The 204,493-nt window shown below is 51.9% G+C and overlaps 1 protein-coding gene, 1 long non-coding RNA gene, 1 other non-coding gene and 1 pseudogene across 5 annotated transcripts; 2 read left to right on the forward strand and 2 right to left on the reverse strand.

Moving 5' to 3' along the window:
• Window positions 1-22,915: 22,915 nt before the first annotated feature.
• FGD3 (FYVE, RhoGEF and PH domain containing 3) lies at window positions 22,916-185,368 on the reverse strand. Of its 3 annotated transcripts, none has more exons than XM_058301466.2 (19): window positions 185,059-185,368; window positions 75,537-75,665; window positions 60,998-61,181; window positions 57,690-58,242; window positions 50,929-51,018; window positions 50,060-50,196; window positions 47,419-47,575; window positions 42,862-43,000; window positions 42,380-42,438; window positions 40,972-41,118; window positions 39,413-39,505; window positions 37,660-37,739; window positions 36,677-36,707; window positions 35,452-35,559; window positions 34,941-35,003; window positions 27,819-27,941; window positions 25,979-26,119; window positions 25,440-25,580; window positions 22,916-23,771 (listed from the first exon to the last, which is right to left on the reverse strand). In XM_058301466.2, exons 1-19 carry the CDS (start codon window positions 185,069-185,071, stop codon window positions 23,529-23,531), a joined length of 2,631 nt encoding a protein of 876 aa, XP_058157449.1. In that variant the 5' UTR covers window positions 185,072-185,368; the 3' UTR covers window positions 22,916-23,528. The 3 variants fall into 3 exon arrangements, with proteins under 3 accessions (XP_058157449.1, XP_058157451.1, XP_058157452.1); XM_058301468.2 differs by lacking the exon at window positions 185,059-185,368 and adding an exon at window positions 126,754-126,970; XM_058301469.2 differs by lacking the exons at window positions 75,537-75,665; window positions 185,059-185,368 and adding an exon at window positions 62,179-62,317.
• LOC139439424 (FYVE, RhoGEF and PH domain-containing protein 6-like) lies at window positions 98,072-163,822 on the forward strand (annotated as a pseudogene).
• Window positions 112,955-113,027, reverse strand: TRNAK-CUU (transfer RNA lysine (anticodon CUU)). Its single transcript has one exon. It is a non-coding gene; the product is annotated as a tRNA-Lys (tRNA).
• A 143-nt stretch (window positions 185,369-185,511) lies between the features above and the next one.
• LOC105745545 (uncharacterized) lies at window positions 185,512-200,960 on the forward strand. Its single transcript, XR_001118235.4, has 5 exons — window positions 185,512-186,925; window positions 191,697-191,825; window positions 192,822-193,014; window positions 193,768-198,219; window positions 200,270-200,960. It is a non-coding gene; the product is annotated as an uncharacterized lncRNA (long non-coding RNA).
• Window positions 200,961-204,493: the final 3,533 nt, after the last annotated feature.

Genomic DNA, 204,493 nt, shown 5'->3' on the forward strand with positions numbered 1-204,493 from the left:
GGGACCAGCCTGAGGCTGACTCGGCTTCTGACCCACAGGTTAGGCCTGCTGCTTCCCCTGGGAGCCGGCAAAGGACTGGAGAAAGCCGACCCTCTCCATCTTCCTCTTCTCTAGCTGGGACTGACTGCTGAGGACTTCCCAGGAAAGGGGAGAGAGGGGCACAGCCTAAGGCTGACTCAGCTTTTGACTCACAAACCTGGTCTGTGTCCCAGGAGCCCATCAAGGCCGGGTAGGGCTGTGCCATTGTTTGTCTTGGGAGCCAAAAGGGACTAAAGATATACCACCCTCCCAATCTCCTCCTCTCCTAACAGGGACTGATTGCTGAGGACTCAGAGGGGAGTAGAACTATTTCCAACCTGGGAAAAAGGAGGGGGCTGCCAGAGAAGGCTGGAGAACCGTCTCAGAGAAAGCGTGAATTACAAGGCTCCTAGCCTCCAGGAAGGAAGCTCTGTCACATTGATCTGGTCTGTGTTGCCACAAATATACTCCAGCCAAGCATTAAACTGAGAGCTGCCAGAGAGCACCCTCTGCTGGCAGACCAAGGAAGTGCAGGAAAGAAAATTAAACGTAAGTAGGGAAAGGCTTTTTCCAGTCTCTATAGCCTCCCTCCCCAATTCATTGCCAGTTGCCTCTCCGTTTGAGTTATTGGCTAGGTTGGTCACTGAGCCCTAAAACAATAAAAGTATCTACTACATCTCTGGCTGTGCTCCTGAAGTGGATGGAGGGCATAATGGAGCTTCAGGCTCCTGCAGCAGCCGGCGATGGCTCGATATGGTCAGATGTGCAGTGGCCATCGCTGCCAGACTGACTCTGTTTCATAGTCCTGAAGGGCGCTATGCATCGGGTCAGTGAAATACCGGAGCCTGCCTTCCTAGCTTCTAACTAGGTCAGTGGTGCTGCAGCATGCTGGCTGTGCGAAGGGCATGCATACCAAGTGGAGCAACAATTACTAGAGTTAGGTAAGTAGAACTTGAACACAGCTGGCTCTGTGGCCTGCCCCCATGGACAGAGAACATGTATGGTATTGCAAACCTGGAGCTTAGGTCTATTCATTGCAGCTCAAAGAGGAACTCGTGCATTGATTAGCATTAAGTACTGTACCTACACGCCTGATGATTATGATATCTTCTCTAGTCTAGATCATATGCAGAGGGATACTGAACATGTTAGAAGCCCTGGTAAACCTAATTCATTTTCTAAGTAGTTAATGAACATGAGCATAAGAAAAAGGAATGGCCGTCTTAAGTAGTCTTTATTTTGCTGCCATATGCCTGTCTTGTTATTGCTGTACCGTCTTTGTGAGTTTATGTGCAGAGCAGTGCTTCTCTTCATACCTGTCCTAGCTGTCCTAAGCATAACCACTGCGTGGGAACTAGGGGGCGCAGTTTATACCCAAACCCACTAGGCCTACCGCAGTCTCTCCCTAGAATTAATGCACAGCATAAAAGAACTCCAGGAAGAATGCGTTCTCCTCAACTTTGGGAGGAAGCAGCTCTGAAGGCAACTGGCCTTTCTCACTCTTGTGGTCTAGTGTGTCACAGCTGGCCCCCTCCTTGGGCCCACTTACCACCATTTTTCCTTTCAGGGGGGCCATGTATCTTCAAAATTCTAATTAAGGGAAGCGGATGTGCCTCAAGTGACAAGGCCTCCGCCTACCATGTGGGAGGACCCTGGTTTGATCCCCGGGGCCTCCTGGTGAAAAAGAAGAAGAGAAAGTGTGCCCTCATGATGAGCCAAGCGTCCACGTGAGTGCCCGCATGGCGAGCCAGTGCCCATGCAAGTGAGTCACACAGCAAAGATGATGACACAACAAAAGAGAGACGAAGGGGAGGGTCAAAGTAGAGCACAGCAGAGACCAGGAACTGAGGTGGTGCAATGGACAGGGAACCTCTCTCCCCATCAGAGGTCCCCAGAATTGAATCCCTCTGAATCCCAGAGGAGAAAGATGAGAAGACAAAAAGAAAAAGAAAAAGAAAAAGAAAAGAAAAGAAAAGAGAGAAATAGAGAAGATCACACAGCAAATGGACATAGACAACAAAAACAGCAGGGCTGGGGGAAAAATAAATCTTAAAAAAAAAAATTCTAATTAAGTTTATTTCTTCCAGAATCAATGCCTTCCAGAACAAGATAGGAGTCACAAGGGGATTTCAGGCAGTTCCAACCACAGGGTCACACCCATCTTTCCTCGACCTCAGTAGGAGAGCCAGAGAGCTTCACGGGCTGTCAGGCAGGGCCTCCTGCCCTAACCAGCGGGAGGCACCTCCAGAAGAACGGCCCTCGCCCCTCGCACCCCCTTAGGAATAAGGGACGAGCTCTCCAAGGGGAGTCGAGGCAGCTCAGGCTGGGAAATGAGGAGAAGACGAGCCACAACGTCGCCGACAGACAACGAGGCTGCCAGACCCCTCTGAGACCCCGCGTTTAACCTTGGGGTCTGCGTTTCTCTTTCCAGGACCCCGTCTTGGCCCCAGATATTCCAAACAGGCCTCACCATTGGCCCCCACCTTTGGTGGAGTAGCCAATAACATCTGGGGGCCTCCCCTTAGCATCAGCAAGGGGGAGGAATAATTGATAGTTTAAAAGGTAAACCACACGAGGCACGGCTCACTCTCTCTGCCTGGAGGAGCCCACACCAAACCTTGGTGTGTTTTTCCATCTTTCTCTCCCATTTCTCCGCAAGCTCTGTTCTTATCCTCCATTTCCCAATCAATTCTTTTTTACTGGTGTGCTCTTAAATTCTTTTATGCAACATAGCCAGGAACCTAGAGGAATCCAGCACTTGCCTGGCTGCGGGGGTTGGGAAGCCATTTGGTAGCTAGATGGGCAGATACCTGTCCAGCGACACTGGGTGGGAGAGCGAGTGGGAGCGTGGGAGGGGGGCGCTTCCAGCAGGAGGGCACTGCCTCCCAGCGCTTGGTGCAATACTGAGGGACTCTCCCCGCTCCCAGGTCAGAGTCGGCTTACTCTTACGGTATCGTGCGGCAACGTCAGACTTGCATACCACACGCTGCTGGGTTTTTCAGTTGCCCTGAAAGGAAATCACCCAGGTGCGTCCCGGTGTGGAAGGCCAGGCCGGGCTTTGATTTGGATGTGGCAAGGTGAGTCCCTCGGCCCACGGGGCTGGGCCCACTGGCCCCTGCTTCCTTCCACACCACACTCCGGGACCCCAGAAGTCGCCGCCTCCCCACCTGCGCCACTGGGCCCGAGTTGTAGGCTGGACCAGCTGGGTAGGGAGGCCTGGAAGCCCCTTGAGTGGAGCTGTTGGGAGGGGAGCGCGGGCCGCTGGGGCTGCCCCCATCCCCCAACTACCACGCCCTGGCACAGGCCGCCAGAGCCCCCCAAGATGCTCATTTTGAGCCTGGCCGTGGGGGGTCTTCTCAAGGACACTAGCACGTCTTGCCCCGCTGACTGTCGCTGAGTGTCGCGTGTGGAGTGCTCAGGTGTGCGGAGGCTGGCAAGCTCCGGGCTTCTGTCGGGAGGGCTAGGGGCGGCCCAGGACTTCTGTCACCTTCTGCAGAGCCATCTTCCAAAGCAGATAGTCCCACCCCCATCTGGACTGTCCCTATCTTCCCAAGGCCATTCGCCACCTTTTCGGGGACTTCTTGGAATGGCAAATGGCTGGAAAGCCCTAGCGACTCTGACCGCTTGCAGGGTGGCCCGTGCAGCAGGAGGTGCTTGGCCACGCAGGGACGACAGAATGCCTGGCCTCCCGCGCGCTGTGCCACCGACCACCCCTCCACGTGGGCACTGAAGCCCCCTGATACCCTCCATCACCCAAGCAGGGCTGGGTGCCCATTGCACCCAGCCTCTCAGAAACGGAGACCATCAGCTGCCCTCCCAAGGCAGGGTCTCCTCTTCCTTTAGGGCTAGGCCGAGGTGCTGCCTCCCCCAGGAAGCCCTCCTCACTGACTCCCATGACCTGGGAGGGGACAGTTGGGACAGGTGGATAAGCCTCGGGGACTGTGTGTGCCTGACTTGGTGTGTTTCCCTCAAATTGGATAATAATTGTAGAAACATAATCTTCTTGTTTTTCTTTTAAAATATTCCTGATTTTATCTTCCTCTCAATAGAAAAGTGAGATTTTTCATGATATAAACCTTTCCTAGTGGGCAAAACTCCAGGAAGTTCCATCGAGAAATGAAGAGGGTCAGGGAAGCACGGGCGCCTCGCAGACTTTGTCTCTTTTTGATTACCTTTATAATTAAGGGCGATTTTCACAATTTGCTTGCACTTCCAATGAGCTGGATGTTTGGGGGAAAAGAATTTTCCCAAGATTGTGCTCTTTCTTAGGTGTCTATTTTTATTTTATTTTTTTAATTTAAAAAATTTTTATTTTAGGTGTCTGCTGTATAAGCCTGATGGGCTAGAGGTACAATGTAGAGGATCTGGCTCTGCCGGGTGACGGAGCTGACATTGCTCCTGCTGATCGCGTGCGTACCTGGAGGGTGAGGCCCTAGTACCCTCTTCCGCTGCAGAACAGCCCTGCCCGGGACCCCCAAGGGACCCCCACCCACCCCACAGCACACTGTCCCGCCCCGCGGAGTGAGCAAGCTGCCCCCCACCGGGCTGAGAGTTCAAGGGCGGTGGCCCCTGACGGCGCCGCGGCTGCCAGGCTGCCCGGCCCTCCGCCCACCCACCTAGGCTGGTCCTCCCAGCCGGGCGCTCGGCCCCCTTGGCAGGCGAGCGCGGGCGGCGCACAGCCCGCACACTGCGCGTGCCTTTGGCTTTCAGGAGAGACGAGGCTGAGAGCTGCAAGGGTTAACCCAGGTGGCATCGAGCTACTTCCCCTGCCCCCAAAGGTCCAACAATGATGACTTGGAAACGTTGGGACCTGATGAAGCCACGTGCTTCCCTGGAGGGTGACACAGGACGACAGATTGACGGGACACCACCATGTGCCTGCCGCGTGCCAGGCGTCCAGGGGCTGGGGATGCAGCGTGCCGCGGAGGGACAGGTCCGGCTGGGGACTGGAGACCTGCTCCACCGCCCCCAGCCTGCCTCCCTCCTCCTCACCGAGGCCTTCACCTGCTCAGCTCGCGTGGTGACCGCTCGCCGGCCTCTTGACGCTTCTGTACCATCTGAAGTTTTTACAGTGAGCCTGTATCTATTGTATCATCAGAAAACCAGTAAAAGAGCTTTAAATGCCACAGGCGTGGAAGTGATTGCAAACATCCGCGAGACAGTTCTGACAAGTGGACCCAGCCCTTATCTTACAGATGGGGAAACTGAGGCACAGAGAAGGAGAAATTCCTGGCCCAAGGTCACTGGGCTGTTAGAATTACGCCTCACTGTGCTGCTCTAAGGAGTTAGTGTCTAATCGTGGGGCCCCACGCGGCACCCCTCCCCTGTGGGTGATGGGCTGCTCTTGCTTTGGCCTGCAGCGGCTCCCAGGGCGGCCAGGAGGTAAGAAGATACGCAGGTGGGTCAAGGGCAATTTAGAGGCTTAGTGCGCATGAACTTAAGCTGCTTTGCTGCATGGCACCTGCCAGGTGAGCAGGGAGGGAGCCCCGAGGCTTCGAGACTTGCCCCGCCCCCCCTCCACTCCCGTCCCTGCCCTCCTTGTCCCCCCAGCCTCCCATCCCCTCCCCCGGGCTCAGCAGAGACCCGGGGGGCCCCTTGGATCTCTCCAGCCCCCAGGCTCAGGTTTCCATAGCCCCCGCCTCTTCACGCCGCCCGGGCCTCGCCTCGTCCACCTGCTGGATGACCTTAGGTAAGCCCCACCCCTCGCTGGGCCCCGTTCTTTCCCCCCATCTCCCCAGAAAGGGGTTGAATCGGAAAGTCCCGTCCACCTGGGATGGCAGAGGGCAGCCGGGCCCGCTGAGGCCCACACGTCCTGTCCAGGAGGCGGCTCGGAGGCCCAGGCCGGGCCTGGCTGCCGCCTCCGGGGGGCGTCCTGGGGCTCGCCGGGCCAGTAGCATCGGGCACAGCCCGCAGGTGGCCCCCCTCGCCGGCCTGCAAGGCGGGCCAAGGGCAGGGGTCAGAGGGCCTCAGACCGACCAGTGCCCTGGGAGGCCGCCCGTTTCTCAGAGGGGGAAACCGAGGCCCGGGCAGGCCCTGCCTCCCCAGAGCCACACAGCTCAGTCCAGACCTTCTCCCTGCAGCGTGGGTCTGGGGGCCCCCGGGCAGGCAACCACATGCCCATTTGCTTCCCTTTGCCCATTTGCAAAACACACATGACGGTGCTCCTGGAGTCGAGCCAAGGGAGGAGAAAAGGACAGTCCTGGGACAACCGAAAACACTGGAATGCAGCCTGGACCCTTTAGAAACGTGAAGTTCCTTGAACTCGATAGGTGTCCTTGAGGTAGTTCCGTAAGGGAATATCCTTGTTCTCAGGAAGTGTGCGTGGCAGGGTTCGGCGTTCAAGGAGCAGGATGTGCACAACCTACTTGCAAATGTTTAGAAAATACAAATGGATCGACTGATAGGTAGATGGAGTTAGGAGATAGATGACGACAGATGGCAGGTAGATAGATAATAGATCAAATGACAGAGCAAATTGGGGCAAAACGTGGAAAGCTGGTACATCTGGGTACCTGGTAGGGAGTGTGCTGCAGTTCTCTGCATTGTTTTTGTATTGTTTTTGCAAGTTTGAAATTATTTCAAAATGAAAAGTTTCAAAACCACAACCAAAGCAGCGTGCTGAGCGCCCCTCCCGGGCCGGCTGGGGTGAGACGAGAGCTGCTTCAAGCCTCCCAAGCGGCCAGGCCAGGGCAGAGCTCAGCCGGCGGGAGCCTGGGGCGTCCCTGGAGGAGCTGGCAGGGAGGTGGACGTGGCAAGGGCCTGCTCCGAGCCCCTGCCCCGCTCCAGGCCAGCGCTCGTTGCCTTCACTCGCCGCTGACGGCTTCGCTTCTCTAATAATGCTCTCGCTACCACCGACCAGCCCTTTGTTGTTCCCATTTCATGGATGAGACGAGGAGGCTCAGGCCCGTGACTCCCACCTCTGGGGAGTGGTGGCCTCCAGGTAAAAACAGCTTGAGGAGAAGAAACCCAGGCAGCCCTTCTGACAGAGGTGTCTGCAGGGGTCTGTCCATCTCTTGGGGTTGTGGAAACACCCACCGCACCCCACGCCAAGGAAGAAGGCAGGAGACAGCTTGGGGCTCTGAGAAGGTCCTCGCAGTCACGGGACCAGGGAAGGGAGCGCCTCTGCCCCACCATCCTCACACCTCATCTCAGATGTTCTGGTTTGTCTTTTGTGGACCCCAGACAGTTTTATCCTTAAGCTACCCCACTCCTGTGCTGCACACATTGTGTAGATGGGGCCTTTTGATTAGCTTCAGTGAAGGCACCTTTTTTTTTTTTTGAAAGATTTATTTTTATTTATTTCTCTCCTTCCCCCCACCCCCGGTTGTCTGTTCTGTGTGTCTATTTGCTGTGTCTTCTTTGTCCGCTTCTGTTGTTGTCAGTGGCACAGGAATCTGTGTTTCTTTTGGTTGCATCATCTTGTTGTGTCAGCTCTCCGTGTGTGCGGTGCCATTCCTGGGCAGGCTGCACTTTCTTTCGCGCTGGGCGGCTCTCCTTACGGGGCGCACTCCTTGCACGTGGGGCTCCCCTACGCGGGGGACACCCCTGCGTGGCAGGGCACTCCTTGCGCGCATCAGCACTGCACATGGGCCAGCTCCACACGGGTCAAGGAGGCCCGGGGTTTGAACCGCGGACCTCCCATGTGGTAGACGGACACCCTAACCACTGGACCAAGTCCGCTTCCCTGAAGGCACCTTTATTTTAAAACTTTTAAATTTTTAAAAAGATACTTAAATTATACAAATGTCATATAAAAATATGGGGGATTCCCATATGCCCCATTCCCCACACCTCCCACATCTCCCCACATTAACAACATCCTTCATTAGTGTGGTACATTCATTGCAATTCATGAACACATTTTCTGAGCATTGCCACTAAGCATGGATTATAGTTTACATTGTAGTTGACACTCTCTCCTGCACGTTTTTGTAGGTTATGGCAAGATTCATAATGGCCTGTATCTGTCATTACAATGTCATTCAGGACAATTCCCAAGTCCTCAAAACACTCCCATATTACACCTGTTTTTCCCTTTCCCTGCCCTCAGAACCTCCAGTGGCCGCTGCCTCCATGTCAATGATAAAAGTGCTTCTATTGCTAGACTCACAGTAAGTCTATAGTGGAACACAAGTAAGCCTACATTAGCCCACAGCTCACTCCCCAGTCCTGAGGGTTCTGGGATGGTGATGCCCACTCCACCTCTACTTGAGAGGGGGCCGTGATCCCACAGGGCTGATGGATGGGGCTCTCTTGCTTGCAGTTGTAGACGCTCTCGGTTCCTTGGTGTGGTGGTTGTCCATCCTCACCTCCTTGGTAGCTGTCCCGGGTGAGTCCAATGAAGTGGAGGGTAGGTGTGCCACTCCCTTGAGATTCAGGGCCCAACTGGCACATGGACAGCCCAAAGGTTTAAGTCTCTTGTCCAGCTGAAGGCACCTTTAATAGATCATTTGATTAGATCACTTTAGGGCCTTTGATTGGTCTATGCCAATGAGGCATGACCAGGTTAGGTCTCCACCCTCTTGCTGGTTCTTTTTTAAAATTAAAAAAAAAAAAATTAGAATACTTTTTTTTTTAATATACATTTTTACCTCTTGATTCCCCCCTGTTGCTGTTTGTGCTTGCTGCCTGCTCTGTGTCCATTTGCTGCGATTTCTTTCCACGTCTGCTTGTCTTTTCCTTCCCATCTTTCTCTTTAGGAGGCACCGGGCACCGATCCTGGGACCTCCAGCATAGGAGAGGCACTCAATTGCTCGTGCCATGTCAGCTCTGCTCTGCTGCGTCTTTCACTGTCTCTCCTCTGCGTCTCCCTTTATTGTGTTATCTTGCTGCACCAGCTCAGCTCTCCGTGGCACGGGCCAGCTCGCCTTCACCAGGAGGCCCCAGGAATCGAACCCATGGCCTCCTGTATGGTAGACGGGAGCCCAGTCGCTTGAGCCACATCCGCTTCCCTAATTTTTAATTTATTTTTAATTTTGTGTCTTGCTGGTTCTTATATAAACTGAGAACCGGAAGCAGAAACATAGAGGAAGACAGCTGTCATCTTGACCCTGCCGTGGGACAGAGAGGACTCCAAACCACCTACAACTGCAGGACGCCAGAGAGACCCCGAGACGGAGAGAACGGACGGGCCCTGTGCCCTGCCATGTGCTTGAGTGCCCTCCGCTGAGCTCCGGGGGAAAAACCCTTAGGTGACCCGCCAGGTCTCTGATCCCCTCTGCTGTGATTCAGTGAGCGAGCATCTCTGATGATGCCTTGGCTTGGACACTTCCATGGCCTTGGAACCGTACGCTTTCCCCCTAATAAGCCCCTGTATAAAAGCCAACCGGCTCCCCAGCTCTCCTTCCGGCATACCGCACTGGCAGCCTCCGGCAGCCTCGGACCTCAGGGAGGCGGCGACTGGCGCAGCGGGGAACGCGGCTCCTCCCTGGACCCCACGGAGGCCGGGCGGAGGGCAGAGGAGCTCGGGGGGCCAGTGTTCCGAGCCCCTGCTGCCCCACGGCAAGCGGCGGCGGGGGATGAGGGCAGCCATCGGCTCAGTGCCCGGACCTGCGGCTCAGCGGGGTCGGCGGCGGCGGCCCTCCGACGGATGGGCCAGCTCCTCGCCGCGGGCCTGTCCGCGGGGCTGCTTGGGCCTCCTTGCGGCGTGCAGGCTGGGTTCCCGGGGCAGGCGCGCCAGGAGCAGGGGCTGCCTTGGCCTGGAAACGGCGCTTCCGTCGTGTCCCACGGTCAAGCCTCGCCTCGCCACGGGAGGAGGGTGGGCAGAGGTGGGGGCCTTGTTTCAAAACTGCCGCGCCCGCCTGGGTCAGGTGCTCCCCGGGGGCAAAGCCTGCGCTTCCGACCCCAGCGCCGGGCCGCGCTGGTCCCAGTCCCTTCTCAGGGATCTGCCCAGCACCCGGGCAGCGGGAGCCGGCTCTGAGTTAGACAGCAGAAGTTGGGTTCAGACCCAAACTGTAAGTGGGATCCCATTGTTCTTTGTTAAAACCCAGACACACCGTCAGACATCTACCAACGCCAGGAAGAGCCGCAGGGACACTGAGGGCTGGGTGGGGATTACAGGTGGTGTTCGTAGTTTTCTTGCTTACCCACATTTTCTAAGCTGTTTAAAAGGGTAAGGGAGCAGGGTGAAGGTCCCTCGTATGAATTTGGAAAAGCCATCTCCTGGAAGGCCACAGCCCTGAGGGCAGAGCATGGGTGGGACCTCCATGTACTCGGCTCTTGGGCTCTTTGTGCAGTGCACAACCAATGCAACAGTCCATGGCAGTCCTGTAGGGAGTACGTCGCTACACACCTCAGAGGGCTGAGGGCTCGCAGCTCCCCTTTGCCTCCCCTCTCTTGAAGCCAGACTTGAGGGTGTGATTTACGCTGAAAAGCCCCTCCTCAGCTCTTTCTTGTAACCAAAGCTCCTTCCTTGGCTCCCAGCTTTATTTCAGCCTTTCGTCAAATCCCCATCAGGGCTGGACTCCCGGCTCTGCGTGGGCCAGGGCGGGAACAGGTTGGAGGGCTGCTGTGTCACAGGCAGACGCACCCCCCATCCGCCAGGAATTCCACAGCACCCAGGAATAGGGCCCTCAGGCCTCGGCAGAGGCGTCGAGGGCCCCGGGTTGTGGCTGCGCCCCACAGCCCTGTCTCCCGCGGCTCCCCCGCGGTGCTCCCCTGCACTCCTTTCCTGGCCCAGCCCAGCCGGCTGTGGCTCTGCCCCGAGCCGCCACATTGGGCTGGGGGCCACCTCCTTCAGGAAGGCCTCCCTGGGCTGGGTCGGGGTGGCGTGTGAAGCCGTGCCCTCGGGCCTTCTTCAGCCGACTGCTCATACCTCCGGGTGGGAGCCACAGGGCCCAGCTCTACGGCCCCAGAGCCCAGCACGGGGCTGGGTGCAGAGCGGGTGTCGTGAACCGTGTGTGGAACGAGTGAGTGAGAAAAGGTGCAGGTAAATGATTTGTATGACACGTCTGGAAAGCTCCGCTGTTCTTTTCCAACTTCTACACTCACCAAACCAGAGAGTAGCCAAGAATATGTGATCGGGCATGAGATGACAGAGATGAGCTGGAGCTCTGTGGACTCTGTAAGAAAATCGTGTCTTTAAGGCAAGTCCAGGCTGGTGGGTGAACCCGTTGTGAGCGGGTCCTTTGATTAGGTTACTGCAGGTAGGGCTGGGCCCAGGGTGGCTCTTAATCCTCTTAGATTTGTCCTTTATAAATGAGATGGATACAGAGAGAGAGACAGAGCCATGGGAGCCAGGAGCCAAAGCAAGGAAACCTAGAAGAGCAGGGGAGACCAGCAGACGCTGCCGTGTGCCATGCCTTGCGATGGAGGAGTCCATCCAGGACCGCCGGCAGCTGGTCTTAGGGGAGAAAGCATCTTCTGATGATGCCTTGATTTGGACCTTTTCATGGCCTCGGAGCTGTACGCGTGTAAGCTAAGAGATCCCCACTGTAAAAGTCAGCCCATTTCTGGTAGATTGCCTTCAGCAGCTGAGCAGACTAGAACAGATGACCTTGAGCTCAACTCCTGGCCCTGCGCTGTGACCTTGGGCAGCCCACCTGGAGCAGAGGCTCCCATGTCCACCACATCTCCTCATCTCGGTCCATCTGTGGGGTCCCTCAGCCAAGCCCCCATGGCCTGAGGTTTCCTCTGGGGTCCAAAGCCCCTCTGCCAGTGCAGAGCAGGTGGAACTGCTGGGGAGTAAGTGCTCCCAGGAGCAGTGACAATCGCTAGTGGGAGGATAAACACCTGCTGCCTTGGCCTTCAGGCAGCTCGGTCCTGGGGTGCTCAACCTCCCAGAAAACCAGGATCAGACAAGGTCACTCTGGAACCATGAGGAAACGAGTCAAGAGCAACAAGGGGGAGCGGGCGTGGCTCAGGTGGTTGAGCTCCTGCCTCCTACACGGGATGTCCCTGTTTGGTTTCCGGTGCCTCCTAAAAAACAAAAACAAAAACAACAAAGAACAAGCAAAACAAACGAGAGAAAAAAGCAACTCAGGGGAGCCCATGTGGCTCAGTGGTTGAGCGTCAGCTTCCTACATACGAGGTCCCGGTACCTCAAAAACAACAACGATAACAAAACACAAAATCAAGACCACATCACAATCTTGTCCAGGTCCAGAAAAATCCAGGTCACTGTGTGTGTCTCCTGAAAGTCAAAGGCACGGCCAGGCAGGACGCCAGCCCACCGCGCTACCACAACGCCCTTGCTCGCCTGGGAAGGGGAGCGAGGCGTGTGGCTGGGTGGTTTGGAGCTGTATGTAACCCAGAGAAACATGTTCTTAAACTTACTCCTTTCTGTGACTGTGACTAGAGTTGTAAGTAGGACCTTTTGATGAGGCTACTTCAGTTAAGGTGAGACCACCTCAATCCCAATGGGTCTTAGCCCTCTTCCTGGAGTCCTTTATAAGCAGAGTGCAATTCAGACAGACAGAGCGGAGGCCACCGGGGCCCGGCCAGAGGCTGACCATCAGGGAGCCTGGGAGAGAAGGGAGAGGTCAGGAGGGGCCGCCACGGGCACTGCCGAGTGACAGTGGAGCCCAGGACCGAGGTCCCTGGCAGCCAGCCCCAGAGCGCCCGTCTTCAGGAAGAAAGCAGAGCCTTACTGATGCCTGCCCAGCGGGCTTCTACCCTCAGCCCAGGAGGCGATAAAACCCCGTTGTTCAAGCCGCTCCACGGCGTGGTATTCGCTTGAGCCGACCAGGGGACTATTAATAAAACACTGCGCAAACGAGAAAAAGACCAAACTTTCCTCTCTCCCGGGTGATGTGAGTGGCTGCTGCCTCGTATCGATTACGGCTTTATCAATGTTTAATTCCTCCCACCTTCTAGAAAAATTTATTAAGATACCAAATCACAGAATTATTGTCCCCTGCGCTGCTTCCGATTAGCATCCAACCCAGCCCTGCCTTCTGACCCTCTTCCTGAGATGCCCCACGTCGCCCAGGCCGTGTGCTCTCCCTTGTCGCCACAAATCTATAAACCCCACTTTGTTTAACCACAGGGGAGTCGCTGGTCGTCTCCCCCACAAGCTGCCTCTGAAGCTGAGTTGCTTGATAAGCCGCCCTGTGTTGCTTTCTTCCCTTTTCCATCCTGTTTCTACCCCCCTATGCAATGCTTCCTGGAGCATCTCTCGAACTGCTTGCTTGTGTGTTAGTCAGCCAAAGGGGTGCCAAGGCAAAGTGCCAGAACTCTGTTGGCTTTTATAAAGGGTATTTATTTGGGGTAAAAGCTTACAGTCACAAGGCCCAAGAGTCCAACTCAAGGTTCCTTTCTTACCAAACTTGCTGCCACGTGTTGAGGCAAGATGGCGGGCGACGTCTGCGAGGGTTCAGCCTTCCACTTCCCTCGTTAGCTCCGTGGGTCCAACTTCTTCTGACCTCAGCTGGAGGCTGGCATAGGGCTTGTTTCTCTTCTTGGGGCTCATTTCTTTCTGAGCTCACTGCTCTGGCCTCTTCACAACATCAGCTGTAGACCATTAGGTAACTGGCTCATCTCTCTTCCTGGGCCTCTGCCGTGTCTATGGAGCTGGTGCTCCTCCTCTGTGTATCCTTTCTGTGTCTACTTCCGTGTTCTTGATTGAGCATCCGTTTACAGAGCCCACCAAGAGGGCAGGGACTCAACCCTGCATGCCCTAAAGATGTGGTCGAATCAAAGCCCCAATCTTGATTTAATAAAGTAGAAGCGAAACCTCTGAATTTAATACGATCAAAGGAGTATCACGACCAGAGGAACAGACCAGCTTACGAGCATAATCAAGATCTCTTTCTGGAATTCACAAATAATATCACGCTGCCACACCCTGAATCAGTACCTGCTCCCCGGGCCACCCAACCGGAGACAGCACTCCCTGCTCTGAGCAAACTGGGGCGAGAACCTTCTGCAGAGGTTCTGTGAGGCAGAGAGGGGAACCCCGAGGGCACGGGGCTGGGGGCCACGCATGGTTCAGGGACCCCTCTCTGGCTCTGGGAAACAGTGCTTTGAGACTAGACCCCAGTATTAGTTTTCCTAGAAGGGGGAAGAACTGTTGATTTGAAGGGCTCAGCAGTGTTCACCGCTGCCTCTTTGGGGGGCAGAGGGTGTTTTGGGGGGTAATTTACTTCTCCGAGTTTTGCTCATACAAAGGGAAAGTCCTGCACCCTTTCTGGGATGGAGAATTCAGGAGGAGGCAACGCAGTCTGCTTTCATAGAGGACAGAGCAGGTGCACTGAAGACGGTGCTTCCGGGGGCAGGCCTGACTCTGGCAGGAAAGGGGAACGGCTTTTCTGAGGCCCTCCCAGAAATACTGAGAACCTGGATTCCAGGTATGGCTGAGGCAATCCATTTTTTTTTCTTTTTAAAATTTCATTGAAGTATATCATTCATGCATGAACATACATAAACAATAAGTGTAGAGTATAAGTTGTAAACTTAGAGCAAACATGCATAACATCACCCAGGCGTCCCGAATTGTCAACCCACCAACAACACCTTGCATTGTTGTGAGACATTTGTTACAAATTAGGAAAGGGCGATCCATTTCTGAGGGACGTAGCCTGTCCCTGCAAAGTGGTGACTGCTCAGCAGGGTGGTTAGCGTGCTTTCAGGTGAAGGAGATCCACCTGACTCCAAGTGAATTCCAAGTTACTTCACTCACATAACTGCTCTAGATGAAGCCTGATCTAGTGGATCGAGGATATCATCAGAAATAAGGTTTCTTTCTGCCTCCACGTTCCGTACGGACTTCCTTTGGGCGCTGGTTCTTCCTCTGGGTTCCAAGATGGCTGCCAGAGCGTCCAGTGGAGATGGATCACTTGCCTGCTCTGAACCAATCTCTATGCCTATGAAATGGTGTCAGCTGATTGGCCCAGCCTATATCACGGGCTCCACCCCTGAAGCCCAGGGTAGAATTTGCTTTCCTGTAAACTTTTGACTTTGCAGAAATCCGAGGCTGCTGGGACTGGGGAAAGAGACAACCAATGCCGAGAAAAAAAATACTGAAATGCAGGGAAGCAGACTTGGCCCAATGGATAGGGCATCCGTCTACCACATGGGAGGTCCACGGTTCAAACCCCGGGCCTCCTTGACCTGTGTGGAGCTGGCCCACGCGCAGTGCTGATGCGTGCAAGGAGTGCCCTGCCATGCAGGGGTGTCCCCTGCATAGGGGAGCCCCACGTGCAAGGAGTGCGCCCCTTAAGGAGAGCCACCCAGTGCGAAAGAAAGTGCAGCCTGCCCAGGAATGGCCCCGCACACACGGCCAGTTGACACAACAAGATGACGCATCAAAAAGAAACACAGATTCTGGGTGCCACTGATAAGTATAGGAGCGGTCACAGAAGAACACACAATGAATAGTCACAGAGAGCAGACAACTGGGCGTGGGGAGAAATAAATAAAAAATAAATCTTAAAAAACAAGCAAACACCTGAAATGCATGCCTTGCAAAGGGAGGGGTGTGGCCTTGGGCTTGAGGGGCCCAGATGACCCACATCCAGCCTCCGTGCTGCCCCCTTGTGAGGGGCTTCTCCGCTGCGTCCTGCGTCCCAGTGGCACAGCTTAGGTTGGTCTGCTTGCACCTGTTCAGAGGGGCTGAGAGCAGCTTGGGGCAGCATGGGATGTCGGTCCGCGGAGGGTGGGACAGACGCTGGGAGGAGGCGCTGAGAGCAGGGACGTAGCATGGATGTGCACCTGCTCCCGGGGCCCCCAGGAAGGCGTGTGGCCAGGGGAGCAGCATCGGGGGCCAAGCGCACTGAGGGGTTTTAGGGAGATGGAACCCTGCAAGTGCGCAAAGTGGCATTTGAATGCCTCCTGGGTCACAGGGCTGTCGTCCTTATGGTGAAGATGCTGCCTCCCCGTTATGGGGACAATTGAAAAACTGGAATACAGAGCGTAAGCTTCATGTCAGGGGTAAAGTTCTTGAACCTGCTAACTGCAGGTTTAACTTCAGGAGGTTACACCAGTGTACAGCCTCGTCCTTAGGAACGGACATGGAAACACGAAGTGGCAAAGGAGTATGCAGTCCATGTTCAGTTGTTTAGAAAACAGATGATAGATATAAATGTAGGTAGATGACAGACGGTGGGTGGATAGAGAGATAAAATATGGACGGATAGATAAACACAAATGGATGATAGGTAGATGAGTGATGATACACAATGAGATAGCAAACAGCAGATGTGGCAAAATGTTAAAAGTTGGTAAATCTGGGCCTCTGGGTAGGGGCTATATCAAAGTTCTCTGCATTGTTTTTATATTATTTTTGCAACTTTCCTATACACCTGAAATTATTTCAAAATGAAAGGTTTAAAAATCAAAAAGACGCAGTCTCACCTGAAGCCTGCTGGGCGCCCCCTCTCCTCCGTCAGAGCTTTGCCCCCGATGAGCTGGGCCCCGAGCCCAGACTTCCCTCAGCTCAGGGGTCCTAGTGGGGTGGGGCCCCAGACCCAGATGGGGCCGGGGAGACACCCCCTTTCCGGGAAGGAATGTGCTGAATGTGGGGTGAGTGCCGGCCTGCTCCCCCAGGGCCCGCCTCCCAGGCCCCCCACCTCCAGGCACCCCACCTCTCCTGGCTGCCCCTGGCCCGGGCAACCCCAGACTCAGGGGAGGACGCGGTGTGCCCCTGCCGGCTCCCCGCCTTCCCTGGAAGCCTCAGTTTCCTCCCCTGCGAAATGGGGGCGGGACTCCCTCCCACCGGGGAGATGGCGGGTGTGAGAAGGGTTTTGGGGGCGGGGGGTGGCAGCACGCCGGGGGCCAATGTGGACCAAGCCCCCCCGAGAACCAGGCGCCGCCCGTGGGGGGTCCCGCTGGCCGAGGGCTTGGGACGCTTGGGGCGCTGCGCGGGGCGCGGGGCTTCTCCCCCATGCCAGGGCCGAGGAGACTGAGCCTGCAGGAGCTTGACGGCGGGAGCGGCGGCGCCTCCTGCTCGCTCTCCCCGCTGAGAGTCCCATGAAGGTGGGGGTCACAGGACAGGGGCCGGGGAGCCGGGGCTGGGGCGCCTGCCTGCACGCGCCGTCTGGAGGGAGCTTGCGCAGATGGCGCCCGCGGCTCGGCCTCCGCGTCGTCCCTGGGCCCCGGGCCACCGGGGCTGGCTGCTCCGAGGGCCCCCGCCGCGAGGAGGGGAGCCTGGAGACCCCCCGGGCGGCAGGGCGCGCGGCGCTCGGCGGTCCCCGCGGACGCCCCCGCGCGCGGTGCCACGTGGCAGCGGTGCCCGCCGCCGGGAGCCCGCCGCAAGCTGATCACCACCGCTGTTGGGGCCAACCCTCTCCCGGCTCCTGGAAGCTACAACAGGAAACAAGGCTGCCAGTGGGGGCGGCCCGGGCCTCCGGGGGGCGCCTCCCCAGCCCCAGCCCCAGCCAGCCGCCTCCCGCGCGCAGGACGCCAGGGCCGCGCGGTGCGTGGAACGGCCGCGCGCGGGGAGGAAGCGGCGCGGCCCTGCCCTTGCTCTCGGTGTGAACTGGGCAAGTGCGTTTCCCTCTCCGGGCCTCAGTTTCGCTTCCTCTGAGAAGGGCCTGTGAGCCCCGGCCTTCCCTCAGCGGGTGCAGGCAGAGCGCCCGGCTCCGGGGCCGAGGCCCCCTGGGAGGCTGCTCCTTCCCCAGCACTGCTCCAGGGGGGACACGTGTGCCCAGGTGGGGCTGCCGGCAGACGCCTGGCACCCAGGGCAGGACTGGGCTCTCATCGCCTTGCTGGGCCCTCTGCCACTCACTGCTCCCCAATGTTTGTTTTCCCTCCTCCCCACCGCCGGCTCTTTTGGCTCTCTGTGTCCATTTGCTGTGTGATCTTCTGTATCTACTTCTCGTTTTGGTCTTCTCTTCCTGTTTTCTCCTCTAGGATTCACTGGGACTCGATCCTGGGGACCGCTGAGGTGGAGAGAGGTTCCCTGTCGCTTGTGCCATCTCAGTTCGTGGTTTCTGTCGCGTCTCACCGTGACTCTCCCCTTTGTCTCTCTCTCGTTGCATCATCACCTTGCTGCGTGACTCACTCCCTCCGGCACTGGCTCACCACACGGGCACCCCTTTACCAGGAGGCCCAGGAATCGAACCTGGGTCCTCCCATATGGTAGATGGAAGCCTAATCCCTTGGGCCACATCTGCTTCCGTTTTCTCTTTTCTTGCTCCCCCCTTGCACACCCGGGGAAACCTTTGTGTCCAGGGGAGCTCCACTGCACCGAGCACAGGCCGCCGCGCCTGGCAGCTCCTGACAGCTGGTTCCAGGATCCCCCCACCCCCATCTGCCCTTGGAGGCGGAGGGCACAGAAGAGGCCCCGCCCAGACCCCTGACTATTGCGGGAAACAGGGACCTTCAGCCCCTGGCCTGCCCCATCTGATGTTCTTCTGGCCCCAGGGACCTCAGAAGCCCCCCGCCAGCCCCTCCAGGGGATGGCTTCCTGGCCTTGGAGGAGGAGGCCAAGAGCCAGCATGCACCTCCGGGCACCTGGCTTCAAGCCACAGGGCAGGGACAGCTCAGGTCCCACCAGGCGCCAGGTTGGGGGCTTGTGGAGGCAGGTCTTCTCCAGCCAGAGCAGCTGGGCTGGCGGATCCTGGAAGGGCAGCCACCCAGGGTGAGGCCAGTGGGCTCTGGGCTCAGGTGGCCCATGCCCTCTCCCTGAGCTGCACCTTACCACGGGTTGCAGGTTGGACCATTTCCCCTGGAAAAGACATGCCCAAGCTTTCGCCCACGTTCATGTGGGTGCAAACCCATGTGTGTCCAGGACCTATTTAGATGAGGCCAAATTGAGTGAGGGAAGGCCCAGGCCTTAATTCACACGGCTGGAGGCCTTGGTAAGAGAAGAAAGTCAGAGGCAGTCAGTGGAAGCCAGAAACCAGACGTCAGAGAGAGCCGTGCAAGGAGACCACGCACATCACCGCTGACACGACGACTGTCATCGCCAGAACACCACTGACTCCGGGAGAAAACATGGCCTGGCTGGCATCTAGATGTTAGACTTTCAGCCTTGGACCTGCGAAGGCAACCAGCATGTGGTGTTTGTCATAGCAGCCCTGGCGAGCTAAGACACCTTGCCTCCCCGAACTCTGTTTCTCACTCTGGAGAAGGAGAGGTGGCAGCCCGAGGATAGCTGGGCTCAGCTCTGAGCCACGGGGTGTTCCGTGGGCGCCCGGGGCCTGTGGGGTGCGCCCTGCCTGAGGCATGGTCATGCGTTGCCCCAGCAGCTCCACGGCCTTCCAGGATTGGTCCCTCGTGTTGACAAGTCAGGACATTTCACAGAAATGTCAGACTTTCTTTTACCTTTTGAAATTCAAAATGGGACACTCTGGCCACACAGATCCATACTGCAGGAGGCACAGCTGGCCCGAGGCGTGTTGGGGCTGCCCCTTCCGGGCCACAGGCCTCTGGCTCACCTCCCGGACCACTGCAGTGACCTGGGTGTGACTGCTGGGGACAAGGGATGTGTCACCTCCCTGCCCCTGTCCTTGTCCCCTACTGTCCCCATGCAGCTAGTGGGGTCTGTTAAAACCCAAGTCCAAAAGCAGGAGACATGTGCACACCCGTGTTCATAGCAGCGTTATTCACAATTGCCCAAAGACGTAAGCAAGCGATGAATGGGTAAACAAAATGTAGTATACTCATATGATGGAATATTATTCAGCCGTTAAAAAAGGAATGAGGTTCTGATACATGCAGCGACAGGGATGGACCTTGAAGACGTCATGTTGAGTGAAATAAGTCAGACAGAAAAGGATACCTCACTGAGAAGAAATAATTAGAATAGGCAAACTCATAGAACCAGAATCTAGAATAGAGGTAGGGGTAGGGAAGGGAGAGCTAATGCTTAAATTGTATAATTTATATTTGGATCGCTGGAAAAGTTTTGGTAATGCTTGTTGGTGATGGTAGCACATCCCTGTGAATGTAATCTACAGCCCCGAATTATGTATTTGAATGAGGTTAAAGGAGGAAATGTTAGGTTGTACATATGTTACTAGAATACATTTTTTAAAAATTCACAGGACTTTGCAAAATAAACCATGGACTATATACTTAATAATACACTTATAAAAATGTTCTTTCATGAGCTGTAACAAATGTACCGCACTCATGCAAGGTGTTAGTAATAGGGTGGTATACGGGAACTCCGTATTTTATGCATGATTTTTCTGTAAAGCTACTTCTCTAAAGAGAAAAAGGCGGGGGGGGACACCCAAAACCCAAGTCCGCTCGCGTCCCTCCCCTGCTCCCACCTCTCTCAGCACAAAGCTGAGAGCCTTCGGGGTGTGAGGGGCCTGGGGTGGCCTGCAGGCCCCCCCCCCCCGCTGCGCCACCCAGCTGCATCAGCCTCTCACTTCCGCCCCGCTCCCGGCCCCCACCATCGCCCCAGCCCTGCCTCCCACTGAGCGTCCCGCTCAGCTCCTGCTGTCACTGTCTTTAGGGCATCCTCCTTGGGACCCCCCGGTGACCCTCCTACCCACTAGCCTCACCCCACTCCCCTTCCCCTTTTTTCTCTCCAAAACCTGTTTCGCTTCCCCTAACTCCACACTTGCTTACTGAATGCCTCCTCGGCAAGGGTGCCAGGCCCATGAGGGGGGGTTTGTTTTGGTACCGCTGTGGGGCCCGGCACACTGTCTGAGGTACACAGTTGGCTCATAGTATATTTTTCTTGAACAGGTGGTGATTGGCTGGCTGGCTGGCTGGGGGGTGGATGGGGGGTGGATGGGTGGATGGATGGGTGGGTGGATAGGTGGGTGGATGGGTAGATAGGTGGGGGGTGGATGCCTAAATGGGTGGGTAGATGGACAGATGGATCAACAGATGGATGGCTGAATGGCTGGGTGAGTAGGTGGTTGGTGGATGGATGGGTAGATGGATGGACAGATGGACAGATGGTTGGAAGGATGGATAGCCAGATGGATAGTTGGCTGGCTGGCTGGCTTCCAGCTGCAACCATAGTTGTGGGTTTACATTTCCTGCCTCTGCCCCTTTGCCGCCTCTGGGCCCAGGTCCCTGGGACTGATAGGGACTTCGAGTGCAATGCCGCAGCTAACTCCTGAGAGGCTAAGTGGCACCATGCCCCACCTCACCGGCCCGTGGGCATCCTGAGGGAGGGAGGGACCCATCTGAGGTCAGAGTGGGGACTCTGGCCAGGAGGGCAAGCGGGTGGGGGAGGACAGAGAGCTCCGTAGGGGACATGGCCTGTGAGGACCCCTCACTCAGTCTCTTGCCTCTGAAGACCCCAGCCCCCTGCTGGTGGGACCATGCCCAGGGACAGCTCGGGCTGCCACCGGCTTTGGGGAGAGTCTGTCCCAGGGCAAGAAACCTCCTTACATGTCCCCCGCCGGCCTGCAGCCCCGCCTGGAGATGGCTGTGGGGCGGCAGGGGGCTGCCTAGTGACTCAGTTGCCCAGAGGGAGCCCCCTGGGGTGTGCTGAGATAACAGAAATGGCGCCCCCGGAGCAGGAAGAGGACAGAGCCCCAGCCCCCACAAAGGGCTGCTAGTGCCCGGCCCCTCCTTGGAGAACACTCTGGAGGCAGCGAACGGAGGAGACAGAAGAGCATCACAGCTGAGCGAGGGTGAGGGCAGGGCTGGCAGCAGGTGGCACAAGAGGCTTGGCTGCGTCTCCTCGAGAAGCAGGAGGAGGTGAGCAGGGGCGCTGGACTCTCGCCCTCCTCTCCACTGCGCAGGCGGGGTCCACCTGTGCCTGTTCCCCCCTGTGTGAATGGACCGAGAACGCCCACAGAGGTGAGCACTCGGGGGATCAGGTCACCCGGGCACGTTCCTGGTGCTCGACAGGGGGTGGCTGCCACGCCCGGGTGGGCACTCAAGGGAACAGGAGGGGTTCCTCGTGGGCTCACCTGAGCCTGGCCCACCTCACCTGTGACCAGGTGCTCATATTTGGTTCCTGAGCACCCAAGATGACTGTAGCAGTTTGATATAATTGATGAGTTCCAAAAAGAAATATTGGACTGTGCTTGTCATCTGATCTGTACGGGGCATGATTATCATTAGGCCGTTGCCTCCCCACCCAGTCCCCACCCCTTGGTGGATGGACTCGCAGATAAGAGGCATGGCGAAGGACATGGGGGTTTCTGATGTTGGGGTGGATGCTGAAGACTTAAGCTGGAGCCCTGGGAAGTCAGCACAGAGGAGAAGCCAGCCCCAGGGAGGAAGGAACTTTGAAGCCAGAGAGAAGCAAGCCCCAGGAATGGAGGAACCCAGGAAGCCTGGACCCTCGCAGACGTCAGCAGCCATCTTGCTCCAAACAGACTTTGGTGAGGGAAGTAACTTATGCTTTATGGCCTGGTATCTGTGAGCCCCTACCCCAAGTAAACACCCTTTATAACGCCAGCAGATTTCTGGCACTTCGCACCTGCGCCCCTTTGGCTGGCTATACAGTGACCAACCGCCAAGGTTGTCAGGACAGAGTGGGGCACCCTGTGTGTTGCTTTGCAGATGTTGGAGGGTGGGGGTCCCCCTTTCCAGCAGGACCCCACCTTCCCGGTGGACTGGACAGCCTTCTACTTCGGGTCCCTAAATCCCTCACTCTTCTTCCCAGAGGCCTTGGGGTTCATGTGCCAAACAAAAGCCCACACACCCCAAAACGTCAGCCCATCTTCCAACTGCCCCGGTTGGCAAGTGCCGAGCAGTGGGCCACCTCTGAGCCGAGCTCCTGCAGGGGACAGCGTCCCTGTGCCCCTCCACGACAGGACACGGATGCACAGCTGTCCCCCAGGACCCGAGCGTGGTCTCAGCCTTGCCATGTGCCTCCTGCACCCAGCCCCTCAAGCTGGAGTCCAGACACCCCTCCCCCCACTGCCAGCTGTGTGCTCTGGAGCAGATGACGGCCCTCTCTGAACCTCAGTTCTTGCATCTTTTGCGTAAGGATCAAATGGCTGGAGCCAGCCCCACACCACCCCGGGCCGGCACCCCTCCACCAGCCGACCCGTGGTGCCGGGAGGGGTCGCGCCGACTAGGTCCGACAAAGAGCTCTGAGACTGCGCAGCCCTCCTGCGAGGGTTGGCATTTATTGGTGCAGACAAGCGCAGAGCGCCAGCTCACGGGGCGACGGCCACACAGCCTGACACCTCCGCCCTGGCCCTCCCTGCGGGGGGTGGGCTGCAGGGTGGGCTGGAGGAGGGCCAGCCCCCCCGCGCGCCTCCTCCAGGAAGGACAGGGACGGGAAGTCCAGGGGCCTCGGCCTCCGCTGGCTTCGCGCAGCGTGGGTGGGGCTTGGGGTCCAGTGTTCCGGGCGGGGGGCGTCCTTGGTGCTTTTCCGCGGTGGCCTCCGTCACGCCGCCCCCGAGTCGGTTTGCAGTTGACCGCCAGCCCCTGCCTCCCGGGCCCTGCGGGGCGGCCCAGGGCCAGCGGCGCCGCCTCGGGGCGCGGCCCCCTGTCTCTGAAGTGCTGAGTGCGTCGAGCCCTGGGCAGCGAGCCCGGTCGGGGCTGAGCCGCCCCCCGGCGGCCCTTCGCCCCAGGTCCCACTCCGCGGTGGCAGCAGCGGTGCGGCCTGAGTGGCTGCAGGCGGAGCGGGGCGCGCGGCTGCACACCCAGGCCGGGGCCCGGGGTGGCGTCCAGGGGGTCACATCCGGGCCGGCGGGGGCTCACGGGGCGGCCTGTGCGCGGGGCTGGGGCGGCGGGCCGGGCCGGGCCGGGTCCCCGCGGGCGGCGGCGCCCAGGGCCTCCAGCCACTGGCGCTGCAGCTCGGCGGTCGGGGCGCTCAGGTAGAGGGGCTGCTCCAGGGGCTGCTGCAGGCGCAGCGCGTGCTTGGCCTCGGGCTTCTCCGCGGGCTCGGGCACGCTCACCGTGCAGCCCGGCAGCGCGATGGCGCGGGGCCGGGGGCCGCCCTGCAGCGAAGCGGGCGGGGCCTGAGCGCGGGGCCGCCTCCCCGGCGCCCGCCCCCACCCCCGGGGTGAAAAGCCTGCTGGGCCCTGGGCCCAGGGACCACCCTTTGGCTCTCCCCGAGGAGGGTGCAGGGGAGGGCAAGTGGGGACCCCTGGTCGGGAAGCCCACCTCCCAAACGGGGCCAAAAGGAACAGGGGTCCCAAGCCCGCCCCAGGACGGCCCCGCCCTGCAGGGACCCCCAGCAGCGAAGTCCTGTGGGACACGGGGCAGGCAGTGAGGGGCTGGAGAGGGGCGGGTCTGTTGCCTGGGAGGGAGCTGGGGGCTGCCCTCCCTCCCCTGCTGGGGCGCAGCTGGGGCCTGAGGACAATGCTGGGGGGACTCTGGGTCCTTGCCACCCCTGGCCAGACAGGCCCCCAAGCCCTGTTTAACAGGTTTTGTGGGGAGCGGATGTGGCTCAAGCAGTTGAGCGCCTGCTTCCCACACGGGAGGTCCCGGGTTCAGTCCCCGGTGCCTCCTAAAAACAAAAACAAAAAACACAACAAGCGAACAAATGAAAAAGCCAACTCAGGGGAACCAATGTGGCTCAGTGGTTGAGCACCAGCTTCCCACACACGGGAACCAGGGTTCAATCCCGGGCCCCAGCACCTCAAAAAAAAAAAAAAAATGTTCTGCAGCCCCCAGGGATGAGTGAATGAATGAAGGGTGAATGAATGAATGTATGTGGGGAGGAGAGGCCTTGCTCATCCCCCTTTCCCTGGGGGCGGGGAGCAGAGGAGGTGACTCTAGAGGGCGGGGGAGTTGGCCCTGGCCCTTCTCTCTGCCCCCCACGAGGCTGTGCTGAGGGCCTGGGGAGGGGCTGGGGGAGCCCCACGCTTGGGGTGGGCTGGGGGCGGGCAGGAGCCAGGCCCAGGCCAGCGCCCCGGAGCTTGCTCTGCCCTGGGGTGTCTACTTTCTCCGCTGCGCCGCTTTCAGGCACGCCCCCGGCCGGGCAGGGGGCTGCGAGTCCCTGAAACAGCGTCCCGCGTGGCGAGCCGCAGCGGGACCTGTCCAGGATGCATCCCGGGGGCTGCCCGAAGCCCGCTGACCACGGGGCTCTGGGGGCAAACGGATCCCCCCCCAGAGCCTCCCCTGGCTCCGCTCGCAGGCGGCTGCCCGGCGGCCTCCTGGGACAGGCGGTGTCTGTCCCTGGTTCGCCATGTCCAGGACAGGACAGGACTGGTGTTAGGGTTTCGGCTGGAAGCCTCCTTTCTAGAACATGCTCTGAGGCTCCTCCCTGGGGGAGGCATGTGTCTGACTAAGGGGAGGGCGCTGGGGACGCGCAGGGGACAGTCCTGGCCTGGGAGGCAGCGGGGACTTTGGGGTCTGGAGACGCTTCGCTCGGACCCTGGCTCTGTGAGCCTGTGGGTGACCCTGGCCAGGTCACGCTCCCGGACACTGGTGGGGACTCCTGAGGGGGTGCGGGGACCCCACTCTGCGGGCTTTGTTTGCAAACACTCAGCTCACTCAGTGAGGCCGGGGCTGCTGTCACCCCCTTGGGCAAGGCCCCCCTGAGCTCAGCCAGCACGCTGGGGCCACCCTCGCCCCTGCTCCCCGCCCCCTGCTGGCTCCCCAGGTCCCGCAGCTGCTCTGTGCCCCCCGGGGTGGGGAGGGGTGGTGGGAGGGCCGCGCACCTGGCCGCCTCCCTGCTCCTGCAGCACCAGCAGGGCTGCCCTGGGGATGGCGGCCCACACGGGGGTCCAGGCTGTGCCGCCGTCCCACAGCTGCAGGTGGCCGCAGAGCAGGCTCTGTCCGGGGTCCGCGGCGGGTGGCTTCTGGGGAACACAGACCGCGCGGGCTTAGGCGGGAGCTCCCTGCGAGGGTGGCGGGGGACAGCCGGGGCTGCTGCTCGGGAGCAGGCAGGGTGGGGGGTGCGCGCCCGCCCGGGGAAGAAGCCCCAGCCGGCCTGGCCCACGCCCAGGGGAGGGCCCCGGGGAACTCTGGGTGCCGAGGGCTCCCCACCACTGTGATGGTAAACAGCACCTTACTTTGCCATCAATTGTGGGGTGCTCCCGGAGGCTCCCCGCCTCCGCCGGCACCCCCCGCAGCTCTCGTGGCTCTGAGCCCGTGGCGGGGTGGCAGATGAGGCCACAGAGGGAACGAGGGGTGGGGGGCATGTCCTAGGGGCTCCCTAGCTGCCCACCCCACGGGGCCGGGGCCCGGGCGCAACCACCTCTGCGCCCTTCCTGGGCTCGACGGGCGTGTCGGAGCTGGGGCTCTGGGGACCCGCCGGCTGCGACAGAAAACACTCCCTGCAGACGCGGCTCTGCCGGCTGTTCTCCGCCTTGAACTCTGAGCACTTCCCACAGATGACCTGGGGGCAGACACAGAGGGCACCTGTGACCCCGCCCGTGGGGACAGAAGAGGCTAAATGTGGGGGTGGGGGGCGGAGGGGCAAGAACGAGAACAGAAATACATGTGTGGAGGGCCAGGGCTTCTCCGGGGGAGCGGGATCCGGGGGCCTTCTCCCGAGGGCGGAAGCCTGAGGCTGTGCCCTGGATGGGCGGGGGTCTGCAGTCTGCACAGAAAAGAGCCGGACAGGAAACCCAGGGAAATGAGCGGCGGGCACCCCCCTGTGGGGCCTCCTCAAGTGCCTGCTAGGCTGAGCAGGTTTTCCTGTCACGAAGGGGAGGGGGCGCAGGTGGGAAACAAACCGATAAAAACGAGAGGTGACCCTGGCAGGAGAGCCGGCCTGCCAGGGCAGGCGTGCTGTCACCTACAGCTGCCCCACGTAAAGGCCAAGGCGTAGGGAGATGTGCCCAAAGGCCTCTGTTTCTTTGGGTCAGGGCTCTGCTTGTGGTTGGGGTGGGGCGGGGTCCTGGGTAAGGAGTTCTGGAATAGTCACTGGGGGGGCATCCGCTGGTTTAATTTCCATCTATCCATCCATCCACACATCTAGCCATACAGACTTCCTCCCTCCCTCCCTTCCTTCCATCCACCCACCCATCCATCTACTCATTCATCCACACATCCATCCACCTATCCACCCATCCATCCATCCATCCCCCCACCTGAACACCTATCCATCCACCCATCCACACATCTAGCCATCCACCCTTCCTTCCTTCCCCCTCCCTTCCTTCCATCCACCCACCCATCCATCTACTCATTCTTCCACACATCCATCCATCCATCCAACCACCCATCCACCCATCCACCCATCTAGCCTTCCTTCCTTCCTTCCTTCCTTCCTTCCTCCCTTCTTTCCATCCACCCACTCACCCACCCATCTACTCATCCACCCATCCATCCATCCATCCATCCACCCACCTATCCATCCAACCATCCACACATCTACCCATCCACCCTTCCTTCCTTCCTTCCTCTCCCTCCCTTCTTTCCATCCACCCACCCATCTACCTACTCATTCATCCACCCACCCACCCATCCATCCACCCAAGTTCTCATCCATTTTCCCCTCCTGCCCCAGTGAGGTGAGATTTAATGAAAGGGTCTAACAAGGAACACCTTTCTAGACTCGGGCCTACCAGTGCCCTTTGGGGAGACAGCACCATCCTCACTTCAGGGTAGCTCTGTGCTGAGATCCACTCACTTGCACAGTATTGAATTAATAACTGCATCTAAAATATTTGACTCAGTCGCAGTCTCTTCCTCGGGGATAGCTTGCTTTCACTGTTGAGCACCGACTTGACAGCCCATGCTGAGGAGAAAGGCTTGGGGGCGGGGGAAACCTGGAGAGGCTGGGCCCCAGGGTCCTGCAGCCCCAGGGAGCCCTGGAGCAAGGCCATACCTCCTCTCCTGGCACGGCCAGGCACGGCTGCCCACCCCCCACTCAACGGGGCCCATGTGGTTCTCAACTGCAGGAAGGCCCTGAGCTTCTGCTTCGGAGGAAGCCACGTGCTTCTCCACGGGAGCCTTGGCCTTTCTCGGGCCTGCCCGGCAGGGCCGGCGTGGGGCCTCGGCAGGCCGGTGTCTGCAAAAGGCCCAGTGCGATGGCCTCCTCCCCTCCCCTGTGACGGCGCCCGTCCACCCCGCCCCGGCCCAGGACTCACCGCCCCGCACTGCTTGCAATGGTGCTTCCTCTTGGTTATGGAGTTGAAGGTCTCGCTGCAGCTCTTACAGCTCTGCTTCTCCTTGTCGCGTCGGCCCTTGGAGGATGACTTTCTGGAATCGACCTACGAAAGGAGGCAGAGAGCTTCAGCCAGCGCCTGACTGGTCTGTGCACTGGGCGCCACTGGGGAGCAGAGACAAGGAGTAGTAGCTTGGCTGGGGCACTAGCCAGGGTAGGGGCGGCCACCCAACCCCCCATCTTTCCGGCCTGTTGACCACTCATGTCAACAGTCAACAGACAAGTTGGTTGCTTTTTTTTTTCCTTAAAGATTTATTTATTTCTCCTCACCCCCTTGTTATTTGCACTTGCTGTGTCTATTCACCTTCCTTTCAGGAGGCATCAGGAACTGAACCCATGGCCTCCAATGTGGGAGGGGGGCGCCTAATCACCTGACCCGCCTCTGCTCTCTGCTTTGTTGTATCTCTCATTATGTTTTCCTCCCCATGTCTCTTCTTGCATCATCTTGTTGTGTCAGTTTACTATCTTGCTCATTTTCTCTAGGAGGCACCAGGAACTGAACCTGGGACCTCCCACGTGGTAGGTGGGAGCTCAATTGCTTGAGCCACATATGCTTTCCTCTTTTAATTGCTTGAGCCACATCCTCTTCCCTCTTTTAATTAGCTTCTTTTGATTAGAAAAGTAATGCTCAGTAATGATGAACGGGTAGAGTTTCTGTTTGGAGTGATGCTTCTTGGTAGTGGATGGTGACAATGTGGCATAAATTTGTGAACGTAATGAACAACATGGAGTTGTATATTTGAAGGTGGTTAAAATGGGAAATGTTATGTTGGATGTATGTTACCACGATTTTTTAAAAAAGTAATGAATTCAAGGTTAAAAAAAGAAGCCCAACAGTGCAGAAGAGGAAAAAGGAATAAGTAAAAATCTGCCAGGACCCCTTCCTGGCCCCCCTCCGAGGCCTTGTTCATCAGGCTGAGTCAGATGCTAAGTGGACCCAGATCTGTATTTTTGGCACAACTTGGCCCTATGCAGAAGCAATGACTTTATCTGACAAAAAGTGCTGGGAGCGGACGTGGAGGCAAACGGGTGGGCCTGTTAGGGGCTGTGTCCTCTGCAAGGTGACAGACTTTCCGAAGCCGGCTGTCAGCCCCATGGTTTCCGCCTGGCCTGCTGGCTTTGGGGTGCAGTCCTCAAGTGAGATTGCCGAGGCGTCCTTCTAAGAGAGTCGCGCACAATCCGCGCTGCTCCCCGTCTTAACGTCCTCATCCGGTAGGCCACCTTCCCGTTTCCTCCGCAGCACCACTGAGGAGGTGAGCCTCCTCCAGGTAGGGCTTCCTCATTTACTCAGTGACCTGCCTCACGGCCCGCCTTGTAATTGGCTGAAGTCTGTGGGACCAGCGAATGGGAGGGGAGGTCCACAGCAGGGGGTGTGGGGATGACTTTCCTCTATGAAAAGGGAGACACATATATAGGAAGCCCCTTTCCCTCCTGCTTAACCCAGGTCTGTTGAGAACTAGGTGCTTGGAGCTGCTGCAGCCACTTTGTGACTGTGAGGGGAAGAAAAAGAGATTTGGGAACACACTCCCTGGCCACCTAACACAGAACCAGTCCTGCAGCTGCCTTCCTGGGACTTCTCGGCAGTTGAACTTCTCAGCCTTAAATTCTATCTCTTGCAGCCAGATGCCTCTCAACGGACCCCACCGTTTTCCTAGTTGACGCTCAGATCTTTTCCAACCCTTACAAAGAAAGCTGCTGGGAACATCCGGGTCAAAGAGCTCGGTGCATTTCCAAGACAGTGGCACCTGTGGGACTGGATTCCCAGGAAGGGAAAAACGAGAGTGCCGCCTGAACAAAACCTCGTGACCAGGTAGAAGCCCCGGCGGGGAGAGGTGGCACTAGGAAGCGGGGTATCTGCTCGGGAACCCCACGTGCTGCGGGGGCCCCTCCCAGCTCGCACCTTCTTCCATCAGGCAAGGGAGCGCCGCGGCGGGTCTGCACCGGCTCGTCAGGAACCGGGGCACCAGGTGCACACGCACACGGCCCACGCTCCCACGTGTAAATGCTCGTGCCTCCACGCCCGTGTGCAGACAGCAGGCAGGATGTGCAAGGACAGGGAGGGGGCACGCTCTCCTGGGGCGTGGGCAGGCCTGGGCCCAGGGGCCGTCACGCTGCTCGTGATCGCCCTTATCTGCCTGAACCTCCAGCCGGGCGCGCGCGTGTGTGTTTCGGGCAGGACATTACATATGCTAAATATGAAATCGCTCAACGTAGTATGGACTTAGGCGTACGGGTGTTCAAAGAGCTTCAGGGCACATACGTCTAATGCGTTCCATCTTTAGCACAACAGGCGGACGTATTTAACACCACTGAACTCTGTGCTTCAGAGCGGTTCAAAGGGGAAATTTTATGTTGTGTAGATGCTACCACAATCAAAATAAAATGAAGAACAGCCCAGAGGACTGAACAACATAGAGAGTGAAACCGAATGTAAACTAGGGACTACAGTTCATATTTAGAATGCTGCTGGCTCATCAATTGTCACTAGACAATTAGTTACTAATGTATACTAATGTAAAATGTTAATAATAGGGAAAACTGGGGGAGGTATATGGGAACTCTGTACTTTCCGTATTTATTTTTTGTAAACTTACAGCTGCTCTAAAATATTTTAAAAATATTTTAAAACTCAAGTATTGATTCCTTTCATAGCTAAAAATTATTTTAAAAAATGTGTTTAAATAAAGCTGATACCGCCCATCCATAAAAAGCTGGTGTTCTAAAATCAGGCATGAGAGGCAGCCACTAAGATGACACTTTAGAAAACTACTTAAAGGGGTCAAGTAATATTGTTCAAAGGAGGAGAAAAGCAAATTACCAAGTCGCAGAAAAGTAGCATAGACTTTTGATGCCAAAATGAGTACTTATAAGCATGGGGGAGAAAAGACTGGAAGGAAATACACCACCATGTCCCTTGGGTTACTTTGGGGTAGAGGGATAATGCATTTTCTAAACTGTTCCCCAAGAACATTTTGTAAAAGAGCAAGAAAGCCAGCGAACCCCCAAAAGGCAGGCCTGCGGCACGGGGGTCCGCAGGGCCTCTCCCCCGGATGACAGTCACGGCTCGCTTCCAGGGACACCCCTACCCCCACGTTTGAGGACTCGTGATGTGAGCACGGGGCGGGAGGCGGCTCTCCAGTAAGCCTCTGGTCTGCACCTCGGGTTCCCTTCTGATCACGAGGCAGTGGCAACGCGTGGAACAGGCCCCAGCTGTGAGAGCCTGGGCGAGCCACGTCCCTCTCCAGCCTCAGTTTCTCTAACCTGGGCACAGACCACCTCTCCCTCCAGGAAATCCTGAGGGCTTCTGGCCAGTTGCTGACGAGTTACCCTTTCACGGTCCTGCCCGGCCTGCAGTGAAATCGCTTCCTGGGCTGTTGAAACTGCGCCCGGCCCCTCCCCTCCGGGGCTGGGGTCTCTGCGGCCGGGGGAAGCCCAGGACCCTCTCCTGCTCCTTGTTGTCACAGCGGTGAACACGGTCAGTTCACCACCAACTTCAGGAGCTCTGAAGCGATGCCAGAGGGGGCCTGCCGAGCGCCCCAGGATGCCGGGGCCGGAGAGGCCACGGAAAGAGTCCTCTCAACCTCTCGTGGGGCCAAGCAGGGAAACCGAGGCCCAGAGACACCATTTCCCTGCTTGAAAGGCAAACGCCTTAAATAAGCTTAGCGCTCCTACTGATGAGTGAAATAAAGCGAAGCCAGAGCTTCATTTTAAAATAACACAGCAAAATAAAAAGGGGGGGGCAGGCGGAGAACAAGAAGAGCTGCTGAGGCTGCTTGGGGCTGCTGGGGGGTGCAGGGGACTTGAACCGGCCTCTCTCCCTTTTGCCCGGGCTCCCTGGCTCCTCTCCTGGAGCACAGAGACGAGGGGGAGGGGAGCACTGGCCCGGGAACCTCCCAGGAAGAGCAGCTCCTGCTCAAACGAAGGCCGCGGGCGGCTGGGTGGGGGTGCCTCTTTCCCCATCTCCAGGAGGTTCCTGTGTGTGTCCACAGCTAGCCCGGGGCCCGGGGGGGGGCCTTTCGGAGGTTTTTGTGCTTCTGTTCAGAGCGAGTGGACTTTTGCAGAACGGGGAAGGCTTTGCATTTTGCAAGGCCCTCTTGCGAAACTTCCTGAGTTGGGTTCAGCTGCTCTTGGGACAGACGGGGACTTACAGAGACTGCAAGCCTGAAGTCAGGGCTCAGCGAGAGACACCAGGCCGGGGACGGGCTCTGCCTTCCTTCCCCAGTCGGCGGAGAAAGCGAGAAACACCGTATTCTTGCGGACAGCACGTTGTGGCAGGGGTCCTGCTCTCTGGTGTCAAAATTAAGACTCGGCTTTGAGCTTGGTGTTTCTCTAACAAATGTGTGGAGAGCTTTTCCCACTCACACCCCGTGGGGGTACAACTCAACAGATATGCAAGGGCCATCCTAGCCCAGACACACGCTCACCCTAAGCCCAGACACACGGACCATCCTAGCCCAGACACACGGACCACCCTAAGCCCAGACACACGAACCATCCTAGCCCAGACACACGGACCACCCTAAGCCCAGACACACGGACCATCCTACCCCAGACACATGGACCACCCTAAGCCCAGACACACAGACCATCCTAGATCCAACATCTCAGCGCAGATGGGTTTCTCCTGACAGTGGCAGAACAGACGAGTAAAACAGCCCAGGCCAAGACACACCAAGTCCAGGCCCCAGGAGCAGGAGGCCGTGGGGTTGTCTGCCTGGGGGCCCGAGACCCTGGCCTGGGGTGGGTCCGGGACCACCGCATGGGAAGAGAGACAAGGGGCTTGAGCTTGGACAGTAACCCTGCACCCAGCTGCGGGAGTCGGGGACTTCGTGGACAGGCGCTGGATCCCGGGGAAGCAGGCGCGGCCGAGGGCGCAGCCCCGTGACGAGAGCTGCTCTGAGCTCAGGCAACTGTCCCCCGAGGGCCAGGGGGACGGGGAGCCTCCGAGAGCCTCGCGCTGGCCACGGGGGAGCTGGACTGCGTCCTTCTCAGGCATAAGCCGCTTCTTACAAGATGACCTCTCAGGTCCCTCCCAGCTAGAACATTCTCTGAGTCGGGCATCAAGCTCCCCGTCAGCCTCTGCCACAGGACCCCCTCTTTACCCAGACCCGTCCTGTTAGAAGGAACCAGACTAACCCCCCATTTGTGCGGCCCAGGCGCCGGCACCTGCCGTTCCTACAAAGCAGGCCCTCTCTCCTCCTCTCCTCTGCTTTGCGTTTCCTCGGTGCTTCCCACCCTTACAAGTGCCTCTCTCACGCACACCACCTCCAGGGAGCCCTCCCTGACTGAGGCAGCCCAGGCCGATTAGCCGGAGGACAGCACCTATGCACAGCTGTGGTTTCACTACCTGAGTGGCAGAGTCTGTTAATCGAACACAATGCCATGCCTACGGAGCACCAGGTACGTACTCAGACACAGCTCACGCTCACGTGCGACAGCCCCGCACACCATGCACGCCCTGTGTGAGCTGCTTTTCACCAGGCTTCTAAAACTTTCAGAAAAAAAGGAAAACAAAGCTCTGTTTTGTCTGGGAGGATTATCAGCCCATCACATTCAAGGTTTGGCGCTTAAAAAATTGCGGATGGCCTGATTCACTTGGAAAACGTGCTGGTGGCCCTGGGGCAGCCCCACCCCCCGCCACGGGCCCCCCCCTTCGTGGCCGAGTTGGCTGCCCAGGCAGCTTCGAAGCAGAGCAGGGGGGGGCGAGGCAGTCTACGGATGGAGGGGGAGGCAGGTGCAAAGGCCCGGGGCATGGCGAGGGGGCAGGGACGGTGGGCACAGCCGCGCTCCTGGAAGCACCCGAGCCTTTTCAACCGGGCTGCTGGAGCCCCTCGCAGACTTCAGCGTCAACGCCGCTCGCGGCGCCGGGCGGCTCGGCAGCGCCACCGTGTGGACGGCGGCAACAGCGCGGACTGGAGGCGGGGTCCTCCCCTCTCCCCCCATATTTATTCTAAAATCTCCCCGGACACCGGGTCCAGTCATCTGACATTCTCCTCCGCCGACCGCGGGGCTTTTCAGCGCCCGGCCGGCCCGGCTGGGGCTGGGTCGAATCGGGGCCGACCAGCCCTTGTTCTTGCAGTGGTTGCCCCTCGCAGAGGCCAGTTTAGGGGGCCCTGGGGGGGGGCCCGTCTGGCCTGGAACCCCACCTGCCTCGGCTCCCCCCGCAGGGGACGCACACCCGGGCAGCACGGACCGTGCCCAGCCCGGGACTCACGTGTCCTAATTAAGAGTTTAAATCGCATACTGTGATAAATTTAAAAATAATAAAAACTCACATCCCAAAAGGGATGCCGGTCCACCGTGCTCGAGGAGACAGACAGAAATTCTGGGCGGGCTTACGGGGTGGCCCCGGCCCGCCCCCAAGGAGAGCTGTGCCCCCTGGCGGGGTGGGGCGGGGTGGGGCGGGGTGGGGGGGCAGAAGCCGGGGCTCCAGCCGGGCGCCCCCTGCCCAGCCACTGTGCGCGGGCCAAGTCACCTCCCTGCCCTGTGCCCCCGTTTGCTCTTCCTTAAGTGGGGCCGATCCTAACAAAAAGCCCCAGAACGGCTGTGTCCATCGCACGGGGCAAGGTTTACAGCCCGGAAAAGGGCTCCCACGTGTCAAGTCCAGCCCGACCCACTGGCGGCTCGGTGCCATGTTCACCTGGGCACCTGCTCAGAGCTCCGGGGACAGAAGGGACGAGAGCAGAGAGGCAGGGAGAGGAGGACAGAGAGAGGCAGGGCGGGGGAGGGGGGCACACGTCCAGGACCCCCGCAAGCCCCTGGCCCCCGGTGCCCTTCTCAGCATGCAGCCCAGGCCCCCCCCCCGCCCCGCCCCTCTTGCCGTGGCACTCCGGGAAGCCTTCCCTGGAAGCTCCCAGGCTTGGGACGCCCTGGCCGGGGGTCCGGGTTTGGCCCCCCTGTCCCTCTGCCTCACGTGCCCCTAACCATGGAGCCACCCCGCCCCACCTACTTGGGCACAGCCCCCCACGGGGCTCCCCCCAGCCCTCGGGACCTCAGACCCCCCCCCCACGTCCCACCTCTGTCGGCGCCTCCGTGGGTCACTCACCCCCGCGGCGGCCGCACCTCCGTCGGCCCCCCAGGAGGGCTCCACGGCGCCGGCACCCACCACCTGGAAGGAGACACCGACAGCGGCGTGAGCGGTCACGTGGGGCCACGTCCCGGGCTGCCAGGCGCCGCCTCCGAGAGCCCCCCGGGGTGACGTGGCGGGGTCCCGGGGGCAGCGCAGACTGCGGCTCGTGGGCTCCGCGCTGGGACTGCGGGGAGGCCCCGCCCTCAACGCGCCCCTCCACGCAGTTTCCGAAAGGGTGAAATAAAGGGCTCCGCGGAGGAAACGCACCCAGACGGGCACCTCCAGTCCCACTAGCCTCAGTTTCCCCACAGGACCTCGGCGGTCACGGAACATCCACGGCCCCCTGGGGCTGCAGCCATGGAGCAGGTGGCTCAGGGAAAGCCTCGGTGCCGCCCGCTCCCCGCAACCAGGCCTTGGTGCGGGAACAGCCACGAGCCCTCCACCTGCCCAGGTGGGGTGGGGGGCAGGCCCGTGGGCAGGCACCTACAGGCGAGTCTGGGGAGAGCGCGGGGTCCTCGTCCTGGCTGAAGGTGCCCCCGAAGGCTCTGAAGGTCTCGCTGTTCTGCTTGTGCTTCTCGATGGTGGCTCTGAGGACCTGCGGGCACGACACAGGCGTCAGTGCGCGCGGCCAGAGGACAGCAGGGCAGGACGGGGCGGGCAACGGGCACGCGGCCTCTCCCGGTCTACCGGTCACCTTCTCTCACCCCCGGCCGAGAGCTCTGGGCACATGTATTAGCGAGAGCTCCATGATGCAGACGAGGAAACTGAGTCAGGGGGACTCGGCTGTTAAGCGAGGGGCAGGATTTGAACTCGGGCCTGTGGGGTTCTGGTGCCATGCCGGCAGTGGCCAGCTGGATCTCCGCGCCCTGGTCACCCCTGACTCCCATGCTTTCTGGGGACATTCTGGTATAAGAGCAGGGCCGTCACATTTCCATGTCACCCCCGCCAGCACCTCTACCTCTTCCTCTTCCCTGAATGAATTCCCATTTTCGTCATTGCCTCCTGGCGATTTTCATTTTGTGAATCCTGGAAGCCAGACGTGCCCTAACGGGTAGCATTCGCCACTCAAAGCCAGCCCTGGCTGTGGCCGCGGCCGGGAGCTCCCCAGCCAAGCGGGTGCAGGGCGCCAGGTGGGCAGGGGTGGGGGACAGGAGCCCTGCGGCTGCTCTCTGTCCTCGCTGCTTGGCCCTGGTCGGGCCGGGTCCCCCTGCAAGGCCGGGCTTCAGTCTGACCCTGTTCCGTGCCCACTCTGGCTGGGCTCGGTCTTCCTGGAAAGACCCAGTCAAGTGTGTCCTCTGCTCTCTCCAGGACCCTGCTGCCTCCCTGCACGTCACCTCCCCGCCCTCTATGCTCTCCTCGTAGCTTACGCCCACAGCTGCTGTCGCAGAGAGGAGGCGGTGGCCAGGTCCTCCTTAGAAAGGCACTTCCAAAGGACCCCAAGCCCCGGGACAAAACCACCTAGCCTGCCTGCCTCCCAGTTCTCGTCATCTTTATTTTGGATGGAGATCCGTGGGAGCCTCGAACAGCTAATGGGTGGGTGGTGGAGGCCGCAGGTACTTAAGCAAGCAGATTGCTGCCCCTGCATCTCCTGTAGAGACAGGCAGGGTGACGGGAAGGCCACAGGGATGCCCGTTTGCCCCTGCTCCAAAGGGACAGGGCCACGGTGCTCAAGACCTGGTCAATGGCTTGCTTTAAAATGTTAGCAGCTTAACCTGAATCCATTCTTTCTTTTCTTCTTCTGTCCTGCAAAATAAAAAAAAAACACAACGGTTTATCAAGCCAGCCTTGGGGACGATGGAGTGACCGCAGGGACTGTCGAGCCCTGCAGCGCTCGCCTGAGCAGCGGGGTCTGCTGTGCCACGTGCTGTGTGTGAATGCAACTCAAGGGCTTGGAAGGTCGGCCTTGAGGGCTCTGAACTACTCATGGCCAGGTGAGGCCAGGTGGGGCCAGGCGGGGCCAGGTGTGGTGTGCCGAGCTCCCTGCACTGTAGCTGGGAGTGGATACAAATCCCAGTCTCCTTTTAAACCCCACGTGGGCTCTCTGGATTACCACGTGTCAATACAAAACCTCACACAGTTGGGGGCTGCGTGGCAGATTCTTCCGTGTAATGCGGCCTCTTAAAGGGCCCTGATGACAGCCAGCAGAACTTAAACCCCCATCCTGCTTCAGGAACCATCTTATGGATACGTAACAACACAAATGGCATGTTTGCCATGGCAAGACTCTGGACGAGCCCGGATGCCCGCCCAGGCTGGTCAACAATTAGAGTGATTTTTTGAATATAACATTAAAAAAATAAATACACGAAGAGAGTATAAAAAAAAATAAAGCTAAAAAATAATAGAGTGGAGAATTAAGCAGCTTTAGGAAATGGTACTCAGATAGGGGCTGCTTTCTGATAAATTAAGTGAGAAAAAGCAAGGTGTAGACTAGATTTGCAGGAGACCACATTTGTGCCCCTAAGAGATGGCTAAGAATGTCTGCCGGGGCAAGAAGAGGACTGGTGCAGAGGCTGAATTTTCATTGAAGTCTCCTTAGTGCTGTTCAATTTTAACCCACGAATAAATAAGTGAATAAAACAAACGAATAAATACATATTACAAGACTATCTTTAGCAAAAGAAACCACCTCTCAAAATATCAAATTCAAGACTTTCACGCGGTAGCAGAGGCGCAGAAACAGCCGCTGCCTTACCGAGTCTGCAGCTCCAAGGACCTTTTCCTCCCTGTTATTATAAATGTAGGTGCTGCGTTCGGCTTGACAATATCCTGCACCTGCAGAAACAATGGCAGAAACAACCAGTCGTGCAAAGCGGCCTCGCGACTGCAGCCTCATTCCTCTTCAACACAGAGCTTTTTTCCTGAGAAGGTGGAAGAGGAGCCTGGGATCCCAGGGGCCCACAGGTCTGCAAGGAAGTGGGTGCCGGCAGAATGCAGGGGTTCATCCCACCCAGCCGTCCTCGCACCACGTGACGATCAACTACGCCCCACCAGGAAGGAAGGGTGCTGCCCGGTAAGCCATGCACGACCTATCCTGCCTTTAGAGATTTCAAATATGAAACAGGACAGTTTGGACTTGAAATGCAGGCATTTCTTATAACCACATCCTCAAGAGCCCATCCTCTTGGGAAACGGACTTGGCCCAATGGATAGGGCATCCGCCTACCACATGGGAGGTCCGCGGTTCAAACCCCGGGCCTACCTTGACCCGTGTGGAGCTGGCCCACGCAGGGGTGTCCCCCACGTAGGGGAGCCCCACACGCAAGGAGTGCGCCCCGTAAGGAGAGCCACCCAGCGCGAAAGAAAGTGCAGCCTGCCCAGGAATGGCGCCCCACGCACGGAGAGCTGACACAGCAAGATGACACAACAAAAAAAAGAAACACAGTTTCCCGGTGCCGCTGATAAGGATAGAAGCGGTCACAGAAGAACACACAGCGAATGGACACAGAGAGTAGACAACTGGGGGGGGGAGGAGAGAAAAAAAAAAAGTCCATCCTCTTGTGTCACTTCACAAGGTCATAAAGCGAAACAGCTCCAGGGGTTCCCAGGGGCTCCCAGGCCTGGCCGCGTGTCAGAACCCCCCGGATACTTTAGGAAAACACTGGGCCTCGACAGGAGGGCCCCCTAGTGTGCGAGCCTGAGGACACCTGCATCCACCAGATGTGACTGACTTCCTGGAGGAACGCCGATGGTTTCCTCTAACCATGGGAAATGCTCTGTTTTTCTCTAGTTAGTTACTCATTTTACTGGTCTTTCTTAACCTGGATTCAGAGAATGTTAATGTAAGAAGGGATTTCTGGGTGTCCTTGGGACCAGCCTTGGCCTTCTTGAGATGCTTAAATAATCTTGTTCAGCGAATGTTAACAGTGGAGGACCCTTTAACTCCAAGCCCCTCCCCACGGGAGATGGGGACCACTCCCCACTTTACCCCCCAAGGTCCCCACCCCAGGGAGACACGGCTCAGGCTCACGGAAGAGAGGGACACCAAGAGAACGAGGTACTTCTGGACCGGGCTGCACAGGGCCTGGGACCCTGCCCACCACCCAGGAGACAGCTCACGGGTCTGGGGGCCGGCGGTCTGCCCCGTCCCACAGGCCTTGCCGCTGGCCGGGCCACCTTGGGCAAGTCCCTCAACCCCCCAGACCCGCCTCCAGATCTGCCGCTGGGGCCACGTGTCCCAATGCGGTGGGTGACAGCAGAGCTCATGGCACCCTCCAGGCACTGGGGCAAGGCGAGCTCCCCTCCCCTCTGCGGCCCCAGAAGGCTCCGTGCTTTGCTCTCCCACGGCCTCCGCCCTAGCACCACTGAGGCCGGCAGTGCCCTGGGCAGGTGGGCCCACTGGAGAGACGGAGACCCTTGATGAAGCCTGCCCAGCCCAGGCCCCAGCTTGGAGCCCGACTCGGCGCTCCTGCCCGGGAGAGCTGGCGGGGAGGGCAGGGCTCACCCACCTGCAGGTCCGAGATGTCCAGCTTCTCCCGGACACTGAACTTCTGGCCCATAAGCCTCAGTTTGGGCACACAGTAGAGGACCATGCTGTTGAACTGCAAGGATAGACGCGGGGTAAGGCAGGCAGGGAGGACGGCAGGCCGCCGATCCCCAGGGAGTGCTCACTGTGGGATTCTTTGAAAAAATTTTTTTAAAGCATCAGAAAGTAAAATATATTTTGTAAAAAAACAACAAGATGGGGAAGCGGATGTGGCTCAAGCAGTTGGGCGCCCACCTACCACATGGGAGGTCCCGGGTTTGGTTCCCGGTGCCTCTTAAAGAAGAAAAGCAAGGCAGTGAGCTAACACAATGGGCTGGCGTGGCAAGCTGATGCAACAAGATGACGCATCGAGAAGACACAATGAAGAGATACAACAAGGAAGCATAATGGGAGACCCAACAAGCAGGGAGCAGAGGTGACTCAAGCCATTGGGTGCCTCCCTCCCACATGGGAGGTCCTGGGTTCGGTTCCCAGTGCCTCCTAAAAAAGAAGCCGAGCACACAACAGACAGACACAGAGAACAAACAGCAAGTGCAAGCAATGGTGGTGGTGTGGTAAATAAATAAAATGAGTCTTTAAAAAAAAAACACAACGAGACGTGCACAGTAATTTTAACTATGGTTACCTCTTCGAGCGATGAGATTAATGATATTTTTGGGCTTATTTCTACTTTCCATTTGGTCAACCGTGATATGGGATCGTTGCATAATTAAAACAAAAACACTTGGAATGACCTATTGCCACATTGTGAACATGGCTCTCAAACGCGTTACGTCAAGAGTAAGAAGCCAGGCTCATTTCATGATATTTATATGTCATTCTGGAACAGGCCAGACTGGCATCCGAGACTGGGTCAGAGGCCTCCAGGCTCTGGGGTTGTGGGGATCACCTCACTGCAAAGGGGCGGCACAAGGGGATTTTTTTTGGGGGGGCAACTCAATTGTTCTATGTCTTGATTGTGGTTACACGACTGCGTTTTTCCCACAACTGGGAGAACTGCCCCGCAAAAGCGATTTTTCCTGACCGCAAATTTTAGAAACTTAAAAAAAAAACAAAACCCAAAGAAATCATTGTTTATTCAAGAGAAACTGGAGCTAGAGAAAAATGGAAAAGTAAAGAAGATTCGTGTATGTTCCCGCCGGCCCGGGGGGCCTGTGGTTATGCCGCGCGGCTCCGCTCCCGGGGCCTGGGCCCTGGGCACAGATGCGCGTCGTGGGGGCTGCCGTCGCGCTCCCTGCCACAAGCTGGGGGCTGCTCTAGACAGAGGAGGGGGGCGGGCGCAGGGGGACACGGGGCGCCAGGGATGAGAACGCGAGATGTGACGGCCAGGGGGCTGAGCCGCGCACCAAGGCTTGGAGCCTGACTGCGTGGGCAGGGGGGCACCGTGTGACCAGGGACGGGCACGGGGCCGGGGGGACTCAGCCCGGCCCTGTGGGCGCAGCGGGAGGGGGGCGGGCGGGGCGGCAGGGCCCAGCGGGGCCTGAGGGGTCCGGGGCAGGCCCTGCGGCGGGGGGCGCTCACCAGGAAGAGGTGGCGGTCCTGGGCGGTGCCGTTCTTGGCAGACAGCTTCTGGATGTGGCCCTCCTTGATGAGCTCGTCGGCCGGGTTGACGATGTCCTCCTCGCCGCCCAGCTGCTCGTACACCTCCAGGAGCTTGTGCATTTTCTCCTGCAGGACACAGAGACAGGTGTGCGGCCTGCTGGGGACTCAGAGTGGAGCCCTGCGCCTCGGTCGTGATCCAAAACCAGGAGAGGCCAATCTGAGAGGATGAGCCCGCTGGCAGCGGGGTCGGAGGGAACACACGGGGTGGAAGGGACATTCGAGTAGGGTTCTGAAGGATGAGGAGGAGCTCAGCATGCAGAGAGCACTACCACTAACACAACGGCCGTGGCTTGCCGTGCGCCAGGCCCTGTTAGACACACTAGAGTGGAGGAGCCCCTGAAGTTCTTACGCCAACCCTAGGAGGCAGATCCCACTCTCATCCGTTTATAGATAAGGAAACTTAATGAAGTGCCCTGCTGTAGGGGTTTCAGCCACTGCATCGGGACTGGGCCTCGCGTGAGCTGCAGAGGGGGCTCCCCAGGTCCGGGGACCCCCACCCCAATGTCAGCAGACAAGTGAGCATGACGCTGAGCCCCGGGGACACCAGAAGGGCTGACCCCAAACAAGGGTGCCATCTCCCACATCCTTGCTTCCGGAAGAGAATCAGGGTCAAAGGACTATTTCGCTTTCCTGTTCCTTCTAAGGAAACAACGGTGTACGCGGACGGGCAACATCCATCTCGGGGTGTCAGGTTGGAGACACAGAGGGGACCAGGGCTTCCAGAGTTTTCCAGAAAACACAGGAACCTGGGTGTTCCTGTGAAGTCCCCTGATCTTTCTATGGGTAAAGACACATGTACGAGAATTCACCACCTGGGCAGACGGCGCGCAGGGCACACAAAACCCCTGTGGGGACGGGGCCCCTGGGGCACCCTGCTCCCACTTGGGACCTGCAGCCCAGGATGCCTGGGACAGACCCCCCTGCGTCCCCGGGTCCTAGGCTGGCCGCGGGGCAGGCCCCAATGCGCGGTGCCGGTCAGCGCACCGCTAGCGCCCGCCCCGGCCTCGGCACCTGCCGGCCCACCGAGGACGCTTTGCTGAACGAATGAAAGACGACGACCAGGACAGCGAATACTTGCTGCGCCGTGTTCCCAGCACTTCACGGAGACCGAACCATTGAATCCTCACAAGAGCCCCGAGAGATGGGGTCAGTTAGCACCCCTGTTTTATAGATGGGGAAACTGAGGCACACAGCAATAGCTGACGCAGCCGAGACCACGCAGCTGGGGGGGGCGATAGGCCTGTCGGACTCGACGGAGGACGGGGAGCGAGTACGGGCAGGCGGAGGTGGCCGGCCACCCCGTCACGCCCACCCCCACCCTACTCACCATCTTGCGAATGGCCGCGTTGGAATGGTTGGCGGCGGTGGAGATGAGCTCCAGGGACTCTGCGGGGAAGAAGGTGGCAGAGATGGCTGGCCAGGGCCGGCGGGACGGGCAGCGAGCCCGTGGGGCCCCGGGGCCCCGGGGCCCCTGAGCCCAGCGCCCCCCAGCACAGGCTCTGCCCGCCGGGCTCGGGCCCCTTCTCCCGTGGGCGCCCGCCCCAGGCTGGGGTGGCCTGCGGCCTTGCGGACACACAGCCCGCGCTGTGGCGCCGCGGGGGGCCGCTCTCCCAGCCCCTGCCCAGCCCCCGCCCGGTGCTGCCCGGGCCCCGGGGCGGCCCCCTGCCCGCCCAGGCCCGGCTCCCGGCCCCTGCGCCTGCGCCCTCCCACGTGGCCTTAAGCGGGGGGCGTCTCCTCTGCCCTACACCCTGAGCCAGCTCTGCAGTCCGTGGACCCGCGCCCGCCCGCCCAGGAGACCCCCGGGCTCACTCTCCGCGTCCTTGCGGTCTGCGGCGTCCCCCGGGAGCCTCTTCAGATAGTCCTTGAGCAGCAGCTCGTAGCGGGGGACCCTCTGCACCGGCTCCAGCATGTGGTGCTGCAGCGTCAGGTTGCCGCAGACCTCCTGCTTCTGCGGGCGGAGGGGAGAGGGTGTGGGGAGCGGCCCCCCCCCCCCGTCCCCCAGCCACACACACACACACGCACACGCACACACGCGCACACACACACACGGCGCCCCCACCCCGCTCCCGCACACCGCAGCCTGGGGAGGCACCCCCACTGCTGCCGTGGACAACAGCTGGGGAAACTGAGGCACAGAGAGGCTAGAGGAGGGGGCTGGGGCTGGAACCCCGGCGGGCCACCCTGAACCCAACACTCGCCCGTTTCTACATGTCCTCATTTCAGAAAATAAATGCCTGCACCCAGGCTGACTCTGGCTCTAACGTGAATTTTCCCCGTGCGCCCTGACCGCCTCCTTCCCTCCCCAGCTCCTCCCGCGGAGAACCGGGCAGCGTGTCTCCTCACACCCCGAGTCCCGAGAGGCCTTCTGTGGGAGTCCACCTGCTGTAGACGTCGGGGGGCACGTTTTGGGGGGTGGGTGGGCCTGAGGTCACGCGCTCATGAGCAGAGACCCCCGCGGGCCCCTGCGCCACGCTCCCCGGGGCTGCTTCTGGCTCCCCTCGTCCCAGCGGGGCCAGCATCCTTCTGGCACGCAGCCCCCCACCTCCATGCTCTGCAGCCCCCCTTCAGGCTGCTGGTGCCGTCCCAGCCCCCGTTCCCGGCCTCTGAGCCCCCACTGCTCGGGCCCTCCTGCCCGGCCCCCCGGGGTGAACGCCCACCCACCGCCTGAGTTCTGGGGGAGAACCGGCCCGCAGTACCGCAAATGCCTGTGGGACCCCCGAGAACCTTCTGGCGCTGTCACAGGGCCACCCTGTCCGCCTGCACCTCACTTGGGAGCCCCCTGGGCCTCCGTCTCCGCGCCCCACTCGGGGCTGGAACGGGGCAGATGGGCTCTTTGGACACGACCGGGCCGGCTCGCCACGACCATCACAGCAATTGATTCAGGCAGGAACCGCCCAGGGCCAACGAGGAACAGGCTACGAACGTGGGCTCCAGGCACCTCCCGCCAGGACGCTTACGGACAGAGAAACCAAAGCAAGCCCCCAGCGGGGAAGCCTGGCAGCCACCGCGCCTGAGCCTGGGACGGATGGGACTCGTGTCCCAGCACGTAGAGGGCCTGCGACACTCCTACTGAAGATGCACGGCTTGAACCTAGCCGTGGAGAAACAGCCGCAGAGGCCACCGCGGCCGCCCGCTCCTCACAAGCGCCAAGGCCGCGAGGACAAACCGCGAGAGGGCGGCCGTGCTGGACAGGAGGAGGCAAACCCGAGAACTGAGCGTCGTGCGGGCGCCCGGGCTGGATTCCAGACCAGGAAAAACAGAAAGAAGAGAAAGAAGAGGCCGCTCCTGGGCCACGCGGGAAGGCGGCCCGTGGGTGGATAGCGCCGTGCTATCTGCATCGTGTCCCGGTTTTGACACTCGTGGTTAGGGGAGAGGACGCCCTGCCCTCGGCCAGTGACAAAGGGCTATGATGCCTCCAGCCTGGGCTCGCAGGCACAACAATCACAGTCATCCCGTGTGCGCAGGGAGGGAGAGGGTGACTGCAGGAACGAGACCCAGTGCTAACACTTCTTCATTCTTTTTTCCTGTAAAAGCTGGAGACGATTTGAAAATACAAGTTAGAAAAAAAAAAGGTCAGGGTGCTCTGGACTCAAACTCTACACAGGAAACCCCCCAAGGCCTGCAGGGCCTTGAGCGGCTGGGTGGCGCCCTGTTTTGTCTACTCCCGGGTCCCCCCACCTCGGCTCTGGTGACAGCGTGGGGGCAGAGGTTTGCGGAGGCTGTGGGGGTGGGTGCGCGGGCGCCAGCCTGCTGCTGGCCTGGTATCTGGGTAGCGAAGGCTGCTGCAGGCAGGGAACAGGGCACCTGCCCATCACCAGCCCCAGCTCCCCAGACCCGGGGCTGCGCGTGTGCATTTGGGGAGGGGGCTGTGTGGGCGTTTCAGCCTCCCTGTGTCTACACTGAGGAGGCAAGCCCCGTCCCCTTCCTCCTGCATTCCAAAGCCGAGAGATGAGTCCCTGCTGGACTGGCCACCTGGGGACAAAGGAATCCCCACGTTTGTGTTTTCTCTTCTCTTCTTCCTCAAAACGACCAAAGCAGATCCTGCTGGGCCAAAGCCAGAGTAGACAGATTTCAACTTCCCCAATTCCGAGAACTGAAAACAACACCGTGGCGGGGGGGCTAGCAAGTGTACCTGGCCACGGCACCGGGGAGGGGCTGGCGGCAAAATGGCTTCAGGGGCCGAGCGTGCTGGGACTCGCGTCCTGGGAAATGGGCTGCGGCCTCCCTTTTCCTCTCCAGGAAGGGAGAACCATCGCGCCTGCACCCCACGCCGCCCCCGCTCAGGCCGGGACCCTCGTGTCTGCCCATGAGGGAGGACAGCGGCGGGCAGGGCCCTCTGACTGCCGCCCGGGCGCCCCGTGACCCTGGCTGCCGCCTGCCGGGCTCGCCGGGGAGCTGGGTGCGCCGGTGCCAGGGCCTGCAGAGCACCCGTGTTGGCTGGGGTAAGCCCCGGGAGACGCAGCCCGGAGCCAGGGAGGCCGGTTGGGGTGGGGGTGGGGGGAGAGCCAGCTGGAAGGGCGGGGGGGGGGGGGGGGAGGGCATGGGGGAGGAGTAATTCCTGCTACAGAGCTAATAATCAGCAATATAAAAACTAACTCAACTTGCACGAATACACTGAAAGAAAACCATGGACCAATCCTACCTTATGATTGCAGATAAAAATGAAATAGAAACAAAGAGTATCCAACAGTGGCACTGGGATGCAATCGTGTTTAAAACTGAGAAGGATTCCCTGAATTCAGCATAAATAAGAGTCAAGAGGGGAAGATGGATAAGACCACCTCCCGAGAGGCTGAAAGAGCTCTATCTGCATTCCTGGGTTTTAAAACGGAATTAGGGAGCGGATGCAGCTCAAGTGGCTGAGCGCCTGCTCCCCATGAACGAGGTCCCGGGTTCAATCCCCGGTACCTCCTAAAAAAACCAGAAACCAAACAAAACCAAAAAACAGATTTAATGTCAGGAACACGTGACTTCTTCTTTAACAAGATTTAAATATATATATATATCTCAAGCCAAGAGCCAGACTCAGTGGTCAACATTAAAGTATTGAAGTGAGGAACAAAATCAGTGTGGTGGCGTGAGGCTGCTCCAGAAGTGCTTAGAGATGCAGATTCTGGAAGGAGGGGTCACTATCGTCATTTACTGACAAGGCAGGTATCCACTGAGGATATCCCAGAGACTCCAGCGGAAACGTTTATGCATAGATACATGTAAGTAATTCATTTTCTTAGGTACCAATGATATAATCATTTAGAAAACATAAATGGGAAACTGACCTAATTCATGACAGCAATAAAAGTCCTACAACACCAGGGAAAGCACTACAAGAAAGATGTGGTATAAGCATCCTGGGGAATTCAGGAAGGACCTTAGGATAAAGAGAGAGAGGACGAGCTCAGAGCTGGGGAGCTGCTGATACTGCTCCCACATTTACCTATGCAGTCAACCTAATGCCAACATTGCGTTCTTGTGGGGGGAGGGGAGGGAATGTGACAAAATTCAGAACTTGCCAGAAAATCTGTTAAGATAATTGGTGAATAACATCACTGTTTAACCCACAATCGCACAAGATTGGAGAGCGCAATAAAGTTGCAATATTCAGAAATCCTGATCTGAGTGCTTCATTGCTCAGGGAACTGGCATGTGTGTGTGCGTGTGCATGACGTCAATCGTGGTATTGGGACAAGTGGCCGGCTTTTCAGAGAAATAAAACTGGATACCGGCCTTCCACCTGGAAACTATTCTGGAATTGTGTTTTTAATTTTTAACCAATAACACAGAATTACAGACAAACAAGCTCAATGCCCCCAAAATCATGGTGACTCTTCAAAGCACAAGGAGTATCAATCATTTATAATAGCGCTGAACGGATCGGTCATAGATCTGGAAAATGCTCCTTATTTGATAAACCGAAAAAGCAGAAAATTCTGTTGTCTCAGACCAAGTGGTAAAGAGTCACAGAAAAGTGTTTTTATAACTAGATCAAACAATGAATGGTCCCTGAGGGCTGGGATATAGCAGATGAAAAGGAAATACCATGTACTTTGGAGTTAGAGACCTGCTTTTGAATCCACGTTCTCAGCGATAAAAATTTGGGACAATAAGTAGGCAACCTCTTTGGGCCTCAGTTTCCCCATCTGTAAATGAGGTTGATAAGTTTATGTCTCAGAGTTGTAAAGATTGAAGTCAAAATTCAGCAGCTGGGACGCACGGCATCATTTTACTTATTGTCCCTGGATTCTGAATTTTCAATCACATCATAGATAACATTTTGGGAGTGCGATAAAAAGTTATATTCCTGAAAACCTAGCAGCCCTGTACCCTGAGGATTTCAAAACCTCACGCCGGTGGGGAGCCCCATCCTACCTGGATGGTGTGGATGACGTCTTTAAATGGCAAGGACCGCTGGGTCCACACGCTCACCAGCTCCATGGCTCTGTCGAAGTTCTTGACGTACTCGCCGTACATCTTGAGGAAGGGGGCCAGCTTCTGCAGGATGTCCCCGAGCCGGGGGTTCGCGTCCCTGCGTGGAGGAGCAGACCGTCCGAGAAACGCCTTGAGACGAGGGGCCGGTACAGCGCGGGGCTGTCATAGTTAGGGGACACTGAACTTCCCCAGGGAACCGGGGCTGCAGCTCAGATCCCCACTGGACTCTGGGATGGTGGGCGTGGCAGTCTGACGCGGAACGGACTCCAGGAAACCGTATCCATAGAGCCACTCCACACCTGTGGGCGAGCACCTATTGCAGGGGGAGCTTTCAGTAGATCCCTTCAGTAGGGCGTGGCCCAGGGTGGGTCGTAATCCTCTTACTGGAGTCCTTTATAAACAGGCTCAATATGAAAAGAGATAAGGGAGCAGAGAGAGAAACCAGGAGAGCAAATCAACCAACCGGGAGAGAAGGGCGACAGCTCCGTGTGCCGGCTTTGGGGAGATAGCATCGCCCGACGATGCCTTGATCTGGACCCTTTCGTGGCCTCAGAACTGTACGCTTGCAACCTAATAACCCCCAACGGAAAAGCCAACCCATTTCTGATATATTGCTTTCCGCAGCTTTTAGCAAACTTAAACAGTGGGCAAAGTAGTTGGCCTCTCTCCCTCCCCCATGAAACACGGGCGAGAGAACAGTATGTGGCAGGGGATCAAATGAGAGAACGTATGTAAGACTCAACAGCGCCAATAAAAAGGAGGTGTTCATTACAGTAGAAGCCCTACAATGAAGGGTCACAAGTTATTAAAGAGAATCAATGAACTCCCATTTCATTCCTCGGAAACGGGCAAAGATTACAGGTCAGGGGAATACCTAATGCTGGCTAATCGATGGGAAAAGCAGTACTAGGTATCACTGACCATGAAAGTAAGGGTCGCTTTGGACAGTGACTTGGAAATAAGTGTCAAGAAGTAGAAAAATGGATTCATTTATCCTAAAGAAATAATCAAGAAGAAAAAGAACCAAATGCACAAAGCCACCCACTGTTGCCTTCCCATCTGATTGAACACGTGAGTGCAACTTCAAGGACCAGCAGCTGGGGGGGTGTTGGGGCCGCTGTGCCGGGGTCATAAAGGAATCGGGACGCGCGAGCAGCATTGTGCAAAAAATGCCTGCGATGCAGCACCCACACCTTGAGACCTGGGGACAATTTCAAGGCGTGAAGTCACATCTAGTGGCAGTGCCATGAGCACCTTTATTCTGAGGGCTGACAAAGAGATGCGGAGATCGTAATTTAGAGGGTGCCAGCCTCTGCCTGCCGCCCAGGCTGAAAATGAGGTGGGAGGTGAGCGCGTCCTCAGCTGTCAGCCTCCACTCAGGCGTCCCCGGCCCTGACACCCCATACCGGGGTCTACACGGCAATGCAGCTGAGTGTCCAGCAGGGGGCAGCATGAGGAGCCGCCATCCTGCAGGAAACCGGAAGCACTGGACCTTCTGGTGAGCAGTTAAAAGAGAGAGCCCAGAGAATTTCCACCACATTCATCTGCTACTAGGACTGCCAACGCCCCGGTCAGATGCTCCCTTGCTCTAAGGTCAGGATTTGAAAGGAAGCAGAAAGCTGGCTGGAGGGAGCAGCCAGCCTGCGGGAAAACTGGGAAAGTCTCCTGACAGTTGTGATGTTGCATAAGCTGCACCTGTTTTTTGTTTTTAAGTTAAAAAGAAGTGTTTGGGGAGTGGACTTTACTTGGAAATTGGGTCTTTGCAGATGTAATTTGTGAGGATGAGGCCAACCTGGTGTGGGGTGGGCACTAATCCAATATGATGGGTACCCTGACAAGAGGAAAACTGGACGCGAGACAGACAGACACAGAGGGAAGGAGGCCGTGGGAGGGTGGAGGCTGAGCAAGCCAAGGATTGCCGTGACCACCAGAAGCTAGAGAGGGGCAAGGAAGGGTTCTCCGCTAGAGCCTGTGGGGAGCAGCCCGGCCAGCACCTGGATTTCCGACGTCAGCCTCCTGGACTGCGAGAGAATAAACACCTGCTGTTGCCGCCACCCAGTCTACAGCAGTGTGACAACACAGGTGCCAGGCCTCAGAAAACCCCACAGAGCCCCCCGCTTGGCAGAGGAAGAAGCTGAGGCTTGGGGTCCCTGACCAGACAAGGTCACCTGGCCAGGAAGGGGTGGCCAACAGAACCTGCAGTCTGCCCCTCCCTTCGCCACCTCTCGGGAGCACGGGACAGCCCCCAGTGCCCGCTGGGCATCCAGCCACGGGAGCCTGGCAGGGGCTCAGCACGCTGCCGTGACGGAATCACCGGGACGCTCAGCCGCAGACGGTGCCAAGGCTCTGGACGGGCGGCTCCTGCTGAACGGGTGTAGCGTCTCTGCTGGGGCGAGGGGAGGTTTTGGAATGAACAGTGTAGAGGGCAGGACAACCCTGAACGGAATGAAAGCCACAGAGCTGCCTACTGGAAAGGAAGCGGGGAGATTGCTGGATACATGAGAGCGCAATGGAGAGAGAGGAAAAGACTTCCCAGAGGTGCCAGCAGCCCTGCCCCGAGGGACCGCGGAGCCCCGCTCACCACTCTGCCGTGATGCGCGTCTGCAGCTCCGGCAGGAGGAACTGCCCGTGGAAGCGGTAGATGGAGGAGATGTTGGAGAAAATGCCCGTGGTGACTTCCGGGGGGATCCCCGCCTCGGTCAGCTTGGTGCAAAAAACCTGGGGGCAGAGAGGTCCAGACCCACGGTCATCGAGCGTGGCCGCCACGCTCTGGACAGTCCAGGGTCCTCTGTGGGTTGTGAAATCTCAGGAGAGCTTCCTGGCGGCCTGACTGCTTTTCTTTATGAACCTCAGAGTTATCACCCTGTTTCATTAAGCTGGTCCAAACAACTGTAAGACCTAAAAGCAAGTTTATTTCCAGCTAACTGAGCGCCTAAGGACTGTGGAGAAGGTGGGGGAATTCTCCTGGGACTGGGCCTCCCTTGGCGGGGCAGGAGCTCTTCCTTCCATTTGCAATAGAAGTTCCAGATTTTCTTTCTCTGATTGATGAGATGCAAATTGGACACACGGTCAAAACTCTGGAATTTCATGGGAGTTTTCTGCTCTGTGTTAATAAGCCCAACATTGCCACATGGTGCCACCCACTGTTGCAACTATTTATGCAGAAAAATTCTGTCCAGAGGCCGTGCACATGCTCAGATATTGTGACTGCCAGGAAGGAAGGTCCCTCCACACAAAACCTCTGCCCCGGAGCTACTGAAAAGCCCTGAAAGCCAGAAATACAAGTTTCTAGGCCAGACTTCAGTTTGGCCGAGTTTTAGTCCTGAAGTCATTCACGGCTCCAACCAGAAGGGCCAGCAGACGGTCAGGGCAGAGGGGTGTGCCTCTGGGGCTGCACCCGTGTGAGCCTGGGAACAGTCGGAGGTGGCGCTGGGAGCCACGTGGGGCTACCTGGTCCAGCAGGTACAGCCGCTTCACGTACGCCTCCTCGGTGTGCAGGAGCTCACGGGCGATGTTGAGCAGCTTCTGGGGCTCAGGGTCCTGTGGAGAGAGGGGACACAGTTCACCTGGGAAGACAGGTCTCCGGGAAGGCACCGCCTACCAAAGGCGAGCCCTGTCAAGCAGACACCCTGCGGGGCCACGGAGGACAGCGTGAAGGTCCTCCGGGCTGGGACGTTTCCATCTTCATCCGTGGGATTTCACGGCAGGCTTCCTCTCAATCCCAGAAAAGCCTTTGCGACCCAACGAACCTCACCCCTCGTGGGGCTTTGTCTACAGAGCAGCCGCCGCAACTGCATCAAAACACACGGCAAGAAAAGACAGCCTTTCCCTGGCCAAAGCCACAGAACGAGGGAATGGAGAACGGGGTTGGGTGACCTGTTCTCTCCAGGGCAGGCACTGGGGCTCTCGTGCCTCCCTCTGAATTCTAGAATTCCCATCTCCTCGCCTACAAAACGGCAAGATACAAGGCAATGGGTCACCACCAAGACACAACCGAGAGCGACGCCGGCCGGCCCCGGCACTGCAGTCCCCGGGCCTTTTACTCCTCGCTCCCACCAAGGTCCCCAAGACTCTTCTGCGGCTGCCACCTCTTCAGGCTCTGCCCACCTCTGCCCACGGCCCCCCGTCCACACCATCTGTTAATTCCTGCACCCAGCAGCAACGTCCGTGCTCGACTGGGGCTTGGCAACCGAAGCGGAAAAGCAGAAATGGCCAGGGTGACCTCTGCAGCCCCTCGGGAGGGTCAGTGGGCTCAGCAGATGGCAGGGCTCGCTGGTGCTCAGACGCTGTGGTGGGGTGGGGTGGGCCCCCCATGGAACTCTTTGGAAAGATCCACCCAGCACCTCTTCTCCCCACCCCGTCCTGGCCCCGCTTCAGTGGTTTCAGGACTCAGACAGGGTTGGGAACCACTAGACTAGAGCAGGAACCAGCAAACTGTTTCTGTAAAGACTCAGAGAGGAACTTGTGCAGATGTGGGGGGCCACGTGGTCTGTGGAGCAACCTCTACACCTACGAAAGCAGCCACTGTCAAAATGCAAGTGAAGAGATGTGGCTGTGTCCCAATAAAACTTTATTTACAAAATCAGGGAGAGGGCCAGATTTGCTTCTCTGGCTGTACACCAGCATCCACTAGGAAAATTAGAATAAAACACACAAAATATACCAGAAGGCAGGTAGGGGGTCCCCCAGAGATTCCTGGCAGGGTTTTCTGGGTGGATTTGATAAACCAGATTTTTAAAGCTCCTGGGTGATTTTTTTTCTTTTTTCTTTTTTTCAGGAGGTAGCAGGAATTGAACCAAGGACCTTGTACATGGGAAGCAGGCACTCAACCAGTGAGCTACATCTGCTCTCCAATGAGAGTTGATTTTTTCATTTGTTTGTTTTTAGGAGGTACGGGGGATTGAACCCAGGACCTCATTCACGGGAAGCAGGCGCTCAACCACCGAGCTACATCCACTCCCCACCTGGGTGATTTTGATACCCAGCCAGGAGTGGAAACCGTTGGTCTTCACCCATGACAAGGCACACGATTTTTTTTTTTTTTGGTACCAGGGCCGGAGATTGAACACAGGACTTCAAATGTGGGAAGCCAAAAAAAAAAAAAACTTATGAAAAAAATCTCTATGGCTATGAGTCTCTAAAAAAGAGCCAGGAGGTTACCAGAAGGGTCACCCGTATGCACACCTGAGCAGAGTCTCAGAGACAGATAAAGTAGATACAACCCCAGGTATTGGTTCTGCTGAGGGCTACAGAGACCCACAGGTTCTATGGTCATGGCAGATGGGGTTCACTGCCATGTCAGTTGGCCCTTCTTTGGAGCTGGTGTTTCTGTGTGATGGAGCTGGACTCGGATGTGATCTCTTTTCACAAGCCTTTCCTGTTACTTTACCAGAATTGTAGTTGGTGCTGGGGTTTAAGATATATGCCCAGGGGATCTGAATCTCTGGACTGACAATATGATAGCCAGGCCCTGAGCCTCAACAGACTTCAGCTCCTATACTCTGATTTATTGGACTTACCCCACTCAGCTAACATGGAGGTGAAGAAGGTCAGCCACCACCCCATGGAGCCAAGAGTGCCTACAACTGAAAGCAGGAGGATTGTATCCAGTATCCATGTGGAATCTAAGCCCCCTCTTGATACAGAGGTGGAGTGGACATGACCATTCTAGGGTCCACAGGATGGAGGAATAGAGTATGGATTAGAGTGGACTTACTGATATTCTATTCATGAACTATTGTGGTTAGTAATTGAAGAAAATGTGGCATTGGTGTGGAGAAAGTGGCCATGGTGGCTGCTGGGTGTGGGGAATGGGAGGAAGAGATGAGATGTGGGGGCATTTTCGGGACTTGGAGTTGTCCTGGGTGGTGCTGCAGGGACAATTACCGGACATTGTGTGTCCTCCCATGGCCCACTGGATGAAAAGTGGGAGAGTGTGGGCTATGATGTGGACCATTGACCATGAGGTGCGGCAATGCTCAGAGATGTATTCACCAAATGCAATGAATGTGTCCTGATGATGGAGGTGAATGTTGCTATGGGGGGAGCAGTGGGGTGAGGGGGGTGGGGGGTACATGGGGACCTCATATTTTTTGAATGTAATATTAAAAAAAAATTAATTAAAAAAAAAATCTCAACTACTGAGCCACATCGGCTCCCAAGGCACACGATTCTGACCTGAGAGAATCTGGACCCTCTTAGCACCCCCCCGCCCCACCCCACCGGTGTCACCTACCACGTCACCAGTCTGGCCCTTGGTGGTCCTGAGTTTGAGACCCCCGTTCTACACATACACTTATTTTTGAGTCATTGCGATGATAGCACTGTTCTTACGTTTGTTTCCTGATATTTCTCTTCCACCCCATTAATACACTTTCTCTTCTTTTCTCCCTGATGAAGCTGAGCGCTGGAGCCAGGAGCCCTGAGATCCACCCCTGACGCCGACGCTCGCTTTACGTGGCCCGGGATGGGCCATCGACCCTCCTCAACCCCGTCTGCCGTTTCTGTTTAGTGGGGAAGCTGCCGCTGTGACACGGAGAAGGGGCCACTTGATTTCCAGGCCGGCAGCGGGGGTCAGGTGCGGGGCCTACACCAGCCCTGCGCGGCTAATCTGTGCTGTTGCCAAGGAAACAGGACCCTCTGCAGCCCAGACTGCCGCCCACCCCTCCCCAGAGCGCCCCTCTGCTTCAGGAACAAGCACGCCTGCTCCTTCCCCAAACCCTGGAGCCCAGCTTTCCTTAGACCCTCCCTGCGGCTGCCTCGCTGCAGCAAGGCAATGAGCCTGGCTCTGCCAAGTGGCGGGTGCTCCTGGTGGTCTCGGGCTCGTTGGGCAGACGCCTCGCAGCACCCAGGAACATCCCCCCCCCGTGCCCCCCGAACTCCTCCCTGACTCCTCCCCGAGGGACCCCCAGACCCCGGCTTGGCCTCCCGGAATCCGTGGGCAGCCGCTCAGCAAGCTGGCGGGGCCGAGACGCAGCGGCCCTGCCGGGGTCGACCACGCTGGCCTCCTGTCCCCAGCTCCCTGCAATCGCCAGCCCCAAAGCCACCTGTCAGAGTGAGCCCAGGGGCTTCCGTGCCCCCCGCCAGCGCCTGCCGCCTGGCATACCAAGCCGGCGTTGCTAGCCCTGGAGCGCCACCCTCCTCCGCCTCCAAGCCCTGTGCCTTTCCCGCGGGCACCTCCACCCCAGCACTCCTCGCCCTCCTCCCCCACTGCAGAGAACGGCACCTGCCTCGCCCGGCCCCACGGCAGGGCCTGCACGGGGCGCCCACCAGCCTGCCTGCCTGCCCCCCAGCCCCCCTAACTGGTCGATGGCTGACCCGGAGCCCGGGCAAGGCATCAGGTTCAGATAGTCCTGCCACGTGACGTGGCAACATCCCCCTCTGTGCCCGTTCCCTCAGCTCAGAAATGGGGGCCACCCGGCCCCCAAGGACAGGTGTTCCAGTGACACGGCCCCCACCTGGGACGCCCTCGGCCAACCCCCAGGTTTTCTTATGAACCTTTCAGCCCTCTAGGAAGCTCGAGCCCAAGCTCGAGGAGAAGGGAGAAGGGATGCAAAAGAAGCGGAGCTGCATGAGGCGCACCTCGGGGTGCGGGTGGGGGCGCGTCCTTGCCACCTTCTGGGATGCAATCCCTTCCTAGTTTTGGGGGCGCTTCTGAGAGCCCCCACCTGCCCCGTGCCTCTCCTGAGCTGCCCTCCTCGTCCAGGAGCCGATGGCGGGGCAGAAGCGGCCACGGCGGCGGCTCCACCCATGCCCACTGCCCCTGGGCCTCCCGGCGCGGGGCGCCCACGTCCAGAGAGAGCCTGGGGGGAGCGGGGGGGGGGGGGGGGGGGGCGCGAGCCGGGCTGCAGGTGCCCCCGCCGGCGCTAGATGGCAGCATCTCCCCAGGCGGGCTTCCCGCAGGCGCCCCACGGGGCTCGGTGCCCCCCTCGAGCGCGGGCACTCGGCACCAACCTGCTCAGGGCAGGACGCTGCCGCCCTGGGTCTCGGTTCCTCTGACCACCTGGGCTCCCCTCCCTCACCAGCTCCCTCGGCTGTGCAGGCTGGAGCCCGTCACACACACCTCCCAGGGTGGAGCCCGATGCCCAGCCCGGGCGGAAGCTCCTTCCTTCCAGGAGTCACCACTCGGGAGAAACCCGACCTGGCATCAGTGACCGGGAGGATGGCCCAGAACCTTCCACCGTGGCTGGGCCTACAGGATTCCTGGGGAGAGTGGGGGGGTGGGGGCGGCGGTCTGGGCAGAAGGGGGCGGTCCAAGCGGGGGCTCAGGGGGCCCCTGGGGGTGGGAGGAGGGTGGCGAGGCGTGTGCACCCACCTGGGGCCTCCAGGAGCGGGGAGGCAGGGAAGACGGGAGATGCCGTTTAGAAACTGCCTCTGGAAGCTGTGTGGAGGGGGTGGGGTGCACTGGGGACAGAGCACCTGGAGGCCAAGGTCACGCAGGTGGGGGGGAAGGGGCAGGGCCATGGGGTACGGCTAGTGAGGCCTTGAGGGGGCTCGACCGGGCAGAAGCCCTCAGTCGAGGGCCCGGGCGTGGAGAAGCCAAGGCAGGGTGAGGAAGTGCTCCCAGCTTCTGGGGGAGCAGGTGGGGGCGAATGAGGGGCGGGGGCACCTTCTCCAGGAAAGAACCTGGAGCAAAGCCACAAGTAAGATGAGGAGTTTTGGTGTAGACTGCCAAAATCGAGGCCACACCCAGCCCCTCTGGGCCTCAGTTTCTCTATTTGTAAAGGAGCCTGCTCCCAGGCTCACCCAGGCCGGACCTTAAAAAGACACACACGAATGAACAAAGCCTGCTGCGTTCGTTCACCCCACGGTCTACCAAGACTCCACGGTCTACCATGCCTGCCCTTTAAGTCTCGTTTAGTTCTCCACTTCCTTAACTTTAAAAGAAAACATCCCTTATTTAAAAAAAAAAATACACGGTAAGATGCAATGCAGACTGCCTAGGAAAGAGCTCTTGGGAGGTGGTTCAAACGGCCCGCGCGGCCCTCCTAGGCCCCTGTCTCCACGCAAGGCCCCCTAGCCCCTTGCCTTGGGGTCCCTGGAGATGTTGGGGACAAGTCTTGTGCCACCTGAAACCCGTCCTCGATTTCGTCTTCCCTTTCCTGCATGATCCACTTTCCACCCCCAGGCCTCACCATGCGGGGCCCACCAGCTAGCCACCCGCCTGTGTGTCCCCCTGCGTCACCACCCCCATCAGGAGCCCCCTGCTTGTCTCAGCTGGGGAGGGTGTCCGGGACGCGGTCAGGGCCCCAGGGCTCCTGACTTGGCGCCTCACCCCGAGGATGGACACTGTGAACCTCTTCCCACCAGGGCCCGTGATGGAGAAGATGTCCCACGCCCCCGTGAACTCCGCGCCTGCGTGGGCAGGGTGGGCCTGGGGGTCTGCATTTCTACCCCGCCGACTCTGAGATCTGGGCTCTGGCTTGGAGCACAGCTGGAGCAGCCACCGGTGGTGTGGCTGGCCCCGAGCCTGCCCTCTGTCACCCGGCTCGGGCTAGCCAAAGCCACCTGTCAAGCTGGACCCCGTGAGCCTGTCCCCACCCAGAAGCCACAGGTCTGACCCCAACTGATCACCATCTGTTCTGCTGGGACCCAGTCACCTGCTGGCTTATCCACTGATGTCCAGCCAGGGGTTTTGGTGACATGTCCCCATGTGTCCCTGCATGGCACCCACAGCTTAATGCCAGAGGCAGCCGAAACGAACTTCACCTCGAGACAGACCCATCCACACCCCGGGCAGCTCTGTTTACCCAGCGTGCCAGCCTGCTGTGTGCCCACACACCTGAGCAGGACAGTGGCCACGTGCCCAGGGGCCCTGGACAAGGCAGCCTGGGCTGCCCTGCATGACCCAGGGCAGGCACTAAACTCTCCGTGCCTCAGTTTCCTCATATAAAACACGAAGTTGGTCCTAATACTGCCTTCTTCCCGGATGGGGCTTTCGCAAGGTTTACATGGCCTCGTGCACTTGCAGATGGGGAAACTGAGGCTCAGGGAGGGGCAAGCTGGTTTGGCCCAAGGGTGTCACATGTCCTTCCGCAGTGTCTTCTTTGCAGGCTCCAGCGCAGGGTGCTCTCCATGTGTCATCGCCGAGGACAAGGCTGGGAGCTGGGTGCTGAAGCAGCGCTTGGGAGACGCCCCCCCAAAACCATGCCCCCTCCTCTCAGAGGAGAGCAGGGAAGCTTGCGGCTGGGAGGAAGGAGGGGGAGGCTTACCTTGGCCACGTCCACGTCCGCGTTGGCCCCCGGGGGGATGGGCGCCGGCTCGGGCTCCTCGCCGCTGCCCTCATCCACGTCGCTGTCGGCCTCCTCCTGGGGGGCGCCCCGCAGGGTGCTGCTGTCTGAGTCCGTCTGGGGGTGCAGCCCCAGGAGGGTGGGGCCCTTGCTGGCCTCGATGCCCTCCTCGCAGGGGAAGTTCATGCTGCAGGACGGGCTGTCGATCCCGCTGTCCCGGTTAGGGAGCTTCCCGCCGGCGCCCGGCTCACCCGTGGAGCCTGTCTCCAGGGCGCTGGTCCCCGCGGCCGCCGGCGCGCCCAGGCTGCCGCGGCCCCCGCGGTGGGGGTCCGCCCCGACGGGGAGCTCGCAGGGCTTCCCCGGCTCCAAGGGGTGGAGCTCCCTGGCCTCAGCCTTCTCCAGGGAGGGGCTGCCAGGCCCAGCGTCCAGCCCCCCGAGGGTGGCAACAGGACCAGAGGGGGCTGAGGAGCCCACGCCCGACTCCATCCTCCCAGCTGAGCTGGCCAAGGTCCGTGGGAGGCCGAGAGGGGGCTTCCTGTGGGGGGAGAAATGATGCTGGCTCAGCTCTGCCCAGCACAGGCTCACAGTGGGCACAGCCCTCTGGGGGCCCCTCACCATAGGGAACATAGGCCCCAAGGACACAGACTTGCAGCTGAGGTGCAAGCCCGGTCCTCTGACCCCCGGGACATCCCCTAGCCCATGGTGTGTCTCTGTGTGATATCTGAACACCCTGGGCAGGTGCAGTCAGGTCCCACCCAGAGGGGCTTTTGGATAACGGCAAGTGGAAAATTTTAAAATAAATTTTTCTTATGTAAGAAAGGAAATCCTGTAGTATAAAACTACTTGTCACCCAATACATTTAAAATGTATGTGCGAAATAATAATAACCAATATGAGTACAGTGGTTTCCATTTAAAGCACTTTCATGTCCACTGGGTTTAATGATGCTTACAACAATCTTGAGATAAGGCAGTTACTATGCTCATCACCACCACCACCATCACAATCACCACCACCATCATCACCATCACCACCACCATCACCACCACCACCATCATCACCACCACCACCATAATCACCACCACCATTACCACCACCATCACTATCACCATCACTACCACCACCACCATCACCACCACCACCATAATCACCACCACCATCATCACCATCACCACCACCATCACCACCACCACCATCATCACCACCACCACCATAATCACCACCACCATCATCACCATCACCACCATCATCACCACCACCACCATAATCACCACCACCATTACCACCACCATCACTATCACCATCACTACCACCACCACCATCACCACCACCACCATAATCACCACCACCATCATCACCATCACCATCACCATCACCACCACCACCACCATCACCATCACCACCACCATCACCACCACCACCACCATCACCACCATAATCACCACCACCACCATCACTATCACCATCACTACCACCACCACCACCACCATCACCACCACCACCACCATCACCACCATAATCACCACCACCACCATCACTATCACCATCACCACCACCACCACCATCACCATCACCATCACCACCACCATCACCACCACCACCATCACCACCATAATCACCACCACCACCATCACTATCACCATCACTACCACCACCACCATCACCACCATCCCAACTACTTCATCATCACCACCACCATCACCATCACCACCACCATCACCACCACCACCACCATCACCACCATAATCACCACCACCACCATCACTATCACCATCACTACCACCATCACCATCACCACCACCACCACCATCACCATCACCACCATAATCACCACCACCACCATCACTATCACCATCACTACCACCACCACCACCACCACCACCATCACCATCACCATCACCACCACCATCACCACCACCACCACCATCACCATCACCATCACCACCACCACCACCATCACCACCATAATCACCACCACCACCATCACTATCACCATCACTACCACCACCACCATCACCACCATCCCAACTACTTCATCATCACCACCACCATCACCATCACCACCACCATCACCACCACCATCACCATCACCACCACCATCATCACCATCACCACCACCATCACCACCACCATCACCACCACCACCACCACCACCACCATCACTATCACCATCACTACCACCACCACCATCACCACAATCCCAACTACTTCATCATCACCACCACCATCACACAATCACCACCACCATCACCACCATCACATCTACCTTCATCATCACCATAACCACCACCACCACCACCACCACCATCCCAACTATCTTCATCACCACCACCACCATCACCATAATCACCACCACCATTATCATCACCACTATCACTATCAGCAGCAGCAGCACTACCATCGCTATCTACCACTACCATCACCACCACCATCCTCACCACCACCATCCTCACCATCATCACCACCATCACCACTATCATCCTCATCACCATCCTCACCATCACCACCACCATCCTCACCATCACCACCACCATCACCACCATGACTACCATCATCCTCATCACCATCCTCACCATCAATGCCACCATCACCACCATCCTCATCTTCATCACCATCACCATCATCACCACCATCACCATCACTATCACCATCACCACCACTATCCTCACCACCATCCTCACCATCACCACCATCATCACCACCATCACTGCCATCATCCTCATCACCATCATCACCATCCTCACCATCAATGCCACCATCACCACCATCTTCATCACCATCACCATCATCACCACCATCACCATCACTTCATCATCATCACCACCACCACCACCACCACCACCACGGTTGTTATTCTCCTTTACAGGTGAGAAAAGAAGCTTCTAGAGACCTGGTGACTTGCCGGGGATCAGTGCGCGGCACCCTCCTCATCTCTCATTCCCCCCCGTTCACAGGGGAGGGATGAGCTGGGGCTTTCTTTGCTTGATGACATAAAGCCGGGACTTTTGCCTCCAAATCCCAGGTGCTTTCTCCTCTCTGGATAGACAGAAGCTACTGTACACTTTCACATCACCCCTCACCTGGCTTGGGGGGGAGGCAAACTAGAGTGTTAATGTGAAGTGTGCAGGAATTTCAGCTGAGGAGGCTGGAAAGGCTAGGATGAAGCAGAGGGAGACTAGCATTCACTGAACTGTTCCCTTGAACCCAAGGGAGAGCTGCGAGGAGAACAAGGAACAAATCTGCTAAACTGCTGCTGACAATGACTTCCCCTTAAGTGACATGTGGGTTACCTGATGCTTTCAAACTTCCCAATGAGTGCGCTGACAGACGAGGGGGTGGGTGCCTGGCTTCCTGCTGGCGGCAGGGTCCCCGGGGTGCCTGGGTTGGCCGGCAGAGGCCGCCGCGGGGCTGGAGGGATCTGCTGAAAATCTTTTTCTTGCCCCGCAGGTCTGAGGTAGAGTGGTTTAGGAGGCACTGGAAAAAAAAATTAAAGGAGGATGAAAACCCGCTTCTTCCAAGGGACATTTATGGCGTGTGGGGGGACGAGCCTCAGTTCTAGGGGGACAGAGTGGAAGAAACCAGCTCTGTAGCTCTGTCCCGCGGACCCCGAGGGTTCCCCGCCCGGGCAGGTCCGTTCTGGCCCGAGCGGTCCCGGAGGCCTCGGGGGTGGAAACAGCACGGCTGTGTCCTCGGCCGCCAGGCAGACATGTGTGGCTCTGGGAGGGGCAGGGCGGGCACCTGTGCCATGCCCGGTGGTGCGCGCAGCTTCTGGGGCTTAGCATGCAAGGTCCAGAGCCAGGGTGAAGCGAGTTTCTGGCCTCACAGTACCCTGCGGCCAGGGAGGCAGTTTCACCCAATGTGAGGGGGGATCAGCGAGCACCACCCATACCTCCCCAGCCCACTCCCCAAGACACGGCCACAAACACCCTCAGCCAGACACCCTCCCAAGGGCACACACCTTTCACAGTCACACCATAACTCACACTGCATCACAGGCACACCCACACACGGACACACACCCTGTCACACACGCACACTTTGACATCTACAGGCCTGCATTCATCCACATGTATTCTCATACACACTCACACTGACACACCAACTCACACGCACTCCCCACAACATTCCCACCCATTCACTCCTACTGACATACTGACTCACGGACACACAGGCACATACGCTGACACTCAGATACACTTACAGACTTTCTCCTACACTCATCACACAGTCTTACCCACACACTCACACTGACACACAACTCAGTCACATACACTGAGACTCAGACACACACACGTTTACACCTACACCCCTGCACTCAACCACACGCCTTCTCACCCACCCACAAATACCCACACACACTGACACACCAACTCACACTCATATTCTTCTGCCAGCAGCTTCTTTACATGGTCCCTTCCTCACTTGCTAAACAGAATAAAGAATGGCTGGTGAAGAAGCAGATGTCACATACACACAAATGGAAAAGCGGACTCAGTTGACCACAGTTGCTTTGCGCAGGCAGGAATGCTTCTGCGGAGCGTGCAGGGAGAAGCCCAGGCGTCAGCCACTTCTCCACGTACTGTTCTGAGAGTTGACGTGATTCCATGGGTGGCTGCACCTCCTCCCTACCCCCGCAAAAGTTTCATGAGCTCTCAGTTTTCTCACGTGGCAAAAACTATTCTTGAGTGGAACTTTCTTTACGAGAGACAATGAAATCAGTTCAAGATGGGCATTTCCCATTGGCTACTGCCACATTCTTAAAGAGAGCTTAATGGGGAGAAGAAATATTAAGATTTCTCAACAGAAAATACATGTTTTACTGCATTCATCCCATAGCCCAGGAGATAAACTCAAGTTTCCAGAACTCAGACATGACCCAGCAATAAAAATATGCCAAATGGAATGCAAACTGGGCTCTCAGCCTCAGTGTATCCAGAGGCAGGGTTGTCAGCTGTTTGGAACAAGACAGAGCCTGAATCGAATTCCACTTTGGGGGACTTACGCTTCTGGCCAAGATTTACAGAAACCAGATTTATTCTCCTACCCAAAACAACCAAAAAATGGACAAACCATATAAAACAACAGCTTGCAAGACAGAGTACCAGAAAGGAGAGAGCTGCCTAAGAGAAAGAATGTCAAAGAATTGCAGAGAAATGTTCAGCTGAGTACTGTTCCGCGCATGTGTGCGAGGAACTCCACAAGGCTTGGGAAAGAACCATCTGGAAGGACTAGTGGGAACATTACCTGGCACTCACTTGGGGCAGGGGATAGGGTCTGTCCCTGCCAGTCAGCATGGAAAACTGCAAGATTCACAGGGGACTGGCTTGTGTACTCAGAAGGGTCTTGTCTCGGTCGTAAGGAATAATTATTCCTATAGTGAACACTGCTCTGGTCCCAACCAACAGATCTTGAAAGCAAGACCTGAAAAGACGAAACTGTTTCCAAGAAACTTAATTACATTGGTGGTGACTGAATTATGCACCCCGATTTAGAAACAGTCTTTATCCTCAACCTCATTCCTGCAGACCTCTTAAAGGTGTTATTTTAGGTAAGGTGTGGCCAACTGAACGAGGGTGGGTCTTCGTCTGGATTACAGGAGGCCTTGGAAAAAGCCAGAAGTAGGAAGTCAGGGGGAACCCAGAAGAAAAAGGAGAAGACATCTCCATGTGATAGGAAAGCCAAGAAACCCCAAGGATTGCCAGCCAGCCAGCATCAGAACCCCAGTCGGGAAGCGGACTTGGCCCAGTGGTTAGGGCGTCCATCTACCACATGGGAGGTCTGCAGTTCAAACCCCGGGCCTCCTTGACCCGTGTGGAGCTGGCCCATGTGCAGTGTTGATGTGTGCAAGGAGTGCCCTGCCACGCAGGGGTGTCCCCCACGTAGGGGAGCCCCACGCGCAGGGAGTGCGCCCTGTAAGGAGAGCCGCCCAGCACAAAAGAAAGTACAGCCTGCCCAGGAATGGCGCCGCACACATGGAGAGCTGACACAAGATGATGCAACAAAAAGAAACACAGATTCCCGTGCCGCTGACAACAACAGAAGCGGACAAAGAAGAACACGCAGCAAATAGACACAGAGAACAGACAACTGGAGTGGGGGGGAAGGGAGATAAATAAATAAAATAAACAAATCTTAAAAAAAAAAAAAAAGAACCCCACAGTCTTCGGGGAGAAAGCATACCTTGATTTTGGACTTCTAGCTTCTGAAACCATGTCAATCCATTCCCATTGTTTAAGCCACCCCATAGTGTGGTGTTTGTGATAGTCACTCAGGCAAACTAATATGCCATCCCTGAATAAAGCTCAAGAATACCTATCAAAAACGTCCAGCACCCAACAAGGTAAAATTCACAATGTCTGGCATCCAATAAAAAATTACTAGACATGGGGTGATGTCATCAACATGGCAATGTAAGACGTCCCCTGGAAAAATTTCCCCTCAGGAAACAAATCCTACCGATCTGGAGGACAACAGATACTAGAGAAGGACTCTACGATCGTGCTGAATCAAAGAAAAAGAAAAATAATCTCTAAGATCAGGTAGGAAATTTCTGTCCCACACCCTCTCCCAGTCCCATATAGCTTAGGAGTCACAAAGAGGCAGCATGTCCTGGGTCCCTGATGCAGTGACTGCAGACTATAGAGCCACTCACAGGAGTGAGTTAGGGACCCAAGTCTGCAGAGACTAAAGTAGAACACAAACCACTAAGTTGGGGTGCATAAAAAGGGGCCCCTGGAGAGGGGCAGAGAAACTACAGCAGAACTGTTGGCAAGAGGTATGCACACTCCATCCAGTTTCTGTTGGCTGGACCACCTAGATACAAAAATGGACTTTTCTGGATTGACCCACCTTTATGGTCCGACCTTACCTGGCTCCCAGGGCCAGGATACCCTAATGCAGAAGAACATTGAGGCTGAAAAACCTCACAGGAAGAAAAATTATGGGGCAGGGGATGTAGGACAGGATGAGTCCCAGAAGTGAAATGTGTAAGGAAAACGGGGCACTGAGTGAGGGTGAGATTTTAGCAAATCTTAGGAGCTGGGGAGAAAATTCTGCACAAACACAAACAGAACAGATCAAGATTCCAGGAGAACGAACAGAAGAAAGAAAGTTTTCTCCTGGCAGTAAAACAAATGTGCCTCCCCCCATGCAATCTTAATAAACAAATTCAGGGAAACGGACTTTGGCCCAGTGGTTAGGGCGTCCATCTACCATATGGGAGGTCCGCGGTTCAAACCCCGGGCCTCCTTGACCCGTGTGGAGCTGCTGATGCCATGCGCAGTGCTGATGCGCGCAAGGAGTGCCGTGCCACGCAAGGGTGTCCCCCGTATGGGGGAGCCCCACGCGCAAGGAGTGTGCCCACGAAAGCCGCCCAGCGTGAAAAGAAAGAGCAGCCTGCCCAGGAATGGCGCCGCCCACACTTCCCGTGCCGCTGACGACAACAGAAGCGGACAAAGAAACAAGACGCAGCAAATAGACACCAAGAACAGACAACCAGGGGAGGGGGGGAAATTAAATAAATCAATCTTTAAAAAAAAAAAATAAATAAATAAACAAATTCAGCCAAGTGTTAGCATACAAGATCAACATGAAAAAAACTATAGTGCTTTTATACATTAGTAATGAACAATCTGAGGAGGAAACCAAGAAATAAAATTCCACTTACAATAGCAACTAAAAGAACTAAATACCTAGGAATAAATGTACCGAGTTTGTAAAGGACCTGTACACAAAAAAACTACAAAACTGTGCTAAAAGAAATTAAAGGAGATCTAAATAAGTGGAAGGACATTCTGTGTTCATAAAGAAGCATTAAGATGACAATTCTATCCAAAATGATTTACAGATTCAATGCAATCCCAATCAAAATCCCAACATCCTGCTTTTCAGAAATGGAAAAGCCAATCATTATATTTATTTGGAAGAGTTAAGGAGCCCCAAAAAGACAAAAATATATTGAAAACAAAGAATGAAGGTAGAGGACTAAAACTTTCTGACTTTAAAGCTTATTACAAAACTAAGCGATCAAAACAATATGGTACTGGCACAAAGATAGATATACAGAGCAATGGAATTTTGAGAGTTCAGAAATAGACCCTCATCTATAGCCAACTGATTTTTTACAAGACTGCCAAGTATGCTCAAATGAGAAAGAAGTCTCTTCAACAAACGTTGCTGAGAGAACTGGATATTCATATGCAAAAGAATGAAGAAGGACCCCTATCTCACACCATGCACAAAGATTAACTCAAATGTATCAAAGGCCTAAATGTAAAACAATGACTATAAAACTCCTAGAAGAAAATGTAGGGAAGTGTCTTTGGAATCTTGTGTTAGGCAAATGTTTCTTAGACATTATACCCAAAGCACAAGTAACAACAACAAAAAATAGATAAATGGGATCTCATTAAAATAAAAACCTTCTGTGCCTATTGATAACACACTTTGGATGGATTGTATGGTATGTAAATATATCTCAATAAAACAAAGTAAAAAAAAAGTTTGTGCATCAAAGGACTTTATCACAAAAGTGAAACGACGACCTATTCAATGGGAGCAAATATTTGGAAACTACCTATCCAGTAATGGTTTAATATCCAGAATATATAAAGAAATCCTACAATTCAATTATAAAAAGACAAAATCCCAATTTAAAAATGGGCGAAAGGCTTGAATAGACATTTCTCCAAAGAGGAAATAGAAATAGCTAAAAAGCATATGAAAAGATGCTCAACATTATTCGCAGTTAGAGAAGTCCAAATAAAAACCACAGTGAGGTCTCATGTCACACCCACATTAGAATGGCTTCTATTTTTAAAAAACAACAGATTACCAGTGTTAGAGAGGATGTGGAGAAATAGGAACACTCGTTCATTGCCGGTGGCAGTGTAAATAGTACAGCCACTGTGGAAGACAATTAGGCTCTTCCTCGGGGAGTGGAGTACAGAATTACTATACGACCCAGCATTCTACCTACTAGGTATATACCCAAAAGAAAATAGCGACTCAAACAGATATTTGCATACCAATGCTCATACTGGCATTGTTTGTAACTGCCAAAAGATGGATGCAGCCCAAGTGTCCATTGATGACTGGATAAACAAAATGTGGTCTATACGCAATGGAATACTATTCAGCCATAAGAAGGGGTGAAGTCCTGACACGTGAAATGACATGGATGAACTCTGAAGACATTATGCTGAGGGAAGTAAGCCGGTATGCTGGGTTTGGGGGACTTAATGCTTAATTTGTACAGAACTTCTGTTTAGGATGACTGTAAAGTTTTGAAAATAGATGTTGGTAATGGTAGCACATTATTGTGAGTGTAATTAACAGCACTTCTGAATTATATAAGTGAATGTGGTTAAAAGGGGGAATTTTAGGTCATAATTACGTTACTAGACCAGAAATTGAAAGATAAAACATAAGACTGTAAAACATAGTGAACACTTTTGTAAATGATGAACTATAATTAGAAATACAAGCATAAAAATGCAATTTCTTGAATTTTAACAGATATACCACACTAACACAAGGTGGTATAAATAGGGTGGTATGGGAAGCAGATTTGGCTCAATGGCTAGGGCGTCCGTCTACCACATGGGAGGTCCGCGGTTCAAACCCCGGGCCTCCTTGACCCGTGCGGAGCTGGCCCATGCGCAAGGCGTGCGCCCCGTAAGGAGACCCACCCAGCACGAAGGAAAGTGCAGCCTGCCCAAGAATGGTGCCGCACACACGGAGAGCTGACACATCAAGATGAGGCGATAAAAAGAAACACAGATTCCCAGTGCCACTAATAAGGACAGAAGTGGTTCTTCACGCAATGAATGTACACAGAAAGCAGACAACTGGGGGGGAAAGGGGAGAGAAAACAACAACAACAACAAAAACCTAAAAAAAAAAAAAATGGGTGGTATATGGAAAGACACCCTGATATAAACTATGGACTATAGTTAATGCTACAGTTTTAAAACCCTTTCATCAGTTTTAAACAATGGCACTATACTAATGCAAAGTGTCAGCAATAGGGGGTTATATGGGACCACTATATTTTTTACGTGATTTCTCTGTAAACTTACACTTTCTTTAACTAAAAGAAAAACTGTTTAATTACCAGACATGCAAAGAAGCAGGAATATGCAATCCATAATGAGGAGAGTAATCAGTAAATTGAAACTGACCCATAATTGACAAGATGTTAGAATTAGCAGAACATTAAAACAGTTACTATACCTTTATTTCACTATGTTCAAAAGTTAAGTAGAGGGAAACGGACTTGGCCCAGTGGTTAGGGCATCCGTCAACCACATGGGAGGTCCGCGGTTCAAACCCCGGGTCTCCTTGACCTGTGTGGAGCTGGTCCACGCACAGTGCTGATGCGCACAAGGAGTGCCATGCCACACAGGGGTGTCCCCCACGTAGGGGAATCCCACGCGCAAGGAGTGCGCCCCATAAGGAGAACCGCCCAGCGCGAAACAAAGTGCAGCCTGCCCAGGAATGGCGCCGCACACACGGAGAGCTGACTCAACAAAAAAAGAGACACAGATTCCCGTGCCACTGACAACAACAGAAGCGGACAAAGAAACAAGACGCAGCAAATAGACACAGAGAACAGACAATCAGGGTGGGGGGGGGGAGAGAAATAAATAAATCTTAAAAAAAAAAAAAGTTAAGTAGAGACATGGAAGATATAAAAAGACCCAGATGTAATATCTAAAGATAAAAACTATAAAGTCTGAGATAAGAAATACACTAGAAGGGATTAATGGCAGATTAGACATCATAAAAAAAGAGAATAGTGAACTTGAAGACTTTGCAATAGAAATAGAAAGAGAGAGAAAAGGGCATTAGTGAGATGTGTAGAAACTGCAGGCAGCATAACATGTTTGTATAACTGGAGTCCCCAGAAAGGGGTAAGTAGGGAAAATATCTGAGAAAATAATGGCCAAATTTTTTTCCCCAGATGTGAGGAAAATGATAAATCCACATATCTAAGAAGCTCAATGAACACTGAGGACAAGAAATGTTTGCAGTTAAAAATTTTTACTCCTAGAAAACTCCAGGTTTAGATGGTGTGGTAGTCAGTCAAAGAGGTGCTGATGCAAAGTACAAGAAATCTGCCAGCTTTTATAAAGGGTATTTATTTGGTGTAGAAGCTGACAGTTAAAAGACCCTAAGGAGTCCAATTCAGGTACTATAAGAGGTACTTCCTCACCCCAAGCCTGTTGCCTCGTGTTTGAAACGAGATGGCAGGGGATGTCTGCGAGGGTTCAGCCTTCCTCTCCCTCTTAAGGGTTCGCGTGGTCCCAGCTTTTTCCTATCTCAGCTATCGGCTGGTGTAGGGTTTGTCTCTCTTCCTCTGGGGCTCATTTTTTCCTGGGCTCAGCTGCTGGTTCCTTCACAAGGTCAGCTGTAAGCTATCAGGAAAATGACTCATCTCTCTCCAGGGCCCCTGCCATGTCTATGGAGCTGTTGCTCGTCCTCTGTGTATCTCCTCTGTGCATCTGCTCCTGTGTGTCTCCTTGACTGAGTGTCCCTTTATCTAGCCCACCAAGGGGGTGGGGACTCAACCCCTAGTCTTGATTTTATCAAGTAAACACAGAGCCTTAGAATTTAAATCAATCAGAGGGTATCATGCCCAGTGGAACAGACCAGTTTGCAAACATAATCAGTATCTCTTTTTGGAATGCATAAATAATACCAAACTGCCACAGATGGCTTCACTGCTGAATTTATAAAACATTTAAGAAATAATACCAATTCAATACAAACCATTCCAGAAAATCAGAAAGAGAGGAGTACTTCCCAAAAACACTGGATGAATTTAAAAATAATCCTGCCAAGTGAAAGAAGCCAGACCCTCCCCACCCCCCCAAAAAAAAAATTCTTGGGGAAGATGATATATGTTCACTATTTTGCTGGGGCCGTTTGAAATTATTTTATGAATTCCTAAAAGAGAAAGATTATGTTTGGGAGCTGCTTCACTCCTGGGGGTGTGAGACCTTTTTTCAATCAGACTACCTCAGTGAGGTGTGACTCAGGTAGAGTCTCTGCCCTCTTGCTGGGTCCGATAAAAGATGGGACACACCAGAAAAGAGAGCTCTGCCATGTGGCAGAAAGGAAAGGCTCCAGCAGCTGAGCCCCGGGAGAGATAAGCCACATGCCTGAGAGCTTGCAGCTGAAACAGGGAAGAAAGCGGGGCAGCCGAGCCTGAGAGAAGGGGCCTGGTGTGAGGTAAGCCCGACGCCGGGCTGCCCTCAGCTGAGCTCCGGGAGATGGTACAGCCTGGAGGGAAGGAGAGGCCAGGCAGAGCTGGCCCGCCATCTCGCTTCAACACGCAGCAGCTGGCGCAGGCGAGAAGGCAGCTCTTAGGGCGCCCAGAGCTGGACTTTTCATGGCTTGGATCTAGAAGCTTTGACCCACCCCACACCCCGCCAAAAAACACCCTTTGCGAAAGCCAACACATTCCTGGTATTTATGCACTGGCAGCCTTTTGGCAAACTAAAACACTTGATTATGGGGATGGTTGCCTGGTTGTACACATATATATAAAAATTAGCAAACTGCGTTAAATTTGTCCAGTTTATTGCAGGTCAATCCTGCCTCAGCCAGTTGTGAGAAGTTGGGAAGTTGCTTCCATTCCCCGAGCAGGACTTTCCTCCTTACAAAAGGGATCATGACCCCATGAGGAGAAGGTGGCGAGGTGCGTGGAAGGACCCACCGGTGAAGACACGGGGCCGCGCCCGTGCCCTGCGTGGGAGTCCTCGCGTGGAGGACACGCGTGTGGGGGGGTCTTGAGCTACTCCACCCCACCTTTGAAGGGCTTGTGTGCACGAGCTGGCCGGTGAGCCAAACGAAGGATGCTCCCCCGCTGGCTCTGCATTTGCAAATGCCGAGTCCCGTGACCCACGGCGGAACCCACCGAGCTCCCCAACCAGGTCCCCGAGGTGGGTGACGCATCCCCTGGCCCTGGCCTGGGAGCTGGAGGAGGAAAGGCAGAGAGGCTGCGCGGAGAGGGCTCTTCCGGACCCCAGATCTGGCACCAGTGCGCGGGCGGCCCAGGGCTGCTCGGGCAGCATCACGACGCGACCCGCTCTCCACTGGGCCACCCCCGGGCCACAGCCTGAAGGCAGAGCTGCAGAGTGCAGGGTTTGACACCAAAGACTCCTGCACAGAGGGAAGAAGGGTGGTGGGAGGTCCTGAGGCAGCTCAGGGCGCACTCGCCCCAGGACCCTGCAAGCTGGCCGCTGTAAGCAGGGCTCCTCTCGGCCCGCCTCCCTGTCCTCCATCTCCCTCTGCCTTTCTATGCCCGTCTGCCTTCCTCTGCTTTTCTTCTTTTGCCTCCCTCCCTCCCTCTCTTTCCTTCCCCACTCCCTCCCTTCCTTCCTTCCTCCCTCCTTTCCTTCCTCCCTTCCTGTTTTCCTTTCTTTTCCCTTCCTTCCATTTTTATTGAAGGAACACATACACAGTGTGATATTTCCCACGTTAAGCACTTTCAATTATACAACGCAGTGCTATTAATTACATTCACGATGTTGTGCTGCCATCACCGCCAGCCACAACCAAAATGTCTCCATCACCCTAAATGGAAACTGCGTTGTTTAAAAAAAAAAAAAAGGCTGAAACACAGCTGGGTTTCATCTGCCTAAGATGGAAAAACTAAACATCCCCTGAATCTGAGTTTCCACGTGCAGGAGAAGCGTCTGGCAGGAATACAGAGGAGGCTGCCTCAGGAGCAAGGCAAGAGGAGGCCTCTGGAAGGATGCTTCAAACTTCTACTCCCTGCCCTGTGCTCAAAAGACGGTGCAGTGCTTTAGGATAAAAGATTACCCAGCTGGACAGAGGAACGAAGTCCTGATACCTACGGCAACACAGGGGAAGCCGGAAGACATCATGTTGAGTGAAATAAGCCAGACGCAGAAGGACGAATATTGCAGGAACTCACCGATATGAAACAACTAGAATAAGGAAACTCAGAGGGTCGGAATTTAGACCGTGGGGTACCAGGGGATGGGGTGGGGGAGGGCAGGGGACGCCAAGGCTGAGAAGGCACGGAGCGCCTTCGTGGAACGAAGCGTGGGTTTTAATAATGGATGGAGGTGGTGGTAGCACAACCGTGTGAATGTAACCGCAGCACAGAAGGGTATCTCTGACGGTGGTTAAAAGGAGACATGCTAGGTTTTACGTATGATAAAAGAACAAAAATTTTTTAAAATCCATGGAATGATAGCACCCACACAGTGAACCCAAAGTTAAAGCACAGACCCTAGCTAAGAGGACACTTGTACAAAAGTGCTCTCATCAGTGGTCAAAGGATTCCCCTCCAGGGCAAGGCGATCACAATAGGGCGGTATGTGGGAATCTTGTTTTTTATGCAGGACTGTTCTGTAAACCCACAACTTCTCTAACAAAAAACAAACAAGTAGAAGCATTAATTTAAAAAGAAAATCGAAGAGAGAGGGTGAAGGAGCCGTGGGGGAGGCAGCAGCTTGGCAGGGCAGTTCTCCCTCCCGCCACAGGCCGCACCTGAGGCCGAGGGCCTGGGCGCGTGCAGCAGGCCGGCCTGAGTTTAATGCTTTCCCTAACTGTGTCATGCACACGTGCACACACTCAGCACGCACACTCGTATGCACACGTACATGCAGGGCACGTGCTGGCACACGTACACCCGTGCACACGTGGAAGGATGTGCCGGGGACTGTGCCACGGCCTTTGAGGTGTTCGAGTCTGTGGTTCTGCGGTTCACACGAGGATGCTGGGGCGCCGTGGGCCTGAGCCGCTGGCCCGGCTGGCCTGGTGGGATCGCAACACAGCAGCCAGGCCCCTCCCCAGACCCGCGCCCCTGGAATCCCTGGCCTCGGCTCCAGGTAATTCCGACTCGCCAGCAGGGCTGGGAACCCCTTGCCTGGCCCAGCAGGGCTCAGGTGAGCTGCACCTGCTGAGGGACACAGACACCCCAAATGGATCAGCATCAAAGGGTCCCAGCATGAGGAGGCGGGGGAGGTGGGAGGCTTCATTCCTGCTTTCAAGAGTCCTCTTGGATGTGGTGGGGGGGCAGCTTCAGGATTTGGAGTTGTCTGGGTGGTGCTGCAGGGATGGATGCTGGACGCTGTGTGTCCTGCCGTGGCCCACTGGGTGGACTGGGGGAGAGTGTGGACTGCAATGTGGACCACTGTAAACGTGCTGCAGCAGTGCTCCAGAAGGCATTCACCGGGTGCAGTGGATGTGCCACAATGATGGAAGTTTGCTGATGTGGGAGGGGTGGTGTGGGTGGGGTGGGGGGGATATGGGGACCTCATGTTTTTTTTTGAATGTGACATTTAAAATAAAATGAAGAAGAAGAAAAAAAGTCCCCTTGGTAGGAAGCAGATGGGGTCCAAGTGACTGGGCTCCCGTCTACCACATAGGGAGTCCAGGGTTAGATTCCTGGGGCCTCCTAGTGAAGGCAAGCTGGCCCGAGCAGAGAGCTGGTGCAGCAAGACAATGCAACAAAAAGAGACACAGAGGAGGGACAAGAAACACCGCAGACCAGAGAGCTGAGGTGGTGCAAGAGATTGAGCACCTCTCTCCCACTCCAGAAGGTCCCAGGATCGGTTCCTTGTGCCACTTCAAGAGAAGACAAGCAGACACAGAAGAACACATAGCAAAATGGACACAGAGAGCAGACAGCGAGCGCAAACAACGGGAGAGGGGATACATAAATAAATAAATCTTAAAAAAAAAAGTCCTCTTGGCTCCGACTTGATGGTTTCCTAAAGACATATACAGAGGTAAAATACTCCCCCAAGCCCCCATCAGGGCATCGTGCACTTAGCTCCAAGCAGCCAGGGGAGAGGGGCGCGGGGACACTGCTGCCTCTGCTCCTGGGACCTCCCCTCGGCCAGTGACGGAATGAGGCCAGCAGGGACAGGCAGTAGCAGGACCCCAGGCTGCCCTGGCCGCCCCAGCACCCTGCCCCAGCGGCACCCCCGGAACCAGCTGCATGAGGCCGGGGCCACCTCGGTCTCGCTCACCGAAGGGCCCCTGAGGCCCCGGACATGCTAGTAACAATCTGTGAGTGGAACAAGTGCATCTGCAGTGCTTTGAAAACACATTCCCATGCACGGTGCTTTTCGTTTTTGTATCATAAGGACCCATTTTAGTTTAACAGTTAAACTAGGTGGCCAGCGGTACTGTTCCTTGGGGCTTTGGCTGAGAAGAGCGCCAACTCGTGCAGGCCAGGGACTGGGAACATCTGTCTGTACAATCTCCATCCCCCACACTCCCCCTCCCTTCCCCTCTTTTATTTCTCTGCTTTACAAAGCAGGGGTTTTTATCTGTCTTGTTCACTGCTGTATCCCCAGTAGCTAGCATTGTACCAGCACAGAAAAGCACAATAAAAATGTGTCGTGAATGGAACACAAAACAGAACAAGAAAGGTATGTCAGGAAGTGGATGTGGCTCAAGTGACTGAACTCCCACCTACCACATGGGAGGTCCCAGGTTCAGTTCCCAGTGCCTCCCGGAGAAGACGAGCAAGACAGTGAGCTGGCACAACGGGCAGGTGCAACAAGATGATGGAACAAGGAGACACAAAGAGGAAAGACAATGAGAGACACAACAAAGCAGGAAGCGGAGGTGGCTCAAGCATTTGAGTGCCTCCTCAAGTGAAGACGAGCAGTCACAGAGAGCACATAGCGAATGGGCACAGCGAACGCAAATGAGGGGAGGGGGAATAAAGAAAAAGTCTTAAAAAAAAAAAAAGAAAGAAATGCCTATACTTATCCTTTGCCATGCCTCCTGTTAAGAGGGGACATCTAGGATCTCTCCCCTTAAATATGAACTGCCTTCGTGACTCACTTTGAATGACACAATGTGGTGGGAAGGAGGCTGTGTGGCTTCCGAGGCCGGCTCACGGGAGGTGGACGCTCCCACCTGGCGCACCCTCGGGCCACCTGGCCTGGGAATCCGGCCGCCACGTTGTTCAGGAAGCCTGGGCCACACGGAGAGGTCCCAGGAGACAGCCGGCAGCAGCTGCTGGACAAGAGCCTTGCTGTGCCAGGAAGCCTTTGAAATGAGTCCCAGCCGTGGTCTGGCTATAACCAAATGGGAAACCCTCAGTGTGAGCCCCCCAGCCGAGTCTAGTCAAGCCCAGAACCATGAGAGAGAAAAATAATGAATGGGGGTGGGCGTTTCATACCACTACGTTTGGGTGCTTGGTGACCCTGCAGCAGAAAATCCAGACACTATTCGAAGTGCCATGCGGCACTAAAAGAAACCGTGTTTGCTGCACCTGCCAGTGCGCAGGCTGCAGACTGGGAAAGAAGGCCGTCGGGGGCCCTGCATGGCCTTCCTGCAGCTTCACTTTGGTCCCTTTAGGCCAGAAAACCTCCCACCAAGCCCATATCAGAAGCCACACTGGCCCAGCCACCCTGCTGCGGTGGCCGGGCGAATTTAAAGCCACCCCACGGCAGAGTCTGGAAATGAGCCCTCTTCAAGAGGTCACTTCAGTTAAGGTGTGGCCCCGCTGAACCGAGCTGGGCGACAGCCCGGCTTCCTGGGGTCCTTGAAAGGCAGAGCGAAGGGCAGAGAGAGACGTCACGGGTCACAGCCAGAAGCTGGAAGTCCAGGGAATCCGGAAGAGAAGGGAGAAGGGGCCGCCGCGTGCATCGCTGGGCGGCTCAAAAGCCCAGGCGGGACGCCCCAGTCTTCTGGGAGAAAGCGCGGCCTTGCTGACGCCTTGGTTTTGGACTTCTCCTAGCCTCGAAACCGTGAGCCAGGGAATTCCCATTGCTGAAGTCAACCCATTGCGCGGCATTTTTTTAAGCGAGGAAAAACGTAAACACTTGCCTGGGGGTCTCCTCCGTCCTGTCGGCTGGGAACATGGCGGGCGGCTCAGGCTCCGGGGATGGCCACATGCCTTGGGACGGGGGTGGAGGTCAGTGGGACATCGGCGCAGGGCAGGGGCGTGAAGGCAAGCTGAGCGGAGAGAAGGAAAGGGAAGGATCAACACGGGCAACGTCCGTCTTCTTGGGCACACACTGTAGCCCATTCAAGGCAAACCAAACTCACACTACCATTTTTCAAAATCACTTTAGTTTTTTAATCATATCAGTAACAAGCCCTCTTTAGATAACTCAGAGATTCTAGAAAAACCCCAAGAGAGTAAAGGCTACCCATCATCCTAAGGCAGAGGTACTTGGGAATGCGGGGCAGGCTTGATGGCTTAGAGAGGTCGCCTAAAACGCCCCCTGGTGCTTCTTACAGGAACTACATTTGTTCAGCAGCAGTTTCCAAGATGAGTCCCCCGTGCCCTCAAGGATACACTTCAGCAAGATTCACCTCAGAATTTCTGTAAACTGGTCCCAAGATGATGATGTGGGAAATTCATCTTTTCGGTTTTTTTTTTCAAAAAAGAAAAAGTGTATTTGCAGTCCATACAAATCACATGAAATTTTCCATCTCAATCACTTTCCGTGTACAGTTCAGTGGCATTCACTGTATTTTTTATCAGGCTGTGCTACTGTCACCACCTTCCATGATCAAAACCTTTTCGTCACCCCAAACAAGAACTCGACACCCCTTAAGCCTAACACCCCACCCCAGGCCCGGCGCCTGGTGTCCTTGACTCTAGTCCAGTCCCCGTGAACTTGCTCCTTCTCGCGTCTTGACTCCTGTGGATAAAGCGAGTTGCAAACACCCCACTTCCCCGTCCTCCCCTCACACGCTGTCGCACGCAGCCTACAGCCTCCTGGTCTTTTTTTTGACGTGTAAATCCACCGCGAAACGCACTGTATCGCGGGGTCCCGAGGATGGGGGTTTGGGAACGAGGGCCAGGATGACATCCTACGCTGCTCCGCACAGGCCGCGGCGATCTGCGACCCTGCCAGCTCGGCCCCCTCGCCGCCTCCCGTCCTCCCTGCCCCCCACCCCTTCCCCTCCCGGAGGTGGAGCGCATGGACCGCAGGGTGGGCAGAGGCGGCTTTGAGCCTGGCTCCGGCCCTCCTGGCTGCGTGACCCTGGGCCCAGCCACCACCCTCTGTAAACGCGGCTGATGCCCCGACTTCAGGGACACCCGCGGGCGAGCCGGGAGGAGCCCGCTCCCCGCTGACGGAAGCGCCTTACTCACTTGTGGAATGGGCGCGTGAACGAGTTCGCGATCCAGTACATGCCCAGGGCCGTGGCCACCTCAGTGGGATGCACCTGGTGGGGGAAGGGGGCTCAAGCTCCCCAGCCTGTGCCCTGGGCTCACCCCGGAGGGTCGTCCTGGGCAGAACCTCAGCGAACGGGACGTTGCAGGCTGCCGGACTTGGCAACTCCAGCCACGGAGGGGGCCCCACCCGGACCGCCGGCCCTTGGCCCCAGGACTCGGTGGGATGAGGCGGCCCCCACGGCTCAAACAGCAGTGCTGCGGGCCCTGCCTGCGTCGCTCTTCTGGAAGGACACACGGCTCCCGTCGGCCACAGCTCGGCATCTGGTGTGGTCCCGTGTCCACCCATTACCTAGGCAACCGAGGACAAATTCAACTCCCCAAACCCCAGTCTCCTGTCCGTAAGACGGGTAAAAACGGTCGCGCAAAGGTCCCTGGAACTTGGCGCTGCACACAAGGGTGATGTCCCAAACTGGCTCTTTGGTGTGTTCTCCGCAGCCCAGGCAGACAACCTCAGCCATGATACCGACTCGTCTGTCCAACTACTCCGGCTGCCGGTGCCTAAGGGTCCCTGCCCCATCGTCCCCGCTCAGATGCCTTTACCCCAAGCAGAGGCCCTCAAGGCTCTACCGGGATGCTCCGTGAGATCATCGGGTGGGTACACTCACAGCGATTTTTGCCCAAAGCTGGATCAGAAGGGATTAATGGCGGCAAGTCCAAAGACCGTATCAGTCCAACAGAGAAGCTACGACAAGAAATTCCCTTACATCTACCAGGCCGTGCTTCTCTGGCTGATGTTTCATTACAGAAAACCATTTGCTAATGGAAATATATGGAGGAGTCTCCGACGTGCCTGATCATCAGCGAATTCCGAGCACCTTCACAAGTCTCTTGAAATAGGTGGTCCTGGCAGGCAGGTGCCACGAGAGAAGCGAGGAGCGTGTAGCTCCCCCGGTGTCACTCCTCAGCAGGCCTGTCCTGGCCGGGGGAGAGCTGAGACCCATGGCGAGAGTCAGAGCGAGTGCAGATTCCACCTCCAAGGGACGGGGCTGCCGGGCCACGCTTTCAAGGGGAGGGAATTGGCTGTCACAGGTGCATGCAGACTAGACGTCTTAGTCTGCCGGGGCTGCTGTCACAAATACTGCCCATGAGTTGGCTTTAATGACAGGAGTTGATTGCCTCGCTGTTTTGGAGGCGAGAAGTCCAGCCTCAAGGGGTCGGCAGGGCCACGCCTTCTCTGCAGCCTGGAGCTTTGGCACCGCCCTTAGTGCCTTCTCTGTCCCCGTCCCATGGCCATCTCTGTCCCCGTCTGTCCCTGTCCGTCTCCTATTCTTGGGTCTGAATTTCCTCTGCTCCAGTCATCCTGGATTAAGGCCCACCCTGTTCCCGTTCGGCTTTGTCCTAATGAAGAGCCTCTTCAAAGACCCCAACGACTAAAGGGTTCACACCCACAGGGCCGGGCGTAGGACCTGGCGAGGGTCTGGGGGGTCACACCCAGCCGTGCCAGGCGCTGGGTGGAGCTGCGCCGCTGAGCTGCTCCCACTGTCCCGTGGTCTCTTCCCGGGCCTGCCGCTGGCTGAGGGCACGACGGGGGGGGGGGGGGCGCGGGGGGGAGCGGACTGGGTCAAGTCAAGCCAAATCTCAGGATGGGAAGGGGAGGGGTCCCCGTCGGTGGTCTCGCTCGGGGCCGCCGCGCGTGGGAAGCATCACGTGGGTGTGCGGGCAGGCTGGACAGGGCGTCTGCTGTCAGAGTCTGCTGATAAAGCAGCGCTGGGGGGGACGTGGGGGCTGGGCCGTCTGGCACCGCCACGCTTCCTGCGGGAGTCTGAACAGTTACACGGGCGGAGGGTCTTCGCGACGGCTGCAGCTGCCCGGCACGGACATCTGTCACTCCCTCGTGGGGGAGTCTCACGACAGGTGCTAAACCAGCAAAGCGAGCGGCTGCTCCGCTGAGCCGACCCCTGCCAAAGGGAGGGCGGGGAGAGCCCTGTGCTCTTTTTTTTTTTTTTTTTTAAGATTTATTTTTATTTATTTAATGTCCCACCCCTCCCCTGGTTGTCTGTTCTCTGTGTCTATTTGCTACGTCTTGTTTCTTTGTCTGCTTCTGTTGTCGTCAGCGGCACGGGAAGTGTGGGTGGCGCCATTCCTGGGCAGGCTGCTCTTTCTTTTCACGCTGGATGGCTCTCCTCACGGGCGCATTCCTTGCGCGTGGGGCTCCCCCACGCGGGGGAAACCCTTGCGTGGCACGGCACTCCTTGCGCGCATCAGCATTGCGCATGGCCAGCTCCACACGAGTCAAGGAGGCCCGGGGTTTGAACCTCGGACCTCCCATATGGTAGATGGACGCCCTAACCACTGGGCCAAAATCCGTTTCCCGAGTCCTGCGCTCTTTACTTAAGCTGCGAGGTGGTACAGTGAAGGTACTTTAAGGAAAACAGTTCTTCTCTTTGAGAGATACAAATGGAAAGGTTTATGGATGAAATAATACGATGTTAGAGATTCGCATCAGATAACCAGGGCCTGGTGGTCACAGAGCACCAGCTAATGACAATGGAAAGCAGGCGATGGATGCCTGCGGTGGAGTTTGTTCTCTCCACTTCTGTCGGCTGGAAAGTTTCCAGGGTAAAATAATAACCAACTCAGTAAGTAAGTAACTGGATTGGGATTTGAAACATTAAGATCAGACCATATTTATTTAAAAAAAAAAAAAAAGCAGGGTTCTTATTAAAGAAACCTCCCCTGTGGGAAAAGTGCCCGACTGAGCTCAGCCTGCTCCAAGCTCTCGTCTGCCAGCCAGGGAGGAGTCCGGGCTGTGACCCCCTGTTTTCATGAGGAAATGGAGGAGACGTGCCCATATTCACCCCATCAGAAGGAAACAGGGAAAAGGAACAGCTGCCGGTTTCTGATATAAATCCCTGTCAACTCACGTCCCAGAACCCAGAGCTTCAGATCCACACCCTGTGCCACCCAGAGAGGCACGGAAACCTCCCTAACGCCACACAGCTTCTCGGGAGCAGGAGCTGGCTCAGACTTGTGCCCGGCTCTCAATCCCGGGCCCCCACAGCTGCGCGTCTTACTTCAGGCAGATTCCGGTGCCTCCTTCCTGCAGGGACCCTTCTGAACGGTCCGTGGTGAGGCAAGCAGGGACCGGGGAGCGCCCTGTAGGTTACCTTCTCCCACCCTCTCTGCAGTGTGCCGGGCGTCTGGTGGTCCTCGCCATTAGGGCTGCAAGGCTGGGGTTGCTCGCAGTGCCCCAAGTATAGCCGGGAAATGTACAACCTGCACTGTTGCAATATTTTTCCTTAAAACATTACTCTCATCTAGAAGAAATTCTACATGACAGCCACAAATGGAAAACCACTCTCCACTGCCACAGATAAAAAGCAACTGAAAAACCACAACTTTAAAAGACACATAATTCCCTGGAGACAGAGCTCAGTGACTGACAAAGCAAGCAGAAGCTCCCCGGGGCGGGGGCGTAGGGCCGTTGGCTGCAAAACTCTTTAAACTCTGCCGGGGGCCTCGGGAATTCTGTTCTTTGCCAGTGAGTTCAAACAGGACACCTGCGGCTCACTACATAATTCTCTCTACCTTGATTATGTTTTGAAATTTGCATTTGAAAAAGTAATGAAACTAAACAAACGTAAAAAAAAAAACCCTCTTCCAGTAATTTCCATTATACACTTAAATCCTTCCCAGGCTGTCCTGTCCCCTTGAATCGCCTCCCCTCACCAGCTTCCTGGCCTTCTGGGGCCTCCGCAGGGCCTTTGCACTGGCTGTTCCCGCCGGCCCAGTTGCGTGCACGGCTCTCCGCTCTCTGCTCAGGGGACAGACCTCCCCGCACCTGCCCGTGCTCTGCCCCTTTCGGCTCCAGCCCCTCCACGGTGCTCACTGCACACCACCATTCCACTTGCCTCCTCCTCCTTCCCTGCCCGCCTCCCTCACCAGGCTGAGTGACATGGGGGCAGGAACCTCCTTGCCTTGTCCACAAGGTGCCCTGGGGCTGGCGCAGCGGGAGACGGCACCGCGGGCCTGGAGAGGAACGAACGAACGGGTCTGGACAGCCCTACGTCCCCAGGAACGCTGGCTTCCATTTGGAAGGTGATGGGTGAAGGCTGGGACCCAGTCGGGGCAGAAAGAGAAGGCAACGCTAGCTGATCCTGCCTTAGGAGGCACTGGGGAAGGAGGAGAGACCAGCAACCCCGCTGGAGGGGCCAGCATCCCAGAGGAGGCAGCTGGCGCCAAGGCGGAGGACGTCGAGGCAGGCCGCCAGGGGCTCTCAGGGTGCGGCCGAGCTCAGAGAGGGAGCAGAGGCCAGTGGCCCACAGGTCCCCCCGCCTCCCTGCAGGGTCAGGCTGGATGTCACAGCAGTGGGAGCCACGGAGGCCGTGCAGGCAGGTGACATCCCATGAGGATGTTTAAAGGGTCCTGGGTTATGGGAAGCCCAGAGGCGGGGGACCAGCCAGGGGCTTCCTGCTGCCGCCGGGGCCAGAGGACCAGGCCGGGGCAGAGGGAAGATGCGGAGGCCGCATGGGCAGCCCAGCGTGAGCGTCGAGGGCAGGCCTCCATCTCTGGTCCAAAGTCACGACGTGGAGCAGGTGCGTGGGGAGGGGGCGGCACGCCCAGATGTCACCCGGGAGCTGCTGGCTTGTGTCCCGATGGCACGTGCAAGCCTCCCTCCGCGTGGTCTCCGCCAAAATACCTCCTCTCCTGCCACCTCCACCCTCTCCTGCCACCTCCACCCTCTCTGCCACCCCCACCCTCTGCATAGCACCCGGCCAGCACCTCCAGCCTCCCTGGATGGACGCTGGCCTGCCTGTCATCGCAGCCAGTCCTCGGGCCTCCCAGAACACTTGTGGAGGAAGGACTCAGTGCACAGAGGGATGGAAACCCCCAGAGCCTGAGTGCATCAGGGACAAACCTCTGCTCTCCTCGCGGCCGGCCCCACCCTGCCGGGCTGAAGGTCACCCCTGCCCAGGCACCAGGGGGGCGGCCGGGCGTGGGCCTGGCCACCTCCCTTATTCCTTCTTTTCACCATGCACTCACTAAAACTTCCTTGTGGTCACCTGAACTGTTCCACCTCATTAGTATTGTTTTTTAATCTTTAAAATTTTTATTTTAAATAACTACAAACTTACTGGAAAGTTGTAAAAATAGTACAAAAAATACATAAAATTTCAACTTCACCCCAAACCAGATATCTGGATTTATCAGCCTTTAGTATTTTGCCACATTTCTTAATTATCATTCTGTCTATCCATCCATCCATCTTCTATCCATCTGTCCATCCATCCATCTTCTATCCATCCATCCTCTATCCATCTGTCCATCCATCCACCCGTCCATCTTCTATCCATCCATCTACCCATCCATCTTCTATCCATCCATTCATCCATCCATCATCCATCCATTCATCCATCTTCTATCCACCTGTCCATCCATCTTCTATCCATTCATCCATCCATCCATCTTCTATCCATCCATCCATCTACCCATCCATCCATCCATCTTCTATCCATCCGTCCATCCATCCATCCATCTTCTATCTGTTCATCCATTCATCTATCCATCTATCCATCCATTCCTGTGTCTTTCTACCCACCTAGCCATCTATCTGTCTATCCTCTATCTAAATATCTATCCTCTAAACATTTGTGAGTTGGGTGTACTCATCACGCTCCTTGAACACCTAATACTTCCTGTACATTTCCTAAGAACAAGGATTTTCACTGAAGTCACTGTAGCAACTACAGCTATCAAGTTCAAGGAACTCAGCCTTGACTTAAGCCGACAGTCCATCGTGGTATTTTTTCTGCTGTTCCAACAACGTCCCTCTCTATGGCCTAAACTTCACTGGGCTTACATCTGCCCAAGGGCCTGTGCCACCCACACTGGCCCGGCAGCTGGGACCACGACTCAGGGCACCCCTCCCGAAGTCAGAGGTCGGCTCCAGGCCGGTGCCCTCGCCTTGCAGCCCCGTCTCCTCGTCTGCACCGCGGGGTCGTGCCAGGCCCACGCACGGGGTGGCGAGGCCGAGTAGGGCATGAGCGCAGGCCCCTGTGCCTGCCACTGCTCTGGGGCAGTGCCCGCCGCCCCCTGGACTCCCCGGCCTGGGGGGGCAGCCCGGCGGCAAACGTGCGCAGACCAGCTCGCCCACGGCCCCCCAGCCCTCCCTTGGCAGTATAGCCCCTCAGGACGGCGTCGTGAATGCTTCGGCGCCCGCAGAACAAAACGGCGCAGGCCTCCACGTGCGCCGAGGGAGGCCACGCTCCGGCCTGGCTTCGAAGGTCACTTGGCATCGGGTGATGTCTGTCTTTATGCAGAGACAGACGGTCTGGGGCCTCCTGTGACAGCCGGGGACAAACCACTTCCTCCCCTCGGCACCCCAAACGCGGGCCCCGCCCGGTTCCCGAGGCCACGGGGCAAGTGGCCGGACTCGGAAGACTTGGGTTTGGGCCCAGCTGGGCAGCGCTCGCGGGCTGTGGGGGCCTGGGAAGAGCCAGCGTGGCGCTCGGGGCCTTGGTTTCCCCTTCTGCCTGCACGGCCGAGCACTGTCCACCCTGGGCGCCGCCCTGAGGATGACCCCAGCGGTGGCCAGGCGGAGCAGCCCTGCCAGGGCTGGGCTGGTCGGGCCGCCGCTTCCGCCCCAAACGCCACTGCGAGCTGCCCTCTCCGTCCAACACGTCTCGTGTGCTCACTCCCTGCACTGTGCAGCCTCAGTGTCGGCCTCTGTACCCCGGGGTGGTGCCCAGCCCACCCGTGGGGGTGGTGAGGCCGTGGGTGGCAGCACCTACAGGTCAGCCTGTCCTTTGCCAGCTCTCCCCTCTCCAAGGATGTCCCAAGAGCCCCCAGGGCACAGCTTTCCACCCCCCATGGTATCCCACTGGCCGACCGCGACCCGGGGGCCCAAGCGACACAGCCATAGTGAGCCCAGCTCTGCAGAACCAGGGACGACCCCAGAGCCACCCCGCACCCCGGGCACCGCTGCACTGTATGGGTTCTCCCCGTCCCGCCCCCCCGGGCCGTGGAATGACCACACGGCTCGGCCCCAAGCTCTCCCAGGTCCCGGGCTGGATCCCTAGGAGAGTGACCCGAGCCAGGGCTGGTCACCTCCTCGGCCACCCAGGGCATGTCCTGGATCCAAAATGAGCCTTCGCTGGGGGGAGAGCCTGCCCCCCCTCCAGGGGCCACAGACGTCGTCCCAGGGCCGCAGAGCCGTGGACGGAGAACTGGAGCGTCCAGACAGACTGGAGCTGCCGGCTCGCCGAGACGTCAGGTGCAGGCTCCGAGGTGGACACTGGACCCCGAGTCCTGGGGCAGCCGAGGCACCCGCGGCCCTCCCCGGGGTTGGGGGTGGCGGGTGGCAGCAGGTGCTCCTTTCATCTTTGTTAGAGACAATGGGCCGAGAGTCTGCGTCCCCCCACCAAAAACAAAGACAAAAAAGACAATTGCCAGTACTGGCCGGGCCCTCGGCGGTTCACAAAGGATTCTCACATCTCCCGGCCGGTGCCCACAGTAACTGCGGCTCTTTACAGACCGCGCCAGAGGAACCCAGAGAGAGAGAAGAGGACAAAAACAAGACACCATTCGGCAGGCTGCAGGGCAGCTTCCTGCCTTGAGCACATCACCGCCGCCCTCAAATGGCTCCTGCGCCGAATATGCCCCCCGCGACCGCCCCCCACCCCCAAAGCCCTCCCTCGCCTCCCAGGCCCCCACCGTGTCTTGGCGCTCCTCAAAGGCTCCCGGGGCGAAATACCACTCACCGGCCTCCTCAATGCACGCCGTTCTCCTCTGGGCCCCAACTTCATGCGACAGCAAAACAGAACTTCCTTTTTTTTTCTAATTTTCGCAATATAGGTCACAAAATGACAGTGTATTTGCATTTCCGCATTATCGCGCGGAAAGGGCTGTGTGCTCGCAGGGGGGTGACGGTGACGGCAAAGAGAAGATCAAAACCAGCCTGAGCTCTGGGCTCCAGCCGCGCCAGCCGGGCGCGGCTAAAATAGCCTGGGGTGGCTTAAAGTTTAACAGCCACCTGCCTAGGGGACACCTCCAGAGCTGAAGGGTGTGTACCCAGACCCTGCAGCCGCCCTTACGCTCCTCTGGATGGATTTTTCCAAACAGACCTGTAGGCCCGTGGAGGGGAGGGGTCTAGAAGGCTCCGGAAGGGCAAGAGGGGGTCACCCCCCCTGCAGGACCAGAGGGGAGCAGCGCCCTGGGTGAGAGAGATGGTGCCCGAAGGCACAGGCAGAGGCTTCTCGGAGCTTCTCAGTGGAGACAGGGAGCATGGCCCCAGCTGAAAATGAACTATTTCAGGCGCCTCCGAGGGGTGGAGCCACCTGCTCTAGACCGGCTGGAGCACACACCTTCCCTGAGCAGAGCCCCCAGGGGCTTTCTTTCTTCCATGGTTGTAAGAAAGTACAGAAATAAAAACCCTGCTCCCTAAAAGGCATAGGTGACAAAACTCAGATCCAGTTTAAACCATGTTTGTTCTTAAAATCCAGCCTTAAACGCTGTTTGTTTTTAAAGCAGGGATGACGTCGCTGAGCCTTGGGGTCCCCCTTGAAGGTCGGATGGGACAGCCACGGAGCCCCTCCTGGGGCAGGAGGCGGGTTGAACGGGTGGCTGTGTAAGTGTGGACGAGTGAAACCAAAAGGAGGAACCACCGACGCGTCAATGTAACGCTTTCTCAAATCGCTAAGGACGCGTCAATGTAACGCTTTCTCAAATCGGTAAGAGCGTCCATTCCCGTTTTCCTGGGGCAGACGGTGGAGGGCGCTGCTTCCGTGAATTCCCAAAAGGCACGAGCACAGCTGGAAGCGGGAGCCTCACGCCCACCCGTATTCCTCGAAGAGCTCCCTGATTATTTGTGTGTGCTTCCGAGGGGGGGGCAAAATAACTGTTCGGCTGGGAGCTGCTACCCCCAGCCTTCCCAGGCATTCCACCTCTGAACTTAGGAAGATGTGAAGACTTTTACGGTGAACACCTGACGAAGACGGTCCACGCAGCAGACGCACACCGAGGCTGCCATGTGCTGGGCCCCAGGCAGGGAGAAAACCGCCTGCAGAGCCCAGCTCCTGGACACCCTCAGCGTCTGCCCCCCAGAACCTGAGGCCTGGGCTGATGGCTGAGCTCATTCTCCAGCTCCCATCTCTTGCTGGCTGCCACCACGCAGGTGACAGAGAATGGGATGGCCTGGTATCACTGAGGGTGTGGATTTGGGTTCATATCCTGCCTCCACTGGCTGTGTGACCTGTAGCAAGTCGCTGAGCCCCTCTGAGCCTTGACTTCTTCCTTCACATGGTAGAGAAAAAATACAGAATGTGGGGTTTGGAATTTCGAGAGCAGTGAGGGCTGGGCCCATGACAGGTGCTCAAGGGACACCAGCTGCTGACATCTGAGTAGCTGTTGCTGCAGCTGCTAAGTGCCCGGGGCCCCAGGCCCTCCCGAGGAGGCCCCGTGGGCTGGGGAGGTGAGGGGTGGCAGTGGACCACTCAGATGCTTCCAGTTCAGGTCAGGAAGGAGAGCCCCTGCCCCCATCACCTGCGAGAACCTCCCCTCCGCTGACATCCCAGGGCCAGGAGACAGGGAACGGAATCCCATCAGGACCTGGGGACCTGGCCCAGGTCCATCAGGAGCCTCTGGGGGGAAGCGGATGTAGCTCAACAGATAGAGCATCCGCCACCACGTGGGAAGTCCAGGGTTCAAACCCCAGGCCTCCTGACCCGTGTGGAGCTGGCCCATGCGCAGTGCTGATGCGCGCAAGGAGTGCTGTGCCACACAGGGGTGTCCCCCGCGTAGGGGAGCCCCACGTGCAAGGAGTGTGCCCGTAAGGAGAGCTGCCCAGCATGAAAGAAAGTGCAGCCTGCCCAGGAATGGCGCTGCACACATGGAGAGTTGATGCAGCAAGATGACGCAACAAAAAAGAGATGCAGTTTCCCAGTGCCGCTGACAAGAATGCAAGCAGACACAGAAGAACACACAGCGAATGGACACAGAGAGCAGACAACTAGGGGCAGGGGGGAGGTAGAGAAATAAATAAAAAGAAAAAAGAACCTCTGGGGGGAGCAATTGGACACCTGCCTCCCACAAGGGAGGTCCCGGGTCTGGTTCCCAGTGCCTCCTAAAGAAGACGAGCAGACAATGAGCAGATAGGCAAGAGAGACATCTCGGGCTGGGGGGCTTAAACATTTTAAAATAAAGTTTAAAAAAAGAGCCTCTGGAAACAGTGGAGCTTAGGAGTTTCCTGAAAGCCTGAGTTCTAGGAGGCTCTGGAAGATTCTGGAAGGACCTGGAAGGCTCTGTGGGTCCGCCCCAGCCCAGGAAACAGCCCCTCCTCCAGGGGACATGCAGGTGGCACCACAGACAGTGACGCCACCAGAGTGGAAGTAGGGGGCGAGAAAAGGCAAGAGCAAGCCGACAGAGGGGTCTAAGGAAGCCAAGACGGCTTCTGGGCAGCGCGGGGACAGCCAGGTGTGACGAGCTGGAAGGTGCGGGGCAGGGGGGTGACCAGGGATAGAGTGGGGGCAGGGGAGGTGCCCATGGCTTGAAAGTGGAACTGAGGTCGAGTCCTCTCTTCCCCGAGGGGAGGTGAGTGGGAGGAGGTGGTGTCCGACATGGAGGCGAAGCAGTCCAAGAAGAAATTATTTGTGGCAAAACTCCCAGTCGTCCCTGGCGCGCCTCGCCCCTGGCATTCACTCTGCGACCCCCTCCACTCTGAACAGGGCTGCCCCACGTAATGGAGCATTGCAGACAAGACGGAGGGCGACTTCCATGCGCGGTCACAGGAGGCACTGCCGCCACCCCCTCACGCAGTCCAGGGACGCCGGCCTCCATGCTGGAGGACCCTCGGGCAGCCCCGGGGAAAGAGACGCACGGGGAGGGCAGGGGCAGCCTCCGGAGGCCACAGTCCACTTTTCCGAGGTCCCACCGACGATCAGCGCCGACTTGCCAGCCCCGGGAGCGAGCCGCTTTGGAAGCAGATCCCCAGCCCCGGCCGAGCCTTCGACTGCAACCTCGTGAGAGAGACCTGAGGCCAGCGCCAAGCCGGACCCAAATCCCTGACCCGCCCAGAACAAGCAGGAGTTACTGAAGGCTTAGGGTTGTTGGAACCGTGACGTTCTGGATGACAGGTTATGCAGCAATAGCTAACTGCTACAACATTCTTCCATCAGGAGAAAGGACATGGGTGATGTGGAGGTGGGGGGCAGCCCACGGTGAGGGGCGTCCCCAGGGAGCCGACACCACACGTTCTGGTTTCACCACCCAATTATCTCACTCAAGAGTCCACACTGGATCCTCAGCTCAGCAGGGGTTCCCCGGGCAACGCACGGCTGCCTTTGACAACAGCGCGTGTCTGCTTGGTGTCCCCGAGTCGGAGACTCCGGATAAGGCCAGGCAGCTCCCAGGCGGCTCTCCTTCCCCACCGTCCGCGGTGCCCACGGCGGGTCCTTCCAGGGCTGCTCCCTCACGGGATGGACTGCCTACCCCTGCAGCAGCTTGGCATTCCTTAGATAGTGGATTATGCTATAGCCTGGTCTGCTCTTCTGGGCATATTCGCTTATATTGGATTCAGAGGTTTCGCTCTTACTTGATTAAATTATGATTAGGGATTTGATGGGGCCATGTCAGTAGAACGTTGAGTCCCCGCCCCCTTAGTGGATGGGGACATAGAGAAAACGACATGGCAGAAGAGAGTAAGGGTTTTAGTGCTGGAGCCCCGGGAAGTAAATACGCAGAGAAGCAGACAGGTGAGGAAGGAGAAGCCTTCATCACACAACAGAGGCCCTGGGAAGAGACGAGCCGTTCGCCTGAGCGTCTACAGCTGGCCTCGTGGAGAGAGCAGAGCAGCTGAGCCCGGAGAGAGACGAGCCTTATCCCAGCCTACAGCTGATTCTGGAAGAAGCTGGGGCCACGGAGCCTAAAGAGGAAGAGGAAGCCTGAACCCGGCAGGTGTCGGCAGCCGTCTTGCTCCAACACGTGGAACAGACTTTGGTGAGGGAAGTAACTTACGCTTTATGGCCCTGGGACTCTAAGCCTTTCCCCCAAATAAATACCCTTTATAAAAGCCAACAGATTCCTGGTATTTTGCACCAGCGCCCCTTTGGCTGACTAATACAGCCCCCAGCAGCTCACTGCACAGCAGGGCTGCTTTGGGGAAGGGGTGGCTCCTGTACACCCGGTGGTGTCCCCACCAGGACCCTTGCTCTGCCCCAGGAGCCCAGCCCCGCCTGCCAGAGCAGCCAGCAACGACCGGGGGAGCCGACGGGGCCGCGAGGCAGGACCAGCAGCGACCCGTATGGAGCCCAAAGGGGAGAACCGGGCTGCAGGTGAGCAGAAGCCTTTTAAGTACCAGGAGGGAAGTCGTGTCGTGACACCAGGACGTCGTCCCGAGAGAGGGTCCCAGGGCCAGCCAGGAGGAACCAGGTCCAGGGGGACGCTGAACACGCAGACCCCACACCTGGAAGCTGAGTGGGCCACCCCCCTGCCGGCAGGCGCTGGGGGGAGACTCCCTGCCCAGTGCTCGCTCGGCCCTCCCAGAGGGCAGTAGGCCACTTTTCCAGCCCGAGGCCAGCTCAGGAGAAAGGGAGAGCTCGTGAGCAACCCCCAGGCTGCTTCCCCAGGAAGCCTACGCAGAGGGCGAGGAAAGAAGGAAGGAGCCTCAGAAGGGAAAGGTAACGGTGAGTAGCCTGTCCAGAGAGCTTTCACTTGCTTCCCACCCAGCACTTGACACACTCCTCAACCACCCACTCAGCAGCGTGTGTTAGCACCCTCCGTGCGCCAAGCACTCGCACCCACCATGTGCCAAGCACTTGCACCCACCATGTGCCAAGCACTTGCTTCACCGTGCGCCAAGCACTCGCACCCACCATGTGCCAAGCACTTGCTTCACCGTGCGCCAAGCACTCGCACCATGTGCCAAGCACTTGCTTCACCATGCACCAAGCACTTGCTTCACCATGCACCAAGCACTTGCACCCACTATGTGCACCTACTGTGTGCCAAGCACTCGCACCCACCGTGTGCCAAGCACTTGCACCCACTATGTGCACCTACTGTGTGCCAAGCACTCACACTTACCAAATGCCAAGCACTTGTCCCCACCATTTTCCAAGCACTCACACCCACTATGCACCAAGCACTCGCACCCACCATGTGCCAAGCACTTGCTTCACCGTGCGTCAAACACTTGCTTCACCATGCACCAAGCACTTGCACCCACTATGTGCACCCTCCGTGCGCCAAGCACTCACACCCACCGTGTGCCAAGCACTTGCACCCACTATGTGCACCTACTGTGTGCCAAGCACTCACACTTACCAAATGCCAAGCACTTGTCCCCACCATTTTCCAAGCACTCACACCCACTATGCACCAAGCACTCGCACCCACTGTGTGCCAAGCACTTGCATCCACTATGCCCCAAGCACTATCAAAGTGCTCTACTAATGACAGGCATCATTTCCAAGTGGTTACTGTGCACCAAGCTTTGGGTACAGCTCTTTTCACACATCATCTTGTTTAGTCCTCACAAGAAACACATGAGTTTGCTATAAATATTATAGGAGCGGGGAATTTGAGTTGCCCAAAACGTCACAGCTGGTAAGTGGAAAAGCAAAAATTCAAAACCAGGTGGAGTCTCCACCAAGGTCTTAAGGTGTGACCTGTCGTGGCCTTACCCCCGGGTGCTCAGAGGCTGGTGAGGAGAGCAGACACAAGCAGGTAAGCCCAGTGAAGTGCAGGTGTGAGACCAAAGGTGGGTAAGGTTGTGTGTGTGCTACAGCGCACACACGGACACATGAGTGGTGTCACCACACACGAATCAGCTCAGAGGATGGACTACACGGTAAATACCAGGCAAGATGTGCCTGGACCCGCCTGTGCGGGCTGGCGCTGGGAGCCCTAGAAAACATGTTCTCTAATGGAACCCGTGCCTGGGGCTGTGAACCACTCGGGCAGGACCTTCGGATGCGGCTCTTCAGTGCCGCTGTGGCCCCGCCCGAGTGGGTGGGTCTTAGCCTCCTATGCAGCGCTTTATGGGAGAACCAGCTTCAGGCAGGGAGAAGCCCACGGAAACAGGAAGCTGAGTCCACAGGACCCGGAGGGTAGGGAGAGGCCAGGAAAGCCGCCTGGCGCCTCTCCATGGGACACACTGAGGACCCAAGGACCGTCGGCCGCCAGTCCCAGAACGCCTGGTCTTTGGGGAGAAAGCATCACCTCGTTGACACCTGGATTTGGAGTTTCTTTTTGCCTCAAAACCAGGAGTAAGTAAATGCCCATTGTTTGAAGCAGATGTGGCTCAACTGATAGGGTGTCTGCCTACCATATAGGAGGTCCAGGGTTCGAACAGAGCACCTCCTGGCCCGTGTGGTGAGCTGGCCCATGTGCAGCACTGCCATGCGCAAGGAGTGCCGTGCCACGCTGGGGTGTCCCCCGCGTAGGGAAGCCCCACACGCAAGGAGTGTGCCCCGCAAGGAGAGCCGCCCTGTATGAAGAAAGCACAGCCTGCCCAGGAGTAGTGCTGCACACATGTAGAGCTGACCCACCAAGATGACACAATAAAAAGAGACACAGATGTCTGGTGCCACCAAGAATGCAGGCGGACACAGAAGAACACACAGTGAATGGACACAAGAGAGCAGACAACGGGGTGCGGGGAGGGGGGGAAGGGGAAAGAAAATAAATCTTAAGAAAAAAAAATCCCATTGTTTAACCCGACCCACGTCGCGGTGTTTGCTTGAGCAGCCTAGGGGATTAAACACCTACCTCACACCACACGCAAAAATACATTCCACAGGAAGTAAACACCACAGATGGCAAGGGAGAAAACTTACATTCCACAGGAAGTAAACACCACAGATGGCAAGGGAGAAAACTTGAAAACTTTTAGAACGAAATTAATAAAAATGTCAGGGAGCAGGTGTGGCTCGAGTGGTTGAGCACCTCCTTCCCATACGGGAGGTCCCAGGTTCGGTCAGCAGTGCTCCTGGGGAAAAAAACAAACAAGCAAACAAATGAAAAAACCAACTCGGGAGCCAAAGTGGCTCAGTGGTTGAGAGCCGGCTTCCAACCTACGAGGTCCTGGGTTCAATCCCTGGCCTGTGTACCTTAAAAAAAAAAATTAAGATGTCTTTATGACTACTGGTAATGGGAGAATTTCTTAAGCACAAACCCTAAAGGAAAAGGACTGGTAAACCTGATGGGAACATTTCGAACGTCCCCACAAGGAAAGAAACCAGAAACAAAGAAAGGAGGCAAGGGGTGGCCTGGGAGGGCTCCCCACCGTGCTTCCGACAGAGGTGTCACCAGAAGGGGACGTGGGATGTGCGGGGCACTCTGGAAGCATCTGCTGGGGAGGGAGAGACATAGCTGTCCTGAGGTCCTCTGGAAAAGAGGCGGAGAGTTTCCGGCAGAGACACTGGCATAGGAGTCCGAGCCGTGCAAAGGCCCTGGGGTCTAAGAGCGCTGGCGGCTGATTTGGCTGGGAAGGTAAAGGAGGCCTGCAAAGAGGTTGGAGGGGCTGAGTTCCCGGGGCCCTGGACACATCTGATCCAAGGGGAGTCTGAATTCTGAGGGGATTTTGATTTTCACATCTGTATACATATTTTAAAGTGGGCAATGTTCCCTAAGGTAAGAAAATTCCAGGGGCTCCAAACGAGGCACGGTGGGAGGGGAGTCCCTCCTCCTGCCCTTTGCCCCCGCTGCCCTACAAGGAATGCTGGAGCCAGACCCCGCGCGCCCGGCTGGCACGGGGAGACCAGCGTCCAAACACGCCCACCGGGATCCCCGGCTGTTCCCCGCCAACACCGTGCCTTGGCGCTGCCGCGTCCTCAAGGGGCGCGTGATTTTCTGACGGGCGGCTGTCTAGTAAGTTCCTTAACCGGCCCCTGATTGGATTTCAAGGAAAGCAGCAATGACATTCTTGTAGGTAGCATATCAAATATTTATAAGCATGCCTTTTAGCGACAAATCACCTTGAAACCTAGTCCATGAAAGTGCAGAGTGATGGGTGCTGTAACAAAAGAGCGCGGGCAGCCGTGGGGACCCAGATCCGGGGAATCGCGGTGCAGCCGGAGTGGGGTTTGAAGGCTAAATAGGAGTTTTCCAGACAAGTGCCCGCCAGAAGGAGAAGCGTGAGTATGGAGTGTTAGGGGGTCCCTGAAGCTGAGGTGAGGCGTGAATGAAGGGGAGCAGGTGGCTGCGGAGGCAGGCAGGGGCCAGGTCTGCAGATCTTAAAGGCCTGCTGGACTGGGGGAGCCAGGGAAGAATTTTAATTGAAGGAGAAGCTCGACCAGTGGAAATTCAGACAAGCACGGACAGACCTGGAAACACCCACCTCTCATGGAGCCTGACGACCGACAAACCCCAAACCGACTTCCCCAGCTTCCCGTGAAAACCAGTTTTGAGTTTAGAAAGAACATAGGGCCATTTCTTGAGTGTTTTCTTACCCATATTTGCTTTCTGTTCATGAGTTAGCTTTCTGGTCCGTGCACGTGGAGGCCATCCGAGTCCCCGCCGAAAGCAGGGCTGTTTAAATTGCTGGAAAGTCCTGGGCCCTGAGCCCCGCCTCTGCTCTCACGCTCACTGTGCAGCGGAGATGCGACGCCGTCCGCTTCGCCGCTTACCGTGGGCACCGTGGCAACTGCCATCTGCACCAGGGTACAAGCCCGAGCGCACAGGCAGGGGCGGCCGTGTGCAGACAGAACGGCACCGTGGCAATGCCACATCCACTGCAGTCACGGCGGGCAGATTTCACAAACGAAATTATCGCCTGCCCAGTTAAACGTGAATTGCAGACCGACGACGTAGCTCTATTTTAGTATAAACATAGCCCATGCAACGCGCGGGTCCTACTCATCCTGAAGGATGGCTGTTTCGTTGATCTGAAATTCAAATCTAACGGGGTGCCCTGTCTTCTCTACGTGCACCTCTTTTCACGCCAGGTGCGGCGGCCCACGTGAGCCCGGCGGTCAGTTCCCCGCTGCACCTAATCAGACGCCACTGTTTCCTCCCACTGCCGGAAGGGACGTGATGGGCCACGTTGACATCTGTGTCCTCCCAGCCCCGCCCGCACCCCCTGGCCAGGTTTTTTGGCCACTGCAAACAATTCCATTCTCTTTTGGGCACCTCCCTGGGTTGGGGAGTGTGATGGTTTGAAGCTAAACAGACCCCAGAGAAGTACGTTCTTGAGTTCACCCGTTCCTGTGGTAAGCAGGAGCTTATGGCGAGGAGGATCTGAAGTTAAGGATCACCCAAGGTGCGTCCTAACCCTCTTGCCAGAGTCCTTTATAAGAGAATGAGATTCAGAAAAAAAGACAAAGCCACGGGAACAAGAAGCTGGAAGCAAGGAAACCCGCAAGAGAAGGGAGAGCCCAGCAGACGCCACCACGTGCCTTGCCAGGTGACGGAGGAGCCCAGGGTCCCCGGCGTTCCTCAGGGAGAAAGCGTCACCTAATGACGCCCTGATGTGGACCTTTCTCTCGGCCTCGAAACTGTAAGCTTGAGAGGCAGTACATTCCCGTTGTAAAAGCCGACCCACCTCCGGGACATCGCTTTCCACAGCCAGCAGACCAGAACAGGCAGGTGGCATTTTCTCTGCCCCACTCGCTAAAATCAAAGTGAGAATGGCAGCAGGCTCTCCGGCACACGCTGATCCGGTGCTGGAAAAACGTCTTGGGTGCTTTTGACGGTGCTGACAGCCCGGAGCCTGCCGACAGGGGTTTCGACCTCGAATAACGTCGCCGTCCTGAATGCTCTTTCGGAAAAGGCTCTCCTCCCACCTTGCATGGAGGTGCCATCTCATTAAATGCCCACAGCGCCCCAGTGTGTCCCAGACGGGGATGTGCCCCTGGGAGCCTGGCGCATGCTGCCAAGCTGCAGTGAGTGAGAACGGCACACGATGCGACCCACAGTGACCCTGTCACCACGGCTTTGCCCAGCAGAATGGGTTGACAGTCCAGAACACTGGCTAATATGAAACGGCATCCCCAGGCTGTTTTTTCTTGGCATTTCTTGGAGTTTGGAATGTGACTATTTCCACTGACTTTTTTTTTCCTCCACGATCTCTTTATTTTTTTTTTCATGTTACATTCAAAAAATAGAAGAGGTTCCCATACACTACTGTCTCTTGAAGACTGTTATCACATTTCAACAGATCTAAGATGCCACCCATTACAAATGCCCCATCGTTATCTGTACAACTAAGAAAGAAAAGCACCGCTAATTAGAGGGGCCAGATGCCATTCACTGTATGACAAATTCATGACTTCAGGGATACTGACACGCAAACAAATAAATAAGTAAATGTCACCCAGAACCAGGGAAGCGTCCTCTCAGCCTCATCGGTGCTTGCAGAGGCAGGGTTCTGTAGACTGCAGGGGTTAAATCACGACCACCGTAATCTACTCCGTCTCTCCTTGGGCTTCCCAGCATCTCCCCGTGGGTAGGTCGGGCCGTGTGCCCCGCCAGGCTGGCCCCTCAAAATCTCCCATGCTACCTGCAGGGCCCTGTGCACGGAAGACAGGGCCCAGGAGCCACAAACGGAAGGAACCTGGGTCTTGGTGGTGGCTTTAGAAAGTGTTCACTGGGGAGGCGGATGTGGCTCAAGTGGTTGAGCTCCCGCCTACCACATGGGAGGTCCTGGGTTCAGTTTCTGGTGCCTCCTGGAGAAGACGAGCAAGACAGTGAGCCGACGCAATAGGCAAGTGTAGTGAGCTGACACAACAAGATGATGTAACAAGGAGACAGAGAGAAAAAACAGGAGTCCCCACCCCCTCGGTAGGTGGGGACTCAGAGAGAAACCACACCACAGAGAAGGGAGTTTAGAGTTTTGATCCTGGAACCTGGGAAGTAAACACATAGAGAAGCAGATACGTGAAGAAGGAGAGAAAGCTCAATTGGACACAGCAGAGGCCGTAGGAAGAGAGACGAGCTGTTTGCCTGAGAGTCCACAGCTGGCCTTGTGGAGGGAGCAGAGCAGCTGAGCCCAGAGAGAAACAAGCCCCAGGAAGAGAGGAACCCAGGAAGCTTGAACCCTGGCAGATGCCAGCAGCCATCTTGCTCCAACACAGGGCATCCGACTTTGGTGAAGGAAGTAACTTATGTTTTATGGCCTGGTAACTGTGGGCTTCTACCCCAAATAAATATGCTTTATAAAAGCAAAAAAAAAAAAAGAGAGGAAAGACAATGAGAGACACAACAAAGCAGGAGGCTGAGGTGGCTCAAGTGATGGAGCACCTCTCTCCCACATGGGAGGTCCCAGGTTTGGTTCCCAACATCTTCTAAAGATGAGCAGACAGCGAATGGACACAGAGAGCAGATGGTGTGCACAAAACTATGGGCTGATGTAGAAAAAATAAACAAAATAAATCTTTAAAAGAAAAAAAGTGTTCACAGACCTGTGCCCTCTCCATCTGCTTCTGCGTTAGGGCAGGTCAAGAGAGAAATGAACAGGGAAGTGGACTTGGCCCAATGGATAGGGCGTCCGTCTACCACATGGGAGGGCCGTGGTTCAAACCCCGGGCCTCCTTGACCCGTGTGGAGCTGGCCCATGCACAGTGCTGATGCGTGCAAGGAGTGCCGTGCCACACAGGGGTGTCCCCCGCATAGGGGAGCCCCACGTGCAGGGAGTATGGCCCGTATGGAGAGCTGCCCAGCGCGAAAGAAAGTGCAGCCTGCCCAGGAATGGCGCCGCCCACATGGAGAGCTGACACAACAAGATGATGCAACAAAAAGAAACACAGATTCCTGTGCTACTGATAACAACAGAAGTGGACAAAGAAGAGCACCCAGCAAATAGACACAGAGAACAGACAACTGGGGGGGGAGAAATAAATAAATAAATCTTTCAAAAAAAGAGAGAAATGCACATGAGATTTGGAAGGTGAGGGTGAAGGTTGTCTCGATTAGAGGCTGGTGGATAAAGGGACAGAGCTGCAGGCAGAATCTAGCTGGTCCTTGCTCTTCTCTGCTCTGTGTCCAATATGCAGCCAACAAACAAAGAGACCATTTTCCACCCAGGCCTGACCAGATGCAGGAGCCGCAGCCTTGCATGAGCATCACCCCAGCTTGCCCTGGCCGTCCCTCTGCTGATCCCACCAGAGATGCCCGCAGGCCCTGACCTACCCAGCTGCTCTCAAGTTGGGGTGCCACCTTGTTTCTGTAATAAGCCCCTTCCTCTAGGTCACTCAGGGGGCCCCGCTTCCCCAACCAAATGCTGACTGTGAGCAACAAGCCCTCTGAGTCACTCTCCAGTGGTCAGCGGGTCAACTGTGTGCAGATCTTCTTTTAGGAGGCACCAGGAACTGAACCTGGGGTCTCCCATGTGGGAGGGAGGCACCTAATCTCTTGAGCTACCTCTGCTCCCTGCTTTGTTGCGTCTCTCATTATGTTTTCCTCCCTGTGTCTCATTGTGCCATCTTCTTGCATCCTCTTGCAGCACCATCCCATCGCATCAGCTCTCTGTCTTGCTCGTTTTCTTTAGGAGCACCAGGAACCGAACGAACCTGGAACCTCCCATGTGGTGGGCAGGAGCTCAACTGCTTGAGCCACATCCACTTCCCTTGATGAACCACTTTTGTAAACCATCACACGTTTTATCACTGGGTGACAAGACAGCAACACAACGACACACTGTGCTGTCTATGCGAGACCCGATGAACAGATTGCTGCTACCAGTCGCTGATGCACTTTGAAAGGAGTGCACGACTGCGCACCAATTGACGCATCATCTAAGGCCGACATCCTGACATGCGAGCTGCAAAGCTTGTACTTTATGCGATTACAGTCAAGAAACCACGGCCACAGAAGTTTGAACTGTGTGGCTGTGGGACAGGTGTGTAACTAAACCGTGTAACTGCAGTCTGTGCACCACGGAACTGTGCCAAGGGAGGGCCCCCTGTAATTCCGGCTAGCGGGCCATACCTGGCCTCTGTTGCAACACCCGGCTCTACTGTTGTTAACAGGTGACCGTGGTTGTCCTGCAACAAAATCTTAACTCCAAAAGCAGTTGGCCCACACACGGGCTATCGTTGGCCTAATTTAGAGCAGCGGTGCTTGGGCCCCTGGGAACTGGTCAGAGATGCAAATTCTCAGCCCCACCCCAGACCTCCTGAAGCAGAGACTCTGGGGTGGGTGGGGCCGCACTGCCCTCCAGGGGATTCTGACGCTCCCTGCAGCTTACACCCAAACGCCCGGCCGGGGAGCCTTCCTCTTAAGCGCTCGTGACACACCCACGATGAAAACCCAGAGGCCCAGCAGCACCGTGAGACCTGCCCCGGGCCACCTGGAGAGGCAGGTAAGGGGGAGACCCTGCGAAGGGACAGGCCTGCCCGGGCTGCCCGGCTCCGACGGCCCGGCCAGGTAGAGCCCAGCTCTGCCTCACGCCGGCCGATGCCGTGGGGCCTGCATCTCTCTTCACTGCAGGGACTTCCTGAGGAAAGGTGGTCAGCGATGCCGGCTTCACAGGAGGGCTCTGAGGTGAAGAGTGACAGGATGCCTGCTGGGAAGCTGATGAGAATGGTTTTCCTCAAAAAGAGGAGATCTACTTTCTCCCTTGGTTGACAGTGTGCAAGGATGTGATGGCAGGAGTGGAAACAGCCATCTTGCGACCATGAGGCCCACATGCTAAAGACAAGAGAGGTAATGTCTGTGGAAATGTTGGGCAACTGAGGGAACTGGGTAAAAATTACCTGTTTCCTCACTGAGTCCTTTAGCTACACATCTGAGTAGCTACTGGGGAGATTCTTTTCTCTGAATCCCATCAATTTATTACCTTATAATAATGAGGCCCTTTTTCTCTCTTAGCTGTCTTTTTCTAATTAAAGTAATTGTAGGTTTACAGAAAAATCATGAAGAAAGTACAGAGTTCCCATATATTCCCCTCTCATGCACAGTTATCTCAATTAAATCCCATTTTTCACGAGTGGGGTAATTTTGTTACAATTGATGAAGCAATATTCTTATAATTATGCTATTAACTTTAGGCTACTCTTTACTTTAGTTCAGTCTTCGCATTGTACATTTCTATGGTTTCTGTGTGTGTGTGGTAACTTAGTAACAACCTAAAATTTCCCATCTTATTACTTTTCAAATACACAATTAGTGACATTAATTACATACCCAAAATTGTGTCTCCATCACCATCATCTATTGCCAAAACTTTCCTATCACCTCAGATAGAAATTCTGTGCTAATTAAACATTAACTCCCCATTCCCCTCCCCCACCTCGCCCCTACCGAAACTGAATTCTAATTTCTGACTTTATAAATTTGCATACTCTGCTTAGTTCATATAAGTGATGTCTGATGGTATTTGTCCTTTTGTGCCTGGCTGGTAATTGTATTTTAACAGAATTCTGGCAAGGGCAAAACTAAAATTCAAAATTTAGGAAATGTAATGCAGTATCCTGGCCTGGATACTGGTAGAGAAAAGGAAGGGCCACTTAAAAATGAATGGTGAAATGTGAATAAAGTCTGTAGTTAATGGTATTTTAACAAAGCCATTTTCTTAAACGTAAGAATTTAACATCAGGGGAAGTTCCTGAAGGGGATACGGAAACTATGTTATTTTTACAACTTTTCTGTTCATCTAGAATAATTCCAAAATAAGGGCTTTTTAAACTCAGTCTTCAATGTTTTTTGTAAGATGTAAAGATCCCACAGTAGGGCCATGTAATGATCTGCTTCCTCTCAGAATCTTATGTCTGGCCCACCCCGATCAAATCAGCCGAGGGAGACCCTTTGGGCTCCATCCCCCAGCGAAGCCTTGAACCTCCAGCAAGAACTAGCAGCAACATCCTTCTCAGGGCTCCAGAAAGCAGGGAAAGGACTGCAGGGTGGGTGCCAAGTCACGAACAAGACTTCTCAAAAGCAGTAGGGGAAATGGATGTGGCTCAAGTGATTGGGCTCCTGCCTACCACATGGGAGCTCCGTGGTTCAGTTCCCAGTGCCTCCTAAAGAAGATGGCAAGCTGGCATGATGGGCAGGCACGCAAGCTGACGCAACAAGATGATGCAACAAGAGACACAAGAAGAAAAACATAATGAGACATGACAAAGCAGGGAAGCAGAGGTTCCTGGTGCCTCCTAAAGAGTATGAGCAGGAAGGCAAGCTGGCGTGACGGGCAGGCACAGCAAGCTAACATGAAAGAGGATGCAATAAGAGACACAAGAAGGAAAACATAACAAGAGATACAACAAAGCAGGGAACGGGCGTGGCTTTAAGTGATCAGACACCTCCCTCCCACATTGGAGGCCCTGGGTTTGGCTCCTGGTGCCTCCTAAGGAAACAAAGAAGATGAACAGACACAGCAAGTGCAAAACAATGAGGAGGCAGGGAAAATAAATAAATCAATCTTAAAAAAATAAAAAAAGCTTGCTTATTCCCCCCCCCCCCCCCCCCCGAGAGTTTACACCTTTATTCTTACAGGGATGCTCAAGGATGACATCAGTCTTCCGCAGTTACTTCCTGCTGGTTAGGGGCAGTAGGCCCTACGTGACAAGGTGTAAAACCCTCCCGCTATTCTACTGAAGCAGGCTAGATGGAGAATCAATAGAAGGATCTGGAACCCGGCCAGAACAACCCCACATGAACATCAAAACCCCCAAGGCAGCTGCGGGAACACCCTCACGAGAACTCCCACTCGGAACACGCTTTCCTCTGGAAGCAGGAGAAGCCCCAGATAGTCTCCAGGTGCCTTATCATTGGGCCCTCCTGGGGGATTGACGGGTGGGGTAACCAATCAGAACAGCAAACAGCTGGGACTCCTCCCCCTCCATTAGCAAAGGGGCGGGATAATTAACAGTTTAAAAAATAAGCACAAAAGCAAAAACTCCCCATTCTGGCCTTCTTCGCCCCCGCCTGGATCAACACACAGGTAAACCTGGGCATTTACAATCCACAATGGGGAAGTGTAGTCTATAAATCAAACTGCTTTATCACCTGCAGCCCCTTCTTCTCTACCTGGGACCCATCATCTGTTATTTTCTCCCACTTCCCTTCCCTCCCTATCTGAATAAATTACTGGCCTAATCGACATGGCTTGCTCTTGAAATTCATTTCTTGCAGCTTGGCCAAGAACCTAGACCAATTCTGGCCAAACCTCCCCTCCCGTCCCCAGCTCCGCTCCCAGTGGGGGTCCCTGGCCCCAGGTACGGAGGGAGCGGGGGATGGGGGGGTGGGGGGGCCCTGGTGGTGGCCTAGGACTCGTGTCCCCGCTTGCGGCCCACCCGGCTCTCCTACAGAGGCTGTGAGAGGGCAGTCAGCCCTGCTGCGCACGGCGAGGAACTGCCGGGGGTTCCCAGGGCCATCCGCGCAGGTCTAAGGGAAGGCGCACGTGCAGAAGGACAAGCCAGGCGCTACGTTGTGGCCATTCCTGCAGGCTAAGTCCTGAAGGAGAGCACTCCCACAGGTCAATCTGCAGGCCTGGGAAAGGTGCTTTCTTTTCTTCTTTTTCTTCTTTTGGTTAGTTCCTGGCATTCAAGGAAAACTCTGTCTTAACACTAGCTGGACACAAGCTTAAGGAACAGATGCCTGAAACTCTAAATGCCAGACATAACATAACACACTAAAATAGCAAAATGTCCAGGTGTCAACGAGAGCTTACAAAATGCACAAAGAAACAGGATGTGATGGCCCAGGTGAAGGAGAAGATTAGCGCATTAGAAACCATCAGTGAGGAGGATCAAGGGCATTCCAGACAAAGACTTTTAAAAATGGTCCTGAATATGCTCAAAGAGCTAAAGAAAAACATGGACAAAGAACCAAAGGGGAAGCGGATGTTGCTCAACTGATAGGAGTGTCCGGCTACCACATGGGAGGTCCAGGGTTCAGTACCCAGGGCCTACTGACCCGTGTGGAGCTGGCCCACGCGCAGTGCTGCCACGCGCAAGGAGTGCCCTGCCACGCAGGGGTGTCCCCCATGTAGGGGAGCCCCACGCGCATGGAGTGCACCCCGCAGGGAGAGCCGCCCCGCATGAAAAAATCGTAGCCCGCCCAGGAGTGGTGCTGCACACACGGAGAGCTGACGCAGCAAGATGATGCAACAAAAAGACACACAGATTCCCGGTGCTGCTGACAATGCAAGGGGACGCAGAAGAACACACAGCAAATGGACAGAGAGAGCAGACAATGGCGGGGGGGGGGGGGGGGGAGAGAAATAAAATAAAATAAAATAAAAAGAACCAAAGGAATCAGGAAAACAACAAATGAACACAAAAAAAATCAGTAGAGAGAATGGAGCTTATGAAAAGGGACCAAATAGAACCAAAGGCCACAATAACAAATATTCTAAAATCCCTAGAGAGTTTCAACAGCAGATTGGAGGTGGCAGAAGAAAGCATCAGAGAACGTGTAGATCAGACAATTGAAATTATCCAGTCTGAGGAGCAGAAAGAGAACAGAATGAAGAAAACTAACAGAGCCTGAGGAACCTGTGGGACACCATCAAGTATGCCAATATATGCATTGTAGAAATCCCAGAAGAAGAAGAAAGAAAGGGGCACAGAGAATATTCAAAGAAATAATGGCTGGAAACTTCCCAAATTTAATGAAAGACATGCATATGCACATCCAAGATATTCAATCAACTCCAAACAGGATAAATCCAAACAGACCCAAACTACGCCAAGTTATAATCAAATTGTCAAATGCTAAGTAAGGATAAAGAGAAAATTCTGAAAGCCACAGGAGAAAAGTAACATGTCACATACGAGGGAGCTTCAGGAAGATCAGGTGTCAATTTCTCATCAGAAACCGTGAAGGCAAGAAGACAGTGTGATGGCGTCTGTGAAGTGCTGACAGCAAAAAAGTACCAACCAAGAATTCTGTATTGGGGAAAATTGTCTTTCAAAAATGAGGGAGAGATTAAGACATTCCCAGACAGACCAACGCTGCGGGAGTCCGCGGTTTTGGCTGGCCTTGGGAAAGATGCTACCGAGCGTTCTACCCGTGGAAAGGGCAGGACAGTAGATCAAAGTGGCATGAAGAAACAAGATCTCCAGCGAGGGTAACGGCTTAGGTAAATCCATTGCCAGTACTACTGTATTTTTGGTTTGCAACTCCATTTTTTACTTCCTACAGGATCTCAAAGGCAAATGCATGAAATGTAATGGTAAACCAGTGGTTTGGGGCTCATAACGCATACACATGTAATTTATGACAAGGGCCAAAGGTGGAGGGATGGAGAGGATTAGGAGCATAGTTTGTGTGTTTTACTGCAGTTAAGTTGGTACCAAAGCAAACCCGACTGTTATAGATTTAGGATGTTAGATATAAGCCCCGTGGTAACCGCAAACAAAGTAGAGAGCGCTCGAGCTCACAGAGACAGAAACTAGAGGATGGGCTGCCAGGGCCCGGGGGAAAGGAGGAAATGGGGAGGTAATACACAAGAGGTGTGGGATTTCTGTTTGAAAAGATGGGAAAGTTTTAGTAATGGAAGGTTTGAGGGTCCTGCAGGAGTAGGAATGAGGTTGATCCCACTGGATTGTATGCTTAGGAGAGGCTGAGATGGAAAGTTTGTATTGTATATACCTTCCTACAATTTAAAAAAAAGAACTAAAGAGACAATGATGGGGAAGCGGATATGGCTCATCTGATAGAGCTTCCGTCTACCACATGGGAGGTCGGCGGTTCAAACCCTGGGCCTCCTTGACCCGTGTGGAGCTGGCCCACATGCAGTATTGCCACACAAGGAGTGCCCTGCCATGCAGGCGTGTCCCCCATGCAGGGGAGCCCCATGCACAAGGACTGTGCCCCATATGGAGAGCTGCCCCACGTGACAAAAGCACAGCCTGCCCAGGAGTGGTGCTGCACACACCGAGAGCTGACGCAGCAAGATGATGCAACAAAAAGAGACACAGATTCCCGGTGCCGCTGACAAGAATACAGGCGATACAGAACACACAGCGAGTGGACGCAGAGAGCAGACAACGGGGGGGGTGGTGGTGTGTGGGAATAAATAAATCTTTTTAAAAAAGGGAGAGACAATGACAATTAAATGCGCGTTGATGGGATCTAACAAGGGAAGAGAAAAGGCTCAAAGGGACGTTTTGGGGATATATGAAAAAATTGGAATATAGAGTGTGACCTTTATATCAATGTTTAATTTCTAGAACTTGATTGCTGCCCTAAGGTGATTAAGTAAGTGAATATCCTTGTTTTTAGGAAATGTACATGGTCGTATCAAATGTTCCAGGAGCATGATGTGTGCAACCTACATTCAAGTAAGTGTTCAGAAAATGGACTGATAGATATATATATATAGAGAGAGAGAGAATTGTAAATGTGGGAAAATGGTAAAATTCATAGATCTGGGAGGATGGGGTAAACTGGAGTTCTGTGTGTGGGGATTGTATTATTTATGTAACTGCCCTGTAAATTTTAAAGTATTTCAAAATAAAAAGTTAAAAAAGAAAAAAAATCTCACCACTTACATTATCTCATATTCTGAAGGACATCCTGCTCACATGTTCATCAGTAAGACAGTGTAACAGACAAAAAAATGACAAAAACCATTACCAGGTATGAGACAACATGTCTTAGGTTTGCCTAATTTATAGCCTCAAGGTCGGATGACTTGACTTAACCTATGTTTGGTTTAGTTGCAAAATGGTTTTCTATGAGTTTAAGATTCCGATGGGAGCTGGTGCAGACCGGTGGTTGAGCACCGGCTTCCCACACACAAGGTCCAGCCCCAGCACCTAAAAAAAAAAGGCGGGGGGGGGGTGCAGAAAAGAGATCCAGATGGCTGACGGCTGAGCCACTTGCCATCATTTAGCTGGGGGCTGGAGTGGAGAACGGGGTCAGGAAATGGAGGGAGGGCAGTGAGTGAGCTGTGGAATGACCCAGAAACAGATTGCTCCAGCAAAGGACAGGAACTTCTGTGAAATTCACAGGAAAAAGGAGATGGCAATGGCTCATGAACACATGAAAAGAGCCTCTACCTCACTCATCGTAAAAGAATTTCAAATGACAGTCGCACTGAACCTTCTTGCCTATCAGACTGGCAAAGCTGCACAGGTGAGCCTGTGGGGGACACAAGCCCTCATCCGCCCTGCAGATGGAGTGGGGTGACAGGGGGCCACAACTCTGCAATCCATCTAGCCAGGGCTGCCAAACTGCAGAGACGTTTGCCCTTTGACACAGCACGCACCTCTCTGGGAATCAGTCCTGCACAGGTACGCAAGAGTACCAGATTGCTCACTGCATCAGTGTGACAAGAGCAGTGGCATCCGCCCCTGGGGGGACTCACTGGATAAACAACACGCATCCCTGGCTTCTTTTTTTTTTTAAGATTTATTTTATTTATTTATTTCATCCCCCCCTCCACTGTTTGCTCTCACTGTCTGCTCTCCATGTATGTTCATTGTGTGCTCTCTGTGTTTGCTTGTCTTTTTTTTTTTTTTTTTTTAGGAGGCACCAGGAACCAAATTCAGGACCTCCCATGTGGGAGGGAGGCACCCAATCACTTGAGCCACATCTGCTTCCAGCTTGTTGTGTCTCTCACATTGTGTTTCCTCATTGTGTCTCTTTGTCTTGTTGTGTCAGCTCACCCAGCTGGCCCGTCACATCAGCTCGCTGTCTTGCTCATCTTCCTTAGGAGGCACAGGGAACCGAACCCGGGACCTCCTGTGTGGTAGGTGGGTGTCCAAATGCTTGAGCCACATCCGCTTCCCATCAGTTGCTTCTTCTGAAGGTCGTTGACACATGGAAAGAGCTGGCAAAACCACCTTAACCAAGTGGCGAAACCTGTCTCCACTAATGACGGGCAGCCTGACAATGAGTGCCCTGATGTGATGCCACACAAAGTACCTGGCCATGGAAGAGTCCAGCCAGAAATGCTGAGCCTGAATCTAAGCGTATGAACTGCGTCAATCCAGAATATGGGATGTTCTGTGAAACAGCTGCCTTGGACTCTTACAAAAATGCCAAGGTCATTGAAAACAAACAAGCAAAAAACCCTAAAGTGTTATTAACAACCAAATGCAATAGGCGAGCCTTGTTTGAATCCTAGATTGGAAAACAACAGCGATAAAGACATTCATGGGCCAGCTGGAAATTTTCCATCTGGAGTAGAACTATGAAACAGTATTATTACGCTGATGCCCAGTTCCTACATGTACTACTGGCCCTGGGATCTGGCAGGAACAGGCCCTGCTCGCAGGAGATGGCTGTGGCAGGGTCATGAGGTCTGGGACTGATGTGAAAGATCAGCTGGTTCAGACAATAAAATATCCACTACACAGAGGCGGAGAAAGCACATGTGTCAAAACATTGACACTTAGTGACTCCACTCTGGCACCTTTTAGGTGAGTCTGAAACATTTTAAAAACAGTTAAGAAATGGTTTTCTGTTGGCTTACAGGAGGAAAAGGGGATGGATGGAGACTGAGGTGGGAGCGCAACTTCTCTTGTAACTTTGTGTGTGTGCGTTTTAAGCCATGTAACCATATTGCCTATTTTTAAATTTTAAGCATTTTTAAAAGATTGTTAGAGGGAAGCGGATGTGGCTCAAGTGATTGAGCTCCCGCCTACCACAATGGAGGTCCGCGGTTCAGTTCCCAGTGCCTCCTAGAGAAGACGGCGAGCTGGTGCAACAGACAGGCACGGCGAGCTGATATAACAAGAGATACAAGAAGAAAAAACATGGTGAGAGACATAAGAAAGCAGGAAACAGAGGTCCCTGGTGCCTCCTAAAGAAGTCAAGCAAGACAGTGAGCTGATGTGACGGGCAGGAGTGGCAAGCTGACACAAGATGACGCAACAAGAGACATAAGAAGAAGAAGAAAGAGAAATACAACAAAAGCAGAGAACGGAGTTGGCTCAGGCAATTAGGCGCCTCCCTCCCACATCAGAGGTCCCCAGGTTCAGTTCCCAGTGCCTCCAAAAGGAACAAGGAAGATGAACAGACACAACAAGTGCAAACAATGAGGGGGTGGGGAGTAGTAGATAAACAAAAATAAATCTTAAATTTAAAAAAAGACTTTGAATCAAAACAAACAAAATCCAGCCTTTTTGCAGGGCTTATGTCCATTGGTAGGGCTGAGAGAGCATGGATGGGGGGAGAGGGGGTACAGAGGGAGGGGGGGAGAGGGGGTACAAAGGAGAGAGGGGAAGGGAGGGAAGGGAAGGAAAAGAGGAAGGGACAGGGAAGCGGACTTGGCCCAGTGGTTAGGGCGTCCGTCTACCACATGGGAGGTCCGCGGTTCAAACCCCGGGCCTCCTTGACCCGTGTGGAGCTGGCCCACGCGCAGTGCTGATGCGCGCAAGGAGTGCCATGCCACGCAGGGGTGTCCCTGCGTAGGGGAGCCCCACGCGCAAGGAGTGCGCCCCGTAAGGAGAGCCATCCAGTGCGAAAGAAAGAAAGTGCAGCCTGCCGAGGAATGGCGCCGCCCACACTTCCTGTGCCGCTGATGACAACAGAAGCAGACAAAGAAACACGACGCAGCAAATAGACACAGAGAACAGACAACCGGGTTGGGGGGGGGGAATTAAATAAATAAATAAATCTTTAAAAAAAAAAATTCTTTGGAGACAGGAAAGCAAACTGTAGCCCTGCAGATTTAGTCTGACTGTGTGTTTATTTAAAGAGGGTGGTGCATCAATCTGTGAAAGCCGGGGAGACAGGAGGTGATAGAACCTTCTCTGTCGTACACTTAGACTCTGTTTGAACATATTTGCTTTTATAGTTTAAAAAGAAATTAATGTTCCCAAATCACTGGATGAATCTAGTATTACCCTGATATCAAAATCAGACAAAGATGGTACACACACAAAAAAAAAAAAAAAAGGAAAAGAAAACTACAGATCGCTAACCCTCATGAAATTAGATGCAAAAGTCCTTCACTAGGGAAGTGGATGTGGCTCAAGCAGTTGGGTGCCTGCCTACCACATGGGAGGTCCTGGGTTTGGTTCCCGGTGCCTAAAGAAGACCAGCAAGACCATGAGCTGACGCAACAAGATGTTGATGCAACAAGGTGGCTTTGAAACAAAGAAACACAGTGAGAGACACAACAATGGGGAGTGGAGATGCCTCAAGTGATTGGGTGCCTCCTTTCCACATGGGAGGTCCCGGGTTAGGTTCCCAGTGCCTCCTAAAAAGAAAAAGAAATGAAGATGAGCAGACAGTGAGTGCAAAACAATGGGGTGGGGTGGGGGGGTAAATAAATAAATCTTAAAAAAAAATCCTTCCCTAAATATTAGCAAATAGAATTCAGTAATATACAAAAAGAATAAACACCAAGATCAAATAGGATTTAGAGCAGGGATGCAAGACTGGTTCAATATTTGAAAATAAGTCAATGTCACCTCTCATGTTAACAGATTAATGAAGAAAAATCACATGGTTTTAGCGAGGGAGGCAAGAAAAGAAACCGATGAAACTCAACATCCATTCATGATTAAAAAAAACAAAACTCTCAGAAAACAGAGGGGAACTTCCTCAATTTGATAAAGAGCTTTTACAAAAATTGCACATTAACATTATAATTAATGGTGAAAGACAGAATGCTTTCCACATAAGAAAGGGAAGGAGGCAAGGATGACTGCTCTCTCCAGTCTTATTCAACAGAATGCTGGAGGCGCTAACCAGTGCAATAAAGCAGGATAAGGAAATAAAATGCACACAGAAGTGAAGAAATAAAACAAAACTGTCTCTCCAAAGCAAGTAACTGAGTCCAGCAGGCTCACAGGGACCAGATGAACACACACAAATCAATTGCATTTCACTCTCCACTAGCCAACCAAAACCACAACATGAATTAGCAAAGGGAGAGAAAAAAAGAACGAAACCTTCCCAGGCCCTGTTTTGTTTCATTTTGTTTTCCCTTGAAAGGACTTTATAAAAAATCCATTTGTATTTTTTAGTTACATTTTATAATTCGTTACTTATTTTGTACATATTTATATTTTTTATGTATTGCTAGGGGTCAGCCACGGGTAATGTTCTCAGACGACCAAGCCAGCCTGTGGAGTGTTCTCTGTCGGGCTTCTGACTTTAGTTGGGGTGTGACCATTTCATTATAATCACAAAGGAAAAAAGAAACCTTGAAGGAAAAACAAAAACAAAAACAACAGCAAAGAAATACAGTCTAGGAACTTTTCTTGAGTATTTGCTTAGCTGCTCTATAAGTAGTTGGTGTGTATGAGATGGTTAAGAAGACTAAAGATTTAAAGGTTCCTTTTTCACTTGTCCATGAAGTTGGTGTTTATGTATTTATTTATTTTTTTTGGACTGTCTGATGTGTGGAACAAAGTTGTCCAACAATAAACTGGAATTTCATTTTGCTGAGTTGTTCTAAAAAATTGTATTTCTATATACTGACAGTTAACACGCAGACACTGAAATAAAAAGACAAATACCATTACAAGCACTCAAACAAAGTTGAAAGAAAGAAAAATACTTAGGTGTACATCTACCAAAACAGGTACAAAACTTGTATGGGGCTGAGAACTACAAAACACTGATGGAAAAACAAAAGATCTAAATAAATATACATTGTATTCATAGAATGAAGGCACATATAGTAAAGATAAAAATCCTCCCCCAAAAGATCTACAGGTTTAAAGTAATATCTATCAAAATCCCAGCAAGATTTTTTTCTAGATATAGACAAGCTTATTCTAAAATTGATATGGAAAGGCACAGGTTCCAGAATAGCTAAAACAATTTTGGAAAAGAAGAATAAAGCAGGAAGAACCACTCTACTGATAGCATTACCAGCTACAGTGCTCAAAAGGTTTCTTTTTTCCTTTGTGATTATAATGAAATGGTCACACCCCAACTAAAGTCAGAAGCCCGTGTGTGATGAGCAGAATAAACATGCAGATCAAGGGAAGAGAGAACCTAGAAATAAACCCGCACAAATATGCCCAACTGATTTTTTGCAGGTGCAAAAGCAATTCAATGGTTCAACAATAATACAAACAACCCAAATAAAAATGGGCAAAAGATTTGAATGTGTATTTTTCAAAAGAAGATACACAAGTGGCCACAAACACATGAAAAGATCTCAACATTATTAGCCATTACAGGAACAAATATCAAAACCACAACAAAATACCATCTCATACCCCCTAGTATGGCTATTATTTTTCTTAAACAAATCAATTTTTATAACAAATCAACTTTATTGATACATATTAATAAAGAATACAACTCATCCAAAGTGCACAATGGTATTTGATATAATCACATACTTGTGCATCCATCACTTCAATCATTAGAGCATTTTTATTTCAATAATAATAATAAATAAAATCAAACAAGAAATTTCTTCACCTCTCAATTTCTCTGTTTCCCCTGCTGTACATAGCTGCTACTTTTGCCATTCCATTCCCATGCCCCCCCACCCACCATGGAGATGGCTCCCTCGTCTATCTGCTCATTGTCTGCTCGTTGTCTCTGTCCTTCTTTATGAGGCAGCGGGAACCATACCTGGGACTTCCCATATGGGAGGCAGGCACCCAACTGCTTGAGCCACATCAGCACCCCTGCTATTTCAATTATTGTAATACACAACATTAACAGATTGAAGGGGAAAAAAAAACACATGATCGACTTGACTGATGCAGAAAAGGCATTTGACAAAATCCAGCATCCTTTCTTGATAAAAACACTTTGAAAGATAGGAATAGAAGGAAAATTCCTCAATTTGATGAAGGGGATTGTAGCAGTTTGATATTATTGATGAATTCCCAAAAGAAGGTGGATTATGTTTGTAAACTGATCTTTTCCTTTGGACATATTAGATTGTATTGGATTCATAGGTTTACTTGATTAATTATGTAAATCTCTTGTTCCAGTAGTGGTGGGTGGGGACTTGCAGATAAAAGGCATGGCAAAGGAACAGAGCTGGGGATTCTTGATGCTGGAGTTTTGATGTTGGAGTTTGATGCTGAAGTCTTAAGCTGGCATCCTGGGAAGTAGCCACACAGAGGAAAGAGAAGCAAGCCCCAGGAAAAAAGGAAACTTGAACCCAAAGAGAAGCAAGACCCTGGAAGGGAGGAACCCAGGAAGCCTGAACCCTGGCAGACGTCAGCAGCCACTTTGCTCCAACTTGTGAAAGTAGACTTTGGTGAGGGAAATAACTTATTCTTATGTCCTGGTATCTGTAAGCTTCTACCCCAAATAAATGCCCTTTATAAAAACCAACCAGTTTCTGGTATTTTGCATCAGCACCCCTTTGGCTGACTAATACAGGTATGTATGAAAAACCCATAGCCAACATTGTACTCAGTGGTGAAAGGTTGAAAGTTTTCCCGCTGAGAACAGGAACACGTCAGGGGTGCCCGCTGTCACCAGCGTTACTTAACACTGTGCTAGAATTTCTAGTTAGAGCAATTAGAGAGAGAAAAAAATAAAAGGTATCCAAATAAAAAAAAGAGGAAGTAAAATTCTCACTATTTGCAGATGACATCCTATATTTAGAAAATTCTGAAATGTCTAGGGCAGAGTTACTTGAGCTAATAAATGAGTTCAGCAAAGTGGCAGGACACAAATCAACACGCAAAAATGAGTAATGTGTAATGTTTCTGTACACTAGTATTGAACAATCTGAGGAGGAAATCGGGGGGGGGGGGGGAATCCATTTACAATAGCCACAAAAAGACTCAGATACACAGGAATCAATTCAACCTCTATTTAGAAAACTACAAAACAGTGCTAAAAGAAATCAAAGGTGTGGCTCAAGCAGTTGAGTGTCTGCTTTCCATATGGGAGGTCCCAGGTTCGGTCCTCGGTGCCTCCTGGAAAAAGGAAAACAACAATAAGCAAACAAACAAAAAGAACCAACTCAGGGTAGCCAATGTGGCTCAGTGTTTGAGCACCAGCTTCCCACGTACAAGGTGCTAGGTTCAATCCCCGACCCCAGTACCTAAGAAAAAATCTAAAAATACTTTAAAAAATGAAAAGAAAGAAAGAAAACTAAGAAGACCTGAACAAATGGAAAGACATTCTATGTTTTTAGATTAGAAGACTAAATATAATGAAGAATCAAGCCTACCAAACTGATTTAGAAACTCAATGCAATACCAATCAAGATTCCAACAGCCTCCTTTACAGAAATAGAAAAGGCAATTACCAAGCCTATTTGGAAGGTGAAGTGCACGCAAATAGTCAAAAGCATCCTAAAAAAGAAGAGCAATATGGGAGGAATTTCACTGCCTGAACTTGAAACATATTACAAAGCTACAGTGGTCAAAACAGCATGGTACTGGCATAAAGAAACACACATTGACAGTGGATTAGAATTGAGAGTCCAAAAATAAACCCTCACATCTTACGGTGAACTGGTTTCTGACAAATCTACCAACTCCACTTTACCAGGACGAAAGAGTCTCCTCAACAAATGGTGCTGGGAAAACTGGCTATCTATAACGAAAAGAATGAAAGATGACCCCTATCTCACTCCCTATACAAGAATCAGCTCAAAATGAACCAAAGACCTAAATATAAAAGGCAGGACCTAAAACTACTAGAAGAAAATGTAGGAAGACAGCTTAAAGATCTTGTGGTAGGTAGTGGTTTCGTGTTCTTTATAACCAAAGCATGAACAACAAAATTAAAAATAGATAAATGAGATATCCTCAAAATTAAACACTTTTACACCTCAAAGGATTTTATCAAAAGGGTGAAAAGGCAGTTAGCCCATTCATTGGGAGAAAATGTTTGGCGATCACATATCCTATAAATGTTTACTATCCATGATGAAGAAAGAGATGCTACAACTCAACAATAAAAAGATAAATGACCTGATTTTAAAATGGGCAAAAGATTTGAAAAAACATTTGTCCAAAGAAGAAATACAAATGGCAAAAAACAAAACAAACAAACAAGAAAAAACCACACCTGAAACAATGTTTAACATCACTAGTGACTAGGGAAATGCAAATAAAAATTATAATAAGGTAATATTTCACATCTATTAGAATGGCCACTAATAAAAAGACAGAGAACTACAAGTGTTGGAGAGGATGGAGAGGGATAAGAATGCTTATTCACCGTTGGTGGGAAAGCAGAATGGTACAGCCACTGTGGAGGACTGTTTGGTGTTGGCCCTGATCCCAACCTCTCTTTTTCTTTCATTCCCGATACCCTTTGGGTCCATGACTCCGACATCTGGCGCCCAACGTGGGGCACGAACCCATGACCCTGGGGTTAAGAGTCCCATGCTCTACTGACTGAGCTAGCTGGGCTTGTCTTTCATTCCTGATACCCTTTGGGTCTGCGACTCCGACAGTTTGGCAGTTCCTAAGGAAGTTGCCATGTGACCCAGTGATACCACTACTGGGTATATACCCAGAAGAACTGAGAGCAGTGACCCCAATAGATATCCACACACCCATGCTCATAGTGACAGTATTCTCAATTGCTGAAAGATGGAGACAACCCCGGTATTCATCAACCGATGAATGTATAAACAAATTGTGGTATATATACACAATGGAATATTATGCAACTATAAGAAGAAATGAAGTCATAAAGCATTTGGCAACATGGATGAACCTGGAGGACACTGTTGAGTGAAGCAAGCCAGACACAAAAAGACAAATACTGTATGATTGCGCTATTATAAACTACATATGGGATATAAACTCATGGAGTTAATAACTAGAATATGGGTCACCAGAAAATGGAATGAAGGTAGAAAATGGAAAACTGATGGTTAATCTGTACAGAAATGGTTAAAAGATGGTTTGTTAATCTTTGGAAATCAACAGGAAAAGGTTAGAGCACATCATAGTGTTTGTAACTAGCAGTGCTATTATATGGGTATAAGAGAGGTTGAAAGGGAAAATCTAAGGTCATGTATATTACAAGAAAGCTAAAAAATGTAACATGGGACTGTATAGCATAGAGAAACTTCATGTGAAATGTGAATATGGGTAATATTGCATATATAAGACTTTTTCTTTGAAACTGAACAAATGTATTTTAATGTTACAACAAGACTTTTTAAAAATTTTTTTATTGAATATATATATTTTTGGAGGTATCGGGGACTGAACCTGGGACCTTGTACATACAAGACAGGTGCTCAACTACCGAACTACACTCACACCACAAAACGAGATAGTAATATCAGGCAAAAAGAAAACCAAAGCAGGAAGCAGATGTGTTTCAAGCAGTTGGGTGTCTGACTACCACATGGGAGGTCCTGGGTTTGGTTACCATTGCCCCTAGACAAGACAAGCAAGACAGCGAGCTGAGGTGGCATGCTGATGCAACAAGGAGACACGATGAGGAGATACAACAAGCAGGGAGCAGATGTGGCTCCAGCAATTGGGCACCCCCCTACCTCATGGGAGTTCCCAGGCTTGGTTCCTGGTGCCTCCTAAAAAGCAGATAAGGAAACACAGAGAGCACACAATGAACAGAGAGAGCACACAACCAGCACAAATCATGATGGGGCAGGGGTGTTATAAATAAATAAATCTTAAAAAATAAAATCAACCAAAGCAAACTATGGACAGTAGCATACAGTAATATATTCATAATCTTCCCAGTAAGGGTATAAAAAAAAAAAAAGAAAATATACTCAGGGAAAGAAACTAGGTACAAGGTACCACATATTGATTGACTCCATCTATACAAAATATAAATACAAATAAACTAGAGATACAGAAACAGAATAGCAGCTATGTTGGCAGGAGAAGCATAGAGAGATTAAGAAGTGATGAACTTTTGGGTTTTTTTTTTGTATTTTATTATTACTATTGGAATATTGAAAATGCTTTAATAGTGACTGAATTCATTAATGCACAGCAATATGATTATATCAAATACAACTGACTGTACATATTGGATGGGTTATATGCTATAATATGTATCAAAAAAATTGATTTGTTTTAAAAAAACCACACAATCCCATTAGAAGCTGGGCAAAAGACTTGAACAGACATTTAACCAGAGGATATACAGGTGGCCAATAAACACATGTAATAGCCCTGTGAAAAGAAATAAAATAGATTCTATGGCTAAGAGATTTTAAATGGAATCATGAGGCCTGTTCAGGTTTCCTTACGCAAATCTCAGCCAGATCTCACAAACTGCCCAAGTATGCAACGCCTCAAGCAACAAAGTTCCTCAAAACCCTAAGGCAATCTGGATGCCATAAACAAACCACGGGACAGAGGCCAGGAAACGGTCCACCTGAGGGTACGTGGAGTGCCCTGGGAACGCCTGCTGACCAAACTTACATCATCTTTACCTTCTTTAAAAACCTGTGCCTCTAGGCACCAAGACTGGACACACCCTGGGTTGCTACCCGAATCTGTGCTCCCCGAATTGCAGTTCTAAAAGCTCCCAACAAATGCCTTTGTGGCCTTGCAGTTCAGGTCGTTGTTTCTCAGTCGACAGCCCCAAACTGGGAAACCACCAGACGTCCTCTGATGGGGGAATGGATGAACTATGAATCCCCCATAACGTGAAATATTACTGGGCAGTAAAAAAGAAAGAACTGCTGAAACACACCACAGCCTGGGTGGATCCCCAGAGAGTTATGCCAAGTGGAAAAAACCCAATTCCCAAAGGTTACACGCAACAGGACGCCATTTGTAGAACTGTCTCAGGAGGACGAGATGACAGAAGTGGAGAACAGGTGAATGCCGGCCGGGGGTGAGGCAGGAAGGAAGGGAGAGTGTCCGGGATGCGCTAGGAGGGGTCTGGCCCAGACACAAGCCTTCCGGTGACTGTTATCGATGTCCTGGCTGGGCTCCTGGCCTCCAGCCTGGCGGGAAGCTTCCCTTGGAGGAAACTGAGTGACAGGCCCATGGGATCTCCACAGTATTTCCTACAAGTGCATGTGACGCCACGATAATCTCAAATTTAAAAGTTTAATTTAAAAAAAGAAAAAGAAAAAGCTGAGGGAGTGACCTCGGCTCCAGAAAGGAGAAACAGGGAGCTAGAGAGATCCAGTGAGGCCTCGCCTGGCCTGGCCCCTGGCCCGGCCCCCGCTGTCTGCACCTCTCCTGCACTCCTGCACCGTGACCCTGCTCCCTGCCCTGCTCTCGCCGGCTGCTTCCTCTTGAGGCTCTTTTCTCAGGTCCAGGCCACCTGCTTTGGCGACCACTGGCCGCTTCGTTTGCATCACCCCAACCAGCTCAAATGTCTGCCTCGCTTCCTTCAGGCACTTAGCAACTCAGGGTACGAGCACTCTCCAACCCCGCAGAAGCCAGGGAGGCTGCAACCGCATGCCCCGTCTCCACTTCTCCATTTTCAGATGAGGAAGCTGCAGATCAGAGAAGTGAAGGGCTGCGTCAAGGTCACGGTGCTGGAAAATTCCAGGCAGGTGGGGGTGCCTGGGACCCGTGGGGGAGGCGTGGTGCAGAGAAGGGCAGAGATCGGAGGACACTTCCTGAAGGAGGGGCTGAGTGCCCCCAGAGCGGGGGCCTGAGCCCCACTTAACTGAGGAGGAAACTGAGGTTCAGAGAAGTTAAATGGCTTCGCTGGGTCAGTTGACAACCATTGGCGGAGCAGGGCGTGACTAGGAGCAGAAGAGGACAGCAGGCTCTGCAGGCGATTCCCACACATGGCGGCTGGAAAGACGCTAGAGTGAGCACCTGCCGGTTCCTGTGACGACATTCGGTCACCTGGCTTGCCTGTCACCATGGCACAAGGCTGAGGGGTGATCCCGTCACCCCGCTGCTCGAGCCCACCCAGCTTCTCACAGGCTTTTGGGAACCCAGGGCCCCCGGCCCTGTCGAATTTCACCTGAAGCGTGTGATGCTGGGATGATATCAGCAGAGGGTAAACCCTTGGTGCTACTGCACAAGACAGCCTCAGCGTCCTGAGCTTGACTAAACCTCCAGCAGCTTCTCCTGACTCGGCCCCAACCTCTCCCACCTGGGCCCTCGGGGACTCCGTTAGCCTGGCCTGGACCCTAAGCTAACCTCCTACGAGGACACTCCCTGCTGCTTGAGGTCCTCTCCAGGGCTCTCCCACCAGCCCATGCCGTCCTCCAAACCGCTCCTTCCCTGGGAAGTGGAGCCTCCTCCCTGCACCCCCGCAGCCCCTCTTCTTCCCTAGGCACACAGCTTTGCATGCAGCGCTCTTGCCCGTTCAAGATTGCCTGGGCAGTCTTTCTTTGACACCCCAGATCCTTCCCGGGACCACGAAGATGCCCAGAACTGCGAAGTGGGCAAGCTTTCCTCCCCGTTTCCAGAGACCACGCTCCAGCCAAGGACACCCACACAGGCTGGGGCCAGGGGAGGATGGGGAACGGGGCGGTTACTCCCCAGCCGGTGGGGGGGTGGGAGGGGACCCTTGTCTGCTTTCATGACCCAAGACAAATGTTCCTGACCCCGCTACCTAAAAATAGACCAAGACCCAGGAAAAAGGGCTTCCCAGAAGCAGCGTGAAAGGTTGGGTGACCGGTTTCTGGGATGCTACTTGGTAATACACAAACTTCTACAAAGAACAATTATTCTGTTTGCCATGGGGTGGGGATCAACAACCTATTTAAAAATAAAGCAATAAAAGCCTCTCAGCTGTGTCACTCCAACTCCCAGTCCCCCAGTTATTACACAATAAAAACCAACTGTCTCCATGCTTGTTTATGTATGGAAAATTTAATCTCTACTTAGCTCTCCTCAATCTCCTGAAGGAAAAATTTGGTCAAGAAACCAAGAAAGAAGGGACATTGAGTGTAATTTTACTTTCTGAAAATGCACTTTTGCAAACGTTTCCTAAGTTGTCTTCAACCGAAATTGCATTTTGTTTAAAGGCAGAAAATATTTCCCACATTTTTCCACACCTTTAATTTTATCTAGACCTCTCAGGCAGGTAGGAGGGGGTGGGAAAAACTGGGGATTTGGAATTAAGGAGTCCTGAGGGTGAATCCACCTTGGCCACTCTCAGCTGGGGAATCCCTATATCGCTCTGAACCCCACCGGCAAATATCCCAAGGGCATTAGGTCTTTGTGGGGTCACAGCAAAATGCCTGAAAAATGCTAAGGAGTGAGCAGTGAGTTAATAGTTGATTAACTGCCATTCACTCTACTTCCTTTATACACACACACACACACACACACATATATATATATGAACAGTTGAATTGCCTTACAAATATTTGACGGTTTAGTCATCTTAACCAAAAGGAACCTTTAGCTTTGTACTAGAGAAGCCATCCGGCTTTGAACCCTGACGTTTTGAAAGCTTTCCAGAAAGGAGCTGATAATTACAGAACATTCTCAGGCTGAGTGCTAGGATGACACTTGAGCCTGAAGTGGAAGCAATTATTTCTTTTCTTTAACAAAGAGTGCTGATGTGTCCATACTTCACAGGGCTGTGCTTGGGTGCCTTTTTTTTTTTTTAAATCTCCCATAAGAAAAACAAATCAGTGTGTAGAGGGATAACAGAAAGAAATAAGGCAATCGCGTGCGGCCACGCACCCTCGCCGGCAGCTTGAATAAAGGACCTTGTCGCATTGTTGGGGGGCAGCTGCGCAGCGCCAGCCAGAACTGCTCACAGCCCTGGGCCGCCGTTCCCCCTTTCGAGCTCAGTGCCTGATGGTTAGTGCCTGATGGTTAGTCTAACGTGCCAGCTCCGCCAGGAGACGGTGCCCAGTTGTTTGGTCCAGCAAGCACTGGGCTAACTGTAATACAAGGGCATTTATGGACTTTAGTCACCCTTGACTTTACTGCAGTGGTAAAGCACAGATAGCTCGTTACAATTACATCAGTCAGGGAGATTGCCATCAGCAATGAGTGACGCTTTATCCAATCAGTTGAATGCCTTAAAAGGGGAAGAGATTCCAGCCTTGAGTGAGAACTGCCCAGCTGGTCTTTGGACAGCCAGCATCTCCCAGAACTCGTCAAGGGCCTTCACTGGACTTTCACTGCAGCCCCTGGCTGCAGCCTGCCTGCGCAACCTGGACGTGTGCATCCCCACGGTCACGTGAGAGACTGATAAACTCTTACTATGGACGGATATCTGCTCTTGATTCTGTTTCCCTAGAGAACCCTGACTGACACAGCGCCCGATCTAGCACCCGATCCTGCCGAGGGTCATCTTTGCAAGCACGTGGACCCACTCTTCCCTTCTGGGGGCCTGAGTCCCCAAGCCTAGGCAAAAGGCACAGCAGGGGCCGCTTGCAGGGCTTCCTCTTCTAGGGTGGTGGGGTGCTGGGGCCGCCTAAAGAGAGCCACAGCAGCTCGGCTTTAAGGAAGGAAGGAGGAACGAGGGGAGAAGGAGGGGAGAGGGAGGGAAGGGGGAAGGGGGGAAGGGAGAGGGAGGGGAGAGGGAGGGAAGAGAGGGAAAGAGAGAGGGTAGAGGGAGGGAAGGGGAGAGGGAGGAGGGAGGGGAGGGGAGGGGGAGGGAAGGGGAGGGAAGGGGGAAGGGGAGGGAAGAGAGGGAGGAGAGAAGAACAGGAAAGAGGGAAGGAGGGAGGGAAAATGAAAGGGAAAGGGAAGGAGGCCTAAGTGTCCATCACAGGGCCTGAGCAACACATTCCACGTGCAAACAGGGCTAAGGAGGGTTCTAGGATTGAGGGGTGGGCAAAGGGTGGGGGAGCTTCAGCTTTATTCTCATACAGTTTCCATGATGATTCCTGAGGCAGCACAGTTTGCTCTGCAGAAAAAATTTTTTGCAAGTTGGTAAAAAAAAAAATCATGTCCCGGAGAAGATGGGAGTCCAGATGCCCCTTTTTGCCTTTGAAGGTCTTAGACTCTGCATATTAGACGAGGCGTCTGGCCACACACAGCAAGGGGTAGGGCACGGGAGGTGGGAGGTGGGGAGACCCTCTCAGCAGGGAGCGAGCAGGCAGCAGCTCCTGGAATCGGCACCCCCTCACCCCCGCCTCGGGTCTCCTGCAGACACACAGGCACCCCTCCCTCACCCCATGCTGGCCAGCCTCCTGCTCCAAGACACAGCGTGTCTCCGCCTGTGACGGGAACCCCCTGAGCCGGGACATGCCCGCGGCAAACGGCAAGGTTACAAATTCCACTTCCAGCCCCAGCGGCAGCTGCAGGTGCTCCTTCAGGCACCAATACTTCCCGGTGTCCAGAAACCGCCCGCCTGGAGCGGAGCAAAGTCCATCACAGCGTATTCTGACAGCTTATTCTAGGACCTACCAGATCGGTGTAAGCCCCCTGTGCCAAACAGCCTAGCCTAGTCCAGCTCTGTCCGGTGGAATATTCTGCAAATTGTTTGCCCAGTGGCTTTCAGTTTCATCACAGTGTTTTGCCTTTATCACCACCAGAAATTTTAGAGCACTTTCATTACTCCAAGAAGAAAAACTCCACACCCCGTATCAGTCGCCTCTCCATCCCTCTATCCTTCCCCAGCCACTGATACTAAAGGCCATCGATTGTTCACTTTGGAGAGATTGTATGGTATATGAATAAATCTCAATAAAACGGCTTTAAAAGAGAGAAACTGGGGGGGGGGGGAGTTTGCCCAGAGAAGATAGGCTAGACAATACTAGAATCACTAGTAGCAGATGACTAGAAAACAAAAAAGGCCACCCCACTTACTCCCTGGTCCAGCATATCACGGTAGCGACTATTCTCATTTTTAAAGCCCCATGTGTGAATTCCTGAAAAAGCCCGTTAGGGGCGGCAGATGTGGCTCAGCCAGTTGAGCGCCTGCCTACCACACAGGAGATCCCAGGTTCGGGCCCTGGGGCCTCCTCAAGAAGACAAGCAGATGCCACACCTGCCACAACAAGCAGACGCCTAAACGAGCAGATGCTACAGCCCGCCGGGCGCGGATGTGGCTGTTGGGCACTCGCCTCCCATCTGGAAGATCCCAGGTTTGGTTTCTGGTGCCTCCTGGAGAAGGCAAAGCAAAAAAACGAGCAGACAGATGAGAGAACCATCTGGAGGGGCGGAAGGGGGTAAATAAAAATTGACAAACTTTTTGAAAGCCAGTGGGTTTTCCTCTTCAGCGCACTGGCCTGGATTAAGACACTAGCACAGCAGCTTTCTAAACCAGGGGAAGATACAGCCGGGGGTGGGGGCTCTCAGCCCCGGGGGGGTGGGGGTGCTACACTGCCCCACCGGCCCTGACACCATCCTGCGTGGTGTTCCGACAAGGACAAATGTTGCGGGCTCGCTCTTGCCGCCTTCCTGCCGTTTCTGCCCGTTTCCTCCAGGGACCGTGGAGAACAGAAGCGCTGGGCGCACGGTCAGCCCCAGAAGCCCAGAACCTCCCTCGGGATTCTCCTCTTTAGACCAAAAGCCGCCCAGGCTCTCTAGTCTGCAGCTTCCCCCCTCAGCCCCCAGAGCTGAGCTCGCAGGGGGTCCCGGGAGGGGGGAGGGGCACGGATTCGGCCTTGCCATCTGGGGCGCCGTCCTCTGCCCGCTCCCCACCCCTCTCCCCCAGCGCGCCTCTGTCTCCTCTCGGAGATTCTGCCGCCTTGGCTCAGGCCCAGAATCCCACAGAATTCCACTCGGGGAGGGCGGGCTTAGGGCAGCGCCTGGGGCGCCCCTGAGCTGTGTGGGGCTGGGACCCTCCTGGAGACTGGGATGGGTGCCCTTTTCCTCCCACGGGAGCTGTCCGGCAAAAACAACGCCCTCTTCCTTTTTATTCATCTTGGATCTTCACCCTTGTCCTTTAAGCTTTGAACCAAATCCTTTCTGGAACAAAACAAGAGAGAAAGGAAGGGAAGAAAGAAAGCAGTAAAGGAAGGAATCAGGGAAACACAAAGCAAAACTACAAAGAGATACCACTTCACGACCTCAGGACTGGACATTATGAGAAACAAAAAGAAAATAACTAGTGCTGATGAGGATACAAAAAAGCAGGAAGCCATGTGTATTGTTGGTGGGAATGTAAGAGGGTGCAGCCACTGTGGAAAACAGTTTGACGGTTCCTCAGAAAGTTAAGTATAGAATTATCATATGATTCCACTTTTAGGTATCTATCCAAAAGAAGAGAAAGCAGAGATTCCAAGAGGTATCTGTATACCAATGTTCAAAGCAGCATTATTCACAATTGCCAAGAGGCGGGAGCAACTCAAATGTCCATCAACAGGTGAAGAGAGAACTAAAATCTGCTATATTCATAGTGGAATATTATTCAGCAGTAAAAAAGGAATGAAGTTCTGATATATGGGACAGCATGGATGAACCGTGAAGATATGACATTGTGCAAAATAAGCCAGACACAAAAGGACACATACTGCGTGGTTTTGCTTATATGAAATACCTAGAATAAGCAAATTCATACAGACGGACAGATTACAAGTACTGGGGTGGGGGATGGGAGGTGGGGAAAGGGGAGTTAACACTTAATGGGTGAAGAGTTTCTCTTTGGGGTGATGAAAAAGTTTTGGTCAAGGGTGGAGGTGATGGTAGAACAACACTGTGAGTGTAACTATTACCACTGAATTGTATACTTCAAAGTGGTTAAAATGGGAAATTTTGGGGAACGGATGTGGCTCAAGTGGTTGAGCGCCTGCTTCCCACATGGGAGGTCCCGGGTTTGGTTCCTGGTGCCTCCTAAAACAAACAAACAAAAACAAACAATAAGTAGAACAGATGAAAAAAACAACTCAGGGGAGCCAATGTTGCTCATTGGTTGAGCACTGGCTTCCCACATACAAGGTCCCAGGTTCAATCCTGGGTCCCCGGTACCTCAAAAGAAAAAAAAAAAAAAAAAAGATGCAGAGTTTGCTACTGGAACTGAAAAATGCAAGCATAGATTGACTTCAGGCCAATGTTAACAATATTTCCACAAGCATTAAATAAATAAAAGCAGAAAAAAAACAATAGGAAATTTTATGTTGAATATATGCTACCACAATAAAAATTTTCTAAAAAAAAGAAGAAATTGGGAAGCAGCTGTGGCTCAATCTGTTGGGCTCCTGCCTACCATATGGGAGGCCCTGGGTTCACATCCTGGGACCTCCCTGTGAAGGCAGGCTCACCCGCACGCTGCGGAGAGCCACCGGCCCGCAAGCACCGTGGAGTGCCGACTCAGCAAGGTAATGCAGCAAAAAAAGGAGACAAGTAAAAAAAAAACAGAAGAGTGGGCAGTGAATGGACTCAGAGAGCAGACAACAAGCAAGGCACAAGGGGGGGCGGGGAATAAATAAAAATAAAATGCAGACACACAGAAGAATGCACAGCGAATGGACACAGAGCAGACAGCAAGCAAGCCGCAAGGCGGGGGGGGGGGGGATAAAAAAAAAAGAAGAAGAAGAAATTAAGGAGGATGTGGTCAAAAGGGGGAACAAAGGGAAGGCAAGAAGACAAGTAGCTGGTTGGTTAATCAATTGGTGAGCTGATTCGTAGTTGTCCAGCTGGGCCGTTGAGCCTTTATACGCACAAGGAGTCTGTCCCTGGAACCCTTAGGTAACGGGGACTGCTCAGAGTTTCTCGGCAGGGAATGGTGTGACAAGAGGTGTGAGCAGGTGAGCGTGTGCTCCCATTGCACACTTGGGACCCGGCCCAGCCCGAGCCTCACCTCTGGCACGCAGGAGAGAGAGAGGGAAACGAGGGCTGCCCAGACCGCACCCCACATTCAGGGCACGTCGCTGCCAACGTTTGCACGTCGCTTCTTGCTCCACACAAACCAGGCCGCTGGACTCATGCTTGGAGGGCGTCCCGGGGACGCTGCGCCGTGGCCAGGCACCAACCCACACACGGCCCAAAGGAGGCTCCTGGCGACGGCCTGGGGAGCGCAGCCACCCCACCCTGCCAGGCTGAGCCGCAGCCCCGGGACGGCATCAGGGGTAAAGTGGTGGCTGTGGGGGTGACAAAGGGCACGGACACGCACGGGCTCTCTCGCAGCCGGGGGGGTGGGCAGATTCCTGCTCCTGAGAGCCCCGTGCAGATGTGTGTGGGACACACACACCCCCAAGAGGGAGGAGTCCGCTGCACCCTCGGTGGGTAACTACACTGCCAGCCACCCGGCGGGCGAGGTCAGGATTCCCAGCGATGGCTTGAGACTGCAGGGACCCCAGAAAAGATCCGTTCCTGTGGGTGTGGACCTAATGGGGGTGGGGCCTTCGGTGCCAGGGACTGAACCCAGGACCTCGTCCATGGGGCGCAGGCGCTCACCAGCTGCAGGGGGTGAGGCGGGCTAGTGTAGGGAATAGGAAGGCGAATCTAAAAAACCTGGCAAATGTGGGGTGACGGGGGTGGGGGAGTATATGGGGACCTCGTATTTTTTGAATGTGACATTAAAAAAAGTAAAGACAAAGAAATTTAAATAAATAAATAAATAACCTGGCAGAAAAGCATGGCCGAGAAACGCGTGACCGTGGAACCCCATAGGGAAAGACCCCCGCCAGAAGGCTGCTGGAAGAACCCCCTGAGAAGCCCCATTTAGAATGGGATTTTGTCCAGGGTCAAGGAAATGCCCCAGATATCCTCAGGAGCCCTATCGTTGTCCCCCACCCCAGGGGAATTGACGGGTGGGGTAATCGATCAAAACAGCAAACAGCTCCCCTGAACATTAGCACAGGAGGAACAACTGACGGTTTAAAAGGCAAGCACAGAGGCTAAATTGCTCCTTCTCTGCCTGGACCAACTGGCAAGTACACCTGGGAACCTTCAACCTGTTCTTTTCTTCCAGTTCTCATCTCTTCTCTCACTTTCTTAATGAACTACTGGCCTAACTAAACTGACCCAGCATATTCTTTTTTTTTTAATTATTTATTTATTTTTTAAAAATTACATTCAAAAAATATGAGGTCCCATTCAACCCCACCGCCCCTACCCACCCTTAAATTCTTTTATGTCAACATAGCCAAGAAGCTAGAGGAAATTCAGTAACAGTGGGACCTTTTGATTGGATTCAGTCAAGAGCCCTTTGGTTAGATCGCTTCAGTAGGGCATGACCATGGGTGGGTCTTAATCCTCTCACTGGAGTGCTTTTTAAACGGGATGAATAGAGAGAGAGACACAGAGAAAACGCCACAGGAGTAGAGAGAGAAACCACAAGAGAAAGGAGCTGAAATCAACCGAAGGCAGGAGAGAGGTAGCCAGGAGCTGAAGCAACAAGAGCCGGAAGAGAAGGGAGAGAGATCGTCGCCTAACAAAGTCTTGATCTGGGCATTTTCGCTGCCAAAGAACTGCAAGCGGATAAACAAATAAATCCCCATTGTAAAGCCGACCCACTCGGCACCTTTACGCAAACACCCACGAGAGGAGGGGCCCCAAGGTCACACGGTCAGGGGCCCAGGGCTGCAGCCAGACCCTGCTCCCACCCAGTGTCCTCCACTGACTGTTCGGGACCTGCCCATCTCCCAGCACCCAGCACAGACCAGGCCTACGACACGCCCAGTCAGGGATTCGCGCTCACCCTAGCGAGCCTGTTTGGCAGATGGGGAAACTGAGGCCCTTCCAGCCCCCAGGCCAAGTGCTGCCCGATGGGGTCTCTCCGTGAGCCTCCTGGAACAAGCCACCCACCTCCCATGCCAACTGCCCAGTCGCCCTGGGAACCTTCCAGCAGGGACAGCTCGGTGACCCCCAGGCGTCCCCAAGGGCACGGCGACCAGACACAAAAATGGAAATAGGCCACCAGCTCTGGCTGACCCTCAGTCCAGAGCCAGCCAGTGCGGGGCAGGCCCGTCCCATCACCCCAGCAGAGCAGCCAGGGGCAGAGGCTGGCTGGGAGCAGGCGGGATTCTGGGAAATGTTGGACTTTCTTGCACAAATAGAAAACACCCTGGTGTCAGCGGCACTGGGTTGGGGTTTGCTGGTATTGTCACCGAATTATATCCCAGCCCACCCCCACACACAGTCCATAGAATCCCCACGGGTTACACAGCCACAGCCCTCACATAGTCACGCTTTTCCCTTCAAAGTGATTTTAGGTAATAATCCGGGCGTTCCCCTGTAACCTTAGAAAACTACACCAGCTCAGCCATCCAACCATCCTGATCACAGATACAGAGCATTAAAAGACCACAAACACGACCCAAGAGCCAGGGAAAATGTGGTGTCCCCAGAGGACCCAGAGGCACAAACCACAAACCAGTGGCTGCACATTTTACAGTCTCTTATTTAAGGGAGGAAAAAAAAAAAAAGAAGAAAGAAAAGAAGTCCCTTAGTCCATATTTATTCAAAGGGCTGGGTGCTTAATGGGCCTCACACATCCGTGCAACATCAAAGCCCCCCTTCCCTCCCTACTTTTATTTTCTCCCTTACAAGAGGCGATAGCTGGGGGAAACATTTAGTGGCAGTGGCAGTCATGGTTAAAAAAATGAAAAGGCAATCCCGACATCTGAAATTGGGTCTCCGTTGTCATAGCAACCTCACAGGCGATGGTGGTTTGTGTGTGTGTTGTTTTATTTTAGCACACACTCTGCTTTTTGCCCCTTGCCATCCTGTTAAAAAGAACTGGGGCGAGTGGAAGGAAGGTGGGAAAAGTCCGGAAGTGAGCCAGCTATCCTCAAAGCCAGCACACTGTACCAACAGATGCCATAATACACGTTCCTGTTTAATGAACTCTCCTGGGACGACTCTGTTAGAAAGCCAGGGACCCCAGGACTCTACGGCAGATAGGCGCCAGTTGTCCCCCATCAGCAGACCCCGGTGAGCTAAGGAAGGCGCACGGGGTACTTGAGATCACTCCTGGCCAATGAAACCACCTCCTCAATCCCTAAAGAAGGGCCCAGCCGGACCCCAGCCCCTTGGAAAATAAGCAGCCTCCTCCCTTTGGCTTTCTACCCAAGGAAACCCAAGGAAAATGATACTCACAGATTTCCCAGCCATCTGAAACGAGGGAACACGTCTCCAACACTTCAAACCCCAGCAGACCCACCCGCCTTCCCTTGCTAAGACAGCCATTAAAAAGCAAACAAGAAAAAAAAAAGGGGGTCATGTACGAGGTCGGGGTTCAATCAATACCTGGTACCAGCTTAAAAAAAAAAAAAAAGGCAAAACAAGAAGAGCCAAGGGCTCCCCAAAGCACAGAGATGCCGAGGCGGGCGCGCAGCCATGGCAGAGTGGGGGCACCCATCAGACACACCTCCCTGCAGCTGCCGCCTGATGAGTTGCAGGAGTTCTGGGACCTCTTTCTCAAGGGGCCGCCGGGGTCGGGAGCCGGCAGGGGAGCCTGCGGGCAGTTCTTCTCTGGGGGCGGAGGCTGCTATGCCAAGGCAGGTCGGCGGCGGCACGCCCAGGCAGCCCCCCGCGCCTCGGCCGCCCTCTGTTTCGGGGCTCGCGCACAGCTGCAGGCAAACACTGCGCCTTTGACAAAGCCAGCTTGCAGGGTGAGCGCCCACGAGGAGGGGCCGGCTGGTGCCCGCCCGGGGATGCCGCCCGCCGGTCCCCACGGCAACGGGGGCGGGGCAGGAGCGCTGGCGGCAAGGGGGAGAGGAGGGTGCAGGCGGAGGAGGCGCCTCCAGCGTGGGGGGGGGGCAGCGCTCAGTGCGACTCAGGAGTCCTGTCCTTGACACCCTGCCCACACACGACCTCAGCGCCACGCACACACGCACACGCCCTTATCTCACACACGAACCCTCATCACACACCCTCCATCACACACACATCCTGCGTTTCACACACGCCCTCCATCTCCCACACGCCCTCCATCTCTCACACACGCCCTCCATCTCTCGCACACGCCCTCCATCTCTCGCACACGCCCTCCATCTCTCGCACACGCCCTCCATCTCTCACAACGCCCTCATCTCACACACATGCCCTCCATCTCGCACGCCCTCCATCTCACACACACGCCCTCCATCTCGCACACGCCCTCCATCTCTCATGCACGCCCTCCATCTCGCACACACGCCCTCCATCTCGCACACACGCCCTCCATCTCACACACACGCCCTCCATCTTGCACACGCCCTCCATCTCACACACACACCCTCCATCTCTCACAACGCCCTCCATCTCACACACACGCCCTCCATCTCGCACGCCCTCCATCTCACACACACGCCCTCCATCTCTCATGCACGCCCTCCATCTCGCACGCACACCCTCCATCTCACACACACACGCCCTCCATCTCACACACACGCCCTCCATCTCTCATGCACGCCCTCCATCTCGCACGCACACTCTCCATCTCACACACACACGCCCTCCATCTCACACACAAATGCCCTCCATCTCTCACACAAACGCTCTCCATCTCGCACACACACGCCTTACATCTCGCACACGCCCTCCATCTCACACACACGCCCTCCATCTCTCACAACGCCCTCCATCTCTCGCACACGCCCTCCATCTCTCACAACGCCCTCATCTCACACACGCCCTCCATCTCACACACACGCCCTCCATCTCGCACACGCCCTCCATCTCTCATGCACGCCCTCCATCTCGCACACATGCCCTCCATCTCGCACGCCCTCCATCTCACACACATGCCCTCCATCTCGCACACGCCCTCCATCTCTCACGTACGCCCTCCATCTCACACACACGCCCTCCATCTCTCATGCACGCCCTCCATCTCTCACGCACGCCCTCCATCTCACACACACGCCCTCCATCTCACACACACACGCCCTCCATCTCACACACAAACGCCCTCCATCTCTCACACAAACGCTCTCCATCTCGCACACACACGCCCTACATCTCGCACACGCCCTCCATCTCACACACACGCCCTCCACCTTGCACACGCCCTCCATCTCTCACGCCCTCCATCTCTCGCACACGCCCTCCATCTCTCACAACGCCCTCATCTCACACACACGCCCTCCATCTCGCACGCCCTCCATCTCACACACACGCCCTCCATCTCTCACGCATGCCCTCCATCTCGCACACACGCCCTCCATCTCGCACGCCCTCCATCTCACACACATGCCCTCCATCTCGCACACGCCCTCCATCTCTCACGTACGCCCTCCATCTCGCACGCCCTCCATCTCACACACACGCCCTCCATCTCACACGCACGCCCTCCATCTCTCACGCACGCCCTCCATCTCTCACGCACGCCCTCCATCTCACACACACACGCCCTCCATCTCGCACACGCCCTCCATCTCGCACGCACGCCCTCCATCTCGCACATGCCCTCCATCTCACACACACGCCCTCCATCTCACATGCTCCATCTCACACACACGCCCTCCATCTCACACACACACACACCCTCCATCTCACACACACACGCCCTCCATCTCTCACACGCCCTCCATCTCACACACACACGCCCTCCATCTCACACACGCCCTCCATCTCGCACACGCCCTCCCTCTCGCACACGCCCTCCATCTCTCACGCACGCCCTCCATCTCGCACACGCCCTCCATCTCGCACACCCTCCACCTCACGCACGCCCTCCATCTCACATGCTCCAGCTCACAGCGCTCCGCGCCCACCCTCTCCCTGTCCGAGCACGCCCCGTGAGGCTGGTTTGGCTAATCGAAGCCTGCACTGATGAACGTGCTTCTCCTCCAGGCACTGCTCCGGGTCCTGACCTGAATTCACCAGCTTGGTCTGCGCTGCAGACCTGAAAGGCAGGGGACACTGTCTCCCACAGCTTTGGGCAAGGAAACGGAGGCACCAGGAGACAGATGCCTTCTTCATTCTGCCCGGAGAGCGGAAGCCCATGCTACCGAATTTTTAAAATGTTACTAAGGTGACCTCCGTCCTGCAGGGACACATGGCAGTGAGCAGCTGGCCCGGAGAGGAGGACGTGGGCTGCTGAAGGGGGCCCTGCTGGCCTGGCTGCTCCCACAGCCGACGGGGAGGGAACCAGCCGGGCCTGCGATCCACAGCCCCGCGTGACGCGCCCGGGCCTTTGCACTCTACACTCGACACAAGTCTGCCCATCCATTTGTCCATTCATCCACAACCCAAGGTGTCACCAAGACATCACATCGCATTTTCAGCTCTGCAAGGTCCAAAGATCCATAAACGCTAACGGCAGTTACTACCCTCAGTCAGGGAAGCAACCAGATGATGCAGCGGATTTGAAACTTAGAAAATCTTCACTCGTGGTTCTCTTTTTCTCTCTGTCTGGTAGCATGACAATATTTTATGAAGAGAACGCACCATTACATTACTTGCAAAATTAAAAGTAAAGGCAATGAAGGGGAAGAATTAAAGGGAGAAAAACAGCATTTGTTCTGGGAGGGGCCTGGGTTCCAACCTCAGCACACGCTTCCTGTGGTGGTTGGAAACTGCACGCACCCCAGAAAATCAAGTTCTTACAGCTAACCTGGGGAAGCGGCTGGGGCCCAAGCAATTGAACTCCTGTTTATCATACAGGGGGGATCCAGATTTGATGCCTGAGGCCTTCTAGTAAAAAAAAAAAAAGGCGTCCCAGACCTGCGCCGTGAGGCAGTGTGGAGAGGCGCAGCCCCGCACCGCGTGGGGAGGCACACCAAAAAGACGATGGTGCAACCGGATGGGAAAAGCAAACACACCCTAAAGCTATGGGGGAGCAGACGTGGCTGCTTCCCAATGGGAGGCCCGGGGTTCAATCCCCCATGCCTCCCCAAAAAACAAACGAGAAAACAACTCAGGGGAGCCAATGTGGCTCAGTGATTGAGCACAGGCTTTCCACATAAGAGGTCCCGGGCTCAATCCCCGACCCTGGTACCTCAAAAAAATAAAAAAATAAATCTAACCTGTGGGTGTGAACCTACTTTAAGTAAGGCATTTTGATTAGGTTACTTCAGTTAACCTAATCCTCTTACTGGAGTCCTTTATAAGAAAATGAAATGCAGAGAGAGAAAGGGAAAGAGAAAGCCAGGAGAGCAAGAAGCGGAAAGCAATGAAGCCCGGAAGAGAAGGGAGAGCCCGGCACACGCCGCCACGTGCCTTGCTGTGTGGCAGAGGAGCCCAGGGGTCACCAGCAGCTGGTCTTTGCTGATGCCTGGATTTGAACATTTTCACAGCCTCAAAACTGTAAGCTGGTAAGCTAACAAATTCCCACTGTTAAAAGCCAGCCCAGGGAAGCGGATGTGGCTCAAATGATAGAGCTTCCATCCACCATATAGGAGGACCCGGTTTCCATCCCTGGAGCCCCCTGGTGAAAAAGAAGAGAAAGCGTGCCCGCGCGGCAAGCCAGTGCCCGTGCGAGTGCCGCGTGGTGAACCAGTGCCCTGCGCAAGTGAGTCACACAGCAAGATGATGATGCATCAGAAAAGAGAGTCAAGGCGAAGCACAGCAGAGAGACCAGGAACTGTGGTGGCACAACTGACAGGGAACCTCTCTCCCCATCAGAGGGCCCCAGGATCGAATCCTGGTGAATCCTAGGAGGGAAAAATGAGCAGACAGACAGCAAAAACAGCAGGGCGGGAAGAGGGGAAGGGGGAAAACAAACAAACAAATAAATAAATAAATCTTTTTTTAAAAAAAAAGTCAACCCATTTTATGGTATCTGCTTTTGGCAGCAAAGCCAACTACAACACTTCCCTTGCAAACTTTCCCTATCTGTGAAATGGAGAAGTTACTAGTTGGGCCTCTCTCCTGTGTAGCTGGAAACATTCAAGGGAATACCAATGCACAAACACTTAAGATGAAGGGCCTACACATGGTAATTTCTAGTTAATGCCAGCTGGTACTGTGATATCATTCCGGTATTTCCATGTGCTTTGTTTTAGCTTTGTTTTTTTGTTGTTGGTTTTTTTCCTTTAGAAGCATATATATATATATATGTATATATATATAAAAGGCACCAGGAGCTGGGGAATGGACCTGGGACCTTGTTTTTGGGAAGCTGGCACTTAACCACTGAAACACGTCGGCTTCCCTGATTTTTGTTTGTTTGTTTTGCTTGTTCAGGAGGCACCAGGACCAAACTTAAGACTTCCTGTGTGGGAGGTGGGTGCTCAATCGCTTGAGTCACACCTGTTCCCATCTAAGATATTTCGCAATTTACTTACTGAAGCCTACAAACCTTTAATCATATTTAAGACAGACAGCATTTTATTTTTTTTCTTTATTCATTTTTTAAATATTACATTCAAAAAATATGAGGTCCCCATATACCCCCCACCCCCCTCACCCCACTACTCCCCCCATAGCAACATTCTCCTCCATCATCATGAGACATTCATTGCAAAGACAGCGTTTTAAATATCACAAATAGGGAAGCGGACTTGGCCCAGTGGTTAGGGCGTCCGTCTACCACATTGGAGGTCCGCAGTTCAAACCCCAGGCCTCCTTGATCAGTGTAGAGCTGGCCCATGCTCAGTGCTGATGCACGCAAGGAGTGCCCTGCCACGCAGGGGTGTACCCCGCGTGGGGGAGCCCCACGCACAGGGAGTGCGCCCCATCAGGAGAGCTGCCCAGTGCGAAAGAAAATGCAGCCTGCCCAGGAATGGCGCTGCACACATGGAGAGCTGACACAACAAGATGACGCAACAAAAAGTGACACAGATTCCCGTGCCACTGACAACAACAGAAGCGGACAAAAAGAACTCGCAGCAAATGGACACAGAGAACAGGCAACCGGGGCAGGGTGGGGGAAGGGGAGAGAAATAAATAAAATAAATCTTTATTAAAAAATAAATAAATAAATATCACAAATAGGTCTGACATCTTGTTTCCATAGCTGGACGATTCTCAGATCTCGTTCATCGGCTGAACTGTTCCTTTTCCAGAGACATAGATACCATGTCCAAATTTTTCAATACCTTTGTTGTTTTTTATGAATACCCTTGCTTTTAATTGTTGTGGCTGGTTGGAGCAAAGCAATGAATTTTATCCAAGTTCAATGTCATTTCCTCCAAAAATTCACACATCTTTCTGGGCTTGAGATGCTGAACGAGCCACACCTAGCCTCGCCCGAACCCTGCAGATATATTTTTCATCCAAAAATTTGGATTTCAATAAAAGACCCACTCTCCCGAAAAATGACACTGATGGGGGAGTGGGTAGACAGAGCCTCCTGCTGTAACAGAAGCCCAAGGCAACGCCCGAGGTCACAGACTGGAGCCATTTCCTCTTTCCCCGCCGTCTGTCAACCCGAAGCCTCTTCGTTTTCTTCCCAAGGAGACTGAGTTTACATCGATGGCTTGATCTGCGTCCGCAGGGTTACTCTGGGGCCTTTTACGAGGACATCCCTTCAGTGTGACGCTGACATTTTCTGAATGGTCTTCATTCTTGCTGTCCATACAGCTAAGAGCCCAAGCGCTTTGCTCTTCTCCCCCCGCTCCTGCGGTTCTTTGCGTGCTGTCTGCTCTGTGTCCATCGCTGCACATTCTCCGGTTGTCTGCATTTATTTATTTTATTTTCCCTCCCCCCTTGCGGCTTGCTTGCTGTCTGTTCTCCGTGTGTTCATTCCCTGCGGGCTCTTCTGCGTTGTTGTCTGTCTCCCTTCTTTTCGCTGCGTCACCTTGCCGAGTCCTCTCCACGGCGTCTGCAGGCCAGGCGGTGCTCCGCGCGGCGTGCGGGCAAGCCTGCCTTCACAAGGAGGCCCCGGGACGCGAACCCAGGGCCTCCCATGTGGTAGACGGGAGCTCATCTGATTGAGCCACAGCCGCTTCCCTGTGCTTTGCTTTTTAACTGGAAGGTACTGTATTTGTTGCTTTAGAATGTCTTTCTCACCACAACACATGGCACACTTGCCCCTTAGTAAACAGTCTCCCACCGCTATGTGAACCTTTCTCCCCGCACGCCAATTCCTTCAGGCTGAAGGAATCATGGGATTCCTTCCCAGCTACCAGATGCAACTCTGTTCCCCTCCCGCCTGTGGTTCTCCAACTACCGCCCCTTGGGCCTCCTGACAGGGGTGGAAATGGGTAGAAACTGTCAATTAAGCAAATTCCTCCCTTTTCTGGTGGGCACTTCGCTCCGCCTCGGCACTGAGCCCCAGACCCTCCCACAGCCCTGTCGCTCTCTCCTAACACACACGGTCATTTTACAGACTGGATGCAACCGACACTCCAAAGCCAGGCTTCCATGCACTGCCCCAAAGTATGTGGACATAAAACCTTCCAGCTTGCAGGGATCTTTACAAATCCAAGGGACGAGTTCCCTCCTGCAGACCCATGTTCTGACTTGTTTTCATGACTCAGTGCCTCCTCGCCAGCGCAGTACAGCCAGGAGTTCTGGGTTCCAATCCCGGCCCCGCCCTCACTAGCGACTTCACCTCGGCAAGTTACGTCCTGTCCCTGCGACTCCGAGTCCCCAGGTCCCAGGTAAGCAGAGAGCTGACCAGCTGGGGAGGCCGTCACCACTCGGGTGCAGCGCTCAGGGACGTGTATGTCCTCCGAGGACAGGGGTCAAGCGTGGACGCACGCGGCGGGGAGGCGGTTCTCAGCCCCATGCACCACGATGAACGGGGCAGCACCCAGGAAGCAGCGTGCTCTCCCCGCTCCTCAGGACAGCTCCCGCTGAGCGGCGCTAAGGGTGTCCTGATCTGGCCTCCGCTGCATTCTGGAAATCCATGCAAATAAAATCACATGCTTGTGGTCCAGGGAAAAAGCCCTCGTTTCACTAAAGGCTCTTTCGGTCCCGGTCCCGAGGAGCTGCGGCATGAACTGTCATGTGGCCGTTAAAGGAAGTCTGAGGGTTATGCGGCAATGTGGGACACTCGGGGGAGGGGGGGTGGAGGCAGTGATCACCACCTCATAAAAAACCTGTTTAGCCAATGAGAAGGGGACAGAGTGTGTGGGCGGTGGGGCTGCAGGTGGAGGCTCTTTTTCTTTTTCTCTTAATTGCACTTTCTTGCCGTTGGGATGAAAAAAGAAATGTATAATGAATAAAAACGGGGAAAGAAGGGACTGTACTTGGTGTGGCGGAGCATCCGCCCTGGTCTTTCTGGAGGTGACCTCCTCGGGAGCCTTCATCATTATGCCAAGGGCCCCCAGCGAGGAGGCGGCTGAGCCAAGAGCCCAAAGCCAGGCCTTTTCAACCTAAAGCTAACGTCAGACCACTCCCAAAGCAAGACTTCCTCACAGCTCTCGTGGGGCGGGTGGGGCAGCTACCACTGCAGCACTGCCGGGATTCCACCCCAAATCTGCTGCACCCCATCCCTGCCGCACTAGGAAACCCTGCGCCCTTTGTGTTGCCCATGCGCAGACCTGGCCAGAGGTCACCACGTGCACTCACCCCCAAGGGCTTCGACCCAGCGTCGGCCTCCGGGTTCAAAAACCTCAGCAAAGACCAGTGCTCTTTCCAGGAAGTTTGCAGATGTGTGCATCTTCCCATGGCAAGCAGGAAAATGGCAGAAGCGCTCTCATGTCTAACACCAGCCTACTGGGTTTAAAAATAACCAAGCCCCTGCCAGCCAACAGGACTTTCTTTTGCTCCCAACTAGCGTAAAAGCCAGAAGGGGCCCTACCCTCGGAAGGCTGGACAGGCTTTCTTTCCTTTGCAGTGTTGGCCCACGGGCTTTTGACATTTCAACAAGAGATGCACGACTGAACTTCCTGCCACGCCTCTGCCCTGCACCCACTTCCACAGTGCCGCTTGCACACACCCTTGCACCCACCCCCACCACACGCCCCCACCACCACTCAGCCTTGATCCTGGTGGGGAAAAATGGGCAACTGCCCGGGCATCTTCCAAACTTCTGGCCCTCAGCCTAATGCATTGAGAACATGATGAATATTCCTTGGCAAAATGTGGCCACGAGGCTCACCAACCAGTCCCACTCGCTGTGTTGTCAGACCTCTCAGGGTCCATCCACCCAGGAAAAAACAGCAACTTTCCTCAGAAAGGCCCAAGCAGTCCACGAGGCTGCAAAAGAGACCGGGTATTACGTGGCGGTCGGAACTCAGCCTCAAAAGAGAAGTTCTTAACGGATGTTGGTGATGGCACCACGTTGTGAGTGCAATTAACACCACTGAAGTGCACACCTGAAAGGGGTTAAAACGGGAAATTTTGAGTTGTGTATGTGTTGCTACAGTAATCTATTATTTAACTTATATTTAATACATAATAGCTATTTATTAAATATCTATCTACGGAATAGGTAACAGCAGTCATTTTTGAACGCTTCATCGGAGCCAGGCCCTTCCATCATGGTATCATTTACTCCCAGGGAGGTGAGCATTAGTAATTCTATCCCATCAGTGAAGAAACAGGGTTTGGAGAAGGGAGTGGCTCGCCCAAAGGCCACCCATCTGCCCGCAACCGGAGCCCCCCCACCCCCGGGTCCGGTCACCCTTCTGGCGCGCATCTGTCGGCAAAGTCAGCGCAAGGCTTAGCCCTGCTCGGGAGGGAGCCACCCGCCCCCGCAGCGCCAGGCTCTCCTCCGCCGCCAGGTCTCCTGCACCTCCGCAAGCACCCCCTGCCCTCCGGCCTCGGCACCTCCCCAGGGTCCAGACGGCCAAGGGTAGGGGGGAGTGTACGCGCATGCGCACACGCGCGCGCCCACTCTCCGCGCCCCCACATTCCGCCACGACAAGATGGGGTTACTCCAAAGCAACGTAGCTTGAAAACCGAGGGACCAAGAAACGCACCTGTGTCAGGCACAGAAGACAGCTGTGGACGGAACGGAGGAAGCATCCTGGCCGCCAGGAGCCGCCGCCCCAACAAAGCAGGACCGACGCACACCGGGGCGGTGCTGCCCGAGGGCGCGCGGGGCCTCCCGCGGGGGCTGCTGCCTCCGGCTCGAAGGCGTCTGCGCCGACGCAGGGCAGGCCCTGGCTCGCCGGCTCGCGGGTGGGGACCCCTGTTCCCCGGCACCCACCCGGGTCCCCCGTGCGGAAGGCGCCCCTCCGGTCCTGGCCAGGCCCCTCCTCGCAAGCGCCGAGCCTCCCGGCCTCCCCAGGGCTCTCGAGGGGCAGCAGGCCCGGGTGGCGGCGGCCCAGGCCGGGCACGGTGAGCCCCGCCGGGGCCGCCTTCCTGCCGTGGGGAAGCGGGCTTCACTTCCGCCGCGCCTGCGGCTCCCTGAGCACCTGACAGGCCCTTCCGGTGTGAGCCCGCCCAGGCCGGGCCCTCCCGGCCGCCCTGCAGGCCCCGGCGCGCGCCCCAGGCCCTGGCCCTGCCGCCCCTCGCTCCTGGCCAGGTGGCTTCCGAGCGGAACCTCACATCTGATGGTCACCGTGTGCGCAAGGCCCGGGCGGCTGGAAGTGCCGCGCTCGGCTGCTGCCAGCCGCCAAGAGCAGCTCCTGGCTCACAGCTGTTGCCTTGTTTCAGTCTATACGCACAATGAGATTATGAGAACAGCACCCGCCGTGCTGGAGTTCTGGGAAAAGGGTCTAAAATCCATGCCAGGGCACTTCCCGGGATGGTGGATGAGGACACCGGGCTCCCTTCTCTCCAAGAAGAATAGCTAGAGGACAGGCAGAAGGGCCTGAGGGAGGCCAGGAAGCGGACTTGGCCCAGTGGATAGGGCGTCCGCCTACCACATGGGAGATCCAAGGTTCAAACCCAGGGCCTCCTTGATCGGTGGTGAGCTGGCCCGTGTGCAGTGTTGCCACATAAGGAGTGTCCCCCAAGCAGGGGTGTCCCCCACGTAGGAGTGCCCCACGCACAAGGAGTGTGCCCCACAAGGAGAGCCTCCCCACAAGAAAAAAAATCTCAGCCCACCCAGGAGTGGCGCCCCACATACTAGAGGTGACACAGCAAGATGACGCAACAACAACAAAAAAGCAACACAGTTTCCCAGTGCTGCATGACAAGAATGCAAGCGGACATAGAAGAACACACAGCAAATGGACACAGAGAGCAGACAACAGGGGGAAGGGGAGAGAAATAAATAAATCTTAGGAAAAAAAAAACCACCTTAGAGGGGAGCAGATATGGCTCAAGCAGTTGAGCACCTGCCTCCCACAGGGCAGGTCCCAGGTTGGATTCCTGGTGCCTCCTGAAAAAACAAAAACAAACAACAAACAAAACAAGTCAGAAAACCAACACAGGGAAGCTGATGTGGCTCAGTGGTTGAGCACCAAATTCCCACATTTAAGGTCCCAGGTTCAACCCCCAGTCCCCGATACTGCAAAACAAACAAACAAACAAAAACATACACATTAGATGGAGAGTGAGTGTACCCTCAGTGGTCTGAGCACCTACTTCCCATGTATGAGGTCACAGGTTCATTTCCCAGTACTTTCCAGAAAATAGTAATAAAATACATTAGTGGGAACAGATGTGGCTCAAGCTGTTGAGCACCTGTTTCCCACAGGGGAGGTCCTGTGTTTATCTCTCGGTGCCCCTCCAAAACAAAAAACAAACAACAAGCAAACGAAAAACCAACTCAGGGGAGCTGATGTGGCTCAGTGGTTGAGCACCAGCTTCCCACATATAAGGTTCTGGGTTCAATCCCTGGCTCCGGTACCTAAAAAAATAAAAATGTCTTTATGACTACCGGTAATGGAAGAAGATATAAATAAATAAAAACAGAAATGAAAGGGGGGTGTTATGACTGACTCCACAGAAATAAAAAGGATCATAAGAGGATACTACAAGAAACTGTATACCAACAAACTATACAACCTAGATGAAATGAACAAATTTCTAGAAACCACACGACCTACACTGACACTACAAGAAATACAAGAACTTAACGCAATCACATTTAAAGAAATTGAATCAGTCATCAAAAATCTCCCAACAAATCCTCTATATTTTAATGTAATATTTATGTAATCTAAAGTATCTTTAAGAAACAAAAATTTTAAAAGTGAAAAAAAAAAAAAGACTCCAGTAAAAGGATTAAGATCCACACTGGGCCATGCCTTACTGAAATAACCTAACAAAAGGCCCTTAACTGAAATAGCCTAATCAAAAGGCCCTACTTAAAAAAGGTTTACACCCACAGGAAATAATTAGCTTTAAGAACATAATTTTCTGGGATCCATCCAGCTGCAAACTACCACATTCCCAGTATTTGTGAATGTTATCTTATTTGGCAATAGGATCTTTGCAGATGTAATTAGTTAAGATGAGGTCATATTAGATATAGAATGGGCCCTATCTCAATATATCAGTCAGGGTTCTCTAGGGAAACAGAATCAACAAGAGATATCTGTCAATAGTAAGAGAGTCTCTCTTACTACTTTATAAGAGTCTCTCACGCAGCCGTGGGGATGCACAAGTCCGGGTTCCGCAGGCAGGCCGCAACCAGGAGCTCCAATGAAAGTCCAGTGAAGGTTCTTGACGAGTTCTGGGAGATGTTGGCTGTCCAAAGACAAGCTGGGGAATTCTCCCTGAATGCTGGAATCGTTTCCCCTTTTAAGGCATTCAACTGATTGGATAAAGGCATCATTCACTGCTGATGGCAATCTCCTGATTGATGCATATGTAATCAGCTATCTGTGCAGGAAAGTCAGTGGTGACTAAAGTCCATACGTGCCCTTGTGTTACAGTTAGCTCAGTGCTTGCTTGACCAAACAACTGGGCGCAATTACCTGGCCGAGATGACACCATCCTAACCATCACACCCAAGATGACTGTTGTCCTTGTAAGAAGAAAGGAATGTGGACACAGACATACACAGGGAAGAAGGTCATGAGAAGATGGAGTAAGAAATTGGAATTATGGATTTACAAGCCAAGGGACACCAATAACTTCTGAAATCCACCAGAAGCTAAGAAAGTGACATGGAACAAATTGTTTCCTTGGAACCTCAGAGGGAGCATGGCCCAGCCAATGTCTTAATTTCAGACTTCTGGCCTTCATAACTAGGAGAATAAATTTCTAGTGTGGTTGGGTTTTTTTTTTAATCTCCTAAATAAAAGCCATGCCAGCTTTCCCTCGGAAAATAGCATGCAGCAAAATATTTGGTAAACTCCCTTTACCCAGCAAAGATGACCATCGGGGGACCTAGAAGCCCAGGTGAGACCACTGCCTTGCCTTCCTCTTAACTTTAGCAGCAAGATCCGGAGCTCCATATCACTTCCAGGAGCAGCTCCAGCTCCCCTTGCCACACTCTCACCGGGGTCCCTCGGGGACACACTGATGCTGACCCGAAGGTCAGAAGGAGAAACCAGGAGAACAGTGCTTTACACTGTGCAAGTTCTTACCACCCCAGACCTTGTCCTGAGCCTTCACAACGACTCTCTGGGGGACTGCTGTTGTCACCCCTTGCACATACAAGGAGGACACAATGGTGCCAAGTTTGCGCCCCCATCACAACTTGGGCTCTGTTCCACTACATCCTTGGACCTTGAATGCCTCTAGCGTTATGACCTTCAGTGAGTGCACCCAGGGCAGGCTCAAGTTTCCATAAGAGGGGAATTCACCCATGGAGAAGTCTGTGTTTCCCCATCACAGCCAGTGCTGTGCAGGAAGGTCAGAGCCCACAGCCCTCCCCAGCACCCAGTTACCCTCCAGCAGCAGACTCCTGCCTGCCAGCAAGAATGGGTCACTATACCATGGGCCACCCAGCGCCTTGCACATGGCGCACTCAGCAAACACTGACCAAGAGACTGAGAAGTTCCCTGGGCTCTAATTGCCATAGCAACAGAAACAGATTTCACGGGCTGAGCAGCCACTATCCCGTTACCTTACAATGACCCCAAGGAGAAGCTCTATTTTATCTGGCTTTCACATATAAGAAACTGAGGCATGGAGAGGTCAGCAGACTCAACATACTCCACTTTCCAAATATAGCCCATGCCCGTTCCTTCTCTAAGTGTCCTTGTTCTCAGGAAATGTGCTTGGAAGTGCTAAGTGTTTGAGGAGCATGATGTATGCAATCTACTCACAAATGTTTAGACTATAGGTAGAGAGATGGCCAGACAGAAAGATAGACTGATAGATAAAATGACAACAAATGTGGCAAAATGCTAATCATTGTTAAATCTGGGTGAGGGGTACACTGGAATCCTATGTATTGTTTCTGTACTACTTTTACAACTTTCCTCTGAGTTTGAAATTATTTCAAAATAAAAAGGTGTGTTGGTCTTTTTATTGGTCATGTATATATAAGGCGTCATTATACTAAATATATATATCCCACATTCATCTCCTCTCTACCTCTGGAACCACTACTGTGGTCCAAGCCCCCATCACCTCTCAGCTTATCATCCTCACTTCCTTACTGGCCTCCCTGCCTCCACCCTCATCCCAACAGCCCACTTCCCATTATAGCAAGAGGACCTACAACTTCACATCCAGCCCACCTCTCACCTGCCCACAACCTTCCGTGGCTCCAGCTCTCTCAGACAAAAGCCCAAGTCCTCACAGAAGCAGCGCTGAGGTCCCACAGGTAGACTGAGCTGCTTCTCCTCCCTCACTTGCTAATGCTTTCCACCCCTCCTCAGCACCCCCCACCCAGACCTCATGCTGCCCTTCAGCTGCTCCCTTGGCCTGAAATGTCTTTCTTCTACAAAGCACTGCCTCGCTTCCTTCAGATTTGACCTTTTAAAAAATCACAACCCACACTCCAGAATTCTCAGTCCCTTCCATGCTATGTTTTTATTATTATTACTATTTTGTAGGATACATACGACATAACATTTCCCGTCTTAACCACTTTCAAGAATACAATTCAATGGTGTTAATTATGTTCAGAACGTTGTCACCATCAGCACCATCCATGACCAAAAGTTTTCCATCACCTCAAACAGAAACTCCACACCAATTACTCACTCACTCCCACTTCCCCAACCCTGGTACCCTGTAATCTTCTTCTCTCTTTATGAGTTTTCATATTGTAGTTATTTCAAATAAGTGAGCTCATACAGTATTTGTCCTGTTGTGTCTGGCTTATTTCACTCAACATTATGTCTTCAAGATTCATCCACGTTGCAGAGGGAGAACTTGCCCATCATTTCCAAAGAAGGAGCCAGATCACCACAGGAGAGAGCCAGGCATGCAAGCCAGAGAAGCCCAGAGATGATGAGTGAGCCAGTCCCAGTACGCTACAGACTCTGGGAGAAAGCATGGCCTGTCAGGACCTTGATTTTGGACTTCTGGCTTCCAAAACTGTGAAATGATAACTTTCTGCTGTTGAAGCCAAGTTGTGTGTGGTATCTGTCATAGCAACCCTACAAACTAAGCCATGGCAAGGTATGCTGAACCGCTGGGAAGGACTGGGGTGAAGTGAGGAGCGTTTCACCGTGTCCTGCTGCACCTTTTAAATTCTGTACTATACGCAAGTGTTCCCTATTCAGGAAATTTACATTAAAAATTGAAGAACAAAAAATAAAAACAATGTGATGTCGCTACTCACTGCGCAGCCTGAATTAATCAGCCTTGAATGCACTGAATCCTCCCGTGTCCTCTGACATCTCTGGTTAAATAAATATGGGGCCTGTGTCATTCCAAAAAAATGTCAACACCAAACTCATAATTAAGTCCCTTGCCTCCCAGCTTGAGCCCATTACAGGGACAGAAAAAAGGCAAAAACCAAAAGGGAAGAAGGCTCCTTAAGGAAGAGGGTAGAGCAAGAGAAAAAGAGAGAGGGTAGAAATTTTAAGATTCTATAAGAGAAAAGAAGACCACAAAACTGAATGACAGTTCCTCCCAACCAAAACAAATCAACACATACATAAACAAGTAAACTCTGCCAGGAAATACATTAATATTATATACCATAGTAATGAATCTAAGGGAAATATCATATGGCTATCTCCATAGACACTAAAAAAAGCCTTTGATAAAATTCAACAGCCATGCATGATAAAAACACTCCAGGACATAGAATTGGGGGTACTTTCTAAACATGGTACCCAGGTCATTAGACGTAGTATTTTATTTAATGGACCCACATTAGAGGCATTTCCTCTAAAATCAGGAACAAGGCAAGGATGCCATTATCTCTACTACTATTCAACAGTGTACTAGAGGTATTAGTCAATGCAATTAAACAAGAAAAATCAATGAGAGGCATAAGAATGGGTAAAAAAAAAAAAAACCCAGAGAGTGACTGAAAAGACCAGTTCAGAGAATAAAACAATTAATATTCAGAGAATAAAAGAATTAATTGAATAGCAGGATATAAAATTAACATATATAAATCAATAGCCTTCATATACACAACCTATAACCGTTAGAAGACATAATGGTAGAGAAAAGCCCATGTAGTAGGAGTGAAGGAAATTAAGCTCTGGGGAATAATTTAATAAGAAATGTGCAAAATCTATACAAAGGCAATTTTGAAATACTTCTGGAAAACATCAAAGAATAGAACAAACAGACACCTCTGTTCTTAGATAGAATGACTCAACATTAAAAAGATGTAAGTTCTCCCTAAGTTATCTTATAGATTCAAAGAAAGCTCAATAAAAATACCAGCAAGCTAATTTATCGACCTGGGCAAGTTGACAATAAAGTTAATATGGAGAAACAAACATGCAAAAATAGGAAGGAAAACACTGAAAAAGAAAAACTTCAAGGAGGAGACTAAGCTTATGAGAATTGACAACACATTTTAAAGCCTCTATAATTGGAAGTGTGGTACTGGTGCATGAATAGACGAATAGACCAATGAAATAGTAGAAATTTCAGAGTTAAACACAAAGAGATACAGAAATTTAGTATAAGACAAAAGTGGGAACGCAAATCACTGAAGTGAAAATAAATGGTGCTGGAAAAAATAGATAGGCACTTGGCAAAATGCGCAAAAATTTATGCAGAAGAATAAATTCCAAATGGACTAGGATCTAAATGCAAAAACATAAGTCATAGAAGAACTAACTTTCAAACAGAACAAAACAAAACAAAACATGGGTGAAGTCCTCTTCAACCTGGGTATAAGAGAAGACTTTCTAACAATGACAAAATCTGGAGGCAATAAAAGGAAAGACTGATACTTTGACTACATAATTTTTAAAATTTGCATGACAAAAATACCAAACAAAGTCAAAAGACAACTGACAGGAAGAAAATAATCACCACATACACCACAAACAAATGGCTAATGTCCCTAATATAAAGAGAACTCTAAAAAAATTGAAGGACTACGGACCAAAAGCCCTGTAGAAAAAAATGGAAAAAAAGACTTGAACTTACAATTCACAGAAAGGAAAAAAAAATGGATTAGACTCAACGGTATCAGTATAAACTCACGGCTTTTAATATATATGCAGATAATATAGAAATATAGATATGGTTAATATATATACATATATTTTCTAGCTTTGTCCACCAAGAGCATGCTTAGAAGCAATGAGCACCCCTAGTGTCCAGATGTTGATCTCTAAACACTATTCTCTAATAGAAGGAACCAGGACTCCTAGGGGAAGTGGTTGATTTCAGGGATAAGGCAGGAAAAAATCAAGATGAGCCTGGAACATCTTGTCATGCTAGAAAGTAAGGAAATAAAACAAACAAACAACAACAAAAAAGGAGATAGGATCTTATCAAAAGAATACAGTGATAACCAATTAATGTGGGAGTTCTCTGCCAGATGTGTACAGAAGAGCCAATTATGTGACACCAGAGTTTCAAAGAGAGAAAGAGTTTATTGCTAAAGGCAAAGCAAGAAGATCAGAAGACCTATTGGCCATAAATCTCCCTCCCCAACCGGAGAAAAGTTTTATAGCATTCAAACAGAGGCAGACAGACTCAGGATGATAATGAGGTTAGAGACAGACACTCCACTAGAGGGTTGGAAAATAAGAAAAGGAAATACAAGTGGGGAGAGAAATAAATGACTTGTCTCGTCACTGTCCAGTTACCAAGTCAAGTCATGCAGTTTCAAAATTTAGCAACAGCATTAAAGAAACAAGGCAGGGACAGATGTAGCTCAGTGGTTGAGCGTCTGCTTCCTATATACAAGGTCCTGGGGTCAATCCCTGGTACCTCCTATTAAAAAAAAAAAAAAAAGGAAGGAAGAAAGGAAAGAAGAAACAAGGCCTCTGGGTTACAGTTCAGTGATTTACAACACTTACAGATAACCACTTCTGGCTACCTCAAGAGGCAAACATGCATCGAGGTTATAATTCAGTCAGTTATCACAGTCATTGGTATTTTCTTTGGCCTACATTGCAAAGTATCAGAAGGTTAGCAATGACTTAAATAAAAAGTCAGTGAGTTAAAACACATCTGGTAATTTTTCAGTTACAACAGGTCCATCCTGAGGGAGATCCTAGTTGCCAAAGCTAGAAGAAATTGGGTAACAAAAGAAATGATAATATTAGAATAAAATAAATATCCACAGCCTATGCTGATATAAATAACTGAAGAAAGAAAGAAATGCAGGGGGAAGGAACAGCTCTTCCTCACAGAAGAATTCTATTTAATGAATGTGGACAGAAAGAGGAAATAGAGACTCATCATTAGGCAACACCACAGTAATAAATGTTGCCAACTAGAACCACCAACGGATGCTAAAATTAGTGGAAGGAAAGTACAGGAGAAGCAAGATTTGCATGGTGTAGTGATTTGAAGCTGGACATACCCAAGAAAAGGTTGTTCTTAAATCTAATCCCTTCCTGTGGGTGTGAACCCATTATAAGGAGGAGTTTTAGATGAGGTTACCTCAGTTCATCCGAATGAGTCTTAATCCTATTACTGGAGACCTTTATAAGAGAATGAAATTCAGACAGAGGGAGAAAGCCACAGAGGGAGCAGCCAGAAGCTGAAACCAACAGAAGCCAGAAGAGAAGGGAGACACCAGGAGATGCCACCAGGAGCCTTGCCATGGGACAAAGTGGCCCAGGACTGCTGGCAGCCAGCCCAGAACATGCATCTTCAGGGAGAAAGCGTCACCTTGATGGTGCCTTGATTTGGACTTTTTTTTTCCCTTTTCCTTTTATTTTTATTTTTTATGTTTTTTGTTTGCTTTCTGTGTTTCTTTTTTTTTTTCTTTTGTTTTTTTTCTTGGGCTTTGTTTTTTCCCTAACCTCAAAACTATGAGACAGAAGAGCGGATGTGGTTCAAGCACTTGAGCACCTGCTTCCCACATGGGAGGTTCCAGGTTCGGTTCCCAGTGCCTCCTAAAAACAGAAACAAACAAAAACAAACAAGCAAACAGAAGATAAAACCAACTCAGGGGGAAGCTGATGTGGCTCAAGCAATTGGGCTCCCGTCTGCCATATAGGAGGTCCAGGGTTCAGTGCCCAGGGCCTCCTGGTGAGGGCAAGCTGGCCCACGCGGAGTGCTGGCCTGTGCAGGAGTGCTGCCCCATGCAGGAGTGCTGGCCCACGCACAGAGCTGGCGCAGCAAGGTGACGCAACGCAAAGAGACACAGAGGAGAGAGAATAAGAGACACAGCAGACCAGGGAGCTGAGGTGGTGCAAGAGAATGATCGCCTCTCTCCCACTCTGGAAGGTCCCAGGATCGGTTCCCAGAGCTGCCTAATGAGAATACAAGCAGACATAGCAAATGGACACAGAGAGCAGGCAATGGAGGGAGGGGGGAGAAATAAATTTAAAAAGCATAGGTTTGTTTTGATTTGTTTTTGTGTTGGGGATTGAACCTGGGACTTAGAAAGGAAGGAATTCCAAAACACAATTCAGAAGTGAATTTATGGATGTGCCATCGTCCATGTCCAGCTTGGAGAAAGATCTGGATCCTCACCACAACCTCCTAGTGATGAATTTCAAAATGTTGGAACTTGTCAGGATGGCAGTGGAAAAGCAGTAGTTGTCTTCGTTCATTCGAACAAGAAGCTCTGGAGAACGGTAAAAGGGGTACTTTTTAAATCTCCAGACAGAGTTCATAAGAAATCAGAAGTGAAAGGCCTTGGTCCTTTAGGAATTCATGTAGCACCATATGCCAAAAAAAATTCCCAATTCCCAAGCCCAAAAGACATGTATTGCTTGTCTGTTACACCAAAAAAATATAGACACTTGGGAAGTGGCTGTAGCTCAGTGGTTAACACCTGCTTCCCATGTACGAGGTCCTGGGTTCAATCCCAGGGACATCCTAAAAAAGTAAGTAGAGAAAGAATTTAGACACTCCTAGTGAAAGTACTGAAGAACCAGAGAATTCAGATAGTACCTCTTCTTGCTATGTTGGAGACAATTTGAAAAATTATAAAATAAGTGCTGTTTATCAGAATATTTTCTATAACCAGGAACAGGGAGATAAAGTGAAGCAAGGATGTAAAAGTGAATTGAATCTGTCCTCCAACAGTGACACACAAGACTTGGTCAATTCACAGAAAACCGTGTGCCATGCCACTTTATCCTTTGAAAAAACAGCACCTCCCTTAGCTACTGACTCTAGTTTGAATTCTGGCAGCAAGACAGAAGATGGTTCTAGAAGATCACTTGCCATGGACAAAGGGGCCAGTTTCATAAGCTGCAGTACTCTGTCTATGGACCTGCTTAAGCTGCTCAAATTAACTTGCCTACTGCCTGTAACTTGGGGATGTCTGCCCCTCAAATGCAAAGAGAATCTACAGTAAAAGATGAAAGTTCCTCAAGAATTGCCCCCCCCCCCAAAAAAAAACTTCAAAGACACAGCTACAGCTTGCCTGCTTCAGGAGTGCTTTAAAAAAATGTCTCAGAGCAGCTTGGGGAGAAAAGTTCTTAACCCTCAAATGAAGAAAACATTTCAGATTTCTAGAAAGAGGCCACCTTTGACATTTGTGTGCCAAAATCCATGATATGCCATCCTCCTTTGATATGCCTAACAGGCTTCACAAAAGTCAGTGTGGAGTCACTTCATCCTGTTTTACCCTTCGCAGGAAACCCAGAATCCTGGTCACCATACCCTCAAATAGTGAGACTTCAACTGCCCCAACCGAACCTACAGCAAAATCATTATCTGGGGAAGCAGACTTGGCTCAACTGATAGAGCATCCCCTACCATACGGAGGGTCCAGGGTTTGACACCCAGGGCCTCCTGACCTGTGTGCTGAGCTGGCCCATGCACAGCGCCAGCGCTGATGCATGCAAGGAGTACCATGGCACACGGGGGTGTCCGCCGCATAAGGGAGCCCCACAGCAAGGAGTATGCGCTGCAAGGAGAGCCGCCCCATGTGAAAAAAGCGCAGCCTGCCCAGGAGTGGTGTCACACACACGGAGAGCTGATGCAGCAAGATGATGCAACAACAAAGAAAAGAGACACGGATTCCGGTGCTCCTGACAAGAATGCAAGCAGACACAGAAGAACACACAGCAAATGGACACAGAGAGCAGACAAGGGCGGGGGGGGGGGGGTGCAGAAATAAATAAAAATAAATCTTAAAAAAGAATCATTATCTGCTATGGATGTGGAAAGGAGCACTGAGCCTTGCAAAGACTCTCAAACGCTCTCTGAAGCTGCCCCTCTATTTCATGAAGAGGGACTTTCAGAAATTCTCGTCCAAGAACACCCAACTTGGAGGCACAGCCACAGGCAGGCTCTCAGGTGGGGTTTGGAAAGGGATGGAAAGGGATGGGCCTGGCTTTGTTGGGAGGAGAAGAGAAGCACAGCGGTACCTCGGTACTCGTCATTAATTGGTTCTGGGAGGAGCGATGAGTACCAAAGACAAGCACCAAATAAATTTTTCCCATAAGGAATAATGTAAATAAATTGAATCCGTTCCCAAACCAAAGACAATGTACATTTCTAAGGCAATATGTTAAAAGGTAGGGCTGCATATCATTACTTTCCATGAGAAATAAGCCCCAAAATTAATAAATACTTAGGTTAAGTAAAATAAAACTTCCCTTTCCCTGTACTGAGAAGAGCCCCTGGCCTAACGGGGTGGTAGGGGGAGAGCGGTGAGCAGGGAGGCCACGTGAGCGCTGCTAGCAGGAGTCCCCTCCCGTGGGGCACCCGGCACCTGCCCTGCAGGGCTTCTTTCTCTTTTCTGCCTTTTCTCAACTTGCACCACGGTCTCTGACACATTCTGTCACCTTCACTAAAAACTCATCCAATGAGGACAGCTTCTGTCTTCTTTCCAGAAGTCCCTTGAAGCTGTGAAATTGTTTGGTCATTCAATAAACCCACATTTCTGCCTGTCAGAGCTTTGTCCGGATGGCACTTCTCCAAAAGTTTTGAACTTCTGCCCATTTTGCACACATTGCTTTTATCAAGGAACTGGGGGCCTCCTCCCTTACCCCCTCCTCACCTGAAGAACTCTCCTCAGCCGCCTCTTGTGGCTGCCCCTTCTGTGGTTGCTGCAGCTCCTCAGGGCTGAGCTCTTCATGATCTTCTTCCACCAACTCCTCCACGTCAGCAGCCTCCGCCTCCAGCCCCACGGATTGGCCCAAAGACCCAACACCCTGCACAGCTGCACCCTCTGCACCTGCGGGCCTGGGTCAGCCTCACACCCTTCAGAGTCTCTCTGAGTCACAGCTTCTGGCCACCAATTCTAGCCTGGCAATGCCTTCTCCTCTTTTGTGATGTAGGTTCTACTTGGCTTTTTTTTTTTTTTTTAAATTCTGGTCTCAATACAGGTAAAAACTTGGTGGGGAATAAAATCCTCAGCCTCGATGAAATTCCCTGACGAATTCATCAGGAGACTCTTTATTAGCACTCACTGTCTCGCCACGCCTCACGACACCATGGATGCCGGCCCTCTTTTTAAAATTATTAAATTATCAAATCAGCCATGGCTGGCCTTAACCACTTCAACACTCTGATCACTGGGTTCTGGTTTGTTTTTCAAAATATCAGTATGCAACACATTCGCTTTATCACATACCATGGCCTCTGATACACTGTCGCCTGCTAACTGCTTCTCCTTTACCCAAATTAAGAACGGCTTTTCAACTTCCTTGAGGGTTTGGGAACGCTGCTTCATTAATGCTCTAACTCCTTTCGCAACATCAGCCTATTTATCACTTCTTTATCCTTAATGATGGTGGCGACCACTGTTCTAGGCACACCGTATTTCCTCGCAAGATCAGCAATGCGAATACCGCTTTCATATTTACCTCTTCTTTTTTTTTGCCCAGTGGTGGTGCAAAGTAATTTTCTTTTCTGCTCAGCGTTATCACAGCTCGTTTTCTTAGGACCCATGACGCGAAAAAACCCACAAAATATGCAAGATGACCACAGAAGCTAAGATAAGACTGCAAAGGGATGTGCGCAGGGCGAGAGCTACTGCCTGAGGCATGACCCTTTGCTTCAGCTGGAAGGGGTAGTGAGTCACCAGGCAACCAACACCCGCAAGTTCTAGCTTGTGCCAGTACCAGATTTTACTAGGATAAAAGTTTCACTTCAAAATGCATTGAGTACCAAATCTGATGAAATTTCAAAGCTGTTGAATACCAAAATATGACTGTAAACCCATTTAGGCGTATTCCGCAGATACCTGCAGCTCAGAATACCTCCCCCCACCGACAGGAGGAATTCCTGGGGCCGCACCAGCGCAGAGAATGGTCCCAGAGCTCAGGCTTTGGGTGACAAGATGCTCTCCAGACACTCATCACCTGAGGCCTCTTGTCAACCTGTTATAGGCAGCTGGGTACCGGAGAATGGAAACATATGCCATCATGAGGACATACCGGAGTATGGCAACTTGCCATTTATTATGGCTGTAGGGAAAACTCCAGAGTTTGACAGGCAGTGGGAAATTTGGTGAAACTTGAAAAAGGGCTGCAGTTTAGTTAATAACGGTGTACAAATGTAAATGTTCTCGTTTTGACCATAGTACGATGGTTACAGAAGAGTTTCTATTAGGGGAACTCTTGGTACTATTTTTTTTCAAGTTTCCTGAGTTAATTTCTTTTAATTGTGGTAAACTATGTAACATAATATTTGCCATTAAAGTAACATTCACAAGGCTATGTAGCCATCACCTCTACTTATTTTCAAATCTTTACATCATCCCAAACAAACTCTGTACCATTAAGCAAGAACTCCCTACATGGCCATCCCTGATAACCTGTAATCTACTTGCTATCTCTACGAATTTGCCTATTCTAGATATTTCAAATAAGTGGAATCATACAACCTGTGGCCTTTGTGTTTGGCTTCTTTCACTTATAATGTTTTCAAGGTTCATCCACATCGTAGCATGAGCCAGAACTGCATTCCTCTTTACGGCTGAATAATATTACATTACATAAACATTGCACAAACATTTTGTTTACCCATCCATCTGTTGATGGATAGTTGAGTTGATTCCATCTTCTGGCTATTGTAAATAATGCTACTATGGGGAAACGGATGTGGCACAATCAACTGGGCTCCTGTCTACCATATATGAGGTCCAGGGTTTGACACCCAGGACCTCCTCGTGAGGGCAAGCTGGCCCACACGGAGTGGAATGCCGCCCCACGCAGGAGTGCACCCTCGCGTGGGAATGCTGCCCAGCACTGGAAAGTTGCCCCATGCAGGAGTGCTGGCTGACACTGAGAGCTGGCACAGCAAGATGATGCAACAAGAGAAACAGAGGAGAGAAAATAAGAAGATGAAGCAGAACAGGGAGCTGAGGTGGTGCAAGAGAGTAATCACTTCTCTCCCACTCTGGAAGGTCCCAGGATCAGTTCCCAGAGCTGCCTAATGAGAACACAAGCAGACACAGAAGAACATACAGTGAATGGACACAGAGAGCAGGGAATGGGGGTGGGGAGTAAATAAAATAAATCTTAAAAAAGAAAAATAATACTACTATGAATACTGCTGTACAAATACCTGTTTGAGTCTCTCTTTTCATTCTTTTTGAGTATATAGCTAGGAATAGAATTCCTGGACTGTATGGTTATTCTACATTTAACTTTTTTTAAGGAACAGCTAAATTGTTTTACACAGACTGCACCATTTTATATTCCCCCCAGCAATGTACAAAGGTTCCTATTTCCTCATCAGCACTTGTGATTTTCTGGGTTTATTATTATTATAGCCATCGTAGTAGGTGTGAAATGGTATTCACTGTGGTTTGGATTTGCATTTCCCAAATGACTAATGATGTTGGGCATCTTTTCATTTGTTTATTGGCCATCTCCTTTGGAGAAATATCTGTTCAAGTCTTTTACCCATTTTTTAATTGGGTTGTTTGTCTTTTTGTTGCTGAGTTGGAAGAGTGCTTTATATAGTATTTTATTCTTTTGAATGCTATTGTAAATGAAATTGGTTTATTAATTTTTTCTTGGATTGTTCACTGCTGGGGTATAGAAATACAACTGAATTTTGCACATTTGTTTTGTATCCTGTAACTTTGTTGAATTTATTTATTAACTATAACAGGGCTTTCTTGAGGGGTGGGGGAGGTGGATTCTCAAGAATTTCTGAAGGAGGCAGACGTGGCTCAAGCAACTGGGCTCCCACCTATTACGTGGGAGGTCCCTGGTTCGGTTCCTGGTGCCTCCTAAAGAAGACAGCAAGCTGGTGCAATGGGCATGTGTGGCAAGCTGATACAACAAAATGATTAAACAAGAGACACAAGAAGAAAAATCTAACGAGAGACGCAACAAAGCAGGGAGTGGAGGTTCCCTGTGCCTCCGAAAGAAGACAAGCAAGACAGTGAGCCGATGCAATGGGCAAGCCCAGCAAGCTGACGCAACAAGATGATACAATAAGAGACACAGGAAGAAAAACATACTGAGAGACACAATAAAGCACAGAACAGAGCTGGCTCGATTAGGTGCCTCCCTCCCACATCAGAGGCACCAGGTTCAACTCCCGGCGCCTCCTAAAGAAACAAGGAAGACAAACAGACACAGCAAGTGCAAACAATGAGGGGTGGGGAGAAATAAATTAATCTTTTTTTTTTTAAAAAAAAGAATTTCCTAGATATAAGATCATGTCATCTGCAATTACAAGGTAGCTTTTCTCCTTTCAATTCCAGTTTGGATGCCTTTTATTTCTTTTTCTCACCTACCTGCTCTACCTAGAACTTCTGATTTAATGTTGAATAGCAGTAGTGCAAGTGGGCATCCTTGTCTTGGTCCTGATCTTAGAGGCCAAGCTTTCAGTTTCCACCAATGATTGATGTTAGCTGTGGAGTTTTCACATATGCCCTTTATCAGGTTGAGAACATTCCCCTCTGTGCTGGTTTGAAACTGCATGTACCCCCAGAAAAGCATGTTCTTAAATCTAAGCCATTCCTGTGGGTTGGGCCCATTCATTGTAAGTAGGATCTTTTGATGAGGTACTTCATTAAGGTATGACCCACCTCAGTCAGGATGGGACTTAATCCTATTCCCGGAGTCTTTTACAAATGGAATGAAGACAGAGAGAAAGAGAAAGCCACAAAGGCCCATGGCGGAAACCAACGAAACCCAGAAGAGAAGGGGAGACCGTGCGGCCAAGTGCCTTGTCATGTGGCAGAGGAGGCAAGGATCGCTGGCAGCCAGTCTTCAGGAAGAAAGCTGCCTTGAGGATGCCTTGATTTGGACATTTTCTTGGCCTCAAAACTGTAAGCTAATAAATTCCCATTGTTCAAGGCAAACCATTCCATGGTCTAAGAAGCTAAAACACCTTATATTTCTAGTTTCATGATTAAAAAAAAAATAACTTATTGAAGTATATCACTCATGCATAAACATACATACACGATAAGTGTATAATAATAATTGTGAACTTACAAAACAAACATATAACATCATACAGGACTCTCATAACTCACTCTACCACCAATAACTTGCATTGTTGCTAAACCTTTCTAACTAATGATTAAAGAGCATCATCAGAATATTACTACTAACCAAAGTATTTCTCCCCCAACCAACCCTATTATTGTCTTTACATCATTTATATATGAATGTACATAAACAATAAAGGTATAGTAAAAGTTATGAACTTACAAAGCAAACATGCATAACATCGTACAGAATATCGTCCCATACATCAACCCTCCACCAACACTTTGCATTGTCATGAGATGTTTGTTACAAATTATGAAAAAATATTGTCAAAATCTTACTATTAATCATAGTCCTTATCTTACATTTGGGGTGTTTTTCCCCCAAGCCACCCTATTACTATTTTTTAAATATATTTTTTATGAGAGAAGTTGTAAACTTATAAAACAATCATGCACACGTGCAGAATTCTCAAACAACACCCCTTCATCAACATACCACACTGTGGTGGAACATTTGCTACAGATAAGACAATATCATCTGATGGTTACCATGTCCATAGTGTACATTTGGCTCACATTTTCCATACTGCCTCATTAATAACACAGTACACCTTTGGCATAGATGCAAAAATATTATATTATTACTGCTACCACAATCCATAGGTCACTCCAGTTGTATTTTTCCCATACTTCTCCACATCCCCAACATCCTGCAGTAGTGATGTACATTTGCTCTAGCTCATGAAGGACACTCTTGCATCTGTACCATCAAGCACAATTCTCACCCACCTCTTGGTTTACTGTGCTATTCAGTTACTAGATTATTCTCTAGCATTCTGTCAATTGGCATTTACATACTAAAACTACCATTTTCAGCCACATCCCCATTTATAAAATAGCTGTTGATATGTGTTACCATCCACTCCATACATGCCCACACTTTTACAGTAAAGCTAATTAAAACTTCTACAAACATTGAACATCAGTAGTCCACCTCAGTCTTCCTTTTATCTCCTTTAAGAATCCACCACCTACCACCACATCTTGAAGTTATTTCCTACAATTTCTTCTAGAAGTTTTATGGTTCTTGCTTTTATTTTTAGTTTTTTTAATCGATTTTTAGTTAATTTATGGATAAGGTACGAGATAGGGGTCCTCTTTCCTTCTTTTGGCTATGGCTATCCAGTTCTTTCAGCATCACTTGTTGAATGGGCTGTTCTGTCCGAGCTGTGTGGGTTTGACAGGCTTGTCAAAAATCACTTGACCACACATGTGAGGGTCTGTTTCTGAACCATAAATTTGGTTCCATTCGTCTATGTGTCTTTCTTTATGCCAGTACCATGCTATTTTTACCACTATAGCTAGGCACTATGATTTAAATTCTGGAGATGATGATTTACTTTTCCTTTTTATGATGTTTCTGGCTATTCAGGACCCCTTACCCTTCCAAATAAATTTGATCATCGTGTTGTTGTTTTTTAACACAGGTGGAATTTTTATCAGGATTGCATTGAATCTGCATATCAGTTTGAGTAGAATTTTTTTTAAGATTTATTTATTTATTTATTTCTCTCCCCTTCCTCTCCCCACCCCAGCCTGGTTGTCTGTTCTCTGTGTCTATTTGCTGCGTCTTCTTTGTCGACTTCTGTTGTTGTCAGCGGCATGGGAATCTGTGTTTCTTTTTGCTGCGTCACCTCTCCGTGTGAGCAGCGCCATTCTCAGGCAGGCTGCACCTTCTTTCGCGCTGGGTGGCTCTCCTTAACGGGGCACACTCCTTGCATGTGGGGTTCCCCTACACAGGGACACCCCCTCGTGGCACGGTACTCCTTGTGCACATCAGCACTGTGCATGGGCCAGCTCCACATGGGTCAAGGAGGCCTGGGGTTTGAACTGTGGACCTCCCATGTGGTAGATGGGTGCCCTAACCACTGGGCCAAGTCCACTTCCCCGAGTTTGAGTAGAATTGACATCTTAATGATATTTAGTCTTCCAATCCATGAGCATGGAATATTCTTCCAGTTATTTAGGCCTTTTTTTATTTCTTTTAACACTGAGTTGCAGTTTTCTGAATATAAGTGCTTTACATCGTTGGTTCCGTTCATCTGTCATATTTTATTTTCACCACTCTTTTGACACTTTTAGTTACTTTTATTGAAAATCTTCATTTCTAGACTCTTTTCCAGGCCTCGCTCTCCTGTCTTCTCTTTTTAGACTCTAGCACACCCTTTAGCATTTCCTGAAATTCTGGTCTCTTGCTTAGAAATTCTCTCAGTTTCTGTTTATCTGTGAATATTCTAATCTTGCCCTCATTTTTGAAAGACAGTATTGGTGGATATAAGATTCTTGGGGGAAGCGTATTTGGCCCAAAAGATAGGGTATCCGTCTACCACGTGGGAGGTCCAAGTTTCAAACCTGGGCCTCCTTGACCTGTGTGGAGCTGGTCCACGTGCAGTGCTGATGCGCGCAAGGAGTGCTGTGCCATGCAGGGTGTCCCCGCGTAGGGGAGCCCCATGCGCAAGGAGTGCGCCCCATAAGGAGAGCAGCCCAGCGCAAAAGAAAGTGCAGCCTGCCCAGGAATGGTGCCACACACATGGAGAGCTGACACAGCAAGATGACGCAACAAAGAGAGACACAGATTCCTGGTGCCGCTGACAAGAATACAAGAGACACAGACGATCACACAGTGAATGGACACAAAAAGCCAACAACTGGGGGGGAAAGGGCGAGAAATAAATGAAAAATAAATCTTAAAAAGAAACCGGTTCCTGCTGTCACTGTGATTTTCTGTCAGCCTGGCTTCCCCTCAGGCTGGGGGCAAAGTCAAAAATGCCAGCCACCGTCCTCTTTCTGACTTGGGGCAGATTCACTCCCCAGCTGTTCCCAGGGTTATATCTTAGCCATCGGAGTCTACCAATCAGTAGCTGAAATTGGCTGCCAACGGTCTCCTCCTCCTGTTTTTGGGAATTGGAGCTTCCAATTCCAGCCACAGAACAGCTCCTGGGGCAGCTTGTGCCACCAGAGTAAAATGATCACCGACCTATACAGCTTGGCCAGTTGTTTCCCAGAGAGGCTGGCGCAGGTCCCTGCAGCTTCCTCCCTGCTGGAGGTGGCACGGGGCCTAGGCTAGACCTGCAATCTGACCTGGGTGGGAAGAAGCCGGTCCCACCAGCACCGGGATCCTCAGTCCGCCCCGCTTCCCCTCGTGCCAGGCGCGGAGTTAAGATGGCGGCTCCCAGCCTTTCTGATCTAGTCATGCTCAAGCTTTAGCTGTTCTCAGGATCATACTTTAGTTGAATTTACTCCTCAGTAGCTGAAGTTGGTGCCCAACCATCTCTTCCTCCCCCATTTTTGGAAAGCGCAGCTTTCAATTCCAGCCACGGAATAGCTCCAGTGGAGGATGGGCCCCGGCCTCCGCGGCATGGAGCGCTCTACTTATGAGTCTTCCCTGCAGATGGGCAGCCTCCTCCTTCCATTCCTTCCAGGATGTGGCAGGATGCTCTCCTGACCTCCTGGAGCCCCCAAACAGACGCTTCAGCTGCTCCAGAGAGCTCTGGGTGTTTGCTAACTGTCCTGTAGCAGGAGCTGACTCTAGGAGCTCCTTACTCCGCCGCCATCTTGCTGGTTGTCTTTCCTGATTATTTTTATCATCAGAGTGTTGGATTTTTTCCAAATAATTTTTCTGCATCAGTTAAGGCAATCACATTTAGGGCAAGGGTTTTTTCCCCTTCATTAGGTCATTTATTTATTTATTTGTTTATTTATTTATTTAATTTTAAAGGTAATTCATATATTCCCAGGAAAACATTTCATGCAGGTTTTCTAATTTATTGGCATATAATTGTTCATTGTACCCTCTTATAATCCTTTTAATTTCTGAGGTAGGAGTAAAATCCCCACTTTCATTTCTGATTTTAGTTATTTAAGTCCTCTCCCTCTTTCTTTGTCAGTCTGGCTAAAAAGGTTTATTAATTTTATTGGTCTTTTAAAAAAAACACTTTTGGTTTTGTTGATTCTCTCTATTGTTTTTCGATTCCGTTTCTCCTATCTCCACTCTAATCTTTACTATTTCCTTCCTGCTACCAACTTTGGGTTGGTTTGCTCTTCTTACCCTAGTTTCTTTAGGGGTTAAGTGAGGTTATGGATTTGTAATTTTTTTTTTAATGTAGGCATTCAGAGCTATAAATTTTCCACTGATCACTGACTTCACTACATTCCATAAGTTTTGGTATGTTGTGTTTTCATTTTCATCCATCTCAAGGTATTTCCTAATTTCCCTTGTGATTTCTTCATTGACCCACTGGTTGTTTAGGAGTATGTTATTTAATTTCTACATATTTATAAATTTATCAGTATTCCTTCTATTATTGATTCTAGCTTTATTCCATTTTGGTCCAAGAAGATACTTTCTATGATTCCAATATTTTCTAAATTTAAGATTTGATTTGTGGCCTAACATACGGTCTACCCTGGAAAATGTTCCTTGTGCACTTGAGAAGAATGTGTATTCTGCTATTGTTGGGTGGAGAGTTCTATACATGCCCATTAGGTCTAATTGGTTAAGAGTAATGTTCAAGTGCTCTCTTTCCTTATTGATCTTCTGTTTAGATGTTTTATCAACTATTGAAAAAGTGGCATGTTGAAGTCTCCAACTATTATTGTACCCCTATTTCTCCCTTCAATTCTGTCAATTTTTGCTTCATATATTTTGGTGCTCTGTTATGAGGGGGGCATATGTTTATAATCATTATACCTTCTTGCTAGATTGAACCTTTTATCAATACATAATATCCTTTATCTGTTGTAATTATTTTCTGACTTGAAGTCTATTTTGTCTGGCAGTAAAATAGCCACTCCAGCTCTCTTTTGATTACTGTTTGCATGGAATATCTTTTTCCACCCTTTTACTTTCACCCTCTTTGTGTCTTTGTACTGAAAGCAAGTCTCTTGTAGACAGTGTATAGATAGATCACGTTTTTCCATCCAATCTACCAATTTCTTCCTTTAAATAGGGGATTTTATCCATTGACTTTTAAGGTAATAACTGAGAAGGAGGGATTCACTTCTGCCATTTAGCTATTTGTTTTCTTGTATGTTTTTGTTCCTCAATTATGCCTTTACTTTTTTTCTTTTTTTGCATTTAGTTGCTTTGTTATAATTTACCATTTTATTTCCTCCTTTTCTTTATATTGTTTTAGTTATTTTCTTAGTGGTTACCTTTGTAATTACAGTTAACAGCCAAAACTAATAACAACTTAGTTCAACTAGTACCAACCTAGTTTCAGCTCTACACGAACTCTCTACTCCTCTACATCTCTGTCTCTCCCCCTTTATATTATTTTCTCAGGTTACACCTTTATATCTTGTATATCCATTAACCTAGATTTAAGATGTTATTTTACACATTTGCCTGTTAAGTCCATGGGGGGAAAGCAGTTACAAATCAGAAGTACAATAATATAGGATTTTATATTTACCTATGTAGTTACCTTTACCACGGTTCTTTATCTCTCTTATGACTTGGAGTTACTGTCTAGGGTTCCTTTACTTCAGCTTTGGGGGCTCCCTTTAGCATTTCTTATAGGGCAGGTCTTCTGGTAACATGCCATCCCACTGTCTCCTGGCCTCCATGGTTTTTATAAGAAATCTGCTCTTAACCTTACTGGGGATCTCTTGTACGTGACAAGTCGCTTCTCTCTTGCTTTCAAAATGCCCTTTGCCTTTGGCAGCTGGTCAGCCCCCTTCACCTTGGCCCTTATGCCGCTGCTGTGGCGCCATCGCCCCATGGGGCTGGGAGTTCCTGGGGAGCAGAGACCGTGGCCTGGGCTGACCTGTGACTGACCTCTGGCAGTCGCTGCAACTGTGCCCCAAGCCACCATCAACCTATTGGAACTGCCCAACGGAGTCTAAACAGACTTCCTCTTGTCGGAGGTACCCTGGGGCAATTACCTGCCCCCTCCCCCCCGCCCTGAACATCTGCACATGCACCATATTCAAATATTTCCAAACTGTACACACGCAGTGTTAGTGGAGGGCAGAATGTTTTTCCCAGGTAATCCACTAGCCCGCTTACCCTTGGCTCGTGAGGGAGGGGCTATGTCTTGCACAGCACAGCATTCAATTATTTGTGAACTTTTCTAAAAACTTTTTATTGTGGTAACATATGTACAACTCAAAAAATTTCACATTTTAACCACTTTCAAGTGTGCAATTCAGTGATATTAATTACATTCACAATGTTGTGCTAACCAACATCCATTACACAAGGCTTTTCTTTTCTTTTTTAAAGATTTATCTTCCCTCCCCCCCCGCCCCGCTGTCTGCTCTCCATGTCCATTCGCTGTGTGTTCTTCTGCATACGCTTGCATTATCCAGCAGCACTAGGAAACTGCATCTCTTTTTTGTTGTGTCATCTTGCTGCATCAGCTCTCCGTGTGTGCAGCACCACTCCTGGGCGGGCTGCGCTTTTTCCACAAGGGGTGGCTCTCCTTGCAGGGTGCACTCCTTGCGTGTGGGGCTCCCCTACGCAGCACAGCACTCCTCGCGCGTGGCAGCACTGCGCATGGGCCGGCTCACCACGCGGGTCAGGAGGCCCTGGGGATCGAACCCTGGACCCTCCATATGGTAGGCAGAAGCTCTATCAGTTGAGCCATGTCCGCTTCCCTACCCAAGGCTTTTCATCAACCCAAATAGAAACTCTGTACCCATTAAGTCAGCAGTTCTTAACTGGGGAGTCCACGGATCCCCAAGGAGGCCATGGAAAGATTTCAAGAGGTCTGTGAGCTTGAACTGGAAATTCAGAAAAACATTATTCTTGTGGGGGCAAGTTGGTGTGGGTGTGATCTATTTCTTGAATACCGCGACATTCTGAGAAGGGGTCCGTGGTTTTCACCGGGCAAAGGAGTCCATGGAACAAAAAAGATTAAAAAGCCCTGCACTGAGTAATAATTCCCCATTCGCCCCTCCCCCCAGCCCCTGGTAACTCCTAATCTACTTCCTATCTCTATGAATTTGCTTATTGTAGGTATTTCACGAGTGGAGTCACAGAACAATTTTCCTTCTGTGTCTAGCGTATTTCATTCTCGATGTCATCATGTTGCAGCACGTATCACAACTTTGTGGAATGAATTCTTAAGAGAGTTCCAGAATTACATAACTCACCCACCATCCCCCATTTGACACCTATTCCACTATTTAAAAAAAAATTTTTTTTTTTTTTAATGATCATCGCCAAGACAGGAGAGACTGGTGAAACTGACTCATTTGCAGCTGGCGGCAGCTTTTCCATCGGTAGGGGTCTGTGAACCTATACCAGCAATCCCAAACACGTTCCCGTTGCCTCTGGCCCATCGCCACTCCCACCTCCACAGCCCTGCAATTCCTCAACAGAATTAATTTAGCAGCATCAAAGGTCTATTGCAGTAGCACCCTCTATCTTTAAAAAATAACTTCAAAAACTTTTTTTAACCTGGGGAAAAATGTCTGAATACTCAAATATCAGGGGCATACATTATGTTTTTTGTTGCTGTTTTTTTCCTTTTGTTTTTATTGACATTAAGTTTTTTGTTCGTTTTGTTTTTTAGAAGGTACTAGCTGCCCAGGGATTGAACCCAAGGAAGCAGGTGCTCAATCACTGAGCTACACCCGCGCCCCTACATTATGTTTTTGGGTTTTTTTTCTTTCCTTTGTTTTTTTATATTTTAATTTTAATTTTTTTCTTTATTTCATTATGTTTAATAAATCATGAATTATGGAAATCATGGTGAAATCTGCTTAAAGCTTTTTTGTTTTCTTTTGTTTTACTGAGGTCCAGGGCCTGAAATTGAACCTGGGACTTCCCTATGGAAGCTGGCACTCAACCACTGAGCCACACCGGCTTCCCTGCTGGTTTTTTTCATTTGTTTTGCTTGTTGTTTGTTTTTGTATTTTCAGGAACCGAGCCTGGGACCTCCCATGTGGGAGGGGGACACTCGACCACTTGAGCTCTATCTGCTGCCCTTAAAGTTTTAATGTAGATAAAAGTCTACATTGAATCTAATGTAGAAAAACTCTACGAGGGCAGTTCACCAACATGTTTATGTTCAAAAAAACCTAAGAGAAGCCCTTGGCGGTATTAGTAGAATAAGGAATATTCTCCCCTGTCCCCTCCCCACCACACACTCAAATCTCAAATTTTACGTCTTCTTTTTAAAATGAGTAAGAGGAAAGCAGACTTGGCCCAGTGGTTAGGGCGTCCGCCTACTACATGGGAGGTCTGCGGTTCAAACCCCGGGCCTCCTTGACCCGTGTGGAGCTGGCACATGCGCAGTGCTGATGCGCGCAAGGAGTGCCCTGCCACGCAGGGGTGTCCCCCGCATAGGAAAGCCTCACGCACAAGGAATGTGCCCCATAAGGAGAGCCGTCCCACGCAAAAAAAAAAATGCAGCCTGCCCAGGAGTGGGGCTGCACACAGAGAGCTGGCGCAGCAGGATGACACAACAAAAAGAGACACAGATTCCCAGTGCCGCTGATAAGAATACAAGTGGACAGAGAAGAACACACAGCAAATGGACACAGAGAGCAGACAACTGGGGTGGGGGCAAGGGGAGAGAAATAAATAAAAAATAAAATCTTTAAAAAATAGTAAAAATAAAAATAAATGAGTATGAGGAACACTTGTGAAGGACTGTTGAAAACTGAGATTATGAAAGCTGTAGATAACTGATATTACTGCTAGTGATGCATCTCCATAAAAATGCAAATGAGTTGTGTATACTGAGAGTACAACTGATTATTGTCCAATGGGTAACCAGTTTTGAATCTCTTTGTACATCCATATCAGCATTTCCCATTGCCTATACAGGCGTGGCCTCTGAATTCTCCTTTAAATGGTTCTAACAACTTATTAACTCATTATTAATGAATTAAATAAAAATCTTTGACACGCGCTCCTTTTATATCTGTATGAGTCATGGTTTTTCACCTTTTTCAAAAGTGAAAAGCATTTCACAAGCAAGCGTTATTCAAATACCCAGACTCCGGCATTTCAATTACCCTATGAATATCAAATATCAACACGCTTGGAAAGATCCCCCAGGGGGCTGCTGACCCCCCTCGAGACTTTGTTCTCAGAAAACCTCTGTGGCCTGAGCGGGGATTATATAAAAACCCAAACTCGTCCCACTCCGTGCCAGCCTCAGCCACTCCTTCGAGAAGTCTTAGCAACAGAGCTAACCCCGAGTTTTCAGCACTTAAAAGCCAGGCGAGTCACCTTCCCTTCGGAACACCTGCAAATTCCAAGGTGTAAAAATAAAGCAAGCCTGGAAGGGTCAGGGCATTGAAAAGTCAGAAGAATTTATCTTGCCGAACTGTTTTCTGAAAAGGAGATTTTTAAAACCGTGATCCTGCGGAGTGGGTGTAGCTCAGCGCTGAGCGCCTGCTTCTCAAGTAGGAGAGATAAGGGCTCAATCCCTGGCCCCGGACCACCTAAAAAAAACAAAAAACAAAAATAACCAAAAAGAAAACAACGACCGACGCACACACCATGATGCCTTATTAGCAGGAGCAGAGGAACAAACAAGATCTACGAGTTTCATTCCTGCTCCCGAGCATCACCTGGACCAGGCAGTGGGAAATTTGTCAGTGGACTATTTTTTACAGCTTTGCCCATGCCTGGCTTCCCCAAAGCACGGCGTGAGCCGTACTTCAGGCCGTCTAGAGGAAAGAAAGGGGCAGTCTCCCCATCTCGCTGACAAGAATTTCCTAGACAGCAAAAACACCGGCAGAAATGGACTCCCAGCCTACCCTCTAACCAAGTCTTGGTCACCAGACAGATCACAAAACCAGTGGGAGGTCTTGCAGGGGAGACCCAAACCCAGTAGTGTATAGCTAGAAAAACAAGGCTCAGAGAGGGCAAGGAACGTGCCCAAGATCACACAGCATGGAAGAGGCAGAGCAGAAATGGAGCCCGGGCTCGGTTTCCCAGCGACCCCGACCATCCCAGCTCTGCCCACAGGCTCCTGCAGGACCACCTGGCCAGTCCCATCCAAACGTCACCTGTGCCGAGAGGCCTTCTCCAATACCCCCCACCCCCAAAGTAGCCCCACCCCTGTTTCCCAGCACTGTTCTTTCTCTCCTCCGGGTGTTTCCCCCACAGGACCTATTCTGTTGGCGGGTCGTTTAATTGCCCCCCACAGGACACTGTGAGCACCCCACAGGGGTGGGGTTGGGGGGGGAGGGGGGACGTTTGTCAGTATTTACTTTACGCATGGGTGTCCTCAGTGCACCTTAAGGGCCTCGGGATCTTCCTGGCAGCCCCGTCCCACGAGTGCCCCGCGCGGGGGCGCGGACAGTGGCCGCCACGCACCCGAGCCTGCTGCAAGCCAGGCTGACCCCGAGCAGGGACCCACGCAGTCTCCGCCTCCCGCCCAGCGTGGCCCCTACATCACCGCAACAGCCCACCTCGTCCCCACTTCACACGCGCGCCAACGGAGGCGCCGGGAGCGCAGGCAGCCGGCCCGCGCGCCCGCGGAGGGAAGCCCGGCGGGGAGCCCACGGGGAGCCCGCGCCCCCGCGCCCCCGCGCCCCCGCGCCCCCGCGCCCCCGCGCCCCCGCGCCCCCGCGCCCCCGCGCCCCCGCGCCCCCGCGCCCCCGCGCCCCCGCGCCCCCGCGCGCCCGCGCGCCCGCGCGCCCCGCCGAGGCTGCGTGTCTGCACCGCCCCCTGCCGGTCGCCGGCCACAGCGGCCGCGGAAAGGAAAGCCTCGCGCGGGGGTGGACGCTGCAGCCTCCTAAGGTCTGCAGCCAATACTCGGGATCTCTTCTGGAAGGAATTCTTTGGGGAAGCGGCAGAGGTTTCTGCCAGGATTTCTGGAGCCCGATGTGATGAAAAGAATGGTTCCTTCCCCCCTGAAACGATCCCGACCCACCCGCCACCCGGAGTGGGAGGCCGGGGCGGGGCCAGGGGGAGGTCCGCCAGTGAAGCGCCTTCCACTGAAATCTGAACAAGGGTCAGGGGAGCTGCTGGGGACTGAGTTATGTACCCCAAGAAAACACGCTCCTCATCTTCATCCATTCCTGTGGGTGTGACTGCACTGTAAATAGGACCTTTTGAAGATGTTATTTTTGGTTAAGGGGTGTCCCAACTGAATCAGTCTGGGCTTTAATCCAAATTACAGAGTCCTTTATTCAGACAGAGAGACAGAGCCAAGGGACAAGAGCAAGAAGCTGGAAGTGAACGGAATCAGAGGAGAAAAGACACGCAGTGCCTTGCAAAGGCCAAGGGCCAGCCCCCCAATGCCAGGCTCCTGGGAAAGCATCGCCTTCTTGACACCTCAATATTGGACTTCTCCTAGCCTCAAAGCCATGAGCCAATAAATTTCTATTGTTTAAGCAAATCCATCAGGTGGCGTTTGTCATAGCAGATCTGAAAACAAAGACTGGAGCACTTTCCAACCACCCCCAGGTGCTTCTGGCTAAAGGTGGCACAGGACTTACCCCAAATTCTCAGCAAGCCATGCCCCCATCCTTCCAGGATCTCTGCATTTGCTTTTTTTTTTTTTTCTTAGCTTTTTATTTTGATATAATTTCAAACTTATAGGACACTTGCTAAATTAATACAAACCCATACACAGAGCTCCAACATACCCACCGACTTTAAAAAGCATTTTGCTACAATTGCTCTATCTATCCATCCACTGTCCATGTCTACTATATCCTGCCCATCTGAGTGTAGATGGTATATATCACACTCCTTGAACACTTAATATTTCCATGTACATGTCCTAAGAAAAAGGATATTCACATAAGCAACCACCTTAAGTACAATTATCAATGTTCAAGAAATTTACATTGACATGAAGCTTAGCGTCTAGACTCCAATTTTTTTCTTATGTCGCAATAATGCCCTTTCTCCTCCATTATTAGATCCCATCCAGGTTCATGTAGCCTGCAAGGCTTGCACGGAGGACTGGGAGGGGAGCACAAATCTGACCTGCTCTAGCCTTTCCTTTTATGCCCCAGAGCACCCACTCACCGGTTGTAGGAAACTACCAGGGAGGAGACAGTGCTCTGACCAAATTAAGTGGGGCTGACACTAATCGCCAATTCAAGCAAAAACAGAAATTAACCTTTGTTCCCATCTCTTACTTTTTTTCCCCAGTGGAATGCTAGAGTGGAGGCACCAAGAAAAACCCTCTTCTTATCATTTCCTGCCTTTGGGACCCAGACTGAAATAGTAACATGTATATCAAGTGCATGTTTAAAAAGTCAGAAAGGCAAGCAACTTGGCACTGTGGCAGCCTGTTGTTCGCCGGGAGCACTTGTGAAAATAATGACTCCCAAAAGGAACAGCCTTCAGAGCCTCTATTACTAAACAATCACTTAAGTGCGGGGCAGTGTCCTGACGTTAAGGGAACGCCCTGGCCTGTCCCCTCTCTGAACCTCGGTGTCCTCCCCTGCAGAGCCGAGGTGACGAGAGGCCCCGCGGGGCTGGCGGTGACAATGAGAGGGCCACACGGTAACACCGCTCCAGAGGGTCACAGGTAATTCTCACGGGCAGGGGAGGGTGGGTATGGGCGTCCAATTCACAGGTGCACAAACCGAAACCGAGAGGTTAAAACTGCGCCAAGAGCGTGGGTGGGGCGGGGCAGGGCCAGGACTGTGTGCCCGCACTCTCCCTTCCAGCCTGCTTCGCCCTCGAGCTGCTCAGAAGAGTTACACCAACGTGGGCGAGATGGCACTGAAAACAGCACTGGGAGGAACCCGGAGAGCCTCCCGGTACCTCGGGGTTAAGTGACTGGGGGAAAATCCCCAAAACTTTATGTTTTGACCTGTTTTCATGGCCATTTCCAACACAGACAATAGTAAGAGACAATAGCAGCTCCCCCCTCGGGTGAGTCGTCCTGGCCCGCCCACGCCCTCCCCACCTTGCACCCTCACCGGCACAGGGCAAATCCCAGGCTTCCGAGCATCCCATCTGTAAACGCTTCGTGCGTCTCGCTGACAGAAAAGGAGTCTCTTTTTTGAACATAAGCGTAGTAGGCAGTTGCACCTAAAAGAAATGAAGACCAATTCCCAGCACCTGCTAATAACACAGGCCGCCACTGAGTTTCCAAGTTGCGAAACACACCCAGGCCGTACAGCGCCTGCGGACAGGAGGTCATCTGAGAGGCAGAGCTGTCACCCCGGGCCCAGGATGGGGGAGCCGCGGGGCACCCCTGTGCTGGCCTCCCACCCCCGGCAGGACCCGGGCTCAAAGCACAGAGAAATCCGGCTCCCACGCAGCCACCTGCCCAGAAGTCCCCCAGCCGCTCCACCGCCCTGCTCCCTCCACCCTCCAGGTCCCTGCAGGACCCGGCCACCAGGGTGCTACCTGCTCTTCCCAACACCCTCCCGACTGCTGTGCCCACGGTCCCCGGGAGTCCCACCCATGACACTCGCACTTGGGGTCACAGCCTCGGGGCATGTGCGCAGCCTCATTTCCTCTTCACGGTCACTCTACAGAGGAAGCATTCTTATCCCCATTGACAAGGGAGACCGAGTCACAGCCAAGGCCAGGTGCGGCACCCAGCGGCCGCGCGGGGCTGACCATGCTCCCAGCGCCCTGCGTCCCTGCCTCCACCTGCCACAGCGCAGGCACCCCTCCAGGGTCCCTCCCGGCGGCGCACCCGCAAGCGGCAGGACCGAGGGCCGGTGCGGTGCCTCCCCAAGGTCACGAAGCCAAGACCAGGAGGTCAGAGTCATGGTTTCCCCCGCCCCATTATTAACATTTTGCATTACTGTGGTACCTGTGTTACAGGTGGTGAGCCAGTATTATTGTAATTATATTACTAGCTAAAGTCCATAGTTTACATTAGGGTTCCATCCTATGGTGGTTCTTTTTTTTCCCTAATTTTTATTAGAGAAGTTGTTGAGTTTACAGAAAAATCCTGCGTAAAATACAGGGTTCCCACGCACCACCCTATTATTAACAGCGTGCATCGGTGTGGAACATCTGTTACGACTGATGACGGCACATTTTTATAATTGTCCTATTAACTACAGTCCACGGTTTAACTTGAGGGTCACTGGCCGAGTAGTGTGGGTCCATGGATTTTTAAAAAAAATTCTGTTACCGTAGATACAGCCTAACATCTCTCCGTTTTAACCACATTCAAATGTGTAATTCAGTGCTGTTAGTTTCATTCATAATGTTGTGCTACCATTGCTGCCATCCATTACCAAAAGTTTCCATCTTCCCAAATAGAAACTCTGCACATTTTCAAATTTTGCTTTCTAGAGCAGTGGCAAGGTTTACTATTATTATTATATAATTATTATTGTGGTGGTGGAATCATAATTACAACATAGAATTTCCCACTGAACCTCTTTCAAGTGTACAATTCAGTGGAGTTAACCGCATTCAGTGTTGTGTCACCATCACCACCATCTGTGACCGAACCTTTTGTGATGAGTCCTTCTGACTTCTAACAGTTCCACAAAACAGCCCCAGCCTTTCCCCCCGTTCCTTCCACTGCTCCCCACAGACCTCAGTCAGCCAAACGGGGTGACTTGCCATGCCCAGGCCTTCACCCTGCCCCCCGTCCTCGCTCCTGCTGGGCCCCTGAAACAACCTCCCTCTCCACTCCGTCCAAAGGCACAGAGCCGCCAACCCCAAGTGTTGGCGAGGACACGGGGTAACAGGAACGTTCACCGGCTGTTGTAATTTAGAGCCAATGATGTGAAAGTTGCCTGGCAGTCTCTACTAAAGCTGAACACTGGCATCCCACAGCCCCGCTATCCCTAGGGACATGCCCAAGAGAATCAAGTGACCCAACACGAGTGTGTAAGAATGGGGGTGGCGGCCTTAGTCACAGGAGCCATGAAATGGAAAATGACCCAATAATCAGCACCAACAGAACAGACTGTGATCTAGTCACCCAATGGGAATACGATATATTCCAGTATCATGGATTGCTTTTAATAGACACTCCATTTTTTTGTTTCTCTCCTTTTTTTAATTGTGGAAACATATACAACATGACTCTTCCCATCCTAAATGCTGCCAAGCTCACCATTCAGTAGAAGTAATCACATTCACAGTGTTGCAGTACCCTCCTCACCATCCATTACTAGAACTTTCCCTTCACCCCAAACAGAAACCCTGACCCCATCCTGCATTAACTCTCCACTGCCCTGCCTCCATCCTGGCAACCTTTACTCCACGTTCTGTCTCCACGAGTTTCCATATTCCATGATATTTTCTTTGTGGTTACCCTGGGGCTTAAATTTAACATCCTAAGTCTATAAAAATCTCATTTGCTTTGATACCAGCCTAACAACTTCAGTAACTTTAACACACATAAACTATGTTCCTATAGTCCTCTGTTCCTCCACCTTTACGTAGTTGTCACAAATAGCATATTTATACATGGAGTCCAAAACCATTGATTTATTATTACATTTTATGCATTTGCCTTTTAGATCCTATAGAAAGAGAACGTGGAGATACAAATAAAAATACCATAGGAGTGGCATTTGTATTTACCCGTGTCGTCACTCTCACTAGATACCTTTATTTCTTCATGTGGCTTTACTCAATTATGCAGTGTCTTTTCCTCTCAACCTGCAGAACTCTCTAGAGCATTTCTTACAGGGTTGGTCTAGGGGCAACAAAGTCCCTCAGCTTCTGTTTATCAGGGAATGCCTGAATTCCTCCTTCCTTTTTTTTTTTTTTTTTTAAAGATTTATTTATTTATTTAATTTCCCCCCCTCCCCTGGTTGTCTGTTCTTGGTGTCTATTTGCTGCGTCTTGTTTCTTTGTCCGCTTCTGTTGTCGTCAGTGGCACGGGAAGTGTGGGCGGCGCCATTCCTGGGCAGGCTGCACTTTCTTTTCACGCTGGGCGGCTCTCCTCACGGGCGCACTCCTTGCGCGGGGGGCTCCCCCACGCGGGGGACACCCCTGCGTGGCAGGGCACTCCTTGCATGCATCAGCGCTGCGCATGGCCAGCTCCACACGGGTCAAGGAGGCCTGGGGTTTGAACCGCGGACCTCCCATATGGTAGACGGACGCCCTAACCACTGGGCCAAAGTCCGTTTTCCTCCTCCTTCCTTTTTGAAGGACAGTTTTGCTAGATATAGAATTCTTGGTTGACCATTTTTTGCTTTCAACACTTGGTAAATATATCATCCCCCTATCTTCTTGCCTCTGTGGTTTCAGAGGCGTAATCAGTACATAATCTTATTGAGGCTCCTTTGTTTGTGACATGTTGCTTCTCTCTTGTGGCTTTCGGAATTCTCTTTATCTTCGGCATTCAGTAGTTTGATTGGAACATGGTGTGGTGTGAGTCCATTTGGATTTATCCTATTTGGAGTTCATGGAGGATCTTGGATGTGTATGTTCATGTCTTTCTTTAAATTTGGGAAGTTCAGCCATTATTTCTTTGAACATTCTCCCTGCCTCCTTTTCTCCTTCTTCTTCTTCTAGAATTTCTCCATTATGTGTATAATGGCACACTTGATGGACTCTACAGGTTCCTCAGGATCTGTTCACTTTACTCCCTTCTTTTCTCTTTCTGCTTCTCAGGCTGGAAAATTTCAGTTGTCTTATCTTCAAGTTCTCTGATGCTTCCTTCTGCCAGCTTCAATCTGCTGTTGACCCCCTTTATGGAATTTTTAATGTCTTCAGCTCTGTGTGGTTCCTTTTCGTAAGTTCCATCTCTCTACCAATAGCTCTTTGTGTTCACCTATTGTTTTCCTGATTTCCTTTAGCTCTTTGACAGTACTGAGGACCATTTTTTAAAAGTCTTTGTCTGGAATGTCCCAAGTCTGGTCTTCCTCGTTGATGGTTTCTAATGTCCTGATCTCCTTTGCTTGGGCCATCACTCCCTGTTTCTTTGTATGTTTTATAATCTTTGGCTGAAACCTGGACATTTTGATATTTTAGCGTGTTACTGCTGGGATTTAGACTGAGGTATCTGTTCCTTAAGCTTGTATCACCTAGTGCTATGATAGAACTTCCCTTGAATGCCAGGAGCTAACAAAAAAAGTGAAGAAGGAGGAGAAGGAGGAAAAGGAAGAAGAGGAGGAGGTAGGGGAGGAGGAGCAAAAAAAGAAAACACCTTTCCAGTCTTTGCAGAGTGACCTGTGTGAGTGCACTCCTTCAGCACTGCCCATACAATGAGGGAGAGAAGAGCTCCAGACTAAAGCTCAGGGGCCTCCGTGATTTTTTTCTGTACATGGACATGTGGCCTAGGAATTCCCCTATTTACACAGATAGGAATCCTTTGCCCCAGACAGCTACGCCTTCTACCCACAGCGCAAGTTCTGGGCCAGTGAATCCCCCGGGCCACCACCGCACAGACTGGGCAGACGTGCAAGCTCCCAGTCCGTGCATGAGGTTTACCCTCTTCTGGCACCAGGACCAGGGATCCACCCTGGGAGTGCCAGCCCCACGCCGAGATGGTGACGGGCTGGGGAGGGACCAGCAAGGGCATACAAAATCCTCCTGCTTTAAACGGCCTTTCTCCGGGTCAGCACACACCCTGTCACTGCAGTCCTTTAAGAGTTTTCTGGAGCCCTGAGGAAGATGTTTCTGCCAATTCTTGCTGGTTCTTGTGGGGGGACAGAGCCTGATTCACCTCACTCTGCCATCCTGATTGGGGCAGGCCCTTAATAAACCTTTTATTTTGAAATAATTTCAAACTTACAAAACAATGGCAAAGATAATACAAAACCCATACAGAGAACTCCAACATAACCCAACGCTCAGATCCACCAACTTCTCATGTTTTGCCACATATGCCGTTATCATTCTTTCTTTCTACCTACCTACCTATCTATCCATCTATCTATGTCTATCTGTCCAGCTATTCATCTATTTCCTAAACATGTGCGAGTAGGTTGCATACATCATGCTCCTTGAACACGTAATGCTTCCATCTACATTTCTGAAGTACTAGGATAGTCACTTACGTAACCACAGCTATCAAGTTTAAGAAATTTGGGAAACGGACTTTGGCCCAGTGGTTAGGGCGTCCGTCTACCATATGGGAGGTCCGCGGTTCAAACCCCGGGCCTCCTTGACCCGTGTGGAGCTGGCCATGCGCAGTGCTGATGCGCGCAAGGAGTGCCGTGCCACGCAAGGGTGTCCCCCGCGTGCGGGAGCCCCACGCGCAAGGAGTGCGCCTGTGAGGAAAGCCGCCCAGCGTGAAAAGAAAGTGCAGCCTGCCCAGGAATGGTGCCGCCCACACTTCCCGTGCCCGTGCCGCTGACGACAACAGAAGCGGACAAAGAAACAAGACGCAGCAAATAGACACAGAGAACAGACAACCAGGGGAGGGGGGGGAAATTAAATAAATAAATAAATCTTTAAAAAAAAAAAAAAAGAAATTTAACATTAGCAAGCTTACAGCCTATATTACAATTTTTCATATTTAATCTTCCCATCAGCCCCATAAGGTAAGTATTATTATCCTTTTTTACAGAGAGGGAAACTGAGGCTAAGCCAGCAGGTGCATGGTTGGCACGAAGCAGTCATCCACAGACATCTGCTGAAAGGAAGTGAACACAGAGAAGAACCTTCTTCTCTGTGGCAGGAGCTGTGGGAGAGTTTGCTCAGCTCTTGGCTTTCCTCTGAATCTCAGCCTTATGCAAACCCAAAGAACCCTGGCTTTCTCCAGAGACCCTGCCCAGAATGGCCTTGCAGGTCTGTGGCTTTCAACGGGTAGTTTCTACATTCGTTCCAGCTCAGTCTCACAAGGCCAAGTGCTGCGCAGACACAGCAAAGTACAGCGACAATAAAACATTAGCAAATGAAATTCAATAATACATAAAAAAGATTATAGGCCATGATCAGATGGGATTTATCCAAGGAACGCAAGTGGGTTTAACAAGCTGGGAATAGAAGGAAACTTCCTCACCGTGATGAAAGGCATCTAGGAAAAACTCACAGCTAACAGGGTACTTAACAGTGGAACAAGACAAAGGTATCTGCTCTTCCCACTTGTACTCAACATCATACAAGAGGTTATAAACAGGGCGAGAAGGCAAGATAAGACACCCAAATTGGAAATAATGATGTAAAACCATGTGCAGATGGCATAATCTCGTGTATGGAAAATCTTAAGGAATCTATTAAAGAACTATTGGGGTGGCTGGTGGCTGCTACAGGATGTCAGTATATGACATGCCCGTGAACGCTCTCCGACACCTAAATAAAAGGGTGGATTCTACTACTTTGGAACTCTGGAGGATGATTAACACTAGAGAATGACTCAGTGAATGGTGAATTAAAAAAAAAAAAAAAAGGACTGCTAAGGGGTGTGGAGTTTTTCTTCTTTGGAGTAATGAAATTGTTCTGAAATCTTCTGTGATGATGAATGTACAACATTGTGATTATACTAAAAGCCTTGTATTATACACTTTGGATAGACTGTTAAGGTATATGAATATATCTCAATAAAACGACTTAATAAATAAGTAATTGTGCAAGAACAGCCAGAAATAGGAGCAAGGTACAACAGGGAAAACAGAGAGAGATCAAGAGGTGAAGAATTTTCTTATTAGTTAGATCTTTGTTTATTAATATTAGTATTATTATGGAAATAATGAAAATGCTCTACTGATGACTGAGGTGATGAATGCACAACTATGTGATTATACCAAATACCATGGATTGTACACTTCAGATGAATTGTATGCTTTATTAATATGTATCAATAAAATTTAACTGCTTAAAAAACAACAACAACCTAAAATCAGGAGATCAGTAGGACAAATGTGCTAGTCTGCAGCCTTTTCCCACCCTCGGATCTGTACAGTTTAAGCATCTCACATAGGCAGTTACCTGGTCCGGACACCTTCTACACGATCTTTCACTGCAGAGCCACCCACAGTGCCAGCCTAGTAACCCACATGATTCAAGCACAGGGACCCAAGGCCACAGAGACCGCAGTGCCTAGCTGCTCACGCGCATTCACAGTGGCTCCCTGAAGCCACAGTGCCCACGGTGGCGCTTTTGGCAAGGTGTGCCTCCTCGCTGCTGGTGCACTTAAACGAAGATACTGGGTGTCTCTGTCTATTGACCACACCCGGCTCTGCAGAGACAGACTCCGGGCACGGGCTGGGATTCCCTTATCTAGGAGTTACCAGAGGTAGAAAAGCTGCACAGAAAGAGGAGGCAGAGCCACCTAATGGCAGTGGGGATCGTAGGCTAAAAACTGGAGAGAAAGGGACGTTCAGAGCACGGGAGGAGAGCTAAACAAACTACAGCCACCAGGGAGGAAAAACTGCATGAAAACAAAGAGAACAGCCCCCAGACTCCCAGAGGAGAAACAGGGGAAAGGAAATCTTCTCCTGGAGAGGAATCAGTTGCACATACTAAGGTAATCTTGAAAGTTACTGCACACACCTAGCGCAAGCCACAGGCTCAGAAAGACCTGAGAAAGCAGAACTGCTAACCACAGGCTGTTCTAGAGGTTCAGGACACCCTGAACTTGAGGCTTCACACATAGCCAATCAACGCTAAAGCCTCAAACAACAGAGAGCAACTGACTTCCAGAATTAGCACATCAAAATAATCAAATCCCCAGACATCAACAGAAGATCACAAGTCTTACAAAGAAACAGGAAAAGATGAATCATTCAAGGAAACAAATGAAAACAACAGAGGAAGCAGGCACTGGAACAACTAATCAAAGATACTCAGTCAAATCTCCTAAATAAATTCAATAGCTAAAAGAAAACATGGACATAGAACTAAAGGGAATCAAAAAGACAATGCACGAACAAAAAGAAGACATAGAAAATCTAAAAAGGAATATAGCAGAACTTGGGATAAGAACAACAATAGTAGAGATTAAAATACACTAGAGGAAAGCAGATGCAGTTCAACCACTTGGGCACCCACATACCACTTGGGAGGTCCTAGGTTCAGGTCTCAGTGCCTCCTAAAAGAAGAGCAGATGCTGCCTCCCACTGCAACAAAGCTAGATGCTGCCTTCCGCCACAACAGAGTTAGATGCTGCCACAACAAGCAGAGGCCACAAGCCAGCAGTACAGCCCACAGGGAGCAGAGGTGGCTCAGTCCACTGGCCACTCCCTCTCATGTGGGAGGTCCTGGGTTCGGTTCCCAGTGCCTCCTGGAGAAGGCTAGCAACAATGAGCAGATAGATGAGCAAACCATCTGGAGGAAGGGGACATAAAAAAAGAAATTTTTTTTTATATTAAAAAAAATACACTAGAGGTATTCAACATCAGATTTGAACAGGCAGGAGGAAGAAATTGACAAATTAGGAGACAGGACAATCAAAATCCTACAGTCTAAAGAACAGATAGAGAAAAGAAAGAAAAAAAGGTACCATAGCCTAAGCGACCTGTGGAACAACATGGAGCATACCAGAAGGAAAGGAGAAGGAAAAGGGCACAGAAAGAACATCTGCGGAAATAATGGCTGAAAACTTCTGAAATCTGACAAAAGATGTGGATATACACATCCAAGAATTCCAACAAACTCCAAACAGGATAAACCCAAATAGAGGAATACCAAGACATATAATAATCAAAATATCAAAGACAAAGAAAGAATTCTGAAAGAAGAGAAAAGATTTGTTATTTACAAGGATCCTCAATAAGATTAAGTACCAATTTCTCATCAGAAAACATGGAGATGAGAAGGCAGTGGTATAATATATTTAAGGTACTAAAAGAGAAAGACTGCCAGCCAAGAATTCTATATCTGGCAAGACTATCCTTCAAAAAGGAGGGGAGGGGGAAGTGGATGTACCACATGCAACTGGGCTCCCATCTACAATATGGGGGGGTCCCAGGTTCGGTTCCTGGGGCCTCCTGGTGAAGGCTAGCTGGCCCACGCTGTAGAGAGCTGGTGAGCACTGCGAGCTGACACAACGAGATGGCACAACAAAAAAGAGACACAGAAGAAAGACAATGAGAGACACAACAAACCAGGGAGCTGAGGTGCCTCAAGCGAATGAATGCCTCTCTCCCAGTTGGAGGTCCCAGGACTGGTTCCCAGTGCCTCCTAAAGAGAAGATGAGAAGAGAAGACAAGTAAACACAGAAGAACGTGGAGTGAATGGACACAGAGAACAGGCAGTGAGTGCAGTCAGTGGGGGGAGGGGGGCAAATAAATAAAATAAAATAAATCTTTAAAAAAAAAAGGAGGGGAGGGGAGTGAGTGTAGCTCAGTGTTTGAGTGCCTCCTTCCCATTTCCCATGTACAAGGTCCCAGGTTCAATCCCTAGTACCTAGTAAAAAAAAAACCAAACGAGAGAAATTTAAGACATTCAGAGGTAAACAAACACTGTGACTGCTGCCCAGAGCCCTGCCCTACAAAAAATGCTAACAGGAATTTTTCAGGTTGAAAGGAAAGGACAGGAGATATTTGTTGGAGCAGTTATGAAGAAATAAAGATCTCTAGTAAAAATAACCACATGGATAAATGCAAACCCCAGAAGTACTGTATCCTCATTATACAACTCTACTCTTTTTTTCCCGTAAGGGAGAGAATACAATTGAATAAGAACTAGTCATATATCTATGTTACAGGCATTCAAAATAAAGAAGTAATGTGTAACAAAAGCAACCAAAGGGGGAAACAGGGTATAGGAGCAGACTGTGTGGACTATTAAAGTTAAGCTGGTATCATTTTGAATTAGTAGGTTATAGATTTAGATTGTTTAACACAAACCCCAAGGAAATCACAAAGGAAGTATTTTTAAATATACACAGAAGCTGAAATGAGAAAGGGATCAATCAGTTACATCACAAAAGATCACCTAAATACAAACAAAGGTTGCAGAGAAGGAAAGGGACAAAAAAGATAAGACAACCAAGAAATAAAGGATAAAATGGCTTAATAGTAACTACATTGAATGTAAACAGATTAAACTATCCAATCAAAGACAAAGATTGGCAAAACAGATTAAAAAGGATCATCCAATTACATGTTTACAGGAGACTCACCTTAGATCCAAAGACACAAATGGTTGAAAGTGAAAGGACAGAAAAAGATATTCCATTAAACAGTAACCAAAAATAAGCTGGGATGTCTATATCAGTATCTGGTAAATTAGAGTTTAAGTCAAAATCTGTTACAAGAAATGGACATTTATATTAATTAAAGGGGCAAGTCACCAAGATGATATAACAATTATAAACATATATCTGCTTAATCACAGGGTCTCAAAATACTTAAGGCAAATACTTATAAAACTGAAGGAAAATAAAGACACTACTACAATAATAGTTGGAGACTTCAATACACTACTTTCATCAAAGCATCTAGACAATAAGGAAATGGAGAACTTCAACAATACTATAAATGAACTAAACCTAACATCATACACACAACACTGCACCCAAAAACAGCAGAATACACATTCTTCTCAAGTGTACTTGGATCATTCTCCAGGACAGACCACATGTTAGGTCACAGAACAAGTCTCAATAAATTTAAAAAGGCTGCAATTAGACAAAGCATCTCTCTGACTGCAATGGAATGTAGCTAGATATCGGTAACAGACGGCGAACTGGAAAATCCACACACAAATGGAAGTTAACACACTCTTAAATAATCAATGGGTCAAAGAAGAAATCACAAGGGAAATCAGGAATATTTTGAGACAAATGAAAAGGAGAACACAGCAACATCAAAACTTACGGGACACAGTGAAGGCAGTTCTCAGAAGGAAATTTATAGCTATGAATGCCTATATTAAAAAAAAGAAGAAAGATCTCAAATCAAAAACCTGAAAGAACTAAGAAAAAAAAGAGCAAATTAAACCTAAAGTAAGTAGAAGGGAAGAAATAATGATTAGAGCAGAAATAAATAAAATAGAAAATAAACATAGAACCAATGAAACCAAAAGTTGTGTTTTTTAAAAAAGATCAACAAAATTGACAAGCCTTTAGCTAGACTGACAAAGAAAAACAGAAGATGCAAATAACTAAAATAAAAAACGGAAGGGGATGACCCTGGGTGGGATGTAGCAAGGGAGGAGAAAAGGCTCAGGGGGACAAAATTGGAACATATGAGGAAGTTAGAATGTAGACTTTAAATTTTATTTCAATGTTAAATTTCTTGAACTTGATAACTGCACTTAAGATGATTATGAAAGGTGGCGGCGGACTTGGCCCAGTGGTTAGGGCATCCGTCTACCACATGGGAGGTCTGCGGTTCAAACCCCGGGCCTCCTTGACCCATGTGGAGCTGGCCCATGCACAGTGCTGATGCACGCAAGGAGTGCTGTGCCACAGAGGGGTGTCCCCGCGTAGGGGAGCCCCACGTGCAAGAACTGCGCTCCGTAAGGAGAGTCGCCCAGCATGAAAGAAAGTGCAGCCTGCCCAAGAATGGCGCCGCACACATGGAGAGCTGACACAGCAAGATGACGCAACAAAAAGAAACAGATCCCTGTGCCGCTGACAACAACAGAAGCGGACAAAGAAGACACAGCAAATAGACACAGAGAACAAACAATCTGGGTGGGGTGGGGTGAAGGGGAGAGAAATAAATAAATAAATCTTTTTAAAAAAAGATGATTATGAAAGTGAATATCCTTGTTCTTAGGAAATGTACATAGCAGTATTAATTATTCAAGGAGTGTGATATATACAAAGTATACCCAAATGTTCAGAAAATGGATTAAGTAGATAGATGACAGAAAGGAAGGAAGGAAGGGAAGAAGGAGGGAGGGAAGGAAGGAAAGAAAGAAGTGGCAAAATGTTAAATTTGGTGGATCTGGGTATCTTGGGGGTTGGGGTGTGTCAGGGTTCTCTACATGGGGCTTGTATTATCTTTTGTAAGTCTGGTAAGTATAAAAGTATTTCAAAACAAACTTTAAAAAATATGAAGGGGGCATTACAAAAATTAAAAAGATCATAAGAAAATAATCTGAATAATTGTATGCTAACCAACTAGATAACTTAGAGGAAATAGACAAATTCCTAGTTGTGTTCACACAACTTCCCTAAACTGACTCAAGTAGAAATAGAGGTTCTCTATAGACCTGTAACAAGTAACAAGATTAATTAATAATCAGAAATCTCCCAACAAAGTAAAATTCTGGACCAGACAGCTTCACCAGTGAATTCTACAAAACATTCAAATTAACACCAAACATCCCCAACCTTTCCCAAAAAATTAAAGAGGAGGGAACTCTTTTTAACACATTTTAAGAAGCCAACATTGGGGAGTGGCTGCAGCTCAAGTGGTTGAGCATCTGCTTCCTGTGTACGAGGTCCCAGAGTACCTCCTAAAAACAAAAACAAACAAATGAGAAACCTAACTCTCATTGGGGAGTGGATATAGCTCAGTGGTTGAGTGCCAGATTCCCATGTACAATGTCCTGGATTCAAACACGGTACCTACTATGAAAGAAAAAAAAGAAAAAAAGCCAACATTACCCTAATACCAAAGCAGATAAAAAATCACAAGAAAACTACAGACAGATTTCCCTTATGAACATAGATGCAAAATTCTCAGTAAAATACTAGTAAACCAAATCAAACAGCTGATAAAAATAACTCTATTAATACACCATGATCATGTTGGATTCATCCCAAAAATGCAAGGGTGGTTCAATATAAGAATATCAAGAACTGTAACATAACACATCAACAGAATGAAAGGGAAACAAAATCATATAATCATGTCAACGCAGTAAAGGCTTCTGACAAAATCCAACACACTTTCATGAAAAAAACTCAGAAAAATAGGAATGGAATATAACTTCCTCAGTGTGATAAAGGGCATATAAGAAAAACTTACAGCTAATCTTTTTTTTTTTTTTTTTGAGGTACCAAGGGCTGAGATTGAACCTGGGACTTCACATGTGGGAAACTGGCACTCAACCACTGAGTCCCATCGGCTCCCCTGAATTGGTTTTTTTTTTTTTAGTTGTTATTTGTTTTTGTTTTTTTAGGAGGTACTGGAACTAAACCCAGGACCTCCTGTGTGAGAAGGAGGCACTCAACCACTTGAGACACATCCTACTAATCTGATACTCAACAGTAAAAAATTGAAAAAAGGAGCCTTACTCCTGAGATTGGAACAAGACAAGGTGCCACTGTCACCACTGCTATTCAACATTGTACTGGAACTCCCTGCCAGAGCAATTAGGCAAGAAAAAGAAATAAAAGGCATCCAAACTGGAAAGGAGGAAGTAACACTATCCCCATTCACAGATGACATGATTCTTTATACAGAAGATCCCAAAGACTTCACAAGAAAATTACCAGAACTGATAAACGAAGACCGCAAAGTTGTAGGCTCTAAGATTAACTCACAGAATAGGTTGTGAGTTAACTCCCCGAATTCTGAAATGGGGAGTAAAAAAAAAAATCCCATTCATAATAGCTGGGGGAAAAAAAAGAATTAAATACTAGAAATAAATTTAACTAAGGAGGTGAAGGACATGTACACTGGTACACTTTTTCATCCTTGGCGAAAGAAATTAAAGAACCTAAATAAATGGGAAGACATCCCGTGTCTTAATATTATTAAGATGTCAAGATTACTAGACGCTGTCTACAGATTCAACCTAATACATATTAAATCCCAGCAGATATTTTTGCAGAAATGCAAAAGCTGATTCTTAAATTCACATGGAATCTCAAGGGCCCCCAAAAGGTAAGTCAATATTGCAAAGGAAGAAAAAAGTTTGAGATCTCACACTTCCCAATACCAAAACTTACTACAAAGCCACAGCAATCAAAACAGTATGGTACTGGCATAAAAATATACACATAGACCAGTGGAATAGAATTGAGAATCCAGAAATACATCTACAAATCTATGGTCATCTGATGCAATTGCAGGTTTACAGAAACATCATGCAGAAAGCAGAGAGCTCCTCTACAACCCCCTCACACACAGTTTTCCTTATTATTAACATTTTGCATGAGTGTGAAAGCTGTGTAACAATTCATGAAACAATATTATTATAGTTATTAACTTTAGCCCATTGTTTGCCTCAGGGTTCACTCTTTGTGTTGTACAGTGTGTATGTGTGTGGTAACTGAAATATAGCCTAAAATTTCTCTTTTTATCCCTTTTCAAACATACAATTCAATGGTATTAATTATATATGCAAAGTTGTGCCTCTGTCACCATCATCCATTGCCAAAGCTTTTCCATTACCCCTAACAACTCTCCATAGCAATTAAACATTAACTCCCCATTCCCCTCCCCCACCCACCCCTTGGTAATCTGTTTTCTAGTTTCTGACTTTATATAAGTATGCATATTCTGCTTATTTCCTTTACGTGAGATCATACATTTGTCCTTTTGTATCTGGTTTATATCACTCAACATGATGTCTTCAAAGTTATAGCATGCATTATTTTTGTGGGCAAATAATAGTCCATTGTATGTATATACCACAATCCCACGCGCAGTGCTGATGCGCACAAGGAGTGCCGTGCCACACAGGGATGTCCCCCGCATAAGGGAGCCTCACGCACAAACAGTACGCTCTGTAAGGAGAGTCACCCAGTGCGAAAAAAGTGCAGCCTGCCCAGGAGTGCCGCACACTTGGAGAGCTGATGCAGCACGATGACGCAGCAAAACGAGACACAGATTCCAGGTGCCACTGACAATACAAGCGGACACAGACGAACACACAGCAAATGGACACAGAGAGCAGACAACTGAGGGGGGCGGGGTGGGGAGAGAAATAAAAAAATAAAAAAATAGAATTAAAAAAAAATATATATATATACATATAAGAGGTTCCCGTACCCCACTCCCCACACCCCCGCTCCTCCCACATTGACTACTTCTTTCATTAGTGTGGCACATTCATTGCATTTGATGTATTTTTGAACTCTTAATTCCATTGGTTTATTTGTCTGTCCTTTTGCCATGCTGTTTTGATTACTGTAGCTTGGTAATAAATTATAAAATCAGGTGGTGTAGGTCCTGCAACTTCTGTTCTTTTTTTTTTTTTTTCCAGAAAATAAAACACCACATTTATTCCAGAAAAGTTTGTATTTGGGCCTTAAGCTTTTGAAAATAAAGTTTAGAGACATAGCATATGAATACCACTGTAATACACATGAAATATTCTATAGACCCTAAAAATGAACATGAACTTAAACTTTCTCATAGTCAACAAAACAGTGGCTGGGTGCCGATTTTATTAAAGTTGGCTACAGCATTTTAATTATTTTAAGTCTATCCAGGTATAGCTGAAATTCAAAATCTGTTTTTTCAAAATGGTTTTGGCTTGTCAGGACTGGCTTACTGATTTTTGAGAAGGGTGTCAAGTGCATTAATTGGGGAACGAATGGTCTCTTCAGCAAATCGTGAGGAATGCTAAGGGATGAAGGTGGGCCCCTACCTCACACCAAATATAAAAGTTAACTCAAAATGGTTCAAAGACCTAAATATAAGAGCTAGGACTCTTAGAAGAAAACATTATAGGAGAGCCTTTATAACCTTGGAGTTGGTGTCAATTTCTTAGCTATGACACCAAAAGCACAAGCAACAAAAGAAAAAATACATAAAATGGACTTCGTCAAAATTAAGAATTTTTGTGTGTCAAAGGACCTTACCAAGAAAGTGAAAAGACAAGCTGCAGAACAGGAGAAAACTCCATGGGATATATTGGGAAACCATATATTTGATAAGGGTTTAATATAGAATGCTAAAAAAAATCCTACAACCCAATAACAAAAAGACAAACAACGCAGGTTAAAAATGGGCAAAGCAGGAAAGGAGATGTGGCTCAAGTGACTGGGCTCCCATCTACCATACGGGAGGCCCAGGGTTCGACTCCTGGGGCCTCCTGGTGAAGGCAAGCTGGCCCGTGGGGTGAGCTGGCCTGAAAGAAGAGCTGGCCCACATAGAGTGCTGGCCCACGCAGGAGTGCTGGCCTGCGTGGAGAGCTGGCACAGCAAGATGATGCAACAAAAAGAGACACCGGAGAGACAATAGAGATACAGGAGGCTAGGGAGCTGAGGTGGCACAAGAGATTGAGCGTCTCTTTCCCACCCCAGAGGGGCTCAGGATCGGTTCCCAGTGCTCCCTAAAGAGAATACAAGCAGACACAGAAGAACACACAGCGAAGGCACACAGAGCTGACAATGGGGGTAGGGGGGTGTGATGGTTAGTCTAATGTGTCAGCTCGGCCAGGTAACTCTGCCCAGTTGTTTGGTCCAGCAAGCACTGGGCTAACTGTAATACAAGGGCATTTATGGACTTTAGTCACCATCGACTTTACTGCAGTGGTAAATCCTAGATAGCTGGTTACAATTACATCAGTCAGGGAGATTACCATCAGCAAGAATGACGCAAACCCCAATCAGTTGAATGCCTTAAAAGAGGAAGTGATTCCAGCTCTCAGGGAGAGTTTCCCAGCTCGTCTTTGGACAGCCAGCATCTCCCAGAATTCATCAAGAATCTTCACTGGACTTTCATTGCAGCCCCTGGTTGTGGCCTGCCTGCACAACCTGGACGTGTGCATCCCCGTGGTCACGGGAGAGAGCCTTACAACATCACATACTGTTGACAGATGTCTTTTGTTGATTCTGTTTCCCTTGAGAACCCTGACTAATACAGCGGGGGAAGGGAAGGGGGGAGAAATAAATAAATAAATAATTCTTTTAAAAAATAAATTAATAAAAATGGGCAAAGTGGAATGGATGTAGCTCAAGCAGTTGAACGCCCGCCCATCTACCACATGGGAGGTCCTGGGTTTTGGTTCCTGGCGCCTCCTGTAAAAACAAAAACAAACAACAAGCAAAACAAATGATAACATCAACTCAGGGAAGCAAACGTGGGTCAGTGGTTGAGTGCCCACTGCCCATATACAAAGTCCTGGGTTCTATCCCTGTTCCAGGAACCTCAAAGAAAAAAAAGATAGGCAAAGGATCTGAACAGACATTTCTCCGAAGAAGATACACAAATGGCCAATAAGCACATGAAGAGATTCGACATCATTAGGCATCAGGGAAATGCAAATCAAAATCACATTTTGAGATACCACTCAATATCTCTAGGATGGCTACAGTAAAAATGAAAGACAATAACAAGTGATAGCAAGGATGTGGAGAAACCGGAATCTTCATACACTGGGGGTAGAAGTTTAGAATGGTGTAGATGCTTTGGAACACAGACTAGAAGTCCTCAAACAGTTAAAGATACCTATATGATCCAGCAATTCCCCTCCTAGGTCTATATCTAAGAGAAATTAAAACATCTGTCCAAAAGAAAAAAAAAATGTCCTCAAAAATACTTGTACACAAACGTTAGCAGCATTACTTATCTGAGCAAAAAATGCAAACAACCCAAATGTTCATCAGCTGAAAAACTGATAAAGTGGTATAACTATACAAGGAAAACTGAAGTACAAATACATGCTACAACATGGATGAAACTTGTTATCATTCTAAGTACTGATATTTGTGTTTGATGACTTTCATAGGATTTTCTATATACAAGATCATCTCATCTACAAATATAGTTCTACTTCTTCCATTCTGATCTAAATGCCTTTTATTTTCCTTACGTCAATGCCCTGGCTAGGACCTCTAGGACACAGTTGAAGAGAAGTAGCAAGAGTGGACATCTTGTCTTTTTGCTGATCACAGGGGAAAGCATCCACTATGTTAGCTGTGGGGTTTTCGTAGATGTCCTTCATCAGGCTGAGGAATTCCCCTTCCATTGCTAGTTTATTGAGTGTTTTTTATCATGCACTCATAGTGTATAATCTTTTCATATGTTGCTGGATTCACTTTTCTAGTCTTTTATTGAAGATTTTGCATCTATATTCATAAGAGATACTGGTCTGCAGCTTTCTTTTTTTATACTGCGTTTGTCTATTTTTGATATCAAGGCAATACTGGCCTCATAGAATGCATTGGGACGTGTCCTCTCCTATTTTTTGGAGGAGTTTGGAAGCTTGATGTTAGTCTGCTTTAACTGTCTGATGGAATTCACTGAGAAGCCACCTCGGCCTGGACTTTTCTTTGTGGGATGTTTTTTGTTTGCTAATTCAATCTCTTGTTACAGGTCTATTCAGATTTTCTATTTCTTCTTGGTCAGTTTTGGTAGTTTGTGTCTTTGTGGGAATTTGTCCTATTCCATCTAAGTTATCTAAACTGTCACATAAACTTCATATGATTACTTTATAGTCTTGTATTTCTCCAAGGCCAGTGTAATCTTTCATTTCTGATTTAGTGATTTGACTCTTCTCTTTTTCCTTAAATCAGACTAAGAGTTTATCAGTTTATTTTTTCAAAGAACCTACCTTGACCTCCTGCCCTCCAGCCACTGCCTCCCCTGGGCCCGGGGTCATTGCCCTCCCAGCAACCATCACAGTCCGCCTGTTATCTTGTTTCTCCTCTGCTTCTCCCTCTAGATTGTCCCAGGGCCAGAGAACCGCGCACACTCCAGGAGTGTTCAGTGACTGAACAGGGACTCTCCTGCCCCCTCCCCGAGCCCACCTTATCCTGATTTGTGTCCTCTTGGGGATGACCAGCCTGGACAAGGCAAGAAGTGGGCGACTCTAAAGGCCTGCCCACGGTGGTCTCACGGAGGTGCTGCACCCGGCCCCTTCTCCTCGACGTGGGCCCTGCCCTTTCCTCACCAAGCCACCGAGCGCTCAGGATGTGCTGGGCACAGTCGCGTTCCCACTGCCGCGGTCGGCAGAGGGGAAGTCGCTGGCCCCGGACGGGGGCGCTAGGGACAAATCGGCGACGCCTCCACCCCGCGCTCCTTCCTGGAGGGTCCTTCCCCAAGGCCACAGGCACAGAGCGGGACTCTAGGCCCCCAGCGCCCGGGGGGCGAGGCCTGCGCCCTCCCCGGCAGGGAGCGTTAACAGCCAACAACCGGCGCCCGTTCCGCTCACTGCGTGTGTTATTTCAATCGAGGAGCCCACCCGCCCACCAGGGAGGCGTGTACTCACCCCATTTTACCTGGGGTGGGGTGGGGGGAGATTCAAAGAAATTAAAGAAAAAATGTGCCAAGGTCACGCGGCCGGCTGCGGGGTCGGCGCCGAAGTCCGCAGCCCGGCGGCGCGCAGCCCCCCTCTCCCCTACCTCTCCCGGCAGCTGGTAGGGACACGCCTCCTCCCCTAAACCCCCACCAGGGGCAGACCCGAGGGGTGTTCCCACCCCGGCTCACCTTCCGGCTCCATCGCGCCGCCGAGTCCGGTGGTCTATACTCGCTAGCTCCTACACTCGCTCACTCTGCGGGGACCGCGCACTCGGATCTTGCAGGGGGAAGGGGCTTGGGGAAGGAGGGAGATAGGAAAGGGGAGGAGGGGAAAGGTGGGGAAGGGGAGGGGGCTGGAGATGGGAGGGGGCTGTAGGAAGGGAGGGGTGGAGGGAGGGCGAGGAGGGGCGGGGCGAGCACACCCTTTGGGCCCTGGGGCAGCCCAGGCCCGGCTCCCCTCCCCTCCCCTCCCTTCCTCTCCTTTCCCTTCCCCTCCCTTCCACCCCGTCCCCTCCGGTCTCCTCCCCTCCCCTCTCTCCCTTCCTGTCCCCTCCCCTCCCCTCCCCCTTCCCTCCGGGACTTCCCCCTACCCCTGCCCCATCCGGGCGCCAGGAGCGCGCAGACGGCTCCCCGCCCCACCTGGGCGCGCGGAGCGGTCGGGACCCGGCCTGCACGAGCGCGCCCGGCGACAGCGGGCCGCCCGACCACCGCAGCCGCCGTCCCTCCGAGGCTGGCACCGTGGCGAGCCCGACCCTGCGGGCTGGGAGGAAAGGCGTTCCCGGGAGCGCGAGGGCAGGCGGACGGGCGCCGGGGGTGAGCCGCGGCGCGGGAGGGCGCGGAGACGGCGCTGGTCGCTCCCCGGCTGGGCCTGCTGCTCTCGCGGCCCCCTGCTCTCTGTGCGCGGTGTAGACCAAAAGTCGGTGTGAGTCCCGGGGTCAGTGCGGAGTCAGGCCGCGGGGGGGGAGGGTACCCCCAGCCAAACCAGGACACCGGGCTGCGCCCCCCCCCCGCCCCCAACCTGTTTGTAAAGTGCGCGAAGGCACTCAAAACTAGGATGGGCCGTGAATATAAAGAACCTAAGAAATTGTCCAGAAAGTTGTGGCGTGCGTGTGTGTGGCGAATCCACGTAGAGCTGGGCTTGGTCTGCGCAGGCAGGAAACCTGCGTCACGGGATTGTCCGTATCCCAGGCTTTAATGGTCCTCCAGGAAGCAGAGGACAGGGCTGCTGTGCACACGCGTGTGTAAGGAGCCAAGGCCAGCAGTCACCCCAGCGCAGCCACCCCAAGTCCAGGGCTGTGCCGGACCCTTGAGAAGGGACCCCGGTGGCCTCACGTCCTCCACTCGCAGGGCCAGGTAGTGACAGGACGCGTGTTCCCGTCGGCCTCCTTCCCACATTCCCGGCCCTCTTTCTGCTCTGCTCTTTTGTGTCCCCTGCCCAGCGAGAAACCACTAGATCTGAGACCAAGTTGATGAGGAGTAGATACTAGAAGGTGACGTTTGTGCCACATCACTGACGCTGATGAAGACAAATAGAGGGCTAGAGGCCCCGATTTCCTAAGACGTCCTCCTGGAAGTGGGATGGCACGTAGCATTCTGGACGTGCTGTGGTAGTTGGAGGCTCTTTGGGCCCCAGGAAAGATCATGTCCTTAGAGCTAACCTGTTCCTGTAGGTGTGACCCTGTTGCAGGTGGGACTCTTGGATTTGGTTACCTCAATAGGGCACGACCCAGTGTGGGTCTTGAGCCTCTTCCTGGAGTCCTTTATAAATGGGGTGAATTTGCAGAGAAAAGACCAAGGAGCTCAGAGGAGCTGAGAAAGCCATGAGAGCAGGACGCTGAAATCCGAGGAACCCTAGAGAGACAGCCCCAGAAAGAGCAGCCAGAAGCTGAAAGCAAGGGAACCCGGAGGGGAAGGAAGAGACAAGCACACGCCGCCTTTGTGCCTAGCCTTGCGATGGAGGAGTCCAGGATCGCTGGCAGCCAGTCTCCGGGGGGGAAGTGCATCGCCTGGTGATGCCTTGACTCGGACATTTTCACAGCCTCGGAACTCTACATTTGTAAGTTAATAAGTCCCCATTGTAAAAGCTATGTCTGGCATGTTGCCTCGGCAGCTTAAGCACACCAAAACATGTGCCAACCCGAATTAAGGCTGGGGTGTTAAGGAGGATTCTGAGGCTGGGTCCTAGATCCCGGGAAGGCCTGCCGACCGGGGAGTGCTATCTGTGCGCCCCCAGGGGGAGCCGCACTAGGACATCTGCCTACTTGTCTGTCTCCAAAGAAGGACTGCGCCACAGGATGCTTTCCACCACCCTGTAACACCATCTTCACCACTTTCCCAAAAGTTATCTGACTTGACCTTCACCATGACCCCCTGATTTCCAGGCAAATGAACGGGAGACTCAGAGAGGTCTGGCACTGGCCGAAGGTGGCAGGCTAACCCCGGTTGGGAGAGCACTGGAAGGAAGGGCATGTCCCCTCCCACTGCAAACCCCAGATGTGGCCCCCAGCTGGGCACAGCCGGGAGGGGAGGTGGAGGGGGTGGGCGGCTGCCTGCCTGACTGCTGTGCCAGCCGGCCTTGTCTGCTCCCCTCAGCCCCCATCACCACCTGTCCCTTCCCAGAGTGAGTCAGGAGCAGCTCAGACCCAGGAGTACACAGGACCGGTGGGACTGGGCCCGACACGCTGGAGGCTGCCTGAGCCCCCCACGCACCGCCAAGCCGCCTCTCTGCTCAGGGAAGTGAGCACCCAGCTCCCCTGGACAAAGAGAGTGCCTGTGGGAGCAGGGAACGGTTTCCGGGGGGCTCTAATGACGATAATGAATGGTAACCAGAGGCGGTACTTAGGGTGCTGGCTGTGACCAACTCACCACTGCACAGGGACTGACTCCGCACCCCTGCAAGGCCCGGTTGCTCCCCTCTTCTTTCAGCCACAGTGAGCTGAGGCCTGGAGCTGGGCTTCATCGCGCCCCAGGACCCGGCCGAGCAGCCTGAGCCCCTGGCTGGCAGGGAGGGCAGGACCCGCGTCCACCAGACCGGAGCGGGGGGCGGGGGCGGGGGGGGGGGCAGGGCTCCAGGAGGCCCCAAGAGCCCACGGGGGCGCGGCGCGGCCTGCCACTCGCTCTTCCCGCGCTGCCTGCTGCATCCCCCCTCTCATCTCACCTCCCCACTGCCCAGAAACCTCCTGGGCCACCGTTCCTTTCCCCCAGACCGGGGAACCACCCCCGCCTGCCTGCCCCCGCGTGCTGCGCGTGCTGCGTGCAGGAGCCCCCATCCGTGAGGAGGGGTCTGCTCCAGTCCCCGCTCTGCGCAAGCCGCGAGGGGAAAGACCCGCGCGCCTGAACCGCGATCCTTGAGCGCCAACCGAGCTTTGTGGCCTTAGCCAAGACTCTTCCTCGAGGGGAAGCCTCAGTTGCTGGACCCCCTACCTCCATCCCCCTGCCCCGCGCTGTGAGCAATTAGGGAGAACACCTGAGACCAGGTGTGATGGTCTCTACGTCAGGACTGAACCTTCCGGGGGAGCTGGGGGAGCTCTGTGGTTGAGCGCCTGCTTCACATGTGCGAAGTGCCCGGGTCAGTCCGCATATCTCCTAAAACAAACAAGCAAGCAAAACAAACGAAAAAACCAGCTCAGGGGAGCCGATGTGGCTCAGTGGTTGAGGGATCCTGGGTTCAATCCCAGCCCCAATACCTCAAAAAAAAAAAAATTTGAACCTTCCAAAAAATGTACAAATGTTCAAAAAAAAGTTGACCCTTTTAATGCTTGGAAGTGGTTGAGATGGAAAAGTTTACCTTGTATATATATTTCCACAATTAAAAAAGAAAAGAGCTGGGAGTGGGTGTGGCTTAAGCCGTTGAGCTCCCACCTCCTGCATGGGAGTTCCTGGGTTGGGTTTTGGTGCCTCCTAAAGAAGACAAACAAGTAGACTTCAGCAAAAACAGTAAGCAAACAGTAAGCAAACAAACCAAGGAGCCCAGGTGGGGGGGGGTGGAGTGGGGAGGGAAGGAGGGGGAAAAAAAGCAACCAAAGAGACAATGACAATTCAGTGCAATCCCTGACCCCAATGTGATCTCATAATGGAGGAGACAGGCTCAGAAGGATATTACTGGGACAGAAGAAAAAATGGGAATATAGATTGTAAGCTTTATATCAATTGCACTCAGTAACTGCACTTAAGGTGTTTACCTAAGTGAATTATCCTCACTCTTAGGAAATGTACATGGAAGTACGTGTTTAATGATCACGATGTAGACAACCTACTCCCAAATGGTTAAATAGATAAATGGACAGAGGGATGGATAGATGGACTGATGGATGGGTAAATAGAATGACACAGCAAAAGTGGCAAAAGTACAAATTGGTGGGTAGGGGTAGGTTGGAGTTTTCTGTTTTGTATTTTTTTACAACTGGCCTGTAAATTTGAAAGTAATTGAAAAAAAAAGTTTAAAAAAAGAATTGAACTTTGCGTCCAGATCAAACAGGGGCTGGGGAAGCCCTGAGGGGTTAGAAAAGGATGGGAACGGAGGGAGGCACAGGCAAGAATAGGACGGGAAGGGAAACTTCCAGAACAGCAGGTCTGCTTTTCCTCCATGCCCCCACAGACGGGCCTGGGGCAAATCCAGAACTAAAACACCCAGCTTCGTGGGTCTGGGTTGGAAAGAAAGTCACAGGCCTGCGGCTGGGTCCCAGGCCACGTCCCCGCCTGCCACTTACTGTGCGGCCCAGGCAAGGTGCTTCCCTGCTCTGGGCCGTGGGTCCTCTGACGTGCCCACTGGTGCTTCCAGGAGCACGTGGAAGGCATCCTGCCTTTTCTGATGCACCCTTGCACCCAGCCTCCGCCCACCCCTTTAAGTGGGGGCCATATAACTTCCTGAACCCCTGTCCCATCACTGCTGAAGATCCAGTGTGCAACGCCTCCTAAAGCACCTGGTATGCAGTAGGTGCTTAATACATGACACTGCCTTGGCTTCATTTACCAAAACGAGGGGCTCCCATCCCAGGGGGGAGGCCCACATCCACTGAAAACATCCCGAGCACCTGTTTGGCGTCTGTCACGGTCCCAGGCCCAGAAATCCATGGGGATCCCCCAACAGCGACGGCGGCGTGGCACCGAGGGCGGCCCATGCTGCGGGTGCCCAGAGCGGAGGCTGTGGCCTCTGCCAGCCCCGTGGCCCCACGCGCAGCTCCCTATTAGCGAAGCTTAGTATTTAAGTCCAATCTAACCTGTGGCTTTTTACAAGTCCCTGTAAAATCAAAGCTCACTTGGACATTCATGATTGAGGTTTTCCAGACTAACCTGTTTGAAGTAAGTTAAAAGACAGGAAAGCTTTATGAGCGGTTCTCAGAGGTGGGGAATGAATGCCACAGCCAAGTGAAGAGTTCACTGGCCCTGCCCTGCCTAACCCCAAATCATCTTGCACAGGCAAAACATTGATTTTTCCCAATATTTCACTGATTTACGTTGCCCGACATAGTCAAAACGCCAAAAGAAAGGGTCTGAGGAGCTGGTCAGTAGGGGAAACACATCCTATCTTAAGTTGAAATAGTAGATAGAGGGGAAAGAGCTGGCGGACCCTGCCACCTCTTCCCAAAAGCCCCTGGGCCAAGCTCCCACCCAAAGGCCATTACAGACTTGGTAGAGTGAGAACTTCTAGGGGAGAGTCACTCGGAAGTGGGGAGCAAAGGGAAGTCGCTTGTAATGGCTCTAAAACATGTCCCCAAGTCCTTTGACACTCTTCTTTCCAAGAGGCCGAAACTGGTTCCCTCCCCCTTGAGCGTGGGCTGGACTTTCTAGTTCACGTCTGACAAAAGGAGTATGGTAGAAGGGACGTGATGTGACCTCTGAGGCCAGGTCATCAAAGGACACATCCTGCCTGGCTCTCACCTCCATCCCTCGCTCTGGAGCCAGCCAGGCGTCCAGGCACGAGGACACTCAAGCAGCCCTGTGGAGGCCATGTGGGGAGAAAGTGAAGCCCCCAGCCCACAGCACTGAGCTGCCAGACACTGGGCAGCAGGTGACATGTGTGGGGTCAGCTTGGAAGTGCGTCCCCAGCCCCGTCAAGCCTTGCGGTGCCCGCAGGCCTGGAAGACGTGTGACTGTCCTCTCATGAGAGACCAGGAGCCAGGCCACCTAGGCAAGCTCCTTTGGAATTTTCAACCCATAGAAACTGGGGGGGGGTAAAGATATGTCCTCTTCTTTCAAGCCACTACATTTTGGGGCTAATTCGTTACACATCTATGAATAACTAATCTACCATTGATCAGTGGCCACTCTTCTGGAAAACAAACAACCAGGGAGGGTTCAGGAGTTGAGGTTATGATGGGGCTCCACATAGATCCCCCTTCCCAGCCAGGGCGCCCCCCTCACCCTCCAGCCGCTGAGAGTGCTGGTGCCATCAGCTCAGAGCTGCCTTGGCACGTTATGTCCTCCTTTGACTTTGGCCAATCAGTTGGACCATTCACAATCTCCAGCCCGCCCTTCCTGTGGGACCAGGCTGAAGCTCTACCCCCAGTGGAGGGAGACAATACCCACGCTCGGGAACCTTCCTGCCCCATCCCACACGTGTCACCTGCTGCCCAGGGCCCTTCTCAGATTCTGCTGAGATGTCTGCAGCAACCGTCTTGATGTTTCCAGAGGCCTCTGCAACCCATCCTGGGAGTAAAGAATTAAACTGAGAACCTCAGGGCAGGGGCTGTATTCACGAGTTTTGAATCTCTACCACCTAAGAAAAGGGAAAGGGGGCAAACATCTATGATTGCACCCACATGCAAGGCAAGTTACACGTGTCATTTCTTCAAAATCTCATTAAACCCTTTGATCTCCATTTATAGATGAGGATTCTTTGGCTTGGAGAGAAAAACTTGCTCACAATTCAGTGATAACGCCTGAAAGAGCCTTCCAACCCCATCTTCTTTCCACTCAACCAAGTTGCTTCCCTGGAACGTGGCACACGGTAGACGGTGTGTTTGTTGAATGAATGAGTGATGCCGATTCATGCGGTTGGCAACACTAAAGTTTTGGAAATTTCCTGGGGTCCTGCCTGCCGGAGATGGGATTTAGGTTCAGCTTCAGAGCAAAGGATGCACCAGGAGCTCCAGGGCAGGAGAGAAGTGGAAGTGCATGAGCTGTGCTGCTCTCCAGGTTCAGCCATTGATTCACTTGTAACCTCAGACAAGTCCAAGCCCCCAGGTTATGATACAGCTCTCCAGGCCTGCTGTGAGAAAGGAAGCCTCAGCCTACCACAGGTCCACCCCCAGCCTCAGGGTGACGGTCATTTTCCTTCTAGTGGCACGAGAACTCTTTCAGCATGGAGACACGTCTTCTTACTCATGGATGTTTCCCAAGTGGGAGAGGGTGCCCTAGCACAGAGTAGGGACTGGCAAGTGCGTGTGTGATGAGTGGATGGATGGGTGGTTGGGTAGGTGGATAAATGGATGGGTGGATGGATGGGTGGTGGGTAGGGGGATGGGTGGATGGATGGGATGGATGGGTGGATGGGATGGATGGGATGGATGGGTGGATGAGTGGGTTTATGGGTGGATGGATAGACAAGGTGACCCTCCTCCAGGCCAGGACCTGGGCTCTGCATCCTCAGAATCATCTTCTCACGTAAATGGTGCTTTGTGAGGAACCGGACAAAGCAGTCATGATTCCCTCTAAGTGTAGTTCTCCATCCTCTCCTCCAGGGGCCACCCTAAACCACAGGGGGCCAGGTTCTGTCAACTCTTCCCACTCCTCTAAGGCCCATGATCAATCGGTCATTCATCAGAAGACTGGAGGACACCCTGTGATGCTGGCCACAACTCCAATGAAGGGAATGGAGACAGCCAACCAGGAAGAAGCCACAGGGCAGGGCAGGGAGGAGGCCAGGGAGCTGAGGGCGGTTTCCAAGGCCACTAACATCCTTTGAAATTCTGTCCTGCCCTGCGATTGTGAAAAAACAACTCTTTTTATAGCAGGAAACAGCTTTGCGGCTTCTATTTTCAAACACCAGTGGTGCTTCTGAAATGAAAAGTTTGCCTTCCTGGTGGAATGCTGAGGCGTGGCTCAAGCACAGACGCGGCTTGGCTTTTAAGAGCTTCTCTTTGGAACCTAATAACTCTGGCCTGATGCTGAATCCGAGAAGCCCTGGCTGCTTCCACCCAAAAGGTATAATTTCAGACTTGAGTTCCTTGCCATTCTGGAGGCGCCTTTCTGATCTCACACCCAATTTTGCTTTTGGGTTCGGTTGGCTACTTATTGGGATTTAGAAGGAAGCAGAGAGAGGTGACCAAGAAAGGAGAGGCAGGAGAGATTCTAGGAGAGAGAACTTGCCCTGTCCCTGCAGACTTTGAGGAAGGAGGAAGGGAGGGCTGAGCCTGGAGAAGCAGTGACCCCTGAAACCTGAGACCAGCCCTCAGCTGAGAGCAGCTAGGAAACAGAGGCCAGAGTCCCATAGCCACATGGAACTGAATTCTGCACGTCTGGGGGTGGGGCCATCTCAGTTTGACCCCTTTGCCTTTCCTTACATGCTTTCTCCTGGGGAGGCAGTGTAGATGGAAAGCTCTGGGGGCAAAAAAACATTTCCTATCTTGGGTTTTCAGTGGCTGACATAAAATAGGTCAAACAAATGGAACGAATGTGTGGAGTAAGTGAATAAATAATTAAGGTCATGGACCCAGGAATCAAAGACCGCTGGGTCTGAATCTCAAATCTGTCACTGAATTCTCTTTGCACTTTTGTCAAAAATCGAGTGGCCGTATTTGTCTGCGCCTGTTTCTGATCTCTCTTTTCTGATTCCATGGATGCATGTGTTACTTCCTTTGCCAGTTCCACCCTGCTTCAATCACGATAGCTTTAGTTGTAAAATTGGGTGTTGTGAGTCCCCAACTTTATTTTTTTTTCTTCAATATTTACTTTTAGGGAAGCAGATGTGGCTCAAGTGACTGAGCTCCCGCCTACTACATAGGAGGTCTGGTTTGGTTCCCGGTGCCTGCTAAAGAAGATGAGCAAGACAGCAAGGATTGCGACGGGCTGGCGTGGTGAGCTGATGCAACAAGAGACACACAGAGGAAGACATAATGAGAGACACAACAAAGCAGGGAGCGGAGGTGGCCCAAGCGATTAGGTGCCTCCCTCCCACATGGTAGGTCCCAGGTTCAGTTCCCCATGCCTCCTTAAAAAAAAAGATAATAAGACCAGCATACAACAAACAGACACAGCAATTGCAACCAGTGAGGGGGTGGGAAGAAAATAAATAAATAAGTAAAATAAACCTATTTAAAAATTAGTTTTAGCTATTGGGCTTTTCCATGTAAAATTTAGAATTAGCTTGTGTGTACCTACAAAAACCCCTGCTGGGATTTTGATTTGAATTGCATCAAACATATTATAGATCAGTTTGGGAACAACTGACAATTTTACTAATTTGAGTTTTCCAATCCATGAATACTTTGTCACCCCAGTATTTCAGATCGTCTTTGACTTCTTCCATCAGTGTTTTGATTTTCAGCATAAAGATGCTGTACATGTTTTGTTTGATTTATGTACATCTCATTTTTTAGCTATTATAAAGAATAATTTTAAAAATTCATTGTAGTAGCATATATATAATATGAAATTCCCCATTTTAATCAGTTTCATGTGTAGAATTATTATATTAATTATATTCACAGTATTATGCTACTATCATCATCATCCATTACCGAAGCTTTTTCATAATCCCAAATGGAAATTCTGTACCTATTAAGCAATAACTCCTCATTCCCTACCACTCCAGCCCCTGGTAACATATAATCTATTTTCTGTCTCTATGAATTAGGATATGCCGGGTATTTCTTATAAGTGCATTCATACAGTAGCTATCCTGCAGTGCTTGGCTTACTTCACTCAACATGATGCCTTCAGGGTTCATCCCTGTTGTAACATGTATCAGAACCTCCATTTCTATATCATCTTTGGAAAAACGTCTATTTCAAGTCCTTGCCCATTTTTTTTTCTCTCCCCTTCCTCCTCCCACCCCAGTTGTCTGCTCTCTGTGTCCATTCGCTGTGTGTTCTTCTGTATCCGCTTGTATTCTTGTCAGCAGCACCGGGAATCCGTGTCTCTTTTTGTTGCATCATCTACAGCATCAGCTCTCCATGTGTGTGGCGCCACTCCTGGGCAGGCTGTGCTTTTTTCGCATAGGGTGGCTCTCCTTACAGGGCACGCTCCTTGCGCATGTGGCACCCCCACACGGGGGACACCCCTGCGTGGCACGGCACTCCTTGTGCGCGTCAGCACTGTGTGTGGACCAGCTCACCACACGGGTCAGGAGGCCCTGGGTTTGAACCCTGGACCTCCCATGTGGTAGGCGGATGCTCTATCCGTTGAGCCAAAGCTGCTTCCCCCTTGCCCATTTTTAAGTGGGGTTATTTGCCTTTTTGTTGTTGGGCTGTAGGAGTTTTCTATGTATTCTAGATATTGAACCCTTGACAGATATGATTTCCAAGTATTTTCTCCCATTCCATGGGTTATCTTTTCCACTTTCTTGACAATATCCTTTGATGCACAGAAGTTTTTTATTTTAATGAGGTCCACTTTATTTTTTCTTTCTTTCTTTTTTTTTAAAGCAGACTTTTATTTTAGTTTTAAAGATTTATTTTATTTATTTATTTCTCTCCCCTCCCTCCCCTACTCCAGTTGTCTGTTCTCTGTGTCTATTTGCTGCGTCGTCTTCTTTTTTTTTTTTTTAAAGATTAATTTATTTATTTAATATCCCCCCCTCCCCTGGTTGTCTGTTCTTGGTGTCTATTTGCTGCATCTTGTTTCTTTGTCCGCTTCTGTTGTCGGCAGCGGCACGGGAAGTGTGGGCGGCGCCATTCCTGGGCAGGCTGCTCTTTCTTTTCACGCTGGGCGGCTTTCCTCACGGGCGCACTCCTTGGGCGTGGGGCTCCCCCACACGGGGGACACCCCTGCGTGGCATGGCACTCCTTGCACGCATCAGCACTGCGCATGGCCAGCTCCACACGGGTCAAGGAGGCCCGGGGTTTGAACCGCAGACCTCCCATGTGGTAGGCGGACGCCCTAACCACTGGGCCAAAGTCCGTTTCCCTGCTGCGTCTTCTTCTTTGTCCACTTCTGTTGTTGTCAGCGGCACGGGATTCTGTGTTTCTTTTGGTTGCATCATCTTGTTGTGTCAGCTCTCCGTGTGTGCGGTGCCATTCCTGGGCAGGCTGCACTTTCTTGCGCGCTGGGCGGCTCTCCTTACGGGGCACACTCCTTGCACGTGGGGCTCCCCTACGCGGGGGACACCCCTGTGTGGCACGGCACTCCTTGCGTGCATCAGCACTGCGCATGGGCAGCTCCACACGGGTCAAGGAGGCCCGGGGTTTGAACCGCGGACCTCCCATATGGTAGACGGACGCCCTAACCACTGGACCAAGTCCGCCGCCCTATTTTTTCTTTCATTGCTTGTGCTTTGGGTGTAAAGTCAAGAAACCCCGGCCTAACGCAAGGTCCTAAAGATGCTTTCCTAGGCTTTCTTCTAGGAGTTTGATAGTTCTGGTTCTTATATTTAGGTTGCTGTGTCATTTTGAGTTGATTTTTGCATATGATGTGAACGAGGGGTCCACCTTCATTCTTTGCTTATGGACATCCAGTTTTCCTAACACCGGTTGTTGAAGAGACCGTTCTTTCCCCCATTGAATGTATTTGGAATCCTTGTCAAAAATTAGTTGGCCATGGGTGTGGGGGTTCATTTCTGGACTCTCAATTCTATTCCATTGGTCTATATGTCTATTTTGAGCTTGTATCCTGTGACCTTGACGAATTCACTTGTTAGTTTTAGGTGTTTGTTTGTAGACTTATTGGGGTTTTGTACATAGACCATCATGCAGTCTGCAAATAGGGACAGTTTCATTTCTTCCTTTCCGATGTGTATGCTTTGAATTTTGTTTTCTTGTCTTGTGCTGGCTACGACTTCCAGTCCTATGTTGAACAGAGTGGTGAGAATGGACATCCTTTTTTGTTCCCCGTATAGAAGAAAAGCATTAAATCTTTCATCATTAAGTATGATGATAGCTGTAGGTTTTTCATACATGCCTTTGTTGAAAGTTTTTAATGTTTTTTTTGTGTGTGAATTGAGATGATCATATGATTTTTAATCTTTTATTCTATTAACATGGTGTATTACCTCAATTGATTTTCAGATTTTAAAATCACCTTGCATTCATTCTTTTTTTCTCTGTATCTAGATTGAACAATTTTTATCTATCTACCATACTTTTGCTGTTTCTTTCTTCTGTCATCTTAATTCTACCTTTGAGACTTTTTAGTCCATGTTGTATTTCAGCTATAGTACTTTCCAATTCCAGAATTGCCATTTAGTTCTTGTGTTTAATTTCCTCGTCTTTTGGAGAGTCTCTATTTTTTTAGTCTTTACTATTTTACTATTTTACTATTTAGTCATATATTCCTTGAGTCCTTTAACTATGGTTCTCTATAGCACTTTGAACATATTTTGAATGGCTGCTTTGAAGTCTTCGTCTGCTAAATCCAGCATCTGAAGACACTCAGAGATGGTGTCTACTGAGTGCCTGTTTTTTTTCTTTCTGAGTTTGGGCCACCCTTCTTGTAATTTTGCATGTCACAGGGTGTTTTGTTGACTACTGGACGTTTTGGGTAATGTATTATAGCCCCTCTGAGTTCCAGTGCCACTCCCTTCTGCATTATTGTTGTGTTTGTTTTGTTTGTTTGTGAAGTCTCCCTACCATCTGTGGTTGGTAATGCATTGGCCCAATTGCTTACTCTAATTCTTATTTCTAAGCCTGGCTCCCCAGATTTTGCTCCTATGTTGGCACAGCTTAAAATTTAGCTAAAGCTCAGTCAGAAAGTATGTTCAGTCAGAGTCTGAACCAGTGAGGCTCCCAGTTGCTGATGGACCCGTGTGTGGGCAGACTTACACTCTACCCTCAAGCTACTTTCAAGTCTACCCTGGCTCTTACTCTCGATGGGACCTCTTACATCTTCTCCGCAGGTCTGCACATGCTCCGTTGGGGACATGTGAGTGGCTCAGGTCCATTCCAAGTCTCTGCCACATATGTGTGCAGCTTTGGCCAACCCGGGATGGGTGGAGAGTGTGCCAAGGCCCTTACTGCTAGCTGATCCCCTAGAATTCCCTGCTGAATTCCCAGCTATCACTCCAGCCTCTTGCTTGCTGCAGATCTCAGGCTAGCAGAGCCGCTTGTCCTGCCTTTTCCCTTGTCGCCGAGATCAACTTTAACTGACAACACTCTAAATCAAGTGAGAGCCCTCCAGCAGGGGAAGCAAGGGGGATCGCTTCAGTGGCCTGCCTCCCCCTTCACTGAACAACAACAGTGCTGGCCTGTTCCCCAGGTAAGAACGTCGCAGACTCTTGCTGTGGGTGCTCAAAGTTCAGTGCTTTCCATTTATAGACACGTCTTAGTTGGATGTGTGCATTTGGTGAAGGTCCAGAGTGCTGACACAGTTGTTTTTTGTTTTCCACTATTTCCTCTAGCTTCATAGATGCTTTTTGGGGGAGAGGATTTGTGTCCCTCCTTACTCGTTCATACAAGAGGTAATATCTCTCCAAATAGGATTCCTTCAAGCAATAATTCTCTTCTGTCTTTGCAATGCTAGACATTGTCTTTTTCCTCTTGCCTTCTATTTCCACTACAATCATTTCCTCCCTGACCTGTGTGCCAAGAGCTAGAAGGCTAAAACTGCATTTCCCAGAGACATAGGCTCCCCACCTCCGAGAACACTGGGGGAGCAGCATTCTTTCTGAACAACAAGGCCCAGTCTCTCCAAGCTCTGGGGCGTACTCGCCCTTTCCACACCCATGGATGGGCCCACTCTGGACCCAGAAAATACCTTTGGTTCAGACCTCAGCTCCCACGGTCCTGCCCTTGAAGTGATAGTTCTTCAATCTGTCCCTTGTAGTCCAGGCTGGCAGTGGTTCTGTTCAGATGGAACTCACAAAGAAACGTGTTGGTTTGGCATGTAGCACACAGGGGTCCAGACCAAACAGGGGAGCAGATGTAGGTCAAGCGGTTGAGTGCCTGCCTCCCATGTGTGAGGTCCTAGGTTCCATCCCCGGGACCTCGCAAAATAAAACAACACAAATCGTCAGACAGGAGGACTTTCCACAGATCCTTCCTGGATAACTGCATTTCCACTCCTGACTTGCCCTTAACTCCTCACATGGGGCACTAATCTCTGGGGATTCTTTTTCCAGAAGTGCAGAATTTTCCAAACCATCAATTTCTGCTTTCTTGGTGCCCAAGAGTTCAGTTTGTAGCTTATCCTATTTCTCCTGCATTTCACTATAAGCTGCAAGGAAAAACCAGGCTGCAGTTAGCTTGAAACTCTCCTCAGCTAAATATCCAAGCTCATCATTCTCCAATTCTGCCTTCCATCTGATATCAGAATTCAGTTTTGCCGAGTTCTCTGCCACTTTAAAATAAAGACCGTTGTATGGTGTGTGAATAAAAAAAAGATTTTTTTTAAAACAAGGATTGCCTTTCCTCCAGTTTCCAGTAATACATTCATCGTTTCCTTCTAAGTCCTTATCAAAAGTTCCTTTAGCATCCATATTTCTACCAACCATCTCTTCAAAGCAATCCAGGCTTTTTCTGTCCAGCAACTCACAATGCTTCCGGCCTCTACCGATTGCTCAATTCCAAAGCCATTTCCATATTTTTGGTATTTGCCATAGCAGCACCCCACTCTCCTGGTACCAAAATGTGTTTTAGTGTCTCAGACTACTCCAAGCAAATACCGTGAAACGGTTCGACTTAAACAACGGCAGTGTGCTAGCTTGCCATCTTGAGGCTGAGAAAATGTCCCCCTCAAGGCGTCATTAAGGTGATGCTTTCTTCCTGAAGACTGGCTCCCCGCAATCATGTGTCCTCTGCCACGGGACAAGGCACGCGGAGGCATCTGCGGCTCTCTCCCTTCTCTCCCGGGTTTCGTTGCTTTTAGCTTTTTCCTTCCCTGACTCTCTGTCTCTCTCCCTCTGTATTCAATCCATTTATGAAGGATTCCCACAGTGGTATTAGGACCCATTGTGGATGAGGTGGGGTAACTGAAGTCCCCTCATCAGAAGGTCCTACTTACAGTGGGTTCACGCCCACAGGAACGGATTAGATTTAAGAGCACTTTTGTTTCTGGGGTACTTAGACCACTCAGACCACCACAGGCCTGCCAAGGACATGCGACCGCATGAGCTGTGGGAGGCAGAGAGGAGGAGGATGGCATTCCTGGGGCAGTGGTGGCACGTGACGTGCAGGTCCTAGCTGCTGTAAATCTCTCAATGGCCCGATTCCATGTTCCACGGCGTGTGACCCAGCTTCATGGGTGTGGGCAGCTGTGATCTTGGCGACGCGTGTGGGTATTTTATTACCGTTCTTTGTTTGTTTTGCAGCTTCTTGACCTTGCATTACACTTGCTGTTGCAAGACGTAGAGCCCTGGCCATCGCCCATGGACTGCCACTTTTTTTGGTACAAGCAACTAATTCCCTGTGTTTCAATCCCATCCTGATCGAAAGGCCTGGAGTGATTTTCTATTTCCTGACTAAAACGTAAGCTTACACTTTGGGGGAGTTTGGAGTGGTTAAACTCATCATTTAGCCACATGTCACCGGCCCTCGAGGAGCCATATGCAGACCCGAGAGGACCACAAATCACCCAGAGGCTTGGACCCCGAGGAGCCTCGGGTTGTCCCCGCAGGACATTTTTTGTGTAGTTTATGTAGGGGTGGACATTATTTAAAGTACATATGGGAAAAGGACTGAGAGAAGAGGTTTTAGCATTGAAAAGGGAAACCTGTCCTCACAGGTGCCCAGACCTTAACTGCAAAGGAGACTGGGAATGTGGTACCTGACCCTTTTAGGGCTTCTTTACTGGGAGGTAGGTTTAATCTTCCATCGAGACTCACATGAAGGGAAGCGGATATGGCTCAACGGATAGAGCGTCCACCTACCCCATGGGAGGTCCAGGGTTCAAACCCCGGGCCTCCTTGACCCATGTGGAGCTGGCCATGCACAGTGCTGATGCGCACAAGGAGTGCCGTGCCACGCAGGGTGTCCCCCGCGTAGGGGAGCCCCACGCTCAAGGAGTGAGTCCTGTAAGGAGAGCCACCCAGCGCAAAAGAAAGTGCAGCCTGCCCAGGAATGGAGCCGCCCACACGGAGAGCTGACACAAGATGATGCAACAAAAAGAGACACAGATTCCCAGTGCCACTGACAAGAACAGAAGTGCACACGGAGAACACACAGCGAATAGACACAGAAAGCAGACAATGGGGGTGGGGGAAGGGGAGAGAAATTAATTAAAAAATTAACAAATCTTAAAAAAAAAAAAGACTTACATGAGGGGGAGTTGTCCCAACGTGGGAACAGTGTCTGGATTCTGGAAGCTTGACAACACAAGGGGTCAGAGTGACGACTTTTCGGACCTAGAAAAGATGGGGAGTTGAGCTGTGTTTAATGCAGCCTTGGGAACCCCAAGTGGAAGTGCACTGTTCAGTGGGGATCCAGAAGGGACCCCAGGGGTGGGGGCAGACACTAGGACTGGGTTCAGGTGACACTGGAAGGGCTGCTGAAGGCCAGAATAGACCCCTCCTCCCGTCCCAGCTTGTGGGTTCCAGTCCAAGCCACAGCACCCTAATTCCTCGCCCCCATCTCCCTAAGGCTTTTGTAAGGATTAAACAAAGGCCTGCACTCGGAAAACGACTCACAAGAAAGGAGGTGCTCAACATAGAATAGGCCATTTTTATGAGAATAGAGATAGTAATGAAGGCTTTGGGTGGGTTTAGCCCGCCGTGTAGAGCCGTGGCGGGCTCAGCGGGACCACCCTGACTTCCCAAGGGGCTGCTGTTAAACTGGCAGGAAGTTTGGAGCCTGTTGCTAAACTCAGCCTCCGTGAAACGCTCAGTTATATACAGGGACAATTAAATTTTAGTAAAAGCACAGAAATGCACAAAACTCCTCACTTCCTAGTCCTTTGATTACATTTTACCATTTTCTGTCTCTTGAAGTTAGTAATTTGCCTCCTCAAAGATGCGGATTGCTGCTGTGCTTCTCTTCCAAGCCTGTTCATCGGTGGCCATCGGTAGTTGAAATTGGCCATGGGGGAGTATTTTGAGCGAGGAAATGGGTGAAATGCTACAAATCAGAGCCTTCCTTAAAATGGGAGAGGGGGTTATTCAGCGCCCAGCAGCTCACTACCGGCTGTCTGTTATTACTCAGTATTATTCAAGCGCAGCGCAGCCCCAAGGCGCCTTCCGCTCCCGCCGCGTTCTCCCCCTGCGCTCGCCCTCCCTCTCTCTCCCCCCTCCCCGGGGTCGCGTCCTCGCCTGCGGAGGCGCGGGTGGTCGGCAGAAGGAGCGGGGGGCGGGCACTTGCTTCCAGCGCTGTCACTGCCTGCCGCCCCTCCCAGCCAGGACGCGGGGCCTGAGCTCCCGGTCCCCGAACACAGTGCGTGGGGGTCCCCGGCTTCCCGCCCCAGCGCCGCCCCTTCCGGGCCGGGGGACCACCTCTGGGCTCCTCGTGGGACCTCGCGGGGATCGCCCAGGTGACAGGCGCCCAGCGGCGGGTGACACTCAGTGGTGCCCGCGGGTGGAAGTCCAGGGTAGGGGTGGGGCGGGGTGAGGACGCGGGGGGGGGGGCAGGGCCGCGCTCTTTTGTCTGCTGTCCCCTTTCGTACCTGGGTGTTCCCTGAATTGTGTGCTGACCCCCTTGCCCGACAGTCCCTGCACGCTGACGGGGGGGATGTCGCTGCGCATGCGTCCCCACCGGCCCCCTCTCCACGCCACGTCTGTGGTTTCCAGGTGGCTGTGGGACAGGAACGCGGCCGGGAACATCCCGCGCATCCGATCCACCTGGGCCTGCTCTCGGACACTTGTTTCCATAGGACACGGAGCTGGGGGTGGAATTGCTTGGGATCGTTGCAGGTCGAGCCCCTTGGGGTGGTGGCGCATCAGAGGGCGCGGCCGGGTGCTGGCGCTGCTAGGGTGCTCGCCATTTGGAGCTTTCGAAAGGGATGACCTGCAAACTTGAGTTCACAGCTTAGTTTTATTTATTTTTTACTTCTCCCCACCCCTTCCTTGTTTGCACTTGCAGTGCCCGTCTTCTTTGTTTCTTTAGGAGAGACGGGAACCCGGACCTCCAATATGGGAGGGAGGCTCCTAATGGCTGGAGCCACCTCCACTCCCTGCTTTGTTGTATCTTTCATTATGTTTTTCATTCTTGTGTCTCTTGTTGAGTCAGTTTGCCCTGCCACGTCGCTGACTTCTTTAGAAGGCACTGGGAACCCAGCCTCCCCTGTGGTAGGTGGGAGCCCAGTAGCCTGAGCCGCATGCGCTTGCCCATGGCTTAGTTCTGAATGAGAGGAGGATCAGGGCCATGGAGCAGTTCACTCTGGCTTCAGACAGGCAATTTTTCCTAGTGTTGTCCTCCACCAAATCCCTCCCAGTTTGGGGTCCCTCCCCACCCCTCTTCTTTATCCAAGCTTCCTTCTCGGCACCTAAGACACCTGCACTCAAGTTTCTTTCTGAATACTCCGGCAGCATTTTGGGGCTGGACATTCTGTTATCTCCTCTAGAACTTGGAAACCCACCTGCACGCATGGGAGGTTGTTACTCCGGGTGGACCAGAGGTGGCTTATCCATTAGGCACAAGGCACCATGCTTAGGGGTCGACAAAAATGTTTTAATTTCTTTTAAAATTAGAAGACAAAAAAAACCACCTCATTTTACTAAATATATAACATTGAATCCTGCCCTTATTATATTCATCTTTACCTCAACATAGTCGTAAATATTATGACAAAGTTTTGACCTGGAGGAAGGGACCCACCATGCAAAACTGGCTTGGCCAGCAAATGGCACCGTGCGGCCTTGGGATGGACCACGTGGAACGGGCTCTGGGTGCCAGGTAAGGAGCTCGGCACTGGGGCATCAGGGTCCTGGGCACCTAATTTTCACTGTGCTTAGACTTCTTAGGTTCTTTCCTTTCCTCTTCTTTTTGGGTGTTTAGTGAGTCCTTGACGATGTCACCTTGGAAGGGGGAACCAGTACATGGGGTTTGTATTTGATAGCTGGAAAGCGTGCTTACTAAAAATTTCTTCACTTCAATAGTGCCTTCGATTCTAATACATGAATTGAGCTGGTTTTCTGTTGATCTAATTTGAGAAGTTTGCTCTTTGCACTCAGTTGCCTGAAGGATATTCACCAGATCTCAGTTCTGCTTACAGGAGTAAGATAACGTCTCAAAGCCAAACCAGACAGAATGTGGCAGGAGCACCTTACGACCCAGGAAATCGCTAACTTTCCTCAGAGACAAAAAGCTTGATATCCTGGAGGGGCTGTCTGAGAAATGAGCCCTGGAGACCTTGATAAACCGGGGTTAGTTAGCCGCTGAAACCAAGGACAAGTTTGATGTGCTTGAGACAAACAGGACTGAGAAATGGCACAGACCCCCTTTTCCTTTGCCTGTAAAAGCCAACCCCAGCTCCATGCTCACTTTGAACCAGCTCCTTGCTTGTGCACTCGCAATAAGTCACCATCTCACTGTGAGACGCGTTTCTCCTTTGTGGTGCCAGATCAGGCGGCCCTTCTATTGGAAATATGTGCTTACAGTAACATATC

The sequence above is a fragment of the Dasypus novemcinctus genome, chromosome 8 (assembly GCF_030445035.2).
Source record: "Dasypus novemcinctus isolate mDasNov1 chromosome 8, mDasNov1.1.hap2, whole genome shotgun sequence".
NCBI classification, from domain to species: Eukaryota; Metazoa; Chordata; class Mammalia; order Cingulata; family Dasypodidae; genus Dasypus; species Dasypus novemcinctus.

Bases quoted from the DNA above. Each gene is read 5' to 3' on its own strand.
- FGD3 (XM_058301466.2), bottom strand. The intron at 58,243-60,997 runs GTAACCCACATG...CTCCCCCCACAG, and splicing joins GGGAAGTTTGAAAGCATCAG to GAAGCCCCCTCTCGGCCTCC. The intron at 26,120-27,818 runs GTGAGTCCTGGG...GTCTGCCCCCAG, and splicing joins ATTGCAAGCAGTGCGGGGCG to GTCATCTGTGGGAAGTGCTC.